General features: G+C 37.1%; 2 protein-coding genes across 5 annotated transcripts; both read left to right on the top strand.

Annotated features, from left to right (window-relative positions):
• Positions 1 to 50,488: 50,488 nt before the first annotated feature.
• Positions 50,489 to 233,485, top strand: LOC142350306 (receptor-type guanylate cyclase gcy-28-like). 4 transcript variants are annotated; one of them, XM_075402119.1, is made up of 19 exons: positions 50,489 to 51,397; positions 52,130 to 52,625; positions 74,334 to 74,497; positions 138,373 to 138,890; positions 148,678 to 149,770; positions 158,524 to 158,699; positions 158,930 to 159,077; positions 170,886 to 171,118; positions 178,345 to 178,533; positions 178,744 to 178,961; positions 185,054 to 185,155; positions 185,638 to 185,775; positions 185,940 to 186,115; positions 186,455 to 186,600; positions 186,875 to 187,089; positions 188,939 to 189,038; positions 207,495 to 207,781; positions 231,135 to 231,268; positions 231,488 to 233,485. In XM_075402119.1, the coding sequence occupies exons 4-19, from the start codon at positions 138,477 to 138,479 to the stop codon at positions 232,273 to 232,275; spliced, it is 4,557 nt and encodes a 1,518-aa protein (XP_075258234.1). In that variant the 5' UTR covers positions 50,489 to 51,397; positions 52,130 to 52,625; positions 74,334 to 74,497; positions 138,373 to 138,476; the 3' UTR covers positions 232,276 to 233,485. The 4 variants fall into 4 exon arrangements, with proteins under 4 accessions (XP_075258234.1, XP_075258233.1, XP_075258235.1 ...); XM_075402118.1 differs by having other exon boundaries at positions 50,489 to 51,473; XM_075402120.1 differs by lacking the exon at positions 50,489 to 51,397 and adding an exon at positions 74,685 to 74,746 and having other exon boundaries at positions 51,546 to 52,625.
• A 15,514-nt stretch (positions 233,486 to 248,999) lies between these two features.
• Positions 249,000 to 250,154, top strand: LOC142350939 (uncharacterized). Its single transcript, XM_075402964.1, has one exon. The coding sequence runs from the start codon at positions 249,000 to 249,002 to the stop codon at positions 250,152 to 250,154; it is 1,155 nt and encodes a 384-aa protein (XP_075259079.1).
• The last annotated feature ends 38,204 nt before the right edge of the window (positions 250,155 to 288,358 follow it).

Below are 288,358 nucleotides of genomic sequence, written 5' to 3'. Positions count from 1 at the left end.
ATGTTCGAAGACGTTCGTTTTTAAACGGATTCAACATTAGTTAAAAATTTCTTCTTCTCCTCATCTTTCATTATGTCTTCACGATTAAACTAGAAATGAATCTTAAATCTTGCTTGTTTTTTGTTATCAAGTAATAATTTTTCAAATAATAATGCAATTTTTTATTAAATTATTGTCTTTCTAATTATTAAATTTTCATTTAATAAATCTGAATAATATAAAACCGAATTGATTTTAAAAATTGAACGGATGAAAACCCTTGACGTTGCTCTAAATTCTGTTTTATTACGACAGCTACCAATTGTTTTTTTTTTGTCTTGTTTCTGAAGTAATCGGGGTTTTGAATATTTTCATTTGCACGACTCTTGAAGTCGTTTCCGGTATTCTTCCGACTGTCTTAAGTGTTTCTGCTAGAATAATATTTGACTTCTCACGCCATTCTTAACTTTTGAGTAATTTCAATAGCTCTCAATCCAATTTAAGCTTTCTTGCTCAAAAAACAATTGTAAAAGATATGATTTCAAGGACCTGATAGCCAAGTGGATATTGCCTCTGTGGAGGTGAAGCAAGTAGACTCAAGAGGTCGGGTTTCGAAATGTACCTCACCTGGTCTTTTCGCACCCTTAAAAATTTTGCTCAACACCTGTCAGTCGAGAGCAGTTTTCTCCAACAATAGTTGATTCATGTTTTACTATGTAGCGACACGTATTCTGTAAGCGGGTATTGTATGAATTGTATATTTTGTAGCAATGTAATGTAGCGAGCGTTTGTCAAACAAGATCTGCAAATTCTAGATGGCCATGCTGAGCTGCGTCTCGGTCAAAAAAGCGACATAAAGTATGCAATTCAGACGCTGGATCTCGCTTTAATGAAGACAATAACGATGCACTACTAATGTTTGATGATAAAAGATTTTTTCAACAACTGAACAGAAATCTTGCCCTTCACAGCACCTCCAAGCAGTGCTCTTCGCTCACAGCTGCTATGAATAACTCTTACCAAGCACGGTCTAAGCTGTTTGTGAATAAAAACACAATTTGTCTCAAGAAGGGACAACTCAGGGCGTTCCCCTTAATATGATATAGCCACATTACCGCTGATTAGATGTGTTCAGACCAGAAGCGTAGTACAGCGTGTAACTTCGGGATTTTTTTCGATTGCTTTTTTCTCAGTGGCAAGTTTCCAGATTCTAACGAGCTGTCCTAAGTATCATTTAGTGTTAAAAGAAACAAAACTGGAAGAGGCGAGAATAGCATTTGCCAATACATATGTTGAAAACACTTAACGCCCACGTGTTTTAGGCTTTATGATTGATGATAGCTCATCGTGTTCTGATGTTACCAATGCTTCCTCTCGTAAATATACGTCTATGCTTGAAAAACTATCATAATTTGAGCAAACGTCGCCGCAGAATGTTTATGGCCGCCCAGCCAGTAGGCATTCAACTAAATTTTGGCTGCCTCAACCGAGCAACTCCTGCTTTAACCGATGCCCTGACAGCTTTGGAAACATCTCTGAATTAATGAGACGCTTTGGCTAGTCATAAATGGACTTGAACCCCAGGATGAAACCCTTTGAAGTAATTACGCCCTACCTTTGCGCTTGGTTAGATAAAATACAGCTAGCCCAAATGCAAAAACAGGTAATTGCTTCGACTCGATTGACCTCTCCGACACTCTAAGCAATCATAGCCCTATTCAGGCTGGGCTCGTTTAAAATCGTTTGCAAACGGATGTTAAAATGGCCCAAATAGAGGAAGAGAAAACCAAGCTAGATAGTGTGAAGGAAGCAAAGAATCAACAGAAAAAATAGTCTTGTTAACTCGCTTCACGAAAGGGCGCTTGTAGCTGGCTAAATGCTCTGCCACTCAAAACTACAGTTTCTTCCTAGCAAATTAAGTACATGTCAATGTGGTGAAAAGTTCAATATCACTCATGCCCTCCACTGTGTAAAATATGGGTGCACTGACGTTCGCCATAACAAAATACAAGAGGGTTTAGCGAGTTTGAGGAACGAGCTTTTTTCTGATGTAACAAAAGATCCAAAGGTTCAGCCGCATCAAGCAAAAAAATCTTTACACATAAACCCATTAGCATTGATGACGACGCTTGACTGGATATCAAAACTGATTGATTCGGGAAACATGATTCTCTGGGACTGTTTCAGAAGCCGAATTTTCCAACCCCTTCGTGTCTTATGTCCGGAAGTAATCAAAGATGCCTACTCAAATCACGAAGATGCCTACTCAAATCACAAACTAAATAATGATTCCTGCATTATCTAAGTTGAAAACAGTGCCTTCCACCCTCTCGTTTCTGCACTGCCTTGATGGTGCTGGCCCTTCCGCCACAAAATCAAGAAACACTTAGCCAGAGAAGTAGCTAAAAAATGAGCGATACTCAGAAACCATCAACTTAATCCGAATCAGGGTAAGTTCCGCAGTCCTGCTAAAATGTCTGATATATCTCACTAAAAACATCCTGACTAAGCACCGATCGAATGAAAAACCCCTTTCACCTTTAAAGCCATGCCACGATATAAAAAGAATCAGCTTTTGATTCCAGGCGATTATATTTTCCTAACAAGAAAGGGCAGCAGATATACTTTTTGACTTGCTAACAATTAGAATACTGATATTTCAAGTAAGAGAGTGTATCATCTCACGAAGGGAACAGCGATTCGCCTGATGCCTAAAACAGTACAGAGCCCTGCTTAAGAGGCATCACAAGAATTGTGCACACTGGAGGTTTGTCTTTAAGCACTATATGATTGATGAAAAAAGAACTGAGTTTCGCCATCACAAAATCCAAGAGGGTTTCGCGAGTTTGAGGAACGACATTTTTTGTGATGTCACAAAAGATCCAAAGCTTCAGCCGCATCAAGCAAAAAAGTTTTTCCCCATAAAACCATTAGCACTGATGACAACGCTTGACTGGATATCAAAACTGATTGATTCGGGAAACCTGACTCTCTGGGACTGTTTCCAATGACAATTTTTCCAACCCTTTTGCGTCTTATATCCGGAAGTCATCAAAGATGCCTACTCAAATCACGTCAAAGAAGTAGCTAAAAAAACTGGCGATATTCAGAAACCATCAGCCTAATCCGAATCAGGGTAAGTTCCGCACTCCTGCTAAAATGTCTGAATATTCTCACTAAAAACATTCTGACTCTGCACCGATCGAACAAAAAACCCTTTCACCTTTAAAGCCATGCCACTATATAGGAGGAATCAGTTTTTGATTCCAGGCGATTATGTTTTCTTAACGAGAAAGGGCACCAGATATACTTTTTGACTTGCTAACAATTAGAATACTGATTTTTCAAGTAAGAGAGCGTATCATCTCACGAAGGAAACAGCGATTCACCTCATGCCTAAAAAAGTATTGAGCCCTGTATCAAAAGGCATTACAACAACTGCACACACTGGAATTTTTTTGAAATCACCCTGAAAACCAAACACGATTGTTGGAAAAAGTAGAGGTAAACTAAAAATAGGTAAGAAAAAGCAAAAACCAAGGCAAAAAGAGTAAGCTAATGAAGTCAACCGGATACTTATCGGGTTGCAATATTGCCCGTCGTTTCATTGTTCTACGAAAATGTGGAAATTGATGGCGTAATTAGTCCACTAAATGACTGGAAAAACTCGTAAATACAATTGGAGATTCCTATGTCGTGAATGCTGTTTGAATATCAATTTGACTCCCGGTTTCATGAAGTGTTTTGTTCCCCCAAAACAAACGTTTTTTTAGCAAACAGTGTATTAATTTTAGCTAAGATTGGTAAAGAACAAACTAAAGAATACCAGAGAAAACGCTATGAAAAGAAATGGGACTGTCAAAATAAGCAGTGTAAAACTAGTCGAAAACATCAGTCTCATACGGTTACTGGCAATTCCTATAAGTTTACGCTCAAAATATCAATCCCTTATTGCAGAACAAAAATTAGAAATGGTTTCAAAACTGGGAAAATTTTCGCAGAGACAAGATAAAATGCCTCGTGAGACAAACAATTTTGCAATCAAAAAACTTGATGAAATTGCTTTGCCTGTCTTTGTCAAATAAATCTTCTGTTCTGGCCCAACGCTACCAATCAAAGTCAAATTCTACGATGTTCATTTTAAGGCGGATGCCGATAAGCTGATCCGATCACTAAGCTTCCATTGAAAAATTGCAAAATCGATTGTGCAACCAATTCAAATGCCAAAAACGTGAGAGATTTATAGATCGCAGCTTTGTCAAATAACACTTAGGAGAACAAATTTTTGGCTGTCCTGTTTGATAAAGGGAATGGTTTTTGCGTAATGAAAAAGGAAAGCTGCGAGCGAAAACTCTTGTATGTTTTTTGTCCTCAATTTTTAGAACTGGAAAGTTAGAACGATGAAATGAATGTAAAAGTTGAAAAACAAAAAAAGCACTTTGCTATAATTGAAGACACAGGAGATGATAAGTGAACGAAAGTATTACAAAACCCAATCAATAGGAGCACAACCTGCTCATTTGTAAGATTTAACAATTTCAGAAAATAGTCACGCCACTGAGACCAGTTCTGTCGATTCCTGGGAGTAGTTAGCACAACTCAGACAAATTTATCACGCCACTTATTGAGAAATTACCCGAAGCAAACATTGAAACATCCAAACCTGACATATCTAAATAAAATTAGCTAATTGTCTAATAGTGATTGATGATGTGAGTGTCATACGTATATAAAAAAGATGTACTAAAAACCGTGGGTTTCAAGGCTAAAGATTTAGTTTAAAACTTGATTTATTACCTGATTTATGGCTGACACAAGGTTGATAATTGTCAGAAAAGAAAAGAGACTGGTGATTAGAAAAAGCTGGAGCTTCGAGTGAAATCAACAAAACTGACATAACTTTGTTGACTTGGTTCACTTAACCCGATATTAGAACCGATGGGCACCGACAAAAGCGAGGATTCAACTCTTTCATTGAACACCAAACTTTCCCTCAGAGCTAACCACTCTATTGAATCTTTATCTATTTAATCCAACTTTTTTTCATTTTAATCTGCTTAACGATTTGACTTCTAACTTTGCATTTTAACCAAGTACCACGCTCAACTAGCCAAAGACATAGAGTATTGCGCACTTGTGGCTACTAGAGTGGTGACAGAGATGGGATCTCTTCCTCACCTTAATCTACTTAACAGTTTAACTTCTAATTTTGCATTTAAACCAAAAACCAAGCTCAATTAGCCAAAGACTTGGAGTATTGCGCACGGGTGGGGACTAAAGTGGCGACAGAGATTAAAAGTGAATAGAAAACCACCACCCTATAACACTGACCGTTATACTGATTTCTATAAGAAATCTATTTTTTCGACACAAATCTGACGTCTTGCGACACGAGTCTGACGTCTTAACATCACGACCCAAAGAGGAAATTTGAACTAGTGTCGGGATTCGACAAGGAACGCTGCCATGTTCGAACTCTCGATTGAGTACTCCGCAATTTTTCGAATATAGTAAATCGGTTCGTACATGTTTTTTCGATAATAAAATAGCGTTCTAAATCAAGCGTATTTGAATTCAACATAATATGACTAAAAAAACACCATTGAACCTCGAGTTTTTTTGAACTTTTTTCAGGAAAAAAATACAGTGTCAATAAGATTCAAAAACTGCTGAGTTAGAGTGTCAAAAAGTAGTTCGGGTTTTGAAAATAATTATTGAAATAATTTGAAAAACAGCAGCTTTTAAATAAAGCACTGATGGCGCGGCACTCCTCAAAAACGCTGTTACTGGAGCTTTTTAAGAGTTCGAATGATGTTGAAAATTAAGTTACACAGTTTGAGCTCTTGTCGCAACTTCTTAAGCGGTAAAGAAGAGAAACAGTAAACGGCACCGAAACTGCAATAGATGAACGGCCGCATTATTTTATGTTAAGGCAACAAAAGTCGGCTATTGATTTCTATCGTAAACTTTCACTAGGAGGAGCTATGATAAGACCGTAAAAGACAGACAACATTATGATGAGAAACCTGTAGCTTTCAGGGGGAGGCTAGCTAGGAGAGTCCAGCAGCCGGGTGAAAAATTAACAGATTTTTTCGGTGATTTGAAAACTTTAGCCTTGAAAGCGTAACCTCAGGAGTCTAATGAGATAAGAGAACATCTCATATTGAGAGGATTCCTCGAAGGCATAGAAAATAGTCAGGTGCGACTCGACCGGAGAAAGAACTTGGATGACGCGGATATGACTTTAGACAAGGCTTTAGAAAGAGCACTACATAATGAACCAGCCATGAGAATTGAGGAGGAGGACAATGAGCCGCGGGTTTTGCCATCTTGTCGAATGAAAACACTCAACTAGTTAATTCGATTAACGATTTAGTGCGAGGCCAAAATAACTTCTGCCCGGAAGTGAGCGTAGTTCAGGAGAAACCGTAGATAGAAGGAAAAACTATAATAGCTATAACAAAAGCATTACTGATAATAGACAAACCAATTATGACAGTAGAGCGCCATCGCAAACACCAGGAGGCAAGAACAGAAGCCGAGATCGGTCGCACGAGAGTCGTGCGAGCAGTCAAAAACAGCGGTGAGTTTTGGGAGCGAAAAAACGTCGCCGTTGCAGTCAGCGAAATCATGCATCTAAGGAATGCAAGAAATGTTTTGAATGTGGGAGTACAAATCATTACAAACGAAATTGCCCGTATTTAAAAGAGAGCTAGCTGAAGATGGCAGGGCTTCATTTTCACTTAGCTACGTAGAGACTTTGAGTGGCGGAAACAGTCCAGTGGAGTTCTTGTTTGCCAAAGCAACGATTAAAGGCAAACTAATAATGGCCTTAATTGAAAGTGGAAGTAGTGTTAATTTCTTAAACGACACACACAACCGAGCCGGATTGGAGTGTGCAAAAAATATGATAGCTGCCAACAATGAAAAATGCCTGTAAAAGTGTCAACAGCCATTCAGTTCCAACTTCAAAAACTTACATCTGATATAAAAGTTGAGTTTCTAGTGACCAAAATTGAGATAACATCTTGTTTGTTGGGCATGGAATTCTTATATAAATTTGACTGTTTTTTAAACCCCAGAAAAAACAAACTCTTTTGCGGGACAATTGGGAAAACAGTACAATTGTCTTGATTACAACGAAGTAATAAGAATCTGTTCTTAATTGCTGCTGAGGATCACGAATTATCTCATCGCTGCGAATGTTTCATGAAATGCAAAATTGTCTATGAAGTAGATACCATAACACAGCAAATAAAAATTATAGTCGAACCCATGAAAGAGTTTGAAGGCAAATCACATTTAGAAATAGCGAGATCGCTGAATGGCATGGTTGATGATGTTGTATGGGTCCGAGTTCTGAACCCTACATTAGAACCAAAGAAACTTTACCAAAACGCGACAATCGCATGTGTGAAAAACTTTGAAAAAGTTTCAAGAATACAACAAAATAACCCCGACAATAATACAAAACATAGAGATGAATTTGAATTTGAGATGCATGTGAACGCGAGTTCAATGAGCTTGTCTTGTGAGAAAATGACAAATTGAGGTCACTTTGCACAAGATATGGAGTAATATTTTCGCGAAACTGAAATGATATGGGATTTGCCGACCAAATTTATCATAAAACAAAATTAAAAAAGGATGCTGTGCCATTCAGACGTACATACGGCAGCATGAGCTCTGAGAAAATAAAAGCCATGGAAAAAAATGTTGAAGACTTGCAACGAGACGATTTAGTCGAAACGACACATTCCGACGGGGCAGCACCATCATTACTTGAACCTATCGCTTGATTGTAGACTATCGGGGTCTGAACAAACAAATAGAAAAAACATGCTGGCCTTTACCACAAATAATGAGGTTATTGAGTCACTGAAGGGAAACAAGTACTTCTTGAACATAGATCTCTTGTCAGGATACTTACAGCTGGCGGTCGAGGAAGAGAGTCAGGATTTAACAACTTTTATAACGCTTCTGGGCCTGTATAAGTAGAAGAGTCCCCCTATGGGACTAGCGTCTGCTCTGGTTGCTTTTCAATACCTAATGCAGTTAATTTTTAATGAATTCTCTTACAAAATGGTTCTAGTGTATTTAGATGACGTTATCGTTTTCGGAAGAAATTTTGACGAACATCTGAAGCGATTAGAATTGTTGCTCCAACGTCTAACGGAGAATGGATTAAAGATTAAAGTATCAAAATTCAATTTTTCCAAAAGCGTGTCAGCTTCTTGGGGCACATAATATACGAGAGTGGAGTCAAGCTCGACACAGAAAAAGTAAGAGCGGTAGATAGAATGAAAGAACCCTCATCCCTGAAGGACGTCAGGGCCTTTCCAGGCCTTGTGGGTTGTTATCAAAAATTCATTAAGGGTTTCGGAGGAACAGCAGAACCTCTTTAAATTTACGGAATAAGTTTACTTTTGGACGCCCCAGTTTCAGGATATCCAAACGATAGGGATCCGTATACATTAACTACTGATGCTTCCTTGACAGGAATTGGAGCAACTTTTACCCAAAAGCAAGGAAATGGGATATGCTAGCAATTATTTGCAATCGGTCACTTTACTCAACATTTTAAAAACTATTTAATTGGTCAGCACTTTTTAATTACAACGGACCAATGGGCTCTTGTCTGGATCTATAATTTTAAAGAACAAGATGGTATGGTTGCAAGATGAATAGAGAAACTTGGGAAATTTAACTTTGACATCAAGCATAGAGCAGGCAAAAAAATCCCACAAGCTGACTGTCTGGCGCTCATAAACACAGAAGACGATGAACAAACAGCTTTTGTTAACGCTATTGTGATGGACGCAGAGCAAGACAATGCCAATTATCTTAGTCGAGGTTGGCAGTTAGACAAACTGCAGATAGTAAAACTGCGAGATTTGCAGCAAAATGACAAACTACTCAAAAAAGTATACTCCTGAGTACTGAACAAAAAACGACCGCAAAGACGGCAATGAAAAATGGAGCATCAAACGATTTATGGAAATACTGGTTCAGTAAACAAATCTTTGTCTCATAGACGGGATTTTGTATCGTTAACACCAAACAGAACCAAACTTTGAGGCTGTTTGCAAATGCTTGTAACATGGGAGAGAGTTCCAACGTGCTTGAGTTGTTGCATAATTCTCCTAGCGCAGATCACTTTGGGATTAAAAAAACATACCAAAGGGCTTGTGAAAGGTTTTATTGGCCGTGCATGAGAAGGAGAAGAAATTCGATAGAAAGCTGCTACCTCTGCTGGAAAAGGAAAGGCACTAAGCAGAAACATTGGCATTCACTCACAAAATGGAAACCTAGTCATCCATTTTTGGCAAGTATCATGGGTCCACCTCTCAATTCTCAGGGAAACAAGCACATTTTGTTTATTGGTGATCAATTCAGTAGGTGGTACGAAGCGTAGCTTTACCCAATCAAGAGGCAAAACCGTGTCAAGAGCGTTTGTTGAACACGGGATAGTAAGATTTGGCTCTCCAGTCAACCTACACAGTGACCGAGGGTCCAACTTTATGTCAAAATTATTTCGTAGCCTTTGCAGTGAACTAGGAATTCAGAAGACATCAACAGCATCCTACCACAAACAAGGGATCGTCATTATTGAAAGAACAAATAGAATAATCTACAGAGAATGAAAGCAATATAAACACAAAAAATCAATCCAAAGCTGAGGATGCTAACGATTCACTAAATGTTACAAATGACACGGCTGAGAAAGAAGCTAAAGACTCAGAGCAAGAAACCACCAAAGGGCAAGAGAAGACAAAAAATGTTGCCAAAGGAGGAGGTGCAACTTCTTCAAAACCTACAGATTACACCGGAAATAAAACAGCCAAAACAAAAAAGTCGAAAACCAGAAAAAAAAGCCACAGGTTTCTAGTAGTAAAACAAAAAGTACTGAAGAAAAGATTAATAAAGATCCCAAGGCACCAAATTAAAATCGGTGCCTGATAAATTAAAGAACTACTTTACTGAGCAAGATGAAGAGTACTTTAGCAGTCAGGAAACTGATGATGTTTATGTTTCAGGAAAGTCCAGAAAGAAATAATGGAATCAAAAAGAAAGGCGAGTTCTTCCGGAGCATCGTGTGATGAAGTATCACTATGTTTGAATCTGGCATTGCTAGCCATTTCTGCTTGTCCATCACCTTGTATCAAGTTATACGGTTATGATATTGACAACATCGTAGCAACAAAGATCCATTCTTTAGATCACAGAACAAACTGTGATAACAAAATTCGAGTATCGAAAACAAAAGAAGAAGGTAGTTTAATATATGCTGAGGTTCAACCTGAGATACAACTAAAATTTTGCGTGTATGAAGCGGCATATACAGTGTCGGCACTTAAAAAAAGCAACTTATATGACAATTTTGTTTTTCTCACAGAAAATTTAAGACAACTAAATTCAATAAACTCTTTAAATGAAGGAGTTTGTAGGTACATTTAGCAGAACAAAAGTTTTTCTATACCAGGTTTTGGAGATAAGACCTTTAAAGTCAACAGGTCGGCAACTAAAACAAGGCCAGTGAAACCACTTATGTCGAAGAGCATAGTCAAAGCTTCATGGCGAAAATTGGGCGCGAGGGCAATTTGTATGCAGAGCCTGTAGATTGAGTTTCATCTACAGGAGAGAAATTTGTTGGAAATGTGGTAATAAATGAGAAAAATTGCATGGGATCAATTTGGGGGAAGCTGCTACAAAGAAAGCTATTAAATTTTAAGCATCCCCTAGTTTTCTCGAAAACTGTTTTCATCAAAACCACATATTTTGAAGACGACTTAGTAAACTATTATTTTGAAAATCAAGGTGAGCAAACATGTCAAACGACTTTAATAAGGAGGACCCTGCAAAAAGCTTTGATAAACAAGACCACTTTGATCAGCGGAAAAATTTTACACTAAAACAGATATGAAGATTTTCCATTAGAATTTTTAGAGGAAAAAGCAATTATTTTTTGTGGACACAGGTAAAAACAACAGGAGTTCCAGGTGTTTTTTACTCCGAGGAAAGTTCTGAACTGAAAACTGGTAATCTTAAAATAACCATTGAAATATTTCTTTCAAGCGTTGTTGACATCTTTAATTTCAAATTTCTCAAAGAGAGGGAAATTTTGTTTATGAAAATAAGAACGCTCCAATGCGAGATTCAACGACTGAAAATTCAAACAATGATTGAAACATCAAAAAACATTAATTGTCCATCAGTAAAGCCCTTCGAGAAAGGAACTCACGTTGAAAGAGCAGGATCTGTGTTATATGTTCATAAATGTGCCAAGATGGTAGCAACAATAACTAAACTCCCCTTTGCACAGAAGAAGTTCCTATGTTAGTAGAGGGTCAGAACTTTTCTTCTATTGGACATATTCACGCCATTGCAAAAATGTTAAATCATAATTATACAATCGCTATATGCAACCCGCTAAACCCAAATGTTGTGAAATTAGAATGCGGTAGTGTCCGATGAATAGTAACTTAACTTTAAGTGATGAAAAACTGCATCGCAGCCTTTTCTCCACATCAAACGAAAAACAGAGCCAAATTGTTCAACCAATTTGCCATAATCATAAAGGAATTATCAGTCAGGAAGGATTGCGAGATTTGGATGGAAAAAACAGTCATGAAAACTTTATTCACTGGAACGACCAGTTCCAACAACAATTTTTTCTAACAAAGGATATAACAATTTTTTGAAATATAAGAACCAAAAGCTTAAACATTTGGCTAAAAGCTAAGGAAATTGCATTGTGTCCATCTTAAGAGTCTACCTCATTTTTCAATTTGTGGAAAGTTTTCCTTTATTTTAAATCTATTCAGGATAAGTTATTAATGTAGCGTCTTGGCAACAAATATTGCAGAATTTAGACCCCATAATTGGGACACGTATGTATAATCGAACACTCAAGTTATTAAATGAACGCCGAGAACAAAAAAATGATTGAAGAAAAAGAGTCCTTAAAAGAGTCAGTTGTTTAAAAAAAAGGAAAGAAAACGAGAAAGAAAAAAATTAAATTGTCTTGCGTTCAAGACCGAAAAAAGTGGAAAGGGCAACGTCTCGAGTTTGAGACCAAAAAAAATGCCATGAGTTCAATACCAAAAAAATTGTCTCGAGTTCGAGACCAAAAAAAAGGCAAAAAAGGAAACGTCTTGAGTTAAAGATTCAAAATATTGAGAAACATTGGAAGCAAAAAGGATTTTTTTATCCAACATAGCGGCTAACGAGAATCCACAGATTGGTGAATATGTGTACTACAAGCCATAATTGTGGGAAGTTAATTCCAAGACTTCCTCGGGAGAGTATCGTGCGGAATCGTGTCTGTCGCGGTTTTGGAAAGAACCTACGCTAGAACATCTGTCACCAGCCAATATTTGGTCGCGTGCTCTGCAGACTGAAGTGGAACAGCAAAACCAGTGCTTACAGTTAGAAACGTTGAAGAGTACTATCTCTTCACTTCATAAAAACCCCATCGAGCTTCGACAAGAACTGGATAACTGTTGCAACAAGACCAAAGAGGCAACAAAAGAAGTTTGAGCAAATGGAACGCCGAGTGTGAGGCTTTACGAGATAATCTAAAGGCATCTGCGGACAGATATGCTTAACAGGAGCAATCCATTGAGGTATCGAAGCAAGAGTTGGCCGATTTGAAAGTCAAAGCTGCTAAGAAGGTCGAAGCCATTCAAAATATGGAGCAAATGAATGAGCAATTGAGGTCAGAGCTTGAGAAGCTGAAACACTACAACCAGTATTTGGCCAACGAATGCCGAAAAAAAAGGTTATCTGCTTGATCAAAAAAAGAGTACTCTTAGAAACGAAAAAATCAAAACCGAAATTCGGAACAAACACAATAAGAAACGGCCTGCAACGCTATACGAGATTTTGTTGGTAAAAAATTCTGCTTCAAAAGATCAGATCACGAAACACTACCAAAAAATGAGCCTGTTACCGGACGCACTCTGATGCTGGTGGCGACCATCAACCGAGAAAATCAAATTCTGACAAATGATGCAGCGCGGGAAGCGTACAACATGTTTGGACTTGACGCGGCACAAAAATTTATGAACAACTAATAATTAAACTGTCCGTATGAATCTACAAACTTTTTTGTGTAGTAGGACGTGGCGCAATATGTTGACAATTTTGTTTGCTCCTCATAATCAATAGGCAAAGAATTGCTGGAAAAGTATTGCTTAGAAGACTTTGGTTTGCAAAAGAATATATAGATGAATATATAAAGAATAAAAGAATATATAGATATTTCGATTAAATGTTATTTTTAGGACTAAGAAAATGGAAACATGCTTGCCTTCGCTTAAATTGAATTTCAACAAAAATTTGAAATCTCACAATTTTTATGAAATGTCCTGTAGTGGATGTGAATCCACCTATGACGGTCGGTTTTGCCGTCCTGTTGCCTCACTGCTGTGTCTCGTCACAAGTTTTTAATTTGCGAATTATTGACCAGTTCAGTGACAATAAAAAGACTGTTTGGAAAGATTTTAACAAACAACAAAGAATAAAGAAAAAATAAAAAAAAATCACGCTACTGTCAGAATTAGTGTTTCATTTGATATCTAAAGCAGTACAGAGCCCTGCATTTGGAGGCATCAAAAGAATTAAACGCACGGAAGTTGTGAGAAAGCAATCAGACATCTTTACACGATTATTGAACAAAGGTAGAAGTAAACTGAAATTAGGCAAGAAACAGCGAAAAACAAGAAAAACGGCAAATCCAGGAAGCCAACCGATTACCTACGGACGGTGTTGTCCGTAGTTTTAGTAAACATCCAGAGCAAAAAGGTTCAATATTGCAGGTAGTTTGCGAGCAACTTTTTCTACGAAAACAAGGAAAAATGTGGCGTTCATAGAACAAGTTAAACGTTTATAAAAACTCCTGAATTCATTTTGAGAATAATTTTTCTTGAACGCGGTTTTCATAACAATTTGGAGTCCGGTTTTCTAAGTTTTGTGTTCCAAAAACAGACGTTTGTTCTCAGCTATAATTAATTTAGCTAAGGTCTTTAAAAGGCGACCTAATGAATGCCAGAGAAAACCCTGAGAAAACAAATGAAAACGTCAAAAGCAGCAGGGTAAAACTAATCAAAAACATCAATCGCACATGGTTAAAACCAATTGTTTTGAACTTAAGCGCAAAATGTTGATCTCTTGTGTCAGAAAAAAAACCTTGAAATTTTGAAGCTCAAAAAATTCTGCAAAGACAAGAGGCTCGTGATGCAAACAGTTTTGCACTCGGAACACTTGATGGCAACAATTTTTTTGCCTGATTTTTTCAAAGAAAGCTTCTTTTTTGACCCAAAGCATTCAATAAAGGACAAGTTCAACAAGATTCACTTTCTGGCAAATGCGGATAAGCTTGTCCGATTCAATTTAATCAAATGGATCAATTCCAAGAACTCCTATATTTTAATATTTGTAATGATTGTTGATATGTTTCTAATTTCTTTGAAAACGCTCATAGATTAAAGTTGATAACTTGACAAAGCGAGTTATAGCGAAAGCGTTTAATTTAAAATTTAAAAACAAACTATTTTGATTTTAATTTTTTTTAAGGTCTCAGGGGAAGAGGGCCCTCAAGAAGTCATACAAACCCGCCGATTTGTGATTGCAAGTGTTGAAGAAGGAAGGCTGCACTTAATTTGTTGTTTCACTAATCTTACTAGACAATGCTAAAAGCAAATTTTTTCTTCAGCTTAGTTCAGTGACCTTTGCTCTAAATCAAAAGCTCACAATGAAATAACTAGCTAGCAAAATTGTCCGGAGAAAAGAGACGAATATTTCATATGAAATCGATTATTACTGAAAAGAAAGACGAATAATACGCGGACTCAATAACATACAAAAGCACGACATTAAATTTTGTTCTCCTGCGCAGCGCTATCATGTGCCTCAAAGTTTGCGTTGGTTCCAAACAGCCGACTAACACTGATAGTTCATGCAGTGCCATAGTGTGGGAGGGGAGACTAGATTCATAAAAAAATTAGCTTATATAGAAGTTCAATTCTCATAGCGCAGCACTAAAAAGTTACAGTGCCTTGTCATCAAAATTATTAACGATACAGTGATGTCTAAGTTTAAATAGCAATTAACTCTCACAACGCCACTATAATTCGCTAAAAATTAAGCATTGTGTTTGACGGGGCTACTCTTTATAATCTATTGCGTGCGTGCATAACGTATTTGTGGGGGACAAAAACGGAAAAAAATCCATTGGCCTTATGAGGTAGTTTGAGATTTTGTTGAAAGTAAGCAGACTTTGATTGAAAAATTTTGATGGTTGCTTAAATGGGCAACTAATCGTCGAGCATTTTGTCCGGAATCACAATCATTAGGCCTTCAAACACAAAACCGTGAAATCATGCCAACTTTTGAAAGGTCCATCAAGTTGTAAACTTAACAAGACAACTCTCGTGTATGGCAAACTTGTTAAGTAACCAACTAGCCTAATTGTTTTGATAAATCTAATAAATAGTTTCATATGTTATGATTTTCGCGATGTTGGCTCTCAACGCCTGAACCTCAGTCTTGTACTGTGGTCCTGGTCATCGCAAGACCCAACCTATCTTCTTGATGATGATTTTCTTGAAAACTGAAACAAATTGATATTTTCAATCAAAGTCGAAATTTGTATTATAGGTAAAAATTTTTCTCAATTTCTTGTTATAGTCAGCCCATTTTCTCTGTTAAGGAGCACATGCGCCGATTCAAAGAATCCCAGAACCGTGCTTGAATCCCAGAACCGTGCAGACTCTTCTTCACTGCTACAAAGGTGCCACCTGAAAGAGTTGTTTCAACTCATATCGCAATACCCCTCAAAAAAGTGTTGTTATTAATGCCGGGTTTAATGACAAACGAAGTACTCCCCAAAGGCTTGCTAATGATTGGCAGTGTCTCTTCAGATGTAAAATATTTTCCCTCAACTGTTCAAACCCTCAACTGTTATTGTGCTAAACACCCTCTTTTCAGTTAATCAACTCCATATCAACCGAGGTTATTCGGTATTAATAATAGTCTCCATATTGTGCTTTTTATACTTGAGTAATAACCCTTAGTTTTCACACTATCCATGAGCTAAATTTCTCTTCTAGAGATGATACTCATTTCGCATACTGGGAATCAATCATTTGCTCGAATGATTAATTTCTTGATTTATATTTTTGGTCCTTAATAAATTCCATTTCTTAATTGCTTCTCCCGCATTGTCCAACGACTGTGGATGTGACATTTCTCTCAACCATTTTCATGATTAAAGTGAATGCAGTCATTGTAAAACTCTTCTATGCAGCTGGATTCACGTAAGGTACAGTGGTTTGAAACGCTCCGCTGACCGCCATCCCGGGCTGAACTTTCAACGATGTAATTCAAAAGCAGCACACGGTACCGCTATGTCTCAACCACAATCTGGCCTTTTGAACCCCATACCAAAAACAAGGACCATCCAACCCCTTTAACGACACGAGAACCCCGAGTTGTTGCTGATGATGCCAATCATGGACCCTGTTGTACATAGTCATTTAATCTAGTGCAGTAATTTTCCAATACAGTGTAATGTTTAGTTGACTTCTGTCAATCCTGACCTTAGGGCATGTGATAAGAGTCATGTTAAGTTCAAAATTTACCCTTTATAATTTCTTGTGTTAGTCTGTTACCCTAATTTCCGCATCGGGAAATTGTTGTTCATATTTGGTGTGACTTCTGTGAACCCATTTTGTATCTAATATCAATCTTCGTGTTTTGCATCTCGTGATCAGTTGCCAAATTTACTTATTTCTTGATAATCGTATTCACCTACTCAGTAAAGCAGACAAGTGAAAGATAGACGATTTGCCCAGCGAATTCAAAGACAAGATTTTGTTAAGCTCTTTCGCTCCACAAAATGGCCTAACACTATTTTTAATAGTCAATTGGATCGATAATTGAGTAGACAATATTGCCTGTGTATGACATGGCGCAGTCAGCAGCTCAAAAACGGATCCCACTAAACAGTGAATCCTTTTGGCAGAAACCCAGCCCAGATCTCCATTTGTGGGTCTTCAAGCAATAGCAAACATTATATTAAATACTTTACTCGAACTCAAGCCCCAGACTGTTCAACTTCTATTAGAGCTGATTTACGAAAGAACAATCACTGGTTCTTCTGCCCAATCGGAACGAGATTGCTTAGCTAGAAAAGCACAGCTGGAAATGAACTGGGAGAATCTGCTTCAAATTAGAAATAGGAGTCACGTGTCGTGATAAACTGTGGATACAAGTTGACCGCAAAACTGTCTCTATGTTATATCTCAGTCTGGGCACTGCATGGAGACAAATTATTTGCAGCAGAAACGCGCACCTCAAGATGGACACATTGACGACTGTAGAACTCTGGAAAATCATGGAGGACACATTTAATTGCCAATTCAACATCTTTTCTGGCAGGTACACGCTTCTCACCACCAAAAAATCAAAGAGAAAATTAATTGAACATTTCTTTGGCAAATTAAGGGAACTTTCAGAAAACTACAAACCTGGAAATCAAGAAAATACTTTGATCACAGATCTTTTTTTTGCCAACATGCAGGATCTCCAAATTCGGAGAGAATTGTTGAGAGAAACTGTTGAGCATTACGCTTAGTCATCAACGTGGAACAAGGACAGCGGAATTAATTACAAATTTCAAGCCATCAATTTGACATGCATATAAACGCAATAACAACACAACGGCCGTTTTGTGACCCAAATCATTGGCAAAATTTTCCAGCCTCAACTTGGCAAGCAAATCAACTGTGTGGAAATTGCGTTCTTACTTGGTCAGCAACTCACAAGGAAAAATGTATTGCTAAAGGCAAAACGTGCATTGACTGTGGTCTTCAAACCAACTTCTGTCGTGTATGCCGCAAACCAAAATCTGCTTCTTCCAAATTATCCCGTTCTAAAGTAAATTCAATTGATGGAGATACAACTGATAAATCTGTTAACGCTAACCAAAACACAATTTATAACTCAGAATGTGGAACAGATTATGACAGTTTAAGTGAAAACATGGTGGCTAGCATAGGAAGTAATATCTTGCAAATTGAACCCAAAAACAATCCTGCAGATTGCAAATACAAAAGTAGGTCTCCTCATCGATTCTGGGTGTGTATGCAGCACTTTAAAGAAATCAGTTGCCGCTGAAATCATTAATAACTCTAATTTTGCACGATGGTTAACGACCGTGCCCTCTCAAGAGCTCAAAACATTTGCCAATGAACCCATACCCAACATTGGAAAGACGCAGACGCTGGTAGAGACCAATGGTTGACAGATTAAAGATGCTGAATTCGTGGTATTTAAAGATGGACTGAAGCTACTCATTGGTAGAGATTAGTTCGAGGTTATTGGGATATCAATTACTCAAACTCTGTGTTCCGACGAAGTTAGTATTATCAACACTATCACTACTCAATGTCCATTCAAAACACACAACGCAAATCCTTTTCCTCAAGTTGTCTCACGTATTAGTAGATCAAAACTATATATCGTTCAGTCTAAATTTCATAAAAATTTTCAACCCAAACATAAAAAGGGTAGAATGGTACCCATTAATTTAAAACATAGAGTTAATACTGAAATTACAAAACTACTTTAAAAAGGAGATATAGAAAAGCTCAATAGTTTTTCAGATTAATATTTCATCTCCCCAATTGTTGTTACAGCCAAAAGTGATCAGATAAAAAAATTAGCCTCAGACACCAAAATCCTTAACAAATCCATACACAAAAACAACTGCCAAATGCATAATACTGAAACACTCATTGACTCCATATCACAACTTATTACCGATAATAACACAAAACCAGCCAAAAAATTTTCTTTTCTACCATTGATCTTAAACATGCATATAGTCAACTAAATATCCATCCCGACACTGCCAAGCACTAAAATTTTAAAACCGTCTGTGTTGACAGGACAAGCACATATTGGTTCAAAACTGGTTTTTATGGACTTACTGAGATGCCTGCCGAGTTTCAAAAAGCCATGGACTATAGGCTAATTGGCCTCAAAAGCACTTTCTGTTTCCTTGATGACATTCTCATTTTAAGTAAAGGTTCGGAAGAAGATCATTTTCAACTTGTAACAAATTGTCTTAAAAAAATAGACGCAGATAATCTCAAATTTACCCAAATGTCATTTTAAAATACCAGAAATTTCGTGGTTAATGTGATTTCCATTTCGTGTTTTAATATGTTTTAACATATTTTCCGTATGATTTGCAATTCATTTTATAAAAACATTAAAATGCACAGTGTGTTCGTCGGTCCAGATGTATTTAATAAAATTACGAAGGAGACGTCATAAAGGGTGGCAAAGTTGAGCTAAGTTAGGAATGAGTTTTCTAATATAATGGACAGAGCCAAGAAAGGAACGTAATTTTTTAAGTGTGTTAGGTGTTTGGAGTGAACGATTGGCAGAAACTGTAGATTCAAGTGGCGATATTCAAATTTGGGTGGTATTATAACCTACAACTCGCAACTCGAAACAGGCATCAAATGTGATGTTTCTCGTTCCGGTCCTAGAACCGCATTAGAATAGTTGACAGTTGACGGCTGGAAGCCCATATTTTTGCCACTAGATTTTTAATTTGTAACAAAGAACGTTATAGCATTAATGAGATCATCGAGCTCTTTTTTCATATTTAAATGAACATAGATCTAACAACTCAAACAAAAGCCGTTCATCAAGATGGGTAGATTGCCTATTTCCTTATCAATTTAAAATAGAACATTTTTCCAAAGCAAAAACTGGCCGCGTAGATTATATATCTTGTAATCTTTATCGATCAGCAAAAATTTTCTCTGAAGATGACGAAGATGTCTTAGTTGCCACTTTATCTCAATTACAAAATTAAAACCCAATACCAAAAACCAAGACCATCCAGCCGTTTACCGCAACGAGAACCCAAAGTGGTTGCTGATGATGCCAATCATGGACACTGTTGTATATAGTTATTTAATCTAGTGCAGTAAATTTCCTATACAGTGTAATTTTTAGATGACTGCTGTCAATCCTGACCTTAGGGCATGTGATAACAGTCATGTTAAGTTCTAAAATTACCCTTTATAATTTCTTGTGTTAGTCTGTTACCCTAATTTCCGCATCGGGAAATTGTTGTTCATATGTGTTGTGACTTCTGTGAACCCATTTTGCACCTAATATCAGATGCCAATTTTACTTATTTCTTGATAATCGTATTCACCTACTTAGTAAAGCAGACAATTGAAAGATAGAGGATTTACCCAGCGAATTCAAAGATAAAATTTTGTTAATATCTTTCGCTCCACAAAATAGCCTAACACTATTTTTAACAGTCAATTGGATCGCAAATTAGGTAGACAATATTGCCTGTGAAGACCCGATTCACTCGCTGTTCTCGAAATATGAAAATCTTGAAAATGAAGGTGTTCTCCTATTAGACGCAAAAAATGCCTTCAACTGCCTCAATCACAACTGTCTTGAAATTGTTTTCAGTTTTGTCGTTCAAAACTCATATTCAGCCCCGTCCAACTTGTACGTGGCTGGTAAAACACTGCATTCTCTTGAAGGCAAAGCTCAAGTGGACCGCATTGCTAAGGCTATGTATGGAGTAGCCACATTTCCCTTGCTAGGGTTTGTCCAGATTACTCACGCATCGCAGAAATGGTACGCAGACAACGGCAGCTCCTTAAGACGTTTGGAGAACTTACTCTTGTTCTTCAAACAACTCACTGAACATAGTAGCTGTTTTGGTTACACCATAAATGCTCCTAAGTGTCAATTATTAGTAGAAGAGGCTTTGAAGATCACTAGTCCCAGGTTGCTTGAGGGACAGCAGTTGAAATTGATGAAACCTGTAATAGCAATGAGAAAGCCTATGAGACTTTCAATGTAACCACAGATGGAAAGTATGCTAATATGTTAAACAAGAAGTCAGGTAGGAAAAACGCTTGCGCGTTCTTTACAAGAAACGTGCAATAAAAACTAAAATCAATGCCTATGACAACGGAAAACTCACGGATTATCTGCTCGCACGCAAAAGCAAACAACCAAACGCACGTCCGACCGTCGTTCTTCAGTTCTTGGCGATTGTATTTGCTACCAACATGGGAGGGCTACCAACCATCAAGGAACCATAAGATTATTGTACGGAGTACGTCGCTTCACTCACCGCATGCGCTCGCCTTGAAGATAAAGATCGAGCAAATGCTCATCACACACAAGAACGCATAACGCATTACCAACGAACCGCACGCCTGATTAAAAATCAATCGCGTAACAAGGATCCTACAAAAAACCCAATTTACGTAAACGAAATGGCTTTGGACAAAAAGAACCTCAAACTAGTTCACAGCTCTACAACCTAAACGTTGCCGTTTCACGCTAACAAAGTCCAAATTGTCTAGATTGCCTATTACCTTATCAATTTAAAATAGAACATTTTTCCGAAGCAAAGATTGGCTTCGTAGATTATATATCTTGTAATCTTTATCGATCAGCAAAAAGTTTTTCCGAAAATGACGAAGATTTTTTTGCCACTTTATCTAAAATACAAAATTAAATAATTCAACAAGTAACAACTATTTCTGTTGTTCAACTTAATAAATATTATTCAGACAACAAACTTGACCTGCTAATATACACTAATAAACAACCTAATAATAATAATAATCAAGTATTAAACATAGATTCCACAACGCCGGTACATTTAAACCAAAACCTATCGCTCCCCAGGCAAAATCCTATCTCAAAACTAATCTCAATACACAACCATAATTTCATTAGAGATCCCGCAAAGCAAGTACGTTTTCCTCAAAATCAACCTCTTTTAACCATACAAATTTTGATAGTCAACATGCAGCGCGAGTACGCTTTACTCAAAATCAGTTAATACCTGGCATGCAAAATAGTAATGTAAAATCTTTTCCCTCTAACCACACTATTTTTGATACTTATCATGAATTGAAAGTACGCTTTACTCAAAATCAGTTAACACTCGCTCGTCAAAATTCTTCTATCTTCCTACAATTGCATAATAATACACATATCACAAATACCTCTTTTGCAATTGACACTAGCACGTACTAAAATAATCTTCGACTCGCATCGCATAGTGAGAATACTATTCATACTCCACAACAAATTGGGGCTCGAATACCACAATTTCCGACGCAAAATATCCAACAGGTGTCTCTTACTTACCAAAATCAGTTTCAATTCATTGAATTAAGCCATTCTAATTTTTCAATCACAATTAAGTCTAGAATTCTTTTCCTAATTAGCAGTAAAAAAAATAACTACTTTAAATGCATCACGTGCTCATTTGACAAACAATCAAATGTTGCTTTTTGCTCTATTTCAATCTCGAATTCACTGAGGTTCATACCTCAATCGATTCAATTTAATCCTCATCAAATATGAGTAAACAAGTATCTGCTATGACAATAAATTTGTTATGTCAAACAACAACTGGAATTTCGCCTCGCGTTTCTTTCACAGATGACACAGTACAACACACGCCCGCCAATCACCTTCAAATTCCAACATTATTACCCCCCCTCTCCGACATTCCTCAGGTTCTGTCATTTGATAAGGTGATTCGAAAGGTTTTCAATAAGAACCTAATTGCTTCTCTCACGAGCAAAGATGCAGTGCTCAAGGAAAACAGAGATTGCATCATTCGGTCCAATGAAGAGATGCTCAAACAGCTGTATTCATACCTGCGCAGCTATTGACTGCATCTATACGTCAGTAGTGGCTGTGTATGTATGGACGAGAAGTTGGCCATCACAAACACTTTTAAAGACGCGTTGATAGAAGGCCTCCATGCTACTCACCCGGGCAGCTGGGAAATTGAATGTATTGCCCAGCACTGTTGGTGGCCATACATGGATCGGGATTTACTTTTTCACGTATTAGAGTGCAAACTCCGCACCGCATTTGGTAAAAATTCAAATTTAATCATTCCCGTAAAACAATTTTTAACGATAAACCATGTTTATTCTCCAACCAAGAAAAACAAATAGATATTGCAGACCCTAATAACAATGAAAATGATCAGGAAATTTTTTATTTTAACATTTATTGATAGCTTTTCTAAATATCCATCTGCTGAAATTTTTGTAAACGCAAATGCTTCAAACGTAATTAAGTTTTTAGATAATTGTATGAAACTTCACGTTGTTTCACGTTCTTTACAAATCGATCAAGCTAATCGTCTTTATAGGTAATCAAATATAAAATAAAGAAAAATATAATTTTATTTCCTGCTCCAGCAATTGATCACCGAGGTATCGGCATAGTAGAACGATTAATTAGTACCATCAAACAACGCCTTTGCATGTATAAAAGAAGCAAATAAAAAGCTAAGTTCGTTCAACATTGAAGCAGCACTTAAAACAATACTCTACCAGCTCCGCATATGCAAACATAAAACTACTAAGATTAGCCTTTCGAATCTCACTTTGGTCGATTGGCTAACACCCCACTTATCAATATCAGTACAAAACCTCATTCTTCTGATTTAGGTAATGAAAACATTTTAAATCATTTAAATCATTATTCAACGAAAAAACTGTAACCCAAAATGAACGGCTACCTGAAGACTATTGAGGCAACTACCACAGCAATGAAAAAATTGAGAGAGATATGTGTAGGCAACAGAAGACTGCCTCTCCCTTGAACGACTTGCCAATGACGATGAATCTCCTTTTCTTCGCTCGACGAAGATACATCGACCGATTCCTTCTAAAGAACCAGCATTTAAACTGGATATCGCCCGGAAACGCCACCCCAACAAGCGGTCCAAACAGAACCTTGAGAGGATTATAGGAGGTACTGGCCCATGGTGCTTGCTCTGGTTCAGAAAGCGGATCAACATACATCGGTGAGTCGCAAACAGGGTAAATTAGATGTCATCATTCGCAATAGCAACATTGAAAAATTTGATATGCGTTACGAGCGCAAAACGAAGCTCTCGGGTTATATAAACTGACGGGGACCACGTACTGTTGAAAAATCAACAGAAGCTTCAATTGTTAGCGGCACGAAGGAAATTACGAGAACCAAAAGAGAGATCGTAAAGTGAAACACCAAAAAACTGATACACCAATTGGAACTGCTCCAATATTGCCCGCGCAGTGCAGGTAAGGATGCCAAAAATTAATCAAATTTCGCACCGCTGGACAGTAATAAAAAATCAGACTCAACTTTTGCGCCGCAAATCACAGGACCATAAAGATCCGAAATACTAATTGCACCATCACCTACAAGCCAAAATACAAAACCTCTAGTCATAGGAGAAGTTTCGCCCACAGATCTTCGTATTCGACGCGCAGATCAGAGCCCTTCTGATAAACTAGTTATTGACGAGGAAGAATTATAATTAAAACTTGAAACTCTTAAAACTGGATAAATTTTTAATTATGACTAGCTATGATAACCAATAAGTATATTGTTGATAATTGTTTAACTGGTGAATAAGTATTAGTATATAATCAGTATTGCTAATAAAAATTGTCAATTTGTGCAATTTTTAATTTTCTTAAAAGGGGAGAAATGTTGTACATAGTCATTTAATCTAGTGCAGTAAATTTCCTATCCGATGTGATTTTATTTTGATTGTACTAAATCCTGAAGGGCACGTGATAAAACTCATGTTACAATTATAGATTACCTTACATCATTTCATGTGTTAGTCTGTTACCCTAATTCCCGCATCGGAAATTTTTTTTTTCATATGTGATGTGACTTCTGACAACCCACTCTTATAACTAGTTTTATTCTTCTCCTTTTGCATCTCATGATCAGTTACCCAATTTACATATTTCTTGATAATCTTATTCACATACTTAGTAAAGTAGACAAGTGAAAGGAAGAAGATTTGCTAAGAGAATTCAACTAGAAAATGGTGTTAAATGCACTCGCCGCACAAGATAGCCTTACACAAAACCTAATAGTAATTTTGATTGCAAATCAAGAACACAATATTGCAGAAGGGCCCCCCAAAATGTAGCGGAAAAAAACAAAAGAATTTGCGAAATGTTCCGGAAAACACTGCCAGGAGACACCCATATGATTGACAGAAATCATATAAAAATCTGTCACTGGCAGGCAAGTTTCGTGATACTGAGAAAACAAAACGAGCAAAAATTAGCTGATTGCTTCAATGAAATTCTGAAACAGTTTGCAGAAAGAAAACTCTATGAAGAATTTTCATTGAAGGTTAACCCTATCTTCCTCCATCTAGATCGCTTTTGCTTGAAATTGATGAAATTGACCAACGACCGGTCTGTTACCAAGACCCTCACCCGACGCCTACAAATCTGGTGCCAAGTCCGCCTCAATGAGTTTCTTGTGGAAAAAAACGTTCTGCGAAATAAACTGGGTCAGACCCTTAAGAACTGAAATATTGATCAAATCGAACAATTCAAGAACTTCAGGAAAATCCCAAAAAATGTTGAATGCCATCATATATCTCAAGTGTGAACAATCATCCGGGATGTTATCACCAAACGATACAATTAACAGAAAAATGTATTTGAGTTGCTCGAAGAGAAAGACTCAACTCCCATCTAAGTAAACAGTTACCTAGTTGAAAAAAAACACGTTTGTTTCAATCCCGTACCATCCACCAAACACATGGTATACACCGTCTGGCTTAGACGCAAATGAGTTGAGACAAATTTTCACTTACTTCAAAGAATTTCAGCAAAATAGCAATAACGGCAGCTAAAACTTCTATTCGTCTGGCAACTGAAAAGGTATCTGAAACTTCTTTTGAAATGTACAACGCATGCAGACCAATCCCCTTAAACAAAAACTCCGATGTTCGGCCTATTGGCGTAGGAGAAAATCTTCGTCACGTCTTAGACAAATTCATCATTAAGTGCATAGAAAATAACCTGCGCATTTAGGGCGGCAGTATACAATTTTAATTAGGCCAAAATTGCGGAATTGAAGACACAATTCACTCGTCGTTCTCGAAATATGAAAATATTGAAAATGAAGGTGTTCTCCTTTTAGACGCAAAAATAATTTCAACTGCCTCGATCATAACTGCCTTGAAATTGTTTTCAGTTTTGTCGTTCAAAACTCATATTGAGCCCCGTCCAACTTCACGTCGCTGGTAAAACACTGCATTCTCGTGAAGGCAAAGCTCAAGTGGACCGCATTGCTAAGGCTATGTATGGAGTAGCCACATTTCCCTTGCTCGGGTTTGTCCAGATTACTCACGCATCGCAGAAATGGTACGCAGACAACGGCAGCGCATTAAGACGTTTGGAGAACTTACTCTTGTTCTTCAAACAACTCACTGAACATAGTAGCTTTTTTGGTTACCCCATGAATGCTCCTAAGTGTCAATTATTAGTAGAAGAGGCTTTAAAGATCAAAAGTCCCAGGTTGCTTGAGGGACAGCAGTCGAAATTGATGAAACCTGTAATAGCAATGAGAAAGCCTATAAGACTTTCAAGGCAACCACAGATGGAAAGTATGCTAATATGTTAAAACAAGAAGTCAGGTAGGAAAAACGCTTGAGCGTTCTCTACAAGAAACGTGCAATAAAAATTAAAATCAATGCCTATGACAACGGAAAACTCACGGGTTATCTGCTCGCACGCAAAAGCAAACAACCAAACACACGTCCGACCGTCGTTCTTCAGTTCTTGGCGATTGTATTTGTTACCAACACGGGAGGGCGGACTTAATATAAAGGAACCATAAGATTATTGTACGGAGTACGTCGCTTCACTCACCGCATGCGCTCGCCTTGAAGATAAAGATCGGGCAAATGCTCATCACACACAAGAGCGCATAACGCATTACCAACGAACCGCACGCCTGATTAAAAATCAATCGCGTAACAAGGATCCTACAGAAAATCCAATTTACGTAAACGAAATGGCTTTGGACAAAAAGAACCCCAAACTAGTTCACAGCTCTACAGCCTAAATGTTGCCGTTTCACGCTAACAAAGTCCAAATTGTCTAGATTGTCTATTACCTTATCAATTTAAAATAGAACATTTTTCCGAAGCAAAGATTGGCCTCGTAGATTATTTATCTTGTAATCTTTATCGATCAGCAAAAAGTTTTTCTGAAAATGACGAAAATTTTTTATTTGCCACTTTATCTAAAATGCAAAATTAAATAATTCAACAAGTAACAACTATTTCTGCTGTTCAACTTATTATTTAGACAACAAACTTGACCAGCAAATATACACTAATAAACAACCTAATAATAATAATAATAATAATAATAATAATAATAATAATAATAATAATAATAATAATAATAATAATCAAGTATTAAACATAGATTCCACAACGCCGGTACATTTAAACCAAAACCTGTTTCCCCCCAGGCAAAAACCTATCTCAAAATTAATCTCAATACACAACCATAATTTCATTAGAGATCCCGCAAAGCAAGTACGTTTTCCTCAAAATCAACCTCTTTTAACCATACAAATTTTGATAGTCAACATGCAGCGCGACTACGCTTTACTCAAAATCAGTTAATACCTGGCATGCAAAATAGTAATGTAAAATCTTTTCCCTCTAACCACACTTTTTTGATACTTATCATGAATTGAAAGTACGCTTAACTCAAAATCAGTTAACACTCGCTCGTCAAAACTCTTCTATCTTCCTACAATTGCATAATAAAACACATATTACAAATACCTCTTTTGCAATTCACACTAGCACGTACTAAAATAATCTTCGACTCGCATCGCATAGTGAGAATACTATTCATACTCCACAACAAATTGGGGCTCAAATACCACAATTTCCGATGCAAAATATCAAACAGGTGTCGCTCACTTACCAAAATCAGTTTCAATTCTTTGAATTAAGCCATTCTAATTTTTCAATCACAATTAAGTATAGAATTCTTTTCCTAATTAGCAGTAAAAAATTAATTACTTTAAATGCATCACGTGCTCATTTGACAAACAATCAAATGTTGTTTTTTGCTCTATTTCAATCTCGAATTCACTGAGGTTCATACCTCAATCGATTCAGTTCAATCCTCATCAAATATGAGTCAACAAGTATCTGCTATGACAAGAAATTTGTTATGTCAAACAACAACTGGAATTTTGCCTCGCGTTTCTTTCACAGATGACACAGTACAACACACGCACCGCCAATCACCTTCAAATTCCAACATTATTACCCCCCTCTCCGACATTTCTCAGGTTCTGTCATTTGATAAGGTGATTGGAAAGGTTTCCAATAAGAACCTAATTGCTTCTCTCACGAGCAAAGATGCAGTGCTCAAGGAAGACAGAGATTGCATCATTCGGTCCAATGAAGAGATGCTCAAACAGCTGAATTCATACCTGCGCAGCTATTGACTGCATCTACACGTCAGTAGTGGCTGTGTATGTATGGACGAGAAGTTGGCCATCACAATCATTTTAAAGACGCGTTGATAGAAGGCCTCCATGCTACTCAACCGGGCAGCTGGGGAATGGAATGTATGGCCCAGCACTGTTGGTGGCCATACATGGACGGGATTTACTTGTTCACGTATTAGAGTGCAAACTTCGCACCGCAATTGGTAAAAATTCAAATTCAATCATTCGCGTAAAGCAATTTGAGCCCATAAACCATGTTTAGTCTCCAAACAAGAAAAACAAATAGATATTCCAGACCCTAATAACAATGAAAAAGATCAGGAAATTTTATGTTTTAACATTTAATGATTGCTTTTCTAAATATCCAACTGCTGAAATTTTTGAAAATGCAAATGCTTCAAACGTAATTAAGTTTTTAGATAATTGTCTGAAACTTCACGTTGTTCCACGTTCTTTACAAATCGATCAAGCTAATTGTCTCATAGGTAATCAAATATAAAATAAAGAAAAATATAATTTTATTTCTTGCTCCAGCAATTGATCACCGAGGTATCGGCATAGTAGAACGATTAATTAGTACCATCACACAACGCCTTTGCATGTATAAAAAAAGCAAATAAAAAGCTAATTTCGTTCAACATTAAAGCAGCACTTAAAACAATACTCTACCAGCTCCGCATATGCAAACATAAAACTACTAAGATTAGCCTTTCGAATCTCACTTTGGTCGATTGGCTAACACCCCACTTATCAATATCAGTACAAAACCTCATTCTTCTGATTTAGGTAATGAAAACAATTTAAATCATTTAAATCTTTATTCAACGAAGAAACTGTAACCACAAATGAACGGCTACCTGAAGACTATTGAGGCAACTACCACAGCAATGAAAAAATTGAGAGAAATATGTGTAGGCAACACAAGACTTCCTCTCCCGTGAACGACTTGCCAATGACGATGAATCTCCTTTTCTTCGCTCGACGAAGATACATCGACCGATCCCTTCTAAAGAACCAGCATTTAAACTGGATATCGTTCGGAAACGCCACCCCAACAAACGGTCCAAACAGAACCTTGACGGATTATACGAGGTACTGGCCCATGGTGCTTGCTCCGGTTCAGAAAGCGGATCAACATACATCGGTGAGTTGCGAACAGGGTAAATTAGATGTCATCATTCGCAATAGCAACATTGAAAAATTTGATATGCTGTACGAGCGCATAACGAAGCTCTCGGGTTATATAAGCAGACGGGGACCACGTACTGTTGAAAAATCAACAGAAGCTTAAATTGTTAGCGGCACGAAGGAAATTACGAGAACCAAAAGAGAGATCGTAAAGTGAAACACCAAAAAACTGATACACCAAGTGGAACTGCTCCAATTTTGCTCCCGCAATGCAGGTAAGGATGCAAAAAATTTAATCAAATTTCGCACCACCGGACAGTAATAAAAAATCAGACTCAACTTTTGCGCCGCAAATCACAGCACCATAAAGATCCGAAATACTAATTGCACCATCACCTACAAGCCAAAATACAAAACCTCTACTACCCTATACTTCTGCACCTATGGAGGCTATACAAAAAATTTTACCAAGATCAAAAGAAGAGCACGAGAAAACCCATATTATTTTGGTTTTGAAAATAATGACTCGTCTGGGGAGTCAATCAACTCCTACCCGTCGAATGATTCGTAAACTTGCAGAAATTGCCGAGCTGGTGACGTCGAAACAGTACAACCTTCAGTTGTACAGACCAAAGCAACAACAGCAGCTAAAGTGGCACCAATCTACAATCCCCAACCATCTCTAGGCATAGGAGAAGTTTCGCCCACAGATCTTCGTATTCGACCCGCAGTTCAGAGCCCTTTTGATAAACTAGTTATTGACGAGGAAGAATTATAATTAAAACCTGAAACTTTTAAAACTGGATAAGCTTTTAATTATGACTATCTATGATAACCAGTAAATATATTGTTGATAATTATTTAACCGGTAAATAAGTATTGGAATATAATCAATATTTTTTAAAAAAATTTTCAATTTGTGCATTTTGTAATTTTGTTAAAAGGGGAGAATTGTTATACATAGTCATTTAATCTAGTGCAGTAAATTTCCTATCCGACGTGATTTTATTTTGACTGTACTAAATCCTGAAGGGCATGTGATAAAACTCATGTTACAATTATAGATTACCTTACATCATTTCATGTGTTAGTCTGTTACCCTAATTCCCGCATCGGAATTTTTTTTTTCATATGTGATGTGACTGCTGTCAACCCACTTTTATAACTAGTTTTATTCTTCTCGTTTTGCATCTCTTGATCAGTTGCCCAATTTACTTATTTCTGGATAATCTTATTCACATACTTAGTAAAGTAGACAAGTGAAAGGAAGAAGATTTGCTACGAGAATCCAAATAGAAAATGGTGTTAAGTGCACTCGCCGCACAAGATATCCTTACACAAAACCTAATAGTAATTTTGATCGCAAATTAAGTACACAATATTGAGGAAAGGCCCCCAAAGTAGCGGAAAAAAACAAAAGATTTTGCAAAAAGTTCCGGAATACACTGCCCGGGCACGCCCATATGGTTGACAGAAATCATATAAAAATCTGTCACTGGCAGGCAAGTTTCGTGATACTGAGAAAACAAAACGAGCAAAAATTAGCTGATTGCTTCAATGAAATTCTGAAACAGTTTGCAGAAAGAAAACTCTATGAAGAATTTTCATTGAAGGTTGCCCCTATCTTCCTCCATCTAGATCGCCTTTGCTTGAAATTGATGAAATTGACCAACGACCGGTCTGTTACCAAGACCCTCACCCGACGCCTACAAATCTGGTGCCAAGTCCGCCTCAATGAGTTTCTTGTGGAAATCTTAACAGATCCTTAAGAAATGAAATATTGATCAAATCGAACAATTCAAGAACTTCAGGAAAATCCCAAAAAATGTTGAATGCCATCATATGTCTCAAGTGTGAACAATCATCCGGGATTTTATCACCAAACGATACAATTAACAGAAAAATGTATTTGAGTTGCTCGAAGAGAAAGACTCAACTCCCATCTAAGTAAACCTCAGTTACCTAGTTGAAAAAACACCTTTCTTTCAATCCCGTACCATCCACCAAACACATGGTATACACCGTCTGGCTTAGACGCAAATGAGTTGAGACAATTTTTCACTTACTTCAAAGACTGTCTAGAAAGTGTCATTAGGAGCACCAGGCACTCCAGTTAGTCAAAAAGACCTGCCATCATTAAAATCCGGGAACGGTCAACAATTTTAGAGAAGGAATTCAACAACAGAGAAAGAATTCAACGATAATAATGACAGATTAAGTGACAGGAGAAAAACCGAACAAAATTTATTAAAAAATATCTGCGCTACCAATATCAGCTGTAAACGCATTTTCTGAAAAACATTATCAAAAAAATCTCGTCAAATGTTATATTGTCGTCAATAGTACCCCATACCAAGCAGCATTAGCTATTTGGATTGCAAAAGAAGATTTTCTGTTTCAAAAAACAACCAGATCTAGGCTCTTTATTCATAATACAGAGGGATTTGCATATGTCAATCAAAAACTCCTCAGTGGACGGTCTCGCAGACCCTTGAATTTCAAACGCCAAAAGTTGAAACAATTAACCGTTTCACTTGTCAATCTCTTGTCAACAAGACCTTTTCACTTGTCATTCTTTCTCTCCTCGGCTTCCGCTGCAGCAATTCCAGGGTTACCAACATAGCCATTAGACAAGCGACTGTGGGCAAAATTATCCACCATAGTTACGTCCCACAAAAGTTGTTTGCCTAGTTTTCAGGGTACAAGACTCATACCATCAGGTCTTTTGTTGTCGGATCTCTAGAGATGAGCTGGTTCAAAGACGGAGGCATCACGAACAGAGGCTTAAGTTCTTTTAAACTGGTGGTTCAAATTAGCGTGACGTGAGAATCCCTGCACTCCTTACACCAGAAACCCATGCAAACCCGAGGCTTCCAAATTTTTACCATAAACAAATAAGTGAGGCTCGCAAATTTTTGCACCCAAGAGAAGCCTTACAGAAATTCTCAACTAACGATTTGACAACTTAAGAATAAAGTTTTGCAATGTCTTACAATTAGCCATTGTGACGCAAATTTACCTTGATAGGCGTTTAACCGTTTCACTCCGTCCTTACCTAACTTATGCACCAAATCGGTAAGAACCTTTTAATACATAGTGTTAGACCAATCTTCTGATGTTAGTTGTCTGGTACTCCAAGGTTTCCTGTTACTGCGTACAACTCTTCCAGAACACAAACCAACTCTTTGACTGCAAACTCCTCTCCAAACTGCTGTTCCAGAGCTTCACGGGCACTTACTGCAGAAGCTAAAAAATTGGGAAGAGCAAGTAGTTGCGCAGAAGAAACACCTAAACCAATCTGAGGACGAAAGAACTGACTAAATGAAGAGAGTATCATTGAAAAACACATTTGTTACTTTGCTTAGAGCTGTTTTTTCAAAATATCATCATACTGTTTGAGCAGGTATTTTTCAGCAAAACAGGTAATTTTTCTTAAAAAATTACAAAAATTTGGGCAAGCTAACATAGTTTCAAAAAAGATAAAAACCATAATGTGCGTCTATATGCTCAACAGTGTGCGATATTTTAAGAATTCTTCAATTTTCGTAGACAAAAGGTCTCGCTTAATCGAGGGCACCTTAAACTCTGCATCACAAGCGGGGCACTTTAAGTAACAAGTTGGTCTTGAGCTGTCACTTTTGTACCCGGACACACTTTTTGAAATTGTTGCAGAATTGTGTCATGCTGCATAACAAGATTTCCCAAAAAACAGAGCTCACATTTAATAAAATTTAGATTCAAACCAAGATCTTTTTCAATGCTCATAACCCGCCGAAGTTCTTTCAACACAATTTTGTAATCATTGGCTAAATTTCCATCATCTAAGTACCATTCAATATTTTTTGACTTCATATCATTAACAAGTACTTAAATTGACTCTGCGAACTCGGCTTGAGGATCCCCCTGCTGCGTCCCTTCTTCAAGTGAGGTGATTGTATTGCCGTAAATGTGTTTTAGGAGACGGTTTTTCAAGTATGTTTCGGAGTAGATGGGCAGCGATCTCTGCTCCTTTGCGAGTGCCACATCAAAGTGAATTTTAATCTGAGTCATTGGATCCAGCACACTTTGCAACAACTATCCACAAGGTGTTGCTTATCACAATGGGCCGTAGACAACAATTTTCTAACTAAGTGATTATTGTTAAGATGTCGATATCAAACCTCATCTTCAGCAGTTACAATGGAAACCCTTCCTCTTAAATTAATGACAACTGATAAGATGCAAGAGTAGATTTCAATGCCAACAGAGTTTAGGAATCGAGCTTCACCAAAATATATTCTGGTGTAAAATTTTTTAACGCGTTTGGTAAGAGCCCTAGCGAAGCCGACAAGTACCATGAGTCTTTTAAGATAAATAAATTTGAACAAAGAGTATTTGAGTTTGAAAACAAGATTTTGTCCACTTGTGTTTGAAATCACTGCTGGAGCTAAGCCAAGTGCTTTAAGTTTATTTTTCTTTGGTCTTTTTTTCAGACTGTCTAGGAAGTGTCATTAGGAGCGCCAGGCACTCCACTTAGTCAAAGGGACCTATCATCATTTAAATCCGGAACAGCTCAACAATTTTAAAGAAGAAATTCAACAACAGAGAAAGAATTCAACAATAATAATGGCAGGTTGAGTGACAGGAGAAAAACTGAACCCCATACACAAGCAGCATTAGCTATTTGGATTGCAAAGGAAGGTTTTCTGTTTCAAGAAACTACCAGCTCTAGACTCTTTATTCGTAATACAGAGGGATTTGCACAGGTGATTCAAAACTCCTCTGCGGACGGTCTCGCAAACCCTTGAATTTCAAACGCCATAGGTTGAAACAAATAACCTTTTCCTTTGTCAATCTCTTGTCAACAAGACCTTTTCACTTGTCATTCTTTCTTTCCTCGGCTTCCGCTGCAGCAATTCCAGTGTTACCAACATAGCCACTAGACAAACGACTGTGAGCAAAAATATCCACCATAGTTACATCCCACAAAAGTTGTTTGCCTAGTTTTTAGGGTAAAAGAGTCGTACCATCAGGTCTTTTGTTGTCGGATCTGTAGAGATGAGCTGGTTCTAAGACGGAGGGAACACGAACTGAGGCTTAAGTTTGTTTAAACAGGTGGTTAAAATTAGCGTGACAATGATCGTAATGTGAAACACCAAAAAATTGATACACCAAAAGGAATTGCGTCAAACCGCTCCAATATTGCTCGCGCAATGCGGGTAAGAACGCCAAAAATTTAATCAAATTTCGCACCACCGGACACTAATAAAAAAATCAGCCTCAACTATTGCACCGCAAATCACAGCACCACAAAGCTCCAAAATTTTAATTGTACCATCACCTACAAGCCAAAATACAAAACGTCAACTACCCTCTACCTCTGCACCTATGGAGGCTATACAAAAAATATTACCAAGATCAAAAAAAGGGCACGAGAAAGCCCAAAGTATTTTGGTTTTGAAAATAATGACTCGTCTGGGGAGTCAATCAACTCCTACCCGTCGAATGATTCGTAAACTTGCAGAAATTGCCGAGCTGGTGACGTCGAAACAGTACAACCTTCAGTTGTACAGACCATAGCAACAACAGCAGCTAAAGTGGCACCAATCTACAATCCCCAACCATCTCTAGGCATAGGAGAAGTTTCGCCCACAGATCTTCGTATTCGACCCGCAGTTCAGAGCCCTTTTGATAAACTAGTTATTGACGAGGAAGAATTATAATTAAAACTTGAAACTTTTGAAACTGGAAAAGTTTTTAATTATGACTAGCTATGATAACCAGTAAATATATTGTTGATAATTATTTAACCGGTGAATAAGTTTTGGTATATAATCAATAGTTTTAATAAAAATTTTCAATTTGTGCAATTTGTAATTTTGTTAAAAGGGGAGAAATGTTGTACATAGTCATTTAATCTAGTGCAGTAAATTTCCTATCCGATATGATTTTATTTTGATTGTACTAAATCCTGAAGGGCATGTGATAAAACTCATGTTAAAATTATAGATTACCCTACATCATTTCATGTGTTAGTCTGTTACCCTAATTCCCGCATCGGGAAATTATTTTCCATATGTGATGTGACTTCTGTGAACCCACTTTTATAACAAGTTTTACTCTTCTCGTTTTGCATCTCATGTTCAGTTGCCCAATTTACTTATTTCTTGATCATCTTATTCACATATTTAGTAAAGCAGACAAGTGAAAAGAAGGCGATTTGCTAAGAAAAATCAAATATAAAATTGTGTTAAGTACACTCGCCGCACAAGATAGCCTAACACAAAATCTAATAGTAATTTTGATAGCAAATTAGGTACACAATATTGAGGAAAGGCCCCCAAAGTAGCGGAAAAAAACAAAAGATTTTGCAAAACGTTCCGGAATACACTGCCCGGGCACGCCCATATGTTTGACAGAAATCATATAAAACTCTGTCACTGGCCGGTAAATTTTGTGGTATTGAGAAGATGGAAACAGGCAAAAATTTGCAGATTGCTTCAACGAAATTCTGAAACAATTTGCAGAAAGGGGACTCTATGAAAAATTTTTAATGAGGATTGCCGCTATCTTCCTCCATCTGGATCGCCCTTGCGTCAAAATGACCAACGGTCTGTTACCAAGACTTTTGCCCGACGACTTCAAATATGGTGCCAAGTCCGCCTCAATGTGTTTCTTGTGGAAATTAATGTTCTGAAAAATAAACTGGTTCAGACCCTTAAAAACAGAAAAATTGATCAAGTCGAACAGTTCAAGAACTTCAGGAAAAAACCCGAAAAAATTTTGAATGCCATCGTATGTTTCACTAGTGAATAATCATCCGGGATGTTATCACCAAACGATACAATTAACAGAAAAATGTATTTGAGTTGCTCAAAGAGAAATACCCAACTCCAATCTAAGTAAACCCCAGTTACCTAGTTAACAACGACACCTTTGTGTCAATCCCCTACCATCCACCAAACACATGGCATACACCGTCCGGATTAGACGCAAATGAGTTGAACCAAATTTTCACTTACTTCAAAGAAATTCAGCAAACCTAGCAATAATGGCAGTTAAAACTTCTATTCGTTTGGACACTGAAAAGGTATCTGAAACTTTTTTTTTGAAACGTACAACGCACGCAGACCAATCCCCTTAAACAAAAACTCCGATGTTCGGCCTATTGGCGTAGGAAAAAATCTTCGTCACGTCTTAGAGAAATTCATCATTAAGTGCATAGAAAATGGCCTGCGCATTTAGGGAGGCAATTTACAATTTTAATTAGGCCAAAAGTGCAGAATTGAAGACGGAATTCACTCGCTGTTCTCGAAATATGAAAAACCTGAAAATGAAGGTGTTCTCCTATCAAACGCAAAAAATGCCTGCAACTGCCTCAATCATAACTGCCTTGAAACTGTTTTTAGTTTTGTCGTTCAAAACTCATATTCAGCCCCGTCAAACTTGTTCGTCGCAGGTAAAACACTGCATTCTCTTAAAGGCAAAGCTCAAGGGGACCCCTTTGCTAAGGCTATGTATGGAGTACCCACATTTCCCTTGCTCGGGTTTGTCAAGATTACTCATGCGTCGCAATAATGGTACGCAGACAACGGCAGCGCCTTAAGACGTTTGGAGAGGTTACTCTTGTTCTACTAACAACTCACTGAACATGGTAGCTTTTTTGGCTACACTATGAACGCTCCTAAGTGTCAATTGTTGAAAAAAGAGGCTTTAAGATCAAAAGTCTCAGGTTGTTTTAGGGACAGCAGTTGAAATTGATGAAACCTGTAATAGCAATCAGAAAACCTATGAGGCTTTTTATGTAACCACAGATTGAAAGTATGCTAATATGCTAAAACATGAAGTCAGGTAGGAAAAACGCTTGTGCATTCTTTACAAGAAACGTGCAATCAAAATTAAAATCAATGCCTATGACAACGGAAAACTCACGGATTATCTGCTCAGACGCAAAAGCAAACAGCCAAACGCACGTCCGACCGTCGTTCTTCAGTTCTTGGCGATTGTATTTGCTACCAACACGGGAAGGCGGACTTAATATCAAGGAACCAAAAGATTGGGATACGGGGTGCGTCGCTTCACTGAACGCATGCGCTCCCCTTGAAGATAAGGATCGAGCAAATGCTCATCACACCCAAGAACGCATAACGCACTACCAACGAACCGCTCGCCTGAACAAAATCAATCGCGTAACAAGGATCCTACAAAAAGTCTTGAGACCAATTGACATAAACGAAATCGCTTTGGAAAAAAGAACCTCAAACTGGTTCACAGCTCTACCACCCAAACGTTGCGGTTTCACGCTAACGAAATCCAAATTTAGAGACAAAATTTGCATTAGATAAAACATCGAGGTCAAGTAATTGTCCATATAGTGAAATTTTTCGGCTCTCTACTGTACTAAGAGTGAGTATACACATATCAGACACAACAAGATCTGATACACCTTTGCTAAGATCATGCATGACGTTTGCTATAGTTTCTAATTTGAGGCGACTCTTCAGTTGCTTCAAGGCGATTCAATTGTACACAAAACTATTAGCACTGATGAAAACACGCAACTTGATATCACTGCAAATTGCCTATGGGGGCTCGAGTTCAGCCGATATATCATTGACGTAAAGATCTTTAACCCACTCGCCCAAGTCAAGCTTAAAAAATTTCGTAGAATCATACAAGTTTCACGAGTTGTTGAAGTGTAAGCAACTGCAACTTGCTGTCAAGATGAGTAAATAACTTCGTTTCGCTCGCTTTTTTTGAGCATGGGGGCACGGGAATGTCCGCAATGCGCATTATAAAACAACTAGCTATCCAAATTGCTGAAGAAGGAACAAATCATACTCGGACGCAATAACATTTATACTAACAAAATTAAATTCTGCTCTCCTGAGCAGCGCTATTATATGCCTCAGAAGGAGGGTGCTGTGGTTCCAAACGGCCAACTCACTTTGAGAGATTGCCATAATGAAGGAGGAGAGTCCAGGCTCATGACAAATTAGTAAATACAAATTTAAATCTCATGACAAAGCTCTAAAGAGCTGTAATGTTTTATATTAAAAAATGTATAAGATGCAGTAAAGTCTCATAAGGAATGACTATTCTTTATTTGGTTTGTTTTGCGGAGCTTAAATGCAAAACTATTCTGCTCATTTTTTAAAAAACACGCCTTTTCAATGAAGTTAAACATGGCCTACTGATAAAGCTTACCGTTCCATAGTAGTTTGAGTTAATATAATCTCCGCCGCATGTTGAATTATCTTTACTTGTGCGTCACAAACAAAGTTTGACGAGCTTTTGTTCCTTACGCAGCTTAGATTTTGTTAAAGACTGCGCTAATTTAAACTCTATTTAAACTTATTACTATTTTCATTCATCCAACCATTCAAATTATCTTAATCACTTTGGTAGACATAGTATTTTTACAAACACACACACACATATATATATATATATATATATATATATATATATAAATATATAAATATATATATATATATATATATATTTATGTATTTATATATATATATATATATATATATATATATATATATATATATATATATATATACTATGTCTACCAAAGTGATTAAACGCGGGACTAAAGTGTAGAGACCCGATTTGAATGGTTGGATGACTGAGAAGAGCAATAAATTTATATAGAGCTTAAATTAGCGCACTATTTAGCAAAGATAGCAAACAAAATCTAAGCTGCGTTGGCAACAAAAGCTCGTCGGATTTTGTTCGTAACGCATAAGTAATAGTAATTCAACCTGCGGCGGAAATTATATTAACTCAAACTAATATATATATATATATATATATACATACTTTTTTCTCTTTGGTAATAATGCATCAAACCAAAAATAATCAAAGTTAAGAGCAAGATGAATAAGAACAAGATTCACTCCTTTATCGTGCAGAAAATGAGTGTTAAGCAGAGTGATCTCTACACTTTTAAAGCCTTATCACTTTGATCTAATGAAAAGCAAGGTTTGTGATGGCTTTAATCTGCGGTTCGGTTGGGATCCAGTAAAAAAACCGTCAATAATAGAAATAAAAAATAAGGAGCAAATTGAATAAGAACAACATTCGCTCCTTTAAATAGCTTGCAGAAAATGAGCATTGAGCTGTTTGAATTCTATGCTGTTGAAGAAATATCACTTTAATCTAGAAAAAATCAAATTTCCTGATGGCATTGCCCTGCGCTATGGTTGGGTACCAGTGAAGAGGTGCCATATTTATGCCCCTGCTATGAAAAGTTCACTGTGGCTACTGCCCCCGTGTTTCCGAAAGGAAGATTGACACACGTGAGATATAATTAAATTCGCAATTCCATTGCAATTTGTTAAGTGATTTTTGTTAAGATGTCGATATCAAACCTCATCTTCAGCCGTTACACCGAAAATTTTTGCTCTTAAATTATTGACAACTGATACAATGCAAGAGTAGATATCAATGCCAAGAGAGTTTAGGAATCGAGCTTCACCAAAATATATTTTGATTTAAAATTTTTTAACTCGTTTGGTAAAAACCGTAGCAAAGCCGACAAACACCATCAGTCTTTTAAGATAAATAATTTTGAACACACAGTATTTGAGTATTAAAACAAGATTTTGTCCTTTGTGTTTGAAATCACTGCTGGAGCTGGGCCATTTGCTTCAAGTTCTTTTTTTTCAGTCTTTTTTTTCAGACTGTCTAGAAAGTGTCATTAGGAGCACCAGGCACTCCAGTTAGTCAAAAAGACCTGCCATCATTAAAATCCGGGAATGGTCAACAATTTTAGAGAAGGAATTCAACAACAGAGAAAGAATTCAACGATAATAATGACAGATTAAGTGACAGGAGAAAAACCGAACAAAAATTATTAAAAAATATCTGCGCAACCAAAATCAGCTGTAAACGCATTTTGCTGTAAACAGCTCTTTATTCATAAGACACAGGGATTTGCATAGGTTTTTCGAAAACTCCTCTGTGGACGGTCTCGCAGACCCTTGAAATTCGAACGCCAAGGTTAAAACAATTAACTTTTTCACTTGTCACTCTTTCTCTCCTCGGCTTCCACTGCAGCAATTCCAAGGTCACCAGCCTAGCCAGCAGACAAACAACTGTGAGCCAAAAAATCCACCACATTTACATCCCGCAAAAGTTGTTGGCCTAGTTTTCAGGGTACAAAAGACATACCGTAAGGTCTTTTGTTGTCGGATCTCTAGAGATGAGCTGGTTCAAAGACGGAGGGATCACGAACAGAGGCTTAAGTTCTTTTAAACAGGTGGTTCAAATTAGCGTGACGTGAGAATCTCCCTGCACTCTTTACACCAGAAAGCGCATGCAAACGCGAAGTTTCCACTTTTTTACCACAAACAAATAAAAGAGGCTCGCAAATTTTTGCACCCAAGCGAAGCCCTACAGAGATTCTGAACTAATGATTTGACAACTTAAGATTAAGTTTTTGAAATGCCTTACAATTAGCCAGTGTGACGCCAATTTATCTTGATAGGCGCTAAACCGCTTCACTCCGTCCTCACCTAACCTATGCACCAAATCGGTAAGAACATTTGATACATAATCTTAGACCAATTCTTCTGATGTTAGTTGTCTGGTACTTCAAGGTTTCCTGGTACTGCATACCTCTCTTCCAGAACACAAATCAACTCTTTGCCTCCGAACTCCTCTCCAAAATGCTGTTCCAGTGCTTCACGGTCACCTACTGCAGAAGCTAAAAAAGTGGGAAGAGCAGGTAATTGCGCAGAGGAAACACCTAAAACCACTCTGTGAGGACGAAAGAACTGGCTAATTGAAGAGAGTATCATTGAAAAACACATTTGTTTCTTTGCTTAGAGCTTTTTGCAATATATCATCATACTATACTATTTGAGTAGGTGTTTTTCAGCAAAACAGGTAATTTTTTTTTAAAAATTACAAAAATTTGGGCAAGCTAACATAGTTTCAAAAAAGATAAAAACCATAATGTGCGTCTAGACGCTCAACAGTTTTCGATATTTTATCAATTCTTCAATTTTCTTAGACTAACGGTTACGCTTAACTGCATCCCAAGCGGGGCACATTAAATAACAAGATGGTGTTTGTCTGTCACTTTTGTACACGGACACACTTATTGAAATTGTTGCAGAATTGTGTTATGCTTCGTAACAGGATTTCCCAAAAAACAGAGCTCACATTTAGCAATATTTAGATTCAAACCAAGATCTTTTTCAGAGCTCAAAACCCAGCTAAGTTCTTTCACCACAATTTTGTAATCATCGGCTAAATTTCCATCATCTAAGTACTATTCATTAATTTTCGACTTCATATCATCAACAAGTACTTAAATTGACTCTGCGAACTCGGCTTGAGGATCCCCCTGCTGCGTCCCTTCTTCAGGTGAGGTGATTGCATAGCCGTAAATCAGGTAACTAGGCTTGATGTAGGCTAAAAAGCCAATAGATACATACTGGGTTTTATAGCAAGCATGTGTTTTAGCATGGTCTCGAGATTCAGGTAATTAAATGCATTTTTAAAATATAACTTAAGCAGAACATGCGCTTTAGGAGACGGTTTTTGAAGTATGTTTCGGAGAAGATGGGCCGCGATCTCTGCTCCTTTGCGAGTGCCACATCAAAGTGAATTTTTGCAAAGTATCCCTTTCGTATATCTGAGACATTGGATCCAGCACACTTTGCAACATTTATCCGCAAGTTTTTGCTTATCACAATGGACCGTAGACAACAACCTTTTTTCAACTATCGCGATTAATTTAGCTCCAAAGGAAAACAGTGTAATGTTATCTGGGACTTTGTTAATTGCAATGACATTCACCAGTGTTGTCGGACTTTTCAAAAACTAGAGCCCAAGCTTCCATTAGACTTACACACAAGATCTTTCAAGACTTGAGGAGCCACGCTATCGGGCCAGCGCCAGACCCATTAGGAAAAATTTTTATACTTTTGTAAAAGTCGTACTCGCTGGCTATAAAAGTGTCTATATTTTCAAGTGAAGGAACATTGATAGAGCTACGCTTCCGATGTTTAGAAAGCCATTTCTAATATTTTTAGTGTTACAAGGCCTAAACGAATCATCAGAGGTAGCTAAACGTATTCCCGCTTTTACTTTGCGACCATCTAATTTAGCTGAAATTAGTTTAATACGCTTTTCAAAGTCTGAGTCGTTTTTCAAGTTGGAGTCCTTTGTATCAGCATTCGGCAAGGTCAGATTATTGCATCGTACTTTTTGGTTGATTACGGAACTGATACGGTTATTTTTAACGATTTTTTGGATTGGCCCAAAAAAGACATGATGGCACTAAAAAAATCAACCAACTACGACACACGCTCGGGTCTCTGATTATATCTTTATTTTTTTTCGGTTAAGCTTTTAGTCGCAGGAGCACATGAATCTTTAGGAACTATTTTCAAAAACCGAGCTTTCGAGGCTTGCATCACACTCTCAAGAGTGAATTTATTAGAACACGCATGATCTTCTAACCGAACATTGGAACATTTTACACACTTTTAAAATTCTAGATTCCCACATTCACAGAGATTTATTTTTACGCAAACAACGTGGTCCCAAGTTTTACAAAAGTTGCGTGAATGCATTTTAGGATTCTAGATGGCTTAGAGCAGTTTGCGGCATTGCACTAAACGTTGTCTCTCTTTGTTATCACTAATGAGTAAAGGAGTAGTAACGGAAAAAAACGGGCGAGCCCAAGCCAAAAGGCCCTAACAAAAATTCAACTGCAAAAAAATACTATCACTGAACCGACTGTAAGTGAAAAACAAGACTTAAAAGAAACAAGACACGATAAAAACACACGATAATAAGGAACGGTCTCACTGGTTTGCAGTCGATGGAGGAAGATCACCCAACTGTGGAGACAAACCAACAAAACAGCCACAGAGGGTTGCGACAACAATTAGGCTGAAGCAACTGGCGCTGAAACAACAAAGGTGCTGAATTAACTGGCAACGAAGCTCAGCGCAAAAAGAGGATAACTACGTTGGCATATCATATCTAAGGACAAAACTCGGCTTCGTTTTTCTATAGTTCTTTCGAGGTCTCAAGTAAACTTAGGCGGCGGGAAACTGTTAATGTTTCAATGAGAGTTGTTGTTGAAGAAGGGAGGATGTTAAATTCTTTCACTATCGCCGTCAGATGTTTGTGTTCCTGTGTCGTCTGTCTTTTGTTTTACATTTTTCGCAGCTGACGTTTACTTATAATACTGCCATTTTATTGATAATTTTGAACAACACATAATGCTTTATCATTACGTAGTTCGGGAGGGCACCGGATCAGCCCATAATTACCCAGTGTTGGGGAGCGGCATTCCGTAATTGATATCTTTATCGGTAGGCTTGCTTCACTCTAAGTATGCGATTAGTTGGGTCTGTTTCGGAGATAGGAATTTAACTCAGGATGTGGAGAGTACGAACCTTCCGCTGTTCACACCTTCAGCAACAAACCTGCGCATTGTTGCAACCCTTACGGACCGCGCTGTAGCCCTTCCTCAGTGTGCCCCGTCTACCCTCTTCCTGATGCGCTCACAACACGCTCTTTCGATTAAGCTAAACGTAGCCTCCCTAAATTGTAACTAGCTGCTGACAAGCCAACTGTTCGCTACTCATTTGGATAAAAGAATCTGTTTAATGAAATACAATTCATCGTATGTCCCAAACAAAATCTGATAAACCTTTATCTCTGACAGAGCTTAATTTGTGTTTATTGGTATGCTCACTAAAGGGCTGGCTAATTTGTGCTCTATATAGATCAGTTTTGTTATTCGTCCAACATCGGGTATCCTAGATCTTATTTTTATCAGCAAAGACCTCGATGTATCCTCTTGCAAAATCGGTGATGAATCGATTAACTTTCTGTCTAATCATTTCAGTATTTTAACTCAACTATCAATTCCCAATTTTAAGTCATTATACATGCGACCTGGAAAACCAAATGCTAGCTTTAGTTATTGCAACGCCGATTTTGATAAACTCAATGCCCTCATAGTAACTAAACCATTCTCAGAAATTTGTTGGAGCAACGTGAATGTTCTAATTGAACAATGGTATAATTGGATAAGATTATTCATATTCCAGACAGTTCCACGGAGAAAAAGGCACAGATCTCAATTATCACCTTTGGTAACCCAAAATACTTCGAACCTGATCAAAAATTTTTTACTGTAAAACGTAATGAGCCTGGTAACTACGAGAAGATTAAATTGATGCAAAGGTCTTGCGAACGAAATATCGAACAAGACCCTGCTAACTTTGAAAGTCGGCCAGCAAATACAGGATCTGCAAGCAAGCTTTTCAAATATTTTCGAACTTTCAAGTCAACATAAATTCCTGCTTCTGTCTCTTATATAAATGAAATTGCCACTGATTCAAAGTCGCAATGTCGTTTTTTCTTCAAATTTTTTGCATGTATATTTACTGTATCTAGCAATTTTGTACCTGTGGAAGAGGTCGAAGTTGAAAACCCCTTGCCTGATTTTGACGTATCTCAAAGTAAAATTTGTTCTCTATATGAAAATCTTGCTGCTACGAAAGCCGTGGGCCCAGACGGGATACCTCCAATCCTTTTTAAATTATATGCTAAAACTATCAGCAAGTCCTTGGCATCAGTGTTCTACAAAATAAAGCAAACGGGTGTTTTTCCAGTATGCCGGAAAAACTCTATGGTCAGTCCAACTTTTAAAAAGGTTCTAAAGCAAATGTAGATAACTACAGGCAAATATCACTCCTTTGTATTATCTCAAAAATTTTCGAGCGAACTTTGTTTGATTCTCTTTATAGATACGCATCACCGTATTTCAGTGATTCTCAATTCAGATTCCGGTAGATCTTGTATCAGATTCCGCTCTTGTATCACTCAATTACTAATATACCTTGAGAAAATCTACAATTCCCTAGATTCTGACGACGAAATTCACGTCATTTACACTGACTACGAAAAAGCTTTCGACAATTTCGATCACGGGATTTTGTTACAGAGACTATACAAAATTGGGATTCGTGGAAGAGTTTTTAAATTGCTGCAATCATACTTAGCGAACAGAACTCAACGTGTGCGAATCAACGGAACCTTTTCCGAAGAAACTCCGGTTACCAGTGGGGTCCCACAAGGATCAATCCTCGCCAGTCTTCTCTTTCTTTCTTTATATAAATGATTTGCCTCTCAACTGCAAGAATTGCCAACCCCTGCTATGCGCCGACGATGCGAAATTCGTCTCAATGAACAGCTCCTCATTGCTCTTTCAGCTGGACTTATCCAGAATTAAAAAGTTGAGTGATCATAACAAACTACCACTCAACGTTAAGAAAAGCACCCATCATGACTTCGGCAATACCACCAAGGCGTTTTTCTTTTCAGGCAACGAGATACAAAAACATATTGTGCAAATAGATTTGGGTTTGTTGATATCCCGAGATCTTAAATGGGCTGATCACATTAGAGCAGCATGTAATAAAGCGATAGGTGTTTTATGCCTGTTGAAAAGGAGCTCGCCCCTTCTTACCATGTCTGTTAAATTGAATCTTTTCAAATCCATGATAATCTCTGTTCTTCTTTACGGCAGTAGTTGCTGGTATGCCAATATCGACAATTTGAAATCATTAAAAAATGTCCAGAAACGGGCTCTTAAATGGGTTTGCTCGGACCGAAACAGTTTTTACAAAGAGCTCCTGTTAAAAGCTGTAATACTTCCCCTGTCATTATACATGCAATTACACGATCTGCTCACTATCCAAATGTATGACGGGATATTTTGATATCGATTTTAATCCAAACCTTTGTTTGAGCAATGGCACTCGTGACATCCGATCTTCACACGACGTTAGATTTGACCACCGCAAACCACGTAAAAGCCAAAGCGAGCAGAGCCGGTGCCCTCATTAACAGACTGCCAGCAACGATCGACATCAATAACCCCTCTAGACTATTACAACAACGACTACTACGTGTTCTCTGGACTTCTCAACGCAAATTACAACGATCTTGTTAGTGCGGCGTGGAGAGTGTAATTTGCCATCATTCACCATCACGAAAGAAAAAGGGAGACGATCCCCGTGCCAGCAGAAGAAGATATCTCCTGGCCGAATCCCAACTACTACTACTAATACTACTAAATCATGTCCCCATACTTCAATCTCGCGTTAAATGACTTTCGTAGAGATGGTATATATTTCTCCTTCTATGGTAATCATACATCAAATCGAAAAAGACCATAATTGAGAGCAAATTGAAATGCGAGTTTCTTGATGGCATTGCCCTGCGCTATGGTTTGCGATTCCTTTGCAATTTTTTTAAATTGATTTCTGTCATGATGTTGAGATCAAATCTCATCTTCAGCCGTTGAAAGGGGAAACATTTACTCTTAAGTCAATGAGAACTGATAATGGTGCAAGATTTCATACGAATGCCAATAGACTTTGGGAATCCAGCTTCACCTAATTGTGGTTTGATGTTAAATTTTATAACTCGTTTGGTAAAAGTTGCCCTGAAAGCAATAGCGAAGCCGACAAGTCTTTTAAGATGAACAAAAATGAACAAAGATTAATTGAGGTGGAAAGCAACCTTTTTTCCACTTGTGTTTTAATTCACTGCTGGAACTGAGCCAACTGCTTCAAAAGCGCTGAAACAACTGGCAAAGCTCTCTGCGCAAAAAGAAGCTAACTATGTTGGTATATCATATCTAAGGACAAAACTCAGCTTCGCTTTCCTAAGGAGCTTTTTTCGAGTGTCCAGTACACTTAGGCGGCGCGAAATTGTAGATGATTCAATGAGAGCTGTTGTTGAAGACCGGAGGCTGTATTCATTTACTATCACCGTTAGTTGTTTGTCTTCTAGTGCTGTCTGTCTTTAGTTTTACTTTTTTATCAGCTGACTTTTTTAGAATAAAATAAACGGGTTTTGCTCTTAAGCCGCGTAGGACAATCAAATGGACAAGGCACTATGGCTCTTTTAGAGCTGCGTCATGAGAAGTTGTCGAGGAGGACGTTTTTGTGTATTATTTTCATTTTATTGATAGATTTGAACAACACAAAATGCTCTATGAAGACGTAGTTTGGGGGGGGGGGGCTGGACTTTACCCAGTGTTGGGTAAAGTCCAGGGCCAATATTTACCCAGTGATGGGGAGAGGCATTTCATAATGTAGTTCTTGTTTTTTAAATCATTTTATTTATGTAGTAAGAGGGATTTGGCCCTTCGGTGTCGTCGGGCGCTGGGACTGTGTCCCTTTTCTTTGTCCACGCGATTAGTTGAAGCTGTTTCGGAGACATGAATTTAATTCGGGGTAAGAAGGGTCATCTGACCATCGGACTTGCGTAACATCTGTGGAGATGAACGTGATAAACTATCAAGGCTCAAGAGCCTTAAATTGCCGTGTAGTTCTCTAAGAGCTTTGCTGAGAGCCGACTCTTCAGTTGCTTCAAGGTGAGTCCTTTATGCAAACTACTAGCACTGATGAAAACGCGCGACTAGACATTAAAGCGAATGGCGTATGGGGGTCGAGGTTCAGCCGTTATTTCTTCGACGTGAAGATCTTTAACCCACTTGCCAAGACATGCCGGAAAAGCTCAGTAGAAGCGTACAAGTATAATGAGTCGGTGAAGTGCCTGAAGTATGAGCAACGAATACTTGACGTCGAGAAGAGTAACTTCGTTCCGCTCGTGTTTTCCTGCATGGGGGCGTAGGACCGTCCGCAACGCGCACTATTCAACAACTAGCTAGCAAAATTGCTGAAAAGAAAGACGAATCATACTCCGACGCAATAATATACTTACGCACGAAAATAAGTTTTGCTCTTCTGCGCAGCGCTATCATATGCCTCAGAGGGTGCCGTGGTTCCAAGCGGCCGGCCGACCGACATTGATAGTTTTTGCAGTGCCATCGTGCGGGAGGGGAGACAAGATTCATAACAAATTAGCTTATATAGAAAATCAATTCTTTTGACGCAGCTCTAAAAGTGTTATAGTGAATTGTCTTTAAAATTATATAGGATGCATTGATGTCTATGTTTATTTTTCTCATGACGCAGCTCTAAAAGAGCTATAGTAACTTGTCTTTAAAGTTATATACGATGCAGTGATGTTTCATAGTGGGGGATCACTACTCATCCATTGGATTGTCCTACGCGGCTTACGAGCAAACCCCCTTTGCTATTAAGTGTGTGATTCGCCGAAGATGATTCAAAATCACGCCTTGAAATTTGCCAGCAAAGCTTCTTCTTTAGAACCTGTGCTCTTGTTAATAGACTTCCAAAGAGTTTACAATTTGGAAATGCAGTGGGTTTGGAAAGTCGACTACTCAATTTTCTGTGGCATCATTTTGAAACAAGTTACAACGAACTAGTCAGCAATACGCGGAAAATTTAACAGCAACCATAGACAAAGAAAAGGGACACAGTCCCCGCGCCCGACGACACCGAAGGGTCAAATTCCTTACTACCTATACTATTCATATTGTGTGGAGGCCAATTTTGAGTTTTGGCCCCTTCCCCTCACTCCAGTCCTCCGGCAATTTCTGCTGTATATTCCGGCTAAGCTGAAGTCAGCTGCAACAACCAAACGACACAACCATGTCATTTGTCTCAGCAATTTGTTGGATGATATTGGGGCATTTTCAAGCTTTTTTCCATGTTTCATTGTTCATTGAAATTTTAAATATCGGGGCTTATTTTGTCTTTGGCCTATTATATCAAAAGTTGTTTGTTTTTTTTTTACTTTATTCGTTGACCTTGTTCGTTAATCTTCTCATGTACACGAGGAGCTGGTCCGTCAGCATCAAAGGCCTTACAGAGGTTAGCTTCCAGGATCAGGGATAAGAAGGAAGATTCTTTTTCTGACGTGATCACGTACATAAGGACAGAAATAATTTTCCGCTTTTGTGGAGCTCCAGACTCTGCCCCGTGGCGCACGCTCCACGTGCCGGCGCCCTGCAGTAGAAGCGTCAATAGGAACCATTGTAGAGGAAGGGAGGCTGTTTTCCTAAATGATTATATTTATTTCTAATCCTGATTCAAAATCACTATATTTTGATTGCTATTTTCCATATCTATCTTGATTATAATTCTGGTGCTTTAATTTCTACGTCTTTCGCATCTGATGCTTCAATTTTTGACTACTGTCAGAATTTATAATATACATAGGAGTTTACTTGCTGTCCCCGATTTTACACCGACTACCCCTTTTAGAGGAGGGGCTTTATTTTAATTGACCTTTTTTTGTTTTTGTGTTGACCAACTCTTCCGCTTTTTGATTTCTGCATGCTCTGTCTGTATGTATACAGAGCATATTTTGGATTTCATTAAACTATTCCTTTTTAAAAAGTTTTTAAATATTTTTTGAACAGCATTTACGTCAATACATGTTTTTTAAACGGCTTTGAGATGCAAGACTTACAATGTCTACTGCGGTGGAATATTTTAAAGAATGGATGTGTGTATTGAGCAAATGAGATGTCCGCCCGTGTGTATGAAAGGTGCGTTCAAAAGACCATTCAAGTTGTGAGCGTGGCGAGGTCTGAAATAGTTCAAATGGAAGAATGGAACCACTGTGTATGTGAGGAAAAGGGAAATGGAATAGAATGGGCAGTGGACTGTGTAGATTGGGAATAATGTTACTGATTGGTATTGGATGGTTGGTGGTGGTGGTGGTGGGGGGGGGGGGGGGGAGTGTTAGTGGTGTACTGCTAGTGTTAGGAGTAGCAGTGGGCCGTAGTGTAAGAAGGTAAATGCGTGGTTTGTGCGTTGGCCTAGTTTGAAATTTTATTTTGTACGCACGCACATGCAACTGTCGGGCAGCCATAATAGCAGCAGCCATGCTGTAGAAACATTCTCTACTAATGCTAATGCACACACATAGACTCAGTTGCATATATGCATGTATGTATGCATGTATGTATGTATGTATGTATGCGGAGTGAAAGAGAGGAGAGGAGAGAAAAGAGGGAAGGGGAAATGAAAGCTGGAGAAAGGAAGGACAGCCAACCAACACCACCACCACCAATAACAATTCCCTTTTTCCCTATCTCTCTCTCTCTCATTGCAGTTATACCATACACACAAACACACCAACACTCTCGCTGGTACATACGCACACCACAAACACAAACGTACACATGCATGCATACATACACACACATATAAAACTGAGCTGAGTGTGTGTAACGTCCTTAAAATTCGCTCGCAGTTCTTCTCAATTGAGGTGGAATGAAGCGCCTGCATTTTTATTACGGCGTCTCTCTCTCACTCTCTCCTGTATTGTGTTGTGTAGATTGGAAAGAGCACACAAACATGCAGAGGTATCCTGATTGAGGCGAGACACTGTTATACCCAGCAGTCTCTATGCTGTTCCTGCTCTTCCATTACAAGTCATTTTTCATGGCGATGGTTATAATAATGAGATGAGATTGCTGTGATAAGAATGAGAGATTTTCCTGGTCATTAACTGGTCCTCTCTCTCTCTCCTTTCTTTTTTGGAGATACTTTCCAAACAGATATTTACAGCAACTCTGTCACATTTACTAACTGCATCATTTGTGCCAATTTAGACACCACTCCTCCCCTATCCTCTTCTCTCCACAAATGTCTTTTCTCCTCTCCTCCCTTCCTAACTCCTAATGTCATCCTAACGCCTATTGTATTGTCCTATTAATACTTGTGCCACTAGTATTACTAGTTATACAGTTATACTACTTGTTTCATCTACTCATCCCTCCATTTAATACTACTGAAGGTGATCCAAATCAGTGTTGCATTCTATCAATCAAATTGAATGTTTGCACTGCTGTCTAATCCAGTCTGTACAAACTGACAAACTTCCTCAAATTACACTTTTTCTTTACCACACACGTATTGTGCACAAAAAGTGCCCTCTGTAATAAACCTTGATCCCTTCAAAAATTTACCTATTTCCATCTCTATCACCTGTTGAGAGAAGGATTGTTTTAGCTGACTTTTAATTATCCGTTTATAGTCAAAGTAACTTGGATCATAAAAGCCCTGGTAAAATTCTTCCTGGAGACTTGTTATAATCATGATTTAGTTACAGTTGACGTGTTGAGAGAAATTGTGCAGTTGAAATTGTTGGTAACAGTGTTGAGATGGACTCTGGTGGTATACTGTGGTAGGAGAAAGCTACGTGTACCTAAACATTTTCGAAAACAACAAATAAAACAGCATTTTGTAATAACATGAGTTCACTTGCAACGAGTCATTACGCTCTTGGCCTTTTTTACGTCTACTAGACGGGTTTCCTATTTTGGGACAAGTTTAGTTCACCAATTGGAAGAGTTGTTCAAAATAGATTTTGGTGCTACAGTGTAATTGGAGAGGAAGTTAAGAGCATGGCAGTGTGGCACAGGTGTACCTATATTGACAGCTGCAGCAGCACTAGCAGGACTGTTCAATCGCTGCTTCTGGTGCTAGATGTGAAAGAGTAGCAGAAGCAGAACACAACTATACTCAACTAGATACTGTTGCCAGTACTACTACTACTGCTGCTGCTACTGTTGTTTGAACGTATATGAATGTATGTGTGTGTGTGGTATAGAATGGTGAAAGTTATGGCCATTTGAAGCTCTCTTCGCTTACACAGTCCAGTCCAGATCCAGTTACTATCTCAATTCTTCTCTCAACTCACAACAACTTCTCTTTCTCAGTCCATCCCAACTAAATATCCGCAACAAGTGATTGGTCCGATGAATATTTGATGATTCTCATTTTCTTCACCTCTTTTCACGAGTGATGCAGTGACGCTATTATGAAGCAAATAGGCCATTAAAATTTGATATTCACATGTGAGATACGAGTTTGGGTTCCATATTTTATTAAATTGATCTCGTCTCTCGAATGTTTGATCCAAACTCGACACTTGACTATGCCAGAGCAAAGCAACGGCCCCGGCTTCTATTGTAAAGACGTTTGGCAACTGTTGCGCCGTATAACTTTTATGTCCTATTATTAGCATTGCAATGCTCTGGTGTGAGTTATTGTCTGGATGTCTGCCTTCTGGAAGAGACTATTTGTCAAATATTCCACGTTATATTAGTTTTCAACCTAACTTCGTGTGATGTCAGGCTATACTTCAGAGTTACTTGTATTGTCACGGGATCTTGTGTTGATGCATTGCCATCCTACTCAGACTACACTCCATTGGTAAGTTCATTTTATTGTTCCGACTTTTTTTGAAAAAAATGGGAGACATTTATGCCAGCCCCTTTTTCAAGACATTTTTTGATCAAATTTAGCTAAAAGTTTAGCCAAAACTCACGGAATTCAATTAATTGGCTCTTTTCTTGAGGGTCACTTTGAAAAAATTATCTTATCGTTTTGTCAATGTCTCTATCAGCACAAAAATACAAAAAACATCTGCGCTTTTTAATAAACTATTTGAGACCAATTTTCAGCCAATTTTAATCGTTTTTATGAATTTTCAGCGCGTTTTAACCTACCGTTTTGTCCAATGTTCAATTGGTTCTTAATATATACTGTCAATTGCTCAACGGCTGTTATTTGGGCGCTCTATTTCTTTAACAATCCAAAAAATTTTGGTAACGCAAATTAAACACTCAAAATCATTGTTATGTTTGCAATTTTTTTCCAAGTTTTTTTTTCCAATTTTGATGTTTTTTGAGTTTTTCGGTCTTTAGGGGTCAATAAAACCTTTTAAAGGATTGAAGATGGGCGAGAGGATAGTTTCTAGAGGCATCGAATTGGTTCTTTACATAGTATCAAGGATATTAGCGACGTTTCAAAAAGATTTGCAGTCTTATATTTTTTTGTTAATCTGTCACATTTTGTTTTTTTTTATCTTTACGGTCCAATGAAAACTTTAGTGCTTGAAAATAGGTTACTGGATAGTTTCTCGAGATAATGAAGTGGTTCTGAAGATAATGATATCGACCATTTAAACGGCGTTTCAGTGATATTTGCCATTTACATCTAATTTTTCGAAAATCTTGGTCATTTTTGCTTAGTTCGTCATTTAGTGGCCAATGAAACCGTTTTCGGGCTTGAATTTGGTGTACTTGATATTTTCTAGAGACAATTAAATTGTTGTAGCGGTATGAGTATCACATTTTTTGTCGACCTTTCAATAGATTTTAAATTTTTATCAAAATCTTTTTGTCTCTAATTGCTCTCAAACGAAGTTCGTAGCATTTATATTAGTCCTGTTGGTCTTTTTTATGCGATTTTTCGTCTGATGCATTTGACATTTCCTCAAAAGTGCAATAAACAGGTAGCTCCCAGCGGGCATTAAGTTCTCTTAGAGCCTTTCAGCTCACTAGTCTTTAAGTATATGATTAACAGAAACTGTTTTGGGACTTTTACGTATGGTGTGAACGGCGTTTTTTAGAGGTTGACCCCACCCCCCATCAGCTCCCTAGTTCACGCCTCCCCACCGCTCACCTCACTTCCCTTCTATTAAGCTAAAGCTAGCCTCACTAAACCGTGGCTAGCTACCTACAAGGCAACCGCTTGCCGGTTGTTTTGAGAGCGTTAGTCGGTCATGTTTGTCATTTTGAAGTTTTTAAATATTTAAGTGCCGATTAAACTTGACGATCGATTATTGTTCCGACCCACTGGTGGGGGAGGAACTATATACTCAAATGGGTTTTATTTGTTTAGTCAATTTTGGCCGATCGATATATTCATCGTAGAGAAATGTGAGTGGTATTATTAAAAAGCTCGTCCAGCGTAGAATTCGAAATTAAAAAGATTTTTTTGGATTTCGTAATTTTCGAGGATTTATCGAGGTTTTAAGTTTTGTGCGAACACGTGATATTTGCACGATTTTGTTCACTTTTAGCGAAATTTTTATTCAAATTAAGGCCTTTCTATAAAAATTTTCTTTCAAAATTACATTTCACGCTGCAAAATGAATCAATTTTTGCTACCAATAGACCGATCGAAAGGCTAGTTCTGGTCTCATGAGGAAGCTAGTTCAATTTGAGAGCTCTTTTTCAGAAAAATTTTCCTATTGATTTTTGTCATTTTAGTCATTTAGAGACTAGTCACTTTTCATATCGAGGTTCTGTTAATGACAAAGCTCATTTACAGTAAACTGATACCCAATGAACAAAATATTCGTTCTCAAGAGATCACTCATTTGATTTTTTTTGTATTCAACTCTGAGTTTTTGAAACTTTTTATGAAATTTTGATTTTCTTTTTGAGATCTCAATAAATTTTGGGAGTCGTATGGCATAGACTAACTAACTACAAGGGCGATTGACTTCCTAATGTGCATTAGGTAAACCTATATAGTTCTGTGAGTGGACAGCCAATGGCTGCTAATACATTAAAAAACAATTTTTTGAATTTGTTTTTGAACTTTAACCGATATTAAACTTACTTTTATGAACAGTAAGTCAGTCTCATTAATGGCAGGACCGCGTTCCTTATAAAGCAACCGAAATTAGTCTTGTAAGTGGTTTTATCTGCTAACTATGTGTTTTATGACTTCAATAACACGAGTTTTCATATTTAAAAAAAATTTCGGATTTTTTTGTAATTTTGTTTCCTTTTGAAATCTAATCTCATTATACTAATATTGATAGTTCCCATTGGCTTAGAAAGACGACGATAAATTTTTCAGAGAAAAGGTTATGGTTTAAATGGCTTCCGAACTTTCTCTTCCCATTTCTGCTGAATTTTTTTTTGGTTTTTGCCTGTATTTGTCGTTGTTTTCATAACCATACGACTCATTGTGATGTATTATTGATAACATATTGATGACAAACTCGTGTGTTCCCATTTTGTCATAAAGTAGCGTATTTTTTGGATTACTAAAAGTTGCATTTAATGACTGTTAACACTTTAAAAATAATTTTTTCGGATTTTTTTTGGACATTAACCAACCTTAAACTTTTTTTCGTGAACTGTAGGTCAGTGTAAGTAATGAAAAGACCTCCATCTTTTCTACTGCAACTAAAGCTAATCTGAAAGGCGGTTTTATCTTCCAGCAATTGCTTTTATGGATTTAATAACACGAGTTCTCTTAACTTTTTAATTTTTGGACATTTCAGTTTTTTTTAGTATCCTAATATTTATAGTTCACAGTTGGTTTTTGGTTTTTGCCTGTATGTCGTTGTTTTCATAACCATACGACTTATTGTGATGTCTTATTGATAACATTTTGATGACGAACTTTCGTGTCTTCCCATTGAGTCACAACGTAGCGTATTTTTTGGATTACTGTGAAAGTTCTTGAATTTAGTGTCTGTTAACACTTTAAAAATAATGTTTTCGGAATTTTTTGGACGTTAACCAACCTTAAACTTATTTTCGTGAACTCTAGGTCAGTCTAAGTAATAAAAAGAGCTCCATATTTTCTACTGCAACTAAAACTAATCTGGTAGGCGGTTGTATCTTCCAGCAATTGGTTTTATGGCTTCAATAACACGAGTTCTCATAACTTTTTAATTTTTGGACATTTCAATTTTTTTCAGTATCCTAATATATATAGTTCCCAGTGGCTTAGAGACTTAAATGGATCAAAATTAAAGTTTTCAGAGAAAAGTTGATGGTTGAAATGACTCCGAGACTTTCTTAATCTTTTCTTCAGTGTTTTTGGTTTTTGCCTGCTTTTGTTGTTTTCATAATCATATGACTTATTGTGATGTCTTATTGATGATTTAAGATTGACGAACATCTTTATATTCCCATTGAGGAATGACTTTGCGTATTTTTTTACTTCTGCTGAGAGCTATCGAATTTAGTGGCTGTTAAGACTTTAAAAAAAAGTCAAATTTTTTTGAACACCAACCTTTATTAAAATTACCGCCATGCACTGTAAGTCAATCCCAGTAAAGAAAGAACCCCTCTCCTTTTTCTGGCGTACAAAATGATTCTGTTAGAGATTTTAACTACTATCTTTTGGTTTTATGACTTCGATGTCCCGAGTTTTCATAATTTCAAAAAAAAATTCGGCTTTTTTTTAATTTGGTTCCTTTTGAAGTGATATCTCACATACCCAACATTGATAGTTCCCATTGGCTTAGAGAAGACGTCCAATGGTTCACAGATAAAGTTTTCACAGAATGTCTTATGGTTTCAATGTCTTGGACACTTGCTTCTCGCACTTTTCTAATGATTTTTTGGTTTTTGCCTGTATTTGTCGTTGTTTTTATAACCATACGACTTATTGTGATGTCTTATTGATAATATATTGATGACAAACTTTTGTGTCTTCCCATTGAGTTATAACGTAGCTTATTTTTTGGATTACTGTGAAAGTTCTTGAATTTAATGGCTGTTAACACTTTAAAAATATTTGTTTGGGAATTTTTTTTTTGGACATTAACCAACCTTAAACTTATTTTCGTGAACTCTAGGTCAGTCTAAGTAATCAAAAGAGCTCCATATTTTCTACTGCAACTAAAACTAATCGTAGGCGGTTTTATCTTCCAGCAAATGGTTTTATGGCTTCAATAACGCGAGTTCTCATAACTTTTTAATTTTTGGACATTTCAATTTTTTTCAGTATCCTAATATTTATAGTTCCCAGTGGCTTAGAGGAGACTTTAATTGGATCAAAAATAAAGTTTTCAGAGAAAAGTTTATGGTTGAAATGACTCCGAGACTTTCTTAATCTTTTCTTTGGAATTTTTGGTTTTTGCCTGCTTTTGTTGGTGTTTTCATAATCATAAGAGTTATTGTGATGTCTTATTGATGATTTATGATTGACGAACATCTTTATATTCCCATTGAGGAAAAAACTTTGCGTATTTATTGACTTCTGCTGAGAGCTATCGAATTTAGTGGCTGTTAAGATTTTAAAAAGAGTCAATTTTTTTTGAACACCAACCTTTATTAAAATTACCGCCATGCACTGTAAGTCAATCCCAGTAAAGAAAGAACCCCTCTCCTTTTTCTGGCGTACAAAATGATTCTGTTAGAGATTTTAACTACTATCTTTTGGTTTTATGACTTCGATGTCCCGAGTTTTCATAATTTCAAAAAAAAATTCGGCTTTTTTTTAATTTGGTTCCTTTTGAAGTGATATCTCACAAACCCAACATTGATAGTTCCCGTTGGATTAGAGAAGACGTCCAATGATTCACAGATAAAGTTTTCAGAGAAAGTCTTATGGTTTCAATGTCTTGAATGGACACTTGCTTCTCGCACTTTTCTAATGAATTTTTGGTTTTTGCCTGTATTTGTCGTTGTTTTCATAACCATACGACTTATTGACTCCGAGACTTTCTTAATCTTTTCTGAATTTTTGGTTTTTGCCTGCTTTTGTTGGTGTTTTCATAATTATAAGAGTTATTGTGATGTCTTATTGATGATTTAAGATTGACGAACATCTTTATATTCCCATTGAGGAAAAAACTTTGCGTATTTATTGACTTCTGCTGAGAGCTATCGAATTTAGTGGCTGTTAAGATTTTAAAAAGAGTCATTTTTTTTGAACACCAACCTTTATTAAAATTACTTAATGAACTGTAAGTCAATCTGAGTAAAGAAAGAACCTCTCTCCTTTTTCTGGCGTACAAAACGAATCTGTTACAGGTTTTAACTACTATATTTTGGTTTTATGACTTCGATGTCACGAGTTTTCATAATTTCAAAAAATATATGGCTTTTTATAATTTTGGTTCCTTTTGAAGTGATATCTCACAAACCCAACATTGATAGTTCCCGTTGGATTAGAGAAGACGTCCAATGATTCACAGATAAAGTTTTCAGAGAAAGTCTTATGGTTTCAATGTCTTGAATGGACACTTGCTTCTCGCACTTTTCTAATGAATTTTTGGTTTTTGCCTGTATTTGTCGTTGTTTTCATAACCATACGACTTATTGACTCCGAGACTTTCTTAATCTTTTCTGAATTTTTGGTTTTTGCATGCTTTTGTTTTTGTTTTCATAATCATAAGACTTATTGTGATGTCTTATTGATGATTTAAGATTGACGAACATCTTTATATTCATATTGAGGAATAACTTTGCGTATTTATTGACTTCCGCTGGGAGCTATCGAATTTAAGGGCTGTTAAGACTTCAAAAAAAGTCGAATTTTTTTGAACACCAACCTTTATTAAAATTACCTCCATGAACTGTAAGTCAATCTCAGTAAAGAAAGAACCCCTCTCCTTTTTTCTGGCGTACGAGATGAATCTGTTAGAGGTTTTAGCTACTATCTTTTGGTTTTATGACTTCGATGTCACGGGTTTTCATAATTTCAAAAAAAATTGGCTTTTTTAAATAATTTTGGTTCCTTTTGAAGTGATATCTCACAAGCCCAACATTGATAGTTCCCTTTGGCTTAGAGAAGACGTCCAATGATTCACAGATAAAGTTTTCAGAGAAAGTCTTATGGCTTCAATGTCTTGAATGGACACTTGCTTCTCGCACTTTTCTAATGAATTTTTGGTTTTTGCCTGTATTTGTCGTTATTTTCATAACCATACGACTTTTTGTGATGTCTTTTTGATAATATATTGATGACAAACTTTTGTGTCTTCCCATTGAGTTATAACGTAGCTTATTTTTTGGATTACTGTTAAAGTTCTTGAATTTAATGGCTGTTAACACTTTTAAAATAATTTTTTCGGAATTTTTTTTGGACATTAGCCAACCTTTAACTTATTTTCGTGAACTCTAGGTCAGTCTAAGTAATGAAAAGAGCTCCATATTTTCTACTGCAACTGAAACTAATCTGGTAGGCGACTTTATCTTCCAGCAGTTGGTTTTATGGCTTCAATAACACGAGTTCTCATAACTTTTCAATTTTTGGACATTTCAATTTTTTTCAGTATTCTAATATTTGTAGTTCCCCGTGGCTTAGAGGAGACTTTAAATGGATCCGAAATAAAGTTTTCAGAGAAAAGTTTATGGTTGAAATGACTCCGAGACTTTCTTAATCTTTTCTTCTGAATTTTTGGTTTTTGCCTGCTTTTGTTGTTGTTTTCATAGTCATAAGACTTATTGTGATGTCTTATTGATGATTTAAGATTGACGAACATCATTATATTCCCATTGAGGAATAACTTTGCGTATTTATTGACTTCCGCTGAGAGCTATTGAATTTAGTGGCTGTTAAGACTTTTAAAAAAGTCGAATTTCTTTTGAACACCAACCTTTATTTCAATGAACTGTAAGTCAATCTGAGTAAAGAAAGAACCTCTCTCCTTTTTCTGGCGTACAAAATGAATCTGTTAGAGGTTTTAACTACTATCTTTTGGTTTTATGACTTCGATGTCACGAGTTTTCATAATTTTCAAAAAAATTGGCTTTTTTAAAATAATTTTGGTTCCTTTTGATGTGATATCTCACAAACCCAACATTGATAGTTCCCTTTGGCTTAGAGAAGACGTCCAATGGTTCACAGATAAAGTTTTCAGAGAAAACCTTATGGTTTAAATGTCTTGGACACTTGCTTCTCGCATTTTTCTAATGAATTTTTGGTTTTTGCATGTATTTGTTTTTTTTCATAACCATACGACTTATTGACTCCGAGACTTTCTTAATCTTTTCTGAATTTTTGGTTTTTGCCTGCTTTTGTTGTTGTTTTCATAGTCATAAGACTTATTGTGATGTTTTATTGATGATTTAAGATTGACGAACATCATTATATTCACATTGAGGAATAACTTTGCGTATTTATTGACTTCCGCTGAGAGCTATTGAATTTAGTGGCTGTTAAGACTTTAAAAAAAGTCGAATTTCTTTTGAACACCAACCTTTATTAAAATTACTTCAATGAACTGTAAGTCAATCTGAGTAAAGAAAGAACCTCTCTCCTTTTTCTGGCGTACAAAATGAATCTGTTAGAGGTTTTAACTACTATCTTTTGGTTTTATGACTTCGATGTCACGAGTTTTCATAATTTTCAAAAAAAATTGGCTTTTTTAAAATAATTTTGGTTCCTTTTGATGTGATATCTCACAAACCCAACATTGATAGTTCCCTTTGGCTTAGAGAAGACGTCCAATGGTTCACAGATAAAGTTTTCAGAGAAAACCTTATGGTTTAAATGTCTTGGACACTTGCTTCTCGCATTTTTCTAATGAATTTTTGGTTTTTGCATGTATTTGTTTTTTTTTCATAATCATAAGACATTGTGATGTCCAGTTGATGACTTATTATTGACAAATATCATTTGTTTCCTCATTGATGTATAACTTAGCGTATTTTTGACTTCCGTTCAAGCTATTGAATTTAATGGCTATGATATAACTGTTTTTCTCAAAAATTTCGTGTTTTTATTATATTTGTTCATACTTTTAAAGTCATATTGTTTAGAAAAGAACAACCCTAATGCTGTTAAAAAAAGTATTTGAAATCAGAAAAATTTTTCCCAATTTTCCTCTTATCTTCTGTTAGTTTATAGCAAAAATTGTTAAAGTGTGTGATATTGTTCGATTTCACAGACTTTTTTATATTTTTCAGTTTTTGTTCTTTTTGTCAACTTGTAACTTATACTTATCAATGAGAGGTTTCATTTCTTGTAATTCAAAAACCATTTTTGTTTGTTGGACAATATGCGTTTTCATAAAAGTTCTGTTTGTTATTTATGTTTTCGCTTATTTTGTCCTTTGTATTTTCGTCGTAGTCATTCTGGTGGCAGATTTCGCGAGCTCTGCATCGGGGCGCATTGTTATGTATATCAATTAGTCGTTCAGTTGTTTTACGATTTTTTTAAACTCAAATATCTATTTTTGATTATCTCATCAGGTTGACAATTAAGTCAAAAATGTCGATCAGCTCGGGTCGGAACATCATGTGCGAACGCACATTAACGAGCATCTTTGTTGTACATTTAGAGACAACGAACGTGTTTTTACGATATTGATATCAAATTTTGGACTTTTATTAATTTGTTTTTAAGGTTTTTATCTGTAGCGCCACATGAAGCTTTCTATAAGTTTTAATGTTTATGCTTTAGTGGCATGACTCTTGAATTTGTGGACATTAAAGTCAAGATATTGAGCAGGTTTTTGTAGTTTTTGCTATTTTTTTCCAAATTAGTTTTTTTTTCTTGTTCACTCTACAATTCAACTGATTGTGAAATATCGTTTTGATCAAAGCTATTATCCGACATTTTTGGCTTTGCGTCTTATGAAACGTGCATTATTTTTAACTGTTCTCAAACAAAGTTTGTAGTGATTTTTTGATGGTGTTGCAATTTTTTCTTGATATCGCTAATAATATCTGGCCAATTCTGACTTTTCGTATGATTTCACGAATTATCTGTTTCATCATTTAACTTGCGTTTATTCCGAATTTCAAGCGAATTGACACTGTTAAGAGCGGCGATGGACAGCTGCTCACTCCTATTAACGTTCAGATCCAATCAAACACCACCTGTGTCATGCAATTTTATCGCCGGATAAAATCGAAAAGTATTATTGAAACTGAAAACTATCAAAATGGGATCCGCAAAATCTGATGATGTTTCCCTATAAATTGTTCACAGTTGATACTCAAAACAATTATTGCTCATCGACCACAAGCGTCACTCTTTTTGAATAAATGCCTTTTAACATGATAGGTAGAACTATGAAAAATATATGCATACAGAAAAAAAATAAAGGGAAATCAGAAAAGAACCGAAATTTCGAATTTTTAACCCAGTTTTACATAATTTTGTGCAAATTTTCACATCCTAACAAATGTTTTTGAGAAGTTCTGATGCTGTTTTATCAGTCAAGACCAACCAACTACGCCTATCAACGAACATAGGAGAAAAGTTATTTTGGTTTACTGAAAATTGGTTCACCAAACATTCAGGTGCATTCTCTGAGCAACATTACCACTAGAACGAACGGCTCTAAACACGCAGTTGCATCAGGAGCAAAAAGTAAACGAGAAAAACGGAGCAAAATTGGACATAATATAATCACTTTTCTTTGACAAAAAAAATTGTAATGTATCGCACCATTTAATATATTTTTGCCGGGAAGAGGCACTTAATTCAGAGTTTAATATAGATGAGATACTCTCAATACTTTAAAAACATAATTCTGCTTTTTATAATATCGAAAGTCATTTTTATTCAGCAAAGACTGACTATCTCACGATCAGTTGAAGATAAATTTTTTAAACTTTGTTGTACGACTACTAAGATGGGGGTGCTGTAATGAGAAAGAGCTGAAAATCCTGTGTCGGTGGATGATCTCAGGCTACCATCCGGGAGGTTTCGAGTTTCAAGCCATTCTTGAGTCGCTTTTTTTGCACCCATGAAAAAATTCTAACCTACACCCCCCTCTAAATTAAATTGCCCTGACTGCCGTGCATCGAGAGTTACTCGGTTTATACTAATTTGTTCTAAAAATTTTGAAAAGTTTATCCATTTTAAGCTATACTTGGTATTTCAAAAAGTTGTCAAAGAATTTCAAAAATTTTTCTATGACAGCTGATTTGCTTGCTTCTTTTGTAACACGAATTAGCTTGCTTTCGAAATCCAACATTTTGCGTCGAAATTGTAAAAAATGGATCGTGACTTCCGGAACTTCCCTGAAAATCAATCCCTGAAAATATCAAGATTTAACTTTCAATGTTTTGCTTTTTATTAGATCCAAACATGGTTGCTAATTTAGTTTGTCAAAATATTCTAAGGCAAAGGTTATAATTTTTCGTTGACAAGAAATCAGAACTGAAGACATTATGTGAAACAGAACAACTGGAAACCTATAATAGACGCGATAACCTTAAAATTCTTGGAATCAAAGAAAACCTGCATGAGGACGGCCACTTAGAAACACCATCAGAAACAATTGAAAAAGTTCTCAACGTTTCGAACATCATCGAATCAAAAGTAACTGCGAACGACATCTCCATTGCTCATCGCCTTGGCACGAAAAGTACTGCTCGTCCAATAATAGTCAAGTTTTCGCAACGCATTGCTAAAGTGAACATGCTGACAAATAAGAAGAAACTCAAAGACAACCCCCTGGGCAACAACGTACGGATCATTGAGGATATCAGTCGATCAAGAGTCAAGTTCCTCAATCTAATGCGAACCGATCCCCGAATTGCTTCCGCATGGACCAAAGAAGGAACAGTATTCTTCACGGAGCCCAACAGTCAACAAATCAACAAGTTCAACAACCTCTGATGGAGGAATCCTACTCAATTATAGCTTGGATGATGTTTTGTACTGTTTTCGGAACAACTAACATAAATAATTCAAAAATTGTCACTGCTGCAGTTCCGAATATGCCTTTGAAAACCAAAGTTTCTGTTATGCATTTAAATGTACGATCTCTAAAGCCGCACTATGAGAAACTGGAAGCGTTAATTTTGAGTCTCCACCAGACGTAATATGTCTGACTGAAACTTGGCTAACTGCAAATGATGATCCAAAATGTTATTTGTTACCGGGATATAGACAGTTCGTTTTTCGAAACCGAAAATCAACAAGTGGAGGAGTAATGATGCAATTACATGAAAATTGCGTTGTACTAAGCGAGAAAGACAGTCCATTTGAAGAGAGCATTTTATCAGACTTTTCAATTCATGGGCATACATACTTCTTTCTGACTCTATACAACAAACCACGTTCAAATATTCAACTGTTTCTTGACTTATTAGACCAATTCCTTGAGCGAAACGCTTCTCATTCAACTCCTATGATCATATGTGGAGATACTAACATCGATGTTCTCAAAAATAATGCACTTATCAAAAACTATCTCAATATAATAGCGGCTAATGGTTTTAATTGTTTCGCTGATGAACCCACCAGAGAGACAGAAAACACCTCCACCTGCCTGGATCATTTTATTTTCCAAAATATAAATCTGACGCGTTCTTTCGTATTGAAAGAAGAGAATTCTCTGATCATTACCCGGTATTAATAGAATGGATTCATGTCAACTCGAAAAGCCCGAGATCTCATTTCGTGACACGTCCTTCTTAAAAAACAAATCATTACATGATGAATTTCTTCAAAGACTGGGCAAAAGCCTTAGTGCTTGTAATGAAAAAATTTTCACCGAAGAGGAGCCTGGCTCTGCTTTCAATAAATTCAAAAACATCTTCGAAAATACTTTAAATCTTTTTGCTCCTATCAAGAGCTTCAACAAGCCAGCATGTAAAACTCCAAAATGGTTTACCAACACCTTTAAAAATCTGAGAGCAAAAAGAAATCGCTTGCACCTGAAATGGAAACAAAATCCGCACAACGAAGAATACCTAAAGAATTTAGAAAATTACGTGACAACTTTGAACTAACTGTTAAAAAATCTAAAATGAAGTTTTACTGGGATAAATTCAAGGCATGTATTGGAGACTCAAGACAAACGTACAAACTTTTAAATGATTTACGAGGTTCAAGTAGCGATGCTCAAACTGTCCCTGCTCTCACATCGTGTTAGCAGAGGCAGTCGGAGCCTACCGCTGAGGATATAGCAGATAAGTTTAACCATTACTTTACAACGATCGCCAAAGACATTAAAGCTGCGCTGCCTGAAACCGCTCTACCAGTCTTACCTTCTGTGGAAAAGTCGATTTTTCTATATGAAGTGTCAAATGCTGAAGTTAAACTCATTATTGATCAGCTTGATAACAAATCATCTTCTGGTGATGATAATGTCAACAACTTAATCGTAAAAGCATCTGCGCCTGTGGTAATTCTTTACCTAACGCATCTGATAAACAAATCGTTCTCACATGGAATCTTCCCATCAGAACTAACAAAAGCCAAAATCCTCCCATTCCATAAAGATGGAGCAAAGACCGATGAATCAAACTATAGACCAATTTCACTTTTGTTACCTGGAGCAAAATATATGAAAGAGCTATGTACAACAGAGTGTATCAGTATTTAGAAAAATGTTCACTCCTATATTCCAAACAATTCGGCTTCCGATCAAAACATAGTGCAATCGATGCAATTGTTGAATTGACCGAGCGTGCAAAACTACTTCATGGTAAAAATATTTATAGCTTTTTTCTTGACCTTAAGAAAGCTTTTGATACCCTTGATCATTCTATACTTCTATATAAATTAGAAACCTACGGCATCCGTGGCATTTGTCTTAAATGGTTTCGCTCCTACCTAACAAATCGAAAACAGCGCGTTGAAGTTAATGGTGTTTCCTCTGGATGGCGAAACATATCCTGTGGTGTCCCCCAGGGCTCTATATTAGGGCCCCTCCTCTTCTTAATTTATATCAACGACTTACCCCGCTCATGTCCATCAACCGAGGTGCTTCTTTTTGCCGACGATACAAACCTAACTGCTATTAACTGCCAAATAAACAACTTACAAAACGATCTTGCTAACCTCAATAATTGGCTGAATGCCAGTAAACTTGTTCTTAATATGTCTAAAACAGTTCAAATGAACATTAACGCTTCCAGTTCGTTCTCACTTAATAACTGTGTAGTTCATGTAAAACTTGTATGCAAGTATTTGGGCATTTACATTGATAATAAGCTCTCCTTCCAATCGCATATTGATTTTGTTAAAGTGAGACTCGGTAAACAAAGTGGTATTATATCGAAGCTACGACACTATGTACCTAGAGCTCAGTTAATTAACTATCGTACAAACGTTGTACCAATAGTTCAGTTTGGCCTTTTAGTTTACGGTTGCTGTAGTTATAAATCATTAGAACCCTTATATATCCTTCAAAAGAAAATTCTGAAGTTCATTTACTTCCGCAATAGACGCGAAAACTGTGATGATATATTTCAAAGCAATTGCTTATTAACAATATATGAGCTACACGTCTATGAACTACTCAAATTTGTGCTTAGATCGCTTATACAACAACATTGCCCAACTTTTTTAAACGATTTATTTAAGTTTTCAGAATCTAACCGAAATACACGCCGTGCATCAGCTGGATTATTAGCAGAACCATTCTGTAAAAGACAAATTGAACGATTTTCTGTTAGATATCGTGCAACCAAACTTTTCAACATGCTAAAAACTTGTGGCGTCATTCCACACAACATATCAGATCTGCCCTTTTCAAAAATTTCACCTATCATAATTGGAAAGACATATATACTACAAAACCGTGAATTGATAAAACATATTTTTGATTTTTAGCTTCCCAATTTTTTCAATACCTTTGGCTGCATGCTACAGGATCTTCAACTTTGGGCCCTGATTCTAGCCTGAAAGTTTGACCCCTCTAGCTTTTCTAGTTTTCGAGATATCGAATTTTTTCATTTTTTTCATTTTTGAGAAAAATTTTAAGGACTTAGAAAGTTTTTCAAAAAAAAAATCAGATTTTTTTTCTCTCGTTAACAGCAGGCTATGCAGTGTGTTTATCAATCTGTACATGTGAGCACTCCGCTTTCTGTCAACAAAAAAAAATTTCTCGACCAATTTTGGCATAGCTGACCAATTTTTTTTCCTTTCATTTTCGTTTAATTGAGCAAATTGATATTGCATTAAGCCACCAGGGAAGAAGTCTTGTGGACTGTATTGTCCCGTTATCTGTCCTTTCCGGGTCTCATTTGATATTTAAATTTATAACTTGTTATTCATTTAATATATTACTTGAACCCAGATAAATAAATTCTTTCTTTCTTTAATTGTTCTCTAACAAAAGTTAGAGCAGTTACTCTAGTCTAGGTTATGTTAAACTTTTCCTGTAATGCAAAACTTTCTCTTTATCGTTTTGACATTTTCTAGAATATTCCTTTGCTTTGTTTTTGAGATTTTGTTCCAGAACAGACGTTGACTTCTTGAGTGACTTGTTCACTCCTTATTTCTTCATTTTTGGGTGATATCAGTCGCTCTCGTTGCTTGATTGTGAGCGAATGAGGTGCATTGTAGCTGTGTTGTTGAAAAGTCAATATGGCAATCTGGAGATCCGGGTTGATATTCTTGTGGGGGCGGGGTTTTTTGCACCTGTAAAACATTTCTAAGCTACTCCACCTTTAAATTAAATTTCCCACGTTTGAGAGCAATACATCCAACGTTAGTCGGTTTATGTTTCTTTTTCGCTGCCGAGCATTGTCTGTTTAGCAATGGAGTTTTGGACACTTTTTAGGAAACATGGATGCAGAAATCAGTCCGTTTAGATCAGCGCTCCGAAACACTTATCGGCAAAAATAAATACGGTTAACTCAAAACTAAGTTGTTCAAGAGGTTTTTCGCAGTAAATTCTGCATTGGTTGCAAGTCATCTTGTCTAATGTTGGCAACTTGTCTATTGTTTTTGCGGGGATCAAAAATTTCTCTTTTTAGGGTCTTTTCGAATATCGATATCTTTGTTCTTCCAATAATGGATTTTGCGCGCTTTTCCAGATCCAAGTGTTTACAAACACAATTTGATATTTCTGTATTTTTGTGTAATGTCACCATTAAAGTATTTTGTTTACACTTGTTTATAGAAGGCACTTAATAATATTTTATAGGTCAACAAATATAATTGAATCGAGTAGTTAAATTTGAATTAGATAAGGAGCATAAAAATTTTATAATCGCAGTACAGAAACAGCTAATAGGACAAGTGAAAGTGCAATAAGAGGGCTCGCTTGGTTCTGTGCGGGGTGCCAAATGTTCCCACATTCGCATTTGAACGCATACAATTCATCAAATTGCCAAATCTTAAGTGATATTGAAGAAACGCTAGCCATATCAGTATATTTTTACAGCACTCCTGTGAAAGATTGCAACTGTTTTAAAATCAAGTTTGAAAAAAAAGGAATTTTTTGGGTTTTCAGAGGAAGCGAGTAACCTTCCTTTGGTAAAAAAATCTTTAATTGCGAATTCTTTTTTTGATATCGTTAATTAAAGTGCTGCTACAGCATTAACCACCTGTCCCATTTTTTGTTGGGTTTCATTGACTCTTTTCGTTTTGTCGCAAGAGTTCATCCAGTCTTTTTTATTTTGTTTTAACAGACGAGAACTTTATTGAACAGTTTTATGTTCGTCTTGATTTAATCCCAAACTAAAGTTTACTGAGATCGGTTCTGTGTTTTCCCCCAGAAAGTTTATTTTTCCGACCAACCTTGTTGGGGGATGAACTGACTGTATACTCAAATAGGTAAATAGGTTTTTTGTGTCACGTTCTCTTGCTCTCGCTTTATTTTTCTTGCGCTTTAATTTTTTTTTTCGCTTTTTTCTTTCTTTTAACCTAATTATCGGAGTGCTATTGCACCCGAATGGTTTCATAATTTTGCTTAATTACCGACAAATATTTTTTGCGTGCAAATGAGCCCCAATAAACATATGGAAACTCACTGGCAACCTCAAATTTTTATGGCTTCAACATTTTTTCGCGTGAAATTGTTTTCAGTGTTGGGTTTTTTATTTGTTGTTATTTTGTAGTATTAAAACACAATCCCGCTGATGACTTGTCCAATTGGCGCCCTATAGAGCTAAAAGTAAATCCTATTAGTTTTTTAATTGAAACCTTATTGCTTATACTTTTTAATTGCTCTCAAACGAACGCCCCTTCAATTAAGCTACACTTAACCTCACTAAACCGTGGCTAGCTACTGACAAAGCCAAACGGTACTGACGAACTGTGTTGAAAAATTTTCTCAAATTTATCTGTATAAAAACCTTTATTTTTAATGGTTTTGAACTGTAGTTGAGTCAGCGCTAAAAATTTAGAATTATTGTTGTTCTCAGATGTCCTCCAAAAACATTCTAGCTATTTGAAGTGAAAGGTTAAAATAAGAACTTTTTAGAAATCATTTATCGCATTTTAGGCTGAATTGATTTGAAATGCTTGCAATATTAGCTTTTTTTGGATTTGAGTTCTGGACATACAGCTTTTGGGAAGAAAGCGGAAAGATTTGTCGGGGATGACACCAAAAACTTCGTAACGTGTTTTAAACCATCGAAAAGCGCACTATTTTTTAAGGACAAATTTGGCCAAAATTCAGGCTAATTTTACACGAAAAAAACAAAATTTGTTCAAAAACTTTTTTCAAAGAAGGGGACATCCTTAAAGAAATTCTAGACGCTGAGAGCTTTAATTTGGGTTGCCTGCAAAAAGTTTCTGACCCAAAAATTGGGGCTGCATATAGTTCTCAGAGAAGACAAAATACACAACAGACAGAAAAGAGAAAGTTATCGATTTGCTGATGTCAATAGCATGGTTATGGCTGGTCTGCAAAGTACTATGAAGAAGTTTTTTGCCCTCATTGGCATATCTAGTTGAGTACTTAGATTTATCCTCCAAGGTTGTATTTTTGTAAGTTGGAAAAGCGTTACAATCCACTGTTTTCAAATTTGCAGTGTTTACAATGAGATCTGATGTTTTGACCAACAGATATGAAGTCTCTAGGAAAACTATTTTCGGGCGTATTTCTCTTTTTAGTTGCTCTCAAACGAAGTTTGTAGCAATTATAGTAGTCCTGTCTGTCTTTTGTATGCGATTTTTTGCGTGACCGATTTTTTGTCTGACCCATGTGACTTTTTGTCCTAAAAACGGGATAAACAGGTAGCGCCCAGCGGGCATTAAGTGCCCTTAGAGCCTTTCAGCTCAAACTGTTTTGGAGACTGTTACACACTATCTTTTAGAGTTATTATCTCGGTGTTATTGAGGTTAATTCTTGGTGTAATTAACTTGAGTTATCGCCATTGTACTAGGACTTATTATGTTGTATCATAGTGCGGTTTTTTTGCGGATATAATTTGAATGAAATTAGCTAGTAATAGCCTTTTTGAGCGGTTCAGATGCGTGATACATCCACTAGTTGCCTTGTATTTTAATAACTTTTCACGGTGTTATTTAGCTCTATGGAAACCTGTTGTAACTTAGTATTTTATAAAGATTTTTCCAGTTCAATCTTTAATTATTTTAACAAGATTTGTCAATAAATTTCAACAGGTTTAAGTTTTTTGCGAAGTTTTAAGATATTATTATCAACTGGTTGTCAGGCTAGTTCTCGGGTGTTCTGGTGGTTGTGGGTTCGGCAGAGTTGTACCTCAAGTAGTATTGGTCCTTCGCAAATATTTATTGATCTTCAAGCTGGGCAATTTCCGGCTTTTGTACGTCTCTTGATGTTTGTTAAGTACATATACAATTTCCGTATTAGCACCTACTTTATCAGCATAATTACTTCACCAAGTACATATTTTCTCATGAAGTTATGCACCAAATATGAAAATTCGTCATTAGGGAACCTATAAAGGTAAAATATTGAGGGATTCAGGTACTTAATGTGTTTATCTGTAAACTCAATCTGCGGTTGTTTTTAGTAAACATAAACAAATAAGGGGTTACAGGCCTTGATGAAAATACTGGCTAGATATGGCCTTCAGATCTATCTGAATATGAACTAAATAATGGAAATTTTGATGGATATTTAAAGGGAAATCATCACGTAACTGTGAGGCACGAAATAAGGGCGTGACAGAGACTTATACTTATGGTGTGTAGAGTGGTTCTTAGAGGTTAAAGACCCCCCCATTGTTAACCCCCCACTATTGCCCCCGACCGCGCTGTTGCCACCACCCCTCTGTTGCAGCCCTCATCAGCCCCCGGTGCACCCCCTCTCCCTGCCCTCCCACCCCTTGGCTATCTGACGAACAACCGCTCGCTAAAAACATGCAAGTTCATACTAATTTTCAATTTTTTCAAGCTTTTTGAAAACATTTGTCATTTTTTGAGTTTTATCAGTCCTAGGTGTCGAGGAGCCTACTCTAGGGTTTGGTAAAAGGTTACTGCATAGTTCCTAGTGGTAATAGAATGTTTTCAACATTTTATTATCGCGAATTTTAGCTTTTTTTTTTACAGTACTTGCATTTTTTCCAATTTTTGTCATTCATTGTAACTATTCGTTTTTTGAAAATGTTTGTCATTTTTTTAGGTTTCTCCAGCCTCAAGAGCTGAAAAACTTTCTCTAGGGTGTGATAATACGGTACAACATTGTTTATAGATGTAATGGAATGTTTTTCAAGACTTTATTATCATGAATTTGAGCAATTTTTTTTCAGTTTTTTGCATATATTGAATTTTTTAAATATTTTTGTGCACCAGGGGTTCAGGGATCTCATCTGAAGTTTGATGGTAAGCTGCTGCATTGCTGCTAGAGTTATTGGAATGGTTATCAATATTTTGTTGATTCGAGACGTTGATACGTGAAAAAAAAAATTTTGAAATTTTATCATGTTCCAAGTTTATGGATCTTTATGAGACAGTGAAACCGTTTAAGGCTCAAAACAGGGGTACTGGGTAGTCTCTTGAGACAATGAAATGGTTCTGAAGATATTAGTATCACGAATTTTAGCAGGATTTTTTTTAAATTTGCAGTTGCTTTTAAAATTCTTGAACATTTTTGTCCTTGTGTTTAACCATCATCGCTGGCCAACAAAGTTTTAGTCTTGCAGATGGGTCACATGACAGAAATCTAGAGGCAAAAACTGTTTACTATTAACATTTTCTTCACTGCGAATTGTGGAAACTCTTCTTTTGATTTTTGCACTTTCAGTTTTTTTTCTATATTATTTATTTACTAACAAGCCTAGAGAACTATAGGTTGCAGAGGCGAATCTCATCATTGAAAATATTCCTAGCTCTCTCTCTCTCTCTCTCTCTCTCTCTCTCTTTATCTCTCTCTCTCTCTCTGTGTGTGTGTGTGTGTGTGTGTTTGTGTTTTGTTTGGCGGTTCTTCCTTTCTCTTTATCGTTCACGTTTTATCTCGCACATTCTCTCCCTCTCTCTATCTCTCTCTCTCTCTCTCTCTCTCTCTCTCTCTCTCTCTCTTCTTAACTCTTTTGTTGATGTCGCACTTCAGTGGCTGTTATGTGGCGTAATGTCATCGTCTATTACCCTAACCTCTTGCTCCTTCAATCAAGCTAAAAGTAGCCTCACTAAACAGTGGCTAGGTACTGGCGAAGCCAACGGCTCTCCGGTTGTTTGAGAGCAATTCGCCCGACGTTAGTTGGTTATGTTTTCTATTTATTTTGAACATGATGATTTGGGTTCTGTTAATTGTGATCATTGCTTTTTGGTCAGAAATACACAGTGTGTTCCTTTTTTTAGATGTGCAGATATAATGGATGTAGATCTCCGCAAGTTTAACTTTCTAATACTTCGAAATAAGCCAAAATATTAGACTTCTAGAGGGAAATTATCCTGTTTGAAGCACCAGTTTGCTTCGAAAGTCAACCAAGGCCGAGTTGTAGAACTAAGCTAATTAGTGAATTTAATTTTAAGGTAACGGTGACTTGCTGAGTGTTGTGGCCTAAAGAAGTTAAAGTTTCTTTTGACTTTGGAGATAATCTCGCAGTCAAATTAAGAAGAGTCATGTGGAAGATTCTCATTTCTTTATTGGAGCTCTCATGAAAGTTTTCCATGGCAAAATTATATGCGATGATGCACCAAATCCATTATGAGTCTCTCTGAAGATGGCAGTGCAGATTGAATGTGCTGTGTGAGAAGTTGGTTGAGATGTAATTGTTGTTTTGTTGTAACAATGATGTCATCTGTTGTTGAATGGTTGTCTGTGTTAAATGTTCCTTTTCTAAGTAAAGATTCACTTAACAGTTTTGTATGTAATAAATAACTAGCTTCATGATTTTACTAGTAGGGACTGTGTAGAGAGTCAATGCGTCTAAAGTGGTGTAAAGAGTAATTTGTATATGACTACCCCCAGAACATGGAGAAATAGCAGTTAGTTCATTTTTCATTAAAAAAAATAGTAAAATTTTAATATATTATAAAAAACAAAAAATGGCAAAAATTTGAAAAATTTCAATATTTTTATCACTCTTTTCTCCATGTTCTGTGGGTAGTCATATACACATTACTGTAAAGTTAACTACTTTTATTTCAATGTAATTTATATTTATTTTAATGGTTCTAAATATTTTGAGTATGTGAAAGCAATGACTTATCTCAGAGTCATGTTCCTTAGAAGTGTGGAAGTCAAATAGTTCTCTATAGTTGTTTTGTAGAAATAATAAGTAGAAGGCCGCTACTGTTTCTCTGATCAGTGCATGATATTTTGTGAGGATCAGAACTAAAACAAATATATTTTGTTAACTTTTCACTTTGGTGCATGCATACGGTTCCATAGCCATGTTTCAACTGGGGCAAAAAGGGAGCTACAATTAATGGGGCACCTTTTTGTAGTTTTGTTTTTCGTCAGAATTGTTTTTTCTAAACTGCATCGACTCGGTCTCAGGTTTTGTGTATATTTTACGTAAAAGGAGAAATAAACTGGTCAACCTATTCGAGCGGTCTTTGTTCCTTTTTCAAGTTTTTGGTCAATGTGATTTGTGTGGATTTATTGGGTAGTTGATTTTTCATATGTGAAGCAGTCGTACTCATGTGCTGGTCTGTTTAATAGTGTCAGGCTTCTTTCTACCACTGGATTGATTAAATGTCGTTTCATATTTGAGCCAATTTGAATGGGGCAATGTTAGATGGATAGATGTCTTAATTTATTTACTTGTACTCTTAATTCGCATTGCTGACGTCACTTTTGATGAATTGGGTTGCATTGCGTTCTCTCTAATCAGATCTAAGAGAGGAACAAAAGGAACTTGAGAGTTGCTACAAATATAACTTCATATTTAATCAACCGATTAGTCAATACTCTTGTTTCATACCTTCAGTCTTATTTACAGTCTCTATGCATGTGTATGCTTGACTGAAACTAAACTATCAACCTGGAATCCATGTTCTGCCAAAACTTTCATTTCACGTGTCTTTTACTCCATTACTCATACTTTTTTGGATATATCAGTCACATGTTTGGTCTATTAAATAGTCTATTGTTTATAGGCTATTGTTTCAAAAAGAAGTCTCTCATAATTTGCATGTGATTAAGATTTCTGATTTTTGTACTGAGAGTCCAATTCAAATGATGCTCTATTGCCCGTCGAGCCTTTTCGGCCAAACAGTTTCGAAGATTTTTCATTGGTTAAGAGATTTTTATGGAGTTTATGCCACAATTTGTACATTTTTTTTTGGTTTTTTTTATTTCAGAAGGTAGAATGCAACAGTGTGCAGAAGCAGACATGAATGAATGTGCGACGTGAGAGAGTGATGTGAACAAAGAGAGACAGTGAAAGAACAAATCCAACATTACAAATTTTACTGCTGCTACATACCTCACTCTCCCTCATTCTTGCCGCCCCTGCTGTACCCGGGTAAGTTCAAATCTGCGCCAGTGTTCATTACAACTCAATTTGGGTTGTTCCCGTTCTATGGTGCATTGACCAGCGATTGACCAGATCCCAATCAAGCCAAATTCTCTTTGCTATGTTGTCAAACGGTTGTTGAAGTCTATCTTTGATTTCTATACATCCTGGTATACTCTAGTACATCCTGTTGCAGGGTTGAATGAAAACGGCAACAAGGCGACAAGAACAACTCCCAAACAGTAATGGAACCAAAAGGCGAGTGATTTTGCGCTTAACAAGAGTAAAAAAAAACCTGTGTTTGAACCAAAATTTGTAGCTAACTTTTGAGTACTGTGGCCATTTACGGGTTATTTGCGTGCGGTCCATTACGGAATTCTTTTGAAAATTCTTCTGATATTTTCACTCAGATTGGACTTTATTTTATTTAGTCTTTCTTTCAACTTCGCAATTAAGATATAATTGGTCAACAAAGTGAAACAATAGTGACATTTCTGACCATTCAAGATGCGTGTTTTGACCATTCAATATGAGCTATCGGAAAAACTGCTACTTTTCTACAGACTTCCACAGAAGAGGGGGCTGTCACAGGGTAGCGTCCTACCACCTCTCCTGTTTAATGTCTACTCGAGCGACCAACCTCTGCAACTGGGTCGCAAAATTTCATTTACGCTGATGATCGGGCGATGACCTTTCAAGATTCAATTATCAAGAACATTGAACAAAAATGAATAGTGCCCTCAATGAAATGAGCGAATACTACGGAGCCAACAACGTGATGCCGAACCCTGAGAAAACATAGGTCTTTATCTTTCATCTCAATGACAAATAAGCAAAACGAGAACTCAATATAGTGCGAAGGAATTCGGCTTACACATAAACCCTAACCCAAATATTTAGGAGTCGTTCGGGACCGAACACTCAGTTACAAATGACGCTGCCTCAATATACGAAAGAAAGTCTTAGGTAGAAATAACCTTCTACGGCTTCTAACGGCATCGAGCTTCGGAGCTGATCCAAGAACTCTGCGCACATCGGCCCTAAGTCTCGCAAGACAGACTGCAGTACCTCTACAACTCAATCGTGACGCTGTTTCTTATATTAGACTCGCCCCTTAAACATGCCATTCAACAATTACGGAAGCAAGAATTGGAAACTTGTCTCTGAAGTGCGAGGTGATCATATCACTCTTCACCACGAACTACTTGTCGGCTCCAACCTGCCCTTGAGAAAGTGGAAGTTTTTGAATCGACTCCGGGCGAGTGTAAGACGATGCCGCTCAGCCCGCCACAAATGGGGGCAGACTGTCGGACATGCATATACCCTATATGTAGAAGAGGACATGGCCCATATTTTTGGAAGCCCGAGGCCGTTCACTATCTTCGACCTGCGGTACGAGGACATGGCCTTAGAAGTATGTGAAAATATAACCGAGCGAGTCTGAAGTGGTACTTGTGGAGTATATACGAAGAAGAAACAGACTTCAAAAGAAGGAAACCAGTGTTGGGATCGAGGAAAAACGCAATATGATGCTGAATTAACTATCGAATGACCTTAAAACCGCATGCAACATGTCAGTTCGATTTCCAAAAACGGACAAATTATGTCGTTTCGGCAGGTGCATCCTTCTACTCCCCTGTTCGTGTACTTTTGATAGAAGACCATACAGTGGTTGAAATGAATGACAAAACAAATATGTACGCTCCAGTTAAGCTCTCCATTTACGAAAAAGAATTAGCCGTTCATTTTGACCTGGACACATTGGGTACATCATTTGGGTTCGCCAAAACTACTCATTCGAACCGACAACAGACCTGTAACCAGATTTCTTCAATTAGATATAATACCACGAACCCTTTGGAACGCCTTGGGCCACGTGATCTTTTGCCATCTTTTTGAGCGCATACCCGGGAAAGCAAATCTTGCAGGTGGTCTATCTCTCAAGGTTATATCTGAACCCCAAAAAAAGCTTAAGGAACGAATAAAATCGAAAATCCAAACGCATGAGATTGAAGTTGACTCAGCATCAGACACCCCAGAGAACTCTGTTAATACACTTTGGAGGAGAAACTTCAGCTTCCAAAAATAAGAAAAGACTAACAATATGACCCAGCCACACAAAAAAAACAAACAGGCTAAGCTGAGTTGCAATCGCATCTCCCTGCATATCTTATCGCCCAACTGCAAATTCAAACGCACGGTCGCAACCCACTGAATCTACGTTCAGAGCAATAAAATGACCGAGACGCCAAAAGGGTAATCCTCTGACTGAATGCGTGAGAACAACATCCAGCCAGTAACTCAACAGACCTCCAAAAGTACCTAGAAGAATAACCCAGACTAAGTATGTTTGTTGGCGTGTACTGTACAGAAAATTCTACGAACACATTGGAGTAAATTTACCAAATAATACTGACCCAGAGCAGCTAAGAAAAGAGGTACTCTATCGAAAACGTGGCAGCTCGTGGATCGGTCACAAAGGAATAACACCTATAACTTTCGAAGCGCTTCCAAATATCACAGAAACGCTCAAAGTACATTCAATTTTGCTTAAAATGCGTACACAGCTAACAATCAAACAGCTTTGCTCCAATCACCCATACGATCGTTGTCGTCTAAGCGAAACTTCACACCTTGTATGCAACGTGCACCAGTCAACCTTCAGATTTTTTTAATAAGGCATTGATGTTTTCTCGAAATATCTTTTCGCTGTTCCTCTAATGAAATGTGACGCCAACTTTGATGCAAGAGTGCTCTTTTGTATTCCTCGGAGACTCATATATACCTTCAGCAATAATTTGTCCTCTAGGTACAGCATTCACATCTGAACTAATGTGCGAATTAGCAAACGTACGCGAAATACAATTGAAACACTGCGACTCAACAACGAACAAACTGTAGGGCAACTAGAAAGGCGTTATCCATCTATGAAACAAATACTACGAATAAACGAAAACAGAAGTTACACAGGTTAATTCCACTACCCCGACAGCAATTTTTATACACAACTCAACATGCACCCGCGCTTCGTTGAGTTGTGATGTGTTATTGCTTCTGATGTCGTTAACGGACAAACAAAATTAAACCCCCTAGATCTAAATTTTCAGAACACAAAATTATTGGAGAGTAACCCAAAGTGCGGCCATGTCTAACAATTTCAAGATTAAACTGCAGAACCTTTTACTAGCGTAACAGAATCTAATAGCTTCTCATCTCAAATATAAGAAGTACTAGGACAAAAGCAAACGAGACTCCACTTATTTTTTACCAGAACTCTCATTTTAGACCCGAAGCGTACGACACAATTTGCCTTATTGAACAAACAACAGACGAGATCGTTAAACCCTGTACAGAATTGAGAAAAATCTTCATAAACGCCAGTTACTTTGATTAAAAAAGTCAAACACATTTCACCAACGCGTTCATCGAATGAGACTGACCGATTGAGCCGCAATACGAATTGAAAGATTGAACCAGATAGACCCCAGGTAGTTTGAACTTCACCCTACAATCCCAGCGGAGGAAAAACATGTTGAGGAACGACCGCAATTAACTGACAACGAAATTCCTATGCACATAGACCAGGATAGCAATGTGATTACTGGAACTACCCTGACACTAGAACAATTACATTTAAACCTAACCTTAAAACAACAAACTTCTCGGAACAAGAAGCGCCCGCAATGTTTGATATGAACCACGGACCAGTTCCTGTCGAGCATTTCTTGAAAGTTCATACCCCATTGAGCAAACTGACACCCCAGAATCAAATGACACAGAATGTTTTCTCAGGGCAAAGCAGCTTTCTTCAAATTGAGGCGCGCTTTGGAGCAGACCGTCCGTCCAAGCTACGCAGAAAGGACTACCCAGCATTATTATGCGAGAATTCAGTCTACAACCCAATTTAACCAAAACATGAGGAACCAGTCCTTACTGTAATCAGATGTTTCCCACTAGACCATTACCCAGAACCTCAGCTCCAAATTGACGCGGAAAACGACCACTCGGATGAAACAGAACTTCACTCGAAAGCGGACACAGAGTCTGCAAGACAAACAAAACGAATAGGCATAATCACTTGTGGCAGGACTGGGACAAATCATTTGGAGACAACTACACTCCCAACTTCAACACCCACTACTCTTATTACCAATATGGAGATTAAACAACAGACTTCACAATTACCAAACTAGAGCCAACAGAAAATTTTCATTGTCACGACGAACAGTTATAATCACTGTTATAACCAAAATCAAACATAGAACTCAAACAACAGCTCTTGGACCGACGAGCTTGGTTTTCACCGTACCAGAGGACACCAATTTCCCGAGAACATCATCCATCCCACAAAGAGAGGAGAACTGCGTGATCTGGGACCAATTTTGAATAAACGAAGACGAGGAGTTTCCCTGACCCTTAAGCGACGAAAGATAAGCGGAAATATTTGTCACATAGTTGCGCTCGATAAGTCACAAAACTCAAAATAGAAGAAAAGGCCCCTGTGATCGGGCATGCAAAAATCCATTCCTGTTAATTCGTTTTTTTCCAAATTACACAATTGAAAGTCATTTGCAGCAAATTGAGATTTTTTTGCCCAACACAACATTCACAGTGCAAGTTCTTTAGCAACCATGGCCCCTCCCATTAGTAGGTAGCGAAAAACTGCCCAACTGCCGGTATATAGTCATCAAAACTTTGAGGGTTCGTAACAGGAGACTGTTCATATCAGATTCTTTGACTCCCGTGAGACGGGGCCCCTTTGATTTTTCGAATCTCTAGGTAGAGGAGAGACTTTGGGTTGAGAGCCTCTATTCTCTCTCCTTCTGACTTCTCTGCTTATACTGTAGGACTTTGATTCACTAAGCTCTTCTTGACTGATGTCGAGCACATTTCGGGCATTGAAACACTTGACTGCTATCGTCCACAGTTATTTCTGAGCTTGTTTGTGCATCTGATCTGACTGTACTTGCTACTTCCATATCAAGCGATCCTGCAGATTTTCTACTACCACGCATTGCGGTTGCGCTTTTTTCATGAGATTTCCACCAGCCTACTGTCTTGTATGACTTGTTGCAGCCATTCAAAGGGCAGCCAACTTGTGCTGTTTTTGTTTGTGTTTCGACTGTTTCTGGATCTAATTCTAATCCCATCGCTGTTTCCATTATGGTCGTTTCTCGCATGCCTGTTCATTTCTTTTGTGGTCGCAAACGTTCGACTACGATTTCTAGAGGAACACTACTATCTTTGGTCTTAGGCCTACAGATCTGACGGTGGTATCAACATTATTAGAGTGTTTCATCGACTTTGGTCTTGTGGTCCACTCTTCAATGTTCTCGACTTTTAGCCACCTCAAGTAGTTTTTGAGTGTTATCAGCCAATCTTCTGAGCATGTCTTTCGGCTCTGGCAAACCGAAAGTAGCTCAGGGTCTTCCAGTTTATTGAGGCTCACCCAAAGATTGGCTCATCGGACCGCCAACTCGGTGTCTATGTCCTTCAAAGAGACAGCTTCGCTCAATTCATTTATAGGCATCAACCGTTTGTCATTCAGATTTATGACCATTCTTTGTGCTTCATTTAGCTCTGCACTCAGTTTCTGTATCAGTTTTCCTTGTGATGATTGTTTCAAGGCCACACATCATGATAGGCTTTATAATTATTTCGATTACTTGACACTTTGTTTTCAGTCTAATTTTATCACTGATTAATGATGCCCTGAGCTTTACAATTGCCAATCTAGCCTTTTCGTTGTTACTAGCGACTGCTTTACTGATATTAGAGCTATTGGTTATTATACTGCCGAGGTAATTAAACTCAGACACCACTTTCTATTCCTTTCCGTCAATTCCAATTTCTAAGTGCGAGAGGTTAGTGGCTTCAAACTCACTATCATGACCTCGTTTTTGGAACACAAATTTCCATTCCGTTCCCTTTTTCATTGAAAAGTGCAAACCTTTCTTTCATTTCCGGCTGACTAATAGCGAGGAGTACTAGGTCATCCGCGTATGCAAGGCGTCCGAGGACCTCCTTGTCATTCTTGGCCGAGCTTTGACAGATGTTGTCAAAAATCAAATTAAATAAGTTGGAACCGAGGAGACAGCCTTGTCTTACCCCTCTATCGAGAACATATTTGTATCTTCGCTCTATTCCTCCTTCCGCACGAGCATAATTTTCCAGATCAGGCTTCTCATCGGGTTCTTGATCCGGTCTTCGATCAGTGTATTCATCAGAGCTCCTCTATCTATAGAGTTGAAGGATTTTACGAGATCAATAAACACCATATACAAGTTTCTCTATTTTTCTCTTACACTGTACTAGGTTTCGTAATAGCCAAAAAGCTTGGAGGGTGCATTGACCTTTTCTGAAGCCGAACTGATGACGGTTGAGCTTCATTAGTCGTATCAGTCATTTCTTTCAGGAGTTTACAGAGCAATTTACTCTCTGACTCAAGCATGAATAGTATTCTGTATTTTTCGAGATCCATTTGGTCACCCTTTTTGTACAAGCTGATGATTTTGGCATTTTTGTACTTCTCTGGTACTAAGCCTGTTCTTTCCAACAGGTTGCGGAACATTTGAGACAAGACGGGAGTGATCTCATCATCAAGGAGATTGAATGTATCACTAGTGATGCCGCTTTTGCCAGAAGTTTTGCCCGTTTTCAGCGCTTGAAGTTGAGAGCTTTTTCGGGTTGAGAGTTTCTTCGGGTTGAGAGTTTCTTCGGGTTGAGAGCTTCTTTTTTTCTCTCCTTCTGACTTCTCTGCCTTGTTGCTCGTAGCAGTGATTCACTCAGCTCTTCTTGACTTATGTCGAGCAAAACTCCTGCATTGGAACAGCCATTCGAGGGGCAGCGAAGCGGTGTTGTTGTTGATGTTTTTAACGTTTCTGGATCTAATTCTGATTCCATTGCTTTCTAAATCCCATTGTAATTAAACTCAGACACCACTTTCTATTCCTTTCCGTCAATTCCAATTTCTAAGTGCGAGAGGTTAGTGGCTTCAAACTCACTATCATGACCTCTGTTTTTGGAATAGAGGTTTCATCGGTTTTGGAATCAAAAGTTTCATTGATTTGTTGTTCATTAATTATCTGCCTCAACGTTTCCGTTATCTTGGCCGGATAATTGTTGTTGCTTTCACGTTAGAGCGCAACTTTTCGAGCTCTTTTGGAGTTCGCAGATCTTATCACACTTGCCTCTTGTTTCTTCTCTTTCAACTCCTTTATTTGGGCTCTCGGTTTTCTAGAGATTTTTCGCTAATGTGCAGGGTCATCTTTGAATGATCGCTGTCTGGGCTGTCGCGCGAGGAAATCCTCAAGTCTTGAACCATTCTTTTTTGAGTTGAGTGGACTTAGACAGTAGTTTTTTAGTGAGATGTCGGCTGTCGTTGGATGTTGGCAGCTCATCTGCTTTGTTTTTTTTCTTAAAGAAACTATTGCTGATGCGATGCCTCAGCTCGGTGCTCATTTCTGTCATGAGTTCACCAATCCTGCTATTTCCTCCTTCAGGCAGGAATCTTCCAGCTCATGCATCTTTTTTCCCATTGTTGCGTTTAGACTTCCGAGTATAAGTAGATGGAACTGACTCGATGACTTTACTTTTAAAGAACGTAAGTTGCAAGCCTTTTTAAGCTCTTGCAGATACTGCATATACTCCATTTCTTCAGTTTTCTGTGGGAGCATAGGTAATAACAACCTGCAATCCTTTCAGTTGGCTTTCGATGGCGCGGTCTTTACTGTCTGATGTAATTTCCTTAACTTTCTTTTTAAGCTCATTACTTTCGACTCTCTTTTGGACACTTGTTTGCAAGATATCTTTTTTGCACTGACTTTCGTTTTTTCAGATTCACAATTTCTGATGAGCTCAAATGACTTGCCCAACGACTGCCGTAGAAATCAGAGCTTTCATTGATGTTGTTCATTAATTATCTGCCTCAACGTTTCAGTTATCTTGGCCGGATTATTAATGTTGCTTTCACGTTAGAGCGCAACTTTTCGAGCTCTTTTGGAGTTCGCAGATCTTATCACACTTGCCTCTTTTTTCGACTCTTTCTCTTCAACTCCTTTATTTGGGCGCGCGGTTTTCAAGGGGTTTTTTCCCTAATGTGCAGGATCATCATTGCATGATCGCTGTCTTGGCTGTCGCGCGAGGAACTCCTAAAGTCCTGAACCATTATTTTCGAGTTGAGTGGACTTAGACAGTAGTCTTTTAGTGAGATGTCGCCTGTCGTTGGATGTCGCCAGCTCATCTGCTGTTTTTTTCTTTAAAAAACTATTGCTAATGCGATGCCTCAGCTCGGTGGTCATTTCTGTCTTGAGTTCACCAATCCTGCTACTTTCTCCTTCAGGAAGGAATCTTCCAAACTGTTGGGGTAGATGCTCGTGCATCTTTTTTCCCATTGTTGCGTTAAGATGTCCGAGTATAAGCAGCTGTAACTCACTCGATGTCTTTACTTTTAAGGAACGTATGTTGCAAGCCTCATTAAGGTCTGCAGATACTGCATATACTCCTTCACAGTTTTCTGTGGAAGCATAGGTAATAACAACCTGCAGCCTTTTCAGTCGGCTTTCGATGGCGCGGTCTTTACTGTCTGATGTAATTTCCTTACCTTTCTTGTTAAGCTCATTGCTTTCGACTCTGTCTTTTGGACACTTGTTTGCAATATATCTTTTATGCACTGACTATCGTTTTTTCAGATTATCAATTTCTGATGAGGTCAAGTGACTTGCCCAAGGACTGTCGTAGAAATCAGAGGTTTTTTTGATTTGTTGTTCATTAATTATCTGCCTCAACGTTTCCGTTATCTTAGCCGGATAATTAATGTTGCTTTCACGTCAGAGCGCAACTTTTCGAGCTCTTTTGGAGTTCGCAGATCTTATCAAACTTGCCTCTTCTTTCTACTCTTTCTCTTTCAACTCCTTTTTGGGTTCGCGGTTTTCTAGGAATTTTTCCCTATATTGCAGGATCATCATTGCATGATCGCTGTCTTGGCTGTCGCCCCGGAAAATCTTAAGTCCTGAACCATTATATTCGAGTTCAGTGGACTTAGACATTAATCTTTTACTGAGATGTTGCTTGTCCCTGGATGTAGCCAGCTCATTTTCTTTGTTTTTTTTCCTTAAAAAAACTACTGCTGATGCGATGCCTCAGCTCGGTGATCATTTCTGTCATGAGTTCACCAATCTTGCTATTTTCTCCTTCAGGCAGGAATCTTCCAGCTCATGCATCTTTTTTCCCATTGTTGCGTTAAGATGTCCGAGTATAACTAGCTGGAACTCACTCGATGACTTTACTTTTAAGGAACGTAAGTTGCAAGCCTTTTTAAGCTCTTGCAGATACTGCATATACTCCTTTTCTTCACAGTTTTCTGTGGGAGTATAGGTAATAACAACCTGCAGCCTTTTCAGTCGGCTTTCGATGGTGCGGTCTTTACTGTCTGATGTAATTTCCTTAGCTTTCTTGTTAAGCTCATTGCTTTCGACTCTGTCTTTTGGACAAGAAAGTTAACAAAAATAAGGAAATTGCATCAGACAGTAAAGACCGCGCCATCGAAAGCCGATTGAAAGGGCTGCAGGTTGTTATTACCTATACTCCCACAGAAAACTTTGAAGAAAAGTAGTATATGCAGTATCTGCCAGACCTTAAAGAGGCCTGCAACTTACGTTACTTAAAAGTAAAGTCATCGAGTGAGTTACAGCTGCTTCTACTCGCCCATCTTAGCGCAACTTTTCAAGCTCTTTTGGAGTTCGCAGATCTTATCACACTTACCTCTTCTTTCTACTCTTCCTCTTTCAACTCCTTTATTTGGGCTCGCGGTTTTTAAGGGATTTTTTCCCTAATGTGCAGGATCATCATTGCATGATCGCTGTCATGGCTGACGCGCGAGGAACTCCTAAAGTCCTGAACCATTATTTTCGAGTTGAGTGGACTTAGACAGTAGTCTTTCAGTGAGATGTCGCCTGTCGTTGGATGTCGCCAGCTCATCTGCTTTGTTTCTTTTCTTAAAGAAACTATTGCTGATGCGATGCCTCAGCTCGGTGATCATTTCTGTAATGAGTTCACCAATCATGCTACTTTCTTCCCGCAGGAATCTTCCAGCTCATGCATCCTTTTGCCCATTGTTGCGTTAAGATGTCCGAGTATAAGTAGCTGGAACTCTCTCGATGACTTGACTTTTAAGGAACGTAAGTTGCAAGCCTCTTTCAGCTCTTGCAGATACTGCATATACTCCTCTTCACAGTTTTCTGTGAGAGCATAAGTAATAACAATCTGCAGCCTTTTCAGTCGGCTTTCGATGACGCGGTCTTTACAGTCTGATGTAATTTCCTTAACGTTTTTGCTAAGCTCATAGCTTTTGACTCCCTCTTTTGGACACTTGTTTGCAAGATATCTTCTATGCACTGACTTTCGTTCTTTCAAGGGTCTCAATTTCTGATGAGGTCAAATGACTTGCCCAAGCACTTCCGTAGAAATGAGATATTTCATTGATTTCTTGCTCATCACTTATCTGCCTCAACCCTTCCATTGTCTTTGCCGGACAGTTGCTGTTGCCTTCACTTTAGAGCGCAATTATTCGAGCTCTTTCGGAGTTTGCAGATCTTATCACACTTGCCTCTTATGTCTACTCTTTCTCTGTTAACTCCTTCATTTTGGCTTGCGGTTTTCTAGGTATTTTTTCCCTAATGTGCAGAATCATCATTGCATGATTGCTGTCTTGGCTGTCGCGCCAGGAAAACTTCAAGTCCTGAACCATTATTTTTGAGTTCAAAGGACTTAGACAGTAGTTTTTTAGTGGTTTGTCGCCTGTACTTTGATGTCGCTAACTCATCCGCTTTGTTTCTTTTTGGCTAGCTGATATTGATGCGAAGCCTCAACTCGGTGATCATTTCAGTCATGAGTTCACCAATCCTGCTAATTTCTTCTTCAGGAAGGAGTCTTCCAACCTTTTTGGGGTAGATGTTCATGTATCTTTTCCATTGTTGCGTTAAGATGCCCGAGTATAAGTAGCTGAAACTCACTCGATGACTTTACTTTTAAGGAACGTAAGTTGCAAGCCTCTTTAAGCTCTTGCAGATACTGCATATACTCTTTACTGCGCGGTCTTTACTGTCTGATGCAATTTCCTTAACTTTCTTGTTAAGCTCATTGCTTTCGGATCTGTCGTTTGGACACTTGTTTGCCAGATATCTTTTATGCACTGACTTTCGTTTTTGAGATTATCAATTTCTGATGAGGTCAAGAGACTTGCCCAAGGACTGCCGTAGAAATCAGAGGTTTCATTGATTTGTTTTTCATTAATTATCTGCTTCAATGTTTCCGTTATCTTGGCCTGATAATTGTTGCTTTCACGTTAGAGCGCAACTTTTCGAGATCTTTTGGACTTCGCAGATCTTATCACACTTGCCTCTTTTTTCTACTCTTTCTCTTTCAACTCCTTTATTTGGGCTCGCGGTTTTCAAGGAATTTTTTCCCTAATGTGCAGGATAATCATTGCATGATTGCTGTCTTGGCTGTCGTGCGAGGAACTCCTAAAGTCCTGAACCATTATTTTCGATTTGAGTGGACTTAGACAGTAGTCTTTCAGTGAGAGGTCCCCGTTGTTGGATGTCGCCAGCTCATCGGCTTTGTTTTTTTCTTTAAGAAACTATTGCTGATGCGATGCCTCAGCTCGGTAGTCATTTCTGTCATGAGTTCAACAATCCTACTTTCTTCCGGCAGGAATCTTCCAGCTCATGCATCCTTTTGCCCATTGTTGCGTTAAGATGTCCAAGTATAAGTAGGTGGAACTCACTCGATGACTTTACTTTTAAGGAACGTAAGTTGCAAGCCTCTTTAAGCTCTTGCAGATACTGCATATACTCTTTTTCTTCAAAGTTTTCTGTGGGAGCATAGGTAATAACAAGCTTTAGCCTCTCAGTCGGCTTTCGATGGCGCGGTCGTTACAGTCTGATGTAATTTCCTTAACATTTTTGTTAAGCTCATAGCTTTCGACTCCGTCTTTTGGACACTTGTTTGCAAGATATCTTCTATGCACTGACTTTCGTTCTTTCAGATTCTCAATTTCTGATGAGGTCAAATGACTTGCCCAAGCACTTCCGTAGAAATTGGATATTTCATTGATTTCTTGCTCATCACTTATCTGCCTCAACCTTTCCATTGTCTTTGCCGGACAGTTGCTGTTGCCTTCACTTTAGAGCGCAATTATACGAGCTCTTTTCTCTGTGAACTCCTTTATTTTGGCTTGCGGTTTTCTAGGTATTTTTTCCCTAATGTGCAGAATCATCATTGCATGATTGCTGTCTTGGCTGTCGCGCCAGGAAAACTTCAAGTCCTGAACCATTATTTTTGAGTTCAAAGGACTTAGACAGTAGTTTTTTAGTGGTTTGTCGCCTGTACTTTGATGTCGCTAACTCATCTGCTTTGTTTCTTTTATCGTAAACTATTATTGATGCGAAGCCTCAACTCGGTGATCTTTTCAGTCATGAGTTCTCCACTTCTGCTACTTTGTTCTTCAGAAAGGAATCCTCCAGCTCATGCATTTTTTTCCTATGGTTGCGTTAAGATGTCCGATTGTAAGCATGTGTAACTCACTCGATGTATTGTCAGGAACCTAAGTTGCAAGCCTCTTTCAGCTCTTGCAGATACTGCATATACTCCTTTTCTTCAGTTTTCTCTGGAGGTATAGATAATAACAAATGGCAGCCTGGTATCTTTTGCTATCAACCAAGCTATTGCGTTCCTTCCTGACACAGCTGCAAAGTTGATGACTTTGACCTTCGCAGGGTCATAAGCTAGACCAACTCCTGCTTGTGTCTTTTGCACCCATACATATTTCAGAGTTTAAGAACTCGTAGCCGTTCATTTTTGCTTTTTCATCACCTCTCAGGTGTGTATCTGCAAGTGCACAGATTGGAATCTGCCGAGCAAAGAAAGAGGGTCTCAGCCAAGTCACTAGCTATCCTTTCAGAGCACAGGCTGCGGCAGTTCCAGAAGCTTATTTTTAAGGTGTCAGATCGTCGGTTCCCATTGAGCTTTGACTTTGTCATTGGGCCAGAGGAACTAGTTAAGGTTCTCCAGTCGTTGCTTCCACCGTCGCGGAGGTGGTTTCGGGTTCCGAGCTTTCTCTTTCTCTTGTTATTTTAGCAAAGGTATTCTCGCCTTGGTGGCTTGCTAGACAATCCAGGACAACCCTCCCTCCTTGTCCGGGCTTGAGACCGGCTATTGGCTTTTAGAGGGGGTGCTGTCACGCTGTTATACCCTCTAATTTAAGGTGCCCTACGATCAGTTACCCTCCATCACCAGTAGGCTGAAATTACGTTAAACTCTAACTCTAAATTAACATTCTTCTCGGAATAAGAAGCACCCACAATGTTTGATATGAACCTTGAACCAGTTTCTGACAAGGAAGCATTTCAAGCATTTCTGTTGAAGGTTCATATCCAGTTGAGCATATTGACACTCCAGAATCAAATGGCACAGGTAAAGACACTTTCTCAGGACAAAGAAGCTTTCTTCAAACTGACGCGCGCTTTGGAGCAGACCGTCCAACCAATTTACGCAGAAGGCTACCCAGCATTAGCATGCGAGAATTCAGTCTACAACACAATACAACCAAAACATGAGGAACCAGCCCTACGGTAATCAGATATTTCGGACATGATCATTATCCAGAACCTCATCTCCAAAGTGGCGAGGAAAACGACGACTCTGATGAAACAGAAACTCACTCAAACGCGTACACAGGGTCTGCAAGACAAACATAATGAAACGAACTGGCATAATCACTCGTGGCTGGACTGGGACGGATCATTTAGAGACAACTACACTCCCAACTTCAACACTCACTACTCTGAATACGAATGCGGAGATTAAACAACAGACTTCACCAATGCCAAACTAGAGCCAACAGAAATTTTTCGTTTTCACAACTAACAGTTATAATCACTGTTATAACCAAAATCAAATATAGAACTCAAACAACAGCTCTTGGACCGACGAGCTTGATTTCACCGCAGCAGATGAAACCAATTTCCCGAGAACATAGTAAATCCCGCAAAATAGCACCAGGAGGACTGCGTGATCTGGGACCAATTTTGAATCAACGAAGACGAGTACTATCACTGACACTTAAGCGACAATAGATCAGCGGAAATATTTTCAAATAGTTGGGTTCGATGAGTCAAAAAACTAAAAATTGAAGAAAAGATCCCTGTGATTGGCCATGCAAAAAGCCATGCTTCTTAATTCCTTTTGTTTCCAAATTGCAAAATTGAAAATCATTTGCAGCGAATTGTAATTTTTTTGCCCAACACAACATTCATCGTGCAAGTTATTTGCCTACGTTGGCCCCTACCGTTATTCGGTAGCGAAAAGCTGCCCAACTGCGGGTATATAGTCATCAGACCTTTGAGGGTTCGTAACAGGAGACTGTTCAGATCAGATTCTTTGACTCCCGTGAGACGGGGCCCCTTAGATTGTTCGAACCTCTAGGTAGAGGAGAGACTTTGGGTTGAGAGCCTCTATTCTCTCTCCTTCCGACTTCTCTGCCCTTACTGTAGGAGCAGCCACGTTTCTCGTAGCAGTGGTTCACTAAGCTCTTTTTGACTTATGTCGAGCATTGGAACATTTGACTGCTATCGTCCACAGTTATTTTTGAGCTTGTTTGTGCATCTGATCTTACTGTACTTGCTACTTCCATGTCAAGCATTCTTTAAAGATTTTCTACCACGCATTGCGGATGAGCTTTTTTCATGAGTTTTCCACCAGCCTACTGTCTTGTATGACTTATTGCAGCCATTCAAAGGGCAGCGAAGTTGTGTTGTTGTTTGTGTTTCGACTGTTTCTGGATCAAATTCCGATCACATTGCTGTTTCTTTATGGTCGTTTCTCACATTTATTTTGTGGTCGCAGACCTGAGACTACAGTTTCTCGGGGAAAACTCTACTATCTGTTGTCTTTCGCCTACAGATCTGATGTTGGTATCAACCTTGTCAGAGTATTTCATTGACTTTGGTCTTGATATCCACTCCTCAATTTTCGCGACTTTTAACCTGTTCAAGTCGTTTTTGAGTGTTCTCGGCCAATCTCTGGAGTATGTCTTTCGGCTCTTGCAAACAGAAAGTAGCTCAGGGACTTTTAGTTTATTGAGGCCTTCAAAGGGACAGCTTCGCTCAATTCCTCTATAGGCATCACTCGTTTGTCATTCAGTTTAATGACAATTCTTCGTGCTTCACTTAGCACTGCACTCAGTTTCTCTATCAGTTTTCCTCGTGATGATTGTTTCAAAGCCATACATCAGGATTGGCTATATTTATTCCCATTACTCGACACTTTGTTTTCAGTCTACGTGTACCACTGACTAATGCTGCCCTGAGCTTTACAATTGCCAATCTAGCCTTTTTGTAGTTACTAGCAACTGCTTTACTGATATTAGAGTTATTGGTTATTATACTGCCGAGGTAATTAAATCAACATCACTTTCAATTCCTTTCCGTCAATTGCAATTTCTGAGTGCGAGAGGTGAGTGGCATCAAACTCACTATCATGACCTCTGTTTTTGGAATAGAAATTTCCATTCCGGCTTCCCTTTCCTTTTCATTGAAAAGTGGAAGCCTTTCTTTCATTTCCGGCTGACTAATAGCGAGGAGTACTAGGTCATCTGCGTATGTAAGGCAACCGAGGACCTCCTTGTCATTCTTGAGCGAGCTTCGACAGATCTTCGTCAGTCAAAAATCAAATTAAATAAGTTGGGGTCAAGGAGGCAGCCTTGTCAGCCTTGCCAATTTGTATTTTCGCTCTATTACGCCTCCCGCACGATGAATTTTCCAGACCAGGCTTTTCTTTGGGTTCTTGATCCCCTCTTCGATCAGTGTATTCATCAGAGCTCCTCTATCTACAGAGTCGAAGGCTTTTACGAGATCATTGAATACCTTAAGTCCTGAACCATTATTGTTGGAGTTCAGTGGATTAGACAGTAGTCTTTTAGTAAGATGTCGCCTGTCCTTGGATGTCGCCAGCTCATCTTCTTTGTTTTTTCTTCTTAAGAAAACTATTGTTGATGCAAAGCCTCAACTCGATGATCATTTCAGTCATGAGTTCACCAATCCTGCTACTTTCTTCTTCAGAAAGGAATCTTCCAGCCTGTTTGGGTAGATGCTCATGCATCTTTTTTCCCATTGTTGCGTTGAGATGTCCGAGTGTAAGCAGCTTTACTTTTAGGGAACGTAAGTTGTAAGCCTCTTTCAGCTCTTGCAGGTACTGCTTATACTCCTTTTCTTCACTTTTCTGTGGGAGCATAGGTAATAACAACCTGCAGCCTTGTATCTTTGGCTATAAGCCAAGCTATGGCGTTCCTTTCTGACACAGCTGCAAAGTCGATGACTTTGACTTTTCCAGGGTCATAAGCTAGATCAAATCCTGTTTGTATTTTTTTGCACACACTCATTGATATTCCTGTGTGTAAAAACTCAACCATTAATTTCGACTTTTTCCGGAGTTTGTCGGGCAAAGATGGTCTCAGCGAAGTCACTAGCTATCCTCTCAGAGCAAAGGCGGCGGCAATTCCAGAAGCTCATTTTTAAGGTGTCTGATCGTCGGTTCCCCTTGAGCTTTGACATTGTCATTGGTCCAGAGGATCTGGTTAGGGTTCCTCAGTCGTGACCTCCACCATCGTGGAGGTGGTTTCGATTTCCGAGCTTTCTCTTTCTCTTGTTATTTTAGCAAAGGTTTTCTCGCCTTGGTGGCTTGCTAGACAATCCAGGACACCCCTCCCTCTTTATCCGGGCTTGGGAGGGGCTATTGGTTTTTAGAGGGGGTGCCTTCACGCTGTTAAACCCCTCTATTTGAAGGTGTACTAAGATCAGTTACCCTCCATCACCAATAGGCTGAGGTTACGTTAAACTCTAACCTTAAATTAACACTCTTCTCGGAACAAGAAGCACCCACAATGTTTGACTTGAACCACGAACGAGTTTTTGACAAGGAAGCATTTCTGTTGAAGGTTCATATCCAGTTGAGCATATTGACACTCCAGAATTAAATGGCACAGATAACGACACTTTCTTAGGACAAAGAAGCTTTCTTCAAAATGACGCGCGCTTTGAAGCAGACCGTCCATCCAATTTACGCAGAAGACTGCACAGCATTAGCATGCAAGAATTCAGTCTACAACACAATACAACCAAAACATGAGGAACCAGCCCTACGGTAATCAGATATTGCGCACAAGATCATTACCCAGAACCTCAACTCCAAATTGAAGCGGAAAACGACGACTCTGATGAAGCAGAAATTCACTTAAAGGCGGACAGAGGGTCTGCAAGACAAACAAAATGAAAAGAACAGGCATAATCACTCGTGGCTGGACTGGGACAAATCATTTGGAGACAACTACACTCCCAACTTCAACACTCACTACTTTGATTACGAATGTGGAGATTAAACAACAGACTTCACCAATACCAAACTAGAGCCAACAGAATTTTTTCGTTTTCACAACTAACAGTTATAATCACTGTTATAACCAAAATCAAATATAGAACTCAAACAACAGCTCTTGGACCGACGAGCTTGATTTCACCGCAGCAGATGACACCAATTTCCCGAGAACATAGTCAATCCCACAAAATAGCACCAGGAGAACTCCGTGATCTGGGACCAATTTGAATCAACGAAGACGAGTACTATCACTGACACTTAAGCGACAAAAGATCAGCGAAAATATTTGTCAAGTAGTTCGGTTCGATGAGTCAAAAAACTAAAAATTGAAGAAAAGACCCCTGTGATTGGCCATGCAAAAAGCCATGCTTCTTAATTCCTTTTGTTTCCAAAATGCACAATTGAAAGTCATTTGCAGCAAATTGAGATTTTTTTGCCCAACACAACTTTTATCGTGCAAGTTATTTGCCTACGTTGGCCCCTCCGTTATTCGGTAGCGAAAAGCTGCCCAACCTATGGTATATAGTTATCAGACCTTTGAGTGTTCGTAACAGGAGACTGTTCAGATCAGATTCCTTGACTCCCGTGAGACGGGGCCCCTTGGATTGTTCGAATCTCTATGTAGAGGAGAGACTTCGGGTTCAGAGCCTCTAATCTCTCTCCTTCCGACTTCTCTGCTTTTACTGTAGGACCAGCCACGTTTCTCGTAGCATTGATTCACTAAACTCTTCTTGACTTATGTCGAGCGTTGGAACACTTGACTGCTATCGTCCACAGTTATTTCTGAGCTTGTTTGTGCATCTAATCTTACTGTACTTGCTACTTCCATGTCAAGCAATCTTTAAAGATTTTCTACTACAACGCATTGCGGTTTAGCTTTTTCTTGAGCTTTCCACCAGCCTACTGTCTTGTATGACTTATTGCAGCCATTCAAAGGGCAGCGAACTTGTGTTGTTTTTTGTTTCGACTTTTTCTGGATCAAATTATGATCCCTTTGCTATTTAATTATGGTCGTTTCGCACATTTCTTTTTTGATCGCACACCTGCGACTACAATTTCTCGGGGAAAACTCTACTATCTGTTGTCTTTGGCCTACAGATCTGATGGTGGTATCAACATTATTAGAGTGTTTCATCGACTTTGGTCTTGTGGTCCACTCTTCAATGTTCGCGACTTTTAGCCTTTTCAAGTCGTTTTTGAGTGTTCTCGGCCAATCTCTAGAGTATGTCTTTCGGCTCTTGCAAACCGAAAGTAGCTCAGGGACTTTCAGTTTATTGAGGCCTTCAAAGGGACAGCTTCGCTCAATTCCTCTATAGGCATCACTCGTTGGTCATTCAGTTTCATGACCATTCTTCGTGCTTCACTTAGCACTGCACTCAGTTTCTTTATCAGTTTTCCCCGTGATGATTGTTTCAAGGCCATACATCAGGATTGGCTGTATAATTATTCCCATTACTCGACACTTTGTTTTCAGTCTAAGTGTACCACTGACTAATGCTGCCCTGAGCTTTACAGTTGCCAATCTAGCCTTTTTGTAGTTTACTGATAGCAACTGAGTTATTGGTTATTATACTACCGATGTAATTAAACTCCGACATCACTTTCAATTCCTTTCCGTCAATTCCAGTTTCTGAGTGCGAGAGGTTAGTGGCGTCAAACTCACTATCATGACCTCTGTTTTTGGAATACAAATTTCCATTCCGGCTTTCCTTTCCTTTTCATTGATAAGTGCAAGCCTTTCTTTCAATTCTGGCTGACTAATAGCGAGGAGTACTAAGTCATCTGCCTATGCAAGGCGTCCGAGGACCTTCTTGTCATTCTTGATTGAGCTTCGACAGATCTTCGTCAGTCAAAAATCAAATTAAATAAGTTGGTCAAGGAGACAGCCTTGTCTTACCCCTCTTTCGAGAAGAAATTTGTATTTTCGCTTTTTTACGCATCCCGCTCGAAAATGAATTTTCGCTATCAGGCTTCTCATTAAATATTTCACTAGTGATGCCGCTTTGGCTAGGAGCTTTGCCCGTCTTCAGCGCTTGAAGTTGCCTCCGAACTTCAAAGAACGCGGGAGGTGCCCTACTTTCGTTGTTACTCTCCGGGGACTGCTCATATTGTGGTTGCTTGGCTTTAAAGCTCTGAATATTTGTGAAAATTTCATTGTCAGAAAGCGTTCATTGAAAGCGTTTTTGATACCATTCGTGGCCAGCAAATCCTCGTAGGATTTCAGTCGGTTTTCGATGGCGCGGTCTTTACAGTCGGATGTAATTTTCTTAACTCTCTTGTTAAGCTCATCGCTTTCGAGTATGTCTTTTGGACACTTGTTTGCAAGATATCTTTTATGCACTGACTTCCGTTCCTTCAGAGTTTCAATTTCTGACGAGGTCAAGTGACTTGCCCAAGCACTTCCGTAGAAATTGGATATTTCATTGATTTCTTGCTCACCACTTATCTGCCTCAACCTTTCCATTGTCTTTGCCGGACAGTTCCTGTTGCCTTCACTTTAGAGCGCAATTTTTTGAGCTCTTTCGGAGTTTGCAGATCTTATCACACTTGCCTCTTATGTCTACTCTTTCAACTGCTTTATTTTGGCTTGCGGTTTTCTAGGTATTTTTTCCCTAATGTGCAGAATCATCATTGCATGATTGCTGTCTTGGCTGTCGCGCCAGGAAAACTTCAAGTCCTGAACCATTATTTTTGAGTTCAAAGGACTTAGACAGTAGTTTTTTAGTGGTTTGTCGCCTGTACTTTGATGTCGCTAACTTAATGATGCCCTGAGCTTTACAATTGCCAATCTAGCCTTTTCGTTGTTACTAGCGACTGCTTTACTGATATTAGAGCTATTGGTTATTATACTGCCGAGGTAATTAAACTCAGACACCACTTTCTATTCCTTTCCGTCAATTCCAATTTCTAAGTGCGAGAGGTTAGTGGCTTCAAACTCACTATCATGACCTCGTTTTTGGAACACAAATTTCCATTCCGTTCCCTTTTTCATTGAAAAGTGCAAACCTTTCTTTCATTTCCGGCTGACTAATAGCGAGGAGTACTAGGTCATCCGCGTATGCAAGGCGTCCGAGGACCTCCTTGTCATTCTTGGCCGAGCTTTGACAGATGTTGTCAAAAATCAAATTAAATAAGTTGGAACCGAGGAGACAGCCTTGTCTTACCCCTCTATCGAGAACATATTTGTATCTTCGCTCTATTCCTCCTTCCGCACGAGCATAATTTTCCAGATCAGGCTTCTCATCGGGTTCTTGATCCGGTCTTCGATCAGTGTATTCATCAGAGCTCCTCTATCTATAGAGTTGAAGGATTTTACGAGATCAATAAACACCATATACAAGTTTTTCTATTTTTCTCTTACACTGTACTAGGTTTCGTAATAGCCAAAAAGCTTGGAGGGTGCATTGACCTTTTCTGAAGCCGAACTGATGACGGTTGAGCTTCATTAGTCGTATCAGTCATTTCTTTCAGGAGTTTACAGAGCAATTTACTCTCTGACTCAAGCATGAATAGTATTCTGTATTTTTCGAGATCCATTTGGTCACCCTTTTTGTACAAGCTGATGATTTTGGCATTTTTGTACTTCTCTGGTACTAAGCCTGTTCTTTCCAACAGGTTGCGGAACATTTGAGACAAGACGGGAGTGATCTCATCATCAAGGAGATTGAATGTATCACTAGTGATGCCGCTTTTGCCAGAAGTTTTGCCCGTTTTCAGCGCTTGAAGTTGAGAGCTTTTTCGGGTTGAGAGTTTCTTCGGGTTGAGAGTTTCTTCGGGTTGAGAGCTTCTTTTTTCTCTCCTTCTGACTTCTCTGCCTTGTTGCTCGTAGCAGTGATTCACTCAGCTCTTCTTGACTTATGTCGAGCAAAACTCCTGCATTGGAACAGCCATTCGAGGGGCAGCGAAGCGGTGTTGTTGTTGATGTTTTTAACGTTTCTGGATCTAATTCTGATTCCATTGCTTTCTAAATCCCATTGTAATTAAACTCAGACACCACTTTCTATTCCTTTCCGTCAATTCCAATTTCTAAGTGCGAGAGGTTAGTGGCTTCAAACTCACTATCATGACCTCTGTTTTTGGAATAGAGGTTTCATCGGTTTTGGAATCAAAAGTTTCATTGATTTGTTGTTCATTAATTATCTGCCTCAACGTTTCCGTTATCTTGGCCGGATAATTGTTGTTGCTTTCACGTTAGAGCGCAACTTTTCGAGCTCTTTTGGAGTTCGCAGATCTTATCACACTTGCCTCTTGTTTCTTCTCTTTCAACTCCTTTATTTGGGCTCTCGGTTTTCTAGAGATTTTTCGCTAATGTGCAGGGTCATCTTTGAATGATCGCTGTCTGGGCTGTCGCGCGAGGAACTCCTAAAGTCCTGAACCATTCTTTTTTGAGTTGAGTGGACTTAGACAGTAGTTTTTTAGTGAGATGTCGGCTGTCGTTGGATGTTGGCAGCTCATCTGCTTTGTTTTTTTTCTTAAAGAAACTATTGCTGATGCGATGCCTCAGCTCGGTGCTCATTTCTGTCATGAGTTCACCAATCCTGCTATTTCCTCCTTCAGGCAGGAATCTTCCAGCTCATGCATCTTTTTTCCCATTGTTGCGTTTAGACTTCCGAGTATAAGTAGATGGAACTGACTCGATGACTTTACTTTTAAAGAACGTAAGTTGCAAGCCTTTTTAAGCTCTTGCAGATACTGCATATACTCCATTTCTTCAGTTTTCTGTGGGAGCATAGGTAATAACAACCTGCAATCCTTTCAGTTGGCTTTCGATGGCGCGGTCTTTACTGTCTGATGTAATTTCCTTAACTTTCTTTTTAAGCTCATTACTTTCGACTCTCTTTTGGACACTTGTTTGCAAGATATCTTTTTTGCACTGACTTTCGTTTTTTCAGATTCACAATTTCTGATGAGCTCAAATGACTTGCCCAACGACTGCCGTAGAAATCAGAGCTTTCATTGATGTTGTTCATTAATTATCTGCCTCAACGTTTCAGTTATCTTGGCCGGATTATTAATGTTGCTTTCACGTTAGAGCGCAACTTTTCGAGCTCTTTTGGAGTTCGCAGATCTTATCACACTTGCCTCTTTTTTCGACTCTTTCTCTTCAACTCCTTTATTTGGGCGCGCGGTTTTCAAGGGGTTTTTTCCCTAATGTGCAGGATCATCATTGCATGATCGCTGTCTTGGCTGTCGCGCGAGGAACTCCTAAAGTCCTGAACCATTATTTTCGAGTTGAGTGGACTTAGACAGTAGTCTTTTAGTGAGATGTCGCCTGTCGTTGGATGTCGCCAGCTCATCTGCTGTTTTTTTCTTTAAAAAACTATTGCTAATGCGATGCCTCAGCTCGGTGGTCATTTCTGTCTTGAGTTCACCAATCCTGCTACTTTCTCCTTCAGGAAGGAATCTTCCAAACTGTTGGGGTAGATGCTCGTGCATCTTTTTTCCCATTGTTGCGTTAAGATGTCCGAGTATAAGCAGCTGTAACTCACTCGATGTCTTTACTTTTAAGGAACGTATGTTGCAAGCCTCATTAAGGTCTGCAGATACTGCATATACTCCTTCACAGTTTTCTGTGGAAGCATAGGTAATAACAACCTGCAGCCTTTTCAGTCGGCTTTCGATGGCGCGGTCTTTACTGTCTGATGTAATTTCCTTACCTTTCTTGTTAAGCTCATTGCTTTCGACTCTGTCTTTTGGACACTTGTTTGCAATATATCTTTTATGCACTGACTATCGTTTTTTCAGATTATCAATTTCTGATGAGGTCAAGTGACTTGCCCAAGGACTGTCGTAGAAATCAGAGGTTTTTTTGATTTGTTGTTCATTAATTATCTGCCTCAACGTTTCCGTTATCTTAGCCGGATAATTAATGTTGCTTTCACGTCAGAGCGCAACTTTTCGAGCTCTTTTGGAGTTCGCAGATCTTATCAAACTTGCCTCTTCTTTCTACTCTTTCTCTTTCAACTCCTTTTTGGGTTCGCGGTTTTCTAGGAATTTTTCCCTATATTGCAGGATCATCATTGCATGATCGCTGTCTTGGCTGTCGCCCCGGAAAATCTTAAGTCCTGAACCATTATATTCGAGTTCAGTGGACTTAGACATTAATCTTTTACTGAGATGTTGCTTGTCCCTGGATGTAGCCAGCTCATTTTCTTTGTTTTTTTTCCTTAAAAAAACTACTGCTGATGCGATGCCTCAGCTTAGTGATCATTTCTGTCATGAGTTCACCAATCTTGCTATTTTCTCCTTCAGGCAGGAATCTTCCAGCTCATGCATCTTTTTTCCCATTGTTGCGTTAAGATGTCCGAGTATAACTAGCTGGAACTCACTCGATGACTTTACTTTTAAGGAACGTAAGTTGCAAGCCTTTTTAAGCTCTTGCAGATACTGCATATACTCCTTTTCTTCACAGTTTTCTGTGGGAGTATAGGTAATAACAACCTGCAGCCTTTTCAGTCGGCTTTCGATGGTGCGGTCTTTACTGTCTGATGTAATTTCCTTAGCTTTCTTGTTAAGCTCATTGCTTTCGACTCTGTCTTTTGGACAAGAAAGTTAACAAAAATAAGGAAATTGCATCAGACAGTAAAGACCGCGCCATCGAAAGCCGATTGAAAGGGCTGCAGGTTGTTATTACCTATACTCCCACAGAAAACTTTGAAGAAAAGTAGTATATGCAGTATCTGCCAGACCTTAAAGAGGCCTGCAACTTACGTTACTTAAAAGTAAAGTCATCGAGTGAGTTACAGCTGCTTCTACTCGCCCATCTTAGCGCAACTTTTCAAGCTCTTTTGGAGTTCGCAGATCTTATCACACTTACCTCTTCTTTCTACTCTTCCTCTTTCAACTCCTTTATTTGGGCTCGCGGTTTTTAAGGGATTTTTTCCCTAATGTGCAGGATCATCATTGCATGATCGCTGTCATGGCTGACGCGCGAGGAACTCCTAAAGTCCTGAACCATTATTTTCGAGTTGAGTGGACTTAGACAGTAGTCTTTCAGTGAGATGTCGCCTGTCGTTGGATGTCGCCAGCTCATCTGCTTTGTTTCTTTTCTTAAAGAAACTATTGCTGATGCGATGCCTCAGCTCGGTGATCATTTCTGTAATGAGTTCACCAATCATGCTACTTTCTTCCCGCAGGAATCTTCCAGCTCATGCATCCTTTTGCCCATTGTTGCGTTAAGATGTCCGAGTATAAGTAGCTGGAACTCTCTCGATGACTTAACTTTTAAGGAACGTAAGTTGCAAGCCTCTTTCAGCTCTTGCAGATACTGCATATACTCCTCTTCACAGTTTTCTGTGAGAGCATAAGTAATAACAATCTGCAGCCTTTTCAGTCGGCTTTCGATGACGCGGTCTTTACAGTCTGATGTAATTTCCTTAACGTTTTTGCTAAGCTCATAGCTTTTGACTCCCTCTTTTGGACACTTGTTTGCAAGATATCTTCTATGCACTGACTTTCGTTCTTTCAAGGGTCTCAATTTCTGATGAGGTCAAATGACTTGCCCAAGCACTTCCGTAGAAATGAGATATTTCATTGATTTCTTGCTCATCACTTATCTGCCTCAACCCTTCCATTGTCTTTGCCGGACAGTTGCTGTTGCCTTCACTTTAGAGCGCAATTATTCGAGCTCTTTCGGAGTTTGCAGATCTTATCACACTTGCCTCTTATGTCTACTCTTTCTCTGTTAACTCCTTCATTTTGGCTTGCGGTTTTCTAGGTATTTTTTCCCTAATGTGCAGAATCATCATTGCATGATTGCTGTCTTGGCTGTCGCGCCAGGAAAACTTCAAGTCCTGAACCATTATTTTTGAGTTCAAAGGACTTAGACAGTAGTTTTTTAGTGGTTTGTCGCCTGTACTTTGATGTCGCTAACTCATCCGCTTTGTTTCTTTTTGGCTAGCTGATATTGATGCGAAGCCTCAACTCGGTGATCATTTCAGTCATGAGTTCACCAATCCTGCTAATTTCTTCTTCAGGAAGGAGTCTTCCAACCTTTTTGGGGTAGATGTTCATGTATCTTTTCCATTGTTGCGTTAAGATGCCCGAGTATAAGTAGCTGAAACTCACTCGATGACTTTACTTTTAAGGAACGTAAGTTGCAAGCCTCTTTAAGCTCTTGCAGATACTGCATATACTCTTTACTGCGCGGTCTTTACTGTCTGATGCAATTTCCTTAACTTTCTTGTTAAGCTCATTGCTTTCGGATCTGTCGTTTGGACACTTGTTTGCCAGATATCTTTTATGCACTGACTTTCGTTTTTGAGATTATCAATTTCTGATGAGGTCAAGAGACTTGCCCAAGGACTGCCGTAGAAATCAGAGGTTTCATTGATTTGTTTTTCATTAATTATCTGCTTCAATGTTTCCGTTATCTTGGCCTGATAATTGTTGCTTTCACGTTAGAGCGCAACTTTTCGAGATCTTTTGGACTTCGCAGATCTTATCACACTTGCCTCTTTTTTCTACTCTTTCTCTTTCAACTCCTTTATTTGGGCTCGCGGTTTTCAAGGAATTTTTTCCCTAATGTGCAGGATAATCATTGCATGATTGCTGTCTTGGCTGTCGTGCGAGGAACTCCTAAAGTCGTGAACCATTATTTTCGATTTGAGTGGACTTAGACAGTAGTCTTTCAGTGAGAGGTCCCCGTTGTTGGATGTCGCCAGCTCATCGGCTTTGTTTTTTTCTTTAAGAAACTATTGCTGATGCGATGCCTCAGCTCGGTAGTCATTTCTGTCATGAGTTCAACAATCCTACTTTCTTCCGGCAGGAATCTTCCAGCTCATGCATCCTTTTGCCCATTGTTGCGTTAAGATGTCCAAGTATAAGTAGGTGGAACTCACTCGATGACTTTACTTTTAAGGAACGTAAGTTGCAAGCCTCTTTAAGCTCTTGCAGATACTGCATATACTCTTTTTCTTCAAAGTTTTCTGTGGGAGCATAGGTAATAACAAGCTTTAGCCTCTCAGTCGGCTTTCGATGGCGCGGTCGTTACAGTCTGATGTAATTTCCTTAACATTTTTGTTAAGCTCATAGCTTTCGACTCCGTCTTTTGGACACTTGTTTGCAAGATATCTTCTATGCACTGACTTTCGTTCTTTCAGATTCTCAATTTCTGATGAGGTCAAATGACTTGCCCAAGCACTTCCGTAGAAATTGGATATTTCATTGATTTCTTGCTCATCACTTATCTGCCTCAACCTTTCCATTGTCTTTGCCGGACAGTTGCTGTTGCCTTCACTTTAGAGCGCAATTATACGAGCTCTTTTCTCTGTGAACTCCTTTATTTTGGCTTGCGGTTTTCTAGGTATTTTTTCCCTAATGTGCAGAATCATCATTGCATGATTGCTGTCTTGGCTGTCGCGCCAGGAAAACTTCAAGTCCTGAACCATTATTTTTGAGTTCAAAGGACTTAGACAGTAGTTTTTTAGTGGTTTGTCGCCTGTACTTTGATGTCGCTAACTCATCTGCTTTGTTTCTTTTATCGTAAACTATTATTGATGCGAAGCCTCAACTCGGTGATCTTTTCAGTCATGAGTTCTCCACTTCTGCTACTTTGTTCTTCAGAAAGGAATCCTCCAGCTCATGCATTTTTTTCCTATGGTTGCGTTAAGATGTCCGATTGTAAGCATGTGTAACTCACTCGATGTATTGTCAGGAACCTAAGTTGCAAGCCTCTTTCAGCTCTTGCAGATACTGCATATACTCCTTTTCTTCAGTTTTCTCTGGAGGTATAGATAATAACAAATGGCAGCCTGGTATCTTTTGCTATCAACCAAGCTATTGCGTTCCTTCCTGACACAGCTGCAAAGTTGATGACTTTGACCTTCGCAGGGTCATAAGCTAGACCAACTCCTGCTTGTGTCTTTTGCACCCATACATATTTCAGAGTTTAAGAACTCGTAGCCGTTCATTTTTGCTTTTTCATCACCTCTCAGGTGTGTATCTGCAAGTGCACAGATTGGAATCTGCCGAGCAAAGAAAGAGGGTCTCAGCCAAGTCACTAGCTATCCTTTCAGAGCACAGGCTGCGGCAGTTCCAGAAGCTTATTTTTAAGGTGTCAGATCGTCGGTTCCCATTGAGCTTTGACTTTGTCATTGGGCCAGAGGAACTAGTTAAGGTTCTCCAGTCGTTGCTTCCACCGTCGCGGAGGTGGTTTCGGGTTCCGAGCTTTCTCTTTCTCTTGTTATTTTAGCAAAGGTATTCTCGCCTTGGTGGCTTGCTAGACAATCCAGGACAACCCTCCCTCCTTGTCCGGGCTTGAGACCGGCTATTGGCTTTTAGAGGGGGTGCTGTCACGCTGTTATACCCTCTAATTTAAGGTGCCCTACGATCAGTTACCCTCCATCACCAGTAGGCTGAAATTACGTTAAACTCTAACTCTAAATTAACATTCTTCTCGGAATAAGAAGCACCCACAATGTTTGATATGAACCTTGAACCAGTTTCTGACAAGGAAGCATTTCAAGCATTTCTGTTGAAGGTTCATATCCAGTTGAGCATATTGACACTCCAGAATCAAATGGCACAGGTAAAGACACTTTCTCAGGACAAAGAAGCTTTCTTCAAACTGACGCGCGCTTTGGAGCAGACCGTCCAACCAATTTACGCAGAAGGCTACCCAGCATTAGCATGCGAGAATTCAGTCTACAACACAATACAACCAAAACATGAGGAACCAGCCCTACGGTAATCAGATATTTCGGACATGATCATTATCCAGAACCTCATCTCCAAAGTGGCGAGGAAAACGACGACTCTGATGAAACAGAAACTCACTCAAACGCGTACACAGGGTCTGCAAGACAAACATAATGAAACGAACTGGCATAATCACTCGTGGCTGGACTGGGACGGATCATTTAGAGACAACTACACTCCCAACTTCAACACTCACTACTCTGAATACGAATGCGGAGATTAAACAACAGACTTCACCAATGCCAAACTAGAGCCAACAGAAATTTTTCGTTTTCACAACTAACAGTTATAATCACTGTTATAACCAAAATCAAATATAGAACTCAAACAACAGCTCTTGGACCGACGAGCTTGATTTCACCGCAGCAGATGAAACCAATTTCCCGAGAACATAGTAAATCCCGCAAAATAGCACCAGGAGGACTGCGTGATCTGGGACCAATTTTGAATCAACGAAGACGAGTACTATCACTGACACTTAAGCGACAATAGATCAGCGGAAATATTTTCAAATAGTTGGGTTCGATGAGTCAAAAAACTAAAAATTGAAGAAAAGATCCCTGTGATTGGCCATGCAAAAAGCCATGCTTCTTAATTCCTTTTGTTTCCAAATTGCAAAATTGAAAATCATTTGCAGCGAATTGTAATTTTTTTGCCCAACACAACATTCATCGTGCAAGTTATTTGCCTACGTTGGCCCCTACCGTTATTCGGTAGCGAAAAGCTGCCCAACTGCGGGTATATAGTCATCAGACCTTTGAGGGTTCGTAACAGGAGACTGTTCAGATCAGATTCTTTGACTCCCGTGAGACGGGGCCCCTTAGATTGTTCGAACCTCTAGGTAGAGGAGAGACTTTGGGTTGAGAGCCTCTATTCTCTCTCCTTCCGACTTCTCTGCCCTTACTGTAGGAGCAGCCACGTTTCTCGTAGCAGTGGTTCACTAAGCTCTTTTTGACTTATGTCGAGCATTGGAACATTTGACTGCTATCGTCCACAGTTATTTTTGAGCTTGTTTGTGCATCTGATCTTACTGTACTTGCTACTTCCATGTCAAGCATTCTTTAAAGATTTTCTACCACGCATTGCGGATGAGCTTTTTTCATGAGTTTTCCACCAGCCTACTGTCTTGTATGACTTATTGCAGCCATTCAAAGGGCAGCGAAGTTGTGTTGTTGTTTGTGTTTCGACTGTTTCTGGATCAAATTCCGATCACATTGCTGTTTCTTTATGGTCGTTTCTCACATTTATTTTGTGGTCGCAGACCTGAGACTACAGTTTCTCGGGGAAAACTCTACTATCTGTTGTCTTTCGCCTACAGATCTGATGTTGGTATCAACCTTGTCAGAGTATTTCATTGACTTTGGTCTTGATATCCACTCCTCAATTTTCGCGACTTTTAACCTGTTCAAGTCGTTTTTGAGTGTTCTCGGCCAATCTCTGGAGTATGTCTTTCGGCTCTTGCAAACAGAAAGTAGCTCAGGGACTTTTAGTTTATTGAGGCCTTCAAAGGGACAGCTTCGCTCAATTCCTCTATAGGCATCACTCGTTTGTCATTCAGTTTAATGACAATTCTTCGTGCTTCACTTAGCACTGCACTCAGTTTCTCTATCAGTTTTCCTCGTGATGATTGTTTCAAAGCCATACATCAGGATTGGCTATATTTATTCCCATTACTCGACACTTTGTTTTCAGTCTACGTGTACCACTGACTAATGCTGCCCTGAGCTTTACAATTGCCAATCTAGCCTTTTTGTAGTTACTAGCAACTGCTTTACTGATATTAGAGTTATTGGTTATTATACTGCCGAGGTAATTAAATCAACATCACTTTCAATTCCTTTCCGTCAATTGCAATTTCTGAGTGCGAGAGGTGAGTGGCATCAAACTCACTATCATGACCTCTGTTTTTGGAATAGAAATTTCCATTCCGGCTTCCCTTTCCTTTTCATTGAAAAGTGGAAGCCTTTCTTTCATTTCCGGCTGACTAATAGCGAGGAGTACTAGGTCATCTGCGTATGTAAGGCAACCGAGGACCTCCTTGTCATTCTTGAGCGAGCTTCGACAGATCTTCGTCAGTCAAAAATCAAATTAAATAAGTTGGGGTCAAGGAGGCAGCCTTGTCAGCCTTGCCAATTTGTATTTTCGCTCTATTACGCCTCCCGCACGATGAATTTTCCAGACCAGGCTTTTCTTTGGGTTCTTGATCCCCTCTTCGATCAGTGTATTCATCAGAGCTCCTCTATCTACAGAGTCGAAGGCTTTTACGAGATCATTGAATACCTTAAGTCCTGAACCATTATTGTTGGAGTTCAGTGGATTAGACAGTAGTCTTTTAGTAAGATGTCGCCTGTCCTTGGATGTCGCCAGCTCATCTTCTTTGTTTTTTCTTCTTAAGAAAACTATTGTTGATGCAAAGCCTCAACTCGATGATCATTTCAGTCATGAGTTCACCAATCCTGCTACTTTCTTCTTCAGAAAGGAATCTTCCAGCCTGTTTGGGTAGATGCTCATGCATCTTTTTTCCCATTGTTGCGTTGAGATGTCCGAGTGTAAGCAGCTTTACTTTTAGGGAACGTAAGTTGTAAGCCTCTTTCAGCTCTTGCAGGTACTGCTTATACTCCTTTTCTTCACTTTTCTGTGGGAGCATAGGTAATAACAACCTGCAGCCTTGTATCTTTGGCTATAAGCCAAGCTATGGCGTTCCTTTCTGACACAGCTGCAAAGTCGATGACTTTGACTTTTCCAGGGTCATAAGCTAGATCAAATCCTGTTTGTATTTTTTTGCACACACTCATTGATATTCCTGTGTGTAAAAACTCAACCATTAATTTCGACTTTTTCCGGAGTTTGTCGGGCAAAGATGGTCTCAGCGAAGTCACTAGCTATCCTCTCAGAGCAAAGGCGGCGGCAATTCCAGAAGCTCATTTTTAAGGTGTCTGATCGTCGGTTCCCCTTGAGCTTTGACATTGTCATTGGTCCAGAGGATCTGGTTAGGGTTCCTCAGTCGTGACCTCCACCATCGTGGAGGTGGTTTCGATTTCCGAGCTTTCTCTTTCTCTTGTTATTTTAGCAAAGGTTTTCTCGCCTTGGTGGCTTGCTAGACAATCCAGGACACCCCTCCCTCTTTATCCGGGCTTGGGAGGGGCTATTGGTTTTTAGAGGGGGTGCCTTCACGCTGTTAAACCCCTCTATTTGAAGGTGTACTAAGATCAGTTACCCTCCATCACCAATAGGCTGAGGTTACGTTAAACTCTAACCTTAAATTAACACTCTTCTCGGAACAAGAAGCACCCACAATGTTTGACTTGAACCACGAACGAGTTTTTGACAAGGAAGCATTTCTGTTGAAGGTTCATATCCAGTTGAGCATATTGACACTCCAGAATTAAATGGCACAGATAACGACACTTTCTTAGGACAAAGAAGCTTTCTTCAAAATGACGCGCGCTTTGAAGCAGACCGTCCATCCAATTTACGCAGAAGACTGCACAGCATTAGCATGCAAGAATTCAGTCTACAACACAATACAACCAAAACATGAGGAACCAGCCCTACGGTAATCAGATATTGCGCACAAGATCATTACCCAGAACCTCAACTCCAAATTGAAGCGGAAAACGACGACTCTGATGAAGCAGAAATTCACTTAAAGGCGGACAGAGGGTCTGCAAGACAAACAAAATGAAAAGAACAGGCATAATCACTCGTGGCTGGACTGGGACAAATCATTTGGAGACAACTACACTCCCAACTTCAACACTCACTACTTTGATTACGAATGTGGAGATTAAACAACAGACTTCACCAATACCAAACTAGAGCCAACAGAATTTTTTCGTTTTCACAACTAACAGTTATAATCACTGTTATAACCAAAATCAAATATAGAACTCAAACAACAGCTCTTGGACCGACGAGCTTGATTTCACCGCAGCAGATGACACCAATTTCCCGAGAACATAGTCAATCCCACAAAATAGCACCAGGAGAACTCCGTGATCTGGGACCAATTTGAATCAACGAAGACGAGTACTATCACTGACACTTAAGCGACAAAAGATCAGCGAAAATATTTGTCAAGTAGTTCGGTTCGATGAGTCAAAAAACTAAAAATTGAAGAAAAGACCCCTGTGATTGGCCATGCAAAAAGCCATGCTTCTTAATTCCTTTTGTTTCCAAAATGCACAATTGAAAGTCATTTGCAGCAAATTGAGATTTTTTTGCCCAACACAACTTTTATCGTGCAAGTTATTTGCCTACGTTGGCCCCTCCGTTATTCGGTAGCGAAAAGCTGCCCAACCTATGGTATATAGTTATCAGAACTTTGAGTGTTCGTAACAGGAGACTGTTCAGATCAGATTCCTTGACTCCCGTGAGACGGGGCCCCTTGGATTGTTCGAATCTCTATGTAGAGGAGAGACTTCGGGTTCAGAGCCTCTAATCTCTCTCCTTCCGACTTCTCTGCTTTTACTGTAGGACCAGCCACGTTTCTCGTAGCATTGATTCACTAAACTCTTCTTGACTTATGTCGAGCGTTGGAACACTTGACTGCTATCGTCCACAGTTATTTCTGAGCTTGTTTGTGCATCTAATCTTACTGTACTTGCTACTTCCATGTCAAGCAATCTTTAAAGATTTTCTACTACAACGCATTGCGGTTTAGCTTTTTCTTGAGCTTTCCACCAGCCTACTGTCTTGTATGACTTATTGCAGCCATTCAAAGGGCAGCGAACTTGTGTTGTTTTTTGTTTCGACTTTTTCTGGATCAAATTATGATCCCTTTGCTATTTAATTATGGTCGTTTCGCACATTTCTTTTTTGATCGCACACCTGCGACTACAATTTCTCGGGGAAAACTCTACTATCTGTTGTCTTTGGCCTACAGATCTGATGGTGGTATCAACATTATTAGAGTGTTTCATCGACTTTGGTCTTGTGGTCCACTCTTCAATGTTCGCGACTTTTAGCCTTTTCAAGTCGTTTTTGAGTGTTCTCGGCCAATCTCTAGAGTATGTCTTTCGGCTCTTGCAAACCGAAAGTAGCTCAGGGACTTTCAGTTTATTGAGGCCTTCAAAGGGACAGCTTCGCTCAATTCCTCTATAGGCATCACTCGTTGGTCATTCAGTTTCATGACCATTCTTCGTGCTTCACTTAGCACTGCACTCAGTTTCTTTATCAGTTTTCCCCGTGATGATTGTTTCAAGGCCATACATCAGGATTGGCTGTATAATTATTCCCATTACTCGACACTTTGTTTTCAGTCTAAGTGTACCACTGACTAATGCTGCCCTGAGCTTTACAGTTGCCAATCTAGCCTTTTTGTAGTTTACTGATAGCAACTGAGTTATTGGTTATTATACTACCGATGTAATTAAACTCCGACATCACTTTCAATTCCTTTCCGTCAATTCCAGTTTCTGAGTGCGAGAGGTTAGTGGCGTCAAACTCACTATCATGACCTCTGTTTTTGGAATACAAATTTCCATTCCGGCTTTCCTTTCCTTTTCATTGATAAGTGCAAGCCTTTCTTTCAATTCTGGCTGACTAATAGCGAGGAGTACTAAGTCATCTGCCTATGCAAGGCGTCCGAGGACCTTCTTGTCATTCTTGATTGAGCTTCGACAGATCTTCGTCAGTCAAAAATCAAATTAAATAAGTTGGTCAAGGAGACAGCCTTGTCTTACCCCTCTTTCGAGAAGAAATTTGTATTTTCGCTTTTTTACGCATCCCGCTCGAAAATGAATTTTCGCTATCAGGCTTCTCATTAAATATTTCACTAGTGATGCCGCTTTGGCTAGGAGCTTTGCCCGTCTTCAGCGCTTGAAGTTGCCTCCGAACTTCAAAGAACGCGGGAGGTGCCCTACTTTCGTTGTTACTCTCCGGGGACTGCTCATATTGTGGTTGCTTGGCTTTAAAGCTCTGAATATTTGTGAAAATTTCATTGTCAGAAAGCGTTCATTGAAAGCGTTTTTGATACCATTCGTGGCCAGCAAATCCTCGTAGGATTTCAGTCGGTTTTCGATGGCGCGGTCTTTACAGTCGGATGTAATTTTCTTAACTCTCTTGTTAAGCTCATCGCTTTCGAGTATGTCTTTTGGACACTTGTTTGCAAGATATCTTTTATGCACTGACTTCCGTTCCTTCAGAGTTTCAATTTCTGACGAGGTCAAGTGACTTGCCCAAGCACTTCCGTAGAAATTGGATATTTCATTGATTTCTTGCTCACCACTTATCTGCCTCAACCTTTCCATTGTCTTTGCCGGACAGTTCCTGTTGCCTTCACTTTAGAGCGCAATTTTTTGAGCTCTTTCGGAGTTTGCAGATCTTATCACACTTGCCTCTTATGTCTACTCTTTCAACTGCTTTATTTTGGCTTGCGGTTTTCTAGGTATTTTTTCCCTAATGTGCAGAATCATCATTGCATGATTGCTGTCTTGGCTGTCGCCCAGGAAAATCTTAAGTCCTGAACCATTATATTCGAGTTCAGTGGACTTAGACATTAATCTTTTACTGAGATGTTGCTTGTCCCTGGATGTAGCCTGCTCATCTTCTTTGTTTCTTTTTTAAAGAAACTATTGTTGATGAGAAGCCTCAACTCGGTGATCATTTATGTCATGAGTTCCCCAATCCTGCTATTTTCTTCAGGAAGGAATCTTTCAACATGTTTGGGTAGATACTCATGCATCTCTTTTCCCATTGTTGCGTTAAGATGTCAGAGTATAAGTAGCTGGAACTCTTTCCGTGACTTTACTTTTAAGCAATGTAAGTTGAGAGCCTCTTTCAGCTCTTGCAGATACTGTATATACTCCTTTTGTTCACAGTTTTCTGTGGGAGCATAGGTAATAACAAGCTTTAGCCTTTTCAGTCGGCTTTCGATGGCTTGGTCTTTACAGTCTGATGTAATTTCCTTGATATTCTTGTTGAGCTCATCGCTTTCGACTCCGTCTTTTGAACACTTGTTTGCAAGATATCTTTTATGGACTGATTTTCGATCTTTCAGAGTCTCCATTCCTGATGAAGTCAAGTGACTTGCCCGAGGACCTTCGTAGAAATTAGATGTTTCATTGCTTTCTTGCTCATTAATTATCTACCTCAACGTTTCGGTTATCATGGCCGGATTAATTGTTGTTGCCTTCACTTTAGTGCGCATTTTTTCTAGCTCTTTTGGAGTTCGCAGATCTTATAACACTTGCCTCTTATGTCTGCTCTTTCTCTTTCAACTGCTTTGTTTTGGCTCGCGGTTTTCTAGGAGTTTTTTCCCTAATGTGCAGGATCATCATTGCATGATCGCTGTCGCGCCAGGGAAACCTTAAGTCCTGAACCATTATACTCGGGTTTATTGGACTTAGACAGTAATCTCTTAGTGAGATGTCGCTTGTCCCTGGATGTCGCCAGCTCAACTTCTTTGTTTCTTTTTTCTTACAGAAACCTTTGTTGATGAGAGGCCTCAACTCGATGATCATTTCAGCCATGAGTTCTCCAATCCTGTTACGTTCTTCTTCAGGAAGGAGTCTTCTAACCTGTTTGAGTAGATGCTCATGCATCTTTTTTCCCAGTGTTGCGTTAAGATGTCCGAGTATTAGTAGCTGGAACTCACTCGATGACTTTACTTTTAAGGAACGTAAGTTGCAAGCCTCTTTCAGCTCTTGCAGATACTACATATACTCCTCTTCACAGTTTTCTGTGAGTCTGTGAGAGCATAGGTAATAACAATCTGCAGCATTTTCAGTCGTCTTTCGATGGCGCGGTCTTTACAGTCTGATGTAATTTCCTTAATTTTCTTAAGCTCATCGCTTTCGACTCTGTCTTTTGGACATTTGTTTGCAAGATATCTTTGATGCGCTGACTTTCGTTCTTTCAGAGTCTCCATTCCTGATGAAGTCAAGTGACTTACCCAAGGACCTTCGTAGAAATTAGATGTTTCATTGATTTCTTGCTCATTAATTATCTACCTCAACGTTTCCGTTATCGTGGCGGGAACAATTGTTGTTGCCTTCACTTTAGTGCCCATTTTTTCGAGCTCTTTCGGAGTTCGCAGATCTTATCACACTTGCCTCTTATGTCTACTCTTTCAACTCCTTTATTTTGGCTAGCGGTTTTCTAGGAATTTTTTCCCTAATTTGATGTATCATCATTGCCTGATTGCTGTCTTGACTGTCGCGCCAGGTAAACCTTCAGTTCTGAACCATTACTTTCGAGTTTAGTGGTTTTAGACAGTAGTCTTTTTGTGAGATTTCGCTTGTCCCTGGTTGTCGCAAGCTCATCTTTGTTTCTTTTTTCTTAAAGAAACCATTGTTGATGAAGCTTCAACTCGGTGATCTTTTCAGTCATGAGTTCCCAAATCCTGCTACTTTCTTCTTCAAGAAGGAATCTTCTAACCTGTTTGGGTATATGCTCATGCATCTTTTTTCCCAGTGTTGCGTTAAGATGTCCGAGTATAAGTAGCTGGAACTCACTCGATGACTTTACTTTTAAGGAACGTAAGTTGCAAGCCTTTCAGTTCGTCCCGATACTGCTTATACCCCTTTTCTTCAGTATTCTGTGGGAGCATAGGTAATAACAATCTGCAGCCTTTTCGGTCGGGTTTCGATGGCGCTGTCTTCACAGTCTGATTTCCTTGATAATATTGTTAAGCTCATCGCTTTCGACTCTGTCTTTTGGACGCTTGTTTGCGGGATATCTTTTATGCGCTGACATTCCTTCTTTCAGAGTCTCCATTTCTGACGAGGTCAAGTGACTTGCCCAAGCACTTCCGTAGAAATTGGATATTTCATTGATTTCTTGCTCACCACTTATCTGCCTCAACCTTTCCATTGTCTTTGCCGGACAGTTCCTGTTGCCTTCACTTTAGAGCGCAATTTTTTGAGCTCTTTCGGAGTTTGCAGATCTTATCACACTTGCCTCTTATGTCTACTCTTTCAACTGCTTTATTTTGGCTTGCGGTTTTCTAGGTATTTTTTCCCTAATGTGCAGAATCATCATTGCATGATTGCTGTCTTGGCTGTCGCCCAGGAAAATCTTAAGTCCTGAACCATTATATTCGAGTTCAGTGGACTTAGACATTAATCTTTTACTGAGATGTTGCTTGTCCCTGGATGTAGCCTGCTCATCTTCTTTGTTTCTTTTTTCTTAAAGAAACTATTGTTGATGAGAAGCCTCAACTCGGTGATCATTTAAGTCATGAGTTCCCCAATCCTGCTGTTTTCTTCAGGAAGGAATCTTCCAACATGTTTGGGTACATGCTCATGCGTCTTCTATCCTAGTGTTGCGTTAAGATGTCCGAGTATAAGTAGCTGGAACTCACTCGATGAGTTTACTTTTAAGGAACGTAAGTTGCAAGCCTCCTTAGCTCTTGCAGATACTGCATATACTCCTTTTCTTCAGTTTTCTGTGGGAGCATAGGTAATAACAATCTGCAGCTTTTTCAGTCGGGTTTCGATGGCGCGGTCTTTACAGTCTGATGTAATTTCCTTAATTTTCTTAAGCTCATCGCTTTCGACTCCGTCTTTTGGACACTTGTTTGCAAGATATCTTTTATGCGCTGACTTTCGTTCTTAGAGTCTCCATTCCTGATGAATTCAAGTGACTTGCCCAAGGACCTTCGTAGAAATTAGATGTTTCATTGATTTCTTGCTCATTAATTATCTACCTCAACGTTTCCGTTATCGTGGCGGGAACAATTGTTGTTGCCTTCACTTTAGTGCCCATTTTTTCGAGCTCTTTCGGAGTTCGCAGATCTTATCACACTTGCCTCTTATGTCTACTCTTTCAACTCTTTTATTTTGGGTGGCGGTTTTCTAGGATATTTTCCCTATACTGAGGGATCATCATTGCATGATCGCTGTCTTGACTGTCGCACCAGGAAAACCTTAAGTCCTGAACCATTATATTCGAGTTACGTGGACTTAGACATTAATCTTCTACTGAGATGTTGCTTGTCCCTGGATGTCGCCAGCTCATCTTCTTTGTTTCTTTTTTTTTAAAGAAACTATTGTTGATGAGAAGCCTCAACTCGGTGATCATTTAAGTCATGAGTTCCTCAATCCTGCTATTTTCTTCAGGAAGGAATCTTCCAACATGTTTGGGTAGATGCTCATGCATCTCCTTTCCTAGTGTTGCGTTAAGATGTCCGAGTATAAGTAGCTGGAACTCAATCGATGACTTTACTTTTAAGGAACGTAAGTTGCAAGCCTCCTTCAGCTCTTGCAGATACTGCATATACTCCATTTCTTCAGTTTTCTGTGGAGCATAGGTAATAACAATCTGCACCTTTCTTCGGTCGCGTTTCGATGGCGCGGTCTTTACAGTCTGATGTAATTTCCTTAATTTTCTTAAGCTCATCGCTTTCGACTCTGTCTTTTGGACACTTGTTTGCAAGATATCTTTTATGCGCTGACTTTCGTTCTTTCAGAGTCTCCCTTCCTGATGAAGTCAAGTGACTTGCCCAAGGACCTTCGTAGAAATTAGATGTTTCATTGATTTCTTGCTCATTAATTATCTACCTCAACGTTTCCGTTATCGTGGCGGGAACAATTGTTGTAGCCTTCACTTTAGTGACCATTTTTTCGAGCTCTTTCGGAGTTCGCAGATCTTATCACACTTGCCTCTTATGTCTACTCTTTCAACTCCTTTATTTTGGCTCGCGGTTTTCTAGGAATTTTTTCCCTAATGTGCAGTATCATCATTGCATTATCGCTGTCTTGACTGTCGCACCAGGAAAACCTTAAGTCCTGAACCATTATATTCGAGTTCAGTGGACTTAGACATTAATCTTTTACTGAGATGTTGCTTGTCCCTGGATGTCGCCAGCTCATCTTCTTGGTTTCTTTTTTCTTGAAGAAACTATTGTTGATGAGAAGCCTCAACTCGGTCATTATTTAAGTCATGAGTTCCCCAATCCTGCTATTTTCTTCAGGAAGGAATCTTCCAACATGTTTGGGTAGATGCTCATGCATCTCCTTTCCTAGTGTTGCGTTAAGATGTCCGAGTATAAGTAGCTGGAACTCAATCGATGACTGTACTTTTAAGGAACGTAAGTTGCAAGCCTCCTTCAGCTCTTGCAGATACTGCATATACTCCTTTTCTTCAGTTTTCTGTGGGAGCATAGGTAATAACAATCTGCAGCATTCTTCGGTCGGGTTTCGATGGCGCGATCTTTACAGTCTGATGTAATTTCCTTAATTTTCTTAAGTTCATCGCTTTCGACCCTGTCTTTTGGACACTTGTTTGCAAGATATCTTTTATGCGCTGACTTTCGTTCTTTCAGAGTCTCCATTCCTGATGAAGTCGAGTGACTTGCCCAAGGACCTTCGTAGAAATTAGATGTTTCATTGATTTCTTGCTCATTAATTATCTACCTCAACGTTTCCGTTATCGTGGAGGGAACAATTGTTGTTACCTTCACTTTAGTGCCCATTTTTTTGAGCTCTTTCGGAGTTCGCAGATCTTAGCACACTTGCCTCTTATGTCTACTCTTTCAACTCCTTTATTTTGGCTCGCGGTTTTCTAGGAATTTTTTCCCTAGTGTGCAGTATCATCATTGCATGATCGCTGTCTTGACTGTCGCGCCAGGAAAACTTTAAGTCCTGAACCATTATACTCGAGTTTAGTGGTTTTAGACAGTTGTCTTTTTGTGAGATTTCGCTTGTCCCTGGATGTCGCAAGCTCATCTTTGTTTCTTTTTCTTAAAGAAACCATTGTTGATGAAGCTTCAACTCGGTGATCATTCCAGTCATGAGTTCCCCAATCCTGCTATTTTCTTCAGGAAGGAATCTTCCAACATGTTTGGGTAGATGCTCATGCGTCTCCTTTCCTAGTGTTGCGTTAAGATGTCCGAGTATAAGTAGCTGGAACTCACTCGATGACTTTACTTTTAAGGAACGTAAGTTGCAAGCCTCCTTCAGCTCTTGCAGATACTGGATATACTCCTTTTCTTCAGTTTTCTGTTGAAGCATAGGTAATAACAATCTGCAGCTTTTTCAGTCGGGTTTCGATGGCGCGGTCTTTACAGTCTGATGTAATTTCCTTGATTTTCTTAAGCTCATCGCTTTCGACTCTGTCTTTTGGACACTTGTTTGCAAGATATCTTTTATGCGCTGACTTTCGTTCTTTCAGAGTCTCCATTCCTGATGAAGTCAAGTGACTTGCCCAAGGACCTTCGTAGAAATTAGATGTTTCATTGATTTCTTGCTCACTAATTATCTACCTCAACGTTTCCGTTATCGTGGCGGGAACAATTGTTGCCTTCAATTTAGTGAACATTTTTTCGAGCTCTTTCGGAGTTCGCTGATCTTATCACACTTGCCTCTTATGTCTACTCTTTCAACTCCTTTATTTTGGCTCGCGGTTTTCTAGGAATTTTTTCCCTAATGTGCAGTATCATCATTGCATTATCGCTGTCTTGACTGTCGCGCCAGGAAAACTTTAAGTCCTGGACCATTATACTCGAGTTTAGTGGTTTTAGACAGTAGTCTTGTGAGATTTCGCTTGTCCCTGGATGTCGCAAGCTCATCTTTGTTTCTTTTTTCTTAAAGAAACCATTGTTGATGAAGCTTCAACTCGGTGATCATTCCAGTAATGAGTTCCCAGATCCTGCTACTTTCTTCTTCAGGAAGGAATCTTCCAACATGTTTGGGTAGATGCTCATGCGTCTCCTTTCCTAGCGTTGCGTTAAGATGTCCGAGTATAAGTAGCTGGAACTCACTCGATGACTTCACTTTTAAGGAACGTAAGTTGCAAGCCTCCTTAGCTCTTGCAGATACTGCATATACTCCTTTTCTTCAGTTTTCTCTGGGAGCATAGGTAATAACAATCTGCAGCTTTCTTCGGCCGGGTTTCGATGGCGCGATCTTTACAGTCTGATGTAATTTCCTGAATTTTCTTAAGCTCATCGCTTTCGACTCTGTCTTTTGGACACTTGTTTGCAAGATATCTTTTATGCGCTGACTTTCGTTCTTTCAGAGTCTCCATTCCTGATGAAGTCAAGTGACTTGCCCAAGGACCTTCGTAGAAATTAGATGTTTCATTGATTTCTTGCTCATTAATTATCTACCTCAACGTTTCCGTTATCGTGGCGAAAACAATTGTTTTTGCCTGCACTTTAGTGACCATTTTTCGAGCTCTTTCGGAGTTCGCAGATCTTATCACACTTGCCTCTTATGTCTAATCTTTCAACTCTTTTATTTTGGCTCTCGGTTTTCTAGGAATTTTTTTCCCTAATGTGCAGTATCATGATTGCATGATCGCTGTCTTGACTGTCGCGCCAGGAAAACCTTAAGTCCTGAACCATTATACTCGAGTTTAGTGGTTTTAGACCGTAGTCTTTTTGTGAGATTTCGCTTGTCCCTGGATGTCGCAAGCTCATCTTTGTTTCTTTTTTCTTAAAGAAACCATTGTTGATGAAGCTTCAACTCGGTGATCTTTTCAGTCATGAGTTCCCAAATCCTGCTACTTTCTTCTTTAGGAAGGAATCTTCTAACCTGTTTGGGTTTATGCTCATGCATCTTTTTTCCCAGTGTTGCGTTAAGATGTCCGAGTATAATTAGCTGGAACTCACTCGATGATTTTATTTTTAAGGAACGTAAGTTGCAAGCCCTTCAGCTCTTGCCGTTACTGCTTATACCCCTTTTCTTCGGTTTTCTATGGGAGCATAGGAAATAACAATCTGCTGCTTTTTCAGTCGGGTTTCGATGGCGCGGTCTTTACAGTCTGATGTAATTTCCTTAATATTTTTGTTAAGTTCATCGCCTTCGACTCTGTCTTTTGGACACTTGTTTGTAAGATATCTTTTATGCGCTGACTTTTGTTCTTTCAGATAATCCTTTTCTTATGAGGTCAAGTGACTTGCCCAAGGACTTCCGTAGAAATCAGATGTTTCATTGATTTCTTGCTCATTAATTATCTGCCTCTACGTTTTCGTTATCCTGACCGGATAATCGTTGCTGCCTTCGTTTTAGAGTTCAATTTTTGGAGTTCGAGGATCTTATCACACTTGCCTCTTGTGTCTACTCTTTATCTTTAAATTCCTTTGTTTTGGCTCGCGGTTTTCTAGGAATTTTTCCCTATAGTGCAGGATCATCATTGCATGATCGCTGTCTTGGCTGTCTTGCCAGGAAAGTCTTAAGTCTCGAACCATTATATTCGAGTTCAGTGGACTTTTAATGAGATGTTGCTTGTCCCTGGATGTCGCCAGCTCATCTTTGTCTCTTTTTTCTTAGACACTATTGTTGATGAGAAGCCTCAACCCGGTGATCATTTAAGTCATGAGTTCCCCAATCCTGCTACTTTATTCAGGAAGGAGTCTTCCAACCTTTTTGGGGTAGATGCTCATGCATCTCTTTTCCCATTGTTGCGTTAAGATGTCAGAGTATAAGTAGCTGGAACTCTTTCCATTACTTTACTTTTAAGGAACGTAAGTTGAGAGCCTCTTTCAGCTCTTGCAGATACTGTATATACTCCTTTTCTTTACAGTTTTCTGTGGGAGCATAGGTAATAACAAGCTTTAGCCTTTTCAGTCGGCTTTCGTTGGCTTGGTCTTTACAGTCTGTCATTTTTTAAATTTCTTGTGAAGCTCATCGCTTTCGTCTGTGTCTTTGGACACTTGTTTGCAAGATATCTTTTATGCTTTGACTTTCGTTCTGTCATAGTCTCCATTTGTGATGAGGTCAAGTGACTTGCCCAAGGGCTTCCGTAGAAATCAGATTTTTCATTGATGTCTTGCTCAATAATTATATGCCTCAACGTTACCGTTATCCTGGCCGGATAATCGTTGTTACGTTTACTTTAGAGCGCAACTTTTCGAGCTCTTTTGGAGTTCGCAGATCTTATCACACTTGCCTCTTATGCCTACTCTATCTCTTTCAACTCCTTTGTTTCGGCTTGCGGTTTTTTTGGGATTTTCTTAATGTGCAGTATCATTGCATGATCGCTGTCTGGGCGAGGAAAACCTCAAGTCCTGAAACATTATTTTCGAGTTCAATGGACTTATACAGTAGTCTTTTAGTGAGATGTCGCCTGTCCTTGGATGTCGCGAGCTCATCTGCTTTTTTCTTTTTCTTAAAAAAGCTACTGTTCATGCGAAGCCTCAACTCGGCGATCACTTCAGTCATGAGTTCACCAATCCTGCTACCCTCATCTTCAGGAAGGAATTTTCCAACCTTTTTGGATAGATGCTCATGCATCTTTTTTCCCATTGTTGCGTTGAGATGTCCGAGTATAAGCAGCTTTATTTTCAAGGAACGTAAGTTGCAAGCCTCTTTCAGCTCTTCCAGATACTGCATATACTCCTTTTCTTCAGTTTTCTGTGGGAGCAGAGGTAATAACATTCTGCAGCCTTGTATTTTGGCTATAATTCAAGTTGTTGCGTTTTTGTCTGACACAACTGCAAAGTCGATGACTTTGACTTTTACAGGGTCATAAGCTAGACGAACTCCTGCTTGTATATTTTGCAATCATTCATTTTCCAGAGTTTAAAAACTCGTAGCTGTTCATTTTGGCTTTTTCATTATCTCTCAGGTGTGTTTCTGCAAGTGCACAGATTGGATTTTGCCGAGCAAAGAGGGTCTCAGCGAAGTCACTAGCTATCCGCTCAGAGCACAGGCTGCGGCAATTCCAGAACCTCATTTTTAAGGTGTCAGATCGTCGGTTTCCGTTGAGCTTTGACATTGTCATCGGGCCAGAGCAACTGGTTTAGGTTCCCCAGTTGTGGCCTCCACCATCGCGGAGAAGGTATCGGGTTCCGATCTGTCTCTTTTTCTTGTTACTTTTAGTGAAGTTAATCTCGCCTTGGTGGCTTGCTAGACAATCGAATACAGCCCTCCCTCTTTATCCGGGCTTGGGACCGGCTATTGGCATTTAGAGGGGTGCCCTCACGCGCTGTTAAACCCCTCTATTTTAAGGTGCCCTAAGATCAGTTACCCTCCATCACCAATAAGCTGAAATTACGTTAACTCTAACCTTAAATTAATCTTCTTCTCGGAACAAGAAGTACCCACAATGTTTGATATGAGCCTCGAACCAGTTTCTGACAAGGAAGCATTTCATGCATTTCTGTTGAAGGTTCATATCCAGTTGAGCATATTGACACTCCAGAATCAAATGGCACAGATAACGATACTTTCTCAGGACAAAGAAGCTTTCTTCAAACTGACTTGCGCTTTGGAGCAGACCCTCCATCCAATTTACGCAGAAGACTACCCAGCATTAGCATGCGAAAATTGAGTCTACAACACAATACAACCAAAAATGAGGAACCAGCCCTACTGTAATCAGATATTTCCCACTAGACCATTACCCAGAACCTCAACTCCAAAGTGACGCGGAAAAAGATGACTCGGATGAAACCGAAAATCTCAAAGACTTGGATGAATTAAAAATCTCAACTTTAACGCGGACACAGTTTGCAAGAGAAACAAAACGAATAGCCGTAATCGCTCGTGACAAGACTGGGACAAATCATTTGGAGACATCTACACTCCCAACTTCAACACTCACTACTCTGATTACGAATACGGAGATTAAACAACAGACTTCACTAATGCCAAACTAGAGCCAACAGAAAATTTTCATTGTCACGACGAACAGTTATAATCACTCTTATAACAAAAATCAAACATAGAATTCAAACAACAGCACTTGGACCGACAAGCTTGAGTTTACCGTACCAGAGGACACCAATTTCCGAGAACATCATCAATCCCACAAAGAGAGGAGAACTGCGTGATCTGGGACCAATTTTGAATCAACGAAGACGATTAGTATCACTGACCCTTGAGCAACGAAATATGAGCGGAAATATTTGTCAAATAGTTGCATTCGATGAGTCACAAAACTAAAAATTGAAGAAGAGCCCCTGTGATTGGCCATGCAAAAAGGCATGCTTGTTAATTCATTTTGTCTCCAATTTACGCAATTGGAAGTCATTTGCAGCAAATTGAGATTTTTTTTGCCCAACACATTATTCACCGTGAACGTTATTTACCTATCGTACCTTTCCCGGCACTTAACAATCTCCCAGCAATTAACATCAGCCTCCACTTAATGTTTGCATAGTTCTTGCTATTCTCCTGATTTATGACCCAGCTACAACAAATCAACCAAAAAGAAACATAATTCAAATCAAAGATTCCCCGTTAGAGCCAATGCGACAGAAAAGAACTCGGGATTCCAAATTGAACTCTACGAAAACAGATGAAAACGAAAACAGAAACAATGAAACAATTTAACATATCACTTTTGATGAATTGATCCCAGCATTACTTTATCCAAAAAAAACAACCAATAGAGCACCCATAGCACAGAACACTATACCTTTGAGACACATTTTTTTTCGAAGTGGGCGAATATATACGCAAGGATTTTTTTCTTCGTCACGTTTTTATTTTTTTTAACAGACCGTAGAGAAAAAAGCGGCTATCTTTTTGTAGCCTATAGTGGCTATTTTTGATTTTTGAAAAGAAATGGAGAGTTATAGGGTGGAGATTAGATTGAGAGTTTTTTCGCTTTTCAATTGTATGGTTTTGTCAATAGTATTGTTTTGTATGAACATTTAGCAGCTGAAGAACTTTTCGCTATTAAAATTTTTTAATATAGAACTCAGAAAATAGAAGATTGGAGGTACAATTTTTTTCTAAACTTAACTTTAAGCATATCTTTGAGAAATTTTTAGAGAAAAACTTCTCCTTTTTTCTTAGAGCTCTTAAAATAGTGTTTTAACCCTTAACATACATTTATGCTTTCACTAGTATTTATAGAACTAAACACATATGGGATATCGAAGTCCAGAACAACAGAAAAAATAATTACGTGAAGCAAACGCAGAAATTTTTTTTATTTTTGTCACTTTCACCTGAATATAGTTTGCTGGTAATGAAGTTGACCTTAGCTATTATGCTTTCCAGTTGTATTCGAATTGATGAGAGTATTCCAATTTAAAGAGAATTCTGATTTTGATGAATTGCTCCCAGGATAGAATTTCGGGCAAAACTTAACCTCAAAATTTTATTCCTTACTTTTTTAATAATTCGTTGAGGCGAATGTTTAAATTGAGTTGGGATATTTGTAAGACGTAGAGCAGAAAAGATTTTTTTGTGAAAAAATTCTAACAAAAGAATTCGTTTTGTTTTCATCATATTTTTTTCTGTCTTAATTTACAAGAAGTTTGATGCTTTCCACTTAATCTCGCAGCTGATGCACTCCAAAAAATGAGTTCAACGGCATGATACGTCATAAAAACGGAGAATTCCTGAACTTCATTTTGTCCTGACTTTTTTTAACCGAAACCTTCGACACGAATATCGTTGAGAAAAATATTTTCCGTCTGATTAAAACCAGCAACAATTGGCCGATATTGGGGCACTTGAAATAAAAGCATCTTAATTTTAAAGAAAACATGACAGAATCTGCATTTTTTGATTTTTTTTCTTTTATTAATAGCCGCCCTCATCTTCTCAGCCGGCTATTATAGCGCTCCTATTTTTTTTACAATTCAAAGAATTTGAATTGTATTGGGGCGCTGTCTTTTTTTTTTAAGGTCTGTTCACACATTTTCATGATTTTTGAAGTCAAATTGGAGTAGTGATTTTGGTCACGCCGAAACAGGAAATGGAGCGAAAAAGCGAGTGGTTTTGCGGCGTGAAATTTTTTCGCTCTAATTTTAAAGTAGAGTGAGAATACGGTGTTTGAACAAAAATTCGCTTTATCGGTAGTGGTTTTTTGTTCACATGCGGCAATTTCACTTTGATTTTTACTGTTTTTTTTTCGATTTTTTGGATCGGATTTTTTTCTAAATGGCTTTTCCAAACCATTCATAGTCCGTTCTAGGTCTAGTTTTCTGTTTAGTCAATGAAAATCCTTGAATTGTACGTCAGGACTTGTCCTGCTATGTTTTTTTGTTTCGTCGTCTGACGCTCTTTTTTCGTTTTACATTTGTTCACACAGCAAAGCTGAAAAAGTCAGATTTTCTGAATGACTTCTTCCTCTCACTAACGGCATTTGCGCGCGTGACGTCATTTCTCACTCGCTTTACCGAAAGTTTTTAGGTTATTTGCGTGATTAGATTTTGATCATATGTGACTTACCTCACTCAATAAAATGACTTTTGCAATTTAAAACTTAAGTTTAATTTTAATTTGTTTAAGGTCAAAGGAACTCATATGTCCAGTAAAGGTCTCTAATAAGAGGCTTCTGTGGAATGAATTTTAGCAAGCTTTACCAATTTATCGCTGAATGTTTTTTTACCTAGCTTTTTGAGCGGCGTCGATTTTTTTTTCAATTTAGATCTGTATCTGTTTCTATCTCTATTATATGGCACGCAGGTCCATTCTTTCGCAGCTATTCCGGCAATCTGCCGGCTATGTTTTTTAATAGTCGTGTCAGCAATTCCAGGTGGCTATTGTTGCGCCCCTAATTTTTTTTTACAATTCAAAGAATTTGAATTGTATTGGGGCGCTGTGTTTTCTTTAAGATGTGTTCACACATTTTCATGATTTTTAAGTCAAATTGGAGTAGTGATTTTTTTTGGTCACGCCGAGACAGGAAGTGGAGCGCCAAAAGCGAGTGGTTTTCCGGTGTGAATTTTTCCCTTTAATTTTAAAGTAGAGTGAGAAAAGGGTGTTTGAACAAAAATTCGCCTTCTCGATAGTGGTTTTTTGCTCACATGCGGCAATTTCACTTTGATTTTCAACTGTTTTTTTTTCATTTTTTTGAATTGCATTTTTTTTAAATGGTTTTCCCAATCCATTCATAGTTTCTAGGCCCAATTGAATCTAGGCCCAGTTTTTTTTTGGAAAAAATCTATTCTCGCTAGTGGTTTGTTGTTCAAATGCGGCATTTTGACAATGATTTTCGTTTTTTTACTTTTCTGAATTTTTAGAAATGAATTTTTCAATTCACCATAGTCCTTTCGAAGTGTATTGTTTTGTTTAGTCTATGAAAATTCTTTGAATTGTACGTCAAGACTTGTCTTGCTATGTTTTTTTACTTCGTCGAATAAAAAAATGTTTCGCTTTACCTCATTTTGCCGCCTTTTCAACATTTTGCGTGAAATCTTTTTGACTTCTCTAGGCTAGTTTCTCTCTTCTCTCATTCTGCTAAAAGTGATTTTGAGCATCAGTTGCTCAGCAAAGCAATTCAAAATGAACAGTCAGTATAAAAAATTGAAGTCAGAAATAGAAACGGGATAAACCCATAAAGCCCAATTTTAGATGCCCGCTATTTGAACGTCGGTCCTATAAGTATTAGTTACCTCTCTCTAATGCTTATTGTTATTGATAGTAGCCCCTGTAGCCTGTCTCTAAGAAACAGAAGTATGTTCAACTACGAAATGCCATCAAAATAAATCGGACTTAAAAAATGTTTTTGTACGAAAATCTTTTTTGTTTTCAATATCTTCTGTTATTTCAATCCCAGTCATGCTTATTGGAATCAACGGCGGCTATTTTCCGGCAATCTGCCGGGTATGTTCTATATTTCTCAACGATTTTTATTGGGGAAATTTTGCAGTAGCTCCTGATTCCAATTGAAAAGTAAAGAACTCAACAGTATTAAATCGTTTAGAAGAGGTGCCGAAAATTTTTTATTTTACCTTTTAGTTTCTGCGAACTCTGAAGCTTACCATGACTTTCCATTCCTATATTTTGTTTGTGTTTTCACAAACTGCTTTTTATGCTTCGTAAACCAAAAAACTCCTACAATGTTCTTATATAGTTTTTGTTTCAGCTCTTTAACTTGCGATTGGTTATTCTAGTTGAAACATTCTGGTTTTCCGCGTCTACTGATAATCAAGAGAGTTTTTGCTCTCAGAACAAAGTACAGCTCAGTTGTTAGCAGAGATTGAGACAGATGTGGGAACATTCTGTGCAGTGCATAGACTCGCTCACCAGTCCTCTTATGTATTGTCAATGCACTCTTTCACTCTTGCTACGTTGGCTTCTCTCAATATTGAAAACTTTATTCCGTATAAAGCTTCTTGACCTTTTACAATCACGGTTGCATTGACTCAAATGGACCACCGCTGCTGTGTTCGTTTGTTTTCCTAATGCACGTTTGTTTTTATTAAACACTTTTGAAATGGTGCTAAATAGCCGTGTTGTTTATGAATGTGATTTGTTTCGGCGATAATGTTCGGTTTGACTAAACTGGTTGAAGAAAGAAATTTAGGAACACCATTCAGCTTTTGTATTGCTGTCATAAATGTAATGCTTTGTTTCCCCTCATATTCGGCTATTAAATCGCAAAACCGGGAATTGGTTTATTCGCACATTCAAGAAGGTTTGTTTAAGAAGAGGAGAATGATGAAACGCCTGGGCGCCTCTGTGTTGCATTGTGACACGTGAGTGAGTTGTGAGAGTAGAAACAACAGCTCGTCTGTTCCAAAAATGTTCACTCTTTCTTCAATCACATCTTAAAGCAAGAAAACATCACACCGTAGTATACGAGCACCATAGTATACGAGTGAACGAGTTGGATTTTTAGGCGACCTCTGGGTTAGCAATTTAAGAGCTAAATTTAAGAGCTAAAACTACTTTTCGAAAGAGATCACTTAGTAATGCAATTCCTCCCGTGGAGAAGACTACCATTCGAATTGAAGCTAATACCAGATGATCTTACTTATTGAAAGAAATTGAAAACGGTTTGCTCTGAATAATTAATAGCCGCCCTCATCTTCTCAGACGGCTATTATAGCGCTCCTATTTTTTTTTACAATTCAAAGAAATTGAATTGTATTGGGGCGCTGTCTTTTTTTTTAATAGCCGCAGAGCGATAGCTGGGGCTATTATTGGCCTTCTCTTGGTTTTTTACAATTCAAAGAATTTGAATTGTATTGGGGCGCTGTCTTTTTTTTTTAAGATCTGTTCACACATTTTCATGATTTTTGAAGTCAAATTGGAGTGGTGATTTTGGTCACGCTGAAACAGGAAATGGAGCGAAAAAGCAAGTGGTTTTGAGGCGTGAATTTTTTTCGCTCTATTTTTAAAGTAGAGTGCGAAAACGGTGTCTGAACAAAAATTCGGTTTCTCGCTCGTGGTTTTTTGTTCACATGCGGCAATTTCACTCTGATTTTTTCTGTTTTTTCGATTTTTTGGATCGGATTTTTTTGTAAATGGTTTTCCCAATCCATTCATAGTCCTTTCTAGGTCTAGTTTTCTGTTTAGTCAATGAAAATTCTTTGAATTGTACGTCAGGACTTGTCCTGCTATGTTTTTTTACTTCGTCGAATAAAAAAATGTTTCGTTTTACCTCATTTTGCCGCTTTTTCAACATTTTGCGTGATATATTTTTGACTTCTCTAGGCTAGTTTCTCTCTTCTCCCATTCTGCTAAAAGTGATTTTGAACATCAGTTGCTCAGCAAAGCAATTCAAAATGAACAGTCAGTATAAAAAATTGAAGTCAGAAATAGAAACGGGATAAACCCATAAAGCCCAATTTTAGATGCCCGCTATTTGAACGTCGGTCCTATAAGTATTAGTTACCTCTCTCTAATGCTTATTGTTATTGATAGTAGCCCCTGTAGCCTGTCTCTAAGAAACAGAAGTATGTTCAACTACGAAATGCCATCAAAATAAATCGGACTTAAAAAATGTTTTTGTACGAAAATCTTTTTTGTTTTCAATATCTTCTGTTATTTCAATCCCAGTCATGCTTATTGGAATCAACGGCGGCTATTTTCCGGCAATCTGCCGGGTATGTTCTATATTTCTCAACGATTTTTATTGGGGAAATTTTGCAGTAGCTCCTGATTCCAATTGAAAAGTAAAGAACTCAACAGTATTAAATCGTTTAGAAGAGGTGCCGAAAATTTTTTATTTTACCTTTTAGTTTCTGCGAACTCTGAAGCTTACCATGACTTTCCATTCCTATATTTTGTTTGTGTTTTCACAAACTGCTTTTTATGCTTCGTAAACCAAAAAACTCCTACAATGTTCTTATATAGTTTTTGTTTCAGCTCTTTAACTTGCGATTGGTTATTCTAGTTGAAACATTCTGGTTTTCCGCGTCTACTGATAATCAAGAGAGTTTTTGCTCTCAGAACAAAGTACAGCTCAGTTGTTAGCAGAGATTGAGACAGATGTGGGAACATTCTGTGCAGTGCATAGACTCGCTCACCAGTCCTCTTATGTATTGTCAATGCACTCTTTCACTCTTGCTACGTTGGCTTCTCTCAATATTGAAAACTTTATTCCGTATAAAGCTTCTTGACCTTTTACAATCACGGTTGCATTGACTCAAATGGACCACCGCTGCTGTGTTCGTTTGTTTTCCTAATGCACGTTTGTTTTTATTAAACACTTTTGAAATGGTGCTAAATAGCCGTGTTGTTTATGAATGTGATTTGTTTCGGCGATAATGTTCGGTTTGACTAAACTGGTTGAAGAAAGAAATTTAGGAACACCATTCAGCTTTTGTATTGCTGTCATAAATGTAATGCTTTGTTTCCCCTCATATTCGGCTATTAAATCGCAAAACCGGGAATTGGTTTATTCGCACATTCAAGAAGGTTTGTTTAAGAAGAGGAGAATGATGAAACGCCTGGGCGCCTCTGTGTTGCATTGTGACACGTGAGTGAGTTGTGAGAGTAGAAACAACAGCTCGTCTGTTCCAAAAATGTTCACTCTTTCTTCAATCACATCTTAAAGCAAGAAAACATCACACCGTAGTATACGAGCACCATAGTATACGAGTGAACGAGTTGGATTTTTAGGCGACCTCTGGGTTAGCAATTTAAGAGCTAAATTTAAGAGCTAAAACTACTTTTCGAAAGAGATCACTTAGTAATGCAATTCCTCCCGTGGAGAAGACTACCATTCGAATTGAAGCTAATACCAGATGATCTTACTTATTGAAAGAAATTGAAAACGGTTTGCTCTGAATAATTAATAGCCGCCCTCATCTTCTCAGACGGCTATTATAGCGCTCCTATTTTTTTTTACAATTCAAAGAAATTGAATTGTATTGGGGCGCTGTCTTTTTTTTTAATAGCCGCAGAGCGATAGCTGGGGCTATTATTGGCCTTCTCTTGGTTTTTTACAATTCAAAGAATTTGAATTGTATTGGGGCGCTGTCTTTTTTTTTTAAGATCTGTTCACACATTTTCATGATTTTTGAAGTCAAATTGGAGTGGTGATTTTGGTCACGCTGAAACAGGAAATGGAGCGAAAAAGCAAGTGGTTTTGAGGCGTGAATTTTTTTCGCTCTATTTTTAAAGTAGAGTGCGAAAACGGTGTCTGAACAAAAATTCGGTTTCTCGCTCGTGGTTTTTTGTTCACATGCGGCAATTTCACTCTGATTTTTTCTGTTTTTTCGATTTTTTGGATCGGATTTTTTTGTAAATGGTTTTCCCAATCCATTCATAGTCCTTTCTAGGTCTAGTTTTCTGTTTAGTCAATGAAAATTCTTTGAATTGTACGTCAGGACTTGTCCTGCTATGTTTTTTTACTTCGTCGAATAAAAAAATGTTTCGTTTTACCTCATTTTGCCGCTTTTTCAACATTTTGCGTGATATATTTTTGACTTCTCTAGGCTAGTTTCTCTCTTCTCCCATTCTGCTAAAAGTGATTTTGAACATCAGTTGCTCAGCAAAGCAATTCAAAATGAACAGAGTCAGTATAAAAAATTGAAGTCAGAAGTAGAAACGGGATAAACCCATAAAGCCCAAGTTTAGATGCCCGCTTTGTGAACGTCGTTCCTATAAGTCTTAATTACCATCTCTAACGCTTATTGGTATTAATAGTAGCCCCTGTAGCCTCTCTCTAAGAAACAGAAGTGCGTTATGTTCAACTACGAAATGTCATCAAAATAAATCGGACTTAAAAAATGTTTTTGTACAAGAATCTTTTTTTTTCAATAGTTTATTCTTTCAATCCCAATCATGCTTATTGGAGTCAACGGCGGCTATTTTCCGGCAATCTGCCGGATATGTTTTCCATTAAAGCACTGATATTCAAGTATTGCCTGGACCTGTATCTTTTTGGAATTTAAATATTGAGGTTCCAGAGTCTTCCAAGTATGTTTTTTATAGCTGCGAAGCTATTAAGCTGAGCGTAGCTATATTGCAGTGCTCTTGGTTTTGTTTACAATTCAAAAAAATTTTACAATTCAAAGAATTTGAATTGTATTGGGGCGCTGTCTTTTTAAGATCTGTTCACACATTTTCATGATCTCTGAGGTCAAATTGGAGTAGTGATTTTGATCACGCCGAAGCTGTAAGTGGAGCGAAAAAGCGATCGGTTATGCGGCGTGAAATTGTTTTGCTCTAAATTTAAAGTAGAGTGAGAAAACGGTGTTTGAACAAAAATTCGCTTTCTCGCTAGTTGTTTTTTGTTCACATGCGGCAATTTCACTTTGATTTTAACTGTTTTTTTATTTTTTGGATGAATTTTTTTCTAAATCGTTTTTGGAATCCAGTCATAGTCCGTTCTAGGTCTAGTTTTCTGTTTATTCAATGAGAATTCTTTGAAATGTACGTCAGGACTTGTCCTGCTATGTTTTTTTGTTTCGTAGTCTGACGCTCTTTTTTCGTTTTACATTTGTTACAGCAAAGCTGAAAAATTCAAATTTTCTTAATGACTTCTTCCTCTCACTAACGTCATTTGCGCGCGTGACGTCATTTCTCACTCGCTTTAGCGAAAGTTTTTAGGTTATTTGCGTGATTAGATTTTGATCATACATGACTTACCTCACTCAATAAAATGACTTATGCACTTTAAAACTTAAGTTTATTTTGAATTTGTTTAAGGTCAAAGGAACTCATATGTGCAGTAAAGGTCCCTAATAAGAGGCTTCTATGGAATGAATCTCAACAAGCGTTATTAATTTATCGCTGAATGTTTTTAGCCTAGTTTTTTGAGCGGCGTCGATTTTTTTTTTCAATTTAGATCTGTACCTGTTTCTATCTCTAGCAAATGGCACGCAGGTCTATTCTCTCTCAGCTATTCCCGCAATCTGCCGGCTATGTTTTTTGTAGCTGCGAAGCTGAGCGGAGCTATATTGCGGTGCTATTGGTTTTTTTTCGTCGTCTGACGCTCTTTTTCGTTTTAAATTTGTTCACACAGCAAAGCTGAGAAAGTCACATTTTCTGAATGACTTCTTCTTCGCACTAAGGGCGTTTGGGTTCATGACGTCATTTCTCACTCTCTTTAGCAAAAGTATTTTACGTGATTAGATTTTGATCGCAAGTGACTTACCTCACTCAATAAAATGACTTTTGCGCTTTAAAACTGAGTTTAAGTTGAATTTGCTTAAGGTCAAAGGAACTCATATGTGCCGTAAAGGTCCCTAATAAGAGTCTTCTGCGGGATGAATTTTAACAAGCTTTATTAATTTATCGCTGAATGTTTTTTACCTAGCTTTTTGAGCGGTGTCGATTTTTTTTTTCAATTTAGATCTGTCTCTGTTTCTATCTCTATTATATGGCACGCAGGTCTATTCTTTCGCAGCTCTTCCGACAATCTGCCGGCTATGTTAACAATTCAGACATTTGGATTGTATTGGTGCTGTACCTATTTTGGTCTAAGTTTTAACTTTATTTGTTTTTGACTATTTATCGCCATTGAGAAGCCAAATTAGAGTACTGTTTTTATTTTAATCAGGCTGTAGTATAAAAGGGAATGGATAAGGGTTTCAGAGTCTTCTAAATATGTTTCATAGATTTTTGAATCATTGATTCGTATTTTATTGGTGGGTTTCTTGTTTTGATCCGAGTTTTTTTCTTTGTTTTCGATCAATTCTTTCCATCGAGAAGTCAAATTAGAGTACTGGTTTTAATCAAGCCGGAGTATGAAAGGGAGCGGAGAAACGATTGGGCTTGGTTCTTAATTTTTTTAAAACTACAAAAGTGGAGTGTTTGAACGATTTCGGTGCTCTGTGAATTTTTTCCTGTGCATCAATATGGCATGTTTTTAGTATTTTTTTAAATTGAGTGATAATCATGTGGTACATCTGTATTCGAATTGAGACTTTTTGCATTTGCTTCAAATGCTTTTTATGACATCGAAACTCTGTCTTTAAAAATAAGTAGCTTTTTTTTCCCTTATTGTTTTTTTTCTGTCATCTTAACACTTAAGTATTGGCGTTGACAGGTCTCATTAGTTAGTAGTGAGGCATAAATTGATCTTTTTATTAGTTCGAGTTCATATCATCAAGCTTTCCTGATATTGACGCTAATAGTTTTAAACGAAAAAATTATTAATGAATTTTGGAGCTTGCGAGTTAGCAGACTACCATTCGATCTGAAGCTAACGCAACTTATATAAGATAAGCCTATTGCCTGATAAGCCTCCTTATTAAAATAAAGTGAAAGCTGTTTTAATTTGTATAATTTCCATGAAAGCACTGATATTCGTGTAGTAACAACCTTTAACTTCTTGCAATTTTTTAACTATTTGCAATTTTAATTTTGATCATAAGAATTTTAGTTTTGCTCGTTTTTGTTTTGTTTTCGAGTTCTTATTGGTGTTGCTTAAGTGCTCAATGATAACATCAAAACTGTTTCTAATTCTGGTTTGTGTTTTTGTTGGAAGTTTGCTACCTGTGTATGTTATAAAAAGAAACGATTGTTAAATTTTTTGCTAGACTTTTTCTTGATGTATCATTGTTTTTTATGGTTGTCATTTGGCAAAATTGAACGGACGATATCCTACAATCTGATGTAAACATTGATTTTTTAGGCGCAATATATGAGATTTTTTTGACTCTATCCGCAAGATCATATCTGATTTTGCTTTATCCTCCAGTTTGTTTACTGGTTTTCTTGAAACTGAATGGTATATTGAATGTTTTTTTTAGTTTAATTGGTGTTTATTGGTGACTTCAGTTAACTTTTACTTCTCGTCGATAAGGGTTTCAGAGTCTTCTAAATATGTTTCATAGATTTATGATTCATAGATTCTTATTGTTTTGGTGGGGTTCTTGTTTTGGTTCGAGTTTTTTTTCTTTGTTTTCGATCATTTCTTTCCATCGAGAAGTCAAATTAGAGTACTGATTTTAATTAAGCCGGAGTATAAAAGGGAGCGAAGAAACGATTGGGTTTGGGTTTTAATTTTTTTTTCAAACTACAAAAGTGGAGTGTTTGAACGATATCCGGTGCCCTATGAATTTTTTCCCGTGCATCAATATGACATGTTTTTAGTATATTTTAAATTGAGTGATAACCATGTGGTACGTCTGCATTCGAATTGAGACTAATTGCATTTGCTTCACTTGCTTTTTATGACTTCGGAACTCTTTGTCTTTAAAAATTATTGGCTTTTTTTTCCTTTATTGTTTTTTCATGTCGTCTTAGAGCTTAAGTATTGGCGTTGAAAGGTCTCATTAATTAGTCGTGAGGCATAAATTGATCTTATTAATAGTTCGAGTTCATATCATCAAGCTTTCCTGATATTGACGCTGATAGTTTTAAACGAAAAAATTATTAATGAATTTTGGAGCTTGCGAGTTAGCAGACTACCATTCGATCTGAAGCTAACACCATTTATATAAGATAAGCCTATTGCCGGATAAGCCTTCTTATTAAAATAAAGTGAAAGCCGTTTTAATTTGTATAATTTCCATGAAAGCACTGATATTCGAGTAGTAACTGAACCTGTAACTTCTTGCAATTTTTTAACTATTTGAAATTTTAATTAAGAATTTTAGTTTTGCTCGTTTTTGTTTTTTTTTGGAGTTCTTATAGGTGTCGCTTAAATGCGCAATGATAACATCAAAACTGTTTCTATTTCTGTTTTGTGTTTTTATTGGAAGTTTGCTACGTCTGCATGTTATAAAAAGAAACGACTGTTAAATTTTTTGCTAGGTTTTTTCTTGGTGTATCATTGTTTTTTATGGTTGTCATTTAGCAAAATTGAGCGGGCGATATCATACAATCTGATGCAAACATTGATTTTTTGGGCGGAATTTGTGAGAATATTTTTGACTTTATACGCAAGAGGATATCTTGTTTTGCTTTATCCTCCAGTTTGTTAATTGCTTTTCTGTTTCAAACTGAATGGTATATTGAGGTGTTTTTTTTAGTTTAATTGGTGTTTATCGTTGACTTCAGTTAACTTTTACTTCCCGTCGATAAGGGTTTCAGAGTCTTCTAAATATGTTCCATAGATGATTCATAGATTCGTATTGTATTGGTGGGGTTCTTGTTTTAGTTCGAGTTTTTACTTTGTTTTCGATCATTTCTTTCCATCGAGATGTCAAATAAGAGTACTGATTTTAATCAAGCTGGAGTATAAAAGGGAGCGGAGAAACGATTCGGTTTGGGTCGTATTTTTTTTTTCAAACTACAAAAGTGGATTGTTTGAACGATTTCCGGTGCTCTGTGAATTTTTTTCCCGTGCATCAATATGAAATGCTTTTACTATTTTTTAATTTGCGTGATAATCACGTGGTACATCTGTATCCGAATTGAGACTATTTGCATTTGCTTCAAATGCTTTTTATGACATCAAAACTTTGTCTTTAAAAATTAGTAGCTTTATTTTTCCCTTATTGTTTTTTTCTGTCGTCTTAACACTTAAGTTTTGGCGTTCACAGGTCTCATTAATTAGTAGTGAGGCCCCAATTGATCTTATTAATAGTTCGAATTCATATCTTCAAGCTTTCCTGAATTTGAAGCTATTCGTTTGAAACGAAAAAATTATTAGTGAATTTTGGAGCCTGCGAGTTAGCAGACTACGATTTGATCTGAAGCTAACGCCACTTATATAAGATAAGCCTAATGCCAGATAAGCCTACGAAAAAATTATTAGTGAATTTTGGAGCTTGCGAGTTAGCAGACTACCATTTGATCTGAAGCTAACGCCACTTATATAAGATAAGCCTAATGCCAGATAAGCCTCCTCATTAAAATAAAGTGAAAACTGTTTTAATTTGTATAGTTTCCATGAAAGCACTGATATTCGAGTAGTAACTGAACCTGTAACTTCTTGCAATTTTTTAATTATTTGCATTTTTAGTTTTGATCATAAGAATTTTAGTTTTGCTCGTTTTTGTTTTTATCGAGTTTATAAGGGTGTTTCCTAAATGCTCAATGACAATTTCAAAACTTTTTCTAATTTTCGTTTGTGTTTTTTGTTGGAAGTTTGCTACCTCTGCGTGTTATAAAAAGAAACGATTGTTAAGTTTTTGCTAGGTTTTTCTTGATGTATCATTGTTTTTTTATGGGTGTAATTTGGCAAATTGGAACGGACGATATCATACAATCTGATGTAAAGATTGATTTTTTATTCGCAATTTGTGAGATATTTTTGACTTTATACGCAAGATCATATGTTATTTTGCTTTATCCTCCAGTTTGTTTACTGCCTTTGCTGTTTCAAGCTGAATGGTATTTTGATTTGAATGTTTGTTATTTTGATTGGTGTTTATCGATGAATTCATTTAAGTTTTACTTCCCGTCGATAAGGGTTTCAGAGTCTTCTGAATATGTTCCATAGATTTATGATTCATAGATTCGTATTGTTTTGTTGGGGTTCTTGTTTTGGTTCGAGTTTTTTTCTTTGTTTTCGATCAATTCTTTCCATCGAGAAGTCAAATTAGAGTACTGGTTTTAATCAAGCCGGAGTATGAAAGGGAGCGGAGAAACGATTGGGCTTGGTTCTTAATTTTTTTAAAACTACAAAAGTGGAGTGTTTGAACGATTTCGGTGCTCTGTGAATTTTTTCCTGTGCATCAATATGGCATGTTTTTAGTATTTTTTTAAATTGAGTGATAATCATGTGGTAAATCTGTATTCGAATTGAGACTATTTGCATTTGCTTCAAATGCTTTTTATGACATCGAAACTCTGTCTTTAAAAATAAGTAGCTTTTTTTTCCCTTATTGTTTTTTTTCTGTCATCTTAACACTTAAGTATTGGCGTTGACAGGTCTCATTAGTTAGTAGTGAGGCATAAATTGATCTTTTTATTAGTTCGAGTTCATATCATCAAGCTTTCCTGATATTGACGCTAATAGTTTTAAACGAAAAAATTAATGAATTTTGGAGCTTGCGAGTTAGCAGACTACCATTCGATCTGAAGCTAACGCAACTTATATAAGATAAGCCTATTGCCTGATAAGCCTCCTTATTAAAATAAAGTGAAAGCTGTTTTAATTTGTATAATTTCCATGAAAGCACTGATATTCGTGTAGTAACAACCTTTAACTTCTTGCAATTTTTTAACTATTTGCAATTTTAATTTTGATCATAAGAATTTTAGTTTTGCTCGTTTTTGTTTTGTTTTCGAGTTCTTATTGGTGTTGCTTAAATGCTCAATGATAACATCAAAACTGTTTCTAATTCTGGTTTGTGTTTTTGTTGGAAGTTTGCTACCTGTGTATGTTATAAAAAGAAACGATTGTTAAATTTTTTGCTAGATTTTTTCTTGATGTATCATTGTTTTTTATGGTTGTCATTTGGCAAAATTGAACGGACGATATCCTACAATCTGATGTAAACATTGATTTTTTAGGCGCAATATATGAGATTTTTTTGACTCTATCCGCAAGATCATATCTGATTTTGCTTTATCCTCCAGTTTGTTTACTGGTTTTCTTGAAACTGAATGGTATATTGAATGTTTTTTTTAGTTTAATTGGTGTTTATTGGTGACTTCAGTTAACTTTTACTTCTCGTCGATAAGGGTTTCAGAGTCTTCTAAATATGTTTCATAGATTTATGATTCATAGATTCTTATTGTTTTGGTGGGGTTCTTGTTTTGGTTCGAGTTTTTTTTCTTTGTTTTCGATCATTTCTTTCCATCGAGAAGTCAAATTAGAGTACTGATTTCAATTAAGCCGGAGTATAAAAGGGAGCGAAGAAACGATTGGGTTTGGGTTTTAATTTTTTTTTTCAAACTACAAAAGTGGAGTGTTTGAACGATATCCGGTGCCCTATGAATTTTTTCCCGTGCATCAATATGACATGTTTTTAGTATATTTTAAATTGAGTGATAACCATGTGGTACGTCTGCATTCGAATTGAGACTAATTGCATTTGCTTCACTTGCTTTTTATGACTTCGGAACTCTTTGTCTTTAAAAATTATTGGCTTTTTTTTCCTTTATTGTTTTTTCATGTCGTCTTAGAGCTTAAGTATTGGCGTTGAAAGGTCTCATTAATTAGTCGTGAGGCATAAATTGATCTTATTAATAGTTCGAGTTCATATCATCAAGCTTTCCTGATGTTTTTTAGCCTAAATTTTTGAGCGGTGTCGATTTTTTTTTCAATTTAGATCTGTCTCTGTTTCTATCTCTATTATATGGCACGCAGGTCTATTCTTTCGCAGCTCTTCCGACAATCTGCCGGCTATGTTAACAATTCAGACATTTGGATTGTATTGGTGCTGTACCTATTTTGGTCTAAGTTTTAACTTTATTTGTTTTTGACTATTTATCGCCATTGAGAAGCCAAATTAGAGTACTGTTTTTATTTTAATCAGGCTGTAGTATAAAAGGGAGTGGAAAAGGGTTTCAGAGTCTTCTAAATATGTTTCATAGATTTTTGAATCATTGATTCGTATTTTATTGGTGGGTTTCTTGTTTTGATCCGAGTTTTTTTCTTTGTTTTCGATCATTTCTTTCCATCGAGAAGTCAAATTAGGGTACTGATTTTAATCAAGCTGGGGTATGAAGGGAACGGAGAAACGATTGGTTTGGGTCGTAATTTTTTTTAAACTACAAAAGTGAATTGTTTGAACGATTTCCGGTGCCCTATGAATTTTTTTCCGTGCATCAATATGACATGTTTTTAGTATATTTTAAATTGAGTGATAATCATGTGGTACGTCTGCATTCGAATTGAGACTAATTGCATTTGCTTCAAATGCTTTTTATGACTTCGGAACACTTTGTCTTTAAAAATTAGTGGCTTTATTTTTCCTTTATTGTTTTTTCCTGTCGTCTTAAATTTTGATTATTGGTGTTGAAAGGTCTCATTAATTAGTAGTGAGGCATAAATTGATCTTATTAATAGTTCATGTTCATATCATCAAGCTTTCTGATATTGACGCTATTAGTTTTAAACGAAAAACTTATTAGTGAATTTTGGAGTTCTCGAGTTAGCAGACTATCATTGGGTTTGAAGCTAATGCCCGATAAGCCTACTTATTAAAAGAAAGTGAAGACTGTTTTAATCTGTATAATTTCCATTAATGCACGGATATTCGAGAATTGGCTGAACTTGTAACCTCCTGCAATTTTTTAATTATTTGCAATTTTAATTTTGATCATAAGAATTTTAGTTTTGCTCGTTTTTGTTTTTTTTTGGAGTTCTTATGGGTGTCGCTTAAATGCGCAATGATAACATCAAAACTGTTTCTAATTCTGTTTTGTGTTTTTTATTGGAAGTTTGCTACGTCTGCATGTTATAAAAGGAAACGACTGTTAAATTTTTTGCTAGGTTTTTTCTTGATGTATCATTGTTTTTTATGGTTGTCATTTAGCAAAATTGAGCGGACGATATCATACAATCTGATGTAAACATTGATTTTTTAGGCGGAATTTGTGAGATGTTTTTGACTTTATACGCAAGAGGATATCTTGTTTTGCTTTATCCTCCAGTTTGTTTACTGCTTTTGCTGTTTAGAACTGAATGGTATATTGAGTTGAATGTTTTTTTAGTTTAATTTGTGTTTATCGATGACTTCAGTTTTTCGAACTACAAAAGTGGAGTGTTTGGGCGATTTCCCGTGCTCTGTGATTTTTTTTCACGTTCATCAATGGCATGTTTTTAGTATTTTTTAATTTGTGTGACTTTATGACTTCGAAACTCTTTGTCTTAATTAATGAAATTAATGAAATTAATGGCTTTATTTTTCCCTTATTGTTTTTTTGCTCTGGTCTTAACACTTAAATATTGGCGTTGACCGGTCTCATTTGTTAGTAGTGAGGCATAAATTGATCGTATTAATTTTTCGATTTCATATCTACTGACTTTAATGATTTTTACTCTATGTTTCCAAAATTTATTAGTGAATTTTGAAGTGTGCGAGTTTGGTACTTTTTGTTGCCTATCATTCAATCTCATTAAGTAAAGGTTTCTTTGATTGCTGATTTGGTTTATGTTTCTCGATTTTATTTTTTCATGTCAAAGGCGATGATTTATCTGACTTTATCAATTGTTTTCAAGATAGATTTTTCCAAGTTTTTGTTTTCCTCTCTGCTTTCTCATATCATAGTCGATTAAAGAAAAATCTCATCCCTTGATACAGAGGTTTAAGTTAATAGAAGTAATTCCTGTAGTTCTTAGCTTCTGCGATGTTTGACTTGCATGCTGTTCAATTTCAGAAAATCTGAGCGACTTTTGTTTCTGTTAACGTTTCTCGCAGTTATTGCTGTCTGATCTTTTAATCGCATTAATTATGGGTTTCTGCGCTTTCAATTTGGGATTTATTTGACTGATAATTTTTCAATTTGTAGCAAATGCGTTTCGTGACTTTATAATTTTCGTCTCAAAAAAGTGTTTGCGAAATTTATTCAGTACTGGTTGTTTTTAATGTTTTCATCTCACTTAGTTTCCTTAATTAAATGTTTCATGAGTTGCCTAGTTTCGACATGCAATTTTAATTTGTTGATTGAGTCCAAAGCAACCGTTTGTTTGATTCTGACTTTCTTTCTTTTCAATAATTTCTAGTTGATATTTCATTTGTTCCAACTTTTAGTAAATGTCTTCCTTAAGTGAAGTTACAGTATATTTTCGAAATGATTAGGTGAATAATTCTATTGTTATTTTCAGCCATCAGAACTGCTGAAGAAAATTTTGACTCAACTTGTATTTTGTACTTGTTTTAAGGACTTTGGTTGTCGTTTTTCTGACGTTGATGTCTTTGACTTTAGAAAATGTCCTTTGCCAATTTCTTTAGTGCTGGCATCCTGTTTGCTTTGTCATTTGATTTGCAAAAAGGTGATGTATTGTGTACCCATTCAAAGATGCGCAGATTCGATTTTTCCTTTGTGTTTTTGGTGATTTTTAAGACTACATCTTGCTATTTTAAGATAACTTCTTTTAGCAATTGGCAGGTCATAATATCATTCAATTTTTTGGTTTGCAAATATTGGTTTTTTTTTTAATCTTCAAAAATGTAAATTTAAAGTTATAACCTTGGTTTTGTGCTATTCTTGGTTTATGTTATTAATTCGCTTTACCTTTCATTCACGTGTCCCGTTTTACAGTCACGTTTGACTCCTGTCTGACCTCACTGACTGTTCCTACTGAATGGGTTTTAATTTTTTGTCCACTCATTGAATTATGCAGTGTAGTGAATACGGTCAATGTCAAAAGAGCAAAATCAAAAGATATAGGGTAAAACGGATAAAGCCCGGTCATTAAGTCATTGTGCATTAGGTTATCAAATTTCTTAAGAGCGATTGCTCGCTGGTATTGGTCGCTAAATAGCCTTCGATTTAGAAGCTGTATTAGGTTTTAGTTTAGAATCTAACTGAATCTTCGCAGCAAATTAGAACACTTTTGATAGGAAATTCGTCAATTTCTGTCTCTTTTTTTTGTCTCAATCCCGGTCTGAGTCAACGGCGGCTATTTTCCGACAGTCTGAAAGCTGTTTCAGCATTCCTGTCAGGCATTTTAATTGGGTTCTTCGGAACAATTAAAATAAGATACCTCAATTTGAGAAAATTACAAAAGGCAGATAAGAATTAGTTTGCCGCATTTCAAGCTAACTCAGCAAGGGCGAATTTCTACTGTGCCATTGAAACTGTTGAAACTGATAAAAATTAATTAAATTTGGTATTTGAAAAACTATTCTTTGTCGATTGTATCAACACTTTTGTGTTTAGGTTAGACTTGGCATTTCGTGAATTGACTGCATGAAAACAGAAGACGAAGATGAGAAGAACTATTGGTTAAATTCCAGTTGGTTATTCCAGATATCTGTCAACAAATGACAACTATGCACTGCTCATTGTTAAACTTTCGGATGGTGTGTGCGGCGATAGTTTTGCTCATTACTCTCGCTCATACAGATGGGGCCAAAGATACCGCAAACAAGTTCATAGGTGGCCGAGAAGTTTTTGGAGGTGAAGCCAATTGGAAAACAGAGTTCAGGTTGGGAGTGCTTGCGCCTGACAAGGCGGACTATTCCTCCTCTCCGATGTCTCTGAACTCCACTTTGGTGGCACTGAAGATGAGCATAGAGAAGCTGGTGGATGAGTTACTGCCCAACTTCTACTTTAAAATCAGCTACTTGGACACTGATTGTGATTATAAGAAGAACTCGATTGCAGCTGTCATCACTTACTCAGACAACGACATTCATGGCTTCTTCGGACCCATGTGCACCACCCTCTTACCATGGGTCAGTACTACTCCTATTTAAACGGAAGTAATCAATAGCTGCCACCAACCTTTCACGGAATATTATTTAGGCCTTCTCTTACACAATTCAAAGAAATTCAGTTATATTCGGGCGCTGTCTGTTTTCACGACTGAAAAGGAGTAAAAGTTGTCCTTTAAAAAAATCGATGACTTCTATATTACAGGATGTGTTTTCGAGTAAGTCAAATGCCGCACGTGGAAAGAACTGCTCAGATCGATCTGCTGAAAAAAAGCAGAACGATAATTTAGAGTGGTTTTCAACAGTTGTTGAGAGAGAGAGAGAGAGCGCGCGAAAACAAAAAAAGTAATTGCCAAGCGAGCGATTTTTTGATCTCGTGCGAATTTTTTGATGAAGTTGCGAAGCTAAATTGCGGTTTTCGTGTTTTTTTTTGTTTCGTCGTCTGACCCTCATTTTTCGTTTTACTTTTGTTCACACAGCAAAGTCCAAAAAGTCAAATTCTCTAAAAGACTTCGTCCTCTCACTAACGCTATTTGTGCGCGTGACATCATTTCTCACTCCCCCTAACCAACGTTTTTTTAGATCATTGCGTGATTAGATTTTGATCGTACGTGACTTACCTCACTCAATAAAATGACTTCTACACTTTAAGGCTTGATTGTAATTTTACCAGCTTTGTTAATTTATCTCTGTATGTTTTCTACATAGCTTTTTGAGTGGCGTCAATTACTTTTTCTGTATCTGTTTCTATATATATATTATACGGCACGCAAGTCTATTGGTTCGCAGCTAATTGTAGTTTTTCGGCCTAAATAGTTTTTCTCAATTATATCAACAAGTAACTGTACCTCTGGGAGCGCCATTAACCATTCGAAGCAAATAGAGTTTAAGATACAATTTTTAGTCCATTTTTTGTCAGTTTGATGTTTTAGACACTTTTTAGCAGTTTTTGTATCCTTATTCAAATGTTTACTGTATTCGTGGAACGTTTGTCAAATTTTGTTTTCCAGTGGCTTTCGGGAACTTTTTATTTGCTTGTGTTTTCGATTATTTTTGTTAAAAATTTGATAAAATTGTTTCAGGTTTTGGCCTATTTTGTTTTTGATGTTTTCTGCCTGTTTTGTTGGGTTTTGTTATTTATGGGTTGTTTTTGCACAATCCGTCGCTCTTGTATAACTATTTAACGGGGTTTGATTGCGGAGGGGAGGAATTTGAATTTTATGAATGCCAGTTACTACTTGAATAAATGAAACAATTTTTATGACGTTTTTAATAGCCGCATCAGCAATTCCAGGCGGCTATTATTGCGCTCCTAGTTTTTTTTACTTCGTCAAACAGATTTTTGTTTCGTCTTACCCTGACTTCTTGGAATTGACTTTTTCAATAACTTCGGTGAGTTCTACTGCGTTGCAGTTAAAAATTGCGTTCGTGCCGTCATTTCTGCTCTTAACTCAATTGCGTGACTTACCTCACTCAAAAAAATGACTTCTGAACTCACTTATGGAACTTTAAATTTTAGGAACATTTACTAATTAAAGGTCAATAGTGTGCATCTAAGAGTGCCAAACTTATATGCCCAAATTCCTGAGTATTAGAGTCTTGAGTTTTAATATCGAGTATTAATTCTGGAAAAGCTCCATTAGGGCTGTTTCCTTGTAGAGCAAATGTGTCTCATAAAAATGACAATCCGAATCTAACCCAAAAAGTCTAGTGGTCTATTAAAAAGCTGTTGGTCGATCTGTCTATCTTATTTTTTAGTTGTTTCAATTTATGGTAGGCCACAAGCGTCTATTGCGGCTATTTTCCGGCAATCTGCCGGCTGTTTTTTTCTTCATTGTTTCAATCTCGATATGCGTCAAGGGGTTCAAGGATGTTTATTTTCCGGCAATTTGTTGGCTACATTAATATCTCATTTTTAATTACTCGTTTTGCCTTGTTTCGATTCATCGCATCGCATCTCGGCGTCTGGATTTCATTTCTTTAGATGACGTTCAGTAAATTTTAATTTTCGGAAAGACGTTGAGACACTTTTTGGCCCATTGTCTTTTTAGTCATTTCTTGAGGTTTTGTTCATTTGAAAATTAGAAACAGTACTTGTATTTTTTAGAGAAATTCTCATTTGGTGAGTTTTTATAATTTTACGAATTTAGTATAATGCTGAATTTAGACACTTATAAACTTTAAACTACAAATTTAAACTTAAATACATAATTACGAAGTTTCCTTTTACTCTGCAGTATTATTTCAGCACTGATATGCCTGCAATAAAGCTTTGTACTGCGAGAATTCCTTTTCTCAAAAATTAATTGGTGAAAAACAATGAATGGGCAGTGTTTCGTGAAATCAATTGTCAAACCTAACTACTGGTTTTTATCGATGCAAGTCTATAGGCTGAGCATAGTTATATTGGGATACTATTCTTTTAAGCAACCGAAAAAACGGTTTAACCGAAATGGTGTTGAGGCGCTGCATTTTTTCAAGATTTGTTTTCACGTTTTATATTTGAAATCTGAATGAAAACAAATGAAGTTTCAGACTATTTAAATTGGTCGGAACAGTCTCATTATAAATGTGACATACTGGTTTTTTCACGATCAAGTAAGCATTTGCACTGCTTTTTCACAGCGATTGCTTTATTCTTATGGCTTAGTACCTAATTACATTAGTAACTAGTACAAATTCAAATTACATAAGAAAAACAGGGAAAAATTATACTCAATGTGTTCATCGGATAAGGTTACGTCCTATTAATTTGACAGAGCCACCAGAGGACATAAAGTGATTTGATCCTGCTAAATTTGAGGTGGACCCTTCAAGAAAAACAACTAGAAATGAGCCAGAAATACTTGATGAGTATACCCAAATTTTTTTTAGCTCAAGAGCAAATTATCGCATTTTCAAAGAATGTAACAGTTCAACCTTCTCAAATACGCCTCGGTGTTACTCTTCCTCTAAATGGTACCGCTGTAATGCCATTGGTAGCCCCTGTACCACCAATAGTGCCCTAATACCGCCAATACCATAATACCGCCAATGGAACATCCTCACCGGTGAATTCGCCGAGAAATCCGCTGGAGTGGTTGAGCCCCAGAGAAGCATAGCAAATGACAAAAAACGCAGAACAACAACCGGGAACAAGTACTCGAACAATCAAAATAGAGTCAACTTTGAAGCATGCGAGGAGTCAGAACATTTGACTCACGGGAACCTGTAGCACGCTACGGCTCACGTTCACAAACGCACGGATGCCAGCATCCCCAAATCAGTCGTCTATTTTAACGAAAGAACAGAATCATCAAATAATTGGAGAGTCGTGACGGCGATCAGGAAGAGACCAAACTGGAGAGACAAAACTGGACCAAGTACGTTGAAAGATCCGGCGTTGAAAGACAGTGTTCATAGTGGACCAGTAGACGGTAACAGCAAGTGACTCGAAGCCAGTCAAAAGACAAACAAACGGCCTCAAACATAAACTTAATTGAGATTGGAGAAAGCAGAGCACAAATTTTCTATCATAGAGCTCCTTGACACCAGGTTTTTTTGCCCACATTGTATATCAAGTGATATGAAGATGGGTAAATGTCTTGCTCGGCATTTTGTTAATCTTTACCCCGAAATACTACAAAGTCTGGAATTCGTGCTAAAACCGCCAATAGGTTGTTTTATTTCATGATACGACTATAAATCGATATATCTTCAACCTGGTCACGAAAGAAACTTATTATGATGAGCCTACCTATTATACCTTCTCAGTTGCTCTTCACACACTACGATTTTTTATCTTAAAGCACAACATACGCTCGATAAGTTCACCAAAACTCCGATATGGTCTCGGTCAACTTTCGCTATCGTTTTTTACGACAGATTATTGAAGTTTTTTCGGATGTCCCCATAAAAGTACCTCTATACAACTATAACACGGCCACTAACTAACAATGTGAAGTGGCCAACTAACGATTTGATGCGCATTTTCTAGTCCAAGGGAGCCGAAAAGAGCGCCAAAAGTCAGAAATTAACTGAGGAACGTAAAATTTTTACATCGTTTATCTCAAATCTCCTCAACAAAAACTAACCTTAGACAAAAAAGTACATCCATAGCCTCCACTTATGTTGTCAATGATGCTGAAAAGCCAAAGCTGAGGGTATTTACTTCAATCGGAGAAAAATGAACTTTCGAGAGAATGTTCAAAAATTGAATACGCAAAACTGACCCTCAAAAATGGCTAAGTTAGAGCACGAAAAAGCCCCCAGATTCCCGGGCTCGTTTTCCGAGACCCCCACCAATACAAACAAGGACCCATGTCCTCTAGGAACGAGTCTGAGACCATCTGGTTAAATGTACTGCAGACATAATTTTGGAATTGAGACCCCTGAAAATTGGCCAAAAAATCAAAAACGCATACAAATCAAAAAAAGTACTTTGAGAGAAGCTAACTATACCACCATTCTATTGAGATTGGCTTCCGTACTAATGATTTAAACAAAAAATGGCCAAATCAAAAACTCCTTCGAAGTTTTATACAGTCTGATTGCCCAATTTTAATAGTCAGAAGTAGCTTAAAATTTTGAAAGCAAACATCTTGATGAAGACGCAAAGTTTCACTAAAGAAGTGTCGTAGCCGAGCGAAATTGATTGTAGGAATACATAGTTGAATTAGAATACGGATAACGGACATGTAAATAAAGTTCTTACCTTCAAACTGAGATCAAACGCGCCGAAAGAATGGGCAGTTTGAGTGAAATGTGAGTGATAATAAAACTCTGCTGGTCACAGTTTACAGTTCTCGACTCAATGTGTAATACTTAAAACAAAATAATAGGGGCCGCTGGAAAAAAAGGGTTTGAAAGTGAAGAAATTGGAAAATTTAAAGGGAAAAATCAAACACGCGAATAAATTAAAATTAGTTGCGCAAGTTTGTTTAACTCACTGTGTTTGCAATTTTACAGTAAGAGCTCGCAAACTTCGTTCACGCTGAGACCAAAGTACATGCTAACGAATGGTTTTTTGATTTTTTGCTAAATCTTCAAGAAAATACTTAACTGTGGTCAATCCATTGCTGTAATCAAAAATCAGATTGAGGCGAGAAATTTGATTTAACTAAATCCGTCACAATTAGAGCCTCCACGATTGCTACAGATACACAATTTTTAGCCAGTACCGGGTCTTAAACAAACAGGAGTTTTGCAGCCCTACTGTTTGATAATGTTAAATCGAATAAAACAACAAAGGCGTGCTAATAAAACAAATGAATTCACTTCTTTAAATTTACGGGGAGCAGTTTCGTTGATGTCCTCCATGACAACCGCCAATTTACGCCGCTCAGCCAATTCATTGTCAGTATTGTTTGTTAGTCTGTTCACTAGCTCACGCTTGGTCTTTTGCTTCGATCGAATATTATCTATTTTAGCTAACTTAGCCGAGGTCTTCCTTTTCGGGGCAGATCGATAGCAAAGACCAACATCAAAGCCAGCACGGAAAAGAACAGTTGCATGCGTGCTTGTACTGCTGGCTGTGTGAAACGATTTTCAACTGGTTCCATTTGATTCCTTACATTCATTAGCCGCTGTACGATAGTCGTGGATTTTCAACAAGCGTGTTAGATAATTATGGCCACGCTCGCTTAACTCTTCTACAAACTTAACACGATCAAAACCATATGCAAAATGATTGAAAAGTTTTCTGCCTTGTCCTTTTACACTGCTATCAATGCCCTCATATCCAGTAACTAATGACCACTGCAATTTATCACTGATCTTAAACGCTTCAGTATTTACGGAATGAACGGCAAAGGCTGGCTGTATTATAAGATCCCCTGCTCCGCCTATATGATAAGATAAATGTTCTGTTTATTAATAAAATAATAAAACGTTCTTCTGTTTCTTCCTACTCTCGAGGTTAACAATAAGCAAATGTTATAGGGCTTTGGATGACTGAATAGCAAAGATTTCTTCAGCTCACTACTACCAAGAATTAGTACCAGCTCACTACTACTACTACTACACATCTGAGTACACAAGTGTACTTGGTAACATAATTAAGCTTAGAGACAGCCGGCCCTAAATAAAACTACAAGTAATGTAACAATTTCTTCAGTCTCAAAGTATCGAGCATTTTGAGCAAATGACAAACTCAACAACACATTGATGTTTTGCACAGAGCTACGCGACTTAACGCCAAACACATGCTAAACACAAACGCAGCTATATGAACATCACTAAATCAACTGAACAATGCACATTTTGTTGAGGATTAGATTGAGCGGGGAAGATAATTTTTCAAACGCAAGACAAAATCTGCAATTTTTTTGAACCATTCATTAATTCTTTTACTGTATTTCAGCCCGCACAAAATACACATGGAGATGGAAATCAGAATGAATGCCAAGCCCATCAAAAGCTGAGCAAAGTCTGAATTTTTTTCTTTAAAATTGAAGGTTCCGTTAGGGCAACATGATAAAAATGAATTCAACACAACCACGTTGAAACACATTTTGTAGATCTGAAAAACTCGGAAAAAATGACCCTACTTGTTTAGCATTATTAGCCGCAAGTGGCGCAACTTCGATCAGTGTTGCTGCAAAATGGTGCCGTGAGAACCTAATTTCTTGCCCCCTGGCGCAGGTTGAGCGCTGCCTGGACCCGTGCAGCTGAGAGAAACTATGTTTATTTACAAATCGTACATCAACATTACCGAAATTGGAAATCAACTTATAAAATGCTAGCGCAAGTATTTACCACAAAATGAACATCAACTAGTATGGTAATGTCAACAATTGAGGCAAAAGCTAGTCGAACAACACAGTTGGTCTCTATTGAACTCCTTACTTCTCACGATGAAAACACCAATTTCAGTTCTTTCTATTTTCTTAGTTTCTGAAATTATTAACAAAGAGTCGCCGACCAAATATGAAGCACTTAATAAAAGAATTCTTTTTCTCATGGAATTGCAGTTTTTGCTTCCAGTTTATTAACGTCGATTTCTTAGTTACCTTCCCGCATTACGATTTCGTTATGAAAAAACAAATTGAAGATATGCTGGAAAAACTAGCAACATATGGACACAACCGTCAACTATATGCCCATTTAATTTTTCAACCATTTAAGTCATCTAATAGACCTTTCAACTTAGCTTGGATGCTCTCAAAAATCACTCATGAAACAAACGCAGCAGAAAACGAAGTGAAACATATGCGCAACGTTACCGCAAATTTGTGAAGTCCTGAAAAGAAACTGGACAAGCAGACAAAAACGTGCAGCATCAGTAGCAGTGGCCGCCGCAGTTGCTGGAATAGCACTCTTTGGATCCCTAGGAGTTTCAATGGCTATTTCGGAAGGATGCGGATTAACTAAATTATTTGGAAAACGCCGCAATTACGGACGCAAAAATGCAGAAAAATTGCACGACATTACGATTACGCATCCGATCTTGCCGATTATGTACTCGAGGCTGAGTCAGAGAGCAATGAAAAATTCTTCGTTATCTCAAATGAAATATTTAGTCTCCGAAACCCAGCAGGAAATGCACGTTAATCAAAATTAAACCTGGAAAGTAGTACAAGATCAATTCCATATTCAGGAGAATAATTTCCATCTTCTTCAATATTGTACACAAATGCTCGTCTCAAATCAACAATTAAACTTTATTTTCGACACTGCAGTCTCATTGTTATTAATTTTATATGCAGACATCAACCAAAAGTTACCGTTCAGTGTTATATGCCTATAGTATACATTTGTTAAATTCCATACCCATCCTTTTGGATAAACGATTACCAATGTCATTAGTGCCCCGTGAATCATTATTAGCAGTCTTAGATTCAGTTCATGATAGCCAGAGACATTCAATTGATTGTTTGTCATTGGCAATACCTATGAAGGATCTTAGGTCGTACTATGATGCCAAACCTGTTTAAGAAATCGCCACTGTCGAACAAGGACTACTTTTAATTTTATCAATTCCCCTTGCATCCCGTCAAACGTAATTCCATGTCTACAGTGCTCAAGTCATACCAATGCCACAACAGGATCCCAAGGAAGCCCTACAATGGATCATCGAAGGCCCATACTTGGCAGTTTTGCAGTTTTCCATGGAAACGACTATGCTGATACAACAACTTGATAACTGTCTATGATCTTCAACTCATCGTATATGTCACGAAACTATGGAGACTCACCTAGCACAGTCGTCTTGCTTGGCAACACTCGGTTTCCACACCCCAATTGTTGCACTATCAGTATGACAAACAGAAAAAGTTTTGCTCCCAACGCCTGAAACTGCCAGAAATCTCGGTTACGGGATCTGGCTAATCATGAGCGCAAAATCATTTATTGGAGAGAATGCAATTAGAACGATGCCTCGTTGCCAACAAGCGAAAAGAAGGAAGGATGCCAACTTTTTATAATAACTCTCCAATGTGGAATCCAATTGATCAGCAAAAACATTAAAATCCGACCGGACCTCTCGAGTTGCGAAACAATTCCAGCCACTCGAATCGATGTTAAATTTGCTGACCCTCTTCAACACTTAATCTCACCGCTACCTGAAATTGATAAACTCCCTTACTTTACGTCGAAGACTGATCCTAATATTGAATTATTTCGACAATTGAGAGTAGAAGTGATCAGTACAACTGATGCTCGTAAACAAGCCGATTTAGAGAAAATAGCAGCTCATTTAGTCCACAAAATGCAACTCCTCAAGCCGTCTCTGGTTGACAAATTAGAGTCATATACTCCAATAAAGCTCTACCCAACTCTGACCATTACAGTCTTCATTGGAACATTCTCCTTCACATTTTGGTTATGTACCTTCATCGCAAAACTAAATTCTTCCAGCGATTTACAGCAAACTGTATGAAATTCTCTGATGGAAAAATACCCCTTAAGACAGTAGACTCTAGTTTTCCATATCATATAAGGACACTTTTCCATATGATAATCCCCGAATTTATTTAGGGTTTTAAAGCAACGTAATGCAGGAGTGTAACGTCCTAAAGAACGTTCCCTATAATAATGATATTTTTCCCCTCATCGTCTTATTTAATGCTATATTTGCTATAATTTCAAGGCCATATACAGAGTTGACTTTTCTGCCTGATTAAGATGAGAAAATATATATTTACTTTATCAATATCCTGTAAACTTTCTCAAGTATATTTGCTATAAAAACCACTTAGTTATCTTTCGTTATTGGATTTACCCATAACGCAGGAATTTGTGATATTGCTAACCGGTATTCATATTTACATTTTACACTTTTCTATGCTCTTGTTTTGTCCGGCACGCGCCAGAAGTTCTGTATATCTTGAGGTATTTGTACAATGATTACTCAAATGTTAAAGATCAGCAGTCAGAAAATTCAGTCTTAGATTGAAATATTTTCTTCGAATAGAAAACTTTAAAACTTTATAGCTGTCGACCCTGCTCCGAAGAAAAAAGTGAAACCGCTCAGTCCAAGCACAATAGTAACCGCGAAAAGAATAATTTACGTGACAAAAAGCTATGCTACTAAGTAGTTAGTTAATTCAGCGAGAAACTTTACTTCAACAAATTCATTGCAATAATATAGCTAGCCGTAAGTCACACTACAAAGAGATGTGGACTTTGTTTTACAAGTCTACAAAGTGGATTATGATATGATGTGAAGTTGCTGACAAGAGACTACTACTTTTGTTCTCTTTATACTTCACTATAGATGATTTATTGAGCCCGTAACCATTTTTGATGGAACTCTTGCCCAATTTTAGCCTGACAGCTCTACTCAAATTTTGCAACTTTGCTCTTTGATAGCATGACTTGATGCCTCTAGGTGACGTCCTTGTCTGGCCACTACGGTCTCAACTCAATGACAGTGGGATGTCACAGCACCGCCAATGCTGACCCGGTCACTGTTCGCCTGATGCCCCCATACGCCTATTTGAAGAAGTACAAGAGAGACACGAGCACAGATGAGGACTCGGACTCCTCTTCATCCACAGAGGAAGACCTCAACAGACCAGACATGTTCTACGCCGTCAACCAGACATTCGCCTACTTTGGGTGGAAGATGGACATCGCAACTGTGTACAGAAATGACCACTCCTCCAACAAGAGGGACGACCTCAACCTCGCCACCATTTGGTCCTTTGTCCACGACTGGAAACTGGTCGTTGAGACGGGAGTCGAAGCCTATCAAGTTGGACTTCCGCATGTCATAGAGAAAAACCTGACTGAAAGACTAGGACCCCTTGATGAGCAGAATCTGGCCTTCAGTACCTGGACTAGAGTCCTAGTTGTTGGTTTGCAGCCAGAGTTTCTGCGCCAATTTCTATACACAGTTTTTGTTGAGAAGAAGTTCAACATCGAAGAGTACGTCATTATGTACTTGGACAACAACTACATGATTGGAGGAAATATTGAGAACCAGCCTTGGCGAGATCCGAATTTGAGTGAGAACCATCCTGTGAACCAGAAACTGAAGACCATCTTCAGACATGTGCTCATTTTCAGACAAGAGAATCTGTTTGCGGGAGACGTAGCACGCTACGAGAGTCTGCGAGACGAGTTCGCGGCAGCTTGCAAAGCAAGTACGTTCGCAAACTGTTCTTTGCCAGAGAAACCAGCACATCTGCAGTACGTGGCTGCAACACACGACGGTATCAAACTCCTCATGGAAGCGATGAACCAGTCAGTAACGAAGGATCTGAAGAATGGATCGGAGCTTAATATGTATGGCCAACTGTTCCCCTATGTGAAGAAGAAGACCTTCCATGACCCCAAGTTCGCAACCAATGCAAACGTGACCTTCAACGCCTTTGGACAGAGAGTGGGGCGCATGAATGTGTTACGGATGGAGGACCTCAACTCTGGCAACTTCACTGTCCACATCACATACAATGTGGACGGATCCAACACTACTACAGGTACCACCAATACCACTACCTCATTTACACATCACACCCTACATAACCCACCCATATAAACATTGGAATGCGCTGTTCGATTTTTGTGTGATGACTAAAATGTAAAATGTTTTAGGGGCCGCGAAACGAAGTTGAGCAAAGTCTTTATTAATAGCTACCCTCATCTTCTCAGCCGTCTTTATAGTGGCCCTAATTTTTACGACGCGAAGAGGAGCATTGGTATAGTGCTTTTTTATCGATAATTTTTTGAAGTTATCCAATTGAAGAGCAGAAAGAAGACAGCGATTTTTTGTTCATGCCGCGTTTTTGAGAGAGAAAGCGAGAAAAGTAGTTGTGAAGAAAATTTCCCTAAATGAGTGACATTTTTTTATCACGCGCTGCTTTTTCGAAGCAGTTTTAACTTAATTTTTGGGGTGAAGTGGTTTGTCTAAAGCGTATTAACAAGGAACTTTACGATTAGACCATATTCGACTATCTCAAGCATATATCAGAGTTTTATATGCAATCTTGAGCTGTTTTTATAGCTGCGGAGCTGTAAGCTGAGCGGAGCTATATTGCGGTGCTCTTGGTTTTTTTACGACTCGAAGAGGATTATTTGTTTTCTTTTGGTTTTTTTTTTACCGTAAGTACTATTCGCTCAGACGCTGTTTTGACCTAAATGCGAAAGTGAGTAAAATTGCCGTGTAAACTAATTTTTTCTGAGCGAGAGAAATTTTTTGATCATGCGCTGCGTTTACTGAATGACTTTTTAATAGCCGCCCTCATCTTCTCAGCCGGCTATTATAGCGCTCCTATTTTTTTTACTTCGTCAAACTTTTTTTCGCTTTACCATTTTGCCGCTTTTTCGACATTTTGCGTGAAATCTTTTTGACTTCTCTAGGCTCGTTTCTCTCTTCTCTCATTCTGCTAAAAGTGAATTTGAACATCAGTTGCTCAGCAAAGCAATTCAAAATGAACAGAGTCAGTATAAAAAATTGAAGTCAGAAATAGAAACGGGATAAATCCATAGGGCCAATTTTAGATGCCCGCTATTTGAACGTCGTTCCTATAAGTCTTGGGCACCATCTCTTATGCTTATTGGTATTGATAGTAGCCTCTCTCTAAGAAACAGAAATATGTTGAACTACGAAATGCCATCAAAATAAATCGGACTTAAAATTGATTTTCTACAAAATTTTTTTTTCAATGTCTTCTATTCGTTCAATCCCAATCATGCTTATCGGAATCAACGGCGGCTATTTTCCGACAATTTGCCGGGTATGTTTGACTTTGAAAAGGAGTTTCTGACTGAATGGCCGTTTTTAGCATTTTTTTCGTCGAAGTGGCCTAGTTTTTTGCTTATAATTTGTTTCTGTAGAATTTTTTTTATTCGATGCTATATTGAAATGTAAAACTGCGAAATTGATGACACAGTGTTTCAAGTCCTGAAAATGCTTTTGAAGTTCTAAATTGGCACATATTTCTTGATTTTTTAGTTAACTTTTGCCTTTTTTTTTAATTAATTTTTTCATTTTTGGATCTTTCAGCTGTCTTTTTTGTCAAAAATCAGTAAATATGGCAACTCCCCTTTGATATTCATATACTCAACGCCTATTTTTACCTCGATGTAATTGTGTTTTATAGAATTGTACTTATGCTAATCCGATTTTGGTAGTACTTTTTCCAATTGTATCAGTTTTTTGTTTGTATTTTGGTTTTAATTACTAGAAATAATCTTTTTGTGCAACATGAGGGACTTTAATTTTGTTTCAGTAAGAATTCATTGGTTTTGGGCCTTAAGTTTTTGAAAAACAGTTAAAATTTTTTTCATAAATGTGGTCTTAAAAGTTTTTTGACTTTTTTTGCAAAATGTTTCCATTTTTCATATGTTTGAATTCTGCTTTTTCTTTTTTGTTATGTTCAGGAAAATGGATTTTTGTCTCCGATGACTCGTTGTCGTTTCTATGTCTCGAATGCTGAACAATGGAAGTGATTCGTTTTTATTTTTTAATTTGATTTTTAATTTTCAAAAATCAAGATTGTCTTTTGTTACGGTGTTCCTTACATTATGTCTATATTCTTCACATTATTGTTTGTATCATTTTAGCTTTGTCATGGCACCTACAAATATATTTGTTTTATTATTGAGTTTCTCAGTTTCTAGAAAATTGCATGATTTCAGCTTTTTATTAGGTTTTCGCCATTTCTTTGGTTTGCAATTGGTTTCATTCAACATGTGGCAGTACTGAGAGTTTGCTAGAAAGCCTTCTCTAAAATTTCCACTTAGTATTTTTCGATATTTTCTTCCGGCCTTGCTATTGTTTCTAAACGACTCTTTGCATTTGAATTTTATTCTGTTGTTTTCTCTTTTCTATGATCAATTTTGTTTTTGAATAAATGAAATCATGTTCTCGAGCATATATACAACGGGGAAGAGCTTTGTGTTGTTTTTGTCTTAATTGCAGTGATTAGAAATCTTTTTGTAGTAGATGTTTCTTTCCTTAATTTGAGCACTCTTTTGGAAAATTAATTTAGTTTCTAAGATCATTATCTGCCGTTTGCTTTCTTGATCTTTTCGAGATTAGAATCATGAATTTTTTAGAGCAATTCGTAGCCCTATGAGCTTTTTCAGCCTATCAGTATTTTGACCATCCTTATTATTTCGGATTTTTTAACGTTACGAAACGTTTTCAATAAAAAATTTTGCTGCATTTTGTTTCTCTTGGTGACCGTGGTTAAAGTTCCACCATTTTTTAGATCAGACTTGGGGAGGTAATGAGTTAATGGATTAATACAAAAGGCAATGGCTTCAATTGCAATTACGTTTTCTTGTGAAGTCTTGAGTTGCTTCCGGAATTCTTCCGGCTATGTCTTTTGTTTCGTCGTCAGACGCTCTTTTTCGTATTACATTTGTTCACACAGCAAAGCTGAAAAAGTCAAATTTTCTGAACGACTTCTTCCTCTCACTAACGGCGTTTGCGTGCGTGACGTCATTTCTCATTCTCTCACTTGCAAAGGTTTTAAGATCACTTGCGTGATTAGAATTTGGTCATATGTGACTTACCTCAATCAATAAAATGACTTTTGCACTTAAGTTTAGTTTGAATTAGTTTAAGGTCAAAGGAACTTATATGTGCAGTAAAGGTCCCTAATAAAAGGCTTCTGCAGAATGAATTTTAACAAGCTTCATTAATTTATTGCTGAATTTTTTTACCTAGCTTTTTGAGCGGTGTCGATTTTTTAAATTTAGACCTGTATCTGTTTCTATTTCTAATAGGCGGCACGCAAGTCTATTCTTTCGCTGCTATTCCGGCGATCTGCTGGCTATGTTTGTGAGCTCGCCGCTTTTGACCTGTTTGGGGCTTTTTGTTTTCTTGTACTTTTTTTCGGCTTTTTTTATGTCTTGGGTAATTTTTATATGAAATCAGTATTTATGTCGTTGTCTGTGGTCATTGATTTAGTTAATAATAATTTAAGTTTGTTTTAGCAGAAGAAAATGGGCTTTTTATAGACATTTTTTTCTTTTTGAAGTTTTGCCTATCTCTTAAGTCTTTCTAACTTTCAAAATATTTTCTATGCTCACTTGTTTATTTAGGTTTTGTAGTATTTTTTGTTACTAAGTGAAAGCAATTAAAAGTTTGATGGTACAGGGTACTATAAAATAAATAAGGTGTTTTGAAAACAGATTTTGGGCTGGTTATTTTACAGAATATTGATCTTACTTTCTTTTCGTTTTGCCCGGTTTCGAGATGTACCGTTAGTTATTTTTTCTCATCAGTTTAAATTCTTTTGTTCAGCACAATTAAATCTTATCAGAGAATCTATTAAAAAGTTCCCAAGAAAATTTTTTTCATAATTGCCTTAAACCTGATAATTTGTTTCCTCTGTTGTTGAATGCTGTAATGAACCTAATAATTTATCAGGTAGTGGTTGAGTAAGGTGGAAATTACTTCAAGTTGATTGCGGAGTCTGTTGGTTTTTCTTCGCCGATTACAAATTTACCGTAAATCATGCTTGTTTAATATTTTGTGTACAAATTTTTTCCCTATAGGCTAGTTTTTAATTGCTCTCGTAGAGAAGCAATTATTGTAAATGTGTGTGTCTTCTTTAATGCAAAGTTCTTGCTTGACCGTTTTGACTTTTCGAGTGACTTTGCGCCTTTGACTTTTTGCGTGATCTAGAATTCCTTCTCAATCACAGTTTCAAGCAGCTGAACTCAATTGACGGCAATTGAATACTCAAAGTCAAATGAAAAGTGCACCAAAACTGGTGCCATTTTTCACTTTAACTCTTAATAGTGGTATATATTAATCTCTGTGGTTATTTGAAGCCCTTTATTGAACTTCTTAATATCATTGCCCCCCTCCGGCTGAAGCAGGATGCAATTTATTAGAGCTCCCATTAGTCGTTCGAGAGCAATTATTCCGACGTTTAGTCAGTTGTTATCGCTTATTCTTAAGCGCTTTTAATCAGCAGTTGTTCAGCAACGCAATCTAGTATGAGCTGACTTATAGAAAGGAAGTCAAGAACAGAAGCGGGATAAACATTTAAAGCCCAATTTCATATAGCCGCTACTTGAACTTTGTTCTTAAATATCTTAGTTGCACTCTTGATGCTTATGGGTTTTGATACTAGCCATTGTATCCCTCATTATGAAACAGGAGATTGTCTGAAGTTTCAAATTTGATAAAGGGTGATGAAATCAAGAAGTCCAATTTGAGTGGTGATTTCAGTCACTGATTTCAGCAGTAAAAAAGTAGTTTCAAAGAGTGGCATTTCAGACAGATCTTTTTTAATTAATAGCCGCGAAGCGGTAGCTGCAGCTTTTATTGGCCTTCTCTTGGTGTTTCTAAATTTTGCCGTCAAGATTTTTGACGTTCAAATGACGCACAATCACTTCAAATCTGCTGCGTGCATGACGTCATTTTTCACTCAGTGTTTTTTGGTCATTCGCATGATTAACTTTTTGGTTACACGTGAGTCACCTCACTCTCAAGAATGACTTTTTCACTTTGAAATTGATTTTGGTTCACTTTAATTCAAAGATAAGGTCAATTGAATGAGTTTTATGAGGTTATATGAGAGCAGCTAATAGAGGCAGCAATAAATTATATCGCCCTTATTTTCTCAGCCGGCTATTAGCGCGGCCCCAATTTAACAGTTCAAAGAATTTGAATTGCATGGGGGCGCTGGTTTTGTTCGACTCGTAGATGTATTGATGGAGCGTCTTTTTATGGGAAATTATGTTGAAGTATATTTGAAACAGCAAAATAATTGCGTTAAAGCAAAGGGCTCAGATCAAATTGTTGGCGAAACTTGTGGAGAAGAGAGAAGAGGAAGTTGTTATCTGTTTTTTTGTGAGAGCGAGAAAAGTCGATATAAAAAAATTTTAAGCCAGCAACATTTTTTTATAATGTGCGTCCTTTCAAAGCAGTTTTACCGTTTTAGCTTGAACACTTTTAGTAAAAAGGGGTTTCTTTCAATTATTCAAACTATTATTGGTGCGCTTAGAAGCATTTCTAATAATCTGAAGTAAATAAAACACTTCAAGGTTCAATTTTTAGCTGTTTTTCATTTTTTCCCCGTTATGAGCCTTTTTACCGGTTTTTGCATTCCTCCTCAGTTTTTATAGCATTTGGAGTGGTTAAAATTTACTGTTCATTTGTTGTTTTTTTACAAAGAACATTGAGTAAATTTAAGCAACTTTGCCTATTTTTGTGTTTTTGCAACTATTTTTAAATATTTCTTCGGATTTCATGCTTGTTTTAGCTTTATTTTTTCTAATCGATTCCTAATATGGAATCAGGAGGCTAAACATGGCACTTATGAAAAAAATAATATGTTTTATATTTTTTGTATAATATTTCTCTGCCGCATACCGGGTGAGTGGTTGATCTAGCAGAACTAGTAATGAAAACGTTCATCCAGATAAAGATTGAGAAGGCAGGTGAAAAATAACCGGCGCACTTTTCCTTGAAATAAACTGTACAAATTTCTAGCTTCTTCATATTTCGTTGTTCTTTGCTTTTTAATTGATCTCGAACGTAGATTTAGGCGTGTTGGTTTTTTTTCATGCAAATCCAGCAAAAAATCAGAGTAATCGTGGCTGAGTGGTTAAGCCTTGAAACTGCCTACCTTGAGGTCAGTGGTTGACGCCTGTGTGTTTTAAGATTATTTTTTTTCTGACTACTATCTTTAAACTTTTTTAGTGAAAATAATTTTTAACAGCACAAGTTTTTCTGAAAACAGTAACATTAAGAATATTAGAGATCTAATTAAGCTCGCTTTCGCAAAAAAATCACTTTTTGCAGTTGCTTCTGCTTGTTTGTTAACGAAAAAGGTATCTGTGAAGTGCCAAGGTGTGTTGCTTTTTAATTTATTTTTTAAATTTTTATATTTAGGTTCCCCTTGCGTTAACAACAAAAGTATCTGGAACTCAAATTGTTCTGATAATTGTCAAATTATGTGGAAGTTTCTTGTTTGGCTTTTGTTATCCAATTCTTCTATTAGTCATTTGAAGAATTTTCAGGTTGTTTTCAATTCTTTGGATGGACAGCAACTCACGACTTGTCCGATGTTTTTTTTTTACTTTTTCGAGCAGAAACTTTTTTTCGCTGTACCTCACTTTTCTGGTTTTTGCGTAAAATCCTTTTGACTTCTCTATGCTAGTTTTATTAATCTCAAAGTGCTTGAACAGAATCAGTGTAGGAAAACAAAATCAAAATAGAATCTGGATGAACCCATAAAGCCCAATTTTAGATACCCAGAACCTGAACTTCGTTCTTAGTCTTAGTTACCATTTCTAATGCTTATTGGTTTCAATATTGGCCCTTGTATTCTCACACCATGAAGCAGATGTGTCAATAGCGAGATCAAATTAAAATAGAGGTTCGTAGAGCAATTTCCTTTTTGTTTTCCTTTTCTTCCGTTCTGTCAATCTTAATTGGAGTTATAGACTGAATCCGGCTATTTTCCGGCAATCTGTAGCGTATGTTTAGTTTTTTGAATAACTAATGGTTTAGTTCTCTAAATGACTTATTCTAAGCGCAGGTTAAGGTCACTTACGGATATTCTATCTAAACCGATCCAAGAGTAAAGAAGATCAATCGCTTTCAAAGGCGGCTACAAGAATTTTTCTACAGTTTCCTTTTAATTGCTCTTGAACGAAGTTCATAGCAATTATTGTAAACGTATGTGTCTTTTTTGCAAAATTTTTGCTGGACAATTTTGACTTTTCGAGTGACTTTTACGCCCTTGACTTTTTGCGTTTCGCGTTATCTAAAATTCTCTCTCAATCACAATTTCAAGCCGGCAATTCAATTAAAAGCTTATAATTCAATTGCCGGCAATTTAATACTAAAAGTCAAATGAAACTGGCGCCATTTCTTTTACTTTAAATCCTAATAGTAGTATATGTTAACCTCTAATGTGGTTATTTGAAGCCCTTTATTGAACTTCTTAGTCCCATTTAGGCCCCCCCCCCCACCCCCGACTGAAGCAGGCTGCAATTGATTAGAGCTCTCACTAGTCGTTCGAGAGCAATTCTTCCGACGTTTAGTCGGTTATGTTTTGTTTTGAAAATTCGTCGCATTGATGTGGATCAAGCAATTTTTTCGGTTGTTTCCATAGCTGCGAAGCTGTAAGCTAAGCGGAGCTATATTGCGGTGCTCTTGGTTTTTTACAGTTCAAAGAATTTGAATTGTATTGGGGCGCTGTCTTTTTTGAAGTTCTTTTCACACATTTTCATGATTTTTGAAGTCAAATTGAAGCGATGATGTTGGTCTCGCCAATACAGAAAGTGGAGCAACAAAGCGTGGTGGTTTTTTTCACATCCGGAGTTTTGACCTTGAGATTTACTGTTTTTCTTTTTTCAATTTTTTTTGTTAAGTTAATGAAAATCATTCGAATTGTAGGTTAGGACTTGTCCTGCTATGTTTTTTGTTTCGTCTGAAACTGTTTTTCGTTTTTTCTAGAACATTCTTTCGCTTCACGTTTTCAGCCACTATTTCAAGCTGAATTTCTTTATTTGTTTTTATCTGTATTTTATGGCACGCAAGTTTATTTCGCAGCTATTCCGGCAGTCTGCCGGCTATGTGTTAATTCTGATTGTTAATTCATGTCCGTTTTAGTAATGTTTGTTTTGCTTCAGTGATATTTCTAAACATAGATTTCTCCAGTCAACCTCATCACTCCTCATACATTCATCACTTCCTGCTTTTTGTAGCTTTTTTAAATTTAGATTAAATTGTTTTTTAAATGGGCTGTCGGAAGTATTACTCAGCTCTGTGAAGCTTTGTGCAATTGTATTGGAACTCTGATGGGTTGATTATTGTATTGAGCATTTGTGGGCAGTTGATATTGTGTGTATATAAGACTTACTCTAATTGTGTGCTCTAATTGTGACCACTTGTCTATAGACACTGTCGTGATTAGTTGGGTTACACTATTAACAGTTGAAGTGTTTGAATAGTGAACAGCAGATGACCGAAATGATCTCTGGATTGGAGTTCATACTTATTACCAGAACTTGCTTCATTACTTTGTGTCCTTGAGATGCCACCAAAGTTGGTCTGTGAGTTAATCGTGTCCAATTTCAAATGCTCTATCACTCTTAAGAAGACTAGCGTTCTAACATAACTCTAAAGGATGGAATTGTAATGCACGATTTTTCAATTAGGTCCGGGTGACTGGCTAATCAGTTAAAATGTCAGTGCAATGTATTGATTGTGTTTTGTCGATTTGGATTTGTCGATTGACTAACTGGTTTGCTTTAGGAGTTGGTGTGCTCTGGTTATCTGGGGTTGCGCCGAAAAACCCGCCGGATTGTGGATACACGAATGAGTTCTGCAGGAAACCAGACACACTCAAGTACTTGGTTACTTTTGTCAGCATCGGAGTCAGTGTCCTCATGATCATCATTCTCATCGTGGGATTCCTCGTCTACAGAAAGGTATCCCCTCCCCTCTCTATCCCATTTACTCTCTTATTTCCCAGAATCAGAAGACTATTTAACGATATTCCTCCATTTATAATTAAGGCAGAACTGAGATCTTACTTGGGTCGTATGGCATTTGTGTATTGAGCTATGCATTGGTTAGACAATGTGAGGGAAACTGTGAATATGCGTTAGTTTGTTAGATAGTTAGTTAGTTAGTTGAGTTATAACATGTGTGTTTGCAGGTGAAAATGGAGGAGGAGTTGATGAAGATGGTGTGGAAGATCAAGACAGACGAGCTGGACTTCACCGAGTGGAAATCGTCTCTCACTCCGGCCATGAAGGGTGCAGGAGGGCCAGAGGGAAATGCATCCAACGAGACACTCATATCAAGTATGTGCTACCATTATTCACTCACAACAGCCACTTCATGGCTTAAACTTTTGGATCCACTCCACATGCTGTCAACAGGCTCTGCGACTTTAAACTTAGTTTCAATGTCTGTGGACAAGTTTTAAAGATGACATTGCGACTTTAAACTTACTTTCAATGTCTGTGGACAAGTTTTAAAGATGACATTGAATTAAAACTGAAGAAACAACGAAGGGCAACAAATGTCTGCCACGCGGAAAAGACCTTAAGGAAAGCCATAAATGCAGCGGCTGGCAGGCATATCCCACAAGAAAGAATTTAAAAAAGTGGTTGCCATCTTTCTCAGCGAAGCAGTAAAGCTTTCTGAAAAGAGAAATGAAATTCAAAGAAAACATCCTGGGGACCCCAAAATAATGCAACTAAACCTTGATATAAACAAGCTTGTTCAAAATCAAAAGCACAAGAAGTGGATCGAGTTTGTACAAACACTCACTCACAGAGGTAACTGCTCTAAACTCTGGAGCACAGTAAAACGACTTTCGTCAAGTAACGCTAAACCACCTGCAAACAGAGCCCTATACTTTGACGCTAAGAAAACCACTCCTCGCCATGATCCAAGGACATGCGTCAACAAGTTTAACCAACAATACACTCCGTACCCCACGAAAAATGAAAACCAGAAAAGAAATACATTAAGTACAATAAGAAAACTGGAAATAGAGGGCAGAATGTTTAAGTGCAACACAGTGAAAGAAGCTGTAAGAGCCACTAAGAAAAGTAAGGCGCTGGTCTCAGATAGAATAGCGCCAATCCACTTATACCATCTAGGCCCCATAGCACTGAGATACCTCACTGACACCATAACCCTTTCTGTAAACAGTGCAAAAAATTTCGAACATTGGAAAGATGGCCTGATTACACCCCTACACAAGCCGGGAAAACCCATAGACGAATCTTATGGCTTCATGCCAATTGCACTCCTCTCCTCAATTGCAAAACTAACAGAAAAACTCCTACTGAGTGACTTTATAGAATATCCACTAAAAGAACATCAGCATGGTATTAGACCTGAGCACTCCACATCAACAGCTCTCTCCATTGTCACCAACAATATACAAAAAGGCCTTAATCAAAAGAAACCCTGCAACCGTACTCTGCTAGTATCCTTAGACCTCACCGCCGCTTTCCACACGGTTGATCACAACCTACTACTAAGAAACATACTCGAGGCACCAATACCAAACAGCACTAGATGGGTCGCTTCATACTTACAGGGCAGATTTTCTTAAGTAGAATATAATAAAAAATCAAAGTGGAGAAAAGTCAAACGGTGTCCCCCAAGGTGGCGTATTATCGCCAATGCTCTTCAACACCGACATGAACAAACTTCCTCTACCCCCGAATTTTATAAACATCGCGTTTTACGCTGATGGTACAACTTTAATTACATCTCACCCACAGGTTGAAAAATTATGTGACAATAACTCCATACCTAATTATTTTACACGACTGGCTAGAATCATGAAAAGTTACCCAAGTGACCCACACCTCACTGTCAACAATTCACCAATACCAGGAGAGTCCAAAGTCAAAGTACTTGGTGTTCTCTTCGATAGTGTGCTCATTATTGGAGAATATGTAAAAAAAACACCAAAGAGAAATTACAAAAGCGCGATAACTTACTGAAAAAGATTGCCGGTAGCGATTGGGGCTGCTCAAAGGAGACTCTCAGTGCCTTACAAAGCTATTGGTTGGAGTGTCCTGAACTATGGTGCTCTCATTTGGGCTTCCACAATCAGCAATAAAAACAAACCATCTGCAAACGCAACAAAACTTTGCTTATCGAACAGTTACTGGCTGTGTAAAAATGACTGACATCAATGACATACACAATGAGGGTGAAATGCTAACTGTCAAAGCTCACACTGAAATGTTAGCAGAGCAATTCCTACCCTGCAGTTATCAGAGTCATCGTGCTGATCATGAAACAACCTCTTCAACCAGTTACCAGTTTTCGTCCGATGAGACCGACACAAAGTAATAGTTATAGGGACCGCGTGAAGCAACACACAAATAATAACAAACAATAAATCGCAAAGTTTTGAAAAGTGCGCTTAAACGTATCCACCGACACACGGTACATACTCAGTGGAACAAAGACAGCAAGCAACTAGGTACACCTCCAACAAAGATAGCAGAAGAACAAACGCTGCCACGGATTGCCCGCATCCGACTAGCACAACCGAACTGAATACTATCCCCTGCTAAACTCTTACTTGATGTTCATGAAGTAAGAGTAGGATCTGTGACAGTGTTCATAAAAAGCATTAGTAACTCAATTTGAATAAAAGATGCGCTTAAGTCAGACAACTAGTGACCATTTTCACTGACAATAACTCTGGCTGAAATAATTGACAGGGTTCCATATCACACATGTTTGAGTATGTAGAAAAGCATAAGATAATCAACTACAATCAATTCTGATTTCAGAAAATAAATCGTTGACTAACACTTATTTCATTTACAGACTCAATAAACAAACTGCTAGAAGAAAATTTAACTGTTTAATAGTCCCTGCCAGCCTCTCAACAGGCTAATATTTAGGCGCTCTCCGTTTTACAATTCAAAGAATTTGAGTTGTATTGGGTCTTTTTTTTAAAGATCTGTTCACTTTTTCATGATTTTTAAAGTCAAATTGGAGTAGTTATTTTTTGGTCACGCCGAAAATGGAAGTGGAGCAAAAAAGTGAGTGGTTTTGCTTGTGCAAATTTTTCGCTCTAATTTTGAAGTAGAGAGAAAACGTTGTTCGTACAAAAAATAGCTTTCTGGCTAGTGATTTTTTGTTTGATTTTTACTGTTTTTTCGATTTTTGGATCGGATTTTTTTCTAAATGATTTTTCCAGTCCATTCATAGTTCATACTAGGCCTAGTTTTTTTGTGTGAACCTTATTTCGTTTCTCGCGAGTGGTTTTTTGTTCACTTGTGTCATTTTGACATGATTTTATGTTTTTTTTATTTTTTCGATCTGATTTTTGTTAGAAATTGTTTTCCCAATTCACTCAGTCCAATCTAGGTCTAGTTGTTTGTTTAGTCAGTGACAATTCTTTGAATGTACGTCAGGACTTGTCCTGCTATGTTTTCGCATTACCTTTTGATAATGTTTTTCGTCTACATCAGTCACGATTTTCACGTTTGGCTTCTGACTTACCTCACTGTTTCGTCTGAATGTCTTTTTAATGTCTTTCACGTATTGAATTACGCAATGTAGTGAATACGGTCAATGTCAAAAGAACAAAATCAAATGAAACGTGATAAACTGATAAAGCCCGGTCATTAAGTCATAGTGCGTTAGGTTATCGAAGTTCATTAGAGCGATTGTTAGCTATTATCATTAAGCTTGATTCCCTTAAGTTTAGACGCTGAAGTAAGTAGAGGTTTAGTATCTAACTGAAACTGCACACTGATTTAACTATTTTTGAAACTTACGAAAAATGCTGCCAATTTTAATCTCTTTTTCTGTTTCAATCCTGATGTGCGTCTAGCACGTCAACGGCGGATATTTTCCGGCCATCTGCCGGCTATGTTATTAGTGTTTTATTTTTTGTTAATAGCCGCCCTCATCTTCTCAGCCGGCTATTATAGCGCTCCTATTTTTTTTTACTTCGTCAAACTTTTTTTCGCTTTACCATTTTGCCGCTTTTTCGACATTTTGCGTGAAATCTTTTTGACTTCTCTGGGCTAGTTTCTCTCTTCTCTCGTTCTGCTAAAGTGAATTTGAACATCAGTTGCTCAGCAAAGCAATTCAAAATGAGCAGAGTCAGTATAAAAAATGAAGTCAGAAATAGAAACGGGATAAACCCATAAAGTCCAATTTTAGATGCCCGCTATTTGAACGTCGTTCCTATAAGTCTTAGTTACCATCTCTTATGCTCATTGGTATTGATAGTAGCCCCTGTAGCCTCTCTCTAAGAAACAGAAGTATGTTTAACTACGATGAAATGCCATCTAAATAAATCGGACTTAAAAAAATGTTTTTGAACAAAAAATTTTTTTTTCAATATCTTCTATTCTTTCGATCCCAATCATGCTTATTGGAATCAACGGCGGCTATTTTCCGGCAATCTGCCGGGTATGTTTTTTTATCGAGCAAAAGTCTTAAAGGCAAAATTACAGAGTATAAATTTGGTTTGTTATCCAAAACTATGCTAGAATCCTTTCTTTCTAATGGAAAGCAATGCGTGTAAAACGAAATCATTTATTCACATTGGGTGATTATTAATCGTGCAGTTTCTCATGGAACAATCCTCTTGGGTCCCTAATTTTTGTAATGTATAATAACGATTTCTAGGAAAAGATGAGAACCAATGAAGTTTATAAATTCATAGATGACTCATTTATTTTACCCCACTCCAAATAGGATCAAGACCTTCAAACAAATATCAACAGTTTTTTTCTTTAATGTTATAATTATGATGTTATAATTATTTTGTCGTTTTCTGTGCTTAAGGATTGACAATAATAAATTGACATTTGATGGGGAGCTAAGCAAAATGTTGTAAAAAATTGCTATTGCTGTTAGTTCAGTATGCTTAGCCACCTTAAACAATTTGATATCGCAAGTGATCTTCTATTAAAAGATGAATTTTAGTTCTGAACTTTTCTTGACGAAAATGTTCATTTTGAAGTCTTTGATTTAATTTAGCACTATCAAGAAAGCTGTCAAGTATCCTAAAAAGAGTCTTTCAAAATTGTTGGAAATTATTAAATGAAAGAAAATTCATATATATATATATATATATATATATATATATATATATATATATATATATATATATTTATATATATATATATATATATATTATATATATATATAAGACTCATTATTGACTGGTTAATAGCCGCATCAGCAATTCCGGGCGGCAATTATTGCGCTCCTAATTTTTTTATCGTCTAACAGTTTTTTGTTTCTTCGTCTTACCCTGCCTTCTTGGAATTGACTTTTTCAATGACTTCAGTGAGTTCTACTGCTTTGCAGTTGAAATTTGTGTTCATGACGTCATTTTTAGGTCAATTGCGTGACTCACCTCACTAAAAAAATGACTTCTGAACTCACTTATGGAACTTTACATTTTATGAACGTTTACAATTTAAAGGTCAATAGTGTGCATCGAAGTAGTGTCAAACTTGTATGCCCTAAATCCTGAGTAATAGAGTCTTGAGTTTTAAAATCGAATATTAATTTTGAAAAAGCTCCATTAGGGCTTTTTCCATGTAGAGCAAATGTATCTCATAAAAATGACAGTCCGAATCTAACCCAAAAAGTCTAGCGGTCTATTAAAAAGCTGGTGGTCGATCGGTCGAATCTTAGTTTTTTTAGTTGTTTCTATTCATGGTAGGCCACCAGCGTCTGTCGCAGCTGTTTTCCGGCAATCTGCCGGCTATGTTTTTATTGGTTTGTAAGAATGCTTTTATTAATGCAAATAATCTTTTCAGCTCGTAGCTATTGCTTTCTTTGACTTATTATGCGCCGTCCCTTTTTATAAACTATTATTGATTTTTTTTAAATTTTTTTGTTGTTCGAGTATTTGTTGTTCGTATTGCTATCTTATCCCTCAATCTCATTAATGACTGCTCTCGTCGATTACCAATGCGGTCTTAATTACTCGAAGTAATTCTATCAGGTGGTAGCCATTGCCTTCTCTTACTTTTACACTATTTGCCTTCAAAAAGTTTTACCTAGTTTGTTTGCAAAAATTTGTTTTTTTTTGTTCTGGGATCATTGAATGTCATTAGTAACAGGTTTTATTGACATGTTGCTAATGAGAAATAAGGGAAAATAATTGGTTGCTCGATTTTTACCCTGTTGTTTCAAAGTTTTTGACTCTTGATTGTTTTTGTAGTTCTTGAGGACTTGTTGTTCAGTCTCAATAGTACCAAAACTAGCAGTTCTAATTTGCCTTCTAATGGGATTAAATTGTCAGGTTATAGTTAATTCAATTTTTTGAAGACTTGTGTTTCAAGACTTGTCCTGGTACGTTTTTTCGTCGAACAAAATTTTGTTTCGCTTCCTCATTCTTCTGCGTTTTCGACATTTTGCTTAAAATCTTTTTGACTTCTCTAGGCTAGTGTCATTCTTCTTTCATTCTTCTCAACGTGCTTTCAAACAGCAGTTGCCCAACAAAGCAATTCAAAATGAATACAATGAGAATAAAAAAACGAAGTCAGAAATAGAAACGGGATAGACCCCATAAAGCCCAATTTTCGATGCTCGTTACTTAAACTTTATTTTTAGTTACCATCTCTAATGCTTTTTGATATTGATACCAGCCACGGTGTTGTCTCCTTACTAAATAGGAGTATGATCAGCTCCAAATTGACATCAAAAAAGTTCGCACTTAAAAACTGTTTATGTACAGAAATCTTTTTTCATTACTCTTTTCTCTTTCAATCCCCGTCGTGGTTATGGGAAGCAACGGCGGCAATTTTTTTGGCAATCTGCCGGATATGTTTCATATGGTTATTAATAGCTGCCATCAGCCTCTCAAACGGTTATTATTTTGGCGCGCTCCTTTTTTAAATTAGCTTTACCTTTTGATTACGTTCTTCTTTTTTCATTAATCACGACTTTCACGTTTGGCTTTTGACTGACCTCACTCATTGTTTCAACTGATTGGTTTTTAAATCCATTCACTCGATGAATTGCGCAAGATACAGTCAAGTGAATACAGTCAAGGTCAAAAGAGCTAAATCAAAAGAGACGGGATAAACCGATAAAGCCCGGTGATTGTCATTGAGAATTAGGTTATCAAAGTTCATTACAGTGTTTGCTAGCTGACATTGGTATTCAGCATTTTAACTTTCAGTTTAGATGCTGAAATAAGTATAGTTTTAGAATCCAACCGAAACTGCACGTCGAATTAGAACTTTTTGACACTGAAAAAATTTGGTCAATTTAAATCTTTTTTCCTTTCTCTGTTTCAATCCCGATAAGCGTCAAGCGTGTCAACGGCGGCTATTTTCCGGCAATCTGCCGGCTATGTTAAAATTTGAATTTACTTATAGTTTTTTAAAAAGAGTTCTAATTGGTGTTAGCTTTTATAACCTTCAGCTGAAGTCAGCTAAGCTGGCTTCCATGTACTAATTAGACCACTCATAATTTTTATGGTGAGATAAATTGGATCTTTTCCGTTTGTGCCCCCAGAACGTTATGTGCCCCCAGTTACAAAGCACGTGCCATTAGATAGTAAATCATTATGTTAAGATATGGCATGTGCGTCTGGGGGGGGGTGCAAATAATATGCGGCCACTAAGCTGGGGGGCACAAACGGAAAAGATTCGATAAATGTTGTTGTTTCAATTTCCATAGAAGTCAAGGGTCAATAGCGGATGTTTGTTTTTGATACCTGATTCATTTTTCCTATGTTTTCACAAAATACAATGGTCGTATTATTTGAAAGTTTCGTATGATGTTATGGCAATACAATCTGTTCTAGTCAAGTGTCTTTAACACTGCTATTGGACTGGACGGTTCGTTCAATCATTTTGCGAAGTTGTTACTTTTGCCTGTTTCCTTAAACATATTATTAATTGCTCTCAAACGAAGGTTGTAGCAATTATATTGGTCCTGTCGGTCTGTCTTTTTTATGCGATTTTTTGCTTGACCAATTTTTCTTCTGACGCATTTGACTTTTCGTCCTTAAAAACGGAATAAACAGGTAGCGCCCAGCGGGCATTAAGTGCTCTTAGAGCCTTTCAGCTAACTATTCCTCAAGCATGGGATTCACAGAATCTGTTTTGGAGACTTATACTTATGGTGCGAAGGGCGGTTCTTAGAGATTACCCCCCCCCCCCCCCCCACTGTTACCACCCCATCAGCCCCTGATTCACCCCCCCCCCTCCGCTGCCTGACTTACGCCCCTTCAATTAAGCTAAAGCTAGGCCTCACTAAACCGTGGCTAGCTACTGACGAAGCCAACCGCTCGCCGGTCGTTTGAGAACAATTCGCCTGACGTTAGTCGGTTATGTTTGACTACTTTGCATTGCTAATTGGCTGTAGTTGCAAAATATTGACTCCCACTGCAGTCTAATTTTGTTGCTAATTGATGTGTTGGCCTTGCTCTCACGTTGTTTCAAGTCGCAACAGTTCGTTGTCCCACAGCTGCGAAATAATGAATTAGTACAAAAACTAGAACTTTTTATGTACTCTGTCTCAAGCATCCCTTTCTCAAAAAGAGAATTAAATTGAGGAATTTTACTTCTATGTGAAAGAAACGCTCAATTTTCTGAACCTCATTTTCTGTTACTTGAATACGTGGATCCCTTCCCTAGCCATGTTGCTATGAGGCCTGAGAAAAGATGTGCGTGTCAATTTAATAGTTTCATTTCACAGCCGATCTTTCAGTTCTTTCAACTTGAATGTTATGACATCCCACTAGCAAATTAACATGTTAGTATGCAGCACTGCGCTGTGATAGAATAGTACGCACATGCTGCAATGCCAAATAAGCTGCGACTGCTCAATTTTAGACAGAAACAGAGTTTGAAAAGATGTCAATTCACGAATTTGTTTGAAACAAATATTTTTGCAGCTTTTTTGTTTGTTTTTGTGTTGTTGGTTTTGTGATAATCCGTTTTGTGTTTTAGCAATTATTTTTTTGACCTGCCGACCATTTTGTCATGGCAATTCTCGGCATGGCTTCTTGATTGCTATAAAAATGAAGTTTTATGTAATGCTCTTTGTCCCCTGAGTCATTTTCTGTCTTCGCAAGTTGTGTTTAATTGCTCTCAAACGAAATTTGTAGCAATTATATTAGTCCTGTCTGTCCTTTTTAAATGCGTTTTTTTGCTTGACCAATTTTTCGTCTGACGTGTTTGACTTTTCGTCCTCAAAAACGGGATAAACAGGTAGCGCGCAGCGGGCATTAAATTCTCTTAGAGCCGTTCAGCTCATTAGTCTTCAAGTATGCGGTTCACAGAAACTGTTTGAAGACTCATACTTATGGTGTGAAGGGAGGTTCTCAAAGGTCGAACCGCTCGCCGGTCGTTTGAGATTGGTTATGTTAACAGATTCTGTCACATCTCATCTTTTCACTATAGTATGAGGGTACTAATAGTTTTCAATCCAAATAGTTTCACGAGGAGTAGTATTAGTTATTAATAGCCGCCATCGGCCTCTCAAACGGTTATTATTTAGGCTCTCTCCTTTTTACAATTCAAAGAATTTGATGAATTTGGGCGCTGTCTTTTGTTTAAATTCTGTTCACACATTTTCATGATTTTTGAAGTCAAGTAGGAGTAGTGATTCTGGTCACGCCAAAACAGGAAGTGGAGCGAAAAAGTGAGTGGTTTTGCGGCTTGAAATTTTTTAGCTCTAATTTTAAAGTAGAGTGAGAAAACGGTGTTTGAAAAAAGTTTGCTTTCTCGGTAGTGGTTTTTTGTTCACATGCGGCAATTTCACTTTGATTTTTTACTGCTTTTTTGATTTTTTGGATCGGATTTTTTTTCTAATTGGTTTTTCCAATCCATTCATTGTTCATTGTAGACCTAGTTTTTTCTTTGAATCAAATTTCCATATCTTACTAATGGTTTTTTGTTCTCATGCGGTAGTTTTACAATGATTTTCTGGTTTTATTTTTAAGCTGATTTTTTAGAAATGGTTTTCCCAATTCACTTATAGTCCGTTCTAGGTCTAATTTTTTAGTCAATGAAATTTCTTTGTTAATGAAATTTCTTGGTTAGTTTTACTATTTGCTCATTCTACTCAAAGTGCTTTTAAATAGCAGTTGCGCAGCAAAGTCATTCAAAATGAACAGAGGCAGTATCAGAAAACGAAATCAGAAATAGAAACGGTATAAACCCATAAAGCCCAGTTTTAGATGCCCGTTACTCGAACTTTGTTCTTATAGTCTTGGTCACGGGAGTATGTTCAACGACAAAGTGACATCAAAATAATTTGTACTTTAAATTTGTTTTCCTACAAAATTCTTTGTCATTATTTTCTGTTCTTTCAATTCCAATCATGGTTATGGGAATCAACGGCGCAATTTAAATCTATTATTGTCTTTTTCGCAATTGGAGGTGCTTTTCTGCAGTTTTTGTACTCTCATTCAAATGTTCACAGCCAACTTATCTGATCTAGTGATAGTATATTTCAAATAATTTTCGTCTTAATTTTTATTGAGTATACTTCTTATCTATTATACTTTTAGTTGCTTTGAAATTTGAGCTTTTTTCATTTTGTCTTGTTGACGTTTTTAAAAATTTTTTGCCATTTTAATAATTTTTATAACAGTTTGGGCGTTTTCTAGTTGAACTTGGTTGGTTTCGTGGCTTTGATGTTCTTTCAATTTGATTGGTTTTTATGAGTTGTTTTTCAAAAAATAGAATAGTTTTAGTCGAATTTCGGCCTCATTTGCATTCACTGTATCTTCTGATTTTAGGCTTTTTGCTATTGTTTTCCTCGTTTTCTAATTCATTGTTTTTTCTCTTACTTTTTCCCGTAAGTTGCTTTTTGCTAACCTTATTAACAAGTTATTGTACGTTTTGGATCATTTTTGATCATCTCAATCATCTATTAAATTTTAATTAGAATCTTTAGCTATTTTTGTGCTTTCACATTTCGACGCTTTTTCTGCAGTTTTGGTACTTTTCTTGTTTTTTGTGTGTGAGACGTACATTTTTGGGTTGGATTTAGTTATGTTTAATAGCCGCCGTAAGCCTCTCAGCGGCTTTTATTTAGGCGCTCTCCTTTTTAAATTTGCTTTACCTTTTGATCACGTTTTGCGTTTTACATGAGCCAAGATTTTCCCGTTTAACTCGTGATTTAACTCAATCACTCTTTCAACGGAATGCAATTTAAAATCTTTCACGCATTGAGTAGTAAATACGGTCAATGTCAAAAGAGCAAAATTAGAAAGTGAAAGCCAGTCATTAAGTCATAGTGCATTAGGTTATCAAAGTTAATTAGAGCGATTGCTAACTGACATTAGTATTAAGCTTAATAGCTTTCGGTATAGAAGCTGAAGTATGTATAGTTTAAAAGTCTAACTGAAACTGCACACCGAAATAGAACATTTTTGAAAACTTAGGAAAGGAAAAAATTCTGTCAATTTCTATCTCTTCTTGTTTCTTTCTGTTTCAATCCCGATAGGCGTCAACGGTGGCTATTTTCCGGCAATCTGCCAGCTATGTTAATTTTTGTGGCCTTTTGATTTCGTTGATATCAATTTAAGTTTGTTTTAGTTTAGCAGAGAAAAATATGCTAAATTTTAGTAATTTTTGGTTTTAAGTTTTTTGGCGGCTATTTTTCCGTTGTGTTGCTCGCGAATTAAGTTTGAAGCAATTATTGCAAAAGTGTGTGTCTTTTTTTCCAAATTTTGCGCTTGACGCTTTTGAGTTTTAGTTCTAAAATATTTTTGACGCTTTTGCGTTTTGGCTCTAGAATATTCTTTGACTTCTTGAGTGACTTTTTCGCACTTCAGTTCTTCTTTTTTTGACTGATCCTAGTTGCTCCCGTTCTGAAATTAAGTTCGCTCATAAAAGTAATTGTGAGCGAACGGAAGTCAAACCTATTGTAGCTAAGTGGTTAAGATGTTAGACTGGGCATATTTACAAAAGACGAATCATGGCATCTTTTCCGTATATGAGCAATTTTTAACCGCAAGAATTGAATTTGTTTTGTTTAAAAGAGACGCATGAGCTCAGATGCAGCACAGGTTCAGACATTGCTTCACATCTAAAGGAATTGCTATACTAGTCAGTTGGCTGTCCTACTGCTCAAAGAGAATCACAATAATCGCTAATGTAATCTTTCTTTGTGTTTGTTTACAGGCAGTGGAGGAGGTGCAGTATTCCTGAAGAATCTGCAGAATCACGCTTCCCTCCTCTATTCCAACGCCTCCAACAATTCCCACTACAGTCACCCCCACCATCCCAACTACCACCACTCCTCATCCCTGTCGTCTATTCCACCCCCAGGCGGAACTGCACCAGGATCTGGTCAAGGGGGAGGGGGCAGGCTCTCCCTAATGGCACCAACACGCAAAACATCTTCTGTCTTCGCAGTTAGTACCTAGAGCTATTTGAAGCAAACAGGTGCTAGGTTTAAAATGCTTAAAGGTGTACAGTGCCACAGTTCCCCAAATACATTGCCGGCCCAAAACTCCTATGGACATTTGTACATATCTTGCGAAGCGCGCGCGTAGGTGAAGTCACGTAACCTATACAAACTGAGATGAATTATGAAGACAAAAAGAAGAATTTAGTGATAGACGCTCTTGGGCTCAATGGCTCCATATTACTCAGGGCTGTGAAGTGACGAATTATCTGAATACATTTACATTTAATTTAGATGACAATGGTTGGTGGTTTTTTAACAGGCACCAAAGGGTGCCAATGTTCTGGAAAGATTGGAAGTATCGGTGTGTTTTTATATTACTTATAGCCAAGGTTATTGTGAATCTTGCCATGGTTTTGTCTAACTGGTCCTTGTCAAATTCATTGCGACCACTTCACTTCTGGCGCTTGTGACATTCAGTATCTTGATTATTATGTGCCTCTCTAATTTCAGTCACTTGTTGAATCGGGTTTTGATAATAGTTATGTACTCAGGGCAGTTGCTCTTTCTTTCTTTCAAGTTAGTTTAATTGCACCTTTTTGCGTTTCAATTTGAATGTTTGGAATCAACTCAAGAGGGCTTGTATCTGGGCTTTAAAGAACTTTGTGAAATCTTATATCATTACTAGCAAAGGAACAGTTCAGCAGATGCTTTCCAGTCCCTAAATTGATACAGGGAAAGGCCATTGTCATTTTGCAAAAATTTATTTGTTGCGGAATATTAATTTTTTGCCACTTTTGGTTTGTTTATTTTTTGTTGGTTTATTTATATCATCTTAACTTACTTGTGAACAATTCAAATACAGTGGAAATTAGATATGGAAGATGATGCTAGTCAGCTCAAGAAACAAGTGGAACAGTTGCAATGCTCGGTATCCGGTTTAATTGCAAAAAATCAGGAGCAACAAGGTAAAATTCAAAAACTAGAAAAAGCAATTCGATATAAACGAGCGACTTAGAGCCCACGAAAAGTATAACGGGTAATGATCGTTTGATCATATGCAACCCGTTTTTCGACCTAACGGAAAGGAAATACGTTCTAAAAACATTGGTTTTTAATGACTATCTGCAGTGATTAAAATCTTAAGATAAGTCTTAGGGAAGATCGGATTAAAGCTTCTCAGAAATTACCAGGAACAGCTACTGATAAGCAATTTGACTCAGTCGTTTGTAAGTTTGTCTCTTTTGACGAAGAGTTTTTGGTGCTGGACGCAAACAAACTAAAGTACTCTGAACATTCAGTCAATTTTCCTAAACGAACGCTGAACAAAATTTGAAGCCGAGCTTTGAGCGGAAGCCAAGAAACAGGGTGAAAAAGTGACATCTCCCGACCTCACGAGACTTTTCAAGTGCTAAACTTTAAAAAAACTGATCAACTTAATAAAACCTTTTAAAGAGGTATTTGAGTTTTGTGACGTGTATTTACGTGTGATGTGACGACAGTCTCTAATTTGAGTTTAAATTTGCAAAGCAGTAGTCCTTTAGGTTATCCCTCTGAAATATTTAACATTAAAAAGTAGATTTTTACGGATTTTTTTCCTTTTTCTTTAAGTTTCGTCTGAATCATAAGAAAATACAAAAATATCTTTTCTTGAAAACAAACAAAAACTAAGACTGCAGTTAAGCGTCCCAATTAATGAAATAAAAGAGACATTTTCATAAATACATAAAAAAAACTGGTGAGTGCAATTACGCGTCACTGTTTTTCTCATCAAATGAGCTCAGGCTTTTAGCCTTGGGGAGGTACAACGCAATAATAAAATTTTATAACCACACGTTTTTCGAAATATTTTCCTACTCTTTGAAATATCGTTATTAACTTCTCAATCCTAAACCGCTAAAAAAACATATGCCATTTAATGTTAGTAGAAAATGGTCATCCCATTTCAGCTTAGACCTATTTAAAGAGAAAATGGAAAATTTCTATTGCAAAATATTAGATCCTTAACAAAAAATCTACCAGTTTTAGTAATTAGTTTAGAGTTTTTACCATTGGCAATCTGCCTAACAGAAACTTGGCAAAACAAGAAATAAACAAAGAGCTTTTGCAACTAGATGACTATCAACAAATTGTCACGGTTAATAGAGAGGGAACAAGAGGAGGACGTGTTGATATTCTTGTCAAAATAAAATATCAGATTTTAAACAACTGTGACGTATGTTAGTCATGACTGTCATTTTTTATCAATAAAAAGACATTTTCATAAGTTGAAAGATGTCCTAAGTTGAATTTACTTGAGACCAAACATATCAGAAGAAAAATTAAAAAGTATTTAGATTCAATAGGACATGCTGGTTTTTGAGAAAGGTTGCTTATCGGTCGTCTGCGGTGAGTTCAACATAAACCATCTAAAACATACCTAAAGAAAAACATTTGCGAAATGTTTTGATGATTTTTGGTCTGAAATATTTGGAGAATGAAAACTTGCCTTGACGCAATTTATTCGAATGTCAAAATGGATATGAGGGTGTTACATGCAGCTTTGACAGATCACTACTCACTGCTCTTTGAGGTTTCTGACTACAAGGGGACTAGTTTTCGATAGAAAAGCAGTGAAATGAGGGGATTTGAATGTCTGGTCGAAACTCAATGATGCTTATTAAATAGCAAAGTTAGATTTTTACTTGCAACATGAGATACACAAGTTTGCTGCAACCTCGAGCAACCCAATTTTGAGGCAGCAATTAAAAATTTTCAGCTCTTGCTTCACAATTGTGTAGAGAAATTAGCTCCTGAAAAAAAAAGACAACAAAAATCATGGGTGGGCAACGAAGTAAAACATAAGCACTTGAAAAACGACATAAATACCAAATGTTTCCACCTTTGGAGACTGCATCTCAAATCCTGAATGTTTACTGGAAGATGTTTTGTGTAATGAAGTGTATTTTTCGTGCTGCCAAAAGAGGTAGAAAAAGCATAAGCAGCAACAGAAGTGTTTAGTTTTTGCTCTGTGGTACGAAGCTGCTACGAACATGCAAACAAAACATAGAAGCAGTGACACAATGTAAGCGCTTGCTTCCCGATCCAAGAAATTTTGTCTTGAAGGAGGATTTTGCCGTTTGGCAAAGATATTCGTGATTTGAACTAACAGCATGCGAAATGTGAAACCCTCAATGAACTCGAAAAACTCCATCCAACTCTGCTCGCTCAGTCCACCACGTGAGACAAACACGGTTCTGTGCCGGCCACTCGCCCCAGATCTGCAAGCACCCCTCAGGCAATCCCGCTCGCACCACCCTTACTCCTCTGACACCGTCTAGTAGTCCCCGGTTGTTGGAATTCACCCGACGTTAGTCGGTTATGTTCCGAATGTCCTTGTGTCTTTCTTTAACCTGAGTTGAATTCGTAAGAAATAATTTTCTGAGCTGGCCGCGGCACCTATCTGTAAATGTGAACAATTTAATATGGTTTTTGAAGTAGATTTATTTTTGTTAATTTCTGTTCTTTTGCAAATCTTATTTTAGCTTATTTTTTTGGCCTCTTATGTCGAGCAATTTTTCACTGATGCCGTTTTTTACTCTTGAATTTTACTTAGCAGTTTTGCTTTTCATTACGCTGATCCCAAAAGTATCGATAATTGTAATACTTTTTCATTATTTATTTCTTGTTTGAACCCTATTGTTCAATTGGCCTTCTGGTCAGGTCTGTGTAATTGCTTTTTCGTTCAGTTCCTTAGATTGTATTTCAAGACTTACCGCGCTGTTTTGATACTCAGTCAATTTTTTGTTCGGGGAAGTATAAAAAATTGATTACCCATGGGCCTGGCCAGAAGGCCAATTAAGCATTGGGGTACAATCAAACAAAAAATAACAGTTTTGTAATTGTCAACAGTTTTGTCAGCGTGATGAAATCAAAGGCTTTCAATTGAAATTTAACAGTGGGAAAATGGATGACGCTTCAGCATTTTTTCACTGAGGCGTTCAAATAAAACACCAAAATACAAGATATTAGCAAAAAAGCAAAGAAATTAGCAAAAGATGCGCTAGACTTATCGGGGTCAATGTCTCTTGTAGGAAAGTGTATTTTTATAGCTGCGAAGCTGTAAGCTGAGCGAAGCTATATTGCGGTGCTCTTGGTTTTTTTTTGTTTCGTCGTCTGACGCCTTTTTTTCGTTTTACATTTGTTCACACAGCAAAGCTGAAAAAGTCAAATTTTCTGAATGACTTCTTCCTCTCACTAACGGCATTTGCGCGCGTGACGTCATTTCTCACTCGCTTTAGCAAAAGTTTTTAGGTTATTTGCGTGATTAAATTTTGATCATACGTGACTTACCTCACTCAATAAATTGACTTTTGCACTTTAAAATTTTTTAATTTGAATTTGTTTAAGGTCAAAGGAACTCATTTGTGCTGTAAAGGTCCCTAATAAGAGGCTTCTGCGTAATGAATTTAAACAAGCTTCATTAATTTATCGCTGAATAATGTTTTTTACCTAGTTTTTTGAGCGGCGTCGATTTTTTTTCAATTTAAATCTGAATCTGTTTCTATCTCTATTATACGGCACGCAGGTCTATTCTTTCGCAGCTATTCCGGCAATCTGCCGGCTATGTTTTTTTTATTTTCTCGTGGTTCCATTATATATCGGTTGCATGGGAATCAATTGTGGCTTCTTTTGGCAACCTGTCTGGCATGTTTTAGATGAGTGGGTTTTGTTAATTTGTTTTTATTTACGGAGATGTGTTGGTGAATTTCAAAGGCTGCTAGCAGTCGTCTTGATAATCAGGGGGTTTACTATATTTTGAATAATCATTCGATTGTCAGTTTTTTGAATGTTAAGGTAGCTCTGAACGTGTTACATGCAGCTGTCACAGATCAATGTTCACTCTTCTTTATGATTTCTTACTACAAGGGGACTGGCTTTCAATAGAAAAGCAGTGAAGTGAGGGGGTTTGAAACTCTGGTTAAAACAGTGATTTTTACAGATTTTTATTTGCAATATTTAATACACGAAATCGATGAAACCTCGCGCAACTTAGTTTTGAGGTAGCAATGAGAATTCTTCAGCTCTTGCTTCACATATTTGTAGAGAACTTTGCTCCCGAAGAAAGGTTGCAGAAAGAATAAAAAAATTCATAGGTGGCTAACGAAATAAAACGACAAATATCAGTTGTTTCCGCCTTTGAAGACAGCATCTCAAACCCTGAGTGTGTGTACTGGAAGAAGTTCTGTTTAACAAAGTGTAATTTGCGTGCTGCCAACAGAGGTAGAAAAAGCCTAAGCAACAACAGAAATGTTAATGATAAAAGATTTGTGCTATGGAGAGAGGGCGAGTTTTTGGCTCTTTGGTACGAAACTGCTTCGAACAGGCAAGCAAAATATAGAAGCAACGACCCAACGTAAGCACTTGCTTCCCGAGGCAAGAAATTTTGTCTTTAAGGAGGATTTTGCCGTTTGGCAAAGATATTCGTGATTTGAACTAAAAGCGTGCGACAAGTGAAACCCTCAATGAACTCGAAAAACTGCATCCAACTCTGCTCGCTCAGCCCATCACGTGAGACAAACACGGTTCTGTGCCAGCCACTCGCCCCAGATCTGCAAGCACCCCTCAGACAATCCCGCTCGCACCACCCTTACTCCTCTGACACCGTCTATTAGTCCCCGGTTGTTGAGTGCATTTCACCCGACGTTAGTCGGTTAAGTTCCGAATGTCCTTATGTTTTTGTTTTTATAGCTGCGAAGCTGTAAGCTGAGCGTAGCTATATTGCGGTGCTCTTGGTTTTTTTTGTTTCGTCGTCTGATGCTCTTTTTCGTTTTACATTTGTTCACACAGCAAAGCTGAAAAAGTGAAATTTTCTGGATGACTTCTTCCTCTCACTAACGTTATTTGCGTGCGTGACGTCATTTCTCACTCGCTTTTGCAAAGTTTTTAGGTTATTTGCGTGATTAGATTTTGATCATACGTGACTTACCTCACTCAATAAAATGACTTTTGCACTTTAAAACTTAAATTTAATTTGAATTTGCTTAAGGTCAAAGGAACTCATATGCGCAGTAAAGGTCCCTAATAAGAGGCTTCTGTGGAATGAATTTTAACAAGCTTCATTAATTTATCGCTGAATGTTTTTTAGCCTAATTTTTTGAGCGGCGTCGATTTTTTTTTCAATTTAGATCTGTCTGTTTCTATCTCTATTATATGGCACGCAGGTCTATTCTTTCGCAGCTATTCCGGCAATCTGCCGCTTATGTTATCTGAGTTGAATTCGTAAGAAATAATTTTCTGAGCTGGCCGCGGCACCTATCTGTAAATGTGAACAATTTAATCGTTCAGTTCCTTAGATTGTATTTCAAGACTTACCGCGCTGTTTTGATACTCCGTCAATTTTTTGTTCGGGGAAGTATAAAAAATTGATTACTCATGGGCCTGGACAGAAGGCCAATTAAGCATTGGGGTACAATCAAACAAAAAAATAACAGTTTTGTAATTGTCAACAGTTTTGTCAGCGTGATGAAATCAAAGGCTTTCAATTAAAATTCAACAGTGGGAAAATGGATGACGCTTCAGCATTTTTCCACTGAGGCGTTTAGATAAAACACCAAAATACAAGATATTAGCAAAAAGGCAAAGAAATTAGCAAAAGATGCGCTAGACCTATCGGGGTCAATGTCTATTGTAGGAAAGTGTATTTTTTTCGTGGTTCCATTATATATCGGTTGCATGGGAATCAATTGTGGCTTGTTTTGGCAACCTGTCTGGCATGATTTAGCTGAGTGGGTTTTTTTACTTTGTTTTTATTTATGGAGATATGCGTTGTTGAAATTCAAAGGCTGCTACCAGTCATCTTGATAATGAGGTGGTGGTTTCCGATACTTTTAATAGTCGTTCGATGTTTTGAGTAGCAATGGAGAGATTTTCCTGGTTGACCATTGAAATTGTTTTTAATTGCTCTCAAACAAAGATTGTAGCTGTTACATTAGTCCTGTTGTCTTTCTGTATAATTTTTTTTTGCTTGACAGATTTTTTGGCCTGACCGTTTCAATTTTTTGTCCTCAAAACTCATTCAATTTATCAATTGAGCTTTTTCTTAATATACCGAGATCAGGAAAGTCTATTTGCTAGCTCTTCAAGCTATCATTATAAGTTTATCCACTGTTTTTGATAATTTATCAGTTTGGCCGAATGGTCTGAACAAAATGATGACCAGGAGAAGAAGTATTGTGTATCGTTTGTGTTCAGGTTCGTAGGATCAGTCATCACCAGGGTCCCCTGGGCTCCTCCTCGTCCTCCTCCGGGGGAGGGGCGGGAGGAGGGGGTAAGGACAAGAAGGACGCTGCCTCTTCTCTCTTGGCTTTCGACAACAACGCATTCTCTCCCTTTGCCAGACCAGAGCCCAGATACGTCTTCCCAAGATACAGAAAGTACAAGGTATATGCACGATAAAATAGACATAAGTCTGTTCGTAAAGGTAACAAATCTAATATCAAGACTGTATGAGTTAATCTAAAGAGTAATGGAAATAAAATTGGTGAATTGAGTGAGGTGATTCCCGAATATAAGTATGTCTGAATGGCGTTCTGTATTGGTGTTGTGTTGTATCTGTGTATGTATGATTTGGTATGTTTGCCGTGTGTATAGGTGGCTGCGCGTCCTTTGAAAGAGTCAGTGCAATTTGAGTTGAACAGGAAGAGACTGATAGAGCTGAAGAACCTCAAGTCTCTCTCGCATGAACACATAGTAAGATTCATCGGCTGTGCCATCGACAGCCAGACCAAGTTCATAGTGTACGAGAACTGTGCCAAGGGATCCCTCTATCACTTCCTCAGATCACCCATGAAGGCAGACCTCTCATTCAGGTATCTATCTCTGTATCATACACAGACATACAACACAATTCATTCACACCCAACCCGCTCCTATTCATCTGTGGTTCAAGAGTACTTTTTGTATCTCGCCTGTAAGATATTTTATTAATTAATAGACTCGAAGAGAAGTATTGGTTTTCTTAAGGTTTTTTTCAATAGCAGCGAAGCGATAGCGGCTATTATTGGGGACGTCGTGGTTTTTTTTACAATTCAAAGAAATTGAATTGTATTGGGGCGCTGTCTTTTTTTTTAAGATCGGTTCACATTTTCATGATTTTTGAAGTCAAATTGGAGTAGTGATTTTGGTCACGCCGAATTTGGAAATGGAGCGAAAAAGCGAGTGGTTTTGTGGCGTGAATTTTTTTGCTCTAATTTTAAAGTACAGTGAGAAAACGGTGTTTGAACAAAAATTCGCTTTCTCGCTAGTGGTTTTTTGTTCACATGCGGCAATTCCGCTGTGGTTTTTACTGTTTTTTTTTTCAATTTTTTGGATCGGATTTTTTCTAACTGTTTTTTCCAATCCGCCATTCATAGTTCATTCTAAGCCTATTTTTTTCGTTAGAATCAAATTTACATTTCTCGCTAGTGTTCTCCCTATCGACATTTTGACATTGATTTTCTGTGTTTTTTACTTTTTTGATCTGATTTTTTAGAAATGGTTTTTCCAATTCACTCATAGTCCGTTCTAGGTCTAGTTTTTTGTTTAGTCAATGAAATTTTTTTGAATTGAACGTCCTACTATGTTTAAGATTGTTCACACATTTTCATGATTTTTGAAGTCAAATTGGAGTAGTGATTTTGGTCACGCCCAAACTGGAAATGGAGCGAAAATGCGACGTGAAATTTTTTGCTCTAATTTTAAAGTAGTGAAAAAACGGTGTTTGCCCAAAAATTCGTTTTCTCCCTAGTGGTGTTTTGTTCATATGCGGCAATTTCACTTTGATTTTAACGTTCTTCGATTTTTCGGATCAGATTTTTTTTTCTAAATGGTTTTCCCAATCCATTCATAGCTCATTCTAGGCCTATCTTTTTTTCTGAACTAAATTTTCATTTCTCGCTAATGGGTTTTTTTACATGCGGCATTTTGACATTGATTTTCCTTTTTCTATTTTTTTGTTAGGATTTTTTTGGAAATGATTTTCCGAATTCACTCAGAGTCCGTTCTAGGTCTAGTTGTTTGTTTAGTCATTGAAAATTCTTTCGAATTGTACGTGAGGACTTGACTGCTATGTTTTTTAATTCGCCGTCTCCATCGATGATTCCTACGACTTGACGTCTTGGAATTTACTTCTTCAACGACTTCAGTGACTACTGCTTTGCAGTTAAAATTTGTGTGCGTGACGTCATTTCTGCTTTCAGGTCAATTATATGACTTACCTCGTTTAGTGAATTCTGAACTCACTTATGAAACTTTGATTTTCAAGTACTTTTACTAGTTAAAGATCAATAGTGTGCATCTAATTAGTGGCAAATTTGTATGCCCTAAATCTTGAGTAGTAGTCTTGAGTTTTTGATTTCGAATATCAATTTTGAAAAAAATTGTTTTTACGGTTTTTCCTTATAGACTGTATGTGTCATAAAATTGACAGCCCGAATTTAATCGAAAAATTTTAGCGGGCTATTAAAAGACTGGTGGTTGATCAGTCTATCTTATTTCTTAAGTTGGTTCAATTCATGGAAGGCTACAAGCGACTATTTTCCGGCAATCGGCCGGCTATGTTTTTTACCGGAAGTACTATTCATTCAGACGGCGTTTTGATCTTAAAGGGAAAGAGAAAAATTGCCGTGTGAACTAATTTTTTCTGAGCGAGAGAAGTTTTTTGATCATGCGCTTCGATCAGTGAATGACTTTTCAACTTCGAAAATGTTTTTTTTAGCTGTTTTTTGTCCAATTTGCCCATCTTTGCTTATATTTTAGTTTTTTGTACAAAATAGTTTTTAATAGAAGCTGTATTAAAATGTGAACCTCGGGAACTGATGCCACAGTATTTTTTGTGTGAGTCTGATAATGCGTTTTCAATGTACACGTTTTTCCCAATTTTTTTTTTAATTAATTGCCTTTTTTGGATTTATTTCTTCAATTTTGGGTCTTAAAGCAGGTTTTTTTCCATAAACTAGTGCATATGGCAATTTAACTTTGATATTTCATGCATTGAATGCATCTTTTTAACGCGAAGTATTTTTGTTTTATGGAGTTCTACACATGCTTGCACGAATTTGGCAGTTTTATGTCCAATTTTTTATAGCTGCGAAGCTGTAAGCTGAGCGTAGCTATATTGCGGTGCTCTTGGTTTTTTTTTGTTTCGTCGTCTGACGCTCTTTTTTCGTTTTACATTTGTTCACACAGCAAAGCTGAAAAAGTCAAATTTTCTGAATGACTTCTTCCTCTCACTAACGGCATTTGCGCGCGTGACGTCATTTCTCACTCGCTTTAGCGAAAGGTTTTAGGTTATTTGCGTGATTAGATTTTGATCATACGTGACTTACCTCACTCAATAAAATGACTTTTGCACTTTAAAACTTAAGTTTAATTTGAATTTGTTTAAGGTCAAAGGAACTCATATGTGCAGTAAAGGTCCCTAATAAGAGGCTTCTGTGGAATGAATTTTAACAGGCTTTATTAATTTGTCGCTGAATGTTTTTTAGCCTATTTTTTAAAGCGGCGTCGATTTTTTTTCAATTTAGATCTGTATCTTTTTCTATCTCTATTATATGGCACGCAGGTCTATTCATTCGCAGCTATTCCGGCAATCTGCCGGCTATGTTCTTAGTTTTTTGTTTGTTTTGGATTTAAATACTCGAAAAGTCTTAGAGTGCACTGTAACTGATCCTAATTTACTTTTACTAATAATCGAATAGTTTTGTGTCGTTTAGTATCTGAAATTCAAAGATTTTTTTTCATAAGTGCAATATTGAAAAGTTTTGGCAACTTTAATGCAAAATATTTGATTGTTTTCTATCTTTGAACTATAAATCTACGACTAGAAATCAAAAACAGGTTTTTTTGTTTTTTGTTTGTTTTTGTTTCTGTTCTTCTCCCCATTCTAGCATGTATCAGTCTATCATTTTCCTGAGACCTATAGTTCGGATCAGCTCTTTTCCGTTGTTAAAATAATAAGGATTTTAGCCTTTTCTTAGATGTTTTTGTTTGCCATTCATTTCATTTGACATAATGCGGTACTGAGAATTTGCATGAAATGCCGTTTCAAATTTTTGGCTTCTATTTACTTTTTACGAATAATATTGGTGTCTTTGTTTTAAAAGTTTTTACTGACTGTCTATCTGGTTTTTTTGTCTATTTGGTGATTAATTTTAAGTTTTTCAACTACTTTGCTGATTTTCAAGCCTTTTGGCAATTTTTGGCTCATTTTATCGTTTTATTGAATTTATTTCCATTTGAATAAAAGCCTTGCGGCTCTAGGCCTTATTACTGCAAGGGGTACAAGTTTCTTTTGCTACAAAGAGGTCTCTTTCTATGCAATTTGACAAAAATTGAGAAATTTTTTTTACGATTTTTTAACTTTTTCTCAAAAATAGTGATGTTTTTTAAGGCTTGGCTGATGTTTTGTGGTTGAATAACTAGTTATCATAACATGGAAGAACGGTTTTTGTTTATCTGTCTATTTGTACTACATGAAAAATAGATTAAAATTTTCCTTATTTTTTTATTTTTTGCCGAAATTTTCTTTCGTTGTTTGACTAAAATCGTCATTTTCTCTGCTGCATTGTTGTTTTTTTTTGCATGGAAACATTAGTTATCTGAAAAACCAGTTCTTTCGTTGGATACGACTCCGTGGTGTTTCCGGAATTCTTCCGGTTATGTTTTCCAATTCGTCGTCTCCGTCGATGATTCTTGCGACCTGACTTCCTGGATCTGACTTTGACGTCATTTGTTCTTTTTAGGTCAATTGCGTGACTTATCTCACTCAAAAAAGTGACTTCTGAACTCACCTAATGAATTTTTTAAACATTTACTAGTTAAAGATCAATAGTGTGCTTCTAAGTAGTGCCCAAAGTAGATGCCCTAATTCTTGAGTTTTAGAGTCACGAGCTTTTGATTTCAAATGTTATTTTTGCAAAAACTGTTTTAGTGCTTTTCCTTATGGAGTGAGCGTATGAGTCGCAAAAATGACAGTCCGTTTCTAACCAAAAAGTCTAGTGGTCTATTAAAGGACTGGTGGTGAATCTGTCATCTGTCTACCTTATTTCTTTTTTTGTTTCTATTCCATGGAAGGCCTCAGGCGTCTATCTCGGCTATTTCCCAACAATCTGGCGGCTATGTTTTCTAACCCTTACTTGTAAGTACTTAATACATAATTCTTTTTGTAAAGTTTGATGGAACCATACATGTACGACGGAAGTAGTGTTCTTTGACTGAGATGAATTAGGCAAAATTGTGTTGATTTAATTAGCAGAAGCTAAAACATTATCAGATACATTTAAAAAATGTTGGAACAACAATACTTAATCAAGTATCTCCTCAGTTAAGCATCTGCAAAGAAAAATAAGTAAAGAGTGAAACGAATCATTAATCTCGAGTTTTCTAATGGACTGATGACTTCAGATGGGAATTTTGTTGAATTCTACGTCAGGACTTGTCCTGCTATGTTTTTTTTAAAAAAAATTCGCATTACCGTTTGATCACGTGTTTCGTTTTACGTGAGTCACATTTTTCAAGCTTGACTTCTGACATATTGCACTCACTGTTTCAAATGAATGGATTAATAGTCTTTCACGTATTGAATTACGTAATGTAGTCAATACGGTCAATTTCAAAAGATCAAAATCAAAAGAGGGATAAACCGATAAAGCTCGGTCATTAAGTCATTGGTGTTAGATTATCTGAGTTTATTAGATCAATTGTTAGCTGACTTTGGTATTAAGCTTAATAGCTTTCAGTTTAGAAGCTGAATTAAGTACAGTTTTAGAATCTAACAAACTGAACACCGAGTTAGAACTTTTTTTGAAACTTTCTTTTTTGTTTCAATCCCGATGTACGTCAAGCACATCAATGGCGACTATTTTCCGGCAATCTGCCGGCTATGTTACAGTGTTTTGTCTAACAGTTTATCTGACTGGTTTTCGACTGACCTGTTTGGTCTTTCGTCTGGAGACACCAGATGAACTGGTGGAGCCAGAGGACATTAAGTTGCTGTGCAGTCCTCTTAAATATATGCAGGTCTACGTTTATTCTCAGAGAACCGTTGTTGAAAAATAGTAAGCCACTAAATTCTCAAGCCATCTCAACTTATTTTATTAGTGTGTTTTTAAGTAATTAAAATCAATGAAAGTTGGCTGTACCGCGCTTTTGTCTTAAGTTTCTCGCCTTTCTAAAAATAATTCCCATTATAGCTCTCCCCCGCTTAGTAATCATACCGTGTAGCCCCATCATGGTAAACATAATGGGGGCTATAACTTGGCGGGGAAGCTATAACGAGAAAGACCCAGTTACATCTTAGCAGTACTACTTTATGATTCTAACGTCTAGTTCTCTAATTGGTGGAAGTGTCGTAAACTGGCAATTATTCAACGACGCGTTCTGAAGTGGGTGTTAAGCAAATAACATTTCAGACATAACGAGTACCTCGAAAGCCTTCTGGTGTCAAAATTTGTTGCCAATTAGTTTTGTAATACTATGCAACGACGACATCTTGTTAAACAGAATTTAGAACTCGTGAAATGTCGCTAAAATGTATGATCATTGGATAGTTTCAAAATGGTTTTTAAGTGCATAAATGTATTTACGCAAACAAATGAAATCTCAAATTTTGACTGGACACCTTTAATCTCATTTGTGGCACATTTGTGCAATAAGTGACACTGACTTTTGCAATTTATGATTTTCTGGTTAAAAAAGAATTTAAATACTATGGTTATTGTCCAGTCAATTGGTCGGGTGTGTTGAACTAAATGATATCAATGAAAAAACTCACTCTCATAAATCGAGTAGCAAACCAATTTAGTAATAATGAAAAAAGGAGACGATGGCATGGAATGTGTTTCGGCAATACTCTGGTCCTCTAATTTACTACTTCATGGCTCTTATGTGATAATAATTGTGATATGTTGTGTTGTGTTGATAGGTTCTCTTTGATGCTAGACATAGCAAGGGGTCTCCACTTCCTCGTACAGAATGGAATGTTCCACGGCAGACTCAACGCAAAGACATGTGTCCTCGACAACAGGTATGAACAAGAGACACGTCATTATACACTGCTCCATTCTCAATGCTACTACTCAATACTCCATAGAGCAGAATTTGCTCTGAATTTGTTTTGGGGGTGATAGTGTACATGGTAGTCATATCCAATTATAGAAGTTTTATTGCTCTCCGATCCCAATTGACAAACTCTAAATGCTCTTTTCTCATTCGCTTTTTTTTCACGATAATGCACTCCTTAATTGATAGGATATGAACATAAATATGCTCAGAAAAAATTAATCTGTTGCTGGGTAATGATAGATTCATATCAATTCCCTAGAGCAGCTCACGAATGGCCAAGTGAAGAGAAGTTAAAAGCTTGGTCAATATACTGCATTACATAATAAATTATTTCACATTGGCATAATTATGCTAAATAGTCTTTCTGATAGTTTTAACAAAGGGGGAAAACTGTTGGCTGTTGATGTTGTATATATGTGTGTGTATGTGTGTGTGTATGTTTAGGTTCGTGTGCAAAATAGGAGACCATGGGCTGTATTCTCTGAGGAGTCCGCCAGTGTTGGATCTGAGCAGACCAGACATGGGCACAGAGGACAAGTACTATGTGAAGTACGTCTACATGGCACCAGAGATACTCAGAAGGTATTGTATATTGTATGTGTAGATTATCTCCTCCATCTCTCCATTCCACGTCAGATGTGTGTTCAGTGTCTATGAGACACTAATGTATCCTAATGTCCTCTGAGAACATTTTGGTTTGGAGAGAAGAAGATGTGTGATGTGTGGATGTGTTGTGTTTTGTGTAGAGACCAGGTGCCCACTTGGGGTGAGATGCAGCACACGGAATTCGACCACGTGATGCAGAGGGCAGACTATTACTCCTTCGCCATAATCAGCCACGAGATCCTATATCAGAAGCAGCCCTTCCATATCACCAACAGAGACTACACACACAGGCAGAAACTAGTCGAAATCATCAAAGGTATACACACACACACACATATTTATACTACACACTGTATACTACACACCCACTCACTGCCCTCTCTCACCTATACCACCTCCACTACCATTTTGCACCCACCACCACCAACCACACTCCAACGATACAATGGTCGGGTTGTTAAACTCCAACAACTTGAATTTTGATTCTCAAAATCTATTAGTCCTCCCTTGAGACTCCTTTGAGGCCATCTCCCGTGTCGACTTTAGTCCGACAGAGTCACGGATCAGATAGTCTCTTAGCACTGTACTGTAAAGCGATGATGAGGTAGAGTGAATGGGTTGAATGGATGATGGGATTGTTACTTGTGTTGTGTAGGTGGGAGGAGTCCGTTTCGACCCATGTTTGACGACAGGGATTTCACTGAGGAGTTGGAGTCATACGAGAAGGATGCTAAGGACTCCATGACCACCCGACTCAACAACGCCAGAACTGTCATGGAGCAGTGCTGGAGTGAACACCCCGTTAGTTGCTCACAAATACAGGCCAAGTGGTGTCTGAAGATCACTTGAGGTCCATGGACACCAAGAGTGCATGGGACCATTCTGCGTACACGTTATATAGGCACATTAATAAATCAAATTAAGAGTTGTTGTAAAATAGGTAACAAAACATCCTTTGAACCACTCGCTTGATTGCATTAGATCTCTGCAGTATACAGATGTATAGAACATTGCGGTTCTAAATTATTGTAGTGATGGGAATGAGTTTAAATGTGGTGGTTGCTGTTTTGTGTAGCACGAGAGACCAGACCTGAACTGGGTGATAGGGAGGCTGAAGGAGAATGTGCCAGAGAACATAATGGAGAACATGTTGCAGAGAATGGACAAATATGCCAAGACAATGGAGACATTAGTGGAAGAGAAGGCTAAGCATGTAGTGTTGGAGAAGAAGAGGGCAGACGACCTCCTGTACTCTATACTCCCGGTCGCCATTGCCAACAAACTCATCAAGTCACTACACTACTGTACTCATGTCCCACCCCACCCCTTCACTATCTCTTCCAATAAATAAAACCGACATTTATTGTAGCTGCCAAGTTATAAGCTGATGTTTAATTGCTCTTGAACGAAGTTCATAGCAATTATTGTAAACATGTGTGTCTTTTTTTATGCAAAATTTTTGCTTGACAAAATTTTGACTTTTCGAGTGACTTTTACGCCCTTGACTTTTTGCGTTTCGCGTGATCTAAAATTTCTCTCAATCACAATTCCAAGCAGCTGAACTCAATTGGCGGCAGTTTAATACTAAAAGTCAAATGCAAACTGCGCCGAAACTGGTGCCATTTTTTACTTTAAATCTTAATAGTGGTATATGTTAACCTCTAATGTGGTTATTTGAAGCCCACTATTGAACTTCTTAGTCCCATTTAGGCTCCCCTCCCTCCATCCTCCCCCGACTGAAGCAGTGTTTTTGAGAAAATGGCGCATATAGATAACCGTTTAAGGTCAAAGGATCTCATATGTGTATTAAAGGTCCCTAATTCGGAATGAATTTTAAACTGTTTTACTAACTTATCGCTGATTTTTTGAAATAGCTTATTGAGCTTCGACGATAACTTTTTCTACCTACATCTGTATGTTTCTATCTCTATTTTACGGTACGCAAGTCCATTCTTTCGCAGCTATTCCGGCAATCTGCTGGCTATGTTTGCTATGCAGAGGCACTCTTGTTTTGTAGCAATTAATTTTGTAATGTGGTCTTTTTATAGCTGCGAAGCTGTAAGCTGGGAGGACCTTTTGGCTTTGTATTTGTTCACACAGCAAAGTCTAATTTTCTGATTGATTTCTTCCTCTCACTAAGGGCATTTGCGCGCGTGACATCATTTCTCACTCTCTTTGGCAAACGTTTTTAAGTCATTTGCGTGTTAGATGTTGATCATACATCGACTTGCCTCACTCATTAAAATGACTTTTCAACTTTAAAAACAATAAATAACATCAGAATAATTCGCGCTTTAAATTTTATCGTGTAAGAAAATAATTTTTTTAATAGCCGCACAGCGATAGCTGGGGCTATTTTTGGCCTTCTCTTGGTTTTTTTTTATTTCCTCGTCATGATTTTTGTTACGACCATATGACGTCACAGCCACTTTTTGTTCATTCGTTCATGCAATTTCAACTGAATTGCATGTGTGACGTCATTTTTCGCTCTTAATGGAGCGAGTTTTTTGCTCATGCGCGTGATTAAATTTTTGGTCACACTTGACTTACCTCACTCTCAAAAATGACTTCCTCACTTTTAATTTGATTTTCCGTAAATTCAATTCAAAGAGATAAGGTCTTGTGAGTGTATAGAAACAGCAATAAGTTATACAGATTCTTAATCAAATTTAAATATCTCAGCCCTTAATGAAAAGAATAAAATTTTTTGTCTGTCGTTTTTACTGGTGATTTACAAAGATATTACGACTGTTTTCTGGCAATCTGCCAGCTATGTTCATTAGTTTTTCTCTTCTTTCAAACCCAATCTTGGTTATGGGAATCAACGGCGGGTATTTTCCGGCAATCTACCTGGTATGCGTGCATTGGCTTTTCTATCAACTAAGGTCTTTATCCCTTTGTGCCAGTTTTCTAAGACACGTCAGTCACTTTCCGATTACATGTATCATTGTGTAATGGATATTTTGAACTTTCATAATGGTTTATATATCTCGGGTGTTGTAAGTCTAGTCGACCATTATCATCCCATAAACACCAATAAGTCATTTACGGGGAAACGGATGGAGCGGTTTTGGCTTTGACTTCATAGTGAGTCAATGAGTTAATCTCTTACGATATAGAGGTGTACTGTATTGTGTAGAAATGAGAAGGTGGAGTCGGAGTGGTTCGATGAGGCCACTATTTACTTCAGTGACATTGTCGGATTCACTGCACTCTCTTCAAACAGCACACCCGAACAGGCAAGTCTCTCTTACACACGCACACACATCCAAAAATTAAACACCATTTCATGCAATCTCTTGGTTTAGTGTTTAACTTAGGAAGTTCTATCACAAAAGTGAGATTTTTGCTGTCAGTAAAATGCATTATTCAGTGAGATCTATTAGTAGTTAAAGGAATTCAAACTTTTTAGTTTTTAATCAATGTTCGTTTTTTAATAGCCGAGAAGCGATAGCGGCTATTATTGGGGACATCGTTGTTTTTAATAGCCGCACAGCGATAGCTGGGGCTATTATTGGCCTTCTCTTGGTTTTTTTTTTATTTCGTCGTCATGATTTTTGTTACGACCATATGACGTCACAGCCACTTTTTGTTCATTCGTTCATGCAATTTCAACTGAAATGCATGTGTGACGTCATTTTTCGCTCTTAGTGGAGCGAGTTTTTTGTTCATGCGCGTGATTAAATTTTTGGTCACACTTGACTTACCTCACTCTCAAAAATGACTTCCTCACTTTGAAATTGACTTTTATTTACTTTAATTCAAAGAGATAAGGTCAAATGGGTGTGTGTCACTCTAAATGAAGGTTATTTGAGATCAGCTAATAGAGGCAGCAATAACTTATACAGATTTTTAATCAAAATCTAACAGATCAGCCTTCAATGAAAAGACAATTTTTTTGGTCTGTCTTTTTTACTGTTTTTTAGACTGCCGATCTACGAATCTATTGCGGCTATTTTCTGGCAATCTGCCAGCTATGTTTTTAATAGCCGCATCAGCAATTCCAGGCGGCTATTATTGCGCTCGTACTTTTTTTTACAATTAAAAGAATTTGAATTGTATTGGTGCACTGTCTTTTTTTAAGATCCGTTAACGCTTTTTTCGGCTTTTTCACGTCAGTGAGAAATCAAATTAGAGTGGTGATTTTGGTCACACTGAAATAGTAAACAGAGCGAAAAATCGAGTAGGTTTGAGGCGTGGCTTTTTTCAAAATACCTTTAAATTGGAGTGAGAAATTGGTGTTTGAGCAAGTTTACGGATTTTGAAATTGATTTTTTAATAGCCGCGTCCTCAATTCCAGGCGGCTATTATAGCGCTCCTAGTTTTTACGATTCAAAGAATTTGAATTGTATTGGGGTGCTGTGTTTTTCTTTTTTAAGATGGGTTCACACATTTTTTTATTGACTTTGATCGTTCAAAACGGGATAAACAGGTAAAGCCCAGCGGGCATTAAGTTTCATTAGAGGCCCAAAGTGGTTCTTAGTAGCCTTTCAAGTGCTTAGAGTGGTGCAGCTGCTGGGATGGCCTTAATTTAAGGTTAAAAGGTCATTTTCAGCTCAAAGTGGTGAAATTTTCATGTTTTTTGTTTCTTTTTAGTTTTTTGTTTGATTACTCGTACGTTGAAGTTTTTTAAATGAATGCTTTTTGCGAGACAAAATTACTTTTTATGGCCGTTTTATGAGCTATATGTTTGGGTACCACAAACACAAACAAGCAAAATGATACTAATTTTTGAAATTTTTTTTTGTTTTCCAGCTTCAAGAGCCAGGGAATCTCCTTTAAGTTCTGATAATAGGGCACAGCATTGTTTCTAGCAACTAGTGGATTGGTTTTCAACATTTTAGTGTCTCGAATTTCAGCATTTTTTTTTGATAAAATCTGCAATTTTTTTATGGTTTCCTAAAGTTTTTTTTTTAATTTTTGATGTTGGTCCATTCTCAAGAAGCCGAAAACCTATTCCACGATGTGATAAAAATTTTCTGCATGGTTATTAGTTTCAACGGATTTGTTTTCAACAATTTAACCTTTCGAATTTTAAAAATTTTTCGATAAGTTTGCTATTTTTCAAGTTTTTTTTCAAAACCTTTTTCTTTGGTCCAGTTTTTCTTGCCTCAGTAGCCAGATAACCTCATCCAGGGTTCGATAGTGTGTTCCTAAATTGTTGCTAGGGGGTAATTCAAGAGTTTTCAACATCTTAGTAGAACGAATTTCTGTTTTTTGAAATTTGTAATTTTTAAAAGTTATTGCCTGTCGATCTTTGAGCCAATGAATTTTTTAGGGCGTGGAATTGGGTTACTGAGTAGCCTATAGACAAATAAATGATACTGAAGATATTAATATCAAGGTTTTCTGCAACATTTCTTTAAATTTTGGTTTGATTTCAATTGTCATTTTCGAGTTAACCGATCTTCAGGGGTCAATGAATTTTCTTAGATCTTGCAGATATAATACTGTACTAATTTCAGAAACAGAAATTGGTTTTGAACATATTTTTAAAAAAGTATCTTCAAAGGGATCAAATTTTGACCACGAGGTAGAAGCTTTAAGAGTTTTAGCAATGAGTATATTTTTGTTTAATTTATTTGTTTTTCAATTTTTTGGGATGATTTTGCTCGTGTTTTGGCTGTTATTGTTCAATTGATCTGCTGGTCAGAGTACTTCTAAGTTTTTCATTCAATTTTTGAATTGTATTTCAGGACTTGTCCTGCTAAGTTTTTTTTTACTTCGTCTAACAGATTTTTGTTTTGTCTTACCGTGACTTCTTGGAATTGACTTTTTCAATGACTTACCTTCTGAACTCACTTATGGAACTTTACAATTTATGAACTTTTACTTGTTTAAGGTCAATAGTGTGCATTTAAGTAGTGCCAAGCATATATGCCCTAATTGTTGAGTATATTATTGGGGACATCGTTGTTTTTAATAGCCGCACAGCGATAGCTGGGGCTATTATTGGCCTTCTCTTGGTTTTTTTTTATTTCGTCGTCATGATTTTTGTTACGACCATATGACGTCACAGCCACTTTTTGTTCATTCGTTCATGCAATTTCAACTGAAATGCATGTGTGACGTCATTTTTCGCTCTTAGTGGAGCGAGTTTTTTGTTCATGCGCGTGATTAAATTTTTGGTCACACTTGACTTACCTCACTCTCAAAAATGACTTCCTCACTTTGAAATTGACTTTTATTTACTTTAATTCAAAGAGATAAGGTCAAATGGGTGTGTGTCACTCTAAATGAAGGTTATTTGAGATCAGCTAATAGAGGCAGCAATAACTTATTTAGATTTTTAATCAAAATCTAACAGATCAGCCTTCAATGAAAAGACAAATTTTTTTGGTCTGTCTTTTTTACTGTTTTTTAGACTGCCGATCTACGAATCTATTGCGGCTATTTTCTGGCAATCTGCCAGCTATGTTTTTAATAGCCGCATCAGCAATTCCAGGCGGCTATTATTGCGCTCGTACTTTTTTTTACAATTCAAAGAATTTGAATTGTATTGGTGCACTGTCTTTTTTTAAGATCCGTTAACGCTTTTTTCGGCTTTTTCACGTCAGTGAGAAATCAAATTAGAGTGGTGATTTTGGTCACACTGAAATAGTAAACAGAGCGAAAAATCGAGTAGGTTTGAGGCGTGGCTTTTTTCAAAATACCTTTAAATTGGAGTGAGAAATTGGTGTTTGAGCAAGTTTACGGATTTTGAAATTGATTTTTTAATAGCCGCGTCCTCAATTCCAGGCGGCTATTATAGCGCTCCTAGTTTTTACGATTCAAAGAATTTGAATTGTATTGGGGTGCTGTGTTTTTCTTTTTTAAGATGGGTTCACACATTTTTTTATTGACTTTGATCGTTCAAAACGGGATAAACAGGTAAAGCCCAGCGGTCATTAAGTTTCATTAGAGGCCCAAAGTGGTTCTTAGTAGCCTTTCAAGTGCTTAGAGTGGTGCAGCTGCTGGGATGGCCTTAATTTAAGGTTAGAAGGTCATTTTCAGCTCAAAGTGGTGGAAATTTTCATGTTTTTTGTTTCTTTTTAGTTTTTTGTTTGATTACTCGTACGTTGAAGTTTTTTAAATGAATGCTTTTTGCGAGACAAAATTACTTTTTATGGCCGTTTTATGAGCTATATGTTTGGGTACCACAAACACAAACAAGCAAAATGATACTAATTTTTGAAAGTTTTTTTTTTATTTTCCAGCTTCAAGAGCCAGGGAATCTCCTTTAAGTTCTGATAATAGGGCACAGCATTGTTTCTAGCAACTAGTGGATTGGTTTTCAACATTTTAGTGTCTCGAATTTCAGCATTTTTTTGATAAAATCTGCAATTTTTTTTATGGTTTCCTAAAGTTTTTTTTTTAATTTTTGATGTTGGTCCATTCTCAAGAAGCCGAAAACCTATTCCACGATGTGATAAAAATTTTCTGCATGGTTATTAGTTTCAACGGATTTGTTTTCAACAATTTAACCTTTCGAATTTTAAAAATTTTTCGATAAGTTTGCTATTTTTCAAGTTTTTTTTCAAAACCTTTTTCTTTGGTCCAGTTTTTCTTGCCTCAGTAGCCAGATAACCTCATCCAGGGTTCGATAGTGTGTTCCTAAATTGTTGCTAGGGGGTAATTCAAGAGTTTTCAACATCTTAGTAGAACGAATTTCTGTTTTTTGAAATTTGTAATTTTTAAAAGTTATTGCCTGTCGATCTTTGAGCCAATGAATTTTTTAGGGCGTGGAATTGGGTTACTGAGTAGCCTATAGACAAATAAATGATACTGAAGATATTAATATCAAGTTTTTCTGCAACATTTCCTTAAATTTTGGTTTGATTTCAATTGTCATTTTCGAGTTAACCAATCTTCAGGGGTCAATGAATTTTCTTAGATCTTGCAGATATAATACTGTACTAATTTCAGAAACAGAAATTGGTTTTGAACATATTTTTAAAAAAGTATCTTCAAAGGGATCAAATTTTGACCACGAGGTAGAAGCTTTAAGAGTTTTAGCAATGAGTATATTTTTGTTTAATTTATTTGTTTTTCAATTTTTGGGATGATTTTGCTCGTGTTTTGGCTGTTATTGTTCAATTGATCTGCTGGTCAGAGTACTTCTAAGTTTTTCATTCAATTTTTGAATTGTATTTCAGGACTTGTCCTGCTAAATTTTTTTTTACTTCGTCTAACAGATTTTTGTTTTGTCTTACCGTGACTTCTTGGAATTGACTTTTTCAATGACTTACCTTCTGAACTCACTTATGGAACTTTACAATTTATGAACTTTTACTTGTTTAAGGTCAATAGTGTGCATCTAAGTAGTGCCAAGCATATATGCCCTAATTGTTGAGTATTAGAGTCTTGAGTTTTTGATTTCGAATATTATTTTTAGGATCTTCTCCGTTTGTGCCCCCAGTCTGTTATGCGCCCCCCAGTTACAGAGCACGTGCCATTACATAGTAAGTCCTTATGTAAAAAATATTTCACGTGCATCTGAGGTGTGCAAATAATATGCGCCCACTAAGCTGAGGGGCACAAACGGAAAAGATCCTATCTTTCAAAAGCCCTATTAGGGCTTTCTCCTTATGAAGCTCATAAAAAATGTGTCTCATAAAAATGACAGTCCAAAGCTAACCCAAAAAATCTAGTGGTCTATTAAAGGACTGGTGGTCGATCTGTCTATCGAATCTCTTTAACTGTTTAAATTCATGGAAGGCCCCAAGCGTCTATCGCGGCTATTTTCCGGCAATCTGCCGGCTATGTTTTTTCAGGTGCGTCGAATAGACTTCTGTTTTCAGAGATTCCTAAACTTCAGTGCTTTTGTTACGGTTTATATGTGTTCTAATTGTGCCTATTTGACTTTGCTTTAATTCCTTAAGTTACAGCTAATACTTTTTTGAGTTTGCCACTATTTGTTGTAAAATATTGGTGAACTTTAGATTTGGCCTCATTCTTTTTAAAATTATCTGTTTTCTGATCACTTCTGATTGGTTGTTAAAGAGGCACAAAAGAACCTAATTAGTAGCTTGAGATAATAGCTAGTGGTATTCATGACTTTGACACATTTTTTCTAAAGATTTTTTGAGTGAATTTTTGAGCTCTGCAAGTATTTATTCCTTGATGACAGGTCTCAACTGTGGTCATTGAGGACTCAAATAAATGATGTAATTGTATCCGTCAGTAGCTGTTGCGTTCGGTGACTTATACTAAGAGTTCAGTTAGAAGACTCCTCCACACTTAATGACAGGTTGCTAATGAGAAATAGAGGAATATAGTTGGCAGTTTGAGTTCATAGCCGATGTTTTTTGATGTTGATCCTGACTTTTCCAATATTCCAAAAAATAAAAGTTGAATTTTAGTGTTAATTGTTTTTGTTGTTCTAGTGGTTTTTTTATAGTCTCATTACTAACAGCTCTCATTTGCCTTATAAAGCGGAGTTATTGATTTTCGGGTCATAAATTAAAACCATTCTTTGAATTGTACTTCAGGACTTGTCCTGCTATATTTTTTTTACTTCGTCTAACAGATTTTTGTTTCGTCTTACCCTGACTTCTTGGAATTGACTTTTTCAATAACGTCGGTGAGTTCTACTGCTTTGCAGTTAAAAATTGTGTTCCTGCCGTCATTTCTGCTCTTAAGTCAATTGCGTGACTTACCTCACTAAAAAAATGACTTCTGAACTCACTTATGGAACTTTAAATTTTAGGAACATTTACTAATTAAAGGTCGATAGTGTGCATCTAAGAGTCCCAAACTTATATGCCCTAATTCCTGAGTATTAGAGTCTTGAGTTTTAATATCGAAGATTAATTCTGAAAAAGCTCCATTAGGGCTGTTTCCATGTAGAGCAAATGTGTCTCATAAAAATGACAATCCGAATCTAACCCAAAAAGTCTAGTGGTCTATTAAAAAGCTGTTGGTTGATCTGTCTCTTATTTTTTAGTTGTTTCAATTCATGGTTGGCCACGAGCGTCTATCGCAGCTAATTTCCGGCAATCTGGAGGCTATGTTTTAAATTCGTCGTCTCTATCGATGATTCTTACGACCTGACTTCTTGGAATTGACTTTTCAATGACTTCTAGTTTATATCGTTTGAATTTTTTTGGTCGAAAGAAGTAGTATTTGCATTGGTTGTGGTGACCTTTTGTTTTTATTGGTATCGATTTACTTTTGTTGTAGTTGAACAAATTTGGCTAAATTCAGCCAATGTTTTATTTTCTGCTTTGACTTTTTTGCCTATTTCATGTTTTTCTGGCTTCCTGAGTAGTTTTTATGTTTTGTTTAATAACAGACCTCATTTTCTCGGCCAACCATTATGGCTCTACTATTCTTGATTTTTTACTTCGTTTAACAAAAATGTGTTTGGCTCTACTCATTTTGCGTTTTGCAACTCTTTCGACATGTCGCATGAAATCTCTTTGACGTCTCTATACTAGTTTCATTCTTCTGAAAGTGCTATTCAAAAGCAGTTAATCAGCAGAGCAATCTGAAGTGAGCAAAATCGGTATCGAAAAACGAAATCAAAATAGAGTCTTGATAAGCCAATAAAGCATGATTTTAGACTTCGGCTACCTGAACTTTGCTCTTATAAGTGTTAGCTAGCATCTCTAAATCTTTTTTGCATTGATACTAGCCCCTGTATTCTTTCATTAAGAAACAGGAAAATGTCTAACTACAAAATCCAATCAAATTAGTTTGTACTTTTAAAATCTTTTTGTACAACGATCAATTTTTTTTGTTTTTTTTTTGTTCCTTGCATCCCATCTGCCGGATATGATTGAGTTTTTCTAGGATTATGATTGCTAAGTTGAAAAAACTAAGTTTTGATAGGCCAGAGTTTCGTGAAATTTCAACTAATTCTGTTGGTTTTTGATAGTTTTGCGGTTTTTTTTAAGTGTCAAGTGTGTACCAGTGCTCTTATTTTGTTGCTGCTTATGGAATAAGTAAAAAGTTTTTTCTGAAGTATGTTGAGAACAGTTATTTAAATTGTGTAATTTTTAGAGAATGTTATAGAAAATTAAACAGGTTTTAAAATTTGGTTTTAATTACTATCACGGTTTTAATTATTATCGTTCGGTTTTTCTCCCTTTTCAGTATCTATCATTTGTTTCGTATTTTCTACATTGCGGTAGTCATTTACTAGAAATAAAGTAGCTAGGTCAGAAATTGTGTTATAAACTATGGTTTTGGAGTAGCAACTAGTCAAAAGTTTCCAAGCAAATGATATCACGTTTTTCTCCTTATCTGCTCAGTTTATTAACTTTATAATGATGCTCTTGGTTTTTGTTATTTTTTTAGTGACTGGATAGGGCATGAGTTATGTTTGAGTCGATTCCGGAGTCTTCCGGCTTTTTTTTAATTCGCTGTACGTTTCGTTCACCTACGTCATACGTTAGTCACGATTTTAATGAATGGGTTTTGAATTCTTATAGAGTTTTGAATATAGCTAATGTCACGAAGTAACGTTTTCCGTTTTACATAAGTCACGACCTTCACGTTTGACTGACTTACATTTCCCTATGTTTCAATTGAATGGATCTTAATTTCTTTCATGAATTGATTTAGCAGTGCAGTGAATACGGTCAACTTCAAAAGGGCAAAATCTGGATAAACCGATAAAGCCGAATATTTAGTGTTAATGCGTGAGGTTATCAGTTTCATTAGAGCGGTTGCTGGCTGACATTAGTGTTATGCTTGCTAGCCTTGAGTTTAGAAGGGGATACATATTATTGGGGATACATCGTGGTTTTTTTTTAATTTGTCGTCTTCATCAGTATCAGTAAACAAAATCAAAAATAGAAACGGGCCAAACCCATAAACCCATTTCTAGATGCTCGCTATTTGAGTTTTGTTCATCACTCTTATTTAACATCTCTAATGCTTTTTGCATCAATACTTTCACCTGTGTACTCTGACAGAGGATATCTGACTGCAAGCTAAAAGCACAAAAGTTTTCAATTCAGAACTTTGCCGCGTGAAACAATCGTCTTTAACAGTTGTTTCTGTTTATATTGCAACCGGGGTTACAAGAATGAATGGCGGTTTTTTCCCTGTCTGTGTTCCTCTTATCAATAAAGAAAGTTTTTAATTTGTTAAGTGTTATTTTTTTCGTTCTTTCCTTGTTGATCGAACACTTCAGTGTTCCACACGCTGACCCTAAAGTATTTACTTTAGCATTTTTTCTTTTTCTCTGAATTTTGAAAAGTGTTTCTGTTGGGCTCCAACTAATCAATTGTTTCCCTGGTCAGGTACAGTACCTTCTAATTTTCCATCCGGTGCTTTGAAGGGTATCAATTGACTTCGTCCTGCTGTCTTTTTTTCGTCAAACAAATTTATTTGTCAAACATTTTATACCTTAGCTCATGTTTTGTTCAACAATTTTTGAGATTTTTTACTTCTCTGGGAGAGCTTCACTCTGGTCTCATTTTGCTCAAAGTTCTTATAGGTTGCATCTCCTCATTAAATTTTTCTAATTGGAACCGAATGATTATTAATAAACGGAATGAAAAATGGAAACGAGTTAAAAACCATAAAGCACATTTTTAAATGCCTGCTATTTGGACTTTATTCTTCACTCTTAGTTAACTTCTCTCTTGCGTTTGGCATTAATACTTCCCCTTGTATACTCTGACAGGAGTAGGCCTGACTGCAAACTAAAAGCACTATAGTTCGCAATTAAAAATTTTGTAGTTTCTAATCGTTTTTTTTTCATTTTCTGAAAAATTTGTTTTACTGAGGCATTTACGGTTTTTTCGTGGAGCTCTGACGCTTCCAGTCGCTTCCGGACTTTTTTGACTATGTTCTTTTTAGTCGCTTTGCCTTTTTAATAGCCGCACAGCGATAGCTGGGGCTATTATTGGCCTTCTCTTGTTTTTTTTTATTTCGTCGTCATGATTTTTGTTACGACCATATGACGTCACAGCCACTTTTTGTTCATTCGTTCATGCAATTTCAACTAAATTGCATGTGTGACGTCATTTTTCGCTCTTAGTGGAGCGAGTTTTTTTGTTCATGCGCGTGATTAAATTTTTGGTCACACTTGACTTACCTCACTCTCAAAAATGACTTCCTCACTTTGAAATTGACTTTCATTTACTTTAATTCAAAGAGATAAGGTCAAATGGCTGTGTGTCACTCTAAATGAAGGTTATTTGAGATCAGCTAATAGAGGCAGCAGTAACTTTTACAGATCTTTAATCAAAATATAACAGATCAGCCCTCAATGAAAAGACGATTTTTTTTGGTCTGTCTTTTTTACTGTTTTTTTCACTGCCGATCTACGAATCTATTGCGGCTTTTTTCTGGCAATCTGCCAGCTATGTTTGTAACTTTTTTCGTATTACATGATTCACGATTTTCACGTTTGATTTGTGACATACCTCACTCACTTTTTCAACTAAATGGATTTTATATTTTTTGTACGTTGAATTACGCAATGTACTGAATACAGTGAATGACAAAAGAGCAAAATAAAAAGAAACGCGATAAACCGATAAAGCCCTGTCATTTAGTCATAGTGCATTAGGTTATCAAATTTCATTAGGGCGATTGATAGATAATAATTGTTTTAAGCTCTATAGTTTTATATTTAAAGGCTCATTTAAGTATAGTTTAGAATCTAATTGAAGCTGCACATGGAATTAGAACACTTTTTGAAACTTTTCGAAAAATTTTGTCAATTCTATCTTTTCTTTTTTTTCAATCCCAGTGTGCGTCATGTGCGTCAACGGCGGCTATTTTCCGGCAATAGACCGGCTAAGTTTTAGTGGTTTCGTTGAACTTTCGATTGGATTTATTTTAATTTTAAGTTGCATTTGGTAAAGAAAATGGACTATTTCCTTTACTTTTGAATGAAACTATTTCTTGCGTTTTCTTTTGCCAATGGTTTTTTCTGAGAAGCAACCTAAACAAAATATTTGAGTTTTTTATGTTTTTGTTATCAGATTTAGCCGTTTTCATGCTATATTTGCTGAAATTCAAAAGAATTGTTGTAATTAAGTAGTTTGATTTCATATCTATTTGGCTTAGATATTTTCTTATCTAGTTGGTAGTCGTCATCAAGTGTCATTAGAGGACCCTGGCTGGAATTAGTAGCCTTCTAAATGCCTAGACTTTGAACCTGTGGAGAACGCCTTAATTTAGAGTGCGAAGGTCAGTTTTGTAGTTTCTGATCATGTTTTTTTTTCATTTTCTCAAAATTTATTGTTTTGAAGGGCCAGTGCAGGTTGCCGGTGGGTTACAGGTTAATGAATCTAGTTGTGTTACTGGATAGTTTCTTGTGACAAGGAACTGGATTTGAATGTATTAATTTTAAAAAATTTTGTCAACTTTTCAATAAAACTTGCTTATTTTTAACAGTCGTCTCAGCTTCTCAGGCCTTCCGGCCATTATACCGCTTCTAATTTTTTTCTACTTCGTCGAATAAAAGTTTTTTGCTTTACTTTAGTTCACAGCTTGTACAACATTTTGCGTGAAATCTTTCTGACTTCTCTAGGCTAGTTTCACTTTTTTCTCATTCTGATAAAAGTGTTTTTAGACAGCAGTTGCTAAGCAAAGAATTTTAAAGTAAACAGAGTTAGTATCAAAAAACGAAATCAGAAATAGAAACGGGATAAAACCATAAAGCCCACTTTTTGATGCCCGTTACTCGAACTTTGTTCTTAGTAACCATCTCTAATGGTTATTGGTATTTATACTAGCACCTGTGGTCACACTGCGAATCAGGAGAACGTTCAGCTAAAAAATGACATCAAAATAGTTAGCGCTTTAAAGTTGTTATGTACAAAAATCATTTTTTCGCTAGTTTCTTCTTCAATCACAATCATGTTTATGGGATTCGAGGGCGGCTATTTTCCGGCAATCTGCCGGGCATGTTTTTCTAGTTTTTGAAATTTCGTTTGTTATTTTGAGTTTGTCTGTCTCCCGTGAAAGAAGAGAATTAATCAAGGTCTGAAAATGGTTCTTTAAGGTTTGAAACTAAATAGTTTCTAGTGGCAGGAAGTTGCAAGAAGATGCAAACTTTTCTTTTTTTTCACGGCTTTTAGGGGTCAATAAAACTGAAGATGTTGATAAAACGTATATGATTCTTAATTGGGTAGTTTTTACTGACAATGGAACTAACTTTAAGATATCTCTCAAACACGAGTTTTGGCAACTTTTTTTCGGTCTTTTATTTTGTCCTTCGAGTTATTTTGTGTAGTTCCCTAGCAGACTTTTGCTGGGCTGTTATTTATTTATTCCGTTAGCAGAAAATTCGTTTTCGAAAACATGAGTTGGGAAAATAGGACTTTTTTGTATTTTCTCAGTTTTTTTTGGTTTTGTGTTCTATCATTTTCACATTTTGTGAATTGAAGTTTTTTTATTTTTCTTAATTTTTTCCCTGTCTAGCATTTTTTAAAATTGGTTGAGTGTTTTCTTTCGTTCTTAACTTTTTAATCGAACACCTTGGTGTCCAACACACCTTGGTTTCCAAAAAATTTACCAGTAAAGTCAAAAATGGAGATTTCTAGATGCCCGCTATTTGAGTTTTCTTCTTAACACTTAGTTAACATCTCTAATGCTTTTGGCGTTAATACTTTCCCCTGTATACTCTGACAGGATTATGTCTGACTGCAAGCTAAAAGCAGAATAGTTTGCAATGCAAAACTTTGCCGCGTGAAACGGTCATCTTTTAACAGTCATCAACAGTCAAAGATTACTTTGTTTTTTATCACAATCGGGTTTAAAAGAATCAATGACAGCTTTTCTTCCCGTTTGTTTTCCTTTTTACAAAAATGCAAATGTTTAAATTGGTTAATTTCTTTCGTTCTTACCTTTTTGATCGAACAAATTGGTGTTCAACATGCTGACCCTAAAGTTTCTACTTAACATCTTTTGTTTTTCACTAAATTTTGTCCTGAACTTTGTCCAGAAGACTTTTTTCTTCAAACGAAAGTTTTTGCCTTACCTTAATTTTCACTCTGATCTCCTTTTGCTCTAAGTTTTTGTTAACGGCAGCTCATCAAATTTTTCTAATTGGAACAGAATGATTATTAGTAAACGGAATAAAAATGGAAACGGTTTATAACCATAAAGCCCATTTTTAGATGGTTGCTATTTCAACTTCGTTCTTAACGCTTAGTTAATTTCTCTCATGCTTTTGGCAATAATACTGTCCCCTCTATTCTCTGACAGGAGTATGTCGACTGCCAACTAAAAGCACAATAGTTTGCAATTAATAAGTTGTGCAGCTTGAAACAATCATTTTTTAACATTTGTTTCTGTTTTTTATTGCAATTGGGGTTTTAGGCTTAATAATTTTAGATTTAAAGGCTAATTTAAATATAGTTTTGGGATCTAACTGAAGCTGCACTTGACATGAAATTAGAACACTTTATGAAACTTAAGAAAAATTTTGTCAATTCTATCTTTTCTTTTTGTTTCAATCCCAATGTGCGTCAGGTGCGTCAACGGCGGCTATTTTCCGGCAACAGACCGGCTAAGTTTTAGTGGTTTCGTTGAACTTTCGATTGGATTTATTTTAATTTTAAGTTGCATTTGGTAAAGAAAATGGACTCTTTCCTTTACTTTTGAATGAAACTATCTCTTGCGTTTTCTTTTGCCAACGGTTTTTTCTGAGAAGCAACCTAAACATAAAATATTTGAGTTTTTTATGTTTTTGTTATCAGGTTTAGCCGTTTTCATGCTATATTTGCTGAAATTCAAAAGAATTGTTGTAATTAGGTAGTTTGATTTCATATCTATTTGGCTTAGATATTTTCTTATCTAGTTGGTAGTCGTCATCAAGTGTCATTAGAGGACCCTGGCTGGAATTAGTAGCCTTCTAAATGCCTTGACTTTGAACCTGTGGAGAACGCCTTAATTTAGAGTGCGAAGGTCAGTTTTGTAGTTTCTGATCATGTTTATCTTTCATTTTCTCAAAATTTTGTTGTTTTGAAGGGCCAGTGCAGGTTGCGGATGGGTTACAGGTTAATGAATCTAGTTGTGTTACTGGATAGTTTCTTGTGACAAGGAACTGGATTTGAATGTATTAATATTAAAAAATTTTGTCAACTTTTTAATAAAACTTGCTTATTCGGTTGGATTGATTTTTAATATAGCGCTCCTGATTTTTTAGTTCGTCAAATAAAAAATTTTTGCTTTACTTTAGTTCACAGCTTGTTCAACATTTTGCGTGAAATCTTTGTGACTTTTCTAGGCTAGTTTCACTTTTCTCTCATTCTGCTAAAAGTGTTTTTAGACAGCAGTTGCTCAGCAAAGCAATTCAAAGTGAACAGTGTCCGTATCAAAAAACGAAATGAGAAATGGAAACGGGATAAACCCATAAAGCCCGATTTTAGATGCCCGTTAATCGAACGGTGTTCTTAGTTATCATCTCTAATGCTTATTGGTATTGATTTTAGCCCATCCCATGTGGTCTCACTGCGAATCAGGGTTATTTTCAGCTCCAAAATGACATGAAAGTAGTTTGCACTTCAATGTTTTGGTCGAAAAATCATTTTTTCACTAGTTTTTTCTCAATCCCAATCATGGTTATGGTAATTAACGGCGGGTATTTTCCGGCAATCTTCTTGGCTTGTTTTTTTTAGTTTTTTTTTTAAATTTTTTCGTTATTTTTAGTTTGCCTGTCTCCCGGGAAAAAAGAGAATTCTCCAGGGTCTGAAAATGGTTCTTTAAGGTTTGAAACTCAATAGTTTCTGATCGCAAGAAGTTGTTTTGAAGGTAATTTTAAAATTTTGACGGCTTTCCTTCAAAACATCAATTTTGAAGAGGTCAGTAAAACGTTGATCGGAAGGTGTCCATAAAACGTATATGATGTTTCATAGGATAGTTTCTGGTGACAATGAAACTGATTTTAAGATATCAAACACGAGTTTTTTTCAACTTTTTTTGCTTTCTTTTATTTTTTCGTCTTTCGAGTTATTTCGTGTAGTTCTCTAGCAGACTTTTGCTGACCTGGCATTTAGTTGTTCCGTAAGCAGAAAATTTGATTTCGAAGACGTGAGTTGAGAGAAAAGGTCATTTTTGTTTTTTTTCAGTTTTTTATTTTTTTGGAATGAGTTCTGTCATTCTCACATTTTTTGAATTTTTGGAATTTTTTGGATCTTTTAAAAATTGGATCTTTTGCGTTTATGCCCGCCAGCTTAGTGGGCGCATATTATTTGCAACTCGCAGAGGCAGGTGCTATTGTTTTATATAATGATTTACTACGTAATTGCACGTGCTCTGTAACTGGGGCCGCAAAATGTACTGGGGGGCACCAACGGAAAACATCCAATTGTTCTAATTTGCATCTAACTGAAGCTGCACTTGACATTGAATTAGAACGCTTTGTCAATTCTATTTTTTGTTTCAATCCCGATGTGCGTCAACGGCGTCTTTTTTCCGGCAATCGACCCGCTAAATTTTAGTAGTTTTGTTGAACTTTCGGTTGGATTGATTATAATTCTAAGTTGTATTTGGTAAAGAAAATGGAGCATTTCCTTTCCTTTTGACTAAAAGCCATTTTTTGCGTTTTCTTTTGTGAACAGTGTCTTCTGATAAGCAACCTAAACATAATATTTTTGAGTGTTTTAAGTTTTTGTTATCAGATTTAGCCTTTTTCATGTTATATTTTTACTGAATTGCAATAGGATTGTTGTAATTAAGTAGGTTGATTTCATATCTAGTTGGCTTAGACATTTTCTTATCTTGTTGGTAGTTGTCATCAAGTGTCATTAGATGACACTGGCTGGAATTAGTAGCCTCCTAAATGACTTCTGAACCTGTGGAGAACGCCTTAATTTAGAGTGAGAAGGTCAGTTTTGTGGTTTCTGATCATGTTTTTTTTTCATTTTGTCAAAATTTTGCTGTTTTAAAGGGCCAGTGCAGGTTGCCGGTGGGTTACAGATTAATGAATCTAGTTTTGTTACTGGATAGTTCCATGTGACAAGGAACTGGTTTTGAATGTATTAGTTTTACAAATTTTGCCAACTTTTCAATAAAATTTGCTTATTTTTAATAGCCGACGCAGCTTCTCAGCCGGCTATTACAGCGCTCCTAACTTTTTTACTTCGTTCAATAAAACTTTGCTTCTTCTTATTTTACAGCTCCTGATTTTTTTAATTCGTTGAATAAAAACTTTTTGCTTTACTTTAGTTCACAGCTTGTTCAACATTTTGCGTGAAATCTTTTTGACTTCTCTAGGATAGTTTCACTATTCTCTCATTCTGCTAAAAGTGTTTTTAGACAGCAGTTGATCAGCAAGGCAATTCAAAGTGAACGGAGTCGGTATGAAAAATTAAATCAGAAATAGAAACGGGATAAACCCACAAAGCCCGGTTTTAGATGCCCGTTACTCGAACTTTGTTCTTGGTTACCAATTCTAATGCTTACTGGTGTTGATACTAGCCCCTGTGTGGTCTCACTGCGGGAGTACGTTTAGCTCCAAAATGACATGAAAATAGTTAGCTCTTTAAAATTGTTGGTACAAAACTCATTTTTTCACTAACTTTTCCCCTTCTTCCAATTCCAATCTTGGTTATGGGAATCAATGTTGGCATGTTTTCTTTTGTTTTTGAATTTTCTTTCGTATTTTTGAGTTTGCCTGTCTCCCGAGAATTCTCTAAGGTCTGAAAATGGTTCTTTAAGGTTTGAAACTCAATAGTTTCTAATGGCAAGAAGTTGTTTTTAATATGCAATTTTTTTTAATTTTGACGGCTTTCCTTCAAAATATTAACTTTGAAGGGGTCAATGAAACGTTGATCTGTATGTGTCGATAAAACGTATATAATGTTTTGTTGGATAGTTTCTAGTGACAATGAAACTGATTTTAAAATATCAAACACGAGTTTTTGCAACTTTTCTTCAGTCTTTCATTTTATCGTCTTTCGAGTTATTTCGTGTATTTCGAGTTTGACTGGCCTGGCCTTTAGTTGTTCCGTAAGCAGAAAATTGGAATTCGATGAGTTTGGAGAAAAGGACATTTTTGTATTTTTTCAGTTCTTTTTTAATTTTTGGGATTGTGTTCTGTCATTTTCACATTTTGTGAATTGAAGTCTATAATTTTTGGATCTTTTAAAAATTGGATCTTTTCCGTTGGTTCCCCCCATCTTACTGGGCGCATTTTATTTGCAACCCCCAGAAGCACGTGCCATTTTTTACATAATGATTTACTATGTAATGACACGTGCTCTGTAACTGTGTTCTAATTTGTAAAGAATGATTATTAGTAAACTGAATGAAAAATGGAAACGGTTTATAACCAAAAAGCCAATTTTCGATGCTTGCTATTTGAACTTTGTTCTTAACTCTTAGTTAACTTCTCTCTTGCTTTTGGCATTAATACTTTCCCCTGTAAACTCTGACAGGAGTATGTCTGACTGCCAACTAAAAACACGATAGTTGGCTATTAAAATATTTTGCAGCTTGAAACAATCAATTTTTAACATTTATTTCTGTTTTTTATCGGAATCAATGGCGGCTTTTTCCCGATAATCTTGGATATGTTTCTATATAGCCGCCCTCATTATTCGAATCTGGGGCGCCCTCATTATTTTAATCGACGTCGTCATCTTCTCGAAAGCTGTTTTTATGTGCTTTTTAAAATTCGTATTTGACGTTTTCAAAGACTATTTCTTCTGAATTCATGTGATCTTTGAATTATGCAATATAGTGAATACGGTCAAAGATGCAAAATCAAAAGAAACGCGATAAACCGATAAAGCCCGGTCATAGCGCATTAGGTTATCAAAACTCATTATCACGATTGACTTATGATATCAGTTTTGAGCATTATAGCTTGCATGTTAGAAGCGGAATTTATTAACCTTTTGTCATCTAACTTAAACAGCACTCGAAATAAGAACTCTTTTTGACACTCAGCAATTGACAGGCTTTATTTTCTAAGTGTCAAAAGGAGTTCCAATGTTGAGTGCTGTTTGAGTCAATTTCTATCTTTTTTTACCTCGATAGTACCATGGGCGTCAACGGCAGATTTATCAAAAGAAAAGAGTAATTTTAAAGCCTAAAAACTTTCGGCCGTTTTTATCGTTACGGCCGAAAAATTACGGCATTTCTCGTGGTGACTGGGGTGCAAATTTTTACCAGTTTATTAAAATCAAACTTGGCGAGGTAAATAGTTAAGTTCTTAAGACAAAAGTTAATGTTTCGACTATATTCGACGCTTCCGGAACTCTTTCGAATATGTTCTTTTAATTCACTTTTTCTTTTTATCACGTTTTTCGTATTACATAAGTCACGATGTTCACGTTTGATCTTCACTCTTTTTCCATTCACTTTTCGTCCTCAAAAACGAGAGAAACAGGTAGCGCTCGGAGGACACGAAGTGCTCTTAGAGCCCTTGGTCATACTGTGCTCTATTAATGCGATTCACCAAATGTATTGAGTAGACAATTTCACGGTGTAAAGGTTTGTTCTTAATCGTTAAAGTCGTTTGAGAGCAATTTGCCCGACATTAGTCGGTTATGTTTTATTATTGAGTGATCTAATGTGTTCTCATTCAAAATTTAAGATTATAACTTAATTCGCGACAGTGTACTTCTTCTGAAAGGTGCGGCTGAGTTTCATTTGAAACTCCAGTGTTGGTGGTGTGCACTGATGGTTTCTTTTCTGCAGTCCTTGAGCGTTGTTGTCTTTTATTTACACTGCGTCTATTTGTATCCTGTAGTTTGAATGTGATAGAAGTTTGAATGTCGTTTGTTGTTGTTTGTTAGGTGGTGGATCTTCTGAACCATCTCTACACCCTCTTCGACTCCATCATAGACGAGTTCGATGTGTACAAAGTGGAGACCATTGGAGATGCGTACATGGTCGTGTCTGGAATTCCCATCAGAAACGGATCCACTCACTCCTACAACATAGCAGCCATGTCTCTCAAACTCCTCGAGGCAGTCAAGAACAGCTTTGTCATTCCCCACCGCCCTGATGAGAAGTTGAAGCTACGCATTGGATTGCACACTGGACCTGCATGTGCCGGGGTCGTCGGCGTCAAAATGCCAAGGTTCTTTTTAATAGCCGCAAAGCTGGGGACTTTTTTGCCTGCTCTTGTTTCTTTTTTGTAATTCAATTTTCAAAAACGTTTGAAAGTTCAAATTACAGGGTTTTAATTAAAATTGTATTTTTTTCGCGATTCAAAGAGGAGTAATGATGATCTATTTTTAATAGCCGCCCTCATCTCAGCCGGCTATTATAGCGCTCCTATTTTTTTTTTTACTTCGTCGAATAAAAAAATGTTTCGCTTTACCTCATTTTGCCGCCTTTTCAACATTTTGCGTGAAATCTTTTTGACTTCTCTAGGCTAGTTTCTCTCTTCTCTCATTCTGCTAAAAGTGATTTTGAACATCAGTTGATCAGCAAAGCAATTCAAAATGAACAGTCAGTATAAAAAATTGAAGTCAGAAATAGAAACGGGATAAACCCATAAAGCCCAATTTTAGATGCCCGCTATTTGAACGTCGGTCCTATAAGTATTAGTTACCTCTCTCTAATGCTGATTGTTATTGATAGTAGCCCCTGTAGCCTCTCTCGAAGAAACAGAAGTATGTTCAACTACGAAATGCCATCAAAATAAATCGGACTTAAAAAAATGTTTTTGTACGAAAATCTTTTTTTTTCAATATCTTCTGTTATTTCAATCCCAGTCATGCTTATTGGAATCAACGGCGGCTATTTTCCGGCAATCTGCCGGGTATGTTTATAGCTGCGAAGAGACTGTTTTGGAGAAAACGAGAAATTGAAGCGTGAAAAAAATTTTCTAAGCTAGTAATTTTGTTCACATGCGGCTTTTTGTTTATTAATAGCCGCACAGCGATAGCTGGGGCTATTATTGGCCTTCTCTTGTTTTCTTTATTTCGTCGTCGCGATTTTTGTAACGATCATATGACGTCACAACCACTTCAAATCTGCTTTTCGTTCATGCAATTTTAGCTGAAGCGCGTGTGTGACGTCATTTTTTGCGTTCATTCGCGTGATTAAATTTTTGGTGACACTTGAGTTACCTCACTCTCAAAAATGACTTTCTCACTTTGAAATTGACGTTTATTTACGTTTATTTTGACGTTTATTTTGACGTTTAATTCAAAGAGATAAGGTCAAACGGGTGTGTTTCACTTCAAATGAAGGTTATTTGAGAGCAGCTAATAGAGGCAGCAAAAACTCAAATATTTTTTTTTCGCTGATGTTAAAAATTTCTTTAATTTTTAGATTTGTTAATTCAAGTTGTTTAATAGCCGCCTTCAGCCTCTCAGCAGCTATTATTTTGGCCCTTTCTTTTTTGAAATTCGCTCTACATTTTTTAATTTCTCTCAAACAAAGTGTGTACCAATTACATTAGTCCTGTTCTCTTGGTCTTTTTGTATGAGATTTTTTGCTGGACCGATTTTTCGTCGCACGCAGTTGACTTTTCGTCATCAAAAACGGGATAAACAGGTAGCGAGCAGCGAGCATTAAGTTCTCTTAGAGACTTTCAGCTCTGTTTTAGCTCAAACTGTTTTGCAGACTTACCTTTATGGTGTTAAGGGCGGTTCTTAGAGGTTGAAGACCCCTGCACGGTTGACTCCCCTCCCACTATTGCCCCCAACACCTGTGCTGTTACCCCCCACCCCACTGTTGCCCAAACCCTCCTCATCATTACCCCCGGTGCAACCCACCCCGCCCTCCCGTGTCTAGCTACTGAAGAACAACCACTCGCTAAAAACAATCAAATTTATACTAGTTTGCCCAATCTTTTTCAAGGTTTTTGAAAGATTTTGACAGTTTTTGAGTTTTATCAGTCCTAGGTGTCAAGGAACCTCAAGGGCTTAATAATAGGTTACTGCATAGTTTTTTGTGGTGATGGAATGGTTTCAACATTTTAACATTAGTAATTTAGGCTTTTTCTGACAAAACGTGCATTTCCAATTGACATTTATTGACATTTTTGACATTTATTTTTTATTCAGGTCTTTGAAGACCCGGGGGCCAGAAAAACCTCCTTAGGGGTTTGATAATAAGTTACTGACAGTTTTTTTAAGACTTGGAATAGTTCTCAACTTTTTAATATCACAAATGCCACGGAACCTCCTCTAGGGTTTAATGATATGTTTGTGCATAGTTTTTAGATGTTATGGAATGTTTTTCAGGGTTTTGATATCAGGAATTTAAGGAATTTTTTAAAAATCATTTGCAATTTTTTTAGGTTTTTTGAATTGTTTGAGATTTTTCCGGCACCAGGGGCCCTGGGACATCTAAGGTTTGATAATAAGCTGCTGTTTAGCTTCTGGAGATAATGGGATGGTGATCAATATTTATATGTTTCCAGTTTTAGTAATTTCCGAATAAAATTTAATTCTAAGTTTATGGATCTTTGTGCCAGTGAAACTGTCTCGGGCTTGAAAAAAGGATACTGGATAGTCTCTTGAGACAATTAAATGGTTTCGCAGATACTAATATCTTGATTTTTAGTTAGATTTATTAAAATTTGCAGCGTTTTTTGTGCTTTTGTTTAACGATCATTACTGCCAATGAAATCTGTTCAGAGTAGTTACTTGATAGAATTCCAGAGACCAAAAATTGTTTTGAATTTTTTTTACTGCGAAATCTGGAAACTTTTCTGTTAAATTTTGTTTTTTTTTTCATTTTTTATGCTTTATTTACTAACAAGGTCAGGGAAATAGAAGTTGCGGAGTCGAATCCCATCATGGAAAATAATCTTAGCTCTCTTTCTCTCTCTCTCTCTCTCTGTAGGTTATAGTTTCTTTCCTCCTCTTTCGCGTTCACGTTTCATCCCTCTCTCTATTTCTGGCTCTATCCCTCTCTTTTTGTTGATGCCCCACTTCAGCCACTGCCATGTGGCGTATATGATCATCTATTATCCTCATTAACGCTGAGTTATAGTAATGCATTTTATAATACATGATTTAAGCTTTTTGAGGAAACTGTTACTTCTCTTAACAGCAGTTGGTAGTAATTATATTAATCCTGTTGGTATTATGCCATGTTTCGCTTGACGGATTTTTTGTCTGACCCATTTGAGTTTTCTTCTTCAGAAAGCGGATAAAGAGGTAGCGACCAGTGGGCATTAAGTTCTATTAGAGACTTTCAGCCTGCTAGTCTCCAAGTATGCGATTCACAGAAACTTTTTGGAGTCTTATACTTATGCTGCTAAGGGAGATTCTTATAAATTGATCCCACAGCTCCCACATCAGTCCCCCAATCCAGTTTAGCACCCCCTGCGCTGACCTAACGCCCCTTCATTTAAGCTAAAGATAATTTGCACAATTTTTTTAAGATAATTGAACATTTTTGGTTTTTTAAGTTTTATTAGCCCTAGGTGTCAAGGAACCTTCTCTAGGGCTTTATAATAGGTTACTGCATATTTTTTAGTGGTAATGGAACTGTTTCAACTTTCTTTTCCAAATCAGTAATTTTAGCATTTTCCGACAAAACGTGCAACTTTTCTGTGATATACCAACTCTTAACCCAGATTTGATATGAATAATATACTTTTCTATTGGGTAAAATAATGTTCTTAGAAATGGATTGTGATTGTTTTATTAGATTGACTTACTCAAGTAATTGGAGAACAAGTTGCATAAAAGAGTTGGAAGAGATAGGGGAATAGAATAAAGTTGCGAAGAGTTGTTTTTAAATTGAGAGAATTAGAGGGAATCTGCTCAAAACCTGCATCTGAAATAGATAGAAAATATAGAATTAATATTGATAGAAGTAGTGACAAGAAAAGAGCAGAAAGATAATATACATTAAAGAATTCAAAAATTGATTATTTGTTTCGAAAGAACGCATAGCTTTGTTTTATTTTTAAAAAATTTTAAAATGTGAGTGTGAGGCGAAAAAGGCTTAGATTTCGAATTGGCGACAGAAGGTCTCTTAAACAGCTACATAATCAATTGTACCTCAAGATACTTGCATTTAATTTATACAATTGACAATCTTAAAAAAAGCAATTCAAATCCCCAAATGTGCTTCAAACTTGATTAATTACCTTACTCGACTAATCATTTTTCTACAATTTATATTGTTTTCTTTATATTCCACACATTGTTCGATATCATTATCTTAAAATTATCCTTACATTGACCCATGTCAGAACTGATGTTGTTTGAAATTAAATAATTACAATCCTCATAAAATGGAAGATGTCGCAGCAGCTGCAAATTCTATTGCAACAGCGATTAGAGGAATTGCACCACGTCCACCACCAGCAGTGTCACAAAGCGTCAGCTTGACCCCATTCACGGGAGCTGTTACAGAAGACTTTAGAGTAGTCCGCTAGCAACTGGAATCTTCCATCGCCCTTATGCAAGTACAAAATGCCCAATCGGTTGGATTTTTAAAACTTCATTTGCAAAGCGCTGCTCTAAACTTTTTTTCTGGAATTGCCAACTGCCAGCAAAAACACACTTAATAATGCGTTACTATCACTAGAAAAACAATATTTAAGCGCAAATAGAGTGGAGCTTTACAAATCAAAGTTCAAGAACAAAAGTTTAATCAATCAAAAGAGACGCCAGAAGATTTTCTGAGACATCACAAGACTTGCTCATATAGCATTTGCAGACTTCGGAGGAAACGACTATTCAGCAGAAAGATCGAGGCAAATACGGGACGCATTCATATAAGATTGAAGCTTTTGATGCAACCAGAGACAACAACTAAATGACCTATGTGCATCAGTCTAAAAAACTGACATTAAAAAGCATCTTGCCTGATGAAGACGCCCAAGCAACAGGATCAATTCTATTACTGACAGTATCTCACGTAGCCTTGCAACAGCATTGAACAATATCGCGGCTGCTTATAAAGTTTGGCGGCTAGTCAAAGAGAACTCGGCAGACAATCGAATAAAATGCAAATCTCGGTCGACCGGTCAAACAATAGAGGCTTTTATAGGGGTAACTTTTGAGGCCGACGACAAATTCAATTCAAACCGCGGAATAAACAGATCCCGAACCACCAAGGTTACCAACAACAATTCGGTCATACTGGCAGTGGTTTCTATAACCAACGCGGCCGTGGTCACAGATATAGCCCAATTATTTGTAGAAACTGTGTTCAACCAGGCCACATACAGAGTCAGTGTTGGTTCAAACCAGTACCACAGCGAGGAACACATGTGCCGTTCGCTGCAGTCCCAAAAATTAATTACGCGGCAGCAGCCTTTTCTTACAGCACTAGCTAACAGTAGTTATAATTCAGTGCCGATAACGGGTGCAAATCTTTTCTATTTACCATTACAATTTCGAAGATATTGCTTTAAATTTTTATTTGACACTGGGGCATCCTCAAGTGCACTTTCAAAAACTATACTACAAAAAATTACACTAAATAAACCGCCATGTGTTACTAAATTACCGAACAATTTTCCTGAACAATTGTCTGTTGCTGATGGCAAGAAAGTCAGTGTACTAGGAAAAGTACTTATCGAACTTAATGTGGGATTGAATACCTATAGCGGAGAGTTTCTCGTCCTTGATCAAATGAGTACTGCAGTTCTTGGTAACCCCTTCTTTATCAAAAATCAAATTGTTATTGGTCCGTCAAAGAAACTACTATATTTTGCAGATGTTACCGTGAGTCTCAATTCCATAGTTCACCAAGAAAACTCAAGACAGCAAGTACTTATTACACTAAGTAAGAGAACACTGAAGCCAAATTATCAAGATATTATCAAAGTGCTGATTCTCAAACCAGATATCGCATTTAACAATGTCATTGGAATAATTGAGCCGTCTTCTTTTTTCGAGAAAAAATCAAGCCTATGTCTCTGTTCTTCAGTACACAAACTTGATTCACAACGAAAAACGAAATTTGAAATTTTGAACTTGAACCCTTTCACTGTCAGAATTTCCCCACGAACTCGAATAGCAAAATTCATTTTCTTGACGCCAAATCAATCAAACTATATTCATCCTATTGAACCATCAATCATATCGTCAATTACAGAAAACAAAATCTTCTTTGAAAATAAAAACAAATCAAATACTAGAACATGGATACCTGCAGATAACTTTTGGTTCCCAGCACCTGAGAATTGTCGTGACAATTCGAAGCTCACAGGGGTTTTGAAAGTAATTTACGACACACTAGTGCAGTTAGGAAAGGATGAAAAATTGGATTCAACAGTAGATAAAGAAAATAGAGCTAAGTTTCTTTCCAAATTTGTTTGGACTGCCTCGATATTTTCAAATGAACAAAAGCAACATATGAAAAATTTGTTAGTCAAATACCATAAAATTTTCGCTAGACACAGATTAGACCTTGGAAAAAACATGGATTGTCCAGTTAAACTGACACCGGAACACAATAGACCAATCTACTCACCAAACCCTGCAACACCAATACATCTCAGAGACGAATTGATTGTAGAGTTAGCTCAAATGCAGTACTACGATATTATTACTACTCTACCTTTCTCGCGTTACTCGTCTCCAGTATTTGCACGAAGAAAATCCTTAGTACTAGAATTTTAGTTGACCTCGGACGTATAAACCTGCTACGCCATGATAATAGCAATAATTATTATCCTATACCAACAATGGCCGACGCGAGAGCGCATCTAGCAGGGAAAACCATCTTCGCAAAAATGGATTGCGGTCAAGCCTACTTCTCTATGCAAATGGCGGATAATTTGAGTGCGCAACTACTAACATTTATTTATAGCGGTAGAACCTTTGCGTTCAAAAGACTAGCCCAAGAACTCAGCCAATCACCAACCGCATTCAGTTCTTGTGTGAGTAAGCATTTAGTCATCTGCTGCTAGTGATAAGTGTTTTGTTTATTTCGATAACCTGGGGAGTGGTGCAAAAGATGGAAACACGTTGATGGATAATTTTGAAGAAATTTTCCGCTGCATTCAAAATTTAGGTTTTTAAACTCTCAATCAAAAAATGCCAATTTGGTATTCTAGAAATTCAATTTCTTGGACCTGAAATATCAGCCCATGGCATTAGTCCTAATAAACGAAAGTTGAAAGATTCCTTGCAAATGTTAGAATGCCAAAAACATAAAACAAGTTCGTCGAATGATTGGATTCATGCAGTTTTTTCAAACATTTATACCAAACCTTGCACTTAAACTGAACCCTTTGTTCAAATTGTTTCGAAAAGAAACTGAAATTAACATTACGAACAACCATCAAAAATCTCTTGGCTACTCTCAAAAATGACTTAATTAAAGCTTGTTCAAAAACGCTGAAATTAGCTCAACCAGGTTGCAAGTTCATAATCGTTTATGATGCCAGATTTTACGCAGCAGATTGTGTCCTATTAATTGAAGACAATTTAGAATCTGAGGAATCAAACAAGGATATAACTTACGCACCTGTTTCTTTTGGCTCCCATTTGTTTTCGCCAGCGCAGCTTAAACACTCAATTTATGCTAAAGAAATCTTCGGAATATATTTACTCTTTGAGTCATTCGAGCACTACATATGGGGAGTGTCAGCAAAACCAGTAATAGTCCTAAAAGATAACAAAAGCGTCACACGTTTCTTTCAGACGAAGAAATTACCGGGAAACTTATGGAACGCCGTTGACTGTATTATCTTTGTGTTAGGACATATTTGTGGAAAAGCTGACGTAGCCGCAGACTATCTATCACGCTTTTATGTTAACCCTAGTACTAAGTTGAAGCTAAAGCTAGGCAATCGCATTCTTGTAAAAGACCTTGAAGTGGAAGTACTATCACAAACACCAGACAATAGCCTTACAGCTTTATCAACAGCAGTTAGTGTTCCCATTATACCAATTGCCAGCGAAGAACATTGTAATACTTTGGAAATAAATTCTTTCATTGAGCCAAAAGACCACAGTATCAACAAATTATCGGAAGGAAACCTCTTGGATAAATTTGAATTGATTGAGATCTTAAAAGCAACTGATATGTACAAAGAACAGTCAATGGACCAAGATATTCAAAAAGCATTTAACCGATTAAAAAAGAAGGCACCACCAATAAGCATGTATGGTTCGTACGACCTACAGAAATATAAGCGACTTGGTCGGTTATTTATGGATGGAAACTTAGAGTGTCGAAAATGTTATGACCATTCAGGAAGGAACTTCATCAAACAAATTGTTATTCCAAATTAACTGCGAGCAGAACTGATATACCGGATTCATAACTCTAAACTTAAAGGCCACCTAGGCATACAAAATACCATTTACGAATTTCAAAGAATTTCTATTTCCCGGGCTACACTGAACTTCTGGCTACCTATAAAAAACAATTGCTTCCATGTTTACAAGCTTATTCTCCAAAAAACGAAACACTAACTGTGCCGTTATCCCCCGTTAGTTCAAGTACAAGCCTACCGGCAGACATGTTACAAATTGACATAGTTGGCCAATAACCAAAGTCAGGAGGCTACTCGTATATATTAACAGGAATGGACGTTTTTTCGAAAATTATGTTTGCACAGCCCCTAACTTCAATCTCAGCTGAAACAGTGTAAATTTCTTATGCAATGAGTTCTGCGGCATTCCTATATACCATTAGTCATACTTACAGATCAAGGCTCACAATTTACTTCGCGAATGTTAGAAGAGCTCTCAACGCTTTTAGAATTTAGAATTGAACATGCTACTGTTAAGCACGCTCAAACAATCGGAGCTTTGGAAAGGTCATATGGCCCACTCAAAGGCTATTTACGAAATTATAAAAACCGACTGCCAAGAGATTGGCATAAATGCGTAGATTTAGCAGTGTTTCAACACAACACTAGTTACCATTCTACAATAGCTTGCCCTCCAACTCTTATCTTCCACGGTAGAATCTTCAGTAACAAAAGTAAATACCACCAGCAATGCCATTATGACTCTATTGCCGATATCCAAAGCAAACTGGCGACATTATTCAGTCAAACCAAAGAAAACTTAGTTAATCCTTTCAACAAATATTGGGAATATTATGAGAGAAAAGCTAAGGCTGCACCATTAACATTACGTGATTATTGCATGTTGCTTAATCGAAAACTCTCTACAGAACATGACAATATTAGTAACTTGGAATGCAAGTGGACAGGATTGTTAAGAATTGAAAGAGTTCTTACTCGAAGTAACTATTTAATAAGAAAGTTAAATAGAAATAACACGCAAATCGTTCATAAACAGTTAGACTCAAGCCTATTAAACCACAATATAAATTTCAAGATCTGCAGGATATTGATGAAGAAATTTTTACAGCAGACCCAATGATACCTGAGGCATTGCGTGAACCAAACTTCTTGGACCACACGCTTGAGGAATTAGTCTTTTCTTGTGGCAAAAATCGAAAAGTGAAAGTCTATTCAACAGTAGCTAAGTTAAACCGTGAAGCAGAAATTGTAAGGAATAGGGCTGAAGATGATTCGCCAAAATCACTTAATACAAAGTACAGCTGATACTTCACCATTTTATACACCCGACTCGGAAAAACAATCTAGCAGATCACATAATCCGCAGTCCAGTCCTAAATCTGTCCAAAATGAACAAAATATTACAGAGCTTCCAACAACATCTAATATACCAGTTTCAAACCTCGCTAAACTGTTGAAGAAAAGGCGACATGAACGTGACTTGGCAAAACAACAAAAAGCAAACATGGCACCTGCAGTTCAAACACCCATAGCACAACCACAAAAACCAACATCAAGTTCCCCCCAAGTAGCACAAAGTCTTGCGGTACGGCCGCATACGTAAGCAAACGCTGCATTTCCAATCATCATAATAGTATACTGTTCCTTAATCTCAATTAAAAATTGATTGTCGTTCTTTATTTCTTCAACATTCATTCCGCTTATAAATTACTCCATTTACGAGTCAGAAGCCAGTTCAAACAGTGCCATTATGCTTGATTGAGTGAATCAATCCAAATTTGCCTTAGAGTAGTTTGGAATAAACACGATCCAGACCAATTCACAACCCAAGATAATGAATGTTTAGGCATGGACGACAAGTTCCCTAATGTTAGATTAATTAATCAAAATCTGCGAATTATTCAAAACCAAAGTCAAAAAACAAAAAGGTACATCCTGAGCGCTTCTAGGCTCAATTTGCGCTTTCTACTGATATATCTCTTGAATATGTAACCTTTACATACGGACGAAAGGATTTCGAATGACTTACTGTAACAATTATTCACAAGCTGAACTTCCCGTCCAACACTGTTGATTCCTGCCATTTTGTAACGGCCACAAGTTATGCCCCTTCTCTCTTTGAAGAGTCCTCCAGATATTTGTGCTTATTGTTTGGAAACCTGAAACTACGTTACATGCGTTTATTGGTTCCAGAAACAACAGCTTTGCGACCACACTTTCTTGTATTATTTTCTACATACTGTTGCCCAGACTGCTTAAACGCGTACATATGTTCCGATAAATCAATGTAACCAGCGTTACAAGTTCTATCCATTTCTTTGATAATCTGGAGAGAGTCTTCGAACCAAGCATAATTCAACCACCAAACTTTTATAACCACCGTGTTCGATACCAGAACATGGAGTTAAACGCACACTTTGTCATTTTCTGAATCGCGTAAATTAAAGCTTCCCATTTCCATACAAAAGATACACCTAAAGTTGACGTTAAAACAGCATGGAAAGCCAAACTGGGCTGACAAAGGTTTAAATCTGGTTGCGGAATTTAAAATTTGGTATTAGATTTAACAGCAGAACTCGGAACCAGCTTCAACAAACGATTTAAAGTCATCCACATCTTGAAATAAATGTTCAAGTTTTACGGAATGTTCCAGGAGCACAGATAAAATAAGGTTTTTTACCAAAAAGTGTTACTCAAGTTGAGTCATCGCCACCGGTTTCAATATGACCATCTGTAATCCAACTAATAAGCTGGATAATTCCATCAATTTTTGTTTAAGATGATTTGGAATAGAATAGGTATTAAACCACTTACTGAAAAACTGTAATACCATGAAAATTTTTTAATGTCAGAATTGGGACAATATAACTTCTCGTAAATTCGAGATTTTCAACAATTTGTAATAATACTTGTAGGAGCGTGATAATAATTATCATATTGTTCAGTAAACTCGACTTCATTTTTAATTTCACTTAATGTATTTACAAAATTATTATCAAACTGAAATACCGGGTGATTTGCTAAAGCAATTGGTTTGTTAACCCAATCGTTAATTATGTAATGGGAATATCCACCAGACGCAATTTCATTTGTAGCTTCAATCCACCAAGAAGAACTTTTTACATCAACAATTGGGACATCCTCCACCGAGCTGTTTCAATACTTCTCGATTTCGAAATTTATTTTTGAAAGCTGTTATTCTTTAATGAAGGCTTGCTCAATTTTTTTTAGCTCTTGTTTGTGCCATTATGTGAAAATAAACATTGCTATGTTAAGTTTTGCAAAATCAAAAAGCACTGTTACTCGAGAAGTAAAACAAAAAATGAACAGTTTTACCCACATCTATCAACGTTTTCCCATTATTACAAACGCTGTTAAGCTATTACAAATGCTACTACAAATGCCATTAAGCTTGGCCAGCAAAAAACACCAAAGTGACCGAACGATAGCACAACGACTCAAACTATTTTATCATTGTCAAATGTCTCCGACTCAGGGCAAGGATATCACAGAAGTGGCTTCAAATACGATTACTTCGTCTTCCAAGTAGATCATTTTATCTGATTAAAGAACTACTTAACTCAGTTGAAGCTTGCTTTTGAATACAACAGGAACTCAAAGTGATGAATAAACACACCATAATGATAATCATTCTCGAACTGAAAACATTCTTACCGTGTTAATTCACAATTGGATTTTGATAATACCTTACCACTATACAGAACTACACAGTACACAATTCAAGCGCACAACATTACAGCCCCTAAACAATGAAAATTACTTGCATTTTTTGACAAGTGAGTAAAACTCAACAATGTGCCTCACAAATTAATGCGCCTCTTTATATTAGAAAAAAAATTATTTCAAGTTTTGCGGAATAGTTGCAATTTCATTTCAAAGTTGAGATATTACCAGTTCATAAAGTTTAAAATTAGAGGTCCTCAAGATAAAAGGGGGTGGCTTGAGATCTTGTGACGTCTACATGTAGCGATGTCTTAGACTAAGTTATACAGTCGATTAAATAACGAGAAAACATTCCTTAGGAAAATAAACTTGGCTGGATAATAAAGACTGCCAGAACAACATCTTCAGATTTTTTGTCTGTCAAAAACGCTTCTTTCGCCGCGGGATTATTATTGCACCCAGCAGCAGTCATAAAAAGTTTCTTAACATTGCTTCAAAGTGTTTACAGCCATGAAAAACTTCGACATTTTCACTATTTATCATTTAATTATGTTTTCTTCTGCAGGCATAGAGTATTTTTAGACAGGCCACCAGAAAATAATAGTAAGCCCTGCAGCTTTCAATCTGTCGAGAAGGAACTTCCAAAATGATTTGTTGGAAATGCCGAATATTTCTCACACTTATAGTACACATCTGCTATATTGACAAAATCGAATCCATACGACAAAATCGAACACCCATACCACAACCACAAAAACCAACATCAAGTTCCCCCCCAAGTAGCACAAAGTCTTGCGGTACGGCCGCATACGTAAGCAAACGCTGCATTTCCAATCATCATAATAGTATACTGTTCCTTAATCTCGATTAAAAATTGATTGTCGTTCTTTATTTCTTCAACATTCATTCTCCGCTTATAAATTACTCCATTTACGAGTCAGAAGCCAGTTCAAACAGTGCCATTTTGCTTGAATGAGTGAATCAATCCAAATTTGCCTTAGAGTAGTTTGGAATAAACACGATCCAGACCAATTCACAACCCAAGATAATGAATGTTTAGGCATGGACGACAAGTTCCCTAATGTTAGATTAATTAATCAAAATCTGCGAATTATTCAAAACCAAAGTCAAAAAACAAAAAGGTACATCCTGAGCGCTTCTAGGCTCAATTTGCGCTTTCTACTGATATATCTCTTGAATATGTAACCTTTACATACGGACGAAAGGATTTCGAATGACTTACTGTAACAATTATTCACAAGCTGAACTTCCCGTCCAACACTGTTGATTCCTGCCATTTTGTAACGGCCACAAGTTATGCCCCTTCTCTCTTTGAAGAGTCCTCCAGATATTTGCGCTTATTGTTTGGAAACCTGAAACTACGTTACATGCGTTTATTGGTTCCAGAAACAACAGCTTTGCGACCACACTTTCTTGTATTATTTTCTACATACTGTTGCCCAGACTGCTTAAACGCGTACATATGTTCCGATAAATCAATGTAACCAGCGTTAAAAGTTCTATCCATTTCTTTGATAATCTGGAGAGAGTCTTCGAACCAAGCATAATTCAACCACCAAACTTTTATAACCACCGTGTTCGATACCAGAACATGGAGTTAAACGCACACTTTGTCATTTTCTGAATCGCGTAAATTAAAGCTTCCCATTTCCATACAAAAGATACACCTAAAGTTGACGTTAAAACAGCATGGAAAGCCAAACTGGGCTGACAAAGGGTTAAATCTGGTTGCGGAATTTAAAATTTGGTATTAGATTTAACAGCAGAACTCGGGACCAGCTTCAACAAACGATTTAAAGTCATCCACATCTTGAAATAAATGTTCAAGTTTTACGGAATGTTCCAGGAGCACAGATAAAATAAGGTTTTTTACCAAAAAGTGTTACTCAAGTTGAGTCATCGCCACCGGTTTCAATATGACCATCTGTAATCCAACTAATAAGCTGGATAATTCCATCAATTTTTGTTTAAGATAATTTGGAATAGAATAGGTATTAAACCACTTACTGAAAAACTGTAATACCATGAAAATTTTTTAATGTCAGATTTGGGACAATATAACTTCTCGTAAATTCGAGATTTTCAACAATTTGTAATAATACTTTTAGGAGCGTGATAATAATTATCATATTGTTCAGTAAACTCGACTTCATTTTTAATTTCACTTAATGTATTTACAAAATTATTATCAAACTGAAATACCGGGTGATTTGCTAAAGCAATTGGTTTGTTAACCCAATCGTTAATTATGTAATGGGAATATCCACCAGACGCAATTTCATTTGTAGCTTCAATCCACGAAGAAGAACTTTTTACATCAACAATTGGGACATCCTCTCCACCGAGCTGTTTCAATACTTCTCGATTTCGAAATTTATTTTTGAAAGCTGTTATTCTTTAATGAAGGCTTGCTCAATTTTTTTTTAGCTCTTGTTTGTGCCATTATGTGAAAATAAACATTGCTATGTTAAGTTTTGCAAAATCAAAAAGCACTGTTACTCGAGAAGTAAAACAAAAAATGAACAGTTTTACCCACATCTATCAACGTTTTCCCATTATTACAAACGCGGTTAAGCTATTACAAATGCTACTACAAATGCCATTAAGCTTGGCCAGCAAAAAACACCAAAGTGACCGAACGATAGCACAACGACTCAAACTATTTTATCATTGTCAAATGTCTCCGACTCAGGGCAAGGATATCACAGAAGTGGCTTCAAATACGATTACTTCGTCTTCCAAGTAGATCATTTTATCTGATTAAAGAACTACTTAACTCAGTTGAAGCTTGCTTTTGAATACAACAGGAACTCAAAGTGATGAATAAACACACCATAATGATAATCATTCTCGAACTGAAAACATTCTTACCGTGTTAATTCACAATTGGATTTTGATAATACCTTACCACTATACAGAACTACACAGTGCACAATTCAAGCGCACAACATTACAGCCCCTAAACAATGAAAATTACTTGCATTCTTTTGACAAGTGAGTAAAACTCAACAATGTGCCTCACAAATTAATGCGCCTCTTTATATTAGAAAAAAAATTATTTCAAGTTTTGCGGAATAGTTGCAATTTCATTTCAAAGTTGAGATATTACCAGTTCATAAAGTTTAAAATTAGAGGTCCTCAAGATAAAAGGGGGTGGCTTGAGATCTTGTGACGTCTACATGTAGCGATGTCTTAGACTAAGTTATACAGTCGATTAAATAACGAGAAAACATTCCTTGGGAAAATAAACTTGGCTGGATAATAAAGACTGCCAGAACAACATCTTCAGATTTTTTGTCTGTCAAAAACGCTTCTTTCGCCGCGGGATTATTATTGCACCCAGCAGCAGTCATAAAAAGTTTCTTAACATTGCTTCAAAGTGTTTACAGCCATGAAAAACTTCGACATTTTCACTATTCATCATTTAATTATGTTTTCTTCTGCAGGCATAAAGTATTTTTAGACAGGCCACCTGAAAATAATAGTAAGCCCTGCAGCTTTCAATCTGTCGAGAAGGAACTTCCAAAATGATTTGTTGGAAATGCCGAATATTTCTCACACTTATAGTACACATCTGCTATATTGACAAAATCGAATCACAGAAAGGAATTGATTTCATAGATCAACAAAAGCTACTACTGGCTGAAAATTTCGTATACATTCAATTTCTTGTTTCCTTTCCAATATTGAATGTCTCTTTGGAAAAGCAATTTAGAAATCTTTCGTTACTTTTGAAAAATTCTTGGAATGACTATTCATTTGGGTGCCCACGTGATCACATGATAACAAATGAAACCAAATTAAACTGCTTCACACAGAAAACGCTTTCAAATCAGTTCAACTCAACATTTTAAATATGAAAACCGAGATTCGGAGAACATTCGAAACAGAAAAGCAAACAACAAAGCAGACTGATAACGAACGGACAAAAAGATGAGCAGGCCTAATTGCTTCAGGAGCACTTACAGCAGTTACTGCGGGAGCAGGAATAGCGTGCTCTCTCGGCAGCATTTTTGGATCCTGTGGAGGGTCCAGTCGAGATCGTGAAGATATCGACTTGGCTTTATCGCAAATTGAATTAAACGACCACCGGTGGCCGGAAGTTAAAGGCAAAGTCGACTCAAAAATATATCTCATGGCTGCTCAACTTAAGGATGTAAATTCAGTGCAAAAGCGAATTTTTCAGACGCAGAAAAATAACTAAATGGTTTTGACGCAAGCAGTGGATATTATCCAAAATAATTCAAGCTCGTTGATGTTATGCTCTCAACTATTCTTTGCAAGGGACCTAATGCTTCAAGTACAGGCAAGTCTTCTGGGATCCACTTTCACACAGCTTTGCTAAATGAAATAAAAATGTACTGTGTTGCAATCTACAGTTATAAGCGAACAATCTTAAACTCAGTGACAATTATGGTAAACAAATTGATTCCCATGGCACTCCTCCCAAGATCAGAGCTAGAGGAACTTCTTCGAGTTGTAAACCATTGGCAATCAGACACGAACGAACGTCTTTCATTGGCTATATCAATAACACAGATTTTAACCTACTACAAAACAAAAATGCCGAGAAATGTCGACATAGTTGACGATGGGATGTACATCACACTAGCCATTCCATTTGTTAATGCAGCGACTGTTTTAAATTTGTATAAAGCAGTACCTATACCGATGCCTAATGACGAAACAGACGGTCACACATCACTATGTTATTGAATCTGATTTTATAGCAGTTTCTTCTGTTCAAAAAATGGCGTTATTTCCACAAGACGAAATCAATAGATGTGTCGGATCGAGTAGCTTTTCCCTGTCTATAAACGTTTTCTCTCTAGGGGCAGCTCAAGATACATGTGCCGGATCGCTGTTGATTAACAATCACCTAACTGCTCTGCAAAAGTGTGAAATCAAAACCGTAAAGCTGCCACTGGAAGAAAAAGCGAGAAATTTGGGAAATGGGAAGTGGTTAATAACATCAGCATCATCGAACTTCAAAATGTATAGAAGCCAAATGATAAACCATGATCCATTGAAAAGGACACCTCTACCAGGATGCCAAGTCTGCATCATTGAACTTCAATGCGGAACAAACCTGGAAAGCACATTTTTAGAAATCAGAGCAGACATGTTTTTATGCCAAAATACAACGCTTCAAAAACTGGATATTAAACTAACTGACCCTTGGAAACATCCTCTATCAGAGGGTCCGGCAATTGACAACCTGCCACGTTTTGCAACCCTTGCTCAAGCGAGACAACAGTTCTTTGAGGAAATACAAATCCAAATGTCAGAAATTCCTGACCACCAAAGACCACCGATATACCAAAGATATGCAGAGTATTTGACCTAGTTTAAATAACGTTTCACGCAAATTAACACTTGGGACCTGTCTATCATAATTGGCACAATCTCTTTTATGATCTCAATGATATTACACGCTCGCCTAAACTACGTCTGTCAAAAGTATTGTCGACGGTATTCAAAAATGCGAAAGTTTGTGGTGGGCTCTTCGGAATTCATCCACGACAAATACCTTTGGTAACAGAAGATGAAAAGCAGACACTTATGCTACAACCTGGAAACTGACTTACAGCAGAGAACCTTGTCATCACGGACAAACAATTATCAAAGCTTCTTGGACATACAGCTCCACAACGAGAGGAACTAAGTAATGCAACCATCTTACGACGTCGACCTATTTTGCCAGCACTTGGCCAATAACCCTAAATCAGCTTAAGAAAAACAAAAACACATTAATATAATTTATATAGCTTAAATGAAGTAAAGGTTGCTGGAAGGCGTTTTCTAATGTTAACCTAAAGCTCGCATGAAAATTTTAAAGAGGCGCAGTCTTCTTTTTGAAAAGCACATTGTTCTTTTAAAGAAACATTTTGTTATATTGTCCTACTAAAAGAGTCGCTTTGTTCTGTAGAGGCGAAGTGTCATATACAATCTCTTAATCCAGATTTGATATGAATAATATACTTTTCTATTGGGTGAAAATTATATACTTAGAAATGAATTGTGATTGATTTATTAGATTGACTTAGTAATTGGAGAACAAGTTGCGTGAAAGAGTTGGTGGAGACAGAAGAAGCGAATAAAGCTGCAAAGAGTTGTTTTTAAATTGAGAGAAATAGAGGGAATGTGCTCAGAATCTGCCTCTGAAATAGATAGAAAAGATAGAATTAAGTGTTGGATTTTTTTTAAAAAAATTTTGACATTTTGTTTTTTTTTCGTTATTCAGTTCTTCCCAGACCCAGGGGCCAAAAAACCTCCATAGGGGTTTGATAATAAGTTTCTGAAAAATGAATATTGGCCATGAAATAGTTTTTAACTTTAATATCACCGATTTTAGCATTTTTTAAAAAAAAACTTGCAGTTTTCAAGTTTTTTTTTGAGGTTTTTGTCCTTTTTTAAGTGTTTTCAGCCTCAAGAGTCAAGGAAGCTCCTATTGCGTTTGACAATAGATTACTGTATTATTTCTAGATGCTACGAATTGTTTAATAAGTTTTTAAGATATTCAAGATATTTAAGATTGTCTTAAGATTTAAACAGCACAATTAATAGTAGTTTTTCAGGAAGCTTCAGTTTTTTGACAGTTGTTTTAATTATCCATTTTGTTTTCAAACTTGGCGATGAGAAAACCTCCGTTAGGGATTGATAAAAAGTTACTGGAGAATTGCCTTTGGACATGGGTTGGTTTTCAATTTTTTAATATCCCAAATTTTTTCAATTTTTTTAAAATAAAACTTCAAATTTTTTTGACGATTTTTTGTTGTTTTTTAGGTTTCTCAAGCCTCAATTGCCATAAAACTTCCTCTAGGGTTTAATAATATCTTACTGCATATTTTTAGATGTATTCGAATGTTTTTCAGGGTTTGATATCACGAATTTAAGCAGTTTTTCAAAAAAATATTTGCAATTTTTTAAAATATTTTTTGAATTTTTTTGCGATTTTTTCGGGACTAGGGGCCCTGGGAGCTCCTCCAAGGTTTGATAACAAGCTGCTGTATATCTTCTGGAGTTAATGGAATGGTGATCATTAATTATATGTCTCCAGTTTTAGTAATTTTGGATAAAATTTTATTTTCAATATTTCTTTCAATTTTTCAAACTTATTCTTATTCGAAGTTTGTGGATCCTTAGGTGCCAGTGAAAGTAATTCAGGCTTGAAAAAATGATTCTATATATTCTCTTGAGATAATGAAAAATGGTTTTGAAGATGTTAATATCTAATTTTTGGCCAGATTTTGTTAAAATTTTCAATGTTCTTTGTCCTTTGAGTTTAACGATCCTTACTGGCCAACGAAACTTTATACTTCTTGCAGACAGGTTACTTGACAGAACTCCAAAGACCAAAAATGGTTTTGAGCTTTACTACTGCAAAGTCTGAAAACATCAGTTTTGCCTTTTTCACTTTTTTTTCTATATGATTTGTTTACTAACAAGGCTAGAGTTGCAGAGTCGAATCCCATCATGAAAAATGTTTCTAGCTCTTTTTTCTCGCTCTCTGTCGGTTTTGGTTTCTCTGCTCGCCTTTCTTGTGCATGTTTTATTCTCTCTCTGTGTGTGTGTGTGTTGATGCCGCACGTAGCTGCTTTTATGTGGCATATTTCATCGTCTATTATCCTCATTAACGCTGAGTTATAGTAGAAATGTTTTTATCATACAGGATTAAACAAGCATTGTTTTAGGAAATTATTGTTAATTGTTCTCAAACGCAGCTGGTAGCAAATATATTAATCATGTTCGTCTCTTTATGCATTTTTTCGCTAGACCGATTTTTCGTCTGACCCATTTGACTTTTCGTCTTCGGAAACGTGATAAAGAGGAAGCGTCCAATAGGCATTCAGTTCTCTGACTAGTGTTATTAAGAAGGATGTCAATTAGTTCATTATGCCAGTTAGGGTGGACATTTTTTCCTTTGAGTTGTTTCCGGAATTCTTTCGGCTATGTTTTTTTAAGATCTGTTCACACATTTTCATGATTTTTGAAGTCAATTTGGAGTAGTGATTTTGGTCACGCCGAAACAGGTAGTGGAACAAAAAAGCGATTGGTTTTGCGGCGTATATTTTTTACTCAAATTTTTAAAGTGTTCAGACAACATTTGAACAAAAATTCGCTTTCTTGGTTGTGATTTGTTCAAATGCGGCAATTTGACTTTGATTTCTTTTGTTTTTTCATTTGACTTTTGCTTTTTATTGCTTTTTTGCTTTTTATTGCTTTTTTAAATGGTTTTCCGAATTGATTCATTGTCCATTCTAGGTCTAGGCTTTTGTTTTGTCAATGAAATTGCTTTGAATTGTAGGTCAGGACTTATCCTGCAATGTTTGTTTTGTCTTCTGTCGCTCCTTTTTCGTTTTACTCGTGTTTACGCAGCAAAGCTGAAGAAGTCTTGACCATACGTGACTTACCTCACTCAATTGAATGGCTTTTGCACTTTTAAGCTTAAGTTTAATTTGAATTAGTTTACTGTAATAGGAATTTATTTTTTTATTATTGTCCCTAATAAAAAGGTTTCTGCGGATTAAAGATAAATGATAACAAGCATTATTCTGAGTGTTTTAGCGGCGTCGATACCTTTTCAAATTATATCTGTTTTTAAATCGTTTTGAAGGAAGTGTGCATTAGAGGAAGTCAAATGCCGTAGTTTGTGAAAAAAAATGCTAAGTTTAATCTGCAGTTGAAACGCCGAAAGCAGAGAGAGAGAGTTAGAGTATTTTTGTTCATCAATTTCTTTGAGAAAGACCGAAAAAGTAGGTGTGAAAAAAATTTCTTGGCGTTTTGTGCAAGCGTGGCTTTTTGAAAGCAGTTTATAAATTTTCATTCCAGTTTTTGCCAGTACAAATGGTTTTTCTAGCTTGAGATAACGAATAAGTGTAGACCATTTTTGACCATTATATGATTTTAATGGATATTAAGACGACATGTCGCGGGATTTATTGTCTTTTTGCCGTTTTAGAGGCCTTTTGCCGTTCTCTGAGAAACATTTACTTTGTGCAGTCTATTGATAGTTTTTTGCAGTAGTTTTTCTTTTTCGTGATTGTAGTGAACTTGTAGCGATTTAATTCAAGTCAGTTATAGGTTAATTTTTTTGAAGAAAATTGAATAAGTTATAATTTTTCTTGTCTTTTTTGTTGTTATCTTATTTTTAATAGCTGCCCTGATCTGCTCAGCCGAATTAAAGCACGCTTATCTTTTGTGAGAAAAGTTGTTTTGCCTCACCATAGTTCGTTGCAGCTTGTCCAAAATTTTATAGGCCTGTTCTCTTGCTTTTTCAGAATAGTTTTTGTTGAGGAAATGTTTTTTAGATCTATTTCATATCTTCTATTATTGTGATGAGACATCTAACTGTCTGTACAGCCAGTTTGAATCAATATAAATGAACGTTTTTTTCTCATTTTTGGGGTTTCTGGCTTTCTGTGTCTTTTATTGTGTGGCCGTCCCTGCGTTCTGACTCCAGCCACTGACTGAGAGCGAAAGTTTTTTTCTTTTAGGTAAAATTTATTTGGATATTAGAACTTGTAGAAAGGTTATAAAGAGATTTAAGCAGTTCTTGATAATTACAAAGTTTGTTTTTTCTCCTTTTACTTCTTAAGTATTGTTTTTCCATTGTTTTTTTTTTGTTATATAGTCTGTCAGTGATTGAACAGAGGTGTATCTCAACATAGTCTTTAGTATAAAATGTTTGGAGTCGCGACGTGTGAAGATTTATCAAATAAATTAGATTTCGAAGATTGATACCTTGTTCTTCATTTTATCTATTTGACCTCGAATTTATTAAGTTACTAGCATAAATATGTTACTCAATTGAATATTTGGCTGAAGTTTGAGACAAATTTTTCCTTGGAGGTGATTCCGGATTCTTCGGGCTCTGTTTTTAAGACCTGAGCACTTATTTGGTTGATCTTTGAAGTCAATTTGAGTTGTGATTTTGGTCACCCCGAACCACGAGGTGGAGCGAAGAATCGAGTGTTTGTGTGGCGTGAAAGATTTTCATTCTAATTTTGAAGAAAACTGTGTTTGAACAACAAACGCTGTCTCGATTCTGTTTTTTATCATAAGCGGTAATTTAACTTGGTTCTCTTTTTTTTACTGTTTTGCAATTTTGTTATCAGCTTTTCTGTCTTAATTTTCAATGTCCAGTTTTGGGAGTTTCCAGGTGGGGTTTTTCGGTCAAAGAAAATTTACTGAATTGTCATCCTGGTCTGGTACTGCTGTTTTTATTTGCTTTCAAGATTTTTTTACGACCATACGACGTCACGATCACTTCAAACCTACTTTTTTCATACGTGCACTTTATGCACTTTAGACAGAAATGAGTTAGTGACGTCATTTTTCATTATTTGTGAAGCCAGTTTTCATGTTCACTCGCGTGATTAAGTTTGTGGTCACATGTCACTTACCGCGCTCTGAAAATTGACTTTCTCACTCTCAAATTGACTTTTTAATAGCCACGCTCATCTTAGCAGGCATTTGTTGCGCCTTTTTTAGTCGAACAATACCTTGCTTAGATTTACCTCTATTTGCCACTTTTTCGACATTTTGCATGAAATCTTTTTGACTTCGCTTGGCTAGTTTCATTCTTCGCTCATTCTGCTCAAAGTGTTTTTGAGCAGCGGTTGCTCTGTGTTGCAATCTAAATTGAACAGAATCATTTAAAAAACGAAATCCAAATAAGAAACAGGATGAACCCCTAAAACCCTATTTTAGTTTTTCCTCTACCTGAACTGTATTGTGATAAGTCTTAGCTACTATCGTTAATGCTTATTGGTTTTGATCTGAGCCTTTGTATCCTCTTAGCAGGAAACAAGAGTTTATTTAACATATAAAAAATGTGAAATCAAAATAGTTCGCACTTGAAAAAATGTTTTTGTACATCAATCTTCTTCTTTTTCATCTTTTTCGGCCAATCGTAATCGGGTTCTTGAGAATCAATAGCGGCTTTTTCCGGCATTCTGTCGCGTATGTTTTAACTTAAATTCAAGGAGATAAATTCAAGTCAGTGTGTGCCATTCTTAATCAAAATATAACATCTCATCATTTAATGAAAAGAAATCTAGTTTTTGGACTGTTTTCTTACAATCTTTTTAAGACTGCAGATCTACAAAGCTATCGCTGCTATTTTCTGGTAATCTGCCAGCTATGATAGTGATTTGTTGCATTTTGTGTATGAGCATTTTTAGTTTGAACAAACTGATTTTCGATTTGCATTGATAATGCGTATACCCCGACAAATGTGCTGATAAGAGCGACAGAAGTTTAAAATGAAAAAATGGAGGGATAACATCAATTACAGTAAAAAGTCTGTATCTTAGCTGATAAGTGTCAGCTTCAATGTACTGTTCAAGTGTTCACCATGTCTTTGTTTCACATTCTGTTCCATTTTCCCTTTGTATGGTCATTGCAAATGAACTGTGTTGAAGCCGATCTTGCAATACCTGCAAAAGGGAACCAGCAGACGTTGTTGCAGTTCACGTGATCAGTGTCGGGGCCTGAGTTCCATCTGAGTGCTTTTCTCGGGTCTACTGTAAGAAAGTGTCACTGCTCAGAGTGTGTGTGTGTTTGTTGATAGGTATTGTCTGTTTGGAGACACCGTGAACACTGCCTCCCGGATGGAGTCCAACGGAGAGCCCCTCAAGATCCACATCAGCCAGCAGTGCAAGAGCAGTCTGGCCACATTCGACGAATTCCTCATTGAGTACAGAGGTACAACATACAGCATACTAATTGCACATATAGTCCTATGTGTCAGCAGGAGGATGAATATGAGCTGCGTCGTTTTGGAAAGTTGATTGAAATTGAATAGTGCACAAAGTGGAAATGTATTATCTCAATTCACTTCATTCTCTTACATGTACAATTTGATTACATAATGTTTTTCGGATTGTTTGAATGAACATTATGTTGATTGTTTTTGTGTTACAGGCGAGATTGAGATGAAGGGCAAGGGACTGCAAAAAACCTACTGGCTCAAGGGTCGCAAGTCACAACTGGTGGCCAAGAACCCAAAACTGGCCAGTCTGATTGGATCAAGTGAGGACTTCGGACCATCTGGCAGGCGAAGTGTGTGTCTGCCAGCGACTCACGCACAACAAACGATGGAAGTGGCGACTAGCATGGAAACAACGAGCAAAAATGGTGGCAACGAAGATACGAACAAAAGCAAGAACAATCTTAGTTTGCAAAGACCAAAACACTCCACATGTTCGACCCCTCTCAGTCCAGACTGTAGTCCACTGGATGATTCAGTCTTTGATTCCCAGAGTCCCCACCAACACAAGGAGAACAAATCCCATTCCACCTCTACCACTCCGCCTCCACCCCACAATCCGCCACCAGCCACTCGAGGTGAGGAGAACAACTCGGGCAGCAAAGTCAACGGGGTCAAGAATCTGTTCAACTACAACAGGGCTAAGCTAAGGCGTCAGTTGAGCTCAGAGGTCACAGGGGGCAAGGAGGAGGGGGAGGTCCAATCCAAAAAGGCATCCACTTCCAGCACAAACGGGGGAGGGGGTGACCGGACAGAAAATGAAGACGGGCATTTAACTTCAACATCCACTCGCACCTCCATCGGAGGTGGGGAGGAAGAGCACAAGTTGACCCTGTCGAATGGCTCTGCTTCTAAACTGGGCACAACAACAACAACACACACTACCAATGATAAGCCACAAAGCAATCTAGCCGATGAGCTGAGCGCCAGTAGCAACTGCTAATTTACTCTTTCTTCTTTTAACCAAACCAAACAAACTTATTATCATTCGCTGTTAGCCTCCTAATCCTAATCGAAGTCCTCCTATTGGTTGATGGTTGATGGCGAGGAGAGACAATGTATCCCATCTACTGCACAACACACTAAAGACTATCTGAAAATGTCCATGTTATTTTTCTAATCACAAACAAACAAACTAGGATGGAATGAATAGAATAAAGATGTGATGTTCTATTTTTGCTACTAAATATATATTGTCTGTATTGTTTATCAAACTCTCTTTCTCTTCTCTTCTCGCGCTAGATAGATGATTCACTACTGTTAGTCTACTATACAATACAATACAATGTATGATCAAATGAAGTATTCAAGCAGTCATTTCAAACAAACAAACAATTTTATCTTATGCTTCCTAACTTTATCCACCATCTATCTCATTATGCAACTGCAACAACTATCGCCTCAACCCCATCAACCACACCCCCGTCCCCTCCCACCCCTCCTCCACATTATTTCACATTAGTCCTGCCTAAAGGGTTAATGTTTTTAACCAAACTTCATACTTCCCGAAGTGCCCCCCCCCCCCTCCACCTCCCGTCACGTGACCCACCTGGTCTACAAAAAGAAATGTTAGCTAGATGTCAGCGCAGTAGTCATTAATTAATTGAACCATTTTGATGAGAAAGGATAAGTTAGTGAATAATTGATACTGTTCGTATTTCTTTCATTCTTTCTCTATTTCTCCTCTTTTTCATTCAATGTTTTATTTTTGGTGCTAATTTGTATAAACAATAAACAAATTTGTTTCTCTATTGTTGATGACTATGTAAAATATGCATTAAATAATCAATAAATAATTATTTTGGACTTGTTCAATATTTATTAAAGCAATTAGTTTTGCATTAATCGCTCTTTTCGTTTCTCTCTCTCTCTCTATCTTTACTTGAGTCAGCTCACCTGAGATGAAATGAAGAGTGTGCTAATGGAGAAGGGAGTAGATAATAAGTGGATGTGTTGGTTGGTTAATTGGTTGAGGTGAGCAGACAGAGAGAAAAAGAGAGTGGTTAGAAGCAGCAGCAGAGGACAGTTGTTTTCTGTTGTCTTGTATTTTACTACCACTGCTACTGCTGCTCTCTAAAGTGGAGGAGTAGGAGGAGGAGGAATAGATGGATGCTCCTTCTCAGTCTTATTTCAATTCATTTTTATTTGTACCATCCACTCTTTTTAACAACACACACACACACACACAACAGCTCATTCTGTTCCAGGGCCCACTCTCACCCACTCACCACTATAATAGTATGACTATTTGTAATAGATTCTTTTGCGCAGAGTAGATCCAGTTTCACCTCCTATCACATCATGAGTGGGAAAAACTATCAAATTATGTTTGAACGAGTTTATTGAATCACTGGGTTTGGGAGGCTTTGTTTTCGAAAGAGAATAGGGGGGGGGGGGGGGGGATCAGGTCACACTGAAACTGCTCCACCACACACCCACGCACACTTGTTTGCCTCTTCTCGCTAGTAGAGAACGGGTAGACTTTCCAAATAACCTACAGTCTCACCTGAAGTAATGACTGACATGAAACAGTGCATACTAACACCGACAGGAAGCTGACTTACTTTACAGCCCAAGTTTTATAGCTGTAAGGTGAGTGTATGACTATTTATATTATTAATGGCGGCAAAGAGATGGCTGGGGCTCTTATTGGCCTTCCTGGTTTTTTTTACAATTTAAAGAATTTGAATTGTATTGGGGCGCTGTCTTCTACGACTCGAAGAGGTGCATCTGTTGAGCGTCTTTTTTGATAGGTAATTTTTTGGGGGTATATTTGAAACTGGAAGTGCAATGCGTGAAAATAAAGTGTTTAATTGCTCTTGAACGAAGTTCATAGCAATTATTGTAAACGTGTGTGGCTTTTTTATGCAATATTTTCGCTTGGCAATTTTGACTTTTCGAGTGACTTTTATGCCCTTGACTTTTTGCGTTTCTCGTGATCTAAAATTCTCTCTCAATCACAATTTCAAGCAGCTGAAATCAATTGGCGGCAATTTCATGCTAAAAGTCAAATGAATAGTGCGCCGAAACTGGAGCCATTTTTACTTTGAATTTCAATAGAGGTATATGTTAACCTCTAATGTGGTTATTTGAAGCCCACTATTGAACTTATTAGTCTTATTTAAGCTCCACCCCCCCCCCATCGGAGGTGGGGAGGAAGAGCACAAGTTGACCCTGTCGAATGGCTCTGCTTCTAAACTGGGCACAACAACAACAACACACACTACCAATGATAAGCCACAAAGCAATCTAGCCGATGAGCTGAGCGCCAGTAGCAACTGCTAATTTACTCTTTCTTCTTTTAACCAAACCAAACAAACTTATTATCATTCGCTGTTAGCCTCCTAATCCTAATCGAAGTCCTCCTATTGGTTGATGGTTGATGGCGAGGAGAGACAATGTATTCCATCTACTGCACAACACACTAAAGACTATCTGAAAATGTCCATGTTATTTTTCTAATCACAAACAAACAAACTAGGATGGAATGAATAGAATAAAGATGTGATGTTCTATTTTTGCTACTAAATATATATTGTCTGTATTGTTTATCAAACTCTCTTTCTCTTCTCTTCTCTTGCGCTAGATAGATGATTCACTACTGTTAGTCTACAATACAATACAATACAATGTATGATCAAATGAAGTATTCAAGCAGTCATTTCAAACAAACAAACAATTTTATCTTATGCTTCCTAACTTTATCCACCATCTATCTCATTATGCAACTGCAACAACTATCGCCTCAACCCCATCAACCACACCCCGTCCCCTCCCACCCCTCCTCCACATTATTTCACATTAGTCCTGCCTAAAGGGTTAATGTTTTTAACCAAACTTCATACTTCCCGAAGTGCCCCCTACCTCCACCTCCCGTCACGTGACCCACCTGGTCTACAAAAAGAAATGTTAGCTAGATGTCAGCGCAGTAGTCATTAATTAATTGAACCATTTTGATGAGAAAGTATAAGTTAGTGAATAATTGATACTGTTCGTATTTCTTTCATTCTTTCTCTATTTCTCCTCTTTTTCATTCAATGTTTTATTTTTGGTGCTAATTTGTATAAACAATAAACAAATTTGTTTCTCTATTGTTGATGACTATGTAAAATATGCATTAAATAATCAATAAATAAATATTTTGGACTTGTTCAATATTTATTAAAGCAATTAGTTTTGCATTAATCGCTCTTTTCGTTTCTCTCTCTCTCTCTATCTTTACTTGAGTCAGCTCACCTGAGATGAAATGGAGAGTGTGCTAATGGAGAAGGGAGTAGATAATAAGTGGATGTGTTGGTTGGTTAATTGGTTGAGGTGAGCAGACAGAGAGAAAAAGAGAGTGGTTAGAAGCAGCAGCAGAGGACAGTTGTTTTCTGTTGTCTTGTATTTTACTACCACTGCTACTGCTGCTCTCTAAAGTGGAGGAGTAGGAGGAGGAGGAATAGATGGATGCTCCTTCTCAGTCTTATTTCAATTCATTTTTATTTGTACCATCCACTCTTTTTAACAACTCACACACACACAACAGCTCATTCTGTTCCAGGGCCCACTCTCACCCACTCACCACTATAATAGTATGACTATTTGTAATAGATTCTTTTGCGCAGAGTAGATCCAGTTTCACCTCCTATCACATCATGAGTGGGAAAAACTATCAAATTATGTTTGAACGAGTTTATTGAATCACTGGGTTTGGGAGGCTTTGTTTTCGAAAGAGAATAGGGGGGGGGATCAGGTCACACTGAAACTGCTCCACCACACACCCACGCACACTTGTTTGCCTCTTCTTGCTAGTAGAGAACGGGTAGACTTTCCAAATAACCTACAGTCTCACCTGAAGTAATGACTGACATGAAACAGTGCATACTAACACCGACAGGAAGCTGACTTACTTTACAGCCCAAGTTTTATAGCTGTAAGGTGAGTGTATGACTATTTATATTATTAATGGCGGCAAAGAGATGGCTGGGGCTCTTATTGGCCTTCCTGGTTTTTTTTTACAATTTAAAGAGTTTGAATTGTATTGGGGCGCTGTCTTCTACGACTCGAAGAGGTGCATCTGTTGAGCGTCTTTTTTGATAGGTAATTTTTTGGGGGTATATTTGAAACTAGAAATGCAATGCGTGAAAATAAAGTGTTTAATTGCTCTTGAACGAAGTTCATAGCAATTATTGTAAACGTGTGTGGCTTTAATAGAGGTATATGTTAACCTCTAATGTGGTTATTTGAAGCCCACTATTGAACTTATTAGTCTTATTTAAGCTCCACCCCCCCCCCCCGACTGAAGCAGGCTGCAATTGATTAGAGCTCCCACTAGTTGTTCGAGAGCAATTCTTCCGACGTTTGGTCGGTTATGTTTAGGTCAAGTTGTTGAAAGAAGAGAGAAAGTTTTTTTCACGTCAATTATTTGAGAAAAAGCGAGAAATGTAGGTTTTAAAAAATTTTCACTGCGAGAGGAAATTTTCGATTACGTTTAGAGCAGTCTTCTTAGTTTTCAAAGCAGTTATTTGAATTCAGTGTTTCTCAGTGAATCCAAGTTTTTCAGTGAAAGGTGTTTTGCTCAATTATCTTAACTAGTAATAGTGCGTTTGAAAGACATTTTGACCATCTGAAGCAAGTTTTACAGTTATGGTGCCAACTTTTATCCATTTTTATCATTTTTTTGTAAGTTTTTTGGACAATTTTCTATTTTCTGTTATAGCATTTGAGGTTTTGTAGCAAAAATAAGTTGTTCTAGTACTTTTAGTTGTTTCTCAAGTTGATTAGTGTTTGTGCGTTTAACTTTTTTTTAGATATCTCTGCAAAGTATTGTTCCGATTACTGATCTGGCACAAGATTTATTTCATTTTTTTATTCAAATGTTTTGAGATTAAATAGTTATAGCAAACTTTGTTTGATATTTATAGCGAATGTTTTCATTGTTACATTCCCGCCGACTTTCTTTTCGCTCGGTTTTTTTATTATCCTGTTGCTTTACCTTTTAGTTGATGATATGTTGTCGCCAACTACCTTTTTAAAATCAAATCGTACCTGAAATTTTGGAGTCGCACAGTGATGTTAATTTTAAAAGAAGATTTCTGTTTTAGCAAGGTCCGCTGATAGAAATTTTCCTGTTACTGTTTCAAAGTGTTTCAGGTAATCAAGTAAGAAGTGATCCAAACCAGTGGAGATGGTTAATTTTATACTTCGAGTTGTTTCTGGAATTCTTTCGGCTATTTTCTTTAAGCTGTTCTGACAAACTTGATTTTTGAAGTCAAATTAAAGTGATGATTTGGTCACGCCGAAACAGGAAGCAATGCGAAAAAGCGAGTTGTTTCGCGACTTGAACTGTTTTCTTTCACTCGAATTTCCAGGTACAGCGCGAGAATAGTGTTTGAACAAAACGTTCTGTTCTTGCTAGTGGTTTTTTGACATGCGGCAATTTGACCTCTTGACTTTCACTTTATTAGATTCTTTTGATCGGATTTTTTTTCTAAATGGTTTTCCCAATCTATTCATGGTCAAATATAGGTCTAGTCTTTTTTACTTTAGTCAATGAAAGTTCTTCGAATTCTTTCAGGACTTGTCCTGCTATGTTTTTTATTTCGTCAACTATTTTTGTTACGACCATATGAGGTTACAATATCTTCAAATCTGCATTTTGTTCATTCATTAATGTTTGCGTTCATCGATTTCAACTAAATTGCGTGCTTGATGTCGTTTTTAAGTCTTTGTGGAGATTTTTTTAATCATTCGTGTTTTTGGTAGCTTGTAATCTACCTCACTCTGAAAAATGACTTCTTCTCTTGAAAACTGACTTCTTGACTTTAATTCAAGGAGACTGTGTCGAGTGAGTGACAATCTTGTTGAAGGTTAAATAGAATAATTTAGGACAGACAGTAATAATTTATACAGATTCCTATGCAATTTATTACATCTCAAGCTAGAAAAAGGTTCCTTCTTTTTGTCTGTTTAGTGTACTATCGTTTTGAGACTGCAGATGTACGAAGCTTTTGCGGATGTTTTCTGACAACCGTGCCCCTGCTATGTTTTTTTCAGAGATTTTGATTGGTAATGGGACTTGTTGTGTACCGCTGGGGTGCTTTTTTGAATCTGTTTGAGGTAGTAAGGTCGAAATTGAACAATGCGATTAAATTTTCAGTAGTCTGACTGCCTAACAAATTCGAAAAAGGTAGCAAAAAGGATATTTTATTAATACCGGTGGTTTTGAGGGAGTCAGAAATTCCAGACTTTCTTTTTTTTACAAATGGGTTTTCAGATCCATGGAGAGTAACGTTGCATTCATCGAATTTTTCGCTCAACCACCCTGAACCAATTGAAATCATTGTTTTTCGTTAACCAACAAGACAATAATATAAAATAATTTCACAAATGGTGAAAAGTTTATTTTCTGAAGAATTGAAGTTTTGGCAGTTGACTTTGCAGTTAATCACTGCACATGTAAATAACGCAGTGATCATGGAGGTAATGCCATTAACAAAAATTGTAAAAAGCCTCAACTAAACTGCCAATATCGAGACATGCCAAAAAAGCTATTAGAAAAGATTATTCTAAGTCGAGTTCTTCAAATTGAAGAAGGTTGCTTTATAACAACCATATCAAGAGTGACGGCTTGTAAAAATTACTCACGTTCTTAAAAATTTGAAAAGTCGATTTTGATTGGTAATTGGACTTGTTGTGTACCGCAGGGGTGATTTTTGAATCTGTTTGAGGTAGTAAAGTCGAAATTGAACAATGCGATTAAATTTTTAGTGGTCTGACTGCCTAACAAATTCGAAAAAGGTAGCAAAAAGGATATTTTATTAATACCGGTGGTTTTGAGGGAGTCAGAAATTCCAGACTTTCTTTTTTTACAAATGGGTTTTCAGATCCATGGAGAGTAACGTTGCATTCATCGAATTTTTCGCTCAACCACCCTGAACCAATTGAAATCATTGTTTTTCGTTACCCAACAAGACAATAATATAAAATAATTTCACAAATGGTGAAAAGTTTATTTTCTGAAGAATTGAAGTTTTGGCAGTTGACTTTGCAGTTAATCACTGCACATGTAAATAACGCAGTGATCATGGAGGTAATGCCATTAACAAAAATTGTAAAAAGCCTCAACTAAATTGCCAATATCGAGACATGCCAAAAAACTATTAGAAAAGATTATTCTAAGTCGAGTTCTTCAAATTGAAGAAGGCTGCTTTATAACAATATATCAAGAGTGACGGCTTATATCAATTACTCACGTTCTTAAAAAGTTGAAAGTCGATTTTGATTGGTAATGGGACTTGTTGTGTACCGCTGGGGTGCTTTTTTGAATCTGTTTGAGGTAGTAAGGTCGAAATTGAACAATGCGATTAAATTTTCAGTAGTCTGACTGCCTAACAAATTCGAAAAAGGTAGCAAAAAGGATATTTTATTAATACCGGTGGTTTTGAGGGAGTCAGAAATTCCAGACTTTCTTTTTTTTACAAATGGGTTTTCAGATCCATGGAGAGTAACGTTGCATTCATCGAATTTTTCGCTCAACCACCCTGAACCAATTGAAATCATTGTTTTTCGTTAACCAACAAGACAATAATATAAAATAATTTCACAAATGGTGAAAAGTTTATTTTCTGAAGAATTGAAGTTTTGGCAGTTGACTTTGCAGTTAATCACTGCACATGTAAATAACGCAGTGATCATGGAGGTAATGCCATTAACAAAAATTGTAAAAAGCCTCAACTAAATTGCCAATATCGAGACATGCCAAAAAAGCTATTAGAAAAGATTTTTTCTTATGTCTTAGTTGTTCCTACTCAGACTTGAGACATATACGTAATTCAGAAGTTTTTGAAGCTAGCAATGCAATTGTCATACGCAGTGACCTTAGTTATGGCGGGCTTAATTGTATTTAAGTATCTAATGCTAAAGTTCCTTCTTTAAATTGCTTCGATATCCATCTCAGGTATATACATTTTTCTTGTGCATCTGACATCTTAGCTAATTGTTTTTTCATGCTTCATCTGTTAATTGTTCTTATTTAATCCGTTTCAATTTTTTAACGTAGGATCTCAAAAACTACCTCTGACTATTTTAAGAGATAGCTGAAAGTTACAATTCTACCACGTGTGGTGGTTACTTCATCTTAGGGATTGTAAAATGTGTAATATCAACTTAGAGACTGTCTTCTTCTCAGCACTTTGAAGGTGGACTTCGCGATTGAAAAAATGACTTTGGGTTTAATCAGTTTTATGATCGCCCAACACCCAGCGGGAGAATTAATTTAAGTTTAATTTTATTGATGACTGAGTTGCTATCTTTTGAAATAAACGATAATTTTCCCGTAATATCATACCGTTTCAATCTTCCGATAACCTCGAATCAGCCAAAAGTATTTTTTGTTATACGCTCTCTTTTTCAAGAAACTTTGAACCAGAACATAACTTCCTCATACATTTTTGCTAAAGAGTTCCGACCAAACAATATTATTTGTTTTTACAAGTGGTTACTTTTGATGAAGCAATCAATTTTTGTAAATGCGGCCTAAGCGATGTAAACGTCACGCCGCCCTATTCTTCTACTCTTCCATCATAATGCATTTCATTAAAAAGCTGAAGTATAGTACGGAAACTTATTTTGTTTTACAAATATCTATGTCTTGGGCGTAGATTGAAGGCACTCAATTGAGTTAGACAAATGTCTATTTTGAAAAATGTTAACCTGTAAAACTATTGAAAAATTTGACCCATGTTGACCCAATTGACCAGCGTTTTAAATTTCTCGAAGCACGATGTACTGGTTTGTGTTTTTCGCCATCAGAAGCTAAATTATATCTCTGTGGTAATTTCAGTGCTACTCTGCGTATCTTCTCCAAGTTGTCCCTCCTTAAATTCCATGCAATGCCTGGAAAAATGAAAATAACCGGTTGCTCGCTGTTTTCTGAACAAATTGAAAAAAAAATCATATGTTGAACCTATAAAGTTAATCATATGAACTTATAAAAGTAGCTGTTTTTTTCACTCTCTTTATCAAGTAAATCGCAACCAGAACTTCAATTTTTCACACAATTTCTCCGAAGAGTTTTTCGCGAACGATATTGCCTGTTTTGCCAAGTGGTTATTCTTATTGAAGCAAGCAAATGCTTTGTTAATGTGGCCTAAACGTTGTAAACACCAGTGTGCCCAATTCTTCTGATTTTCCTACACAATGCATTTCAATAATAAAAAATGATACATTAGCACGGTATTTTATTTTTTTAAAAAAAATCTACATGTCTTGAGGGCAGATTAAAGGCGCTCAATTGACTTATACAAATGAATTTTCTGAAAAATGTTAAGCTGTAAATCTTTCGAAATTGAAAAAAGTTACCAAAGCTAACGTTAGTATTAAGCTAACGAGGTAAACTAGCTGAGCACTAGGTACGGAGTGGCATTTTTCGCCATCAGAAGCTTCTCTATATCTCTTTAGTAAAGTAAATGCTCCTCTGTGGATCGTCTCCAAGCTATCCTTCCTTTAAGCAAATTTGAAAGGCTTGCGTTTCATCTATTAAGTTAATGAGAAAATTGCCAATGACATACCCAACACCAATGAGACCTTATTTTACTATTCAAAAAAGTGAATTAATCTAGAAAGGGTTATTTTACAATAAAAGTTGACAAAAATTCAACCTTCTAAAAGAGGATGGAATTATAGGTTATAATAAACAACAAAACCACATCTGACAAACAGCTTCTTGGACGCCAACAAAAAGCTGCAATTTTACTATCACAGAGCAATATTGTAATCTTTGGTTTGAAAACTACAAACTTCTAAGCCGCCCGTAAACTGTTCCTGCAAAAAAAATTATGCAAGCTTTACTTTAAATAAATTCTTAGATATTTTGTTAAATCTAGATGTTGGCGCCACTTCAATTCAGCAACAGGAGCCATCAGACAGCAAGAAATAACGTTGGAAACAGAAAAAACTTAGATTTTGTCAAAACTCAAAAATGGTCAAAACTGAAAGTTTTTACAAGTTGGGACCGAAATTTTGTACACCCCTCCCCCGATGTTTGGAAGGGAAAACCTGAGCAACCTGAGGTTATGGTACACGGTTAGGAGTGCCTTTAAGATACTGATGGACTCAACGAACGTTATTGCATCAGACCCACAAGTGTGGCTATTAGCACTTTTATGGTGCATAATTGGCATTTTTGATATTTTGTCGTTTATTGTTAAATTTCTTAAATTGTTTTTTTATGATACTCTAGATGACCATTAAAAGCCAAATACCCTAAATTCGAGGTATTTAGAGCCACGTATTAACCATCCGTGCTTATGTCAATAAAAAAATATTGCAGCAATTTGACATTTACTATGTAAACAATGACCTAAATCACTTTCTTGATTAACCAATCAGAAACCAGTAGCGAAGATTTTATAAATGATAAATCTTTGGTTTACTTTAACCGAATTGTTTGAATACTGAAATTATATTGTATTTAGAACCATCAGAAACTGTTATACAGAGCACTTGGCTCTCAGATTGACTACAATTTGATTCTTTGACAACTTTAGTCTTTTGAAAAGTTTTGCTAGATATTAAGATCTTGAGAGTTTTAAGTTAGTTGAGCTTACTTAACAAGAAGTTAGCGACAATACTAGCCACTGGTTGAAGCCTTACAAACTTCAGCACGAGGTTGAACATAGATTATCACTAAAGATTTTCTTAACTTCAATCAACAAAAATAAAGTTAGTCCTTTAATACGTCCAAGCGACTAATTATTTCTGCGAGATTGTTAGTCAATCGAAAACTGTGAAGAACCAGGCCGGCGTAAAACTTGAGAACAAGGCTGTGATATATCGGTTCTGCTGAGATTCTTGAACAGCCGCAACATTTGGGCCGCAGACCCGGTCGTCACCAACAACACGAACAGCAACGAATCTTCGTTTCAATTTGGTGGACCAGAACGAAATCTTTACGATGACTGGAAAGCGCCCCGATAGACATTGGAAAACGGCTGACTACAAAATGTCAGGCCAACTCAAGAGGCTAGAAAATGAGCAAACATTTGACGGACGCCTTGCTGATGTGAGAATTTACTTGGCTCAGAAGAAAACAGTGTCCGCAGAAAGAGCATATCAATGTTTCTTCGAAACTTATGATGAACTCGAAGAAAACAAATAACAGTAAAGGTTGATATTAAAACCAAATTATTTTGAAAATTTTGACAGTGGCACCAAGCGTATCTTAGAAGAAAAGAGAAAAGTTTAGCAATGGGTAGTTGAGAAAGTGCCCTTTCTCCGAGACATTGAACGTTTCCGCACAGAAATCTTTGATTTTCGGAAAAACACATTACGAGTATACAAGCTAATGGAAGCTCATAAACAAATTCTTAAAAAATTGTCATATTTGGAAAAGAAGTTATGGGCAGAAAACATAAACGACTCAAAAAAACAGACCTTGTGTAATCAAATGGAAGAGCTAGTCAAAAAGCTAGAAGAGAAGCACACAGAATGGATTCGAATAACAAGACCAGAAGTTCGCACCCAAGAGTTTGTGATAATCAACGTTTTTAGGATTCACTATCAAGACCTTATCAAGCTGATCAGGCACAGCAAGGATTGTGGAAATCAAACATCATTAGTGTCATCCATATCGGCTGCGGACAAAGACCCAAACAAGACCGTAATTGATACAGGAAATGGAGCAATAGAAAACGCCGAGGAGAACGTCGAGGTGTCGTCCAGGCTTTCTGCTACTCAAGGAAGCAGAAAAGAACCCAGTATCGCCAACTCGCGATCATCGAGAAGGCGACAGATCGACGAAATGGAGCTCAAAAACTTAAGAGCTAAGAAAGAAACAAAGCAACATCTGCGTGAGCGACAGTTGGAGTTAGAGCGGGAGCGTGAACAAATAGTACTTAGTTGACGAAAAGAGGAATTGCAACGACAAGAACAGGATTTACGTCTCAAGTTGCAACAAGAAGACGAGCTACTTTTGAGACAGCTTGAAGGAGAGCTCGAAAACAAAAGAAAGAAAGCCGAAGCCGACGAAGAGCAAACGTCAGTTGAAATTGAACTGAAAAAAGGAAGTTCAAGAGCATCTGGGTCACAGGTAGACGACTGAGAAAGTGTTGGATCAAAACGCAATTTAGAAAGAACTGCAGGCTGGGCTAATTCAGTGGCCCAAGAGTCTGGCCCTAGTCGACCACTAACTCCTAATGTTGTTATCAACCCTCCTAAGAATGTCACACAGGACAGAGGTGACAAACGTTTCAGTACCTACCCAAAAACTACCCGGTTGTTCCAACCCGGTGCAGGAATTTTCTCGACGCAACTGCAAGATTCGAGTATTCTCAAGAAACCTAAAATCCCTAAATCAATTAGGGTATCACAACCAGAGACGCTGTTGCCCAACACAACGTTCCAGCGACAAGGACCGTCAGCGTTCCAACACTGGCAGAGAAGCCAGAGCTCCACGCACAACTCTCGCAACAGATCGATGGAAAGCCAAAACCAAACAACAGTGAGCCAATCTACCCCACAAGTAATTTACCAACCGAGTGGTGACCCAAGAGGATTACCAGAACTCAAGCTAACGGATTTCTCAGGAGACCCCTTGGAGTGGGCAGAGTGAGCAGAACTTTTCGATGTCATTGTGCAAAAAAAGCGGCTGAGCGATACTGAGAAGATGCAGTATCTGAAGATTAGCCCCACTGGTCATGCAAAAGCTGCGGTTTCTGGATTGGTTTTCAGCTCACAGGCATATTATCAAGCCTGGGACATTCTGTGCGAACATATTGGAAGACCGAGAGTTTTTGTTGAATCTCAACTCAAGAAGATATACACACAACCGCCAGTTAGACACGATGATTCCAGTAGCATTGTTCGATTTTCAAACGTAGTCACAAACACAGTTAACGCTTTGACTCGTCTCGGATTTCAATTGACCTGGAATCGGAGAGAGTTCTGAACTCAGCAACCAGAAAACTTTCCCCTCAGCTTATGAAGCAGTGGCTACGACATCTACAGGATCATCGACTACTACCAGTGAGCTTGATTGTTTTCAAAGACTGGTTAGAATCAACTGCTTTCATACATGAAGACTTGTTAGCCCAGACCAAGAACAGGGAAAACCAGAAACAAGTATTTTCGCATTCAACGCTAATGATTCTACAGAACCAATGAACTCAGAATGTTCGTTTAAAGATGGACAGTACGCTATCTGGAGTTGCCAGAAATTCAATTCAATGAAGCTGAATGAACGACGGGAACATGCGCAGAAGTTCAGACTGTGCTTCAACTGCCTGAGACCTGGCCATCGGTCGAAGGATTGCAAAAGTATAACCTGAAGTGTGCTCAGTTGTGGACGACGACACAATAAACTTTTGCACAATGACTTTTCAAAGAAGGAGGCTACAACAGGTGCCTCAGATGCTACCACAGCAGTAGCAACAATGATCACACAAGGAGGACTCACTGAAGTGCGTATAAAACTGGTGATTGGAAACCACAGCCAGAGCGCGCTGGCAATGTGTGATATGGGATCATCAATCTAATTCGAGGACAAGTCAATTGTAACAACACTGCAGCTGCAAAGCCGAAAAGCGTCTCTGTCAGTAGCAGGAATCCACGGATCACAATATTTCAAGACGAAAATAGTACCGATAGCTCTTTCAGCGCAAGAGAAGTCTCAATCAATGGCAACAGTGCAACTCTATGCTCTATGTTCACGAGAAAATGAATTCGGTTGACCAGATTATAGATCTGCAGGGGTTGAAAGATCGCTACCCACATCTGAGAAATTTCCGGAATCAGAGCTTCAATCTAAATGAGGTTCAAGTAATTCTTGGACAAGACTGCTACGACATCCATCACCCAATAGAATTCAAAAAGTCAGACGAAAAAACTGCACCATGGGCATTGAAATCGAAAATAGGACGGGCCTTAAGTGGTCCTCTACCAGCGAAGCAAGCGGCAACTCTTGCTACAACAGTAACCTCAGTATCAGAGGACAAGTTAGCAAGTCAGCTGAGTAATTGGTGGGACATCGAATCCCACGCTCCAAACTGTGATGTCATCGGTCATTCGAAAGACGAACAGAGAGCAATCAAAACATTGGAGAACTTAACTCGATTCACCGGTGAAAGATACGAAGTAGGACTTTTTTGGCGAGAAGAGGAAGTGAAGTTACCAAATAATTTTTACTCCGCTAAGGGACAACTCAAGTCCTTATAACGACGCCTACAAAAGGATGATACGTTATGAAATCATTATCAGGAAACCATTGACACTGACGTCAAAGCTGATTGCGTCCGCAAAGTCCAACAAGTTGAACTGAGCGAAACCAGAGACTGGCTTCAATGGTACCTGCCACACCATCCTGTCATCAACCCTCACAAACCAGCAAAAGTCAAAAGAGTGTGCAACGCAGCAGCAAAGTACCAAGGTGTAGCCCCCAGCGACAAACTTCTACATGGACCAGACCTCTTGCAGAGTCCGATCGGAATATTTTTTTGCTTCCGAAAACACCAATTAGCACTTTCAGCCGACAGAGAAGCAATAATTCTTCAAGTTGTTGTCCCAAGCAATGACAACCGATGCTTACAATTTCTCTGACGAGATGACCCAGAGCAGAGGATAGAAGTCTACGAGTATACACGACACGTTTTTGGCGCGAAGAGCTCGCCGACTTCTGCAAATTACGCCTTGCATCAAGTGGCGAAAGATAACGAGAAAGACGACGAAAATCCTGTTAAAGCTGTCCGCCGAATTTTTTACTTGGTCGACTTCCTCGATGACTCTACAGACACAAATAACTCAGAATATCCGTTCAAAGATGGACATCATGCTATCTGGAGTTGCGAGAAATTCAAATCAATGAAGCTGAATGAACGACAGGAAAATGTGCAGAAGTTCAGACTGTGTTTCAACTGCCTGAGACCTGGCCATCGGTCGAAGGATTGCAAAAGTATAACCTGAGGTGTGCTCAGTTGTGGACGACGACACAACAAACTTTTGCGTAGTGACTTCTCAAAGAAGGAGGCTACAACAGGTGCCTCAGATGCTACGAAAGCAGTAGCAACAATGATCACACAAGGAGGACTCCCTGTAGTGCGTATAAAACTAGTGAATGGAAACCACAGCCTGAGCGTGCTGGCAATATGTGGTACGGTATCCTCAATCTCATTCGTGGACAAGTCAATTTTATCTACACTGCAGCTGCAAAGCCGAAAAGCGTCTCTGTCAGTAGCAGGAATCCACGGATCACAATATTTCAAGACGGAAATAGTACCGATAGCTCTTTCAGCGCAAGAGAAGTCTCAATCAATGGCAACAGTGCAACTCTATGTTCACGAGAAAATGAATTCGGTTGACCAGATTATAGATCTGCAGGGGTTGAAAGATCGCTACCCACATCTGAAAAATTTCCGGAATCAGAGCTTCAATCTAAATGAGGTTCAAGTATTTCTTGGACAAGACTGCTACGACATCCATCACCCAATAGAATTCAAGAAGTCAGACGAAAAAACTGCACCATGAGCATTGAAATCGAAAATAGGACGGGCCTTAAGTGGTCCTCTACCAGCGAAGCAAGCGGCAACTCTTGCTACAACAGTAAACTCAGTATCAGAGGACAAGTTAGCAAGTCAGCTGAGTAATTGGTGGGACATCGAATCCCACGCTCCAAACTGTGATGTCACAGGTCATTCGAAAGACGAACAGAGAGCAATCAAAACATTGGAGAACATAACTTGATTCACCGGTGAAAGATACGAAGTAGGACTTCCTTGGCTGAGAAGAGGAAGTGAAGTTACTAAATAATTTTTACTCCGCTAAGGGACAACTCAAGTCCTTAGAACGACGCCTACAAAAGGATGATACGTTATGAAATCATTATCAGGAAACCATTGACATTGACGTCAAAGCTGATTACGTCCGCAAAGTCCAACAAGTTGAACTGAACGAAACCAGAAACAGGCTTCAATGGTACTTGCCACACCATCCTGTCATCAACCCTCACAAGCCCGCAAAAGTCAAAAGAGTGTGCAACGCAGCAGCAAAGTGCCAAAGTGTAGCCCCCAGTGACAAACTTCTATCTGGACCAGAACTCTTGAAGAGTCTGATGGGAATTCTTTTATTTCCGAAAACACCATTTAGCACTTTCAGCCGACATAGAAGCGATAATTCTTAAAGTTGTTGTCCCAAGCGATGACAACCGATGCTTACAATTTCTCTGACGAGAAGATCCAGAGCAGAGGATAGAAGTCTACGGTAATACACGACCCGTTTTTGGTGCGAAGAGCTCGCCGACTTCTGCAAATTACGCCTTGCATCAAGTAGCGAAAGATAACGCGAAAGACGACGAAATTCCTGTTAAAGCTGTCCGGCGAATTTTCTACATGGTCGACTTCCTCGATGATTCTACAGACACAAATAACTCAGAATATCCGTTCAAAGATGGACATCATGCTATCTGGAGTTGCGAGAAATTCAAATCATTGAAGCTGAATGAACAACAGGAACATGTGCAGAAGTTCAGACTGTGTTTCCACTGCCTGAGACCTGGCCATCGGTCAAAGGATTCCAAAAAGTATAACCTGAAGTGTGCTCAGTTGTGGACGACGACACAACAAACTTTTGGATAGTGACTTCTCAAAGAAGGAGGCTACAACAGGTGCCTCAGATGCTACGAAAGCAGTAGCAACAATGATCACACAAGGAGGACTCCCTGTAGTGCGTATAAAACTGGTAAATGGATGCCACATCCTGAGCGTGCTGCCAATATGTGGTACGGTATCCTCAATCTCATTCGTGGACAAGTCAATTGTATCTACACTGCAGCTGCAAAGCCGAAAAGCGTCTCTGTCAGTAGCAGGAATCCACGGATCACAATATTTCAAGACGGAAATAGTACCGATAGCTCTTTCAGCGCAAGAGAAGTCTCAATCAATGGCAACAGTGCAACTCTATGTTCACGAGAAAATGAATTCGGTTGACCAGATTATAGATCTGCAGGGGTTGAAAGATCGCTACCCACATCTGAGAAATTTCCGGAATCAGAGCTTCAATCTAAACGAGGTTCAAGTAATTCTTGGACAAGACTTCTACGACATCCATCACCCAATAGAATTCAAGAAGTCAGACGATAAAACTGCACCATGGGCATTGAAATCGAAAATAGGACGGGCCTTAAGTGGTCCTCTACCAGCGAAGCAAGCGGCAACTCTTACTACAACAGCAACCTCAGTATCAGAGGAAAAGTTAGCAAGTCAGCTGAATAATTGGTGGGACATCGAATCCTACGCTTCAAACTGTGATTTCACCGGTCATACAAAAGACGAACAGCGAGCAATCATAACATTGGAGAAAATAACTCGATTCACCGGTGAAAGATACGAAGTAGGACTTCCATGGCGAGAAGAGGAAGTGAAGTTACCAAATAACTTCTACTCTGCTATGGGACAACTCAAGTCCTTAGAACGATGCCTACAAAAGGATGATACGTTAAGAAAGTATTACCAGGAAACAATTGACACTGACGTCAAAGCTGATTGCGTCCGCAAAGTCCAACAAGTTGAACTGAGCGAAACCAGAGACTGGCTTCAATGGTACTTGCCACACCATCCTGTCATCAACCCTCGCAAACCCGCAAAATTCAAAAGAGTGTGCAACGCAGCAGCAGAGTACCAAGCTGTAGTCCTCAACGACAAAATTCTATCTCGACCAGACCTGTTGCAGAGTCTGATTGCAATTAATTTTTGCTTCCAAGAACAACAACTAGCACTTTCAGCCTACATAGAAGCGATAATTTTTCAAGTTGTTGTCCCAAGCGATGACAACCGATGCTTACGATTTCTCTAACGAGAAGATCCAGAGCAGAGGATAGTAGTATATGAGTATACACGACACGTTTTTGGTGCGAAGAGCTCGCCGACTTCCGCAAATTACGCCTTGCATCAAGTGGCGAAATATAACGCGAAAGACGACGAAAATCTGGTTAAAGCTGTCCGGCGAAAATTTTACATGTCAACTTCCTCAAGTCAGTCAAAAAACTCCAAGACAAACTTGAAATTTACCAGAAAGTCAGAGAAATCCTCAGCAAAGGTAGATTCATTTTGACGAAATGGATAACGAGTGACGAAAAAGTCAAGTCACAAATCCCGGAGTCAGACAGATCAACAAAAATTGTGAAAACTTTCGAGGCCGAACCACAATCAATATCAATCTTTGGGTTGAACTGGAATGTACACACAGATAGTCACATTGTCTGTCGGGGAATTGATCAAGAAGCTCCAGCAAAATTAACTCAGAGGATCGTCCTATCCTTTGTCTCAGCAGTGTTTGACCCACTTGGGATAAGCTCACCCTTCACTATACGAATGCGACTTCTACTCAAAAGCATCTGGGCAGCAATGGAACAAGCATGGGACAAAGATCTGTCAGCAGAACACTCGAAACTGTTCAGTGATTGGTGCTCTGCGTTGAGAGAAAAAAGGACGATTGCAATAAATCGACTTTATTTCGAAAACGGATGTACAAACTTGAGACTACACATTTTTAGGACGCGTCAGAAGAAGCGATGTGCATCGTGGCATATCTGAAAGACGAAGCAACGTTGAAACTCACCTATGTGATAGGAAACTGCCGTGTAGCACCTATCTAACACACGACGATTCAGAAGTTAGAACTTCCAGCCGCAGTATACCGAGTTGGGATCAGAAAGCGGATATTGCGAGAGCATGATGTCAGAATTGAAAAAATTATGAGGCCGGCATGGCTCCAGACAGATGAAGAAAAGTGGCCAAAGCCATGGTGCCAAGTGGACGAAGCTGAAGTTGAGCAAGTTACCAGTACTGTAGCCACAGAAACTGGACTAGTCCAACTAATCGATTGGAGACGATACAGTACCTTCAACCGAATTAGAAACTTCGTTGCCTACTGCAAGATTTTCCAGACGAAACAGAAAGGACCCCTTAAAGCAGACGAAATTCATCAAGCAGAGCAAATACTGATACGATTAAAACGAAAGCTTCCCGAATGTTTCAAAGTCGATAGCAAACAGCAAAGAAATCTCCAAAACAATGAACTTCGCCAAACTGTCATCTTTTTAGAGGAAAAAGGAACAATTAGAATGAAAGGGCGGTTGAAGCATTCAAACTTTGATGACAAAGCAAAACACCCAATATTGTTAACAGCGAAACAACCAGTTGTACAACTTCTGCTGAAGAAAGCACATCGTGACATTCTACATGAAGGCAAAAAATATGCGAGAAAAATGCTTCAACAAGAGTACTGGATCATCGGATTAAGAAATGCATTAAAGAAAATCAAGTCGAGATGTAGCAAATGCAGACACAGGAACGCCAACCGGACTCATCCTCCGATGACAGGCCTACCCCGAGAACGACTTGATGAACATGTGTTCCCATTTACCCATACAGGAGTTGACTACTTCGGACTCTTCGCAGTTAAGTTCCTACGACGTACTTTGAAGATACGGTGCTGCCTCTTCACTTGTCCAACAACCAGAGCAGTACACATCGAAGTTGCACAGTCGTTGGACACCGAGTCATGTATAGATGCAGTGACAAGAGTCATTGCGAGACGTGGCTACCCAAGTACCCTCATCAACGACAAGGAAAAAAAGCTTCGTTGGAGCAGCCAATGAGCTGAAAACTTTCGTGAACGAGTGGGACAAACCTAATATTGAAAGTGACTTAGCTCAGAAAAAGATCGTTTGGAAATTCAGTCCTCCTGGAGCTCCTCACTTTGGTGGAATCTGGGAAAGACTGGTTCAAAGTTTCAAGAAAGTCATTATTGCAATCTTGGAGAATCGAAGTTATACCGACGATGTACTGAGCACAACAATGTGTCTTGTGGAACAGACTCTCAACGCAAGACCACTGACAGCAGTAAGTGACGACCCTGAAGATTTGACAGCACTCACACCAAATCATTTCTTGCTATGACGAGAGAATGCAAGTGCACCATTCATGCCATCCAGTGAACTCTACCATGACCTGCGAAAAGCTTTCAAAACGGCTCAAGATTATGCCGACATGATCTGGAAATGATGGACTCGTGAATATCTTCAACAATGGAACAGAGATTGAAGTGGTCAAAAGAACGTGAGCTAAACCTGAAAGAAGGTGAGTTAGTATGGCTAGTAGATGTCTCTGTGAAACGCTGTGCGTACAAACTGGGACGAGCCATTGAGATCTTCACACTGGCAACAACGGTGTTGTGAGATCAGCGAGAGTCAAAATGGCACATGGAGAGCTGAACCGGCCAGTCGTGAAGTTAGCGCCTGTATCCTACGATAGTGTTTCCGAGATTGAAAACAGGGCTAGTGATGTTGGCGCCACTTCAAATCATAACAAGAGCCATCAGACAGCAAGAAATATCATTTGAAACAGAAAAAACTTTGATTTTGCCAAAACTCAAAAATGGTCAAAACTGAAAAATTTTACAAGTTGGGGACCGAATTTTCGTACATCCCCCAATTTTTGGAAGGGAAATCCTCAGCAATCTGAGGTTATGGCACACCGTTAGACGGTTAGGCTTACCTCTAAGCTACTCATGGACCCAACGTAGGTTATTGCATTTTTCGATATTTTGTCATTTATTGTTAAATTTCTTAAATTGTAATTTCTATGATACTCTAGATAACAATTAAAGGACAAATACCGTACATTCGGAGCATTTAGAGCCTCGTAATAGCCATCCGTGCTTGTCAATAAATGTAAATATTGCAGTAATTTGACATTTACTATGTAAACAATGACCTAAATTACTTTCTTGATTAACCAATCAGAAACCAGTAGCGATGATTTCATAAATGATAAATCTTTGATTTACTCTACCCGAATTGTTTGAATACTGCAACTATTTTGTATTTAGAACCATTAGAAACTGTTATACAGAGCACTTGGCTCTCAGATTGACTAACATTTGATTCTTTGACAACTTTAGTCTTTTTGAAAAGTTTTGCTAAATATTAAGATCTTGAGAGTTTTAAGTTAGTTGAGTTTACTTAAGGAGAAGTTAGCAACATTACAACATTACTAGATACTGTTTACAGCCTTACAAACTTCAGCACGAGATTGAACACAGATTATCACTGAGTATTTTCTTAACTTCAATCAACAAAATTAAAGTTACAGTCCTTTAATACGTCGGAGCGACTAATTATTTCTGCGAGATCATTAGACAGTCGGATTCCGTGAATAACCAGGCCGGCGTAAAACTCGAGAAAAAGGCTGTGATATATCGGCTCCGCTGAGATTCTTGAGCAGCCGCAACACTAGCTATATGGATTGCCGAACTTTAATGTAGAGTGTGCTTATTGTTTTATCACTCCTCTTTCCTTGTGACTATTTTTTCTTCTAAACTTGGTCGAAGAAGAGACTCGTATGCAAAATTTTTCAGTAATTTTGCAGGCACAGATTTCGAATTATCACCAGTAAAGATCTGTATGGTTTTTTGATAACCTACTTGAAGTAACAGAAATCGACTTTTCGTCCTACAGTAAAGAACTGTATGATCTTTTCGGTTTTCAACTTAACTGTTAATCAGCTTACTGCCATACAACAGAAGCATCACTTAATAGCTGTCACAGCGAAGACATAATGCTATCAGACTGTGCGAGGCACAGAAAAGAAATCAAAAAAGACCGAAAAGACCAAATACACAAGTTTTAAAGTCAAAGGCCTTTTGGAGCCAAATTTTTAGTTTATAATCGTCACCCAGAAAAACTACTTTATTGAGTGTCGGATGCTAACCCTGCAGATTTTTCGATAGTTTCGGAAGTAATTGCTTGAGGTATCCTCGAATCAGGCAAATGTGGCTATGGTTTCTCACTCTCCTTTTCAAGTAACTCTCAATCAGAACTACAATTTCTCATACAATTTCTCCAAAGAGTTTTTTGCGAACGATATTACCTGTTTTGGCAAGCGGTTACTGTTACTGAAGTAACCAATTGTAAGCATCAGTGTTTCCAGTTTTTCTACTCTTCCTACACAATGCACTTCATTAAAAACATGAAATATAGCACGGAAACTTATTTTTTTTATAAATCTACATGTCTGTAGCGCAGATTGAAGGCACTCAATTAAGTTAGACAAAATAGAGTTTTCTTTTTTGAAAACAGTCAACCTGTAAAATTTTCGAAATTAAAAAAATATTGACCAACGTCAGTATTAAGCTAACGAAATCGAACGGCGTTTTAAATTTCTCAAAGCACCAGGTACGGGTTAGCGGTTTTCGCCATCAGAAGCTAAATTATATCTCTGTAGTAATTTCAGTGCTACTCTGCGTATCTTCTCCAAGCTGTCCCTCCTTAATTTCCATGCAATGCCTGGAAAAGTGAAACAACCGGTTGCTCGCTGTTTTCTGAACAAATTGAAAAAAAATCATATGTTGAACCTATAAAGTTAGGGGGGATAATGTCAATGGCGCACCCCAGATCGTTCATGCTTTTCACTAATCAAAATGGTGACATAATTTAGAGATATTGATTTTACACTTGAGGTTGGCAGAAATTTAACCCTATCAAAGCAGATGGGATTTTTTGTTCTTATGAAAGGGGAAAATCAAATCTGATGAGCAGTTTCTTTGAGGAGTGTAAAAAATTGCTCTTTGCTCTCGCAGAGCATGGTAGCTATTCTTAAACTAAAAGCTACAATTTTTCTTTTGACTTTTTTCATTTGTAAACCCGGAAACGAGTCGTAGTACTGCTAATATAAAAAAGACTTAGAGACTCGTATGTGAATTTTGCTTTGAAGGAACAGATTTCGACTTACCACCAGTAAAGAACATGATGATGTTTTTGATAACGTGCTTGACTGTAAATCAGCTTACTGTCACATAACTGCTTGTGCACAGACAAGATTTAGTTTAAGTAATTCTTTTCAATATTTTTGTTACATCAAGCTATAAACATTGCCGACCTTTAATGTACAATTTCTTATTGTTTCATCACTATTTCCTTGTGACTATTCATTCTTCGGTAAACTTGGATATGGGCCGTAGTGGAACTTATTTAAAAGTTTAGAGACTTGTATGCAAAATTTTAGAGTAACTTTGAAGCAACAGATTTCGACTTATCACCAGTGAAGAACTGTATGATGTTTTGCTAATCTACTTAAAGTAACAAGTTTTGACGTGTTGACTTACAGTATTGAACTGTATAATATTTTTGATAATCAATTTACCTAAAAATCGGCTAACTGTCCCATAACTGCCGGTGTACAGACAAATGGTTATCCTTCTCTTCGAAACTTTTTTTTGCTGCAAACATATATAGCGCGTCCCATAAAGTTGAAATAAGCGAACGTTTCAAACGCCCCAGGCTAGAGTTCAAAGTTCAAAGTTCAATTTTTAAAACATTTAGAAAAATTTGATGAGTGAAAGCTTAATGGACAAAACGTTGGCATTCAAATGACCACATTGATGCTCAATTGCATGTTTTTGTTGTTTTCGAACGTTCGCTTATTCCAACTTTATGGGACAGACTATAAACAACAGCGGAAACAGAAACTTTTTTCATCTTATTTTTTAAGAATATTTCATTGAAGCTAATTATGGGAAAAAGAACAGCTCAGAATCCAGAAATATCAACCAATATCACTAAAAAAAAGTTTTTGACAAATAATTTGAAACGCCTACAATTCGAGCAATTGATTAAGTCACGTTTAATCCAATAGCCACACTGGCCAAAACATTTTGATTTCGGTATACGTTTTTTGATCCAAGGTTTGTTTTTCAAAATGGAACTCAAGCAAATAATCGTCCAGGTGACTCTGGTGTATTTTGCTAAATAGGCGTTGTAGCTGCTACAGTTAAATATTTTACAACTACATTATTTTATATTTGAACCTTGGATGATTTACGGGAAATCATGCAAATCATATATGGGCTTTTATTATTACCGGAGATCATGTAAAATATTTTATGAAATCAAGGAAATCAAGGTGACCCGGGTTTTAGTTAATAAGACTAAAATAAGCTCATCACAGTTGTGGTACATTAATCCAATTTGTACTAAATCTTATTGACTTTCATCTGTTAACACATGATATACTCATTACTGCCACTATTTCACTTATGGATATCTTACCTCCGTCTCAAAGGAATTCCTTTAGTTTGTTCATATCACCAATTTTTTTGTAAATATTCTTCTCTTAACCTTAATCGAATTCAGTTTTTCTTCTAACCCTCTAGTTTCTGGTCAGAAGTAAGTTGTCAGTGGAAACGCAGCAGTTTTCCAAGTTAAATTTTCAAAGTGGAATTGCATCGGTTTCCACCTCTATTTCGATAATATCAGAATTGAAGCCTCTGATTCAAATACGGATACGTGCCGCGAATTCATATTACACATTTTGAACAGCTTTAGCGACACAACTGCTAATCAGCCTAAAGAAATATCACAAGACGCAGTCAGAACCTAAAGAACGTGCGCTCCTTGGAATTAAACTTTTCTGGGAAAACCCACCTTGGAAACCCCATTACGGTGGGAGAGATGAAGAATTATTCTAAAATTAGCAATTCCGGCTAAAGATTTAACTTCAATTGAAATTCTGCGTGAGGCCGCCACCGAAAAGTAACACTACCACCGGAACCAATCTACGAGGAAGACGTTGGCAACAGTATTGGTCAAATTGAACGCTATTGTATGATCAGAAACAAAAAAATTAAAAAAAAATATGGCTCAACAATTGTACGCATATTCGAGAATCCATGGCTCGACAAGATTTAAGTTGCAGGAATCCTATGTGGTAACAGACTTTGGAAATTTTGTAACTGTAAAGCCGTCTCTCTCACCTATCTCAGTCTAGGTGAGGAAGGCCGACGGATTTTTTGCTCACAGGAACCTACTTTCCAAATAGGCAAGTTAAACAACAAAAGACTTGTGGCAAGTCCGTGATAACGTCTTTACAAAACAAAGAGACATAGCTTTCGACCACTACATTTTTCTAACGAGAAAACAAATAAAAGCAGAAGCAGTCAAAAAAACCTGCGGATGTTTGCGGAAATTATCTCTCAAAATTTGATCTCGGCAGCCACCAAGAATCAATTATACGAGACGTATTAATTGCAAATATGCAAGATCAGGAAATCTAACGCGGACTCCTATAGAACCACGAACCTCTAAAAAAGCGCTAGAAATAGCCAATAATAAAGAAACGAGTATACAAAACCAAAATAAAATTTCAAAAACACCTGCATATATGATAACCAACTCAAATATCAGTTAACAACATTCAAAATTTGTGGAACAATCCCTGGTCAAACAGAAACAAGTTGAAGCCACCTTTCTCCCCCAAATACGGGTATACTTGATCTACTGGAAATCGCCAAAGATGTCCAGCACGAGGAAAAACTCTCGAAAATTGTGGCGTCAACAATCATTTTGCAACTGTTTGCCATAAAGTAAAGAACCCTATGAAACCAAAATATAGAGTTAGCAACAGACACGATATAAAATCTCGAGCTGCCACATTTGAGACATCTTTAACAATAGTCGAACAAGTCAGTCAAAAAGACAATTTGCTAAAAAAGCATAAACTCTAAGACGCTAACTACAATACTGACTACGAAGAAATTCAGGACAATTGTGTAGCAGTCAGTACAGACGACCAAAATTTCAAGGAAGTAGAACCAGTCAATATACTCGTAAATTTCGGCAACTTAGAGACTAAACTGCTTGTTGACTGCAGCAGCGTCTGTAGAATCAACAATAAAAGCCTATCAAGTGCAGTGGTTATGAACAAAAAAAGATAGCTACTGGAAAAAGGCGTCGGGATCTCAAACGACATAACTAAGACTTAATTCATCCTTCTCTTAACCTCAATCGAATTCAGTTGTACTTCTAACCCTCTAGTTTTGAGTTCAATGTCAATTGACAGTGGAAATGCAGCGGACTTCCGAGCTAAATTCGCAAAAATGGAATAAGATCAGCGGTTGCCTCCTCTAATTTGATAATCTGAGGATTCCAGCCTTAGATTCAAATACAGATTTGGGCGGAAAATACCTTTTACACATTTTGAACATCCCTAGTGACACGACTGCTGTTCCGCCTAAAGAAATATCACACGGCGCAGTCAGCACCTATAGAATGCACTTTCCTTGGAATTGAATTTTTTGGGGAAGGACTCAACTTGGAACCCCCAATTAATGTGGGAGAGATCGCGATTTATTCTAAGATTACCAATTCTGGCTAAGGAAGATTTTTCAATAGAGGTTCTTCGTGATGCAGTCCCCGAAAAATTAAAACTACCAGCGGAAACAATCTATGAGGAAGACATCGGCAACCGTAGGATTAGAAATAATGCATAAATGGGTATACAAAACCAAAATAAAATTTCGAGATCACCTGCATACACGATAATCAACTCAAACATTGAGGCAAAAGAAACATCAAAAACTGTGACGTCACAAAACATTTTGCAACTTTTTGTCATAAACCAAAGAACCCTTTGAAACTAAAACGTAGAGTTAACAACGCAGAGGACATAAAACCTCAAGCAACCACAGGAGATACGTCTTTAACAATAAAAGAACAAGTCAGTCGAATAGACAAAATGCAGATTACAAAGTGGAAATGCATCAGGTTACAAAGTGGAAATGCATCTAAGATTACAAAGTGGAAATGCATCAGGTTCCCTCCTCCAACTTGATAATCTGAGAATTCCAGCCTTAGATTCAAATACAGATTTGGGCCGCAAATCCCTTTTACACATTTTGAGCATCCTTAGCGACACAACTACTGTTCCGCCTAGAGAAATTTCACATGCGCAGTTAATGCATCTCTTAACGCATGCGGAAGGGCGACCTTCTCGTCTATACAAACACAACCACCACCTGCATGAAGGTTACGCCAATAAGAATGCAGATATGGAATAGGTTGTTTGATCCTGGATTTCATTAACTAACTTCTTTGAGTACTGCATTTTTTCGGCTAGGGACGCAAAAAGACTTTTGTTTAACACTTTTCCACCAATTTTTTTAAATGATAGAACTTGGGGACTTTGTGTTAGGGGCCTAATGAAAGTAGAGACTAATGGTGATTAGTGGGGCGTATTGGGTATTTTATCTGTTGTTCAGGCTACGCGTGGCGAATGTCAAGTTGTGGATTTGCGAATAGATTTGTCTTTCTTTGCTGATGCTTGATTCGTTTTGTTAGTTTGCGAAATTGAATTTATTGAACAAATGTTTGACTGATTTGAAGAGTTGAAATGGTCAAAAAACGACTTTTTGTTGTTTACCAATTGAGCATTCGAGTTATTTGTGGGATTTGAATTATTAGTGTTGTTTTGGAAAGGAATTAAAGAGTTGGAATTGATTGACAGATTAGTTTGATTCAAATTTTGAAATTGTTATGTATATTGGTAAGCGAAAACGCCTTTATTTTGTTTTTAGACGGTAAATTGGGTGTTAAAATAATTTTTTGTTTTGCAGAAATATTTGCATTATGAGCTGTGAGTGACAGGTAATTTAGGTGTGAGTGTACGCCTGACGCATTATTTGTCTGTAAAGGATATGGAGTATTTAGATTTTTATTTAATGTAGCGTTTTGTTGGGCAAATGTAATTTTTTTTAGTCAAGCGTATTTGCAATGCACAAATATAGTATTTAAATTAGCGTCATCAGGTTTGCTTAAATTGCGAATAGTAATTCACCAAACGGGTTTCAAATAATTTTGAAGGAAGCATACTTTCGGTGCAAAAATAAAATCCGGGTTAAAAGAATGATTTATAGGTGTTTTACGAGTGGTAATTTGCTCTGCGATTGATATTACAATTGGAGTTAAATGTAAAAGAGGTGCATGATCAAAAGTTCAAACCTCAATAGCAAGATTAGACTGATTTGTAGTAGTGATTTGCGTATTGGTTAGGGTATCTAAAAAGTTTTTTCAGATGAATGGCAAAAAAAGTCATTTCGGTTGATAATAGTTTAGCGTAAGATTTGATTTCCAATAGCGCGGCAACTTAAATTTCTTCATCATTTTTTATGTACTTTTTGGTTGTTGATATGAATTTCGGGAGATATAAACCAGTTAATCTATTTTGGTATCAGGTAAATGCTCTAATTTTAAATTGATATGGTAAAATATTGTCAATCAAGCGTGTTGAAGGGCTGTTGTACAATTTGTTACAGCAATATACTTTAAGAGTAGAAAAAAAGGTTGCTGATCGGTTATGAAGAAAAATTTTCTACCGTGGAAATAATTTTCAAGTTGTTCTATGAACCAACTTACTCCGAGTAGTTCTAACTCCGAGTAATTTATGCTCTACCGTTCCTCATTAAAGTATCAAAAACTAGAAGCAAATGATATGGGTTTCTATTCATCGACTGCTAGTTGTTCAGGAACTGCTTCAAGGCCTGAGCGAGAAGCATCACAATTAATACATTTTTCGAGTTATGGGTTGCCTTGAACTTTTCAGTTTGATTTGCAATGCGAGTTTTATTAGCATTGAAATAAGTAGTGTGTTTTACATTCCAATTATTTTTTACTGCTTTGCGAAGTAGTTGTCTTAAGGAGTGGAAAATTTGGGTTTATTTGGGAATGAATCTACTAATATAGTATATCGAACCAGGAAAAGAACGGATTTTCGGGGTGTTTAGTTGATTTAGTGCGAGGATGTCGGATGTTTTTGATTCGAGAGGGGAAATACCTGACTGAGGTATGTTGTAACCTCACCATATAATAAGTGGTTTGGCGAAGTGGCATTTTGGTATATTTATGGGAAAGTTATCAGTATCAAGTATCAAAGGCAATCTGGGACTAATTTAAGGTGATCATCTTCAGAACCTTTGCTTACAATTAATATAACATCAAAAAAGCAGAAAGTGTTTTTGAGGTCTTAAAATGTTTAATCCATGGCTCTTTGGAATTGACAGCCATGTTGAGGAGTCCATAAAAGCGAGTTTTGAATCAATATCTGCCGTTATATTACCATTTACAATTTTAAGACTTCTGTGCTTTGCGGTATCGGGGTCAAAATTTAGTTGGCTATAGCCATATTTAAAACCTACGGTGAAAAAATTTTTTTAAGTAGTTCAGTTTGTTAGTTTGTTGTTTTTTGTAATATAGAATCAGTTAGCGTGTCAAAATTGGGTATCTGTTGTTTGATTTTGTGGGTTGATTTGTTAAGAACTTTTGAATCGAGCGCTAATTTTGTAGTTTGGTCTCTTTTAACTGTAATGACAATGAGCGAGATAAAATATTGAACGGGACAATTGTTACTTTCTCTACCTGTTCTCCTTTATGTATTTTTTAATTTTCTTTATTAAAATTTTTTTTGTAAACTGATAGCTGCTCTTGTACTTTTTTGGTGTTTTGGTAGGAAGCTTTCGTGAAATGTTTATTTGAAATTTTGTACTTTAGAACGTTCAGTACCTGAGATTTAATTTAGAAATTGATTTGCAACTCTTATTAAAAATGGACACTGTGTTGATGTTGTTGATCATATTAACATCAATGGGGTTAAGAATTTGAGTGACGGATATGCCAAGCGCGTCATATAGATTGCGACCAATGAGTGGTTTTAGACCATCACTGACCACTACAAGTTCAGCGTCCTCTTTTCGCCAACCATTGCTTGCAATTGGATTTTGCATCATACCTATTACAGGAATTGGCTCACAGGCAATTGGTTAAAGTTTTTTGCAGGTGGCGTTCTTAACCATCGTGCAAAAGATAATTTGGTGATGATTTTTGTAGCTAGTGACTAGTTCAGGGTGAACTACAGAGACTTTCAGAGTGAATTAAGTGGCCAATTTTTTGTTTGTAATTTGTAGTGTTAAACATTTGGGTTCAATTTGAAGATTAGCATTTGCAGTACTTGCTACCATATTGTTATTTTGGCTTTCATAATCAGGTGTTGCATTTCAAGTTGTAGCTAATGTTGGAAACAGCGTTAACTGAATCATCTGTTGTAGAATGGGGCTAAAACAACAATCCAACAAAAGAAACAAATCAAAGCCTAAGATTTGGGGATCCATGACCACTCTTTCGCTAATTAGGGGCGTCATAAAAATCTATTTACCCAAATGAGAACAATTGAAATCGCCAAAGAACTCATACGTGAAAAGCAGTAAAACTAGAGGACCAAAGGGCATAACAAAAGAATGCAACAAAAAAAGTTTCTTCGTAATTGGCCGCTAAATTTTTCATTATTCAACTTCTACGGGAAACGGATTTGGAATTCATTTATCAAAAACTAGCCTGTCAGACAAAAACAGATTCATGCACTTTACTTTAGACTCGAGTTAGCCTTAGTTTTTTAGGATTTATATTTCGCTCTGCGCTTACATTTCACAAAATCTAGAAGGGTGATTTGCTAAACGAATTGCCTAGTGGAATCTTCTCGGCTAAACTTGAAGATGAAGACGTCTAGCATAATAAAGTAATTACAATGAGCAAAAAATCGCGGGCGGCAAAATTAAGAGATTGAATCTTCAAGAGATAATTCAGTCATGAACAAAAGATCCCCAATGAGGGAATAAAAACAACAGACAGACATATATGTGTGAATAATCTAAGTTAACTTGGGGTGAGATTGAGATAGACGTGATTTTATAATAACTAATCTTCAAATTAAGTTCACAATGAAATTAATTGCATCGTATATAATTTTACTGCACTAGATAAAATGAAAATAATATGTAGGGCGTTACCAAAGCTAAGCTATCCACAGCAGTAGACAATTAGTAAATGGAAGTGACTTGAATAGTAGACTGAAAACTACAACTAGTGGTGAATCCCAATGTGAATTCGTGAATGACTAGGACATGAAATGCATTAAGAAAAATAAGCACCAACATAAGCATCTCAAAACGGTGAAAACGTAATCGAACTAATTTTGGAAGCAGCAGAGTTTTGAGTCAAGTCACAAAAATAGAAATTAAAAACGTCTTCTTAACGAAACGCAAACAGGTGGGATGCAGTGTTGATTTAAAAGGCAAACACAAAACAGCAGCAAATAGACAAATGCAAGTACGCACAATAAACATCAGTAAACTGTCAAAAGCGATGAAGAAAGTGCAAAACCCTACAACGCCGAGCAAAATCAACAATTCGTACTCTCATTTCTCCAAAGCCATCTAAGAATCAGCAGTCACTACGGCTAAAAAAAATCATTAAAATGGATTGATGTAGAATTCTACTTGCCGCAAAATCAACTAAAAGCTGAATACAAACGCAGGTTCCAGGAAGAATCACGTTCGTTTTAATTAAAACGACCCTTCAGAAAAAAGTAAAATAGAGAAAAATGGTATCGAATCATTCAATAAAACTATGTATTCATCAAAACAGAACAAAAAAATGATTTCTAAGAAATTCTAAAATCAAAATAGATGACTTTTGGGGAACGGAATTTATAATTAAGGCTTGGGAGGTGTACTTCAAGAGACTACATGGGGCTAAAACAACCATTCAAAATACAAACTTTTCCAAGCCATCGATTTGGGGATCCATGACCACTCTTTCGCTAATTAGGGGTGTCATTAATATCAATATACCCAAATGAGAACAATTGAAATCAGCAAAAAGCTCATACATGAAAAGCAGTAAAACTAGAGGACCAAAGGGCATAACAAAAGAATGCAACAAGGAAAGTTTCTTCCTAATTGGCCGCTACAATTTTCATTATTCAACTTCTGTTTTACATGAAATTCACTTCCTCATAACTGAAAATATCTTACATACAACCATTGTACAAAGAGGAGGGTTAAAAACAGAACCAAGTTCTTATAGAGGATGTATTTTGCTCTGTTGCTTGTTCAATAGGATCACAGGAATAGTTTATCATAGTGTATAGAAGTCATCAGGATATTGCGGAATACTACCTTAAAGCCGATATGGTTTTCGATGTGGTCTCTCGTCAATGCATGCAGCCTCATTTCTCAAAGAAGCTGTCAAAATGAAAATAATGCAATCGGAAAAATTTTGCGCATACTTTTTTGATATCAAAACTTGTTTAAATGGCACTTCAAGGCAGCATCTTAACAACATTGCAATCAGTCCAAGGCTAAACCTGCAACAAGTATTTAATGAGGAAACGATATCAAAAGATATAAAGCAAGAAACGTGCTGGTCTAGGAGGCAAACTATTGTTGTTATTGTTGTTGTTTTTGTTGTTGTTTTTGTTGTTGTTTATGTTGTTGTTGTTGTTGCTGTTGTTGTTGTTGTTGTTGTGGTTCTGCGACTTTCATAGCAAAGTTTTCAGTCTCATTCATCAAGTTTTAAAATTTTTTCCTCTTATTTCTACAACGATGGCAATAACTGAACAGTTGCCAAGTGCAGACGTTCTTTTCAGAGTATTTTTTGTTGATGAACCACCACATGAGTGCTATTATTATATTTTTGTAGTTCGGCTTCCTTCCAAATTCAACTTTTTTGTCCAATCTCTTCAAGTGCCGACAACTTTTGAAGACAAACTCTCCTAGAGCTTTTCCAAACGTTTTTTATCGAGCATAATGAAGTTTTTTTGCTTCCCTTATGTTGCACAGTTTCCGGCTGCTCGTTGCATTTGAAATTCTTGTTCATCATCTTTGACATAAACGCAAAATTATTTAGTTGCTGAAAGATTGGCGTTGGAGGATTTTTTCAGCACTCTAAGTTGGTTTTCATATCTAAGATCTTCTTCAATATAACTATGTTATCATCAAAACACAATCTAAAAAAGTGAGTTCTGGGACATTCTAAAATCAAAAGAGGTAACTTCCGAGGGAGTTCAAATTAAAATTGAGGCTTGGGAGGCGCATTTTAAAGGACTATATGGGACTACAAAACAAAATTCCCCCCCAAAAAAAATTTCCAAGCCGAAGATTTTGGGATCCATGAATACTCTTTCATTAACGGGGAGTGTTATTCAGGCCTATATACCCAAATTACTAAATCAACAAAGAACTCATAATTGAAAAGCAGTAAAACCAGAGGACCAAATGGCATAACAAAAGAGTGCAATAAGAAAGGTATCTTTGTAAATGGCAACAAATTTTTTCATATGTTCAATTTCTGTTTTACAGGGACTTCACTTCCTCATATCTGAAAATATCTTTTATAAAACCATTGTGCAAAGAGGAAGGTTATAACAGAACCAAGTTCCAATAGAGAACTAGTTTGCACTGTTGTTTGTACAAAATTGTCACAGGAATATTTTATCAGCGTAAAAAGAAATGGTCAAGAAATTGCAGAATACTACCTCAAAACCAATACGGTTTTCGATGTTGTCTCTCGTCAATTCATGCAGCCTCATATCTCAAAGAAGCTGTCAAAATGAAAATAATGCAATCGGAAAAAATTTACGCATGCTTTTTTGATATCCGAACTTGCTTAGATGTCATTTCATGGCAGCATCCTAAAAACATTGCAATCAGTCCGTGGGTGAACCTGCTACAAGTATTGAATGAGGAAACGCTATCAAAATGTATAAAGCAAGAAACGTGTTGGTCTAGGAGGCAAACTATTGTTGTTATTGTTGTTGTTTTTGTTGTTGTTTATGTTGTTGTTGTTGTTGCTGCTGTTGTTGTTGTTGTGGTTCTGCGACTTTCGTAGCAAAGTTTTCAGTCTCATTCATCAAGTTTTAAAATTTTTTCCTCTTATTTCTACAGAGATGGCAATAACTGAACAGTTGCCAAGTGCAGACGTTCTTTTCAGAGTATTTTTTGTTGATGAACCGCCACATGATTGCTATTATTCTAATTTTGTAGATCGGCTTCCATCAAAATTAAACTTATTTGTCCAATTTCTTCAAGTGCCGACAACTTTTGAAGACAAACTCTCCTAGAGCTTTTCCAAACGATTTTTATCGAGCATAAAAAAGTTCTTTTGCTGCCTTTATGTTGCACAGTTTCCGTCTGCTCAATACATTTGAGAATCTTGTTCATCATCTTTGACATAAACACAAAATTGTTTAGTTGCTGAAAGATTGGCGTTGGAAGATTTTTTAGCACTCTAAATTGGTTTCCATATCTAACATCTTCTGCAATATAACTATGTAATCATCAAAACATGATCTAAAAAGATGAGTTCTGGTACATTCTAAAATCAAAACAGGTAACTTCCGAGGGAGTTCAATTTAAAATTGAGGCTTGGGAGGCGCATTTTAAAGGACTATATGGCACTATAAAACTAAAGTTCCCCAAACAACATTTCCAAGCAGAAGATTTGGGGATCCATGACTACTCTTTCATTAACGGGGAGTGTTATTCAAGCCTATATACCCATATCACTAAATCAACAAAGAACTCATAATTGAAAAGCAGTAAAATCAGAGGACCAAATGGCGTAACAAAAGAGTGCAATAAGAAAGGTATCTTCGTAAATGGCTACAAATTTTTTCATATATTCAATTTCTGTTTTACAGGGACTTCACTTCCTCATATCTGGAAATATCTCTTATAAAACCATTGTACAAGGAGGAAGGTTATAACAGAACCAAGTTCCAATAGAGAACTAGTTTGCACTGTTGTTTGTACAAAATTGTCACAGGAATATTTTATCAGCGTAAAAGGAAGTGGTCAGGAAATTGCAGATTACTACCTCAAAACCAATACCGTTTTCGATGTTGTCTCTCGTCAATTCATGCAGCCTCATATCTCAAAGAAGCTGTCAAAATGGAAATAATACAATCGGAAAAATTTTACGCATGCTTTTTTGATATCAGAACTTGTTTAAATGGCATTTCATGGCAGCATCCTAAAAACATTGCAATCAGTCCATGGGTGAACCTGCTACAAGTATTGAATGAGGACACGCTATCAAAAGGAATAAAGCAAGAAACGTGTTGGTCTAGGAGGCAAACTATTGTTGTTAATGTTGTTGTTTTTGTTGTTGTTTATGTTGTTGTTGTTGTTGCTGTTGCTGTTGTTGTTGTTGTGGTTCTGCGACTTTCGTAGCAAAGTTTTCAGTCTCATTCATCAAGTTTGAAAATTTTTTCCTCTTATTTCTACAGAGATGGCAATAACTGAACAGTTGCCAAGTGCAGACGTTCTTTTCAGAGTATTTTTTGTTGATGAACCACCACATGATTGCTATTATTCTATTTTTGTAGTTCGGCTTCCTGCCAAATTCAAATTATTTGTCTAATTTCTTCAAGTGCCAACAACTTTTGAAGACAAACTCTCCTAGAGCTTTTCCAAACGTTTTTTATCGAGCATAAAGAAGTTTTTTGCTGCCTTTATGTTGCACAGTTTCCGGCTGCTCAATACATTTGAGATTCTTGTTCATCATCTTTGACATAAACCCAAAATTCTTTAGTTGCTGAAAGATTGGCGTTGGAAGATTTTTTTGCACTCTAAGTTGGTTTTCATAACTAACATCTTCTTCAATATAACGACGGGACATTCTAAAATCAAAAGAGGTAACTTCCGAGGGAGTTCAATTTAAAATTGAGGCTTGGGAGGCGCATTTTAAAGGACTATATGGGACTATAAAACAAAATTCCCCCAAAAAAACATTTCCAAGCCGAAGATTTGGGGATTCATGACTACTCTTTCATTAACGGGGAGTGTTATTCAAGCCTATATACCCAAATTATTAAATCAACAAAGAACTCATAATCAAAAAGCAGTAAAACCAGAGGACCAAATGGCATAACAAAAGAGTGCAATAAGAAAGGTATCTTCGTAAATGGCCTCAAATTTTTTCATATATTCAAATTCTGTTTTACAGGGACTTCAATTCCTCATATCTGAAAATATCTTTTATAAAACCATTGTGCAAAGAGGAAGGTTATAACAGAACCAAGTTCCAATAGAGAACTAGTTTGCACTGTTGTTTGTACAAAATTGTCACAGGAATATTTTATCAGCGTAAAAGGAAGTGGTCAGGAAATTTCAGATTACTACCTCAAAACCAATACGGTTTTTGATGTTGCCTCTCGTCAATTCATGCAGCCTCAAATCTCAAAGAAGCTGTCAAAATGAAAATAAAACAATCGGAAAAATTTTACGCATGCTTTTTTGATATCAGAACGTGGTCAAAGGGCATTTAATGGCAGCATCCTAAAAACATTGCAATCAGTCCATGGGTGAACTTGCTACAAGTATTGAATGTGGAAACGCTATCAAAAGGTATAAAGCAAGAAACGTGTTGGTCTAGGAGGCAAACTATTGTTGTTATTGTTGTTGTTTTTGTTGTTGTTTATGTTGTTGTCGTTGTTGCTGTTGTTGTTGTTGTTGTTGTTGTTGTAGTTCTGCGACTTTTGTAGCAAAGTTTTCAGTCTCATTCATCAAGATTTAAAATTTTTTCCTCTTATTTCTACAGAGATGGCAATAACTGAACAGTTGCCAAGTGCAGACGTTCTTTTCAGAGTATTTTTTGTTGATGAACCACCACATGATTGCTATTATTCTATTTTTGTAGTTCGGCTTCCTGCCAAATTCAAATTATTTGTCTAATTTCTTCAAGTGCCAACAACTTTTGAAGACAAACTCTCCTAGAGCTTTTCCAAACGTTTTTTATCGAGCATAAAGAAGTTTTTTTGCTGCCTTTATGTTGCACAGTTTCCGGCTGCTCAATACATTTGAGATTCTTGTTCATCATCTTTGACATAAACCCAAAATTCTTTAGTTGCTGAAAGATTGGCGTTGGAAGATTTTTTTGCACTCTAAGTTGGTTTTCATAACTAACATCTTCTTCAATATAACGACGGGACATTCTAAAATCAAAAGAGGTAACTTCCGAGGGAGTTCAATTTAAAATTGAGGCTTGGGAGGCGCATTTTAAAGGACTATATGGGACTATAAAACAAAATTCCCCCAAAAAAACATTTCCAAGCCGAAGATTTGGGGATTCATGACTACTCTTTCATTAACGGGGAGTGTTATTCAAGCCTATATACCCAAATTATCAAAATCAACAAAGAACTCATAATCAAAAAGCAGTAAAACCAGAGGACCAAATGGCATAACAAAAGAGTGCAATAAGAAAGGTATCTTCGTAAATGGCCACAAATTTTTTCATATATTCAAATTCTGTTTTACAGGGACTTCAATTCCTCATATCTGAAAATATCTTTTATAAAACCATTGTGCAAAGAGGAAGGTTATAACAGAACCAAGTTCCAATAGAGAACTAGTTTGCACTGTTGTTTGTACAAAATTGTCACAGGAATATTTTATCAGCGTAAAAGGAAGAGGTCAGGAAATTTCAGATTACTACCTCAAAACCAATACGGTTTTTGATGTTGCCTCTCGTCAATTCATGCAGCCTCAAATCTCAAAGAAGCTGTCAAAATGAAAATAAAACAATCGGAAAAATTTTACGCATGCTTTTTTGATATCAGAACGTGGTCAAAGGGCATTTAATGGCAGCATCCTAAAAACATTGCAATCAGTCCATGGGTGAACTTGCTACAAGTATTGAATGTGGAAACGCTATCAAAAGGTATAAAACAAGAAACGTGTTGGTCTAGGAGGCAAACTATTGTTGTTATTGTTGTTGTTTTTTTTGTTTTTTATGTTGTTGTTGTTGTTGCTGTTGTTGTTGTTGTTGTTGTGGTTCTGCGACTTTCGTAGCAAAGTTTTCAGTCTCATTCATCAAGTTTTAAGAATTTTTCCTCTTATTTCTACAGAGATGGCAATAACTGAACAGTTGCCAAGTGCAGACGTTCTTTTCAGAGTATTTTTTGTTGATGAACCGCCACATGATTGCTATTATTCTATTTTTGTAGTTGGGCTTCCTTCCAAATTCAACTTATTTGTCTAATTTCTTCAAGTACCGACAACTTTTGAAGACACACTCTCCTAGAGCTTTTCCAAACGTTTTTTATCGAGCATAAAGAAGTTTTTTTGCTGCCTTTATGTTGCAAAGTTTCCGGCTGCTCAATATATTTGATATTTTTGTTCATCATCTTTGGCATAAACACAAAAATGTTTAGTTGCTGAAAGATTGGCGTTGGAAGATTTGTTAGCACTCTAATTTGGTTTTCATAACTAACATCTTCTTCAATATAACTACGTAATCATCAAAACACAATCTAAAAAAGTGAGTTCTTGGACTTTCTAAAATCAAAAGAGGTAACTTCCGAGGGAGTTCAATTTAAAATTGAGGCTTGGGAGGCGCATTTTAAAGGACAATATGGGACTATAAAACAAAATTCCCCCAAAAAAACATTTCCAAGCCGAAGATTTGGGGATCCATGACTACTCTTTCATTAACGGGGAGTGTTATTCAAGCCTATATACCCAAATTATTAAATCAACAAACAACTCATAATCTAAAAGCAGTAAAACCAGAGGACCAAATGGCATAACAAAAGAGTGCAATAAGAAAGGTATCTTCGTAAATGGCCACAAATTTTTTCATATATTCAAATTCTGTTTTACAGGGACTTCACTTCCTCATATCTAAAAATATTTTTTATAAAACCATTGTACAAAGAGGAAGGTTATAACAGAACCAAGTTCCAATAGAGAACTAGTTTGCACTGTTGTTTGTACAAAATTGTTACAGGAATATTTTATCAGCGTAAAAGGAAGTGGTCAGGAAATTGCAGACTACTACCTCAAAACCAATACGGTTTTCGATGTTGTCTCTCGTCAATTCATGCAGCCTCATATCTCAAAGAAGCTGTCAAAATGAAAATAATACAATCGGAAAAATTTTACGCATGCTTTTTTGATATCAGTACTTGTTTATATGGCATTTCATGGCAGCATCCTAAAATCATTGCAATCAGTCCATGGGTGAACCTGCTACAAGTATTGAATGAGGAAACGCTATCAAAATGTATAAAGCAAGAAACGTGTTGGTCTAGGAGGCAAACTATTGTTGTTATTGTTGTTGTTTTTGTTGTTGTTTATGTTGTTGTTGTTGTTGCTGCTGTTGTTGTTGTTGTGGTTCTGCGACTTTCGTAGCAAAGTTTTCAGTCTTATTCATCAAGTTTTAAAATTTTTTCCTCTTATTTCTACAACGATGGCAATAACTGAACAGTTGCAAAGTGCAGACGTTCTTTTCAGAGTATTTTTTGTTGATTAACCACCACATGATTGCTATTATTATATTTTTGTAGTTCGGCTTCCTTCCAAATTCAACTTTTTTGTCCAATCTCTTCAAGTGCCGACAACTTTTGAAGACAAACTCTCCTAGAGCTTTTCCAAACGTTTTTTATCGAGCATAATGAAGTTTTTTTTGCTGTTGTTATGTTGCACAGTTTTCAGTCTTATTCATCAAGTTTTAAAATTTTTTCCTCTTATTTCTACAACGATGGCAATAACTGAACAGTTGCAAAGTGCAGACGTTCTTTTCAGAGTATTTTTTGTTGATTAACCACCACATGATTGCTATTATTATATTTTTGTAGTTCGGCTTCCTTCCAAATTCAACTTTTTTGTCCAATCTCTTCAAGTGCCGACAACTTTTGAAGACAAACTCTCCTAGAGCTTTTCCAAACGTTTTTTATCGAGCATAATGAAGTTTTTTTTGCTGTTGTTATGTTGCACAGTTTCCGGCTGCTCAATACAATTGAGATTCTTGTTCATCATCTTTGACATAAAAACAAAATTGTTTAGTTGCTGAAAGATTGGCGTAGGAAAATTTTTTAGCACTCTAAATTGGTTTTCACATCTAACATATTGTTCAATATAACTATATAATCATCAAAACACAATCCAAGAAGTGAGTTCAGGGACATTCTAAAATCAAAAGTGGTAACTTCCGAGGGAGCTAAATTTAAAATTGAGGCTTGGGAGGCGCATTTTAAAAGACTACATGGGACTATAAAACAAAATTCCCCCAAAAAAGCATTTCCAAGCCGAAGATTTGGGGATCCATGACTACTCTTTCTATAGTTGGGAGTGTTTTTCAAGCCTAGATACCCAAATTATTAAATCACCAATGAACTCATAATTGAAAAGCAGTAAATTCAGAGGATCAAATGGCATAACAAAAGAGTGCAATAAGAAAGGTATCTTCGTAAATGGCCACAATTTTTTCATATATTCAATTTGTTTTACAGGGACTTCACTTCCTCATGTCTAAAATGATCTTTCATACATCCATTGTACAAAGAGGAAGGTTATAACAGAACCAAGTTCCAATAGAGAACTAGTTTGCACTGTTGTTTGTACAAAATTGTCACAGGAATATTTTATCAGCGTAAAAGGAAGTGGTCAGTAAATTGCAGATTACTACCTCAAAACCAATACGGTTTTTGATGTTGCCTCTCGTCAATTCATGCAGCCTCAAATCTCAAAGAAGCTGTCAAAATGAAAATAAAACAATCGGAAAAATTTTACGCATGCTTTTTTGATATCAGAACTTGTTTAAATGGCATTTCATGGCAGCATCCTCAAAACTTTGCAATCAGTCCATGGGTGAACCTGCTACAAGTATTGAATGAGGAAACGCTATCAAAAGGTATAAAGCAAGAAACGTGTTGGTCTAGGAGGCAAGCTATTGTTGTTATTGTTGTTGTTTTTGCTGTTGTTTATGTTGTTGTTGTTGTTGCTGTTGTTGTTGTTGTTGTGGTTCTGCGACTTTCATAGCAAAGTTTTCAGTCTCATTCATCAAGTTTTAAACTTTTTTCCTCTTATTTCTACAACGATGGCAATAACTGAACAGTTGTCAAGTGCAGACGTTCTTTTCAGAGTATTTTTTGTTGATGAACCACCACATGATTTCTATTATTATATTTTTGTAGTTCGGCTTCCTTCCAAATTCAACTTTTTTGTCCAATCTCTTCAAGTGCCGACAACTTTGAAGACAAACTCTCCTAGAGCGTTTCCAAACGTTTTTTATCAAACATAATGAAGTTTTTTTTGCTGTCGTTATGTTGCACAGTTTCCGGCTGCTCAATACAATTGAGATTCTTGTTCATCATCTTTGACATAAAAACAAATTTGTTTAGTTGCTGAAAGATTGGCGTAGGAAAACTTTTTAGCACTCTAAGTTGGTTTTCACATCTAACATATTCTTCAAAATAACTATGTAATCATCAAAACACAATCTAAAAAAGTGAGTTCTGGGACATTCTAAAATCAAAAGAGGTAACTTCCGAGGGAGCTAAATTTAAAATTGAGGCTTGGGAGGCGCATTTTAAAAGACTACATGGGACTATAAAACAAAATTCCCCCAAAAAAGCATTTCCAAGCCGAAGATTTGGGGATCCATGACTACTCTTTCTATAGTTGGGAGTGTTTTTCAAGCCTTGATACCCAAATTATTAAATCACCAATGAACTCATAATTGAAAAGCAGTAAATTCAGAGGATCAAATGGCATAACAAAAGAGTGCAATAAGAAAGGTATCTTCGTAAATGGCCACAATTTTTTCATATATTCATTTTGTTTTACAGGGACTTCACTTCCTCATATCTAAAATTATCTTTCATACATCCATTGTACAAAGAGGAAGGTTTTAACAGAACCAAGTTCCAATAGAGAACTAGTTTGCACTATTGTTTGTACAAAATTGTCACAGGAATATTTTATCAGCGTAAAAGGAAGTGGTCAGTAAATTGCAGATTACTACCTCAAAACCAATACGGTTTTTGATGTTGCCTCTCGTCAATTCATGCAGCCTCAAATCTCAAAGAAGCTGTCAAAATGAAAATAAAACAATCGGAAAAATTTTACGCATGCTTTTTTGATATCAGAACTTGTTTAAATGGCATTTCATGGCAGCATCCTAAAAACTTTGCAATCAGTCCATGGGTTAACCTGCTACAAGTATTGAATGAGGAAACGCTATCAAAAGGTATAAAGCAAGAAACGTGTTGGTCTAGGAGGCAAGCTATTGTTGTTATTGTTGTTGTTTTTGTTGTTGTTTATGTTGTCGTTGTTGTTGCTGTTGTTGTTGTTGTTGTGGTTCTGCGACTTTCATAGCAAAGTTTTCAGTCTCATTCATCATCTTTTAAAATTTTTTCCTCTTATTTCTACAACGATGGCAATAACTTAACAGTTGCCAAGTGCAGACGTTCTTTTCAGAGTATTTTTTGTTGATGAACCACCACATGATTGCTATTATTATATTTTTGTAGTTCGGCTTCCTTCCAAATTCAACTTTTTTGTCCAATCTCTTCAAGTGCCGACAACTTTTGAAGACAAACTCTCCTAGAGCGTTTCCAAACGTTTTTTATCGAGCATAATGAAGTTTTTTTTGCTGTCGTTATGTTGCACAGTTTCCGGCTGCTCAATACAATTGAGATTCTTGTTCATCATCTTTGACATAAAAACAAAATTGTTTAGTTGCTGAAAGATTGGCGTAGGAAAATTTTTTAGCACTCTAAGTTGGTTTTCACATCTAACATATTCTTCAAAATAACTATGTAATCATCAAAACACAATCTAAAAAAGTGAGTTCTGGGACATTCTAAAATCAAAAGAGGTAACTTCCGAGGCAGCTAAATTTAAAATTGAGGCTTGGGAGGCGCATTTTAAAAGTCTACATGGGACTATAAAACAAAATTCCCCCTAAAAAGCATTTCCAAGCCGAAGATTTGGGGATCCATGACTACTCTTTCTATAGTTGGGAGTGCTTTTCAAGCCTAGATACCCAAATTATTAAATCACCAAAGAACTCATAATTGAAAAGCAGTAAATTCAGAGGATCAAATGGCATAACAAAAGAGTGCAATAAGAAAGGTATCTTCGTAAATGGCCACAATTTTTTCATATATTCAATTTGTTTTACAGGGACTTCACTTCCTCATATCTAAAATTATCTTTTATACATCCATTGTACAAAGAGGAAGGTTATAACAGAACCAAGTTCCAATAGAGAACTAGTTTGCACTCTTGTTTGTACAAAATTGTCACAGGAATATTTTATCAGCGTCAAAGGAAGTGGTCAGGAAATTGCAGATTACTACCTCAAAACCAATACGGTTTTTGATGTTGCCTCTCGTCAATTCATGCAGCCTCACGTCTTAAAGAAGCTGTCAAAATGAAAATAAAACAATCGGAAAAATTTTTTGCATGCTTTTTTGATATCAGAACTTGTTTAAATGGCATTTCATGGCAGCATCCTAAAAACCTTGCAATCAGTCCATGGGTGAACCTGCTACAAGTATTGAATGAGGAAACGCTATCAAAAGGTATAAAGCAAGAAACGTGTTGGTCTAGGAGGCAAGCTATTGTTGTTATTGTTGTTGTTTTTGTTGTTGTTTATGTTGTTGCTGTTGTTGTTGTTGTTGTGGTTCTGCGACTTTCATAGCAAAGTTTTCAGTCTCATTCATCAAGTTTTAAAATTTTTTCCTCTTATTTCTATAACGATGGCAATAACTGAACAGTTGCCAAGTGCAGACGTTCTTTTCAGAGTATTTTTTGTTGATGAACCACCACATGATTGCTATTATTATATTTTTGTAGTTCGGCTTCCTTCCAAATTCAACTTTTTTGTCCAATCTCTTCAAGTGCCGACAACTTTTGAAGACAAACTCTCCTAGAGCTTTTCCAAACGTTTTTTATCGAGCATAATGAAGTTTTTTTGCTGCCTTTATGTTGCACAGTTTCCGGCTGCTCAATACAATTGAGATTCTTGTTCATCATCTTTGACATAAAAACAAAATTGTTTAGTTGCTGAAAGATTGGCGTAGGAAAATTTTTTAGCACTCTAAGTTGGTTTTCACATCTAACATATTCTTCAATATAACTATGTAATCATCAAAACACAATCTAAAAAAGTGAGTTCTGGGACATTCTAAAATCAAAACAGGTAACTTCCGAGGGAGCTAAATTTAAAATTGAGGCTTGGGAGGCGCATTTTAAAAGACTACATGGGACTATATTCCAAAATTCCCCCAAAAAAGCATTTCCAAGCCGAAGATTTTGGGATCCATGACTACTCTTTCTATAGTTGGGAGTGTTTTTCAAGCCTAGATACCCAAATTATTAAATCACCAATGAACTCATAATTGAAAAGCAGTAAATTCAGAGGATCAAATGGCATAACAAAAGAGTGCAATAACAAAGGTATCTTCGTAAATGGCCACAATTTTTTTCATATATTCAATTTGTTTTACAGGGACTTCATTTCCTCATATCTGAAATTATCTTTCATACATCCATTGTACAAAGAGGAAGGTTATAACAGAACCAAGTTCCAATAGAGAACTAGTTTGCACTGTTGTTTGTACAAAATTGTCGCAGGAATATTTTATCAGCGTAAAAGGAAGTGGTCAAGAAATTGCAGATTACTACCTCAAAACCAAAACGGTTTTTGATGTTGCCTCTCGTCAATTCATGCAGCCTCAAATCTCAAAGAAGCTGTCAAAATGAAAATAAAACAATCGGAAAAATTTTACGCATGCTTTTTTTGATGTCAGAACTTGTTTAAATGGCATTTCATGGCAGCATCCTAAAAACATTGCAATCAGTCCATGGGTGAACTTGCTAAAGTATTGAATGAGGAAACGCTATCAAAAGGTATAAAGCAAGAAACGTGTTGGTCTAGGAGGCAAGCTATTGTTGTTATTGTTGTTGTTTTTGTTGTTGTTTATGTTGTTGTTGTTGTTGTTGTTGTTGCTGTTGTTGTTGTTGTTGTTGTTGTTGTTGTTGTTGTTGTGGTTCTGCGACTTTCATAGCAAAGTTTTCAGTCTCATTCATCAAGTTTTAAAATTTTTTCCTCTTATTTCTACAACGATGGCAATAACTGAACGGTTGCCAAGTGGAGACGTTCTTTTCAGAGTATTTTTTGTTGATGAACCACCACATGATTGCTATTATTATATTTTTGTAGTTGGGCTTCCTTCCAAATTCAACTTTTTTGTCCAATCTCTTCAAGTGCCGACAACTTTTGAAGACAAACTCTCCTAGAGCTTTTCCTAACGTTTTTTATCGATCATAATGAAGTTTTTTTGCTGCCTTTATGTTGCACAGTTTCCGGCTGCTCAATACAATTGAGATTCTTGTTCATCATCTTTGACATAAAAACAAAATTGTTTAGTTGCTGAAAGATTGGCGTAGGAAAATTTTTTAGCACTCTAAGTTGGTTTTCACATCTAACATATTCTTCAATATAACTATGTAATCATCAAAACACAATCTTAAAAATTGAGTTCTGGGACATTCTAAAATCAAAAGAGGTAACTTCCGAGGGAGCTAAATTTAAAATTGAGGCTTGGGAGGCGCATTTTAAAAGACTACATGGGACTATAAAACAAAATTCCCCCAAAAAAGCATTTCCAAGCCGAAGATTTGGGGATCCATGACTACTTTTTCTATAGTTGGGAGTGTTTTTCAAGCCTAGATACCCAAATTATTAAATCACCAATGAACTCATAACTGAAAAGCAGTAAATTTAGAGGATCAAATGGCATAACAAAAGTGTGCAATAAGAAAAGTATCTTCGTAAATGGCCACAATTTTTTTCATATATTCAATTTGTTTTACAGGGACTTCACTTCCTCATATCTGAAATTATCTTTCATACATCCATTGTACAAAGAGGAAGGTTATAACAGAACCAAGTTCCAATAGAGAACTAGTTTGCACTGTTGTTTGTACAAAATTGTCACAGGAATATTTTATCAGCGTAAAAGGAAGTGGTCAGGAAATTGCAGACGGCTACCTCAAAACCAATACGGTTTTCGATGTTGTCTCTCGTGAATTCATGCAGCCTCATATCTCAAAGAAGCTGTCAAAATGAAAATAATACAATCGGAAAAACTGTACGCATGTTTTTTGATATCAAAACTTATTTAAATGGCACTTCATGGCAGCATCCTAAAAACATTGCAATCAGTCCATGGGTGAAACTTCTACAAGTATTGAATGAGGAAACGCTATAAAAAGGTGTAAAGCAAGAAACGTGTTGGTCTAGGAGGCAAACTATTGTTGTTATTGTTGTTGTTTTTGTTGTTGTTGATGTTGTTGTCATTGTTGCTGTTGTTGTTGTTGATGTTGTTGTTGTAGTTCTGCGACTTTTGTAGCAAAGTTTTCAGTCTCATTCATCAAGATTTAAAATTTTTTCCTCTTATTTCTACAGAAATGGCAATAGCTGAACAGTTGCCAAGTGCAGACGTTCTTTTCAGAGTATTTTTTGTTCATGAATCTCCACATGATTGCTATTATTCTATTTTTTAGTTCGGCTTCCTTCCAAATTCAACTTATTTGTCCAATTTCTTCAAGTGCCGACAACTTTTGAAGACAAACTCTCCTGGAGCTTTTCCAAACGTTGTTTATCGAGCATAAAGATGTTTCTTTGCTGCCTTTATGTTGCACAGTTTCCGGCTGCTCAATACGTTTGAGATTCTTGTTCATCATCTTTGACATAAACCCAAAATTGTTTAGTTGCTGAAAGACTGGCGTTGGAAATTTTGTTAGCACTCTAAGTTGGTTTTCATAACTAACATCTTCTTCAATATAACTACGTAATCATCAAAACACAATTTAAAAAAGTGAGTTCTGGGACATTCTAAAATCAAAAGAGGTAACATCCGAGGGGTTCAATTTAAAATTGAGGCTTGGGAGGCGCCTTTTAAAGGACTATATGGGACTATAAAACAAAATTCCCCCAAAAAAAGATTTCCAAGCCGAAGATATGGGGATCCATGACTACTCTTTCTATAATTGGGAGTGTTATTCAAGCCTATATACCCAAATTATTAAATCACCAAAGAACTCATAATTGGAAAGCAGTGAAACCAGAGGACCAAGTGGCATGACAAAAGAGTGCAATAAGAAAATTATCTTTGTAAATGGCCACCAATTTTTTCAATTATTCAATTTCTGTTTTACAGGGACTTCACTTCCCTATATCTGAAAATATCTTTCATACATCCATTGTACAAAGAGGAAGGTTAGATAAGAGAACCAAGTTCCTATAGAGAACTAGTTTGCACTGTGGTTTGTACAAAATTGTCACAGGAATATTTTAGAGAATTGTGTGTATAGAGAAGTGGTCAGGAAATTGCAGATTACTACCTCAAAACCAATACAGCTTTCGATGTTGTCTCTCGTCAATTCATGCAGCTTCATATCTCAAAGAGGCTATCAAAATGAAAATAATACAATCGGAATAATTTTAGGCATATTTTTTTGATATCAAAAATGGTTAAAATGGCACTTCTTGGCAGCATCCTAACAACAATGCAATCAGTCCCTGGGTGCAACTTGCAACAAGCATTTCATGAGGAAACGCTATAGAATGATATAAAGCAAGAGACGTGTTGGTGTAGGAGGTAAAATAATGTTGTTATTGTTGTTGTTTTTGTTGTTGTTCTTGTTGTTGTTTTTGTTTTTCTTGTTGTTGTTGTCGTTGTTGTTTTTGTTGTTGTGTTTTCGCAACTTTTGTCACAAGGTTTTCAATCCCATTCATCAATTTTTAAACTATTTTCCTTTTATTTCTACAGAGATGGCAATAACAAAACAGTTGCCATGTGCAGACGTTCTTTTCACAATTTTTTTGTCGACGAACCGCCACATGATTGCTATCATACTATTTTTTAGTCCAGCATCCCTCTGAAGTTCAAAGTATTTGTCCCATTTCTTCAAGTGCCGACAATTTTTGACGACAAACTCTCCTGGAGCTTTTTCGATATAATTTTTTATCGAGCATAAAGAAGTCTTTTTTCCTTCCTTTCTCTTGCACAGTTGCCAGCTGCTCAATGCATTTGAAATTCTTGTTCATCTTCTTTGACATAAACAAAGAATTGTTTAGTTGCCGAAAGATTGGTGTTGGAAGAACCTTTAGCAGTCTAAGTTGGTTTTCATATCTAACATTTATTTCAAAATAACTATGTAATCATCAAAGCACAACTTAAAAAGTGAGTTCTAGGACATTCTAAAATCAAAATAGATAAGAGTGAGCTCAAATTATAATTGAGGCTTGGGAAGCGTATTATAAAGGACTTTATGGGGCTAAAACAACAATCCCACAAAAACATTTCCAAACCGAAGATTTGGGGATGTATGACTAGTCTTTCACTAATTGGGAGTGTTATTCAAGCCTATATGCCCAATTTAAATCATTTGAAATCACCAAAGAACTCATAATTGAAAAGCAGTAAAACTGGAGGACCAAATGGCATAACAAAAGAGTGCAATAAGAAAGTTATCTTCGTAAATGGCCACAAAATTTTTCATATATTCAATTTCTGTTTTACAGTGACTTCACTTCCTCATATCTGAAAATATCTTTTATAAGAACATTGTACAAAGAGGAAGGTTATAGCAGAACCAAGTTCCAATAGAGAACTAGTTTGCACTGTTGTTTGTTCAAAATTATCACAGGAATATTTTATCAACGTTTAAGGAAGTGGTCAGAAAATAGCAGATTACTACCTCAAAGCCAATACGGCTTTCGGTGTTGTCTCTCGTCAATGCATGCAGCCTCATATCTCAAAGAAGCTATCAGAATGAAAATAACTCAATGGGAAAAGTTTTACGTATGCTTTTTGGATATCAAAACTTGTTACAGTGGCACTTCATGGCAGCATCCCAACAACATTGCAATCAATCCCTGGTTGCAATTTGCAACAAGTATTCCATGAGGATACGCTATCAAATGATTAAAGCAAGAGACGTGTTGGTGTTGGAGGAAAGCTATTTTTGCTGATGTTGTTGTTGTTGTTTTTATTGAAATGTGTTTTCGCGACTTCTGACACAAAGTTTTTAGTCACTGTCATCATGTTTTAATTTTTACTTTTATTTTTACACAGATGGCGGTAACAAAACAGTTGTCAAGTGCAGACGTTTTTATCAGAGTGTTTTGTTTAATTAATCACCACATGATTGATCATGTTCTATTTTTTAGTCCGGCTTCCTTCTCAAAATCAAAAATTTTGTCCAATTTCTTCAAGTGCCGACAATTTTTGAAGACAAACTCTCCTAGAGCTTTTTCGATAGGTTTTTTTATCGAGCAAATAAAAGTCATTTTTTCCTTCCTTTTTTTTGCAAAGTTTCTGGCTGATCAATGCATTTTGAATTCTTGTTCATTGTCTTTTTTGTCAGAAACAAGGAAATGTTTCGTTGCCGAAACATCGGCAGTGGAAGGACATTTAGCAGTCTAAGTTGGTTTTTAAATCTAACATCTATGGTTACTGTGAAGTACTTGACAGGTTTCTTCTTTAAACTCTCCAGCTGTTTCAGTTCAACTCTTGATGCCTTTTTGCAAACAAAACCATACAAAATTATTGGAAGAAATAAAAACTTGTAGAATATGAGTTCGGTCCACATTTTCACACCCATTGAAACATTCCTGCGAAGTAGGCAGAGCATTTTATTCGCGCTCATTAACCTTTCTTCAACAATTGCCCTCCAAATAAGGTTACTCGACACATAACTCCCTAGGTCTTTTACTATCGCTGAGTTCTGAAGTTGGACATCCATTAGTTTTGAAAGTATTTTCTTTTCCTCTGGACTTATCTTTAGTGCCATTTTGCATGTCAAGATCCATTTTGTTCTTTTGCACCAATTTTTGGATTGCGTTCAGGTCTTCTTGTTACCCCCATTTTTTTCCAGTTGCTAATATTTTTAGATCATCAGCAAAAACAAATGTATCTGAGAAACTGTGGGTTTACGGCAAGTCATTATAAAATCCGGTAGAGAAGCGGATCCAATAAAAATCCTTGAGGTACACAACAAGCCACTGGTAGTGTTCATGATCTTGTTTTTTCGATGCGTAGAAATTGTTTTCTTCCCCTTAGTTAGTCAAATAAGATCTCCAGTAAACAAACAATTTCTTCAAGAGCTCGCAGTGAGGTACTTTGTCAAATGCCTCGCAGAAATCTGTGTAGAACGCCACAAACTCAGAGTCTGTATCTTTCTCAAGAGCTTCATGTCTTTTTTAGAGGAAAGATAGCATATTGGTTGTGACTGGCCTATTTTTTTTTACAAAATCCTTCTGATGTTTTGACAGAAGGCAACAGAGTTGGTTTTAAAGTGCTATGTATAAACTTTTTAAAAAATTTTTGCTTTCTATATCCAATAGTGAAACAGGTCTCTAATTTTTCACACATCTTCTGTCACCCTTCTTTTAAATTGGTGAGATTCCAGACAGTTTTCAGCAATCTGAATTTTACGCAAACATTTCAAATTCTTGAATACCTTGTTCAGGGCTTTGCTAACGCTTCGTGCTTTGTAAGGGTTTTTTGGAAGAAGGCGGGAGGCAATCCATTTGGTCCGCGCGTCTTTGATATGTTCAGGGACGACACTATAGTGTTGATGGTTTTCTTTGATATGTCGAAGTTTATCAGTTCTGAAACCAATTGCAGTGAACTCAGGTTTTTGAGAGAAAACGAATCAAAACTTTCATTTAGCACGTTAAGTTGCTCTTCAGTGTTTGTTGATTGCTGGCAGTCATGGATTAAGAACATAGTGGACTTTAAGACTTAATTCAATTTTTCAGAACTTAAATCTTTACTCACTTCTACTTTTTAGTTTTTTTATTGCTGATCTGCACTGTGTTTTGAACATGAAATATTAGAAGTTGTTTTCTATGCCACCCATCTATTAATCGGTAGCAGCAGTCATTCTTATTGACAGCATAATATAAATAGACTCGATTTATACTTTTCTAGAAACTTCTTGTATGTTAACATCGCAAATACAAAAACCATCAAATTCCGAAGAGGAGGATTCATGTATACTAACACTTTTTGTTATCTAGGCGTTATCTTTTGAAGTTTCTTGTCACTTACACATCTCTTAAACCAATAAGTTAACACAGCCCATCAAGCCATTGCAAAACCCTTCATCAACAACTCAATTTGCTGATAACCAATTTTAATTCTCAGCAATTGTTGGTGCAATCCAAGTTTTTGTCTGGCGGCAATTTCTGGCCTCAAAAATTACACCGACGATCTATTCGAAAAAGAAATAAAGAACCACTACCGTAAAATTTTTCAAAAAAATTGGAAAAACTGGCGTGGAGTGAGCAAATAAACTTTTACAAGAAATTTTCTGGAAAAATTGGTAATCCTTGACCAACATGGGAGAAAGATTGTCCCCTTAGACATAGAAGAGCGATAACAATGTTTTATGGAAGCTGTCTCCACAACTTTTTCTGCTGCATGAAAGGCTGTCGCAATTAGTAGGAAAACTTGTGCTTATGCAGATTTTGTAACAAACTATTTTATGAGGTAATTATGTACCTTATTGCGCTTCATCTTTAAAACTGTCACCATTTCAAAAATTATATAATTCATAAATTCAATTAAACAACTATACTCTGTAAAAAGTTGACATTGAAAACACCATTGGTAAGTTTCTCCGTGGGATCTGACGTTGAGTTCAATAGCCTTCTACGTTTTATTTTCACAAGCAGAAACATTACTTTAATATTGCTGCAGTGAAGATTGCATTGTCAATTAAAATTTAAATTGATCTAAGAAGAAAAACATTTTCCAACTTTGCGTTCATCATCAGGTTTAAAAATCGAATAAAATTATTTACAAAGTATGAACTTGTCTTTGACTCTATCTATTGAATTCTAAGAAATGAGTTTACATAACAACGAGTTTATTTGCAATTTTACACCAAAATTTTTGAAATCTTTATTGTGAAGTTTTTGGAAATCCCGGGTAAAATGTTTTCTAGTTTTGCAATGGAGTTTTTACAATCATTCCTATCTTTTGTTATACTTTACTTGTTGGGCTTGTCAAAATTTTGTATTATCATGAATCAGAACAACTTTTGAATTTCAAAAATGATATTGTGTTGTAATTGAACTAATACTTCAAGGTCAAATCCCAAGTATTTGTCGCGCGTATTGAGCTGCAGTTTCAGCTTTTTGATGTAGATCGCTTCTACTCTCATCCGTTTTTCAACCACGCGACATCTGTCTGGAGTTTCCCATTCAATATTTTTTGCGCTTTATCTCAACCCTCAACTAGATGTTGTCCCTCAACTAGAAAAAATAATTTTTGATGCTCTACAATTCTAATGATAAAATAGTGGCTGAGTTGGCCAACATAAAACAACAAGTTTTTCAAGATGTTAGCAGTAGCAAAAACGATCGAGAAATAAAGTTTTGACGTTAAAACATTTATCAAGCTTATATCAGAAGTCCGAAGTCAGCTGCGTGTAAACTTTGAAACTGAATTGACAAATTTTGTCTACTCACTTCTAAACACTAAAAAACACTGAACGTCCAAGCCGTACTCAACATTAAATATAATTCGTTTTTTTCAAGCTACGGTATATTACTACTGGGTTTTCTAGTTATCAGTGTATGGGTGCTATCTTCAGCTAACTGCTGCTGTCACCGTTACGATCCCCCGAGACAGTTTTGTTTTTTGATGACTTATTCACAAGTTTTTTTTGAACGTCAATTCATCTGTATTACGGTATTCTATTTACATGTAACAAATTTTTCCTTGAAAAATGTAACAAAGAAGAAATAATTGCGAAACTTCTAGAAACCGGTGAAAAGTGTAAGAGAAGAATAGAATCAATAGATGCCTAGAAAACAATTTGGCATATTACGAATTGTAGAAACAGACAATTGCTTTCCAGAAAGAGACAATAAATCGTCTGGAGAAAGATATTGAATACTTCAAGGAACAGACATCCCAAGTCATTGATAATTTGAAAAAAAAGCTGGATAATTCGCGTTTACTAAAAAATATTGAAACGCCAAATAAAAAATATTATCCGAAAGTGATACCGCGCTTTGCAAAGCAACTTTTAGTTTCAGATAGCACATACCGCAAAATCAATCAACAAAAATTCTTGCAGCAAACGGCAATACATTCATATCCTTTGTGGAGATATTGAAAAAATCCTGGACCGTTTAAAACATAGAAGTTGTCGAATTGTGATAAAATGCTAGATCAATCCCAAAAATGTTTGATTTTTTTTTCTCATAAATGCACTTGTCATACAAAATAAGTATATAGACTTTTCGAATTTGCTTCAACAACTAAATTTGCAAACGATAATTTTAGTAACCGAAACATAGATTTCCGAGTCGCAGGACACTAATTTCAATATTAGTAACATTTTTTCTTACAAAAAAACTTGATCAAAACAAACAGGAGTCCAGCGAGGTGGGGTGTTGGAGTCTGGATCACCAGACACTTCCATAGACTTCCATTAGACGTATGAAACGAATTAAGATAGCCAATGCAAATTTTTTTGAATGATTGTGGCTCGAAATTAACGAATCTCTGAAAGATAAATGTTTTTCGTACAATCTGAGTAGAAAATCTTTTCATTTTTTTCTTGAAGCAGTTGAGTGCTGAAGTATCTAATGCATATTCCTTAACAGACAATTTTCTTCTATTTAATGATTACAGCATTGATCAATTCAATAAAAATCAGAAAAAATTACTTGATAACTTTACATCTGCTCTGGCACTTAACTCAACAAATGTGGAAACTCCCACTTGCATCAGCAAAACTAATCAATCGCTTATCGATCATTGCTTCATGAAAAATATTAAATTTTAGAAAGAAAAGTTTGTTTGCCACCCATTGAGGTTGACCACAACATCATATTTTATCAGAGTAATTTAGAAATGATAGTGAAGAACGAAGATAGATATTTTTTTGGAGGAAACATTAAATTTTTCTCGGGGGAGAAATTCAACTGGGATTCGGCTTTTGCCGATTGGCGATCTATGTATCAAAAGGAAAATTGTGTTGAAATTTTTAAAAAATTTAATGAAATTTTCAGAGCATACTTGATCAACATGCACCTATACAGATCTGTGAATCTTCAATAAAGCAAAACAAAAAAGTGATAAACCATGGATATCCGAGAAACTCAAAACATTAATAGCAGAAAAACATCAACGGTACAATCAACACAAACTTTCTTAAAACTACGATGTTTTTGGCGAGTTTAAAAATGCCGTATCCTAGTGAATTCAAAGTTACGAGATGCACCACACAAATATTCTGTTAATTTTGTTAAGCAATGTGAAACATCGAAGCAGAAATGGAAATTCATCAATAAAAAGTTAGGAACCACAAACAAGGTATTAAGAGTACTGACTTAATAAAAGTACAAAACCATTAACAGTTTAGAAAACATTAAATCACCCGCTCCAGGATTTGCCCATGCGTGGGCTATAAAGGCAGCAAAATACGCACTTGGTTCTCATCTGCAGTTTATTTTTAAAGAATGTTTTCAAAACGGTGTCTCTCTAACTCTTCTAAAATATGAATATGTCACACCAATTCACAAAAAAGGAGGATCAACAACACAAGTGTGCAACTATCGACCAATTTCGGCCACACCATCTTTGCTAAGTTTTATGAGAAGTTTCTCTTTTTCAAAATGATCGATCGCATAAATAAAAAACACTGTTGAATAAAGAGCAATTTGCATTCCAAAACAAAACAACTTCAACAGCAGGTGCAGTATTGTGTTTCACTGAGACCGAAATACAAAACCATGAAAATGGGAAAAACACTGCAGAAACTTTCCTAGACCTTGCAAAAGCATTCAATTCAATTTTGCACACAAAAATTTTGTTAAAAAAAGCAGAGTGCTTCAACATCTCTGAGCCTGCAGTTAATTTATTGAAATCTTTTCTCGAAGAAAGATCACACTGATTCAAAATAGGCACCGAGGTCTCAGAACACAACTTTGTTAATCATGGAGTGCCGCAAGGCACATTTTTAGGACCCATAGTTTTTTAACAATCTTTAGGACCCCTAGTTAACAATTTTCCAGAAAAAATGAAAAGTGACTTTCAAATTATTCAATTTGCAGACGATACTATTATTTTATGTCGATATGAACCAGGAGAAAAAATTGCAACAAAAATTGAAAACATTTTATTGCAGACGGACAGTAACTTGAAGTAAAATCAACTCATTTTGAATGCTGATAAAACAGAATTACATTATTTTTCTACCAGCGAAAAATTAGAACCAAAAGTTACTTCTAACGGAAATTTAATAAAATCTGCTGAGAAATGTCATTATCTAGGAATGAAATAAAATATATGAGATAGATAGAATCATAAAATCTCTGGAAAACATTTTGGCATATTACGAATTGTAGAAACAGACAGTTACTTTCCAGAAAGAGACAATAAACCGTCTGGAGAAAGATATTTAGTACTTCAAGGAACAGACATCCCAAGTCATTGATAATTTGCTAAAAAAGCGGGATAATTCGCGCTTACTGAAAAATATTGAAACGCCAGAAAAAAATATTATCCGAAAGTGATAACGCGCTTTGGAAAGCAACTTTTAGTTTCAGATAGCACATACCGCAAAATCAATCAACAAAACATCTTGCAGCAAACGGCAATACATTCATATTCTTCAGCAAAAATTAAATTTATTGAGAGATGTTATTGAAACATATTCTCCTGAGGCTAAGACGGAAACTTTAGTACTACACGCTGGACATAATTTAATTGATAAAGGTTTATCGGGGCAAGATACTGCTATGCAAATGAAAGATACAGTTGATGGGTGCATGAAAATGTTAAAACCACACCGTTTGGCTGTCTGCAGAATTTCACCTGACGGTTGTTATGGTCAAAATAATAATAGTGAGTCACTTACAAAGCTAAATGAGCAACTGGAAATGATATGTTTTGAACTGGAAGGTTGGTATCCCAGGTCAAAATTTAAATGTCTTGATAATAATTTTGCAGATAATGATATTTGTTATGACGGGGTTCACCCAATCATAAATGGAATCAAAAACCTGGTGAATATTAGTCGGCACTATAATGTCCTGAACAACCTATCTACAGCACAGAATGTTATACAACCTCGAAATATTTCAAATTATCGCTAAATTGCTGGAGTTAAATAATGTAAAAGATAAGAGAATTTGTTTTTAATATTTTTAGTACATTTTTTCTGACAAATTTTACGCAAAAAATCACTTCGTAGTCATTAGGACCAGTTTAACTCAGGCGACACATTCGTTATTCAATATTGTGTACATATTGATTGTCAGAAAGAATGAAAAAACTTTGCGCTCAAAGTTGTTTGTTCTTTTTGCGGTTTGGTTTTGAGAAGAACAGTACTCCGTTGTGGAGATTTTGAAAAAATCCTGGACCCTTTAAAACATCGAAGTTGTCGAATTGTAATAATGTGCTAGATCCATCCCAAAAGTGTTTGAAGTTTTTTCTCATAAACGCGCTTATCATACAAAACAAGTATATAGACTTTTCGAATTTGCTTCAACAACTAAATTCGCA

Source organism: Convolutriloba macropyga, chromosome 12, assembly GCF_964194025.1.
Source record: "Convolutriloba macropyga chromosome 12, txConMacr16.3, whole genome shotgun sequence".
In the NCBI taxonomy this organism is placed as follows: Eukaryota; Metazoa; Xenacoelomorpha; order Acoela; family Convolutidae; genus Convolutriloba; species Convolutriloba macropyga.
This window is presented reverse-complemented; position numbering and strand designations above follow the sequence as displayed.

Excerpts from the sequence above, each read along its gene's own strand:
- LOC142350939 (XM_075402964.1), top strand. The coding sequence starts at position 249,000 with ATGATCACACAAGGAGGACTCCCTGTAGTGCGTATAAAACTGGTAAAT.
- LOC142350306 (XM_075402119.1), top strand. The coding sequence starts at position 138,477 with ATGACAACTATGCACTGCTCATTGTTAAACTTTCGGATGGTGTGTGCG. Across the intron at positions 178,534-178,743 it reads CAAGATACAGAAAGTACAAG|GTGGCTGCGCGTCCTTTGAA; the intron begins GTATATGCACGA and ends CCGTGTGTATAG. Across the intron at positions 186,601-186,874 it reads AGTGCTGGAGTGAACACCCC|CACGAGAGACCAGACCTGAA; the intron begins GTTAGTTGCTCA and ends TGTTTTGTGTAG.